Below are 288358 nucleotides of genomic sequence, written 5' to 3'. Positions count from 1 at the left end.
CTGGGGGCTGATATTAGTAGCCTGGGAAGCTCCGTGGGTATTACCCCCTTCCCAGGCTTCAAACATCTGCCCCAGCCGTCTGCTTAACCTCCGCTAGAGCCTAAAATTAAGGGGAACCCCACGCCAATTTTTTTAATAATAAATCCTTTATTTTAATACTAAATGACAAGTACAGTAACCAACACTATCACTGTACTTCATATATATGTGACTGACATGTTTCTATCTATCTAATCTATGTGTGATGCTCTATCTTTCTGTTCTAAATTGTCGGGTACCGCTGCTGAATTGCCGGCCGGCTTTTTTAAAGAGACAGTGCATGAAAACACTATTATTTTTTTTGATAAATCCTTTACGCTAAATGACAAGTACAGTAAGCAACACTGTCACTGTACTTCGTATATATGTGGCTGACATGTTTCTATCTATCTAATCTATGTATGATGCTCTATTCTGTCTGTTATAAATTGTCGGGTACCGCTGCTGAATTGCCGGCCGGCTTTTTTAAAGAGACGGTGCATGAAAACACTATTATTTTTTTTGATAAATCCTTTACGCTAAATGACAAGTACAGCAACCAACACTGTCACTGTACTTCATATATATGTGACTGACATGTTTATATTTATCTAATCTATGTGTGAAGCTCTATTCTTTCGGTTCTAAATTGTCGGGTACAGGTGTATGCCGCTGCTGAATTGCCGGCTTTTCATGTTTCACTGTTGGCACTGTTCCCATCGATTTGGGCAATCACTGTAATGCCACAACCACCATGGCTGTGGCATTACAGTGAGTGGCAGACAATCCCTGCATGATTGGTGCTCTAAATAGCGCCAGACATGCAGGACACGCTTTTGGTGCACGAACAGTTATCGAACATAACCTCGAACAGCCGAATTTTTTGCAAATCGTTCGGGTTCGTCGAACAACTCGAACACCGCCCAAAACAGCTCGAATTTGAGATTGGCGAACAGTTCTAGTCGAACACCGCTCATCTCTAGTCCCGAAGCATTTCCTTTGAAAAAATTAAGTGTCCAAACTACAGGTGGTGTAGCTTGCTTAACAGCCGGGATAATCCGCTGACTAGCAGACACTGCTACTAGGCACAAAGTATTTCCTGGGCTAGATGCAGTTAAAAATTTGTAAGTAGATACTCTCGTTGGATGCTGAGAAAGCATTCCATAGAGTCTCCTGGCACGCCATATATGATTCTCTTAAAAAGCTTGGGGTAGGGGTCTAGGGGAAACTTTTATAGCCAAAATCACAGCCCTGTATCACAATACGTCACCTAGGCTGAAGATAAATGGAACTGTAGCACCGAGGGCTCGGTTGCTACAGACGTATTGCACCTCACCCAGAGGTGTGATATCTCACTCTCAGATAAGGATGGAGTGTGGATCAGGACCCGACACCTGCATGCATTACACCACATTGCCGTGGGGCAGGGCGACCAATATGCCCCTGAGATGGGCACGACAGTCCCTGTCCCTGGCTGGAGTGGGGGGAGGGAACACTGAGGAAGGGGAACCCTGCAGTGCAGGAGCAGGGAGGAAGCAGTTCCTGGGTGCATTGAGAAGGGAGTATAAAAGGTGGGCACCATCTTAGTTCAGTGCAGAGAAGTCTGAGCAGAAGTGGCAGGGAGCAGGGGCTCTGCATGAGCTCTGCTCCGGAGGCGGGCCTAGTAACAGAGGCCCAGGCCTGCAAGAGGGAGAAGGAAGGAAGAGGAGCGGAGAAGGCTCCAGGAACGAGGAATGAAGGGATCCCAGGGGTGCGGACGGGCGAGTCGCCACCGCACGCCCGAATCCACCTGCGTGGAGGGGTCAGGCCAAAGGGGGAGACCGGTCCCCGAACTAGTGGAGGCAGGAAACGACCCTCAGCTAGAAACCGGAGGCTCTGACATTTTATGTGGCGCAGCCCCTTGCTACACCCGCTAGGAAGGCACCACATAGGGTCAGGGAAACTGGCGCCACGTTTACCAAGAGGAGGCCCGAGGCAGCCGGACAGAAGTGTTGGTAAGAAAGGCCAGACAAAGGACACACAAAGGGGGTCCTGTGAAGCGCTCCAAAGTTATCTGGGAGTTGTCTGAGCCCCTCACCTGGTGAGCACAGTACGACGTGGGCAGCCGTTACCTGCAGACGTGGTCTGGATAATAAGAACTGTGAGTAAAGGCCCTGAACTGCATCACTGACTCCGTGTCGTTACTGCTGCTGCCCTGCACCATCACCCCCATCCTCCACATACACTGCCCTGAGGCTATACTCCTCCAGTGGGGAGTTATGCTACGCTCTGCTGCACCCACAACACCAGCCTTAGCGGTCTGCCCTGTAGCGGCGGTTCACTCTGACCGCAATCCACGGGTGGCGTAGTCGGACATTTAAACATCAAAACCACATAAATAGTTCCGCCACTGGTTTGACTGCCCTGAGCCACGGAACCGGATCGCCGCCACGAAGACAACAACCACCAGCATCCACCAAAAAGGGTCCGGCTCCGGGTGTCCCAAGGCCCAGGGGGTGCGTCAGAACATTTTCATCACCTTTCACAATCACCAATGGGACAAGGCAGGGATGTCCTCTGTCCCCTCTCTTATACATCCTAGTGACGGAGCACCTGCTCTCATCAATTCGCCATAACCCCAATATTAGGTGGATTGAGGTGGGAGGCACCGAGTACAAGTGCTCTCTATTTGCTGATGATGTCCTAGTATATATCACTCAATCACATATATCCATCCCTGCTGTTATGGCTGAAATAGATCACTTTGTTACATGGTAAAATTTTAAAATCAATGCAGCGAAGTCTGAGGCCCTCGATGTCTCCCTCCCTAAATCCATATAGGATTCCATCCAGTCCAACTTTCCCTTTGCCTGGCCCTCACAGGGTATCAAATACTTAGGAATTCCTATTCATAGAGACCTCTCCCATCTATGTTATCTTAATTTTGGGCCCTTTATTGAACAATTCCATACAGACCACGGTTGGCAAGTTAGAACTGTAAGATTCACTACGTGAACCGCTGGTGTTTTGTGGAAAAGCACATGTACACCGCATTCCAAATTATTATGCAAAAAGTGTTTAGGAGTGATAAGGGAAGAATTTGTTTGTTTGTCAGTTAAACTCATTGATGGTGATGTGTGTCAGGGCTCTTTATATCACTGTAAGCAATTGCAGACACCTGTGCTAATTAGTTTGGCAGGTGTGTCCAATGAAAGGCAAGACTACTTAAGAAGGCTCTCTCACATTATTAAGCAGCCTACATTTTCTGCCAAAATGGGAAAGAAAAAGGATGTGTCGGCTGCTGAGAAGCAACAAATTGTGGAGTGTTTAGGTCAAGGCATGACTACAATCAACATTGTGCGATGATCAGGATGAAGTGTCTTGGCAATCAAGAAGTATGTAGCTGATTCACAGTACACACGTGTGCGTGCTGATAAGGGCAAATTGAGGACTCTTTCCTACAGGCAATTACGTCAGGTTGAAAGAGCAGCGGCAAAAAAGCCTTGTCATAGCAGCAGACAAGTTTTTGAAGCTGCTTGTGCCTCCAACGTCCCCCGAACAACAAGATGCAGGGTCCTTCAGAGGTTTGCAGCTGTGCATATGCCATCCTGTCGACCTCCTCTATCCACTTCACACAAGCAGAAACGGCTCCAGTGGGCCAAACATTACATGAAGACTGATTTCAAAACTGTTTTGTTCACGGATGAGTGCCGTGCAGCGCTCGATGGTCCAGATGGATGGAGTGGAGGATGGCTGGTTGATGGACACCCCACGCAAACACGGCTACAGCGCCAACAAGGAGGAGGTGGAGTAATGTTTTGGGCTGGAATCATGGGGAGAGAGATTGTCGGCCCCTTTAGGATCCCTGAAGGCGCTAAAGATGAACTCCATAATGTATGTGGATTTTCTCAAACAGCACTTCCTGCCATGGTTCAAGAAGAAGAACCGTGTATTTCACAGCAAGATCATTTTTCTGCATGATAATGCACCATCTCATGCTGCACATAAAACATCTGCATCTCTGGCTGATATGGGCATAAAAGGGGACAAACTTATGGTGTGACCCCCATGCTCCCCTGACCTCTACCCCATTCAGAACCTTTGGAGCATCATTAAAAGGAGTGTCTATGATGGCGGGAGGCAGTTCACATCTAAGCAACAGCTCTGGGAGGGTATTCTGTCCTCATGCAAAACAATTGAAGCAGAAACCATCCAAAACCTGACAAATTCAATGGACGAGAGAGTTCAGAAGCTCCTTTCGAACAAGGGGTCCTATGTGAAAATGTAACATCACCTAGAATAAAGTTTTGAGTTGAAAACTGTTTGATTTCAGTTTCTAACAACCTGCTAATGCTTATAATTTCAAAAATGACCATTTTTTTGGTCTTTATTAAAATGAAAAGGTTGATCGAAAAGTTTGGGGGATCTAAGAGTGTGGCAACCCAGTAGTCATGATTACTTCGAATTCTGACAATATGAGGGTCATGCTGCAGGTAGTGCAGCAAGAAGGCACTTATGTGTCTTGCGCATCTCGGAGCCCCAAAATTATTTTCCGGGCTAGATGCAGCTAAAAATTATTTTTAATTTTAAATCTGGTGGAGCATATTATAGATGGCCTAATAGGATCAGTGCTGCACACTGCTACAAAGCCCAAATTATTTTCCAGTCAAGATACAGATAAAATGATTAGTAATTTGAAAGCTTAAAACGTTTGGTAGGGTGATTTTAACCAATCATCAAGCTTTTACTCTCCCCAGGATGACACAGGGGTAGAAAAGTCGTTTCGGATCCATGATTTGTTCATCTTTATGAACGTGAGTCTGTCTACATTATCAGTGGAGAGGCGCGTGCGCTTATCTGTCAGCACACCACCAGCAGCGCTGAACACACGTTCAGACAGAACGCTGGCTGCGGGGCATGACAAGATCTCCAAGGCGTAAGTGGCTAGCTCCGGCCATTTATCCAGATTGGAAGCCCAAAAAGAGCAAGGGTCCAGTGACACAGTCGTGGCTTCAATGTTTACTTGGAGATACTCCTGTACCATCGTCTCTAGGCGTTGACTATGTGTCAGACTTCTTGTCTCCTGTGGCCTTGCAAAGGATGGGCTAAAAAAGTGGTGAAATGATTCCGCAAAATTGATGTTACCAGCAGATACTGTGGTTCTGTTACGGTTTGAGTGCTGAACACTTGACGGTCCCACGGTTGGCAAGTTGGAACTGTGAGATTCACTACGTGCACCATTGGTATTTTGTGGAAAAGCACATGTAAGATTCTGCAACAGTCTCTGCTGATACTCCTGCATGCATGCATCCCTTTCTATGGCAGGAATAATTTCTGCAAATTTACTTTTGTACCGGGGATCTAACAGTGTGGCAACCCAGTAGTCAGGATTATTTCTAATTCTCACAATTCGAGGGTCATGTTGCAGGTAGTGCAGCAAGAAGGCACTCATGTGTGTTGCGCATCCAGGAGCACCAAGTCCCTGTTGTGTTGGTGGCGAGGTAACAACCATGCTTCCTTCCTCTGTCCTCTCCCCCCAACCTCGCACAACAGAAATGTGATCAAGGTCTCCCTCATCTGATGAGTCTTCCATCAGTTCGTCCTCCACTTCTTCCTGGGCTCCTGCACCTTCCTCACTAGTTTGGCTGCTACCATGCGCCCTGGTAAAATCATCTCCCCCACCCTCACATGCCTGCCGCCTTGGTGCTGCCGACCGTCTGGACCTTGCAGATGTTAACCCTTCCGCATACAACTCCTCCTCCTCTACTTCCTCCACCTCCTCTTGTGCCACCACCTGACTCCGAATTCTGTTTAACATGTGCTCCAGCATGTAAATCACCGGAAAAGTCATGCTGATAATGGCATCGTCAGCACTAAACATCTTCGTCGCCATTTCAAAACTGTGCAGAAGGGTGCATAGGTCCCTGATCTGAGACCACTCCTCCAGCGTGATTTGCCCCACCTCTGAATCTCGTTGGCCCAGGCTATACGTCAGAACGTATTGCACCAGGGCTTGTCGGTGCTGCCACAGTCGCTGCAACATGTGCAGAGTTGAATTCCACCGGGTAGGCACATCGCATTTTAGCCGGTGAAGTGGCAGGCCCAACGACTTCTGTAGAGATGTAAGTCGCTGAGCTGCGGGATGCGAACGGCGGAAGTGAGCACACAGCGACCGTGCCCTCTGCAGAAGGCCATCTAGTCTGGGATAGTGGGCTAAAAATTGCTGGACAACCAGGTTCAACACGTGAGCCATACAAGGCACGTGTGTGACATTGCCCCGGCGAAGGGCCGCACCCAGGTTTGCAGCATTGTCGCACACGGCCTTCCCTGGTTTCAGGTCCAGTGGAGACAACCATTCATGAAATTGGTTCTCCAGAGCTGACCACAACTCCTCAGCTGTGTGACTCACATTTCCCAGACATTTCAATGTAAAAACCGCCTGATGACGTTGAGCCCTACTGCCAGCATAGTAAGGAGGTGTGCAGGATCCCTTCTGCGCAGTTAGAAAGCTTGTGGCATGACCAGACAGGCTTTGGGTGCAGGTGGAAGACCGAGAGGAGGTTGAGGAGGCAGAAGCAGTGGAGGAACTTTGACATAAAGAGGATTGACGCACAACTCGTGGGGACGGCAAGACTTGGACAGCAGCCCCTTGTCCTGCTGTCACCATAGTTACCCAGTGCCCAGTCAGCGACATGTAACGCCCCTGTCCATGCCTACTCGTCCAAGTGTCTGTGGTGAAATGCACCCTGTCACACACAGAGTTTCTCAAAGAAGCGGTGATGTTGTGTGCGACATGCTGGTGGAGCGCAGGCACACCTTTCTTTGAGAAGTAGTGCCGACTGGGCATCTGGTACTGGGGCACTGCGACGGACATAAGGTCTCGAAAATCCTCTGTGTCCACCAGGCGGAAAGGCAGCATTTCTGTAGCCAAGAGCTTGCAGATGGTGAAATTCAACCTCTTAGCTTTCTCATGGCTAGGAGGAAATGGTCTTTTACTTGTCCACATCTGAGGGACCGAGGGCTGGCTATTGTGCTTAGACGGGGTTGATAAGGGTGTCCCCGGCAAACTGCCGGTCTGTGAGGAAGATGCAGGCGGACATGTTAGGTTGCCTTGATCCAAAGGTGGTGCTATCGATGTCGGACAGCGCTCAACACCAGCTGGTGTTACCACCTCCAAAGAAAATGATGACCTGCCATTCACGCTGGCTGTTGCGGGTAAAGAGGTGGCAGGTCTGCGCCCCAAAACAGGTGTGACTGCTGTCCCCCCAGTCACAGAGGATGAAGAGGCCGCGGATGCACAAGATATGGCAGACGGTGGTTGGCCCGGCCTTTTAGGCCGCATTGTAGCACACTGAGCTTCCCACTGCAACTTATGCTTCATGTCCATGTGCCGGTTCATGCATGAAGTACTCAAACTATGTATTTTTTGGCCTCTACTTAGCTTTTGCTGACAAATGTTACAGATAACACGAGTTGGGTCATCTTTATCGATCTGAAAAAATGCCCAGGCTATGCAAGGCTTAGCACCCATGCGACCTGAAGAGCCACCACGACTTGTGGTGAGAGGCAGAGTTGTGTTTGAGGATGCAGTTGTTGACGTGCTTCCAGTACTACGTCTCTGTCCAGGAAGTCGCAACCTGACCTCGTCGTCACTAGCATCTTCCTCCACCTCCTCTGCTGACCTCATCTCTTGGCTGACTGTGGGTTGACAGTAAGTGGGATCTCCGACCTCATCATCATCACCCTGTGCGTTATCACACCCGTCGTCCTCAGAGCCAACCTGTTCCTGCCCTGACAAAAAACTAAAGTTGTCGCTCCAATCAGGTATTTGAGTCTTATCATCGTCTTCCTCATTGTCTCCACCAACAGGAGTTACAGTTTGGGAATGAGGGTCTACATTATGGTCAGAACCTTCTGCGTCTGGTCCTGGATCCGACTCATAAAGATTCTGGGCATCAGTGCAGATCATTTCCTCGTCTGGATTCACAGAAGCGCTGGAGTCGACCTCTGATTCCCAGGCTATAGTATGAGTAAACAGCTCTGCAGACTCAACCATCTGTTCTACCTCATACTCAGACGGGCAGCTGGAGATTTGGGAGCTGTGAGGAAGCAAGTGCGATTTGGGTGACACCTTTGAGGACTGGAGTATTTGTGATGTTGAAGTTGATGTGGAGGAGAGCCCACTTGATATCCGTTGAAGCACCTGCTGTTTTTGTGCCTCATCTGGAATTTGTAGCGATTGGCGTGGCCGTAAGAAAGGGATCTTATCACATTGTCCGCTAAAAGAAGTAGACATTTTAGTTTGGCTGGAAGATGGTCTTTCTTCTGCACCTACCCCACGGACACAACCTTTTTTCCCCTTCCCAACACGCCTATTCCCCTTTCCACCAGCAGCAGGCCTTTTTCCACTCATTTTGGTGGTTAACTAATTCACAACTCTGGAGTTGTTTGCACAAAAAAACAATGGATGGTAACCGAGCAGAGCTGAGTGGCCAAACTGTGGTATTAGGCCAAAACTATTGACTGGGTTAGATGCAGAAAAAAATTATTTTTAATTTGCAACCTGATGGAGGTCAGTATAGATGGACTAATAGACCAAGTCCCACACACTGCTAGAAGCCCAAATATTTTTTCAGAGCTAGATGCAGAAAATTTTTTTATTCAATTTGCAACCTGATGGAGGTCAGTATAGATGGACTAATAGACCAAGTCCCACACACTGCTAGAAGCCCAAATATTTTTTCAGAGCTATATGTAGAAAAAAAATATTTTTAATTTGCAACCTGATGGAGGTCAGTATAGATGGACTAATAGACCAAGTCCCACACACCGCTAGAAGCCCAAATATTTTTTCAGAGCTAGATGCAGAAAAAAATTATATTCAATTTGCAACCTGCTGGAGGTCAGTATAGAAGGACTAATAGAACAAGTCCCACACACTGCTAGAAGCCCAAATATTTTTTCAGAGCTAAATGAAGAAAAAAATTATTTTTAATTTGCAACCTGATGGAGGTCAGTATAGATGGACTAATAGACCAAGTCCCACACACTGCTAGAAGCCCAAATATTTTTTCAGAGCTAGATGCAGAAAAAAATTATTTTTAATTTGCAACCTGATGGAGGTCAGTATAGATGGACTAATAGACCAAGTCCCGCACACCGCTAGAAGCCCAAATATTTTTTCAGAGCTAGATGCAGAAAAAAATTATATTCAGTTTGCAACCTGATGGAGGTCAGTATAGATGGATTAATAGAACAAGACCCACACACAGCTAGAAGCCCAATATTTTTTCAGAGGTAGATGCAGAAAAAAATATATTCAGTTTGCAACCTGATGGAGGTCAGTATAGATGGACTAATACAACAAGTCCCACACACAGCTAGAAGCCGAATATTTTTTCAGAGGTAGATGCAGAAAAAAATATATTCAGTTTGCAACCTGATGGAGGTCAGTATAGATGGACTAATAGACCAAGTCCCACACACTGCTAGAAGCCCAAATATTTTTTCAGAGCTAGATGCAGAAAAAAATTATTTTTAATTTGCAACCTGATGGAGGTCAGTATAGATGGACTAATAGACCAAGTCCCACACACCGCTAGAAGCCCAAATATTTTTTCAGAGCTAGATGCAGAAAAAAATTATATTCAATTTGCAACCTGCTGGAGGTCAGTATAGAAGGACTAATAGAACAAGTCCCACACACCGCTAGAAGCCCAAATATTTTTTCAGAGCTAGATGCAGAAAAAAATTATATTCAGTTTGCAACCTGATGGAGGTCAGTATAGATGGATTAATAGAACAAGACCCACACACAGCTAGAAGCCCAATATTTTTTCAGAGGTAGATGCAGAAAAAAATATATTCAGTTTGCAACCTGATGGAGGTCAGTATAGATGGACTAATACAACAAGTCCCACACACAGCTAGAAGCCCAATATTTTTTCAGAGGTAGATGCAGAAAAAAATATATTCAGTTTGCAACCTGATGGAGGTCAGTATAGATGGACTAATACAACAAGTCCCACACACAGCTAGAAGCCGTATATTTTTTCAGAGGTAGATGCAGAAAAAAATATATTCAGTTTGCAACCTGATGGAGGTCAGTATAGATGGACTAATAGAATGATGCTATGCCCAAAAGATTTTACTTCACTAGGTGCAGTAAAAAAATTGGTATTCTATACACAGGTGGTATATCTTGCAACACAGATAGGCTACTCCACTGACTAACACACTCTGCAATAGGCCAAAAAGGATTAGCTTTGCTAGATTCAGCCAAATGCTGTGAAAAAAACTTGCACAGCACTGGCACAGACCTGCCTGGCAAAAACTGATAGGAACTCATGTAACCTAGTCCTGAAAAGGACTCCAATTACAATTAGTCTTTACTCCCACAACCTATCTATTTACGAGCACAGACCTCCCTCATAAAAGTCGTAGGAAATGCTGTAACCTAGTCCTTAAAAGGACTGCAATCACAACTATTCCCTACTCCCAAGCTATCTGTATATTTGTGCGAAAATTGGCTTGAAATTAACAAGGTATAGTGCACACAGCAACAGCGGTGCCGTCTAACACGCAGCTGCAGCAGTGAGAAAATGGTGGCGACGGGGAAAATGGCTTGGTCTTATAGGGCAAAGACATGTGACATACACTGCCAATGACACATGCCCTTGCTTGTGTGAAAAAAAGCACTTCGCTCCGTGTGTGCGCTGCTGATAGGCTGACAGATTGCACCTCCCCACTGCAAATGCGGGAAAGAGAAAAAAAAATGGAGATCTTCATTGTTCCTGCAGAGATCCATCCCCTGCCCCTCCCCCACCCCGCTGTACACTCAAACTGCATATTAACATTAATTTTCATCATTACTGAGAAAAAATCCAGTTATGATTTTGGTGCACGAACAGTTATCGAACATAACCTCGAACAGCCGAATTTTTCTCAAATTGTTCGTGTTCGCCGACCGCCTTGAACACCGCCCAAAACAGCTCGAATTTGAGATTGGCGAACAGTTCGAGTAGAACAACGCTCATCTCTAAACATAACATAAAGTCAGATATGCGTGCCAGACTGGTAATGGGCAAGACTTCCGTGTCCTCACCAAGATGATGACTGACCATGCTCTCCTCCTCCTCCTCCTCCTCCCCCCTGTCCTCAGGCCACCCATGCTGAACCGACTGTATGACAGTTGTACAGGTACTACCGTCTGCAGCGCATGATACCAGCTTCTGTTCTTCTTCCTCCTCCTCCTCCTTCTCTCCCTCATTGTCCCCCAATGCATGTTGGGATGAGATGAGGCTGGGCTGTGTGTAATCGCCCATTATGGCTTCTTGATCCATCTCATCATACTCTGGCTGCAATGCCTCCTCTTTAATTCTCTGCAGAAAGCATTGCAAAGGACAGACAAGTGGGATGCTGACGCTAATGATGGCATCATCGCCACTCACCATCTTGGTGGCCTCCTCAAAGATTGTCAGGATGGTACATATGTCAGACATCCAGGTCCACTCCTGAGGTCTTATGTGTGGAGTCTGACCTGAATATCGACGGCCTTGTTGCAGCTGGTACTCCACAACTGCTCTCTTCTGCTCAAAAATCCTTTGCAACATGTGGAGGGTAGAGTTCCAACGTGTGGGGACATCACACACCAGTCGGTGTGACAGAAGCTGCAAACGCTGCTGAAACACAGCAAGGGCGGCGGAAGCTGTAGCCGACTTGCAAAAATGAGCTGACAGGCGGCGTACTTTGACGAGCAGATCTGGCAACTCGGGGTACGATTTAAGAAACCGCTGAACCACGAGGTTAACCACATGAGCTAGGCATGGTACGTGTGTGATCTCGCCTCACCTCAGAGGTGCCACCAGGTTATGGTCATTGTCACGCACGGCCATGCCTGGATGAAGGTTCAGTGGTCTCAGCCACAGATCTGCCTGCTCTTTCACAGCTGTCCACAACTCACAAACAGTGTGAGGTTTATCACCTAAGCTTATGAGTTTCGGCACAGCCTGTTGCCGCTTGGCTGAGGCAGTACTGCAGTGCTTCCTGCTTGTAACAGATGTGGTGATATCTGAGACGGAGGCTGAACATGAGGAGGAGGAGGAGGATGATGCGCAGGAGCTGTACACTGTGGGGGCAACTCTGACTGACATAGGGCTCTCAATCCTCGGTGTGGGGAGGATGTGTTCCGTCCCAAGGTCCGACTGGGTCCCGGCTTCCACTATGTTTACCCAGTGTGCCGTCAGGGAGATGTATCGTCCCTGGCAACAAGCACTTGTCCACATGTCTGTTGTCAGGTGGGCTCTCCCAGTAACTGCGTTGACGATAGCACGGCAGATGTTTTGGGACACGTGCTTGTGTAGTGCGGGGATGGCACACCGGGCAAAATAGAGTCGGTTGGGGACCGAGTACGGAGGGACGGCCACCGCCATAAGGTTGCAGAAGGATTCCGTCTCCACCAGCCTAAAAGGCAGCATTTCCAACGCAAGCAGTCATGAAATGTGCAAATTTAGGACTGTGGCATGTGGGGCGTTGGCTGCTAATTTGCACTTTCGTTCAAAGCTCTGGGATATGGACAATTGAATGCTGCGGTGGAACTTGGACGTGGACGTTGATGCTGTTTCTTGAGAAACTGCCATAACAAGTGATTGCCTTGCATGCACAGCAGGGGGTTCTATTACACGCACAAGAGCGGAAGGAGCAGTGGTGAGTGTGACACCCGCTGACACTGATCTTGGACACTGGGGTTCGCCCCACAAAGTTGGGTGCTTTGCTGCCATGTGCCTGATCATGCTGGTGGTGGTCAGGCTGGTAGTTTTGTCACCCCTGCTGATGCTGGCATGGCAGGTGTTACAAATGGCCTTTTTGGGGTTATCAGCAGAGCCTTTAAAGAAATTCCAGACTCTGGAAGACCTACCGGTTGCACTGGCAATGTCCCTCGTGTTGATGTTACGGGGAACTGTTGCCTGCCTTCTGCCCGTGGCCACCACGATGCTTCTTCCTGCCTGTTGGGGTGCACTGACTCCCTCCTACTGTGTGCTTCTGGCCTCGCTCTGCGTGTCCTCCTGCCACGTTGGGTCAGTAACTAGATAATGCACCACCTCCTCCTCTTCCACTTGTGCACCACGATCCTCCTCCTCACTCCGTGGCAATTGTGTCTCGTCATCTTCCACCTCTTGTGACAAATTGCCTGCATCACCTTCCTGTGGTCGTGGCTGTTCAAATATTTGGGCATCGCTACATGGGATCTCCTCTTCCACCACTTCAAGCAGAGCAGGCGGGGGTCACAAATATGGAAATGAACCAGTGAACAGCTCTTCAGAGTGTCCAAGTGTGGGATCAGTTGCTGTCTGACGACACTTGGCATGGTGGGAGGAAGGAGCATCAGGGTGAGGAGGAGTATGCGGTCGAGACTCATGGCTACTAAAACTTGACCGTGTGGAAGACAGACTGGAGGTCGTGGTGCCCAGGTGACTGGAAGTATTATCTGCTATCCAATTAATAACCTGTTCACACTGATCAGTTCGCAATACTGCTGTTGTAGTGTGCTTCCCTAGTAATTCGGTCAAGAAGTGGGAGCGAGAAGATGTGGCTGTTGGTTGTGGCACATTTTCACCTTGGCCACAGCCCCGTCCTCTACACGCACTATCACCAGAACGTCCAGTTCCACGTCCCTTCCCACGCGCCTTGCCCATTGTAAATGAAGCAAAATAGCTTACACTCGCACTATCAATGAAAAAAGTGTAATAAAAAAGAGATTAGAACCGTGAAAGAGGAAAACCACAGTTCTATTTCTCTGGCCTAAAACAGAATCTTTTAAACAGATATATTTGTGTCTGAAAAGTCAGAGAGACACTATTACTTATTTTTTTTACAGCAAAAAGTGCCAAAAGCAGGATAATACAGAGATTTGACCCGTGGAACTGCAAAACCACAGTTCTATTTCTCTGGCCTACTCCAGACTCTTTTAAACAGATATATTGGTGTCTGAACAGTCACAGACACACTCAATTTTTTTTTTTTTCTTTGGGGGGGTAACCAAAAGGTTAATAAGACGCGTATTTGTACAGTCTGACTGATGGAAAAAAAATACAGGATTTAGATGTAAAAAAAAGGAATTTTCCTGGCCCCTGAGACGAGTAGATAAGTCTAGCAATTTGACCAACAGGAGCACACAGGACTGTAATGCAGCGTTTGCTGGTATAACCACTGCGTCTCCTATACAGCCCGCCTGCCTGATATCTGGGATGGATATTAGTCCTGAGAAGGACTGTTTGTTTGATTTGGCAGGCTTTAGAGACCCTACACTACCTATTTGGCACTATATACTGTATATCTCCCTAACTCAGCGGCACTCTCCCTACACCGTCTGATCCTGAGCGACTGTGTCCAAGATGGCGGCGCCCGGTTTTAAATACTCGAGTTGACGCTGCTGTGCGGCCAGCCGATTACTGTAATGCCCACAAACAACATGGCTGCGGCATTCCAGTGACTGGCTGGTAATCTCTGCATGTTCATTGGCTCTGTAAAGAGCGCCAAACATGCAGGGCGGAGACCCGAGCTCCCGCCCGAGTAACCCGGAAATGCTCGGTGCTCACTGAACATCCCGAGTAGTGAGATACTCGAGTGAGTACCGAGCAGTGTCAAGCATGCTCGCTCAACACTAGTTATAAGCAGTTTATGATGTATAATAAACTGCTGGTCTTCAAATTACCGTAAAACGTTGCATGTGTGCTTTAATTTACCCGGTGAAGAGAGTGCCCCTCCAAATGTTCTTTTTAACATATTTATTAATGACCTTGTAGGGGGCATACAGAGTAATATTTCAATATTTGCAGATGACACTAAACTCTGCAGGGTAATCAATACAGAGGAGGACAATTTTTTATTACAGGAGGATCTATGTAAACTAGAAGCTTGGGCTGATAAATGGCAAATGAGCTTTAATGGGGATAAATGTAAGGTAATGCACTTGGGCAGAGGAAATAAAATGTATAATTATATGCTTAATTGTAAAACACTGGGCAAAACTGTAACTGAAAAAGACCTGGGTGTATTGGTGGACGACAAGCTCACGTTTAGTGGCCAGCATCAGGCAGCTGCTGCAAAGGCAAATAAAATAATGGGATGCATTAAAAGAAGCATAGATGCTCATGAGAAGAACATCATTTTACCTCTATTCAAGTCATTAGTGTGACCACACTTAGAATACTGTGTACAGTTTGGGTCTCCGGTGTATAAGAAAGACATAGCTGAACTAGAAAGGGTGCAGAGAAGAGAGACCAAGGTTATTAGAGGACAGGGGGGTCTGCAATACCAAGACTGGTTATTACACTTGGGGTTATTTACTGTGGAAAAAAGAAGTCTTAGGGGTGATCTTATTACTATGTACAAGTATATGAGGGGACAGTACAAAGACCTTTCTACTGATCTTTTTACTCTGAGGCCAGAGACAGAGACAAGGGGGCATCTTCTATGTCTGGAGGAAAGGAGGTTTAATCATAATCACAGACGGGGATTCTTTACTGTAAGAGCAGTGAGACTATGGAACTCTCTGCCGCATGATGTTGTAATGAGTGATTCACTATTAAAATTTAAGAAGGGCATGGATGCCTTTCTTGAAAATTATAATATTACAGGTTATATATACTAGATTCCTGGATAGGGCGTTGATCCATGGAACTAGTCTGATTGTCGTATAGAGTCGGGATGGAATTTTTTTCCCCAATGTGGAGCTTAGTGTTTGCCACATGGTTTTTTTTTGCCTTCCTCTGGATCACCATGTTAGGCTATGGGTTGAACTAGATGGACTTAGTCTTCCTTCAACCTTAAAAACTATGTTACTATGTTATTATGTAAATGATCATTAGTGCTACCTCACACAGAGTAATTTTGGATGAATTTCCTGCAAAAATTATTAAAGCCCAGAAAACATTGTAGAGCCTTCAGGTTCTCGGGATGTTCCCAGTTATTGGACTGCACGGATCTTCTCCTTATCCATCCGAAAACCCGAAGATGACAGTAAGTACCCCAAAAACTGCTCCTCCTGAACATCGAAAACACATTTCTTTTTAGTTTGGCATAAAGTTTGTTATCACTTAATATCTGGAACTCCTGCTCAACACAAACTTCCCCACCATATGATTGAAAATATCATTTATGAAATGCTGGAATACCGCAGGTGCATTGGTCAAACCAAAAGCCATAACCAGACTGTAGAAATGTCCTTCCGGGGTACTGAACGCTGTTTTCCATTCGTCCCCTTCTCTGATTCTCTGATTGTAGGCTCCTCTTAAATCCAACTTCGTGAATACCTTAGCTCCCACAACCTGGCTGAACAAATCAGGAATCAGAGGAAGAGGGTATGGATCACGGATGGTAATTTGATTTAATTCCCGGAAATCTACACAGGGACGCAGACCGCCATCTTTTTTCTTCACAAAGAAGAACCCTGCTGCCACGGGTAAAGATGAGGGCCTGATATGTCCCTTCTCCAGACTTTCTGCAATGAAATCCTTCATGGCTTGTCGCTCAGGGCCAGAAAGATTATACATTCTGGACTTCAGTAGTTTAGCTATGGGAGTCAGGTTAATAGGACAGTCATAAGGACAATGAGGAGGCAAATCCTGACACCCCCTTTCAGAAAAAATATCCTCAAAACCAGGCAGAAAAGCAGGTAATATTTCCGTAGAGAAAGTAGCAAGGGAAATATCGAAACAGTTCTCATGGCAGTAATTTCCCCATTCAATAATCTCCCCGGCTTGCCAATCCACCAACGAGTTATGTTTAACAAGCCACAAAATACCCAAAACAATCGGTTTGGGAAGATTGTCCAGGACATAGCAAGGAATTATTTCACAATGAACTGACCCCATCCTCAGTTTTACATTATGTACAATCTGAGTAAATGCTTTCTGTGCAAGTGGCGCCGAGTCAATGGCAAAAATGGAAATAGGTTTATCTAAAGTACAGCAAGCAAGACCATGAGTCTTCATAAATTCAGCATCAACAAAACACAACGTTTTCTCAGTTTTGCTCTCTAGCACCACCTCTGCTGTCAGGAAAAAGCAGGAACTGCACAAATGCACCCCTTGTTTATCCTACTCCAAACTACCAAGAGTTAATCAAGTCTCCTTTTGTTTAGGAATTGCAGCACAGGTCCCAACAAAATGTCCCTTTTTCCCCACAAAAAAAAATACGCCTTTTTTCTTGCGAATCTCTGGGGAGATGTATGATACAGATGTGTCACCCCAGGCCTGGATGCCACAAATATTAAAGGCTGTGTCTGAGAGCAGGAGGGAGGTTCCCTGATCAGGGACAATTAGCATACAGCACCTCCTGTCCCAGGCCAGTAGGGGGAGTTGGCTGCCCCTATAAAAGCTGGAACTGGGGGCAGGGTTAGAGAGAACTGGACGACCTAGCTCAGGGCTGAGACTAGTCCCAGAGGAGTAGGGACAGTTCTGCTGTAGCCGAGGAGTCCGGGAGGCAGAGGAGAAGCTGTGAGCCAGGGACAGAGGTGACGAGAGCCGGTCCTGGGCGAGAGGACTACACTACCGGACATTGGGGTCCGAGGCTGTCAGGGTTGCAAGCCCAGCAGCAGATAACCAACCCGCGAGGGATTTTAGGTCCCTTGGCCTAAGAAGCCTGGAGGCTCCGCCACACAGAGGGACCAGTACAGCACGGAGAGGCAAAAGGTACCTAAGGCCCGAGTTGCAAGCCATACAGGTGAAGTACACGGCCAGCTCAGGGACGTGGGCTATCACACCACGAAAAGGGGGATAGTCAGCAAGGGCAGAGAGAGAACGGTAGGTCTTCATACTCACCATGACCAGTGGGGCTCTCCCGAATGTTCTCAGATACCCAGGCCTATTCCTACCCAGTACTCCTGTTGGGTCATTAGAAATACCTGCAATAAAGACCCTGGACTGTTTGAAGCGGTCTCTGAACTCTGATTATTGCGGCTTGCACTATCACCCCCAGCATTCACATACGCTGCCCTGAGGCTACACTCTTCCCGTGGGGAGTTATCCTATCCCTGTGCTGCACACCAACATCAGCCTCAGCGGTCTGCCTTGCAGCGGCGGTCATCCCTGACCGCAATCCACGGGTGGCGTAGTCGGACATTCATAACTCTACAAGTAGACTGCCACAACATTTGGTCTGACCACCCTGAGCCACGGGATAGGGTTGCCACTACTACCCCCATCATCGCACTGAAGCCCGGTTCCGGGTGCCCCACGGCCCAGGGGGCGAGTCACCTTGGTGTAGTCGGCAGGATTGTGACCAACTCGCCACAAACGGGTATTGCGTGCCTGAAAAAGACTGTACACGTACCTCAAAAGGAAGTTTCCCGCCATCCGGAGCTGTTTCCCACCATATCCAGCCATTTTCCCGCCAACGGGCTCCATCTTCGAGACGCCACGCGGGAAGAAGAGGGGCGTGGACGTCCAAACCACGCGAGACCTGAATCCCCGCCCTACGCACCGACGCTTCGCAAGGTCCTGGAAGGAGAGAGAGCGACGCTGATGTCACCAGAACGCGACACAAGGTCCTCGCCCAGAGCAGCACCAGCAGAGCCGTGGCCTACGGAAGAGGATCAACGGAAGATAGGCCACAGTTAACTAGGGGGGAGGAAGATGACGGACGTGGAGGGACCTTCTACCACCAGCGTGGCTGTAGCAGCGGTGATGCCGTTCTCCATGCCCTACATCCCCGGAGCAGCCTGGCTGCCCCAATACTCAGGGGAATCCCATACATTAACTGACTTTAAGGAATGACTGCACAGTTTATTTAAAGTTTATCCCCTGACAGAAGAACAGAAAGTGAGCATTCTGACGGGGCAGCTAACCGGTGCAGCCAGGGGGAAGTGAAATCATGGTCAGATGAGGAGAAAAGGACTGTAAAGGACATTTTGACCCGGCTGTAGAGTACCTTTGACACCCGTACCTCAGCAGAAATCAAAATGCGGTTCTATGGCTGTAAGCAGCGAGCCCAAGATAGTATCAGAGACTATGCCCTGAACCTGCAAGAAGCTCTGGGAGCAATCAAGCAAGCTGACCCTGGCAGCGTGCAGGACACTGATAAACTGTTGACTGACCAGGCCCTAAATGCACAGGCCCTAAATCCATCCCAGCCTGCAAACCTGCACCATCAGGTCCAAGAATTAACAAAGAGTGTTGCTGCATTGACCAGAACCGTACTGTCGTTGCAGATGGAACCGTCAAGATCAATCAAGCTGGCTTCCAGTCCGGAGGATGCCCCATGGCTTCGACAAAGGAGGATCCCATCGTTCAGAGGGAGGCCCGCTGACCGTTACACCAAGGATGGACAGCCGATTTGCCGCCGTTGCAGCCAGCCAGGACACATAGCCAGGTACTGTACTTTACATTGGTCTGACCTAGGGCAGAGGGCCAACCCCCAGGCATAAGGCCATCAGGCCCATCTAATTGACGCGATAAGTACGTGGGGGTACGCCCGGTCTTACCCGTAATGCTGGACGGTATCCCCATGAGTGCACTGCTGGACACCGGGTCTCAAGTGACTACTATCCCCTACGTACTTTTCAAGTGGTATTGGAGTTACGCTGACATAACCCGCTACCCAGACGATGACTTAAGCATCATCGCCAGCAATGGCCAACCCGTGCCGCAGGTGGGGTTCAGAGAGATGACCATCAAGATTGGTAAGGTTGAACTGCCGGCACAGGGAGTGATCATTGTGGACATTGACCGTCGTGAAAGTCACCCTGAAATAACCTTGGGTACTAATGTGATTGAAAACTGTCTTTCAGAAGTAATTGTGATTTTGCAGCAGGTGGCGATGAATGCGAGTTCCAGCCAACAGAGGGTCCTCCAGAAAAAGATAAGAGCCCTGATGAGACTGCAACAGGTAGAACTGTCTGGTGGTGAGATCAGTAGTGTGAGGATGAGCGACCCGTTCCCCATTGCCATGCCTCCCAAAGGTGAAATGATGATCTGGTGTTGGACTGCAATCGGGTTAAGAGGGAGAGACTACCAAGCCATGGTAGAACCCGTGTACTCAGACAGCAGGCCCACCATTCTGACAGCCTGGGGGGTGGTTGATGTCCGCCATGGAAGGGTGCCCATCCGGATCTTAAACATCGGGGAAAGGGAAGTACACTTGCCCTGGTACGCTACATTAGCCAAATTGTTTGCTGTCGAACACAATGCTCTCAGGGTCGTGGAACCCTTGCCTCCATCTCCACCAGTGGAGGATAATGGCTCCCAGAAACACAAGGAGGACTGGTGCCAGAAACTCCATGTGGGTGCTGACTCTACTCCCTCGCAAAAAAAAAAAGGAGTCTACCGGGTGGTTCAGGAGAACGAGAGAATCTTTAGTAAGCACCCGCTAGACTTCGTCAGAGTGAAAGGGGTAGAACACCACATCCCCACGAGGAGCCAACCACCAATAAAAGAGAGACACAGACCTGTACCCACTGCACATTATCAGAACGCAAAGGGCATGCTAAGAGAAATGAAAGAAGCTGGGGTCATTAAAGATAGCTGTAGCCCCCTGGGCAGCCCCCTTAGTTTTGGTAAAAAAGAAAGACGGTACAGTGAGAATGACCTTTCTATAGTCCACGCACAATCGTATCACCCATAAAGACTAGAGATGAGCGGTGTTCGACTCAAACTGTTCGCCAATCTCAAATTCGAGCTGATTTGGGCGGTGTTCGAGCCGTTCGGCGAACTCGAACGATTTGAAAAAAAATCGGCTGTTCGAGGTTATGTTCGATAACTGTTCGTGCACCAAAATCATAACTGAATTTTTTCTCAATAATGCTGAAAATTAATGTTAATACGCAGTTTGAGTGTACAGCGGGGCGGGGGGAGGGGCAGGGGATGAATCTCTGCAGAAATAATGAAGATCTCCATTTTTTTTTCTCTTTCTCGCATTTACAGTTGGGAGGTGCAATCATTCAGCCTATCAGCAGCGCACACATGGAGCGTACTGCTTTTTTTCACACAAGCAAGGGCATGTGTCATTGGCAGTGTATGTAGCAGTGTGTGGGACTTGTTCTATTAGTCCATCTATACTAACCTCCAGCAGGTTGCAAATTCAAAATAATTATTATCTGCTTCTAGCTCTGAAAAAATATTTGGGCTTCGGCTTGTATCAGTGTGTGGGACTTGTTCTATTAGTCCATCTATACTAGCCTCCAGCAGGTTGCAAATTCAAAATGATTTTTATCTGCATCTAGCTCTGAAAAAATATTTTGGCTTGTAGCAGTGTGTGGGACTTGTTCTATTAGTCGATCTATACTAACCTCCAGCAGATTGCAAATTCCAAATAACTTTTATCTGCATCTAGCTCTGAAAAAATATTTTGGCTTGTAGCAGTGTGTGGGACTTGTTCTATTAGTCCATCTATACTAACCTCCAGCAGGTTGCAAATTCAAAATAATTTTTATCTGCATCTAGCTCTGAAAAAATATTTGGGCTTCGGCTTGTAGCAGTGTGTGGGACATGTTCTATTAGTCCATCTATACTAACCTCTAGCAGGTTGCAAATTCAATATAATTTTTTTCTGCATCTAGCTCTGAAAAAATATTTCGGCTTGTAGCAGTGTGTGGGACTTGTTCTATTAGTCCATCTATACTAACCTCCATCAGGTTGCATATTCAATATAATTTTTTTCTGCATCTAGCTCTGAAAAAATATTTTGGCTTGTAGCAATGTGTGGGACTTGTTCTATTAGTCCATCTATACTAACCTCCACCAGGTTGCAATTGTTTTTTGAGCAAACAACTCCAGAGTTGTGAATTAGTTAACCACCAAAATGAGAGGAAAAAGGCCTGCTGCTGGTGGAAAGGGGAATAGGCGTGTTGGGAAGGGAAAAAAAGGTTGTGTCAGTGGGGTAGGTGTTAAAGCAACAGTAACATCTGCAGAAGAAAGACCATCTTCCAGCCAAACTAAGATGTCTACTTCTTTTAGCGGACAATGTGATAAGATCCCTTTCTTATGGCCACGCCAATCGCTACAAATTCCAGATGAGACACAAAAACAGCAGGTGCTTCAACGGATATCAAGTGCTCTTTTAAGTGGGCTCTCCTCCACCTCAACTTCAACATCACAACTACTCCAGTCCTCAGAGGTGTCACCCCAATCGCACTTGCTTCCTCCCAGCTCCAAAGTCTCCAGCTGCCCGTCTGAGTATGGGGTAGAACAGATGGTTGAGTCTGCAGAGCTGTTTATTCATACTATAGCCTGGGAATCAGAGGTCGGCTCCAGAGCTTCTGTGATTCCAGACGATTAAATGATCTGCACTGATGCCCAGAATCTTTATGAGTCGGATCCAGGACCAGACACAGAAGGTTCTGATCATAATGCAGACCCTCGATCCCAAACTGTAACTCCTGTTGGAGGAGACAATAAGGAAGATGATGATGAGACTCAAATACCTGATTGGAGCGACAACTTTAGTTTTTTGTCAGGGCAGGAAGAGGTTGGCTCTGAATACGACGGGTGTGATAACACACAGGGTGATGATGACGGGGTTGGAGATCCCACTTACTGTCAACCCACAGTCAGCCAAGAGATGAGGTCAGCAGAGGAGGTGGAGGAGGATGCTAGTGACGACGAGGTCAGGTTGCACCTTCCTGGACAGAGACGTAGTACTGGAAGCACGTCAACAACTGCATCCTCAAACACAACTCTGCCTCTGACCACAAGTCGTGGTGGCTCTTCGGGTCACATGGGTGATAAGCCTTGCATAGCCTGGGCATTTTTTCAGATCGATAAAGATGACCCAACTGGTGTTATCTGTAACATTTGTCAGCAAAAGCTAAGTAGAGGCCAAAAAATACATAGTTTGAGTACTTCATGCATGAACATGAAGCATAAGTTGCAGAGGGAAGCTCACTGTGCTACAATGCGGCCTAGCCGGCCGTGTCAACCACCGTCTGCCACATCTTGTGCATCCGTGGCCTCTTCATCCTCTGTGACTGGGGGGACAGCAGTCACACCTGTTTTGGGACGCAGACCTGCCACCTCTTTACCCGCAACAGCCAGCGTGATTGGTAGGTCATCATTTTCTTTGGAGGTGGAAACACCAGCTGGTGTTGAGTGCTGTCTGACATCGATAGCACCACCTTTGGATCAAGGCAACCTAACATGTCCACCTGCATCTTCCTCACAGACCAGCAGTTTGCCGGGGACACCCTTCTCAACCCCATCTAAGCACAACAGCCAGCCCTCGGTCCCTCAGATATGGACAAGTAAAAGACCATTTCCTCCTAGCCATGAGAAAGCAAAGAGGTTGAATTTCACCATCTGCAAGCTCTTGGCTACAGAAATGCTTCCTTTCCGCCTGGTGGACACAGAGGATTTTTGAGACCTTATGTCCGTCGCAGTGCCCCAGTACCAGATGCCCAGTCGGCACTACTTCTCAAAGAAAGGTGTGCCTGCACTCCACCAGCATGTCGCACACAACATCAACGCTTATTTGAGAAACTTTGTGTGTGACAGGGTGCATTTCACCACAGACACTTGGATGAGTAGGCATGGACATGGGCGTTACATGTCGCTGACTGGGCACTGGGTAACTATGGTGACAGCAGGACAAGGGGCTGCTGTCCAAGTCTTGCCGTCCCCACGAGTTGTGCGTCAATCCTCTTTATCTCAAAGTTCCTACACTGCTTCTGCCTCCTCAACCTCCTCTCGGTCCTCCACCTGCACCCAAAGCCTGTCTGGTCATGCCACAAGCTTTCTAACTGCGCAGAAGGGATCCTGCACACCTCCTTACTTTGCTGGCAGCAGGGCTCAATGTCATCAGGCGTTTTTTACTTTGAAATGTCTGCGAAATGTGAGTCACACAGCTGACGAGTTGTGGTCAGCCCTGGAGAACCAGTTTCATGAATGGTTGTCTCCACTGGACCTGAAACCAGGGAAGGCCATGTGCGACAATGCTGCAAACCTCGGTGCAGCCCTTCGTCGGGGCAATGTCACACACGTGCCTTGTATGGCTCACGTGTTCAACCTGGTTGTCCAGCAATTTTTAGCCCACTATCCCGGACTAGATGGCCTTCAGCAGAGGGCACGGTTGCTGTGTGCTCACTTCCGCCCTTCGCATCCTGCAGCTCAGTGACTTACATCTCTACAGAAGTCGTTGGGCCTGCCACTTCAACGGCTAAAATGCGATGTGTCTACCCGGTGGAATTCAACTCTGCACATGTTGCAGCGACTGTGGCAGCACCGACAAGCCCTGGTGCAATATACGTTGTGAAGTATAGCCTGGGCCAACGAGATCCAGAGGAGGGGAAAATCACGCTGGAGGAGTGGTCTCAGATCAGGGACCTATGCACCCTTCTGCACAGTTTTGAAATGGCGACGAAGATGTTTAGTGCTGACGATGCCATTATCAGCATGACTATTCTGGTGATTTACATGCTGGAGCACATGTTAAACAGAATTCGGAGTCATGTGGTGGCACAAGAGGAGGTGGAGGAAGTAGAGGAGGAGGAGTTGTATGCGGAAGGGCTAACATCTGCAAGGTCCAGACGGTCGGCAGCACCAAGGCGGCAGGCATGTGAGGGTGGGGGAGATGGTTTTACCAGGGCGCATGGTAGCAGCAAAACTAGTGAGGAAATTGCAGGAGCCCAGGAAGAAGTGGAGGACGAACTGATTTTAAGACTCATCAGATGAGGGAGACCTTGATCACATTTCTATTGTGCGAGGTTGGGGGGAGAGGGCAGAGGAAGGAAACATGATTGTTACCTCGCCACCAACACAGCAGGGACTTGGTGCGCCTGGATGCGCAAGACACAAGAGTGCCTTCTTGATGCACTACCTGCAACATGACCCTCGAATTGTGAGAATTAGAAATAATCCTGACTACTGGGTTGCCACACTGTTAGATCCCCGGTACAAAAGTAAATTTGCAGAAATTATTCCTGCCATAGAAAGAGATGCACGCATGCAGGAGTATCAGCAGAGACTGTTGCAGAATCTTACATGTGCTTTTCCCCAAAACACTAGTGGTGCACGTAGTGAATCTCACAGTTCCAACTTGCCAACCGTGGGACCGTCGAGTGTTCAGCACTGAATACATAACAGAAACACTGTATCTGCTGGTAACATCAATTTTGCAGAATCTTTTCACCACTTTTTTAGCCCATCCTTTGCAAGGCCACAGGAGACAAGAAGTCTGACACATAGTCAACGCCTAGAGACGATGGTACAGGAGTATCTCCAAGTAAACATTGAAGCCTTGACTGTGTCACTGGACCCTTGCTCTTTTTGGGCTTCCAATCTGGATAAATGGCCGGAGCTCACCACTTACGCCTTGGAGATCTTGTCATGCCCCTCAGCCAGCGTTCAGTCTGAACGTGTGTTCATCGCTGCTGGTGGTGTGCTGACAGAAAAGCGCACGCGGCTCTCCACTGATAATGTAGACAGACTCACGTTCATAAAGATGAACAAATCATGGATCCGAAACGACTTTTCTAGTCCTGTGTCATCCTGGGGAGAGTAAAAGCTTGATGATTTGTTAAAATCACCTCATTAACCGTTTTAAGCTTTCAAATTACTAATCATGTTTATCTGTATCTTGTCTGGAAAATATTTTGGGCCTTGTAGCAGTGTGCAGTACTGATTCTATTAGGCCATCTATACTAAACTCCACCAGATTTAAAATTACTAATCATATTTATCTGTATCTTGGCTGGAAAATAATTTGGGCCTTTTAGCAGTGTGCAGTACTGATTCTACTAGGCCATCTATACTAAAGTCCACCAGATTTAAAATTACTAATCATTTTTATCTGTATCTTGGCTGGAAAATAATTTGGGCTTTGTAGAAGTTTGCAGTACTGATTCTATTAGGCCATCTATACTAAGCTCCACCTGCTTTCAAATTAATAATAATTTTTAGCTGCATCTAGCCCGAAAAATAATTTTGGGGCTCCTAGATACGCAAGACACATGAGTGCCTTCTTGCTGCACTACCTGCAACATGACCCTCAGATTGTCAGAAATCGAAGTAATCCTGACTACTGGGTTGCCACACTCTTAGATCCCCCACACTCTTCGATCAACCTTTTCATTTTAATAAAGAGCAAAAAAATGGTCATTTTTAAAATTATAAGCATTAGCAGGTTATTAGAAGCTGAAATCAAACAGTTTTCAACTCAAAACTTTATTCTAGGTGATGTTACATTTGAACATAGGACCCCTTGTTCGAAAGGAGCTTCTGAACTCTCTCGTCCATTGAATTTGTCAGGTTTTGGATGGTTTCTGCTTCAATTGTTTTGCATGAGGACAGAATACCCTCCCAGAGCTGTTGCTTAGATGTGAACTGTCTCCCGCCATCATAGACACTCCTTTTGATGATGCTCCAGAGGTTCTGAATGGGGTTGAGGTCAGGGGAGCATGGGGGTCACACCATAAGTTTGTCCCCTTTTATGCCCATATCGGCCAGAGATGCAGATGTGTTATGTGCAGCATGAGACGGTGCATTATCATGCATGAAAATGATCTTGCTGCGGAACACACGGTTCTTCTTCTCGAACCATGGCAGGAAGTGCTGTTTGAGAAACTCCACATACATTATGGAGTTCATCTTTACCCCTTCAGGGATCCTAAAGGGGCCGACAATCTCTCTCCCCATGTTTCCAGCCCAAAACATTACTCCACCTCCTCCTTGTTGGCGCTGTAGCCGTGTTTGCATGGGGTGTCCATCAACCAGCCATCCTCCACTGCATCCATCTGGACCATCGAGCGTTGCACGGCACTCATCGGTGAACAAAACAGTTTTGAAGTCAGTCTTCATGTATGGTTTGGCCCACTGGAGCCGTTTCTGCTTGTGTGCAGTGGATAGAGGAGGTTGACAGGATGACTTACGCACAGCTGTAAACCTCTGAAGGACTCTGCATCTTGTTGTTCGGGGAACGTTGGAGGCACCAGCAGCTTCAAAAACTTGTCTGCTGCTATGACAAGGCTTTTTTGCAACTGCTCTTTTAACCTGACATAATTGCCTGTAGGAAAGAGTCCTCAATTTTCCCTTATCAGCATGCACACGTGTGTACTGTGAATCAGCTACATACTTCTTGATTGTGCGATAATCAGGCTGAAGTGTCTTGGCAATGTTGATTGTAGTCATGCCTTGACCTAAACACTCCACAATTTGTTGCTTCTCAGCAGCCGACACATCCTTTTTCTTTCCCATTTTGGCAGAAAATGTAGGCTGCTTAATAATGTGGGACAGCCTTCTTAAGTAGTCTTGCCTTTCATTGGACACACCTGCCAAACTAATTAGCACAGGTGTCTGCAATTGCTTACAGTGATATAAAGAGCCCTGACACACATCACCATCAATGAGTTTTACTGACAAACAAAAAAATGTGAGGGCCATTTGTGAGGGCCATGCAAAAGGAAAGTTGGACTGGATGGAATCCTGTATGGATTTGGGGATGAAGACATCGAGGGTCTCAGACTTCACTGCATTGATTTTAAAATTTGACCATGTAACAAAGTGATCTATTTCAGCCATAACAGCAGGGATGGATATATGTGATTGAGTGATATATACTAGGACATCATCAGCAAATGCAGAGCACTTGTACTCGGTGCCTCCCACCTCAATCCACCTAATATTGGGGTTATGGCGAATTGATGAGAGCAGGTGCTCCGTCACTAGGAAGTATAAGAGAGGGGACAGAGGACATCCCTGCCTTGTCCCATTGGTGATTATGAAAGGTGATAAAAATGTTCCATTAATCTTCAGCCTAGGTGACGTACAGGGCCGTGATTTTGGCTATAAAAGGGTCCCCTAGACCCATACCCCAAGCTTTTTAAGATAATAATAAATGGCATGCCAGGAGACTTTATGGAATGCTTTCTCAGCATCCAACGAGAGTGCCTAATTACAAATTTTTAACTGCATCTAGCCCAGGAAATACTTTGTGCCTAGTAGCAGTGTCTGCTAGTCAGCGGATTATCCCAGCTGTTAAGCAAGCTACACCACCTGTAGTTTGGACATTTAATTTTTTCAAAGGAAATGTTTCTGGCCCCCGGGACACTCAGTGAAGACCATCGGGGAGGCACCCCAAGGCATAGGGTCTGGGACTGGCGGTAGGACTCCTTGCGTTGGACCGCCGAGCTCGATCCTTATAAAAGCTTTTTAACTGCAGCAGCTTTATTGGATGCTACTGGAGCTGGAATTACGCGGCTGCTGGCATGAGACTTGCCCTCCAATTGATCATTGTAAAGGGATTTAAAGCGTACTCATTCAAATTAGAGAGACAATTTAAATGAAAAAGATTAGACCTGCCTCCACCACAAGGGGGCTCGCCCGACCCACCAGCGGACAGGCACCAGTATTGGGAGAGGAGGGCTGGCCGTCAGGGTCCACCTCGGCTCTGGCACAAAGCCGGCGACACGGAGGTCGCACGGGCAGGAACGGACTGGCCGTGTCGGCTTCGCACTTTTTTGGTTTTAGAAGGGCATGACATGCCTATATCTGTGTCTCCCCCTCCTTTTTCTCCTCCACCTCTTTTCTTTTCGCATGACTATATGTACTTGTCACTTTTCCTTGTGTTAGTTGTGTCTTCTGAGCAGTTTGTCAGCTTTTGGACACCTTTGAAGGTGTTTTCTATGTGTTTTTATTTGCCTGCCATTGGTTTTAACGGTGTTCGAAGGTGTTCGACGAACAGTTAGACGAACAGTTCGGCGAACATACGGGTGTTCGACGAACCGAACTCGAACACTACGGGGGTGGCTCAACACTAATAAAGACGAGTACCCGTTACCTAGGATAGAGGAGTCTTTAGCCACACTAAAATCAGCTAATTTCTTCTCTACTTTGGACCTTACTAGCGGGTACTGGCAGGTTCCTGTGGCAGAGGCTGACAAGGAGAAGACCGCCTTCAACACCCCGATGGGATTGAGCGAATTCAACTGTATGCCATTCGGGCTCTGCAACGCACCCGGAACCTTCCAGAGGCTTCTGCCGTCCACACAGGTATCCGGAACAAGTCTTGACAGATCAAGGTCCAGCGTTTGAGGCTGAAGTATTCCAGGAGTTCTGCAACCTCTACGGCTGTAGGAAGATTGGGACAACGCCTTACCACCCACAAACCAAAGGGCTGTGTGAGAAAATGAATAATATCATCATTGATCTCCTCAAGACATTGCCCCTGAAAGAACGCAGCCTGTGGCCGGAGAAGCTGCCAGACCTGATTGACTTGTACAACCATATCCCGGTGAATGCTACAAATTGCACCCCGACTTACCTGATGCGTGCAAGACCAGGTAAGCTGCCGATAGACCTGCTGGTCCCCTGGAACCTGGAGAGCAGGTCCTGAAGCGGAAGAGAAGGCTTCACAAGCTGGACGACCAGTGGGAGAGAGACCCGTACACAGTACTGCAGTCCGACCACAACAACCCGAAGGTATATGTGATTCTCCAGAGACCATCTAAAACGGTGCCCCGAGCAACTACAGAGTGCAGGAGAAGATCAAGATGACCTTGAACCCGCAGAGGACAAGGAAGAAATGATCAGCACAGTTCTTGGAGAGTTCCCCCGGTCCTGGACTCGAATAAACGATGCGATAGTGGTACCGTCCTACACTTCCTTCAGCCTACCCAGCAGGAGCCTACAGAAGAACAAGAAGAACAAGCAGCCCCGGAGGCAGAAGAACCCATGCCAGCAGCACAGGAGAGTCAACCCTCTGCTGACAGTGAGCCTGCCATGCCTGTGGTAAGCCAAAGAACCCGCAGACAGCTGCCTGCCCTGCCTATGAACCCAGCTAGTAGCTGTACCCTTAATACTAGTGGGGAAAGCCAGGTTAGACCACCACCAGACAGTGGGTTACGGAGGTCAACCCGGAGCATTAGGGGTCAAATACCAGCTCACTGGAAGATCTAAATGCACAGTGTATATATTTAATGTTTTTATGTTTGTACCCTGGTTATTAATACTGTTTTCCAGTTACCCTAGATACAATGGACTGACAGGTTATGGACGGTGAATAACCGGAACTACCATGTAGATAGTTGCACCTGGTGCCCTCTTTCGAAGATGACCACGGAAGAAAATCCTGTCCGGCGTGGCTCCCTTGTGGCCCAAAGTAGGTAGCTCAGCCTTGTCTCCACGCCCAAGGCCAGGAACTTGGGGTTTATGGAGACAGGTCCCCACACAGTTCGGAACTTAGCCTTATTGGGTGATATGGACACCCGGTCACGGAAGCGCCGTGACCCTAAGGACAAAATGCACTTGTAAATATGTTATTGTTTATACCCTGTATTTGTGTTTACTGTTAGTCCCGGAGTACTAAATTTTACTAGGGGGGAATGTGTCACCCCAGGCCTGGATGCCACAAATATTAAAGGCTGTGTCTGAGAGCAGGAGGGAGGTTCCCTGATCAGAGACAATTAGCATACAGCACCTCCTGCTACTCCTGCTAAAGACAGACGTAAGAAGATTTATTGATCCCTGATCCTTGCTTGATCTCTCCTCATCTACCCCAATCCCCCTCTCCCCACCCCACCCCTTTTTAGCCCCCTCCACACCCACTCTTTCTGCCACTTGATCGCTGATCAGTACCTAATCGCTCTAGTTTTGGCAGCTTTGGCAGGTTTTTTTTTCCATGTGTCCTGCAGCAGCCGGACACTGATCAGTGACGCAAATCACTGATCCGAACTCGTGCTTGTTGTTTTCCACTTTTTTTTTTCACAGGCTATTCCCTCCCCTCCTTTGTGCCACCTCCGTGCGTGCATCCAGCATCTGCCGAGCGTTGATCAATGATACAAATCACTGATCCGCACTCGTGCTTGCTGTTTTGTCCCTTTTTTTTTTTCACTGACTATTTTTCTCTCCACACACCCCTTTGCACCACTCACTGATCAGGCGTACACCACTGATTAGCACCCATGCTTGTTTTTGGCAAGGACTTTCTTTCTTTCTTTTTCCTATTTTTTTTTTTATTTATTTTTTATCTTTTTCTTTTCAAAATAAAAAAAAAAATTACACCAAGCACTCTCACACATTTGGTACTCACACAAACACCACATACATAAAAAAAATGTCATCCCGCTCGTCCCTAGCCCAGTATTCAGCGGAGGAGGCATATGCTTTCCTTGCCTCTGACACTGACAGTAAAGGAGAGCATCCCACCTTCCTTTTTTTTCAGACTCTGACTCCTCTTCCTCCTCTTCTTCTTCCTACTCAGGTGATAACAAACCTCCACGCGGACACCTCAGGAGAGAAACGGAACCAGCTCCCACCGTTACTGACCCTGTATCACCCCTCAAAGATTACGAGCTACTGATTCCTGATTTTGTGGCACAAGCAGGTATCAAATTTGACACCACCGGCCCCACAGAAATGGACTTTTTCAAAGTCTTTTTCCATGAGAATTTTGTAAACCTCATGGTCGGCCAAACAAATTTGTGTGCCCAGCAATTTTTGACACAAAACCGCTTTTCATCATTTTCTAACTTGACTCCTGTAGAAGCAGTAGAAATTATGAAATTTTGCAGCCTGGTCCTTCACATGGGGATACTGAAGTAGCCAGAATGTCTGCAATATTGGGGTGTTTTTTTCTGCAACAATCCAGTGATCTTTATGGCTATGCCCCAAGCACATTTTGAGGCCATCCATAAATTCTTGCATTATAATGATAATGATAATGCACGGTGTGCTCCCCGAGATGTCCCCAACTTTGACTGTCTTTTCAAAGTTTGGCCGGTCATTGTGCACTTCAACAAGTTTACTGAGGTGTATGTGCCCCAAAGGGACATCTGAATGGATGCGTCCCTAATCCATTTTAAGGGGAGGCTTAAATTGTCCTCAGGGCACGCCCGCGCTCCTGCCCTCTTAAAGGGCCAGTGCATGCACTTGCTATTACATACCCAGCCAATGGCTGTGGGACATTACATATATATTGCTTCCTCCCCACTGGGGAGGTGCCTGAACAACCTTCCCGTTCTGCAGTCTAAGTTATTAAGGTTAAGGTTGTGTGCCAGTCCTTGCTGCACTCTGGTGCAGATCCTGCCTCCGCACTTTGGTGCAGATCCTGCCTCCGCACTTTGGTGCAGATCCTGCCTGCCGCACTCTGGTGCAGATCCTGCCTGCCGCACTCTGGTGCAGATCCTGCCTACCGCACTCTGGTGCCTACCCTGCCTTCCGCACTCTGGTGCAGACCCTACCTGCCGCACTCTGATGCAGACCCTGCCTGCCGCACTCTGGTACAGACCCTGCCTGCCGCACTCTGGTACAGACCCTGCCTGCCGCACTCTGGTGCAGACCCTCCCAAACGCACTCTGGTGCAGATCCTGCCAAATGCACTCTGGTGCAGATTCTGCCAAATGCACTCTGGTGCAGATCCTGCCTGCCGCACTCTGGTGCAGATCCTGCCTGCCGCACTCTGGTGCAGATCCTGCCTGCCGCACTCTGGTGCAGATCCTGCCTGCCGCACTCTGGTGCAAGCCCAGCCTGCTGCACCATCCAGTCTGTCCTACTGGGTCTAGCTGCTGATAGTCCGTTGGTCTGTCCTGAAGTGGCACCTGGCGTTCATTGGGAGTCAAGTCTAATCTCACCATCAGAGGTTCTAGTGAAGAGTCACGTGCTTGCATAGTCACACCCCTCCAGGCTCTCCATGGTCTGTGGCACAGTGGTTCCACAAACCATGTCTGTGACACATCTCTATGTGGATAACTTTTATACCAGCATCCCACTGTTCACGTTCCTCTCTGCGTGAGCTACCACAGCCTGAGGTACTGTAAACAACAATCAGAGATCCCTCCCTAAGATGCTAATTGGGAAGCTGCTCAGAAGGGGTGACAGCAGAGCCCAATGTATCGACATCATGCTGGTGGTCAAGTACAAGGACAAGAGTGATGTCCTTTTCTTGACCCCCAACACTGTACAAGGTACTTCCACACATTTTGACAAACCAGACTGCGTACTGGGGTACAACAAATACATGGGGGGGAGTCAATTTCTCTGATCAAGTCCTCCAGCTGTACAGTGTCTTGAGAAAAGCTAAGGTGTTGTACAAGAAGCTGGCAGTGCACATTGTACAAATGGCAATGTACAATGCTTTTGTGATATCACCATGTGCAGGCCAGACTGCTGCCTCATACCATCAATTCCAGAAGGTAGTGATTAAGACCCTGATATTTTGCAGTCGTGAAGGAGCGGTCCCCAGTACTTCCGGAATTGAAGGTGCTCATATCGCACCAGGCCAACATTTCCCAGGGGAGGACCCAAGATGCACAAAAAAAGGAAAATCGCAAAAGAGGTGCCGAGTGTGTTACAGAAGGGAAATTCGCAAGGACATTGCTTATCAATGCGACATCTGCCCTGACAAACCTGGTCTGTGTATGAAAGAGTGCCTCAGACTGTACCACACATCCATGGACTACTAAATTAATTTCTGACTTAAATAACTCATGTATGCCAACTTGGCGAACACTGCACAACTCACGTATACTAACCTGATGCACTCTACACAACTCTCATATGACAACCTGACATACACTACACAACTTACGTATACTATACACAACTCATGTATGCCACTACATTGTAAAATTCACATACCAGGAAACAGTAGATCAGTTCCAAAATGGGGACACTTGTGAGGCACATCAGGGGCTCTGCAAATGCGACATGATGCCCGCAGACCATTCCATCAAAGTCTGCATTCCAAAACGTCATTCCTTCCCTTCTGAGCCCTGACATGCGCCCAAACAGTAGTTTTCTCCCATATATGAGCTATCCATGCACTCAGGAGAAATTGCACAGCAGATTTTGAGGTCCACTTTCTCCTGTCACCACTGTAAAAATAGAAATTTTGGTGCCAAAATAACATTTCTGTGGAAAAAATGTAATTTGCTTTTATTTTCACAAATCAACATTATAATTTTCTGTAAAGCACCTGGGGGTTCAAGGTGTTCACCACACATCCAGATGAATTCATTGGGGGATCTAGTTTCCAAAATGGGTTCACTTGTAGGGCATTTCCACTGTTTAGGAACATCAGGGGCTCTCCAAAGGTGACATGGTGTCCGCTCTCAATTCCAGCGAGTCTTGCGTTGAAAAAGTCAAACGGTGCTTCTTCTCTTCCGAGCCCTGCCGTGCACCCAAACAATAGTTTTCTCCAACATATGGGGTATCAGAGTACTCAGGAGAAATTGCACAACAACTTTTGGGGTCCAATTTCCCCTGTTACCTTTGTGGAAATAAAAAAAATGAGTATAAAGAAAAATTTTTGTGAAATAAAGTTAAATGTTCATTTTTTCCTTTCACATTACATTAATTCCTGTGAAGCACCTGAAGGGTTAATAAACTTCTTGAATGTGGTTTTGAGCACCTTGAGGGGTGCAGTTTTTAGAATGGTGTCACTTTTGCATATTTTCCTTCATATAGACCCCTCAAAGTCACTTCAAATGTGATGTGGTCTCTAAAAAAATGATTTTGTAAATTTTGTTGGAAAAATGAGAAATTGCTGGTCAACTTTTAACCCTTATAGCTTCCTAACAAAAAAAAATATTTCAAATATTGTGCTGATGTAAAGTAGACATGTGGGAAATGTTATTTACTAACTATTTTGTGTGACATATCTCTCTGATTTAAGGGCATGAAAATTCAAAGTTTGAAAATTTCAAAACTTTCGCCAAATTTACATTTTTTCACAAACAAACCCAAGTCATATAGAATAAATGTTGTCACTATCACGAAGTACAATATGTCACAAAAAAACAATCTCAGAATCAGTGGAATCCATTGAAGCGTTTCAGAGTAATTACCTCATAAAGTGACAGTGGTCAAAATTGTAAAAATTGGCCTGGTCATTAACGTGGAAACAGCCTTCGGGGGTAAAGGAGTTAAAGGGGTTTTCCCAAGAACAAAGTAAATTTTAAAGTTTATGTAAATCAATACATTTTGGAATATTAATAATTTCCACAATTGGTTGTGATTAAAAAAAAATGTGCTGAGATAATCTTATAAATGTAGAAAAGAAGAAAGGACAAAGGGGCGCAAAGAGGTGAAACCTGGATGTGGAGGTGTTAAAAGAAACTGGTGGGGCTCACCTTACTAGGTTGTGCACCCCTGCACAACCTCAGACAAGAAAGAGGGAGACGCTAACACAGCTCACACGCCGCAGGAGGGCTGTAGACCGGCAGTCATTTGTCCCAGTGTCAAATAAAATGAAGAAATCCCGGCACTCACGTGTATTCGATCAGTTCATTTATTCCACATGTAGAAAAACTACAACAAGATGTTTCAGCCCCTCACAGGCTTTTTTCAATTGTGGATAACAAAAAAACTTTCACAATATATAAAGGAATTCAAAGGAAATGACACCATACTGTTACAAAAACAAAAATCAAAATGTCCCATTTTAAATGGTCCAATCAACCTAATCAAAATATATAAGTGAACAATCCACAAATTACTATAGAAGGTATAATTTTATAGAATATTTTTATACATCACTAATTATAGTTTATATATAAAAAACTGTCTTTCCATTTTCTTATATTTTTTATATTATTATTTTTATTAGTTTTATAATTTTTATTATTAATTTTATAATGCTCACTCTATATACTTGGTAGCCCCAACATATTAACTCCAATCGTTAAAATACTACCAATATTTAAATCATATCATATATAATATAACAAAAGAATTTCTTAGCTGAGGAATTTTTATTTTTTATTATTATTATTATTATTATTATTATTCATCTTATGATGTTCTCTGGATTAAAAGAAGACTAATCTCTAATATATGTACTGAATAATGAAATCTTTCTATATAGAATCGAATCACAATTATGGCATCACAAATCATACCAATAATCATCCAACTACTGATCCTATTGAAAGGATGAATAAGAGAACATCATAAGATGAATAATAATAATAATAATAATAAAAAATAATAAAAAATAAAAATTCCTCAGCTAAGAAATTATTTTGTTATATTATATATGATATGATTTAAATATTGGTAGTATTTTAACGATTGGAGTTAATATGTTGGGGCGACCAATTATATAGAGTGAGCATTATAAAATTAATAATAAAAATTATAAAACTAATAAAAATAATAATATAAAAAATATAAGAAAATGGAAAGACAGTTTTTTATATATAAACTATAATTAGTGATGTATAAAAATATTCTATAAAATTATACCTTCTATAGTAATTTGTGGATTGTTTACTTATATATTTTGATTAGGTTGATTGGATCATTTAAAATGGGACATTTAGATTTTTGTTTTTGTAACAGTATGGAGATATTACTTTCTTTTCTTATGAAATTTTATTATTATTTTGTATATGTTGTATTTTGTGTTATATTTTGTTGTGGTTTTTTTATATTTCTTTGATTTTTTTGTAAAAACTTTTTATGATGTCATTCCCTTTGAATTCCTTTATATATTGTGAAAGTTTTTTTGTTATCCACAATTGAAAAAAGCCTGTGAGGGGCTGAAACGTCTTGTTGTAGTTTTTCTACATGTGGAATAAATGAACTGATCGAATACACGTGAGTGCCGGGATTTCTTCATTTTATTTGTAATCTCTCCACGTGCACCACCACTACTAACTAGGACTACGGAGTGCCGACTATTTCTTTGTACTTGTATTGCTTGGAGTACGTGCACACGTTGGATCTATATGGCCGCAGTGAGTAAAGCCTTTAATGATGATGAAGCTACAAGAATTATTTCCCAATCTACAATGTCTACAGACTTTTTAAAGATACCTGCAAGTGAGTTCAGAAAATGAGACTTTGAAAAGGAGTCAAAGAGATTAATCTCTTATGAACTCCATGCTGCTACTTTAACAGAATATTATCGTGAAAAAACAGATCCCACGTGGATGGAGAGCACATTTACGCCCCACACTTTTTTCTAATGATCCAGTCTTTTGTGATGAATTTGAACATATTATTAATAAATGTTCTTTGGATTTGATTCTTTTAACTATTGAGAGATTACAGAAAGCTATTATTGAATTGAAGAGCGAAATACAAAATGTTGAAATACAGCTCAGCTCCTGCATGAAACCGGATGAATTCAGTGCTTTGAAGGACTCTACTAATACTATATTGGAGAGTTTTTGTAAGATACTGCAAGATAAGAAGCGACGAAAGTTTACCAGAGACACTGAGGATTATTTATCCAACAGAGTTTATAGGTGGCGTGACCCGAGATCTGGCTTTGAAAGAGGATTTAAATCTTTTTCTCGGACTGCCTATTATTCTTCAGACTCTGGGAGTGATACTTCCAGCTCCTGGAATCAACAGCGTATTCCTTTTTTCCGAAGAGGGAGAGGACGCTACTCCACAAGAAAACGCGGAGAGGGGGCTGCCACCACAGGAGAAACTACACCTTCAATGATCACCAGGTCTCAGGTATTGAAGAATCATTGATTATTAACATTTCTTCTAAAACTATATCACAGAAGCAGATTCAGACCTTACAAAAAAACTTATCCTTCGACATATTGACTTATTTAAATGGTTTTCAATTGGACATTGACTTAAATCGTTTTTATAGAAATCTTAGTTTGAAATCACATTTTTATAATTTCCGTCTTCTTTGCCAGTGATGACTTCAGGTGGTGGAAATGATCCTTTAAAGTTATTTGATTTGGGTCTTAGGAACAGAAGTAATTTTGTACCCCCAAAGATATACCACCCGATAGAAACGTATATTGATTTTTTCAGAAGGGATGTGAGTAGTTTACTTAACCAAGTACAGCGAGGAGATTTTGAGATTTATGGTAATCTAACATTTGAAGAGAGGGAAGCTCTGAAACAATTGCAAGGGGACAAACAGATTGAAATTAAACCTGCCGACAAGGGGGGATCAATTGTCATAATGGATCGTGATAAATATATTTGTGAGATTCAAAGACAATTAATGGATATTGAAACATATATGCCTTTGAAAAAGAATCCATTATCTGAAATACAAATTAAGATTAAAAATGTGGTTGACAAACATAGATCCAGGGGTATTATTGATACTAAATTGGTTGAATATTTGATTAAGGTGGACCCCATTACCCCTGTGATCTATGTGTTGCCTAAGGTCCATAAGACTTTAATTGACCCCCCCGGGAGACCAATAGTTGCTTCATCAGAATCTGTGTTGAGCCCTTTGTCGATAGTTTTAGAACGAATTTTGACTCCTTTTACTAAAAGAAGTAAATCTTTTTTACTTGATACAGGCGACTTTTTGCAAAAGATTAAAAATATTGACGATATCTCTGAAAATGCCATTATTGCCACTATTGATGTAGTTAGTTAATACACTTCCATTGAACATCAGAAGGGGTTAAATGCAGTTAATTGGACATTAGAAGAATTTCAAGTCCCTGAAACACGGCGAGAGTTTATAATTGATCTACTTGAAATTGTTCTATATGAGAATTATTTTTTATTTCAAGATGTTTTTTATAAACAGAAAAGGGGATCGGCGATGGGTGCTAATGTGGCCCTCCCATATGCAAATCTATATATGACATTCGTTTACTGTCATGAATTATTTAAAACCCATGCCAAAATTTGGTTAACATTTATTGATGATATTTTTTGCATATGGGAGGGGCCACAAGAAACACTCATAGAGTTTCAGAACTATTTAAATGGTATATGGCTAGAACTAAAATTTGCTTTATCATGCGATGGTCTACACATGAATTTTCTGGATACAATGATTATTAAGACTGGCACTGGAGATGTAGATATTGATCTGTATAAAAAAACCACAGATAGAAATAGTTTTTTACATTTTAAAAGTGCCCACCCGTATTCTATGAAACAAGCGATTCCTAAATCACAACTTTTAAGAGTTAAAAGGATTGTTACAGATCCTGTAATTTATGAACAACGTATGAAAGAAATGAGGTATAATTTTCAACGTTGTGGTTACCCCAAACATGTTCTGGATCAGGCAGAGAGAGACATGAAATTGGACAGGGTTAAGAGAGATGACAATATGCCCCAGATATCTTTTGTTAGACAATATCACCCGATTAATGTTAAAGTAGATAAAATCATTAAAAAACATTGGCATATTTTTAAGGAAGCTTTTCCAAATGTGAATGAGTTTCAAATGCTTCCCAGAATTTGTAACAAAAAGGTTCCCAACATTAGGGATAAATTAGCACGTGCTGATGTAGGCAGTGATTCATTGATCCACAGACAGACATTCCTCAGTACAAAAAATAGAGGCACGCATCCCTGTTTGGGATGTGCACAATGTAATAATGTCATTAGAGGAGAATATTTTTTGCCATCCCCATACTGGGAGGAGATTTAATATAAAAGGTTTTTTTACTTGTAAATCTACTAATGTCGTTTATATAATTAAGTGCCCCTGTGGTTCTATTTATATAGGTGAGACTACACAGGCTGTCGGTGTACGCATTAACAAACATAAATCTACAATTAGATGCTTGGATGTCACACTCCCGTTGCCACAACATTTCAAAGAAAAAAAACATTCTGTGGCACAATTAAAATATCAAGTAATTGAGGAAGTCCATACACCTAGAAGAGGGGGAAGCCTCAAAAAACTTCTTTTGAAGAGAGAGGCATATTGGATTTTTACACTTAACAGTTTATTTCCTAATGGTTTGAATAGGGACTATAATGTAAGTCAAATGTTCTAAAATCTTTACTCTTTTTTCCTCTTCTTTAGACTATTCAAAATCAATGAACATTTTTTTCTGGATATTACAATAATGGAGGAGGTCAATGAAAAAACAACCTGCGGATATGGCTATATTCTGCAGTAGTGTTACATATTATTTGGGGTATGAAGTTATGTGTTTCTGAGACTTTTTTATTATTTTTATTTATTTTTTATTATTTGTTATTTTGAATTAATTTATCTCTATTATAGGATTTATTATTGGTGATATTTCATAAGATCAGTCTTTTCATATATTGAATTTTGAGAACATCATAGGGTTAATAAATAAATAGAAAATAATTATAAAAAACCTTTATAATTAGGGGTATATATTTGTAAAAAATTCTTTATGGAACTATCATAATTTGATAATGCATGATATTGCTTGATTATTGATATTGTGACGAGGGGATCTGTTGATATGACTATATCCTGTAGCAATGTAGTATATTATTTGAGATATGTGATTATATGTTTTTGAGACTTTCCATCACCTGGAACTTATTTATCCTTTCAATAGGATCAGTAGTTGGATGATTATTGGTATGATTTGTGATGCCATAATTGTGATTCGATTCTATATAGAAAGATTTCGTTATTCAGTACATATATTAGAGATTAGTCTTCTTTTAATTCAGAGAACATCATAAGATGAATAATAATAATAATAATAATAAAAAATAAAAATTCCTCAGCTAAGAAATTCTTTTGTTATATTATATATGATATGATTTAAATATTGGTAGTATTTTAACGATTGGAGTTAATATGTTGGGGCGACCAATTATATAGAGTGAGCATTATAAAATTAATAATAAAAATTATAAAACTAATAAAAATAATAATATAAAAAATATAAGAAAATGGAAAGACAGTTTTTTATATATAAATTATAATTAGTGATGTATAAAAATATTCTATAAAATTATGCCTTCTATAGTAATTTGTGGATTGTTCACTTATATATTTTGATTAGGTTGATTGGACCATTTAAAATGGGACATTTTGATTTTTGTTTTTGTAACAGTATGGAGATATTACTTTCTTTTTTTATGATATTTTATTATTATTTTGTATATGTTGTATTTTGTGTTATATTTTGTTGTGGTTTTTGTATATTTCTTTGATTTTTTTGTAAAAACTTTTTATGATGTCATTTCCTTTGAATTCCTTTATATATTGTGAAAGTTTTTTTGTTATCCACAATTGAAAAAAGCCTGTGAGGGGCTGAAACGTCTTGTTGTAGTTTTTCTACATGTGGAATAAATGAACTGATCGAATACACGTGAGTGCCGGGATTTCTTCATTTAATTTGTAATCTCTCCACGTGCACCACCAGTACTAACGAGGACTACGGAGTGCCGACTATTTCTTTGTATTTGTCCCAGTGTCAACACAAGTCCTAGAATGATCGCATGCCGCTGGCAGCTCACACACCACTGGAGGGTTGGACTCCAACACTCATGTGACCAAGCATCTACAAGGTCCTGGAGAGAAAAGGGGTAAAAGCAAGGTCCTAAAACAATCTCCAAGCAGCTCCACCGCAACCCTCAGAGAGAGAAGTAGGCAACAAAGAAAAAAGAAAAAAAAAATGTAATCCCACTTATTTGCCTTATCCCAGCTATTTGGTGCTCCTTCCAGACCTCTTTTTTTTTTCTTTTTTCTTTGTTAATCTTATAAATGTGCCCCTGTTATGTACTGTGTAATGGCTGTGTCTGACCATGCAGGAGCATAGTCTGATCATACCGCATCTCCTGGGCAGGGGGAAACAGTATACAGACATTACAGCACAGGATAACAGCTGATTCTTTTTGTGAGGTAAAGTATTTCCCTGGGATTATTTGTAATGCCGTAATGTCTGTATACTTTTTTGCTTCCTCCTTTGCCCAGGAGCTGTTGTATGATCAGACAGTGTTCCTGAATGGTCAGACAGCAGGGGCACATTTATAACATTATTTCAGCGCAGGGCTTATTTTTTGTGCACCAAGCTGACGTTTTTATTGATACCACTTTGGGATATGTGGCGCCCCTGAGGGTTCGGCCGCCACAGGAATGCTGCACTTCTTTAATGGAGTGTGGTTCTCCTCCTCTGAGGTAAGTCCGTTGCGATGGTAGTTACCTAGTTTTGCATCCAACACCACATTTCAACCAGAGGGAGCTAGTATGCACTAGTGCTGCTCCCCTGGTTTCAGGGAATACTGGGGAACACAAAGTGGTAGGAACCAGTTAGTGGGTGCGGCTGGAGGAACAGTCAGTTTGTGACACTTCTAATTTCATATTTAATAGAATGCCATCTTTTATCTTGGTCCTTCTGTCCCTGTCTGCCTAGTGCAGACTCCAGTCCTTCAGACCTGTGTGGTCTCTGGCAGTCTTTCTGTCAAGTGGTCATACTGTGCTGTCAAAATACTGTGTGTAAAGTGACTTCCCTCCGGGAGCACAGATCCTGTGTGGGCCTGCACCGGTATGGGACACAGCCCTCTTACCCCGATCTATGGGACGAGAGGGAGGTTGCAGACGAGGAATGTCTCAACCCGACCAAGGACCAGGATCAAGAAGGCCCGGGAGCTTTAGAGTGTGGCTCCCTAGCAAATGGGTCCCGGGGAGGATGCAGACGGAGCGGAGTATGCCACCTGTCCTCGCCTACCTGATCTATTCAGAGGGATTCCGGCTGCAAGAGGGGTACCGGCCCCTGACACCCGACCTCGTACTCTACGTCCAGGACGGGAAAGTCCAGTTAGGCCCTGAGGATCCTGCCAGGCCTCGGATGGAGAAAAATTGCCACCCGAGCCATATACCTGAGAGGAGCTCAGAGGGAGACCTGGCCTATCTACACACGCACAGATGGGAAAGGGGAAAGTCCGTAGTGCAGGAACACTCTGGTGTAGGGACGCTACCAAACGCTGGACTTCCTCGGAGGTAGTCGGACCCCCGTCCCTGGTGGCCGCAGGACTCCGCGAGGAGCAGGGAGAAGCCTTGAGCTGCTTATGAAAACTGTGAGTAAAGCCTTGGAAATTCATCCCTATGGCCTCCGGACTGTTCATTACGCGCCATACCGTGCAGCGCCACGTCTCTATTCCTGCACTACTATCACCCCCCCTTCAACCTGCCTTGCCTGCCCTGAGGCCACGCTCCGCCTGTGGGGAGCAGTGAGAACTTTTGCCGCCATGACACCGGGCCTCAGCAGACTGCTAGCGGCACTGGTGTCTCATCACCAGACACCACAGGTGGCATAGTCGACAATTACCACTCAACCCGGAAAGCCCTAACATCATTTTTAATGTGACAGCCTTGGGCACGGAATGGGTCCAGGCCACGGCTGCATCCCCCTTAACATCTGACCCGGCTCTGAGTATCCCCCATCTTCCCAGGGCAGGGCTTGCGAGCATCACAGATAGGCACAGTGTTTTTATTGCCCATTAGTGCATTTCATTGCAATATTGTGGCGACCAAAAAACTTAATTCTGGCGTTTTTTTTCGTTACACCATTTATCGATCAGATTAATTATTTTTATATATTAATATATCGGGTGATTCTGAACTCGGCAAAACCAAATACGTGTATTTTAGATATTTCTTTATTTTCTTTTGAATGGGGCGAAAGGAGGGGTAATTTGAACTTTTATATGTTTTTAATTTTTTTATAATTTTAGAACCTTTTTTTTGTTTTTTACATGACTTAATAGTCTCAATGGGAGACTTGAAGCTGCAATCATCAGATCACTTGTATTACACATAGCAGGGCTTCAGCTCCGCTATTTGTAAAAAAAAAAAAAAAAAAGCTCATCTGCTATGAGCACCGGCAACTGGGCGGCATTCACAGCAGTTCGGGACTAACAACCACAGGGGTCCAGGGGTCCAGGGGTCTCCTGCAGACCCCAGGTTGTCATGCTAACCCATCAGCAGCCCGCAATAATGTAACAGGAGAGCCAATGGGTGGAGGTAATAATGTGCTTCCAGCGCGATCTTGTTAACTGTAACTGTCAAGGATTGGCAGAGGCATTTTACATGTTAGCAGTGGCTGGTGGACCGCGACTCAACCTGTAGCTGTTTGGGGCACAAGTCAACTGATAAAATCAGCTGTCATGTGCCTGAAAAGGTGCGGGCTCATCACCGGCGTCTACACCAATAAGGGGGAGGCGACCTATGACGTATACATAAAAGTCATAGGTCGTAAATGGGTTAAGGAAATAACAATTTACATAATCATCTGTAAAATATTTTATAATGTTAGAAATGCATTTAGACACTGGAAAACTTGTAAATCCTGTAAACTGCCAATATTTACATTTTTATTTTATTTTTTACATGTGTCGTGTGTTCATTTTAAACATATAATTTAGGATTTGATTTGCTTAATGAAATAATTTGACTTTCAGCTGCAACACATAGAAATCATTGCTTTTCTAAAAATATACCAGTTTTAAGTGTTTATGGGGTAAGGTATTATAAGCTCTTCATTTAAAGAGGTTATCCAGGTGTGGCACAAAAATCTGCAGTCATTCTAGGTAACTGCAGATTTGTAAATCTTTGCAGTGCACACTTTGTTTTTTTTTTTCTCTGTGTGGTTTTGGGCGTGGCCAATATTTCCCTTTCTCCCTTGGTATGCGTTCAGTTGCAGAGCTCGCAGAGCGGTTGCACAGGCTGTCTCTAAAGGTGAATGACCTCCACAGTGAGGTGCGGCGGCGGCTACAGGTCACCAATGTGGGTATCTCTGCAGGTAGGCCTGTCCAGCCTGAACCAAAAGTTTCCCTCCCAGACAGGTTTTCAGGAGGTAGGGACACGTATTTTGTATTCAAGGAGGCATGCAAACTGTATTTTAAACTTCATTCTTACTTCTTTGGAAATGAGGAGCAACGGGTGAGAACTATGATCTCTCTATTGCAGGGAGATCCTCAGTCGTGGGCGTTTTCTTTACCCCAGGACTCGGTTTGTCTCCAGTCTGTGGAGGGATTTTTCGGGGCTCTGGCCGTCATCTATGATGACCCTGACCAAGTCGCCTTGGCTGAGTCTAGGCTACATTGCCTTCAGCAGGGGAGTCGGTCAGTGGAAACGTACAGTTCTAAATTCCGTAGATGGGCAACAGATTCCAAATGGAATGACTCAGCCCTTAGAAGTCAATTTTGTGAGGGGCTTACTGAAAGGTTGAAAGATGCCTTGGCAGTATATGAAACCCCTCAGTCCTTGGAGGTTGCCATGTCGTTGGCCATACGTCTTGATAGACGCCTTTGGGATGGACGGGTGAGACCACCTTTTCCAGGGCCTTCTTGTCGGGGCTGTGTACCTCTGCCGGGGGAGCGGTCTGCTTGTGAACCAGTACTGGGGAGGTGGAGAAACTCATGCAATTAGGGGGTGTCTCTGCATCATACATCTCCCCGGAGATTTGCAAGAAATAAGGTGTGTTTTTTTGTGAGAAAAAAGGACATTTTGTTGGGACCTGTCCTTCAATTCCTAAACAAAAGGAGACTCTATTAACTCCTGGTAGTCTGGAGTAGGATAAACAAGGGGTGCATTTGTGCAGTTCCTTATTTGTCCTGACAGCAGAGGTGGAGCTATAGAGCAAAACCAAGAAAATTTCTGTCTTTGTTGACAGTGGAGCCGGAGTCAGCAAGGTTGATGCTGAGTTTATGAAGACTTATGGTCTTGCTTACTGTACTTTAGATAAATCTATTTCCATTTTTGCCATCGACTCAGCGGCGCTTACACAAAAAGCATTTACTCAGATTGTACATAATGTAAAACTGAGGGAGGGGTGAGTTCATTGTGAAATAATCCCTTGCTATATCCTGGACAATCTTCCCACACGAATTGTTTTGGGTATTCTGTGGCTTGTTAAACATAACCCTCTGGTGGATCGGCAAATATTAGTATCCTGAGTATGACCCGTGTGACAAAATAGTGGGCATACAGGATAGACTGCACACAGTACAGTGGTTTTATTTATAGGATTTTAAGATTTATAATAAAGTATCGTTTTTTTAACCCCTTTACCCCCGAGGGTGGTTTGCACGTTAATGACCAGGCCAATTTTTACAATTCTGACCACTGTCACTTTATGAGGTAATTACTCTGGAAAGCTTCAACGAATCCCCCTGATTCTGAGAATGTTTTTTCGTGACATATTATACTTCATGATTTTGGTAAAATTTCTTTGATATCATTTGCGTTTATTTGTGAAAAAAATGGAAATTTGGCAAAAATTTTGAAAATTTTGCAATTTTCAAAATTTGAATTTTTATGCCCTTAAATCAGAGAGATATGTCACACAAAATACTTAACAAATAGCATTTCCCACATGTGTACGTTACATCAGCACAATATTGGAACCAAAATTTTTTTTGTTAGGGAGCTATAAGGGTTAAAAGTTGACCAGCGATTTCTCACTTTTCCAACTAAATTTACAAAACCATTTTTTTAGGGACCACATCACATTTGAAGTCACTTTGAGAAGTCTTTATGACAGAAAATACCCAAAAAGTGACACCATCCTAAAAACTGCACACCTCAAGGTGCTCAAAACCACATTCAAGAACTTTATTAACCCTTCAGGTGCTTCACAGGAATTTTTGGAATGCGGAAGAAAAAAATGTACATTTAACTTTTTTCACAAAAAATTTATTTTAGACCCAATTTTTTTTATTTTCACAGGTGTAACAAGAAAAAATTGACCCCAAAATTTGTTGTACAATTTCCCCTTGGCACGCATATACCCCATATGTGGGGAAAAACCACTGTTTGGGCACACGGGAGGGCTCGGAAGGGAAGGAGTGCCATTTGACTTTTTGATTGTAAAATTTGCTTGAATAATTAGCGGACGCCATGTTCTCCAAATGCAACATGGTGTCCGCTAACAAATTGAATGGAAAATCGGCTCAAATTGTTAGCGGACACCATGTTGCGTTTGGAGAGCCCCTTTATGCCTAAACATTGGAGCTCCCCCACAAGTGACCCCATTTGGAAACTAGACCCCCCAAGGCACCTATCTAGATGCATAGTGAGCACTTGGAACCCCCAGGTGCTTCACAAATTGATTCATAAAAAAGAAAAAGTGAAAAAAAAAACACTTTTTCATTTTTACGAATCAATTTGTGAAGCACCTGGGGGTTCCAAGTGCTCACTGTGCATCTATATGGGTGCCTTGGGGGGTCTAGTTTCCAAAATGGGGTCACTTGTGGGAGAGCTCCAATGTTTAGGCACGCAGGGGCTCTCTCTCCAGGGGCTCTACAAATGCAACATGGCGTCCGCTAACAATTTGAGCCGATTTTCCATTCAATTTGTTAGCGGACACCATGTCGCATTTGGAGAGTCCCTCATGTGCCTAAACAGTGGAACTCCCCCACAAGTGACCCCATTTTGGAAACTATACCTGTCAAGGATTTTATTAAGGGGTATAGTGAACATTTTGAACCCAGAGGTACGACACAGAATTTGATAACATTAGGTCATCATATTGAATAATTTGTCATTAGTCTTGAGCGCAAGTACTCGCTACTTGAGTTTGCATCGGGTACTCAGTATGCACCATGTACTGCATGTGCTCGAGTGACATGCTCAAGTCCCTGCCCCGCATGTTTCACGGTTATTAGACACCCCAAAGAAAACATGCTGGGATCGCTCGTGCATGGCAGGCAATCCCCGCAAAGTTTTTTTGGCCGCGAAGCATATGGGGCGGAGACTCGAGCATGTCACTCAAATACCCACGATACTCAATGCATACCAGAGCACCCGATGCAAACTCAAGTAGCGAGCACTTGCGCTCAACACTAGTCGCCATATCATCATCTTTTTTTCTTACTTTTGAAAAAAATCCCAACCCCATCACAACCCTAACCCCAAATCCAGCCCTAACCCTAGCCCTAACCCTAACCCTAGCACAACCCTAACCCGAGAGTTTATTTTTTACTCCGTTCCTCATGCGGTATAAGTGATTAGACGACCTTATTCTTCAGGTCGGTGAGACTACAGCGATATCAGATTCATATTGGGTTTTTATGATTGACAGCTGCACACCCTAAAAGACGCATTTTTTGTAAAATCTAGTTTTTGCATCGCCATATTTTGAGCGCTATAATTTTTCCAGATTTTGGCAGACAGTCATGTGACTGCTTGTTTTTTGCGGGATGAGTTGACGTTGTTATTGGTGCCATTTTCAGGCACGTGACATTTTTTGATCGCTTTCTATTCAGGCAGAATAAACAAAAACCAACAATTTAGGAATTGTTTTTTGCTTTTTTTAAGGCAGCTTTATTCTTCGGGTCAGTACGTTTACAGCGGTACCACATTTATATAGTTTTTCTATGTTCTGCACTTTTACATAATAAAAGCAATTTTATTGAAAAAAAAATTTTTTAGCATAGCTTTATTCTAAGAGCTATAACGTTTTTATTTTTTGGCTGATGGAGCTGTATTGTGGCTTGTTTTTTGCGGGACGAGATGACGTTTTCAGCGGTACCATTTTTCTTTATATTTGTCTTTTTGATCGCGTGTTATTCCATTTTTTGTTTGGCAGTATGGTGATAAAGCATTGTTTTTTGATTCGTTTTTTATTTATTTTTTTTACCGTGTTCACTGAAGGGGTTAACTAGTGGGATAGTTTTATAGGTCAGGTAGTTCCGGACGCGGCGATACCAAATATATGTACTTTTATTATGTTTTTTGTTGTTTTTTGATAATATTTATTGATGGGTACATTATATTTTTATTTTTGGTGGAATATTTATTTTTTTTTTTTTTTTAATATTTTTACAATTATTTTATTTTTTTTTTTTCACTTTCTTTTTTACTTTGTCCCACTATGGGACTTTCACATTTTTTTTCTCTGATCGCCTGCATGGCACAGGAATGCTGCACCATCCCTGTGCCATGCAGGCTGTCAGCGCTGGACAGGGAGAAGATAGTTTGGAGATGCACTGCGCATTTCCAAAAAATCTTCCTGCTGTTTGGTGACCCGGATGTTGTCATGACAACATCAGGTCATCATGGCAACATCCTGGAAGCCACGGGAGACAGCGCTGGAGGCCGGAAGAGGAGGTGAGTATCGGCGATCACCTCCCCTTGCCACCGCAATGCTGCGACTTCGATCGCAGCATTGCGGGGGTTAATGTGCTGGGAGCGGTGCGGGACTGATCCCTGCACATATCCCCGGGTGTCCGCTGTGACAATCAGCTGACACCAGGCGGCGATCGCGCCCGCACAGCCTGTGTGCGGGCGAAATCGCCAGGGCGTATAAATACGTATCTGGTCCATAAGTCCCAGGGCACAGATACGTACTAATATGCCCTATGTCATGAAGGGGTTAAAATATTGCTGATCCACCTCAGTCAGTGATTTTTGTCTATTTTGGTGGTTTAAATACATTTTGAGTTGCTGGTCCTCAGTCAGTGAATCCATGATTTAGAAAGGGTCTGATTTGTCCAAATGGTCGGATGCCTCCCTCCAGGCTTTTTCTTCCTTAAAGAATCATTTTGCCACTGCGCCTATACTCAGTCAACCTGATGTTTCCCAACCTATTATTGTGGAGGTTGATGCGTCGAATGTCGGAGTTGGGGCTGTGTTGTCTCAGGGTCCGTCCCCTGGAAAATGGCGTCCATGCGCCTTCTTTTCTAAAAAAATTGTGTTTGGCTGAGAGAAATTATGACGTGGGTAATAGGGAACTTCTGGCAATCAAATTGGCATTCGAAGAATGGCGACATTGGTTGGAGGGGGCTATCCATCCTACTACTGTTATTACTGACCATAAGAACCTGTCATAGCTGACTGGAGATAAACGTCTCAACTCTAGGCAAGCCAGATGGTCCCTGTTTTTTACCAGGCTCAATTTTGTTGTCACTTTTCGTCCTGGAGTCAAAAAGATTAAGGTTGATGCTTGTCCCGGAGCTTCCCTGGTGGTGGTCACCATGAAAGCCCTCCCCCGATTTTACAGAAAGGAGTAGTCATTTTGGCACTGTATCTTGAACTGAAGGGTGAGGTGTTGGTGGCCAAGGGGGACGCCCCTGCCCTTCAGGAAGGTTATTTGTACCATTACATCTGCGCCGCTGGGCATCCAGGTGGTAAGGCAACCATGGAGCTCCTCTCTAGTTGCTTTTGGTGGCTGGTAATGCAGTGGGATGTGATTGAACACGTAGCTGCTTGTAGTATTCTAAGGTTTTGCATACCTGTCCGTCTGGTACTCTTCTTCTGCTACCTATCCCTTGAAGGCCATGGACACACTTGTCAATGGATTTTGATACTGACCTGCCAGTTTCTGCAGGCAAAATGGAGGTTTTGGTGGTAGTAGATAGGTTCAGTAAAATCGCTCACTTCATCGCATGGTCTTCACTTCCAAATGCAAAGACACTTGCTCAGGTGTTCATAAATGAGATTGTGAAGCGTCACAGGGTTCCCTCTGATGTGGTGTCAGATCAGGGGACCCAGTTTGTTTCCATGTTCTGGAAGACATTCTGTTCTCGATTGGGGGTGCAGCTGTCCTTTTCCTCTGCCTTCAACCCTCAGTCAAATGGTCAGACCGAGCGTGTCAATCAGAATTTGGAGACCGACCTCAGGTGTTTCGTCTCTGAAAATCAGGAGGATTGGGTATCCTACTTACCGCTGGCAGAATTTGCCAGTAATAATCATCATCAAGAAACCACTGGCAGGTTCTTTGGTGCATACGGTTATTATCCACAGTTTGGTTCCTTTAATGGATGAGGAGCTTCAGTGGTTCCTGAGGAGGAACAGTTTTCTTTGTTGCTCTCCTCGGTATGGCATAGTGTTCTGAGTAATTTAAAGATCATGGGAGACAGGTATATACGTATGGCCGACAGAGAAAATGCTTGCCAGGTCCTGACCTGAATGTGAATGACCTTGTGTGGTTGTCTACCAGGAATATAAGATTAAAAGTTCCTTCTTGGAAGCTGGGACCTAGGCTTAATGGTCCCTATAAAATAACCGCCGTCATTAACCCAGCAGCGTTTCGTCTTGAACTTTCTCAGGCCCTTATGGTCCACAACATGATCCACAGGTTCTTACTCAAAAAGTATTTGGAACCTCTTGGGCCCTCAGCTCTACCACCACCCCCATTAATGGTTGATCGTAATCTGGAGTTACAGATTTCGAGGATTGTAGATTCTCGTCTCTAACATCGTTCTCTACAATACTTGGTGCACTGGAAAGTCTATGGTCCAGAGGAAAGGATGTGGGTTTCACCGTCAGAGGTGAACGCTCCCAGGTTGGTTTGCTCACTCCACACCTCTTATCCTGAGAAACCCGGTCCTGAGTGTCCGGAGCTACTCGTAGAGGAGGTGGTACTGTCAGATCATCAGTGGCTTCGTCAGGGCTATGGTGCCACAGTTGTGTCAGAGGTGACAGACAGTCGCCCTGCAGTTGTTTGCAGGAGAGCTCTAAGTTTGGCCTTATAGACATCTTAGAGGCTATCTCTAGGACCCAGCAGCTACTTCCCTCTGGCTAATTAACACCTTGCCTGGGTATATAAATACATGCTGTGTTTCACAGGGAGTTGCCGGAGATATTCATTACTCATAGTGAAGACTCCAGGAAGAGCAGTACTTCCTCCTCTCTGGTGCTTGAGGATGTTTGCACATTTGTCTGGAGTCGTCTAAAAGCTAAGCAATTTCCCCTGTTTTTTCTTCCTTTTTGTCTTTAGAGTTCAGTGGAGATCGACTAGTGCTCATCTCCTGTCTTCCCTAGCCAGAGTCTAATGCCAGAGAACGACAGGGCGAGGTACGTGTGCAGCGATTCATTAAGAGACAATATAGGGTTGTTAATTGAGGCAGGGTGACACTAGACCAGACTAGAAGGTCTCCACTCCCCTCTTTCCCTAGTGTCTAGGCTCCCTTTCCCTCTTCCCGCTGTGTTGCACTAAGTCTTTCCCACACCTTGCGTGACACTTCATCCCAACCCTAACCCACCTCTTCAACCTGTCAAATACAACAGGTGTCTTCCCCTCATGTTTCAAACATGCCTCAATCACACCCATCCTCAAAAAGCCCTCCTTTGACCTATCTTTTGTGTCCAGCTATCGCCCTATATCACTCATCCCCTATGCCTCAAAACTACTGTTTTGAACTGTCTTCCCACCTCTCCTCATGCTCCCTCTTTGACCTCTTACAATCTGGCTTCCGACCCCATCACTCCACTGAAACTTCCCTGACTAAAGTCTCCAACGACCTACTAACCGCCAAATCCAAGCGACACTACTGTCTTCCTCCTCCTGGACCTGTCATCTGCCTTCGACACAGTGGACCATGCCCTCTTACTACCGGCTATCTCATCTTTTGGCATCGCTGACTTGGCCCTATCTTGGATTTCTTAATACCTTACAGCAAAGGACATTCAGCGTCTCCCACTAACACACCACCTCCTCATCTCTCCCCCTATCTGTTGTTGTCCCCCAAGGTTCAGTTCTATGACCCCTGCTCTTCTCCATTTACACCTTTGGCCTGGGACAGCTCATAGAGTCTCACAGCTTTCAGTATCACCTCTATGCTGATGACACTCAGGTCTACCTCTCTGGACCAGATATCACCTCCTTAATAACAAGAAACTCACAAAGTCCGCTCTTTCATATTTTTTCTCTGCTAGATTTCTAAAACTTAACATGAATAAAACTGAATTCATCATCTTTCCCCCATCTCACTCATCCCCCCCCCCCCCCCCCACATTTGACCTATTCATCAAATTTAATGGCTGCCCACTCTCCCCAGTCCTGCAAGGTTGCTGCCTCGGGGCTTCGCGGGCTGGGTCCTCTTTCCTCCTGTACCAGTTGCTAATTTGTTTTGTTCAAGATTATTGTAATTGTTTTTGCTATGTATACTCCTTTTTTATGTATAATATTCTGATCTGCTCCTCCTGCATTGCAGCATCCTGACTGCAGACCAGTTACAAGGTGTCTTTTCAGGGCTTATAGAGTAACTGTCATTTTAATTATTACATTTATTGATAGTACACATGAAAATAAGAAACTTTGTAATATATCTTATAAGGGAAATCTGGTTCTATCTCTGCCAGTATTTTTAAATGGATTGTTGCACCATATAACATGTATTTAATGCTGCGGATATCTTAAAAATAAAAACTTTTTTAATTCAAATGTATTAACAATCATTCTCTTTTCAAAGCTATATCCCTTTGATGTTTGGCTATACTCCCCTTAGTGGTAATATTACTGGCCGCTATGTCTGTCCTGTCTCCTACAGGTTGAGCATGTGCAATTCCCTCTCACTATGAAGCAAGCTCCTGCTTCAACTGTCCAGTACACAAGGATCTCTCCGCCTCATCCGGCTGGATCTTTTCTGCTTAGATGTCAGCTATTCAGCACTGGAAGCTTGAACTTCTAAGGTGGCTACAGATAGACTGCTCCAGCTGATCACCAGGGCAGGAGTTTCTCTCTACACTAAAGCAAATAATTAGCCTAAGGCATTTTTATCATATGTGCCCACGATGCAGAAATGCTCAGGATTTTTTCCTGAGTGTTTCTGCATCTCCCTGGCAGAAAAAAAAACGCATGTGGATTGTACATGCGCTTTCCTGCCAGGGACATGCGGATGTAAAGCGTTCTCCACTTGCATTTCTGCATACGGGTTGACAAGCGCTTTCCAAGCGATTTTAGCATCACTTGGAAAGTGCTTGTCAACATCGTCACACTATATAAATCCATGCAACCGGCATGGATTTATATAGTGTGACCCGAGAGAATGGTAAAAAATAAATATATACTTACCCTATGATGGCCCCCAGTGTCTTGTTTCCCTCCGTCCAGGCTGCCGGCAGCGGTACACTGATGGACCTGCCGACGTCAGCGTTGCGTGACCGGTCACACGACTATGACGTCAGCGCAGGTCCTTCAGTCCATCACTAGCTGCCAGCAAGCACAGACTAGGAGAACGGGGGCCGCCAGAAGGTAAATATAATCTTTATTTTTTATTTTATTCTTTTTTTCACAGTTTCTATGGTACCCGGGTCCGGAGGAGAGTCTCCTCTCCTCAAGACCTGGGTACCATCCGCACCTTGAACGCGTGCATTCCGCATGTCCTTATCTAGTGAAGCGGAATGCATGCATTCTAATGCAAGTCAATGGCGGCGAAAACACAGCACTGCCGCAAAATAATTGGTAGTGCTGCGTTTTTTTCCGCAATGATAATCCACAGTAGAAATTTCCACAGCATGTGCACAGCACATGCGGATTATCATTGGGGAACATGGCAGGCCTTCTACCATGCATTTTTGCCTCTGCAGAAATGCTTAAAAAATGCATCATGGGCACACAGACTTACTGTAACAGAGTGTTTATTGTAAGTAAAGTGAAGTTTAGGGCGGTTTGTGATAAACAAGTTTACTCACTATTGTAGAATCTTGTCGCTGCGTTAGTAAAGCAATAACTGACCACATTTTCTTCTAAATCGCTGCATATATAAAATGGATTGGTTAAGGGAAGTTTGTTATAAACAGCTGAGTACAGGCAAGCAAGACAAACTCTACCTAACTATTTCATTCTACATATGTGTAAGGCTATGTGCCCACGATGCAGAAATGCTCCGGATTTTTCTTGAACATTTCTGCATCTCCCCTGGCAGAAAAAAACGCATGTGGATTGTACATGCGGATTGTGCATGCGGATTGTACATGCGTTTTCCTGCCAGGGACAAGAGGAAGTGAAGCGTTCTTCACATGCATTTCCGCATGCGGGTTGTCAAGTGCTTTCCAAGCAATTTTAGCATCACTTGGAAAGTGCTTGTCAACTTGGTCACACTATATAAATCCATGTAAACAGCATGGATTTATATACTGTGACCGTAAAAGAATGTCAAAAAATAAATCTATACTTACCTTCTGATGGCCCCCGGAGTCATGCTTCGCTCGGTCCTGGCTGCCGGCAGATCGTGGTACACTGAAGGACCTGCCGACGTCAGCGTCGCGTTACCCGTCACATGACTATGACGTCAGAGCAGGTCCTTCAGTCCATCGCGATCTGCCGGCATGAGAGGACGAGCGCACCGGGGGGACCAGAATGTAAATATAACTTTTTTTTTTTTTTTTTTTACAGGTACTATGGTACCCGGGTCCGGAGGAGAGTCTCCTCTCCTCCACACCTGGGTACCATCCGCACGTTGGAAAGCATGGAATGCGCATCTACATACACAGTGATGTCGAATCCATGCGTTCAAGCATAAGAAAAAGACAAGGGGAATTAGAACAAATCCAGGGCACCAAATACAATTGATAAATAGATATAAAGACACTAATGTACAAAAATATGCAAAATTTTATTAGTCTCAAAGCACACTACATAGGACATTATTAAAAACATACACAGGACAAAGAAGGAAAAAAAATTCACCCAAACAAAAGAAAAATAATCAATAGATATGTCAAAGATGTATTACACAACTGTGCAAGATAAATGTACTTCAATAACAATGGTACATAATTCCAAATATCGCTAAAATATATATGGCATGGTATAGGTAAATCAATTGGTAAGAGAGCATAGTAGAAAATATCTATGCTCCACTATCAAGCCCACAAATAAATTAAGTATAAAACAATATAGGAATAAGGAGAGTACCAGAAAATAAAGATGCACAGAGAAAAGGAAAAAGTATAAATAACCTACGCGTTACGCCAAATGCTTATGGCTTCATCAGGGGTGTGATGTTGGTGTCCCAGATGCTGGAGGTATATATACTGAAAGAAAGTCAAAAATCCCAAATGGACAAAGTAGAGAGGTTGAGGACAAAGTGTGAGATGGATTATGCAAGGTTAAGGTAGTCTCAAAGTTCACACATATCTTGCAGTGATGAGAGAATCCCAGGAAATAGTCCCATATCCATGTTTTAGTATTCCCCTTTGAGAACATGTGCAAACAGACTGTGTCTCATAATGAGGTCGGCACCTGGCTGGAGGGGGATGGCATGCGGTTCACAGTGGAACGCACCACCACACACACAGACCAGGAAGAGCCCAGGCACATAGGGCATTTCCCAGTACACATGTATCAATACGATGCACGGAAATAAATCACCTCAGCCATGCGTGAGAACAGGAGATGCAAAAGGATATATCTACAAACAAGAAAGTCAAAAAATGCAAAGTACTGTACAAAAAAGCTCAATCAGCAATGCTAGAGATATATAAGAACAAGGGGAAAAAAAAAAAAAAAAGGGATATATCTATAAACAGGTAGATCCAACAGTGCAGAGTGCTATGTATGAACACAAACAGCAGTGCTGGAAGCATGTGAGAGCAAGGGATGGAAAAGGTTATATCTATAAGCGGACAAGTCCAACAATGCAGGGACATCTTTTTGATGTCTGAGCCATTCTTTATGGCTGCCCTGGTTAAAACACTCTGTCAGCATATAAATGTGAACCATTTAATCATTTACTGTATGGTAATACTATTTTGGTATTTGACTAATATTTCATGTGCTTTGTACCTTTTATTGCTGGACTTTTTTTCTAGATAAATGTGATGCTCTACAGTACTTGGTATAGTTGGACCTGCCTCTCTATAGATATATCCTCCTCCACCCCCTGTTCCTTTATGTCTCCAGCACTGCTGTCTGTGTTATTATACAGTACTTGGTATAGTTGGACCTGCCTCCCTATAGATATATCCTCCTCCACCCTCTGTTCCTTTATGTCTCCAGCACTGCTGTCTGTGTTATTATACAGTACTTGGTATAGTTGGACCAGCCTCTCTATAGATATATCCTCCTCCACCCTCTGTTCCTTTATGTCTCCAGCACTGCTGTCCGTGTTATTATACAGTACTTGGTATAGTTGGACCTGCCTCCCTATAGATATATCCTCCTCCACCCTCTGTTCCTTTATGTCTCCAGCACTGCTGTCCGTGTTATTATACAGTACTTGGTATAGTTGGACCTGCCTCCCTATAGATATATCCTCCTCCACCCCCTGTTCCTTTATGTCTCCAGCACTGCTGTCTGTGTTATTATACAGTACTTGGTATAGTTGGACCTGCCTCTCTATAGATATATACTCCTAAACCCCCTGTTCCTTTATGTCTCCAGCACTGCTGTCTGTGTTATTATACAGTACTTGGTATAGTTGGACCTGCCTCCCTATAGATATATCCTCCTCCACCCTCTGTTCCTTTATGTCTCCAGCACTGCTGTCTGTGTTATTATACAGTACTTGGTATAGTTGGACCTGCCTCTCTATAGATATATCCTCCTCCACCCTCTGTTCCTTTATGTCTCCAGCACTGCTGTCTGTGTTATTATACAGTACTTGGTATAGTTGGACCTGCCTCTTTATAGATATATCCTCCTCCACCCCCTGTTCCTTTATGTCTCCAGCACTGCTGTCTGTGTTATTATACAGTACTTGGTATAGTTGGACCTGCCTCCCTATAGATATATCCTCCTCCACCCTCTGTTCCTTTATGTCTCCAGCACTGCTGTCCGTGTTATTATACAGTACTTGGTATAGTTGGACCTGCCTCCCTATAGATATATCCTCCTCCACCCTCTGTTCCTTTATGTCTCCAGCACTGCTGTCTGTGTTATTATACAGTACTTGGTATAGTTGGACCTGCCTCCCTATAGATATATCCTCCTCCACCCCCTGTTCCTTTATGTCTCCAGCACTGCTGTCTGTGTTATTATACAGTACTTGGTATAGTTGGACCTGCCTCTCTATAGATATATCCTCCTAAACCCCCTGTTCCTTTATGTCTCCAGCACTGCTGTCTGTGTTATTATACAGTACTTGGTATAGTTGGACCTGCCTCCCTATAGATATATCCTCCTCCACCCTCTGTTCCTTTATGTCTCCAGCACTGCTGTCTGTGTTATTATACAGTACTTGGTATAGTTGGACCTGCCTCTCTATAGATATATCCTCCTCCACCCTCTGTTCCTTTATGTCTCCAGCACTGCTGTCTGTGTTATTATACAGTACTTGGTATAGTTGGACCTGCCTCTTTATAGATATATCCTCCTCCACCCCCTGTTCCTTTATGTCTCCAGCACTGCTGTCTGTGTTATTATACAGTACTTGGTATAGTTGGACCTGCCTCCCTATAGATATATCCTCCTCCACCCTCTGTTCCTTTATGTCTCCAGCACTGCTGTCTGTGTTATTATACAGTACTTGGTATAGTTGGACCTGCCTCTTTATAGATATATCCTCCTCCACCCCCTGTTCCTTTATGTCTCCAGCACTGCTGTCTGTGTTATTATACAGTACTTGGTATAGTTGGACCAGCCTCTCTATAGATCTATCCTCCTCCACCCTCTGTTAATTTATGTCTCCAGCACTGCTGTCCGTGTTATTATACAGTACTTGGTATAGTTGGACCTGCCTCCCTATAGATATATCCTCCTCCACCCTCTGTTCCTTTATGTCTCCAGCACTGCTGTCTGTGTTATTATACAGTACTTGGTATAGTTGGACCAGCCTCTCTATAGATATATCCTCCTCCACCCTCTGTTCCTTTATGTCTCCAGCACTGCTGTCCGTGTTATTATACAGTACTTGGTATAGTTGGACCTGCCTCCCTATAGATATATCCTCCTCCACCCTCTGTTCCTTTATGTCTCCAGCACTGCTGTCTGTGTTATTATACAGTACTTGGTATAGTTGGACCAGCCTCTCTATAGATATATCCTCCTCCACCCTCTGTTCCTTTATGTCTCCAGCACTGCTGTCCGTGTTATTATACAGTACTTGGTATAGTTGGACCTGCCTCCCTATAGATATATCCTCCTCCACCCTCTGTTCCTTTATGTCTCCAGCACTGCTGTCCGTGTTATTATACAGTACTTGGTATAGTTGGACCTGCCTCCCTATAGATATATCCTCCTCCACCCCCTGTTCCTTTATGTCTCCAGCACTGCTGTCTGTGTTATTATACAGTACTTGGTATAGTTGGACCTGCCTCTCTATAGATATATCCTCCTAAACCCCCTGTTCCTTTATGTCTCCAGCACTGCTGTCTGTGTTATTATACAGTACTTGGTATAGTTGGACCTGCCTCCCTATAGATATATCCTCCTCCACCCTCTGTTCCTTTATGTCTCCAGCACTGCTGTCTGTGTTATTATACAGTACTTGGTATAGTTGGACCTGCCTCTCTATAGATCTATCCTCCTCCACCCTCTGTTCCTTTATGTCTCCAGCACTGCTGTCTGTGTTATTATACAGTACTTGGTATAGTTGGACCTGCCTCTTTATAGATATATCCTCCTCCACCCCCTGTTCCTTTATGTCTCCAGCACTGCTGTCTGTGTTATTATACAGTACTTGGTATAGTTGGACCTGCCTCCCTATAGATATATCCTCCTCCACCCTCTGTTCCTTTATGTCTCCAGCACTGCTGTCCGTGTTATTATTCAGTACTTGGTATAGTTGGACCTGCCTCCCTATAGATATATCCTCCTCCACCCTCTGTTCCTTTATGTCTCCAGCACTGCTGTCTGTGTTATTATACAGTACTTGGTATAGTTGGACCTGCCTCCCTATAGATATATCCTCCTCCACCCCCTGTTCCTTTATGTCTCCAGCACTGCTGTCTGTGTTATTATACAGTACTTGGTATAGTTGGACCTGCCTCTCTATAGATATATCCTCCTAAACCCCCTGTTCCTTTATGTCTCCAGCACTGCTGTCTGTGTTATTATACAGTACTTGGTATAGTTGGACCTGCCTCCCTATAGATATATCCTCCTCCACCCTCTGTTCCTTTATGTCTCCAGCACTGCTGTCTGTGTTATTATACAGTACTTGGTATAGTTGGACCTGCCTCTCTATAGATATATCCTCCTCCACCCTCTGTTCCTTTATGTCTCCAGCACTGCTGTCTGTGTTATTATACAGTACTTGGTATAGTTGGACCTGCCTCTTTATAGATATATCCTCCTCCACCCCCTGTTCCTTTATGTCTCCAGCACTGCTGTCTGTGTTATTATACAGTACTTGGTATAGTTGGACCTGCCTCCCTATAGATATATCCTCCTCCACCCTCTGTTCCTTTATGTCTCCAGCACTGCTGTCTGTGTTATTATACAGTACTTGGTATAGTTGGACCTGCCTCTTTATAGATATATCCTCCTCCACCCCCTGTTCCTTTATGTCTCCAGCACTGCTGTCTGTGTTATTATACAGTACTTGGTATAGTTGGACCAGCCTCTCTATAGATCTATCCTCCTCCACCCTCTGTTAATTTATGTCTCCAGCACTGCTGTCCGTGTTATTATACAGTACTTGGTATAGTTGGACCTGCCTCCCTATAGATATATCCTCCTCCACCCTCTGTTCCTTTATGTCTCCAGCACTGCTGTCTGTGTTATTATACAGTACTTGGTATAGTTGGACCTGCCTCTTTATAGATATATCCTCCTCCACCCCCTGTTCCTTTGTCTCCAGCACTGCTGTCTGTGTTATTATACAGTACTTGGTATAGTTGGACCTGCCTCTCTATAGATATATCCTCCTCCACCCTCTGTTCCTTTATGTCTCCAGCACTGCTGTCTGTGTTATTATACAGTACTTGGTATAGTTGGACCTGCCTCTTTATAGATATATCCTCCTCCACCCCCTGTTCCTTTATGTCTCCAGCACTGCTGTCTGTGTTATTATACAGTACTTGGTATAGTTGGACCAGCCTCTCTATAGATCTATCCTCCTCCACCCTCTGTTCCTTTATGTCTCCAGCACTGCTGTCCGTGTTATTATACAGTACTTGGTATAGTTGGACCTGCCTCCCTATAGATATATCCTCCTCCACCCTCTGTTCCTTTATGTCTCCAGCACTGCTGTCTGTGTTATTATACAGTACTTGGTATAGTTGGACCTGCCTCCCTATAGATATATCCTCCTCCACCCTCTGTTCCTTTATGTCTCCAGCACTGCTGTCTGTGTTATTATACAGTACTTGGTATAGTTGGACCTGCCTCTCTATAGATCTATCCTCCTCCACCCTCTGTTCCTTTATGTCTCCAGCACTGCTGTCCGTGTTATTATACAGTACTTGGTATAGTTGGACCTGCCTCCCTATAGATATATCCTCCTCCACCCTCTGTTCCTATATGTCTCCAGCACTGCTGTCTGTGTTATTATACAGTACTTGGTATAGTTGGACCTGCCTCTCTATAGATATATCCTCCTCCACCCCCTGTTCCTTTATGTCTCCAGCACTGCTGTCTGTGTTATTATACAGTACTTGGTATAGTTGGACCTGCCTCTCTATAGATATATCCTCCTCCACCCTCTGTCCCTTTATGTCTCCAGCACTGCTGTCTGTGTTATTATACAGTACTTGGTATAGTTGGACCAGCCTCTCTATAGATCTATCCTCCTCCACCCTCTGTTCCTTTATGTCTCCAGCACTGCTGTCCGTGTTATTATACAGTACTTGGTATAGTTGGACCTGCCTCTCTATAGATATATCCTCCTCCACCCCCTGTTCCTTTATGTCTCCAGCACTGCTGTCTGTGTTATTATACAGTACTTGGTATAGTTGGACCTGCCTCCCTATAGATATATCCTCCTCCACCCCCCGTTCCTTTATGTCTCCAGCACTGCTGTCTGTGTTATTATACAGTACTTGGTATAGTTGGACCACCCTCTCTATAGATATATCCTCCTCCACCCCCTGTTCCTTTATGTCTCCAGCACTGCTGTCCGTGTTATTATACAGTACTTGGTATAGTTGGACCTGCCTCTCTATAGATATATCCTCCTCCACCGTCTGTTCCTATGTGTCTCCAGCACTGCTGTCTGTGTTATTATACAGTACTTGGTATAGTTGGACCAGCCTCTCTATAGATATATCCTCCTCCACCCTCTGTTCCTTTATGTCTCCAGCACTGCTGTCTGTGTTATTATACAGTACTTGGTATAGTTGGACCTGCCTCTCTATAGATATATCCTCCTCCACCCTCTGTTCCTATGTGTCTCCAGCACTGCTGTCTGTGTTATTATACAGTACTTGGTATAGTTGGACCTGCCTCTCTATAGATATATCCTCCTCCACCCTCTGTTCCTTTATGTCTCCAGCACTGCTGTCTGTGTTATTATACAGTACTTGGTATAGTTGGACCTGCCTCCCTATAGATATATCCTCCTCCACCCCCTGTTCCTTTATGTCTCCAGCACTGCTGTCTGTGTTATTATACAGTACTTGGTATAGTTGGACCTGCCTCCCTATAGATATATCCTCCTCCACCCCCTGTTCCTTTATGTCTCCAGCACTGCTGTCTGTGTTATTATACAGTACTTGGTATAGTTGGACCTGCCTCTCTATAGATATATCCTCCTCCACCCTCTGTTCCTATGTGTCTCCAGCACTGCTGTCTGTGTTATTATACAGTACTTGGTATAGTTGGACCTGCCTCTCTATAGATATATCCTCCTCCACCCTCTGTTCCTTTATGTCTCCAGCACTGCTGTCTGTGTTATTATACAGTACTTGGTATAGTTGGACCAGCCTCTCTATAGATCTATCCTCCTCCACCCTCTGTTCCTTTATGTCTCCAGCACTGCTGTCCGTGTTATTATACAGTACTTGGTATAGTTGGACCTGCCTCCCTATAGATATATCCTCCTCCACCCTCTGTTCCTTTATGTCTCCAGCACTGCTGTCTGTGTTATTATACAGTACTTGGTATAGTTGGACCTGCCTCCCTATAGATATATCCTCCTCCACCCCCTGTTCCTTTATGTCTCCAGCACTGCTGTCTGTGTTATTATACAGTACTTGGTATAGTTGGACCTGCCTCCCTATAGATATATCCTCCTCCACCCCCTGTTCCTTTATGTCTCCAGCACTGCTGTCTGTGTTATTATACAGTACTTGGTATAGTTGGACCTGCCTCTCTATAGATATATCCTCCTCCACCCTCTGTTCCTATGTGTCTCCAGCACTGCTGTCTGTGTTATTATACAGTACTTGGTATAGTTGGACCTGCCTCCCTATAGATATATCCTCCTCCACCCTCTGTTCCTTTATGTCTCCAGCACTGCTGTCTGTGTTATTATACAGTACTTGGTATAGTTGGACCTGCCTCCCTATAGATATATCCTCCTCCACCCTCTGTTCCTTTATGTCTCCAGCACTGCTGTCTGTGTTATTATACAGTACTTGGTATAGTTGGACCTGCCTCTCTATAGATATATCCTCCTCCACCCTCTGTTCCTTTATGTCTCCAGCACTGCTGTCTGTGTTATTATACAGTACTTGGTATAGTTGGACCTGCCTCTTTATAGATATATCCTCCTCCACCCCCTGTTCCTTTATGTCTCCAGCACTGCTGTCTGTGTTATTATACAGTACTTGGTATAGTTGGACCTGCCTCCCTATAGATATATCCTCCTCCACCCTCTGTTCCTTTATGTCTCCAGCACTGCTGTCTGTGTTATTATACAGTACTTGGTATAGTTGGACCTGCCTCTTTATAGATATATCCTCCTCCACCCCCTGTTCCTTTATGTCTCCAGCACTGCTGTCTGTGTTATTATACAGTACTTGGTATAGTTGGACCAGCCTCTCTATAGATCTATCCTCCTCCACCCTCTGTTAATTTATGTCTCCAGCACTGCTGTCCGTGTTATTATACAGTACTTGGTATAATTGGACCTGCCTCCCTATAGATATATCCTCCTCCACCCTCTGTTCCTTTATGTCTCCAGCACTGCTGTCTGTGTTATTATACAGTACTTGGTATAGTTGGACCTGCCTCTTTATAGATATATCCTCCTCCACCCCCTGTTCCTTTATGTCTCCAGCACTGCTGTCTGTGTTATTATACAGTACTTGGTATAGTTGGACCTGCCTCTCTATAGATATATCCTCCTCCACCCTCTGTTCCTTTATGTCTCCAGCACTGCTGTCTGTGTTATTATACAGTACTTGGTATAGTTGGACCTGCCTCTTTATAGATATATCCTCCTCCACCCCCTGTTCCTTTATGTCTCCAGCACTGCTGTCTGTGTTATTATACAGTACTTGGTATAGTTGGACCAGCCTCTCTATAGATCTATCCTCCTCCACCCTCTGTTCCTTTATGTCTCCAGCACTGCTGTCCGTGTTATTATACAGTACTTGGTATAGTTGGACCTGCCTCCCTATAGATATATCCTCCTCCACCCTCTGTTCCTTTATGTCTCCAGCACTGCTGTCTGTGTTATTATACAGTACTTGGTATAGTTGGACCTGCCTCCCTATACATATATCCTCCTCCACCCTCTGTTCCTTTATGTCTCCAGCACTGCTGTCTGTGTTATTATACAGTACTTGGTATAGTTGGACCTGCCTCTCTATAGATCTATCCTCCTCCACCCTCTGTTCCTTTATGTCTCCAGCACTGCTGTCCGTGTTATTATACAGTACTTGGTATAGTTGGACCTGCCTCCCTATAGATATATCCTCCTCCACCCTCTGTTCCTTTATGTCTCCAGCACTGCTGTCTGTGTTATTATACAGTACTTGGTATAGTTGGACCTGCCTCTCTATAGATATATCCTCCTCCACCCCCTGTTCCTTTATGTCTCCAGCACTGCTGTCTGTGTTATTATACAGTACTTGGTATAGTTGGACCTGCCTCTCTATAGATATATCCTCCTCCACCCTCTGTTCCTTTATGTCTCCAGCACTGCTGTCTGTGTTATTATACAGTACTTGGTATAGTTGGACCAGCCTCTCTATAGATCTATCCTCCTCCACCCTCTGTTCCTTTATGTCTCCAGCACTGCTGTCCGTGTTATTATACAGTACTTGGTATAGTTGGACCTGCCTCCCTATAGATATATCCTCCTCCACCCTCTGTTCCTTTATGTCTCCAGCACTGCTGTCTGTGTTATTATACAGTACTTGGTATAGTTGGACCTGCCTCTCTATAGATATATCCTCCTCCACCCCCTGTTCCTTTATGTCTCCAGCACTGCTGTCTGTGTTATTATACAGTACTTGGTATAGTTGGACCTGCCTCTCTATAGATATATCCTCCTCCACCCTCTGTTCCTTTATGTCTCCAGCACTGCTGTCTGTGTTATTATACAGTACTTGGTATAGTTGGACCAGCCTCTCTATAGATCTATCCTCCTCCACCCTCTGTTCCTTTATGTCTCCAGCACTGCTGTCTGTGTTATTATACAGTACTTGGTATAGTTGGACCTGCCTCTTTATAGATATATCCTCCTCCACCCTCTGTTCCTTTATGTCTCCAGCACTGCTGTCCGTGTTATTATACAGTACTTGGAATAGTTGGATCTGCCTCCCTATAGATATATCCTCCTCCACCCTCTGTTCCTTTATGTCTCCAGCACTGCTGTCTGTGTTATTATACAGTACTTGGTATAGTTGGACCTGCCTCTCTATAGATCTATCCTCCTCCACCCTCTGTTCCTTTATGTCTCCAGCACTGCTGTCCGTGTTATTATACAGTACTTGGTATAGTTGGACCTGCCTCTCTATAGATCTATCCTCCTCCACCCTCTGTTCCTTTATGTCTCCAGCACTGCTGTCTGTGTTATTATACAGTACTTGGTATAGTTGGACCTGCCTCTTTATAGATATATCCTCCTCCACCCCCTGTTCCTTTATGTCTCCAGCACTGCTGTCTGTGTTATTATACAGTACTTGGTATAGTTGGACCAGCCTCTCTATAGATCTATCCTCCTCCACCCTCTGTTCCTTTATGTCTCCAGCACTGCTGTCCGTGTTATTATACAGTACTTGGTATAGTTGGACCTGCCTCCCTATAGATATATCCTCCTCCACCCTCTGTTCCTTTATGTCTCCAGCACTGCTGTCTGTGTTATTATACAGTACTTGGTATAGTTGGACCTGCCTCCCTATAGATATATCCTCCTCCACCCTCTGTTCCTTTATGTCTCCAGCACTGCTGTCTGTGTTATTATACAGTACTTGGTATAGTTGGACCTGCCTCTCTATAGATCTATCCTCCTCCACCCTCTGTTCCTTTATGTCTCCAGCACTGCTGTCCGTGTTATTATACAGTACTTGGTATAGTTGGACCTGCCTCCCTATAGATATATCCTCCTCCACCCTCTGTTCCTTTATGTCTCCAGCACTGCTGTCTGTGTTATTATACAGTACTTGGTATAGTTGGACCTGCCTCTCTATAGATATATCCTCCTCCACCCCCTGTTCCTTTATGTCTCCAGCACTGCTGTCTGTGTTATTATACAGTACTTGGTATAGTTGGACCTGCCTCTCTATAGATATATCCTCCTCCACCCTCTGTTCCTTTATGTCTCCAGCACTGCTGTCTGTGTTATTATACAGTACTTGGTATAGTTGGACCAGCCTCTCTATAGATCTATCCTCCTCCACCCTCTGTTCCTTTATGTCTCCAGCACTGCTGTCCGTGTTATTATACAGTACTTGGTATAGTTGGACCTGCCTCTCTATAGATATATCCTCCTCCACCCCCTGTTCCTTTATGTCTCCAGCACTGCTGTCTGTGTTATTATACAGTACTTGGTATAGTTGGACCTGCCTCTCTATAGATATATCCTCCTCCACCCTCTGTTCCTATGTGTCTCCAGCACTGCTGTCTGTGTTATTATACAGTACTTGGTATAGTTGGACCTGCCTCTCTATAGATATATCCTCCTCCACCCTCTGTTCCTTTATGTCTCCAGCACTGCTGTCTGTGTTATTATACAGTACTTGGTATAGTTGGACCTGCCTCCCTATAGATATATCCTCCTCCACCCCCTGTTCCTTTATGTCTCCAGCACTGCTGTCTGTGTTATTATACAGTACTTGGTATAGTTGGACCTGCCTCCCTATAGATATATCCTCCTCCACCCCCTGTTCCTTTATGTCTCCAGCACTGCTGTCTGTGTTATTATACAGTACTTGGTATAGTTGGACCTGCCTCTCTATAGATATATCCTCCTCCACCCTCTGTTCCTATGTGTCTCCAGCACTGCTGTCTGTGTTATTATACAGTACTTGGTATAGTTGGACCTGCCTCTCTATAGATATATCCTCCTCCACCCTCTGTTCCTTTATGTCTCCAGCACTGCTGTCTGTGTTATTATACAGTACTTGGTATAGTTGGACCAGCCTCTCTATAGATCTATCCTCCTCCACCCTCTGTTCCTTTATGTCTCCAGCACTGCTGTCCGTGTTATTATACAGTACTTGGTATAGTTGGACCTGCCTCCCTATAGATATATCCTCCTCCACCCTCTGTTCCTTTATGTCTCCAGCACTGCTGTCTGTGTTATTATACAGTACTTGGTATAGTTGGACCTGCCTCCCTATAGATATATCCTCCTCCACCCCCTGTTCCTTTATGTCTCCAGCACTGCTGTCTGTGTTATTATACAGTACTTGGTATAGTTGGACCTGCCTCTCTATAGATATATCCTCCTAAACCCCCTGTTCCTTTATGTCTCCAGCACTGCTGTCTGTGTTATTATACAGTACTTGGTATAGTTGGACCTGCCTCCCTATAGATATATCCTCCTCCACCCTCTGTTCCTTTATGTCTCCAGCACTGCTGTCTGTGTTATTATACAGTACTTGGTATAGTTGGACCTGCCTCTCTATAGATATATCCTCCTCCACCCTCTGTTCCTTTATGTCTCCAGCACTGCTGTCTGTGTTATTATACAGTACTTGGTATAGTTGGACCTGCCTCTTTATAGATATATCCTCCTCCACCCCCTGTTCCTTTATGTCTCCAGCACTGCTGTCTGTGTTATTATACAGTACTTGGTATAGTTGGACCTGCCTCCCTATAGATATATCCTCCTCCACCCTCTGTTCCTTTATGTCTCCAGCACTGCTGTCTGTGTTATTATACAGTACTTGGTATAGTTGGACCTGCCTCTTTATAGATATATCCTCCTCCACCCCCTGTTCCTTTATGTCTCCAGCACTGCTGTCTGTGTTATTATACAGTACTTGGTATAGTTGGACCTGCCTCTCTATAGATATATCCTCCTCCACCCTCTGTTCCTTTATGTCTCCAGCACTGCTGTCTGTGTTATTATACAGTACTTGGTATAGTTGGACCTGCCTCTTTATAGATATATCCTCCTCCACCCCCTGTTCCTTTATGTCTCCAGCACTGCTGTCTGTGTTATTATACAGTACTTGGTATAGTTGGACCAGCCTCTCTATAGATCTATCCTCCTCCACCCTCTGTTCCTTTATGTCTCCAGCACTGCTGTCTGTGTTATTATACAGTACTTGGTATAGTTGGACCTGCCTCCCTATAGATATATCCTCCTCCACCCTCTGTTCCTTTATGTCTCCAGCACTGCTGTCTGTGTTATTATACAGTACTTGGTATAGTTGGACCTGCCTCTCTATAGATCTATCCTCCTCCACCCTCTGTTCCTTTATGTCTCCAGCACTGCTGTCCGTGTTATTATACAGTACTTGGTATAGTTGGACCTGCCTCCCTATAGATATATCCTCCTCCACCCTCTGTTCCTTTATGTCTCCAGCACTGCTGTCTGTGTTATTATACAGTACTTGGTATAGTTGGACCTGCCTCTCTATAGATATATCCTCCTCCACCCCCTGTTCCTTTATGTCTCCAGCACTGCTGTCTGTGTTATTATACAGTACTTGGTATAGTTGGACCTGCCTCTCTATAGATATATCCTCCTCCACCCTCTGTTCCTTTATGTCTCCAGCACTGCTGTCTGTGTTATTATACAGTACTTGGTATAGTTGGACCAGCCTCTCTATAGATCTATCCTCCTCCACCCTCTGTTCCTTTATGTCTCCAGCACTGCTGTCCGTGTTATTATACAGTACTTGGTATAGTTGGACCTGCCTCTCTATAGATATATCCTCCTCCACCCCCTGTTCCTTTATGTCTCCAGCACTGCTGTCTGTGTTATTATACAGTACTTGGTATAGTTGGACCTGCCTCCCTATAGATATATCCTCCTCCACCCCCCGTTCCTTTATGTCTCCAGCACTGCTGTCTGTGTTATTATACAGTACTTGGTATAGTTGGACCACCCTCTCTATAGATATATCCTCCTCCACCCCCTGTTCCTTTATGTCTCCAGCACTGCTGTCCGTGTTATTATACAGTACTTGGTATAGTTGGACCTGCCTCTCTATAGATATATCCTCCTCCACCGTCTGTTCCTATGTGTCTCCAGCACTGCTGTCTGTGTTATTATACAGTACTTGGTATAGTTGGACCAGCCTCTCTATAGATATATCCTCCTCCACCCTCTGTTCCTTTATGTCTCCAGCACTGCTGTCTGTGTTATTATACAGTACTTGGTATAGTTGGACCTGCCTCTCTATAGATATATCCTCCTCCACCCTCTGTTCCTATGTGTCTCCAGCACTGCTGTCTGTGTTATTATACAGTACTTGGTATAGTTGGACCTGCCTCTCTATAGATATATCCTCCTCCACCCTCTGTTCCTTTATGTCTCCAGCACTGCTGTCTGTGTTATTATACAGTACTTGGTATAGTTGGACCTGCCTCCCTATAGATATATCCTCCTCCACCCCCTGTTCCTTTATGTCTCCAGCACTGCTGTCTGTGTTATTATACAGTACTTGGTATAGTTGGACCTGCCTCCCTATAGATATATCCTCCTCCACCCCCTGTTCCTTTATGTCTCCAGCACTGCTGTCTGTGTTATTATACAGTACTTGGTATAGTTGGACCTGCCTCTCTATAGATATATCCTCCTCCACCCTCTGTTCCTATGTGTCTCCAGCACTGCTGTCTGTGTTATTATACAGTACTTGGTATAGTTGGACCAGCCTCTCTATAGATCTATCCTCCTCCACCCTCTGTTCCTTTATGTCTCCAGCACTGCTGTCCGTGTTATTATACAGTACTTGGTATAGTTGGACCTGCCTCCCTATAGATATATCCTCCTCCACCCTCTGTTCCTTTATGTCTCCAGCACTGCTGTTTGTGTTATTATACAGTACTTGGTATAGTTGGACCTGCCTCCCTATAGATATATCCTCCTCCACCCCCTGTTCCTTTATGTCTCCAGCACTGCTGTCTGTGTTATTATACAGTACTTGGTATAGTTGGACCTGCCTCTCTATAGATATATCCTCCTAAACCCCCTGTTCCTTTATGTCTCCAGCACTGCTGTCTGTGTTATTATACAGTACTTGGTATAGTTGGACCTGCCTCCCTATAGATATATCCTCCTCCACCCTCTGTTCCTTTATGTCTCCAGCACTGCTGTCTGTGTTATTATACAGTACTTGGTATAGTTGGACCTGCCTCTCTATAGATATATCCTCCTCCACGCTCTGTTCCTTTATGTCTCCAGCACTGCTGTCTGTGTTATTATACAGTACTTGGTATAGTTGGACCTGCCTCTTTATAGATATATCCTCCTCCACCCCCTGTTCCTTTATGTCTCCAGCACTGCTGTCTGTGTTATTATACAGTACTTGGTATAGTTGGACCTGCCTCCCTATAGATATATCCTCCTCCACCCTCTGTTCCTTTATGTCTCCAGCACTGCTGTCTGTGTTATTATACAGTACTTGGTATAGTTGGACCTGCCTCTTTATAGATATATCCTCCTCCACCCCCTGTTCCTTTATGTCTCCAGCACTGCTGTCTGTGTTATTATACAGTACTTGGTATAGTTGGACCAGCCTCTCTATAGATCTATCCTCCTCCACCCTCTGTTAATTTATGTCTCCAGCACTGCTGTCCGTGTTATTATACAGTACTTGGTATAGTTGGACCTGCCTCCCTATAGATATATCCTCCTCCACCCTCTGTTCCTTTATGTCTCCAGCACTGCTGTCTGTGTTATTATACAGTACTTGGTATAGTTGGACCTGCCTCTTTATAGATATATCCTCCTCCACCCCCTGTTCCTTTATGTCTCCAGCACTGCTGTCTGTGTTATTATACAGTACTTGGTATAGTTGGACCTGCCTCTCTATAGATATATCCTCCTCCACCCTCTGTTCCTTTATGTCTCCAGCACTGCTGTCTGTGTTATTATACAGTACTTGGTATAGTTGGACCTGCCTCTTTATAGATATATCCTCCTCCACCCCCTGTTCCTTTATGTCTCCAGCACTGCTGTCTGTGTTATTATACAGTACTTGGTATAGTTGGACCAGCCTCTCTATAGATCTATCCTCCTCCACCCTCTGTTCCTTTATGTCTCCAGCACTGCTGTCTGTGTTATTATACAGTACTTGGTATAGTTGGACCTGCCTCCCTATAGATATATCCTCCTCCACCCTCTGTTCCTTTATGTCTCCAGCACTGCTGTCTGTGTTATTATACAGTACTTGGTATAGTTGGACCTGCCTCTCTATAGATCTATCCTCCTCCACCCTCTGTTCCTTTATGTCTCCAGCACTGCTGTCCGTGTTATTATACAGTACTTGGTATAGTTGGACCTGCCTCCCTATAGATATATCCTCCTCCACCCTCTGTTCCTTTATGTCTCCAGCACTGCTGTCTGTGTTATTATACAGTACTTGGTATAGTTGGACCTGCCTCTCTATAGATATATCCTCCTCCACCCCCTGTTCCTTTATGTCTCCAGCACTGCTGTCTGTGTTATTATACAGTACTTGGTATAGTTGGACCTGCCTCTCTATAGATATATCCTCCTCCACCCTCTGTTCCTTTATGTCTCCAGCACTGCTGTCTGTGTTATTATACAGTACTTGGTATAGTTGGACCAGCCTCTCTATAGATCTATCCTCCTCCACCCTCTGTTCCTTTATGTCTCCAGCACTGCTGTCCGTGTTATTATACAGTACTTGGTATAGTTGGACCTGCCTCCCTATAGATATATCCTCCTCCACCCTCTGTTCCTTTATGTCTCCAGCACTGCTGTCCGTGTTATTATACAGTACTTGGTATAGTTGGACCTGCCTCCCTATAGATATATCCTCCTCCACCCTCTGTTCCTTTATGTCTCCAGCACTGCTGTCTGTGTTATTATACAGTACTTGGTATAGTTGGACCTGCCTCCCTATAGATATATCCTCCTCCACCCCCTGTTCCTTTATGTCTCCAGCACTGCTGTCTGTGTTATTATACAGTACTTGGTATAATTGGACCTGCCTCTCTATAGATATATCCTCCTCCACCCCCTGTTCCTTTATGTCTCCAGCACTGCTGTCTGTGTTATTATACAGTACTTGGTATAGTTGGACCTGCCTCTCTATAGATATATCCTCCTCCACCCTCTGTTCTTATATGTCTCCAGCACTGCTGTCTGTGTTATTATACTGTACTTGGTATAGTTGGACCTGCCTCTCTATAGATATATCCTCCTCCACCCTCTGTTCCTTTATGTCTCCAGCACTGCGGTCTGTGTTATTATACAGTACTTGGTATAGTTGGACCTGCCTCTCTATAGATATATCCTCCTCCACCCCCTGTTCCTTTATGTCTCCAGCACTGCTGTCTGTGTTATTATACAGTACTTGGTATAGTTGGACCTGCCTCTCTATAGATATATCCTCCTCCACCCTCTGTTCCTTTATGTCTCCAGCACTGCTGTCCGTGTTATTATACAGTACTTAGTATAGTTGGACCTGCCTCTTTATAGATATATCCTCCTCCACCCCCTGTTCCTTTATGTCTCCAGCACTGCTGTCTGTGTTATTATACAGTACTTGGTATAGTTGGACCAGCCTCTCTATAGATCTATCCTCCTCCACCCTCTGTTCCTTTATGTCTCCAGCACTGCTGTCTGTGTTATTATACAGTACTTGGTATAGTTGGACCTGCCTCCCTATAGATATATCCTCCTCCACCCTCTGTTCCTTTATGTCTCCAGCACTGCTCTCTGTGTTATTATACAGTACTTGGTATAGTTGGACCTGCCTCTCTATAGATCTATCCTCCTCCACCCTCTGTTCCTTTATGTCTCCAGCACTGCTGTCCGTGTTATTATACAGTACTTGGTATAGTTGGACCTGCCTCCCTATAGATATATCCTCCTCCACCCTCTGTTCCTTTATGTCTCCAGCACTGCTGTCTGTGTTATTATACAGTACTTGGTATAGTTGGACCTGCCTCTCTATAGATATATCCTCCTCCACCCCCTGTTCCTTTATGTCTCCAGCACTGCTGTCTGTGTTATTATACAGTACTTGGTATAGTTGGACCTGCCTCTCTATAGATATATCCTCCTCCACCCTCTGTTCCTTTATGTCTCCAGCACTGCTGTCTGTGTTATTATACAGTACTTGGTATAGTTGGACCAGCCTCTCTATAGATCTATCCTCCTCCACCCTCTGTTCCTTTATGTCTCCAGCACTGCTGTCCGTGTTATTATACAGTACTTGGTATAGTTGGACCTGCCTCCCTATAGATATATCCTCCTCCACCCTCTGTTCCTTTATGTCTCCAGCACTGCTGTCCGTGTTATTATACAGTACTTGGTATAGTTGGACCTGCCTCCCTATAGATATATCCTCCTCCACCCTCTGTTCCTTTATGTCTCCAGCACTGCTGTCTGTGTTATTATACAGTACTTGGTATAGTTGGACCTGCCTCCCTATAGATATATCCTCCTCCACCCCCTGTTCCTTTATGTCTCCAGCACTGCTGTCTGTGTTATTATACAGTACTTGGTATAATTGGACCTGCCTCTCTATAGATATATCCTCCTCCACCCCCTGTTCCTTTATGTCTCCAGCACTGCTGTCTGTGTTATTATACAGTACTTGGTATAGTTGGACCTGCCTCTCTATAGATATATCCTCCTCCACCCTCTGTTCTTATATGTCTCCAGCACTGCTGTCTGTGTTATTATACTGTACTTGGTATAGTTGGACCTGCCTCTCTATAGATATATCCTCCTCCACCCTCTGTTCCTTTATGTCTCCAGCACTGCGGTCTGTGTTATTATACAGTACTTGGTATAGTTGGACCTGCCTCTCTATAGATATATCCTCCTCCACCCCCTGTTCCTTTATGTCTCCAGCACTGCTGTCTGTGTTATTATACAGTACTTGGTATAGTTGGACCTGCCTCTCTATAGATATATCCTCCTCCACCCTCTGTTCCTTTATGTCTCCAGCACTGCTGTCCGTGTTATTATACAGTACTTAGTATAGTTGGACCTGCCTCCCTATAGATATATCCTCCTCCACCCTCTGTTCCTTTATGTCTCCAGCACTGCTGTCTGTGTTATTATACAGTACTTGGTATAGTTGGACCTGCCTCTCTATAGATATATCCTCCTCCACCCCCTGTTCCTTTATGTCTCCAGCACTGCTGTCTGTGTTATTATACAGTACTTGGTATAGTTGGACCTGCCTCTCTATAGATATATCCTCCTCCACCCTCTGTTCCTTTATGTCTCCAGCACTGCTGTCTGTGTTATTATACAGTACTTGGTATAGTTGGACCAGCCTCTCTATAGATCTATCCTCCTCCACCCTCTGTTCCTTTATGTCTCCAGCACTGCTGTCTGTGTTATTATACAGTACTTGGTATAGTTGGACCTGCCTCTTTATAGATATATCCTCCTCCACCCTCTGTTCCTTTATGTCTCCAGCACTGCTGTCCGTGTTATTATACAGTACTTGGAATAGTTGGATCTGCCTCCCTATAGATATATCCTCCTCCACCCTCTGTTCCTTTATGTCTCCAGCTCTGCTGTCTGTGTTATTATACAGTACTTGGTATAGTTGGACCTGCCTCTCTATAGATATATCCTCCTCCACCCTCTGTTCCTTTATGTCTCCAGCACTGCTGTCCGTGTTATTATACAGTACTTGGTATAGTTGGACCTGCCTCCCTATAGATATATCCTCCTCCACCCTCTGTTCCTTTATGTCTCCAGCACTGCTGTCTGTGTTATTATACAGTACTTGGTATAGTTGGACCTGCCTCCCTATAGATATATCCTCCTCCACCCCCTGTTCCTTTATGTCTCCAGCACTGCTGTCTGTGTTATTATACAGTACTTGGTATAGTTGGACCTGCCTCTCTATAGATATATCCTCCTCCACCCTCTGTTCTTATATGTCTCCAGCACTGCTGTCTGTGTTATTATACAGTACTTGGTATAGTTGGACCTGCCTCTCTATAGATATATCCTCCTCCACCCCCTGTTCCTTTATGTCTCCAGCACTGCTGTCTGTGTTATTATACAGTACTTGGTATAGTTGGACCTGCCTCCCTATAGATATATCCTCCTCCACCCTCTGTTCCTTTATGTCTCCAGCACTGTTGTCTGTGTTATTATACAGTACTTGGTATAGTTGGACCTGCCTCTCTATAGATATATCCTCCTCCACCCTCTGTTCCTTTATGTCTCCAGCACTGCTGTCTGTGTTATTATACAGTACTTGGTATAGTTGGACCTGCCTCTTTATAGATATATCCTACTCCACCCCCTGTTCCTTTATGTCTCCAGCACTGCTGTCTGTGTTATTATACAGTACTTGGTATAGTTGGACCTGCCTCTCTATAGATATATCCTCCTCCACCCCCTGTTCCTTTATGTCTCCAGCACTGCTGTCTGTGTTATTATACAGTACTTGGTATAGTTGGACCTGCCTCTCTATAGATATATCCTCCTCCACCCTCTGTTCCTTTATGTGTCCAGCACTGCTGTCTGTGTTATTATACAGTACTTGGTATAGTTGGACCTGCCTCTTTATAGATATATCCTCCTCCACCCCCTGTTCCTTTATGTCTCCAGCACTGCTGTCTGTGTTATTATACAGTACTTGGTATAGTTGGACCAGCCTCTCTATAGATCTATCCTCCTCCACCCTCTGTTCCTTTATGTCTCCAGCACTGCTGTCCGTGTTATTATACCGTACTTGGTATAGTTGGACCTGCCTCTCTATAGATATATCCTCCTCCACCCCCTGTTCCTTTATGTCTCCAGCACTGCTGTCTATGTTATTATACAGTACTTGGTATAGTTGGACCAGCCTCTCTATAGATCTATCCTCCTCCACCCTCTGTTCCTTTATGTCTCCAGCACTGCTGTCTGTGTTATTATACTGTACTTGGTATAGTTGTACCTGCCTCCCTATAGATATATCCTCCTCCACTCTCTGTTCCTTTATGTCTCCAGCACTGCTGTCTGTGTTATTATACAGTACTTGGTATAGTTGGACCTGCCTCTCTATAGATATATCCTCCTCCACCCCCTGTTCCTTTATGTCTCCAGCACTGCTGTCTGTGTTATTATACAGTACTTGGTATAGTTGGACCTGCCTCTCTATAGATATATCCTCCTCCACCCTCTGTTCCTTTATATCTCCAGCACTGCTGTCCGTGTTATTATACAGTACTTGGTATAGTTGGACCTGCCTCCCTATAGATATATCCTACTCCACCCTCTGTTCCTTTATGTCTCCAGCACTGCTGTCTGTGTTATTATACAGTACTTGGTATAGTTGGACCTGCCTCTCTATAGATATATCCTCCTCCACCCCCTGTTCCTTTATGTCTCCAGCACTGCTGTCTGTGTTATTATACAGTACTTGGTATAGTTGGACCTGCCTCTCTATAGATATATCCTCCTCCACCCTCTGTTCCTTTATGTCTCCAGCACTGCTGTCTGTGTTATTATACAGTACTTGGTATAGTTGGACCTGCCTCTTTATAGATATATCCTCCTCCACCCTCTGTTCCTTTATGTCTCCAGCACTGCTGTGTGTGTTATTATACAGTACTTGGTATAGTTGGACCTGCCTCTCTATAGATATATCCTCCTCCACCCTCTGTTCCTTTATGTCTCCAGCACTGCTGTCCGTGTTATTATACAGTACTTGGTATAGTTGGACCTGCCTCCCTATAGATATATCCTCCTCCACCCTCTGTTCCTTTATGTCTCCAGCACTGCTGTCTGTGTTATTATACAGTACTTGGTATAGTTGGACCTGCCTCTCTATAGATATATCCTCCTCCACCCCCTGTTCCTTTATGTCTCCAGCACTGCTGTCTGTGTTATTATACAGTACTTGGTATAGTTGGACCTGCCTCTCTATAGATATATCCTCCTCCACCCTCTGTTCTTATATGTCTCCAGCACTGCTGTCTGTGTTATTATACTGTACTTGGTATAGTTGGACCTGCCGCTCTATAGATATATCCTCCTCCACCCTCTGTTCCTTTATGTCTCCAGCACTGCTGTCTGTGTTATTATACAGTACTTGGTATAGTTGGACCTGCCTCTCTATAGATATATCCTCCTCCACCCCCTGTTCCTTTATGTCTCCAGCACTGCTGTCTGTGTTATTATACAGTACTTGATATAGTTGGACCTGCCTCCCTATAGATATATCCTTCTCCACCCTCTGATCCTTTATGTCTCCAGCACTGCTGTCTGTGTTATTATACAGTACTTGGTATAGTTGGACCTGCCTCTCTATAGATATATCCTCCTCCACCCTCTGTTCCTTTATGTCTCCAGCACTGCTGTCTGTGTTATTATACAGTACTTGGTATAGTTGGACCTGCCTCTTTATAGATATATCCTCCTCCACCCCCTGTTCCTTTATGTCTCCAGCACTGCTGTCTGTGTTATTATACAGTACTTGGTATAGTTGGACCTGCCTCTCTATAGATATATCCTCCTCCACCCTCTGTTCCTTTATGTCTCCAGCACTGCTGTCTGTGTTATTATACAGTACTTGGTATAGTTGGACCTGCCTCTTTATAGATATATCCTCCTCCACCCCCTGTTCCTTTATGTCTCCAGCACTGCTGTCTGTGTTATTATACTGTACTTGGTATAGTTGGACCTGCCTCTCTATAGATATATCCTCCTCCACCCTCTGTTCCTTTATGTCTCCAGCACTGCTGTCTGTGTTATTATACAGTACTTGGTATAGTTGGACCAGCCTCTCTATAGATCTATCCTCCTCCACCCTCTGTTCCTTTATGTCTCCAGCACTGCTGTCCGTGTTATTATACAGTACTTGGTATAGTTGGACCTGCCTCCCTATAGATATATCCTCCTCCACCCTCTGTTCCTTTATGTCTCCAGCACTGCTGTCCGTGTTATTATACAGTACTTGGTATAGTTGGACCTGCCTCCCTATAGATATATCCTCCTCCACCCTCTGTTCCTTTATGTCTCCAGCACTGCTGTCTGTGTTATTATACAGTACTTGGTATAGTTGGACCTGCCTCCCTATAGATATATCCTCCTCCACCCCCTGTTCCTTTATGTCTCCAGCACTGCTGTCTGTGTTATTATACAGTACTTGGTATAATTGGACCTGCCTCTCTATAGATATATCCTCCTCCACCCCCTGTTCCTTTATGTCTCCAGCACTGCTGTCTGTGTTATTATACAGTACTTGGTATAGTTGGACCTGCCTCTCTATAGATATATCCTCCTCCACCCTCTGTTCTTATATGTCTCCAGCACTGCTGTCTGTGTTATTATACTGTACTTGGTATAGTTGGACCTGCCTCTCTATAGATATATCCTCCTCCACCCTCTGTTCCTTTATGTCTCCAGCACTGCGGTCTGTGTTATTATACAGTACTTGGTATAGTTGGACCTGCCTCTCTATAGATATATCCTCCTCCACCCCCTGTTCCTTTATGTCTCCAGCACTGCTGTCTGTGTTATTATACAGTACTTGGTATAGTTGGACCTGCCTCTCTATAGATATATCCTCCTCCACCCTCTGTTCCTTTATGTCTCCAGCACTGCTGTCCGTGTTATTATACAGTACTTAGTATAGTTGGACCTGCCTCTCTATAGATATATCCTCCTCCACCCTCTGTTCCTTTATGTCTCCAGCACTGCTGTCTGTGTTATTATACAGTACTTGGTATAGTTGGACCTGCCTCTTTATAGATATATCCTCCTCCACCCCCTGTTCCTTTATGTCTCCAGCACTGCTGTCTGTGTTATTATACTGTACTTGGTATAGTTGGACCTGCCTCTCTATAGATATATCCTCCTCCACCCTCTGTTCCTTTATGTCTCCAGCACTGCTGTCTGTGTTATTATACAGTACTTGGTATAGTTGGACCAGCCTCTCTATAGATCTATCCTCCTCCACCCTCTGTTCCTTTATGTCTCCAGCACTGCTGTCCGTGTTATTATACAGTACTTGGTATAGTTGGACCTGCCTCCCTATAGATATATCCTCCTCCACCCTCTGTTCCTTTATGTCTCCAGCACTGCTGTCCGTGTTATTATACAGTACTTGGTATAGTTGGACCTGCCTCCCTATAGATATATCCTCCTCCACCCTCTGTTCCTTTATGTCTCCAGCACTGCTGTCTGTGTTATTATACAGTACTTGGTATAGTTGGACCTGCCTCCCTATAGATATATCCTCCTCCACCCCCTGTTCCTTTATGTCTCCAGCACTGCTGTCTGTGTTATTATACAGTACTTGGTATAATTGGACCTGCCTCTCTATAGATATTTCCTCCTCCACCCCCTGTTCCTTTATGTCTCCAGCACTGCTGTCTGTGTTATTATACAGTACTTGGTATAGTTGGACCTGCCTCTCTATAGATATATCCTCCTCCACCCTCTGTTCTTATATGTCTCCAGCACTGCTGTCTGTGTTATTATACTGTACTTGGTATAGTTGGACCTGCCTCTCTATAGATATATCCTCCTCCACCCTCTGTTCCTTTATGTCTCCAGCACTGCGGTCTGTGTTATTATACAGTACTTGGTATAGTTGGACCTGCCTCTCTATAGATATATCCTCCTCCACCCCCTGTTCCTTTATGTCTCCAGCACTGCTGTCTGTGTTATTATACAGTACTTGGTATAGTTGGACCTGCCTCCCTATAGATATATCCTCCTCCACCCTCTGTTCCTTTATGTCTCCAGCACTGTTGTCTGTGTTATTATACAGTACTTGGTATAGTTGGACCTGCCTCTCTATAGATCTATCCTCCTCCACCCTCTGTTCCTTTATGTCTCCAGCACTGCTGTCTGTGTTATTATACAGTACTTGGTATAGTTGGACCTGCCTCTCTATAGATATATCCTCCTCCACCCTCTGTTCCTTTATGTCTCCAGCACTGCTGTCCGTGTTATTATACAGTACTTAGTATAGTTGGACCTGCCTCCCTATAGATATATCCTCCTCCACCCTCTGTTCCTTTATGTCTCCAGCACTGCTGTCTGTGTTATTATACAGTACTTGGTATAGTTGGACCTGCCTCTCTATAGATATATCCTCCTCCACCCCCTGTTCCTTTATGTCTCCAGCACTGCTGTCTGTGTTATTATACAGTACTTGGTATAGTTGGACCTGCCTCTCTATAGATATATCCTCCTCCACCCTCTGTTCCTTTATGTCTCCAGCACTGCTGTCTGTGTTATTATACAGTACTTGGTATAGTTGGACCAGCCTCTCTATAGATCTATCCTCCTCCACCCTCTGTTCCTTTATGTCTCCAGCACTGCTGTCTGTGTTATTATACAGTACTTGGTATAGTTGGACCTGCCTCTTTATAGATATATCCTCCTCCACCCTCTGTTCCTTTATGTCTCCAGCACTGCTGTCCGTGTTATTATACAGTACTTGGAATAGTTGGATCTGCCTCCCTATAGATATATCCTCCTCCACCCTCTGTTCCTTTATGTCTCCAGCTCTGCTGTCCGTGTTATTATACAGTACTTGGTATAGTTGGACCTGCCTCCCTATAGATATATCCTCCTCCACCCTCTGTTCCTTTATGTCTCCAGCACTGCTGTCTGTGTTATTATACAGTACTTGGTATAGTTGGACCTGCCTCCCTATAGATATATCCTCCTCCACCCCCTGTTCCTTTATGTCTCCAGCACTGCTGTCTGTGTTATTATACAGTACTTGGTATAGTTGGACCTGCCTCTCTATAGATATATCCTCCTCCACCCTCTGTTCTTATATGTCTCCAGCACTGCTGTCTGTGTTATTATACAGTACTTGGTATAGTTGGACCTGCCTCTCTATAGATATATCCTCCTCCACCCCCTGTTCCTTTATGTCTCCAGCACTGCTGTCTGTGTTATTATACAGTACTTGGTATAGTTGGACCTGCCTCCCTATAGATATATCCTCCTCCACCCTCTGTTCCTTTATGTCTCCAGCACTGTTGTCTGTGTTATTATACAGTACTTGGTATAGTTGGACCTGCCTCTCTATAGATATATCCTCCTCCACCCTCTGTTCCTTTATGTCTCCAGCACTGCTGTCTGTGTTATTATACAGTACTTGGTATAGTTGGACCTGCCTCTTTATAGATATATCCTCCTCCACCCCCTGTTCCTTTATGTCTCCAGCACTGCTGTCTGTGTTATTATACAGTACTTGGTATAGTTGGACCTGCCTCCCTATAGATATATCCTCCTCCACCCTCTGTTCCTTTATGTCTCCAGCACTGCTGTCTGTGTTATTATACAGTACTTGGTATAGTTGGACCTGCCTCTCTATAGATATATCCTCCTCCACCCTCTGTTCCTTTATGTGTCCAGCACTGCTGTCTGTGTTATTATACAGTACTTGGTATAGTTGGATCTGCCTCTTTATAGATATATCCTCCTCCACCCCCTGTTCCTTTATGTCTCCAGCACTGCTGTCTGTGTTATTATACAGTACTTGGTATAGTTGGACCAGCCTCTCTATAGATCTATCCTCCTCCACCCTCTGTTCCTTTATGTCTCCAGCACTGCTGTCTGTGTTATTATACAGTACTTGGTATAGTTGGACCTGCCTCCCTATAGATATATCCTCCTCCACCCCCTGTTCCTTTATGTCTCCAGCACTGCTCTCTATGTTATTATACAGTACTTGGTATAGTTGGACCTGCCTCTCTATAGATCTATCCTCCTCCACCCTCTGTTCCTTTATGTCTCCAGCACTGCTGTCTGTGTTATTATACTGTACTTGGTATAGTTGTACCTGCCTCCCTATAGATATATCCTCCTCCACTCTCTGTTCCTTTATGTCTCCAGCACTGCTGTCTGTGTTATTATACAGTACTTGGTATAGTTGGACCTGCCTCTCTATAGATATATCCTCCTCCACCCCCTGTTCCTTTATGTCTCCAGCACTGCTGTCTGTGTTATTATACAGTACTTGGTATAGTTGGACCTGCCTCTCTATAGATATATCCTCCTCCACCCCCTGTTCCTTTATGTCTCCAGCACTGCTGTCTGTGTTATTATACAGTACTTGGTATAGTTGGACCTGCCTCTCTATAGATATATCCTCCTCCACCCTCTGTTCCTTTATATCTCCAGCATTGCTGTCCGTGTTATTATACAGTACTTGGTATAGTTGGACCTGCCTCCCTATAGATATATCGTACTCCACCCTCTGTTCCTTTATGTCTCCAGCACTGCTGTCTGTGTTATTATACAGTACTTGGTATAGTTGGACCTGCCTCTCTATAGATCTATCCTCCTCCACCCTCTGTTCCTTTATGTCTCCAGCACTGCTGTCCGTGTTATTATACAGTACTTGGTATAGTTGGACCTGCCTCCCTATAGATATATCCTCCTCCACCCTCTGTACCTATGTGTCTCCAGCACTGCTGTCTGTGTTATTATACAGTACTTGGTATAGTTGGACCTGCCTCTCTATAGATATATCCTCCTCCACCCCCTGTTCCTTTATGTCTCCAGCACTGCTGTCCGTGTTATTATACAGTACTTGGTATAGTTGGACCTGCCTCCCTATAGATATATCCTCCTCCACCCTCTGTTCCTTTATGTCTCCAGCACTGCTGTCTGTGTTATTATACAGTACTTGGTATAGTTGGACCTGCCTCTCTATAGATATATGCTCCTCCACCCCCTGTTCCTTTATGTCTCCAGCACTGCTGTCTGTGTTATTATACAGTACTTGGTATAGTTGGACCTGCCTCTCTATAGATATATCCTCCTCCACCCTCTGTTCCTTTATGTCTCCAGCACTGCTGTCTGTGTTATTATACAGTACTTGGTATAGTTGGACCTGCCTCTTTATAGATATATCCTCCTCCACCCTCTGTTCCTTTATGTCTCCAGCACTGCTGTGTGTGTTATTATACAGTACTTGGTATAGTTGGACCTGCCTCCCTATAGATATATCCTCCTCCACCCTCTGTTCCTTTATGTCTCCAGCACTGCTGTCTGTGTTATTATACAGTACTTGGTATAGTTGGACCTGCCTCCCTATAGATATATCCTCCTCCACCCTCTGTTCCTTTATGTCTCCAGCACTGCTGTCCGTGTTATTATACAGTACTTGGTATAGTTGGACCTGCCTCCCTATAGATATATCCTCCTCCACCCTCTGTTCCTTTATGTCTCCAGCACTGCTGTCTGTGTTATTATACAGTACTTGGTATAGTTGGACCTGCCTCTCTATAGATATATCCTCCTCCACCCCCTGTTCCTTTATGTCTCCAGCACTGCTGTCTGTGTTATTATACAGTACTTGGTATAGTTGGACCTGCCTCTCTATAGATATATCCTCCTCCACCCTCTGTTCTTATATGTCTCCAGCACTGCTGTCTGTGTTATTATACTGTACTTGGTATAGTTGGACCTGCCGCTCTATAGATATATCCTCCTCCACCCTCTGTTCCTTTATGTCTCCAGCACTGCTGTCTGTGTTATTATACAGTACTTGGTATAGTTGGACCTGCCTCTCTATAGATATATCCTCCTCCACCCCCTGTTCCTTTATGTCTCCAGCACTGCTGTCTGTGTTATTATACAGTACTTGATATAGTTGGACCTGCCTCCCTATAGATATATCCTCCTCCACCCTCTGTTCCTTTATGTCTCCAGCACTGCTGTCTGTGTTATTATACAGTACTTGGTATAGTTGGACCTGCCTCTCTATAGATATATCCTCCTCCACCCTCTGTTCCTTTATGTCTCCAGCACTGCTGTCTGTGTTATTATACAGTACTTGGTATAGTTGGACCTGCCTCTTTATAGATATATCCTCCTCCACCCCCTGTTCCTTTATGTCTCCAGCACTGCTGTCTGTGTTATTATACAGTACTTGGTATAGTTGGACCTGCCTCTCTATAGATATATCCTCCTCCACCCTCTGTTCCTTTATGTCTCCAGCACTGCTGTCTGTGTTATTATACAGTACTTGGTATAGTTGGACCTGCCTCTTTATAGATATATCCTCCTCCACCCCCTGTTCCTTTATGTCTCCAGCACTGCTGTCTGTGTTATTATACAGTACTTGGTATAGTTGGACCTGCCTCTCTATAGATATATCCTCCTCCACCCTCTGTTCCTTTATGTCTGCAGCACTGCTGTCTGTGTTATTATACAGTATTCTGCATTGTTGGACTTGTCCGCTTATAGATATAAACTTTTCCATCCCTTGCTCTCACATGCTTCCAGCACTGCTGTCTGTGTTATTATACAGTACTTGGTATAGTTGGACCAGCCTCTCTATAGATCTATCCTCCTCCACCCTCTGTTCCTTTATGTCTCCAGCACTGCTGTCCGTGTTATTATACAGTACTTGGTATAGTTGGACCTGCCTCCCTATAGATATATCCTCCTCCACCCTCTGTTCCTTTATGTCTCCAGCACTGCTGTCCGTGTTATTATACAGAACTTGGTATAGTTGGACCTGCCTCCCTATAGATATATCCTCCTCCACCCTCTGTTCCTTTATGTCTCCAGCACTGCTGTCTGTGTTATTATACAGTACTTGGTATAGTTGGACCTGCCTCCCTATAGATATATCCTCCTCCACCCTCTGTTCCTTTATGTCTCCAGCACTGCTGTCTGTGTTATTATACAGTACTTGGTATAGTTGGACCTGCCTCTCTATAGATATATCCTCCTCCACCCCCTGTTCCTTTATGTCTCCAGCACTGCTGTCTGTGTTATTATACAGTACTTGGTATAGTTGGACCTGCCTCTCTATAGATATATCCTCCTCCACCCTCTGTTCTTATATGTCTCCAGCACTGCTGTCTGTGTTATTATACTGTACTTGGTATAGTTGGACCTGCCTCCCTATAGATATATCCTCCTCCACCCTCTGTTCCTTTATGTCTCCAGCACTGCTGTCCGTGTTATTATACAGTACTTGGTATAGTTGGACCTGCCTCCCTATAGATATATCCTCCTCCACCCTCTGTTCCTTTATGTCTCCAGCTCTGCTGTCTGTGTTATTATACAGTACTTGGTATAGTTGGACCTGCCTCCCTATAGATATATCCTCCTCCACCCTCTGTTCCTTTATGTCTCCAGCACTGCTGTCCGTGTTATTATACAGTACTTGGTATAGTTGGACCTGCCTCCCTATAGATATATCCTCCTCCACCCCCTGCTCCTTTATGTCTCCAGCACTGCTGTCTGTGTTATTATACAGTACTTGGTATAGTTGGACCTGCCTCTCTATAGATATATCCTCCTCCACCCCCTGTTCCTTTATGTCTCCAGCACTGCTGTCTGTGTTATTATACAGTACTTGGTATAGTTGGACCTGCCTCTCTATAGATATATCCTCCTCCAGCCCCTGTTCCTTTATGTCTCCAGCACTGCTGTCTGTGTTATTATACAGTACTTGGTATAGTTGGACCTGCCTCTCTATAGATATATCCTCCTCCACCCTCTGTTCTTATATGTCTCCAGCACTGCTGTCTGTGTTATTATACTGTACTTGGTATAGTTGGACCTGCCTCTCTATAGATACATCCTCCTCCACCCTCTGTTCCTTTATGTCTCCAGCACTGCTGTCTGTGTTACTATACAGTACTTGGTATAGTTGGACCTGCCTCCCTATAGATATATCCTCCTCCACCCCCTGTTCCTTTATGTCTCCAGCACTGCTGTCTGTGTTATTATACAGTACTTGGTATAGTTGGACCTGCCTCTCTATAGATATATCCTCCTCCACCCCCTGTTCCTTTATGTCTCCAGCACTGCTGTCTGTGTTATTATACAGTACTTGGTATAGTTGGACCTGCCTCTCTATAGATATATCCTCCTCCACCCCCTGTTCCTTTATGTCTCCAGCACTGCTGTCTGTGTTATTATACAGTACTTGGTATAGTTGGACCTGCCTCTCTATAGATATATCCTCCTCCACCCTCTGTTCTTATATGTCTCCAGCACTGCTGTCTGTGTTATTATACTGTACTTGGTATAGTTGGACCTGCCTCTCTATAGATACATCCTCCTCCACCCTCTGTTCCTTTATGTCTCCAGCACTGCTGTCTGTGTTACTATACAGTACTTGGTATAGTTGGACCTGCCTCCCTATAGATATATCCTCCTCCACCCCCTGTTCCTTTATGTCTCCAGCACTGCTGTCTGTGTTATTATACAGTACTTGGTATAGTTGGACCTGCCTCTCTATAGATATATCCTCCTCCACCCCCTGTTCCTTTATGTCTCCAGCACTGCTGTCTGTGTTATTATACAGTACTTGGTATAGTTGGACCTGCCTCCCTATAGATATATCCTCCTCCACCCTCTGTTCCTTTATGTCTCCAGCACTGCTGTCTGTGTTATTATACAGTACTTGGTATAGTTGGACCTGCCTCTCTATAGATATATCCTCCTCCACCCTCTGTTCCTTTATGTCTCCAGCACTGCTGTCTGTGTTATTATACAGTACTTGGTATAGTTGGACCTGCCTCTTTATAGATATATCCTCCTCCACCCCCTGTTCCTTTATGTCTCCAGCACTGCTGTCTGTGTTATTATACAGTACTTGGTATAGTTGGACCTGCCTCTCTATAGATCTATCCTCCTCCACCCTCTGTTCCTTTATGTCTCCAGCACTGCTGTCCGTGTTATTATACAGTACTTGGTATAGTTGGACCTGCCTCTCTATAGATATATCCTCCTCCACCCCCTGTTCCTTTATGTCTCCAGCACTGCTGTCCGTGTTATTATACAGTACTTGGTATAGTTGGACCTGCCTCCCTATAGATATATCCTCCTCCACCCTCTGTTCCTTTATGTCTCCAGCACTGCTGTCTGTGTTATTATACAGTACTTGGTATAGTTGGACCTGCCTCTCTATAGATATATCCTCCTCCACCCTCTGTTCCTTTATGTCTCCAGCACTGCTGTCTGTGTTATTATACAGTACTTGGTATAGTTGGACCTGCCTCTTTATAGATATATCCTCCTCCACCCCCTGTTCCTTTATGTCTCCAGCACTGCTGTCTGTGTTATTATACAGTACTTGGTATAGTTGGACCTGCCTCCCTATAGATATATCCTCCTCCACCCTCTGTTCCTTTATGTCTCCAGCACTGCTGTCCGTGTTATTATACAGTACTTGGTATAGTTGGACCAGCCTCTCTATAGATATATCCTCCTCCACCCCCTGTTCCTTTATGTCTCCAGCACTGCTGTCTGTGTTATTATACAGTACTTGGTATAGTTGGACCTGCCTCCCTATAGATATATCCTCCTCCACCCTCTGTTCCTCTATGTCTCCAGCACTGCTGTCTGTGTTATTATACAGTACTTGGTATAGTTGGACCTGCCTCTCTATAGATATATCCTCCTCCACCCCCTGTTCCTTTATGTCTCCAGCACTGCTGTCTGTGTTATTATACAGTACTTGGTATAGTTGGACCTGCCTCTCTATAGATATATCCTCCTCCACCCTCTGTTCCTTTATCTCTCCAGCACTGCTGTCCGTGTTATTATACAGTACTTGGTATAGTTGGACCTGCCTCTCTATAGATATATCCTCCTCCACCCTCTGTTCCTTTATGTCTCCAGCACTGCTGTCTGTGTTATTATACAGTACTTGGTATAGTTGGACCTGCCTCTCTATAGATATATCCTCCTCCACCCCCTGTTCCTTTATGTCTCCAGCACTGCTGTCTGTGTTATTATACAGTACTTGGTATAGTTGGACCTGCCTCTCTATAGATATATCCTCCTCCACCCTCTGTTCCTTTATGTCTCCAGCACTGCTGTCTGTGTTATTATACAGTACTTGGTATAGTTGGACCAGCCTCTCTATAGATCTATCCTCCTCCACCCTCTGTTCCTTTATGTCTCCAGCACTGCTGTCCGTGTTATTATACAGTACTTGGTATAGTTGGACCTGCCTCCCTATAGATATATCCTCCTCCACCCTCTGTTCCTTTATGTCTCCAGCACTGCTGTCCGTGTTATTATACAGTACTTGGTATAGTTGGACCTGCCTCCCTATAGATATATCCTCCTCCACCCTCTGTTCCTTTATGTCTCCAGCACTGCTGTCTGTGTTATTATACTGTACTTGGTATAGTTGGACCTGCCTCTCTATAGATATATCCTCCTCCACCCTCTGTTCCTTTATGTCTCCAGCACTGCGGTCTGTGTTATTATACAGTACTTGGTATAGTTGGACCTGCCTCCCTATAGATATATCCTCCTCCACCCTCTGTTCCTTTATGTCTCCAGCACTGCTGTCTGTGTTATTATACAGTACTTGGTATAGTTGGACCTGCCTCTCTATAGATATATCCTCCTCCACCCTCTGTTCCTTTATGTCTCCAGCACTGCTGTCTGTGTTATTATACAGTACTTGGTATAGTTGGACCTGCCTCTCTATAGATATATCCTCCTCCACCCTCTGTTCCTTTATGTCTCCAGCACTGCTGTCTGTGTTATTATACAGTACTTGGTATAGTTGGACCTGCCTCTCTATAGATATAAACTCCTCCACCCCCTGTTCCTTTATGTCTCCAGCACTGCTGTCTGTGTTATTATACAGTACTTGGTATAGTTGGACCTGCCTCTCTATAGATATATCCTCCTCCACCGTCTGTTCCTATGTGTCTCCAGCACTGCGGTCTGTGTTATTATACAGTACTTGGTATAGTTGGACCTGCCTCTCTATAGATATATCCTCCTCCACCCTCTGTTCCTTTATGTCTCCAGCACTGCTGTCCGTGTTATTATACAGTACTTGGTATAGTTGGACCTGCCTCCCTATAGATATATCCTCCTCCACCCTCTGTTCCTTTATGTCTCCAGCACTGCTGTCTGTGTTATTATACAGTACTTGGTATAGTTGGACCTGCCTCTCTATAGATATATCCTCCTCCACCCCCTGTTCCTTTATGTCTCCAGCACTGCTGTCTGTGTTATTATACAGTACTTGGTATAGTTGGACCTGCCTCTCTATAGATATATCCTCCTCCACCCTCTGTTCCTTTATGTCTCCAGCACTGCTGTCTGTGTTATTATACAGTACTTGGTATAGTTGGACCTGCCTCTTTATAGATATATCCTCCTCCACCCTCTGTTCCTTTATGTCTCCAGCACTGCTGTCCGTGTTATTATACAGTACTTGGTATAGTTGGACCTGCCTCCCTATAGATATATCCTCCTCCACCCTCTGTTCCTTTATGTCTCCAGCTCTGCTGTCCGTGTTATTATACAGTACTTGGTATAGTTGGACCTGCCTCCCTATAGATATATCCTCCTCCACCCTCTGTTCCTTTATGTCTCCAGCACTGCTGTCTGTGTTATTATACAGTACTTGGTATAGTTGGACCTGCCTCCCTATAGATATATTCTCCTCCACCCCCTGTTCCTTTATGTCTCCAGCACTGCTGTCTGTGTTATTATACAGTACTTGGTATAGTTGGACCTGCCTCTCTATAGATATATCCTCCTCCACCCTCTGTTCTTATATGTCTCCAGCACTGCTGTCTGTGTTATTATACAGTACTTGGTATAGTTGGACCTGCCTCTCTATAGATATATCCTCCTCCACCCCCTGTTCCTTTATGTCTCCAGCACTGCTGTCTGTGTTATTATACAGTACTTGGTATAGTTGGACCTGCCTCCCTATAGATATATCCTCCTCCACCCTCTGTTCCTTTATGTCTCCAGCACTGCTGTCTGTGTTATTATACAGTACTTGGTATAGTTGGACCTGCCTCTCTATAGATATATCCTCCTCCACCCTCTGTTCCTTTATGTCTCCAGCACTGCTGTCTGTGTTATTATACAGTACTTGGTATAGTTGGACCTGCCTCTTTATAGATATATCCTCCTCCACCCCCTGTTCCTTTATGTCTCCAGCACTGCTGTCTGTGTTATTATACAGTACTTGGTATAGTTGGACCAGCCTCTCTATAGATCTATCCTCCTCCACCCTCTGTTCCTTTATGTCTCCAGCACTGCTGTCCGTGTTATTATACAGTACTTGGTATAGTTGGACCTGCCTCTCTATAGATATATCCTCCTCCACCCCCTGTTCCTTTATGTCTCCAGCACTGCTGTCTGTGTTATTATACAGTACTTGGTATAGTTGGACCTGCCTCTCTATAGATATATCCTCCTCCACCCTCTGTTCCTTTATGTCTCCAGCACTGCTGTCTGTGTTATTATACAGTACTTGGTATAGTTGGACCAGCCTCTCTATAGATCTATCCTCCTCCACCCTCTGTTCCTTTATGTCTCCAGCACTGCTGTCCGTGTTATTATACAGTACTTGGTATAGTTGGACCTGCCTCCCTATAGATATATCCTCCTCCACCCTCTGTTCCTTTATGTCTCCAGCACTGCTGTCCGTGTTATTATACAGTACTTGGTATAGTTGGACCTGCCTCCCTATAGATATATCCTCCTCCACCCTCTGTTCCTTTATGTCTCCAGCACTGCTGTCTGTGTTATTATACAGTACTTGGTATAGTTGGACCTGCCTCCCTATAGATATATCCTCCTCCACCCCCTGTTCCTTTATGTCTCCAGCACGGCTGTCTGTGTTATTATACAGTACTTGGTATAGTTGGACCTGCCTCTCTATAGATATATCCTCCTCCACCCCCTGTTCCTTTATGTCTCCAGCACTGCTGTCTGTGTTATTATACAGTACTTGTTATAGTTGGACCTGCCTCTCTATAGATATATCCTCCTCCACCCTCTGTTCTTATATGTCTCCAGCACTGCTGTCTGTGTTATTATACTGTACTTGGTATAGTTGGACCTGCCTCTCTATAGATATATCCTCCTCCACCCTCTGTTCCTTTATGTCTCCAGCACTGCGGTCTGTGTTATTATACAGTACTTGGTATAGTTGGACCTGCCTCTCTATAGATATATCCTCCTCCACCCCCTGTTCCTTTATGTCTCCAGCACTGCTGTCTGTGTTATTATACAGTACTTGGTATAGTTGGACCTGCCTCTCTATAGATATATCCTCCTCCACCCTCTGTTCCTTTATGTCTCCAGCACTGCTGTCCGTGTTATTATACAGTACTTGGTATAGTTGGACCTGCCTCCCTATAGATATATCCTCCTCCACCCTCTGTTCCTTTATGTCTCCAGCACTGCTGTCTGTGTTATTATACAGTACTTGGTATAGTTGGACCTGCCTCTCTATAGATATATCCTCCTCCACCCCCTGTTCCTTTATGTCTCCAGCACTGCTGTCTGTGTTATTATACAGTACTTGGTATAGTTGGACCTGCCTCTCTATAGATATATCCTCCTCCACCCTCTGTTCCTTTATGTCTCCAGCACTGCTGTCTGTGTTATTATACAGTACTTGGTATAGTTGGACCTGCCTCTCTATAGATCTATCCTCCTCCACCCTCTGTTCCTTTATGTCTCCAGCACTGCTGTCTGTGTTATTATACAGTACTTGGTATAGTTGGACCTGCCTCTTTATAGATATATCCTCCTCCACCCTCTGTTCCTTTATGTCTCCAGCACTGCTGTCCGTGTTATTATACAGTACTTGGTATAGTTGGACCTGCCTCCCTATAGATATATCCTCCTCCACCCTCTGTTCCTTTATGTCTCCAGCTCTGCTGTCCGTGTTATTATACAGTACTTGGTATAGTTGGACCTGCCTCCCTATAGATATATCCTCCTCCACCCTCTGTTCCTTTATGTCTCCAGCACTGCTGTCTGTGTTATTATACAGTACTTGGTATAGTTGGACCTGCCTCCCTATAGATATATCCTCCTCCACCCCCTGTTCCTTTATGTCTCCAGCACTGCTGTCTGTGTTATTATACAGTACTTGGTATAGTTGGACCTGCCTCTCTATAGATATATCCTCCTCCACCCTCTGTTCTTATATGTCTCCAGCACTGCTGTCTGTGTTATTATACAGTACTTGGTATAGTTGGACCTGCCTCTCTATAGATATATCCTCCTCCACCCCCTGTTCCTTTATGTCTCCAGCACTGCTGTCTGTGTTATTATACAGTACTTGGTATAGTTGGACCTGCCTCCCTATAGATATATCCTCCTCCACCCTCTGTTCCTTTATGTCTCCAGCACTGCTGTCTGTGTTATTATACAATACTTGGTATAGTTGGACCTGCCTCTCTATAGATATATCCTCCTCCACCCTCTGTTCCTTTATGTCTCCAGCACTGCTGTCTGTGTTATTATACAGTACTTGGTATAGTTGGACCTGCCTCTTTATAGATATATCCTCCTCCACCCCCTGTTCCTTTATGTCTCCAGCACTGCTGTCTGTGTTATTATACAGTACTTGGTATAGTTGGACCTGCCTCCCTATAGATATATCCTCCTCCACCCTCTGTTCCTTTATGTCTCCAGCACTGCTGTCTGTGTTATTCTACAGTACTTGGTATAGTTGGACCTGCCTCTCTATAGATATATCCTCCTCCACCCTCTGTTCCTTTATGTGTCCAGCACTGCTGTCTGTGTTATTATACAGTACTTGGTATAGTTGGACCTGCCTCTTTATAGATATATCTGTGACACCCCAGGGGTCTGGTTGCCACAGTGATAGAGATATTACGTCTGAGAGCAGGTGGGAGGTTCTTTGGTCAGGGATCCTGTGCATGCCACACCTCCTACCCAGTCTTGGGAGGGGAAGGACTTCCCCTATATAAACCCGGGGCTGAGGCAGAGTTAGTGAGAAAGAAGACAGAACAAGAGTAGAGAAGAGAAGCAGCATAGCAAGAAACATCAGGAGCTCTGTGGGGAGCAGTGTTACAACGAGTCAGGGGCTGGCAGCTACAGAGCTCGCCCTGACTGAGAAGATTTCTTACCGGACCCGGAGTCCGAGGCTGTGGGGACTAACTCCTACCCAGCAGCAGAAACCGTCCGGCAGAGGATTTCAGGTCCTCTGGCCCAGAAGCCCGAAGGCACGGTCACACGCGTGGGACCAGCACCGCCATCGTGGAGCGGAAGCCATTAGAAGGCCCCGAGTCACCGGCCATACGGGTGAGCACCACACGGTACACTCAGGGACGTGGGCTACTTATTCCCGCCTCTAGCAAGGTAGCCAGAAGAGTACAGTCAGTTTGGGAGGCCTACAACTTCGCCTGGCCAGGGGAGATCCCATCTGCTCAAGGACTGACCAGGCCCCTATCACTAGCAAGTACTCCGGGAGGGTCTATCTTTGTCACCAGTAAAGACCCTGAACTACACCGCACCGTCTCTGAGTGGTTCCTGCTACCCCCATCATCCACGTCGGCTGCCCTGAGGCCATACCCCTCCCGTTGGGGGTTATACCATCCACGCTGCACCATCCTTCCACCGGCCTCAGCGGTCTGCCCTGCAGCGGCAGCTCCATAGCTGCATTCAACGGGTGGCGTAGTCACCAACCATCTACTGCTAGTACATCGCCGCTCAGTTTGACTCCCTGGGCGCGGACCGGGTCGCCGCCACGAGACTACAACCCTCAAGAGATCCGGCTCCGGGTAAGCTCCCGCGTGCGCAACGCAGCGCGACACAGGCCCAGGGGCGCGTCAACTTTGGCGTAGTCGGCAGGATTTCGTGCCCGCAACCACCGGGTACTGCGTGCCTGAAAAGCAAAGACTGTTCAAACTTACCAGTGGTGAAGATTCCCGCTATCCGTGGAGGTTTCCCGCCATCCGGCGCCATCTTCTACCTTCTTCCCGCCATCCGCGAAGTTTTCCCGCCATCCGGCGCCATCTTCGACCTTCTTCCCGCCATCCGTGGAGTTTTCCCGCCATTGGACGCCATCTTGAGGACGCCGCGCGGGAAGAAGAGGGGCGTGGACTCCGAAAGCGCGCGAGAACTGAAGCCCCGCCTCACGTCCGGACGTTGCGTAAGGTCCTGGAAGGAGCCCAGCAGACGCCGACGTCACCGGAGTGCGACGGAAGGTCCTCAACCCTGACGATCCACTGCGGAGCCGCGGCCTACGGAACAGGATCATCGCAAGGTAGGCCACGGTCCACTAGGGGGGAGGAAGATGTCGGATACGGAGGAGAGCTTCACTGCCTCAACCCCCGCCAGCGCCACCGCTGCTGCAGTTATGCCCTTCACCATGCCCTATATCCCGGGAGCAGCTTGGCTACCCCAGTACTCAGGGGAGTCACATACCCTGCATGACTTTAGAGAAAAGCTGGATAGCCTCTTCCAGGTGTACCCCCTCACAGAAGAGCAAAAAGTGAGCATCCTGGTGGCCCAACTAACCGGGGCAGCCAAAAGGGAAGTAAAATCCTGGCCACCTGGGAGGAAGACTGTCGCAGGGATACTAACCCGGCTGAAGGACACCTTTGATACCCGCACCTCAGCCGAGATTAAGCTTAGATTCTACGGGTGCAAGCAGCGAGCGCATGAGAGTATAAGGGACTATGCACTAAACCTACAAGAGGCCCTGAGGGCCATAAAGCAGACCGACCCTGATGGGGTGGGAAACGAGGACAGGCTGTTGACTGAACAATTTATAGAGGGTTTATATTGCAATGCCCACCGAACCCAGTTGCGGGCAATGGCCTTACAGGATCCCCATCTGGACTTTGCACAGTTCAAGGACAGAGCCATCCGGGTGCTCCGAGAACCGGCACCGGGTGGCGTTGTGACCCACAGGCGCCCAGCTATCACTTACCACCAGGAGGCGGCGCCCTTGTCGGCAGGGCCTGTGGGAGCTGATGCGCAGGCTTTGGACAATGACCCGGCTCCAGACCTACGCCATCAGGTCCAAGAGCTAGCTAAGAGCGTTGCTGCGCTAACCCGAACTGTGCAGTCTTTACAGGTATCCACCCCAGGGAAGATCCAGCTGGCATCCGGACCGGAGGACATCCCGTGGCGTCGACCAAGGAGGACCCCACCGGCCAGAGGAAGACCCAGTGACCGATACAGCGAGGACGGACGACCCATCTGCCGCCGCTGCAATCAACCCGGACATATGGAAAGGTACTGTTCTTTAAACGGGCACAACCTGGGGTAGAGGGCCAACCCCCAGGAAAAAGATCACCAGGCCCATCGAACTGCCGCGACAGATATGTGGGAGGACGTCCAGTCTTGCCTGTGGTACTGGATGGCATTCCCATGAGTGCCCTACTGGACACCGGGTCACAGGTCACCACTATCCCGTACGTGCTCTTTAAGCAGTACTGGAATGACTCGGATATTACCCGCTACCCTGACGACGACTTGAGTATCATCGCCAGCAATGGCCAGCCCGTGCCACAGATCGGATTTAAAGAGGTGACCATCAAAATCGGTAGAGTCGAACTGGCAGCACAGGGACTGATCATTGTAGACATTGACAAACATGAGAGCCACCCAAAAATAACTCTAGGAACTAATGTAATTGAGAATTGTCTTGCAGAGGTGATTTTCCTTCTACAGCAGGTTGCCAAGAACGCCAGCTCCGGCGAGCAGCGAGTGCTCCAGAAAGAGATCCGGGCACTGATGCGACGGCAACAGGTGGAACTCTCCGGCGGTGAGATTGGTAGCGTAAGAATGTGTGACCCTTTCCCTATTGCCATGCCCCCAAAAAGCGAAATGATGATTTGGTGCCGGGCAGCTATTGGTCTGAGAGGTAGAGATTACCAGGCAATGGTAGAACCAGTTTACTCAGACAGTAGGCCCACCATTTTGACAGCACGGGGGGTGGTCAATGTACGCCATGGGAGGGTGCCCGTTCGCATAATCAATATCGGGGAGAGGGAAGTGTACCTGCCCCGGTATGCCACGCTAGCAAAATTATATACCATCAACCAAAACTCTATACAGTCTGTGGAACCCTTGCCTCCATCTCACCCGGAGGAAGGTAACGGCTCTAAGAAAGTAATGGAGGATTGGTGTCAGCAACTACACTTGGGAACTGACTCCACTCCCTCCCACCAGAAACAGGGAGTCTACCGGGTGGTTCAAGAGTATGAGAGAGTGTTTAGTAAACACCCGTTAGACTTCGGGCGAGTCAAGGGGGTAGAACACCGCATCCCCACGGGAGATCATCCTCCCATAAAAGAGAGGTATCGACCCGTACCCCCTGAACATTACCAACACGCCAAGGGGATGCTTAGAGACATGAAGGAGGCTGGGGTAATCCGGGATAGCTGTAGCCCCTGGGCAGCCCCGCTAGTTTTAGTCAAAAAGAAAGACAACACCATGAGGATGTGTGTAGATTACCGGAAAATCAACCGTATCACACACAAGGATGCGTACCCCTTACCAAGGATAGAGGAGTCATTGGCTGCTTTAAGATCTGCTAACTTCTTCTCTACCTTGGATCTCACTAGCGGGTACTGGCAGGTTCCTGTAGCAGAGGCGGACCGGGAGAAGACCGCATTCACCACCCCGATGGGACTTAGTGAGTTCACCTGCATGCCGTTCGGACTCTGCAACGCCCCAGGAACCTTCCAACGATTAATGGAGTGCTGTCTGGGCCACAGAAACTTCGAGACGGTCCTGTTGTACCTGGACGATGTCATCGTATACTCCAAAACTTATGAGGACCACCTGAAACACCTGGCGGAGGTGTTCGAAGCTCTGGCGAGTTACGGCCTAAAGGTGAAACCCTCCAAGTGTCACCTCCTGAAACCAAAGGTGCAGTACCTGGGACACGTGGTGAGCGCTGACGGAGTGGCTCCCGATCCCGATAAGATCACCGCAATTAAGGGATGGCCAAGCCCCTCCAGCGTGAAAGAAGTGCGGCAGTTCCTCGGGTTGGTAGGCTACTACCGAAGGTTTATTCCCGGTTTCACCAAAAAGGCAGCGCCTATGCAGGACCTCCTGATAGGCCAGTCCCGGAAGGCCAAGAACCAGAAGCCGCCCTTCAAATGGGAAGAGCTAGAAGAAGAGTCCTTCCGCCAGCTGAAGATGGCCCTCACGGGGGATGAAATCTTGGCGTACCCGGATTATAGCCAGCCCTTCATCCTCTACACCGACGCCAGTAACATCGGGCTAGGAGCCGTACTGTCCCAGATCCAGCAGGGGAAAGAACGAGTAATCGCCTACGCCAGCCGAAAACTGCGACCCACCGAAAGGAACCCCGAGAATTATAGCTCATTTAAGCTAGAGTTCCTGGCCGTGGTATGGGCAGTCACTGAGCGCTTTAAGCATTACCTTGCTTCTTCCCGGTTCACCGTGTACACGGATAACAACCCGTTGACACACCTGGACACGGCAAGACTCGGTGCCCTGGAGCAGAGGTGGATGGCCCGTCTGTCCAACTACGAGTTCATAATCAAATACCGGGCAGGGCGCTCCAATACTAACGCGGACGCCCTGTCCAGGATGCCCAACCTGCCGGACGAAGGAGAAGATCCGGAGGGACTGGAAGAAATTGAACTCCCTGCGTTCCACCGTCATGGGACTATCCAGTATTCCCACCGGGTAAGGAGTAAGCAGGCTGCTACGTTGAACCCCTTACCTCACTACAACTGGGCGGAAACGCAAGACAGCGACCCTGCCGTCCGACTGGTGAAGGAGATGCTGACTCGGCCGGAGGCTCGCCTTGAACCAGACGCTCCGGAGGAAGCCAAACAACTATGGGCAGAGAAGAGTCGACTGTTCCTTTACAAAGGGAAGTTGTGCCGCAGAATGGTTAACTCCCGGACGCATGAATTACTCTGGCAAGTAGTTGTGCCACGAAGAGACGCAGCCATGGTGATGGAGGCATACCACGACGGAGCTGGACACTTCGGGTGGAAGAAGCTGGAGTTCCTGCTGCGCGAGCGATTCCACTGGGTAGGCATGAGGGGAACCATTGAGAAGTGGTGCAGAGACTGTGGCCCGTGCAACCTGAGAAGGAAGGACCGCGCCAGCCAGAAGACTCCCCTGCAGTCCATCGTCACCCGGCAACCGTTGGAACTGGTAACCTTGGATCATGTAAAACTGACCCCAAGCAGAAGTGGCTACGTCTACGCGTTAACCATCGTGGATCATTACTCCCTGTTTCTGGTTGTCGTCCCCGTCAAGGACTTAACGGCTCAAACAGCAGCTAGAGCCTTCCAGCAGCACTTTTGCCGTCCACACGGGTACCCGGACCAAGTGCTGACGGACCAGGGACCTGCCTTTGAAGCGGAGGTCTTCCAGGAATTCTGCAATCTGTATGGCTGCCGGAAGATAAGGACGACACCCTACCATCCGCAGACTAATGGACTTTGTGAAAAAATGAACCAGGTGGTAATGGATCTTCTAAAAACATTGCCCCTGGAAGAACGCAGTCTGTGGCCTGAAAAGTTGCCCGATCTGGTGGACCTATACAACCACATCCCGGTAGGTTCCACCAACTGTACCCCGGCTTACCTAATGAGGGCAAGACCTGGTAAGTTACCTGTTGACCTGGAAATGGGAGTCCTGACACCCGAGGACACTTCACCAGAAACAGACTGGGACACAGAGAGGCAGCAGCAGTACCGGAGAGTACAGGAGAGCGTGGAGCGAAGTCTCTGTCAGGCTAGGGAAAGACAAGAGAAAACTTACAACCAGTATGCTCCCGCTGTTCCCCTGGTACCCGGAGAGCAGGTCTTGAAGAGGAAGAGACGGCTCCACAAGTTGGACGACCAGTGGGAGAAGGACCCGTACACCGTACTGCCCTCAAGCCACGAAAACCCGAAGGTCTGTACCATCAGTAAAGACGGAGGGGAAACCACAGCCATTGTATCCCGGGACCACCTGAAGAAGTGTCCCGAACAACTGAGGAACCCTGAAGAGGAACAAGAAGACCATCGACCCGTAGAGGAAAGGGAAGATATGGTTAGTACCGTGCTCGGGGACTTCCCTCGGTCTTGGACTCAAGTCAATGGTGCAGTTGTGGTACCCGTACTCACCTTCCTCCAACCATCATCCCAAGAACCTACGGAGCAACCGGTAGAGCTGGAAGAACAGCCGGTCCAGGAGGCAGAAGACTCTACACAAGCAGACCCGGAAAATCAACCCTCTGCTTATAGTGAGCATGCCATACCCCTAGTGAGCCAGAGGGCCCATGGACAGCTGCCCAGTTTACCCTTGGCAGCTCCTACACCCTGTAGTTCAGGGCCAGACAGTCAGCTCCGTAGGTCCACTAGGGCCACTAGAGGCCAGCTACCCGCACGTTGGAGGATCTAAATGTTTAAGCTATCTTATAATGTTTACTTGTTTATAGTTGCTTGTGTATAATTTTGTGTTTCTAGTTCTTTTTAGGAGTCCTTGGTGGATTTACCGGGAATCCTTGTACATAGTTGGAGCGTAACCCAGGATGGACTAAAGACTGTTAAGGACTCGGGGCAGGACAGGCCCCTACCTGGTTACGTCTCCCTGTTTTGGTGAAATGGACACCTTGCTTTTCAAAACTGCACCTGGTTGCGGACACGCCGTAACCATCTTATGTGTTTTTCTTATTGTATTGTTATTGTTATACCTTGTTATGTTTTTCTATAAAAAAAAAAAAAAAAATATGTTTAGTCCCGGAGTACTAAATTTCACTAGGGGGGAATGTGACACCCCAGGGGTCTGGTTGCCACAGTGATAGAGATATTACGTCTGAGAGCAGGTGGGAGGTCCTTTGGTCAGGGATCCTGTGCATGCCACACCTCCTGCCCAGTCTTGGGAGGGGAAGGACTTCCCCTATATAAACCCGGGGCTGAGGCAGAGTTAGTGAGAAAGAAGACAGAACAAGAGTAGAGAAGAGAAGCAGCATAGCAAGAAACATCAGGAGCTCTGTGGGGAGCAGTGTTACAACGAGTCAGGGGCTGGCAGCTACAGAGCTCGCCCTGACTGAGAAGATTTCTTACCGGACCCGGAGTCCGAGGCTGTGGGGACTAACTCCTACCCAGCAGCAGAAACCGTCCGGCAGAGGATTTCAGGTCCTCTGGCCCAGAAGCCCGAAGGCACGGTCACACGCGTGGGACCAGCACCGCCATCGTGGAGCGGAAGCCATTAGAAGGCCCCGAGTCACCGGCCATACGGGTGAGCACCACACGGTACACTCAGGGACGTGGGCTACTTATTCCCGCCTCTAGCAAGGTAGCCAGAAGAGTACAGTCAGTTTGGGAGGACTACAACTCCGCCTGGCCAGGGGAGATCCCATCTGCTCAAGGACTGACCAGGCCCCTATCACTAGCAAGTACTCCGGGAGGGTCTATCTTTGTCACCAGTAAAGACCCTGAACTACACCGCACCGTCTCTGAGTGGTTCCTGCTACCCCCATCATCCACGTCGGCTGCCGTGAGGCCATACCCCTCCCGTTGGGGGTTATACCATCCACGCTGCACCATCCTTCCACCGGCCTCAGCGGTCTGCCCTGCAGCGGCAGCTCCATAGCTGCATTCAACGGGTGGCGTAGTCACCAACCATCTACTGCTAGTACATCGCCGCTCAGTTTGACTCCCTGGGCGCGGACCGGGTCGCCGCCACGAGACTACAACCCTCAAGAGTTCCGGCTCCGGGTAAGCTCCCGCGTGCGCAACGCAGCGCGACACAGGCCCAGGGGCGCGTCATATCCTCCTCCACCCCCTGTTCCTTTATGTCTCCAGCACTGCTGTCTGTGTTATTATACAGTACTTGGTATAGTTGGACCAGCCTCTCTATAGATCTATCCTCCTCCACCCTCTGTTCCTTTATGTCTCCAGCACTGCTGTCTGTGTTATTATACAGTACTTGGTATAGTTGGACCTGCCTCTCTATAGATATATCCTCCTCCACCCTCTGTTCCTTTATGTCCCCAGCACTGCTGTCTGTGTTATTATACAGTACTTGGTATAGTTGGACCTGCCTCCCTATAGATATATCCTCCTCCACCCTCTGTTCCTTTATGTCTCCAGCACTGCTGTCTGTGTTATTATACAGTACTTGGTATAGTTGGACCTGCCTCCCTATAGATATATCCTCCTCCACCCTCTGTTCCTTTATGTCTCCAGCACTGCTGTCTGTGTTATTATACAGTACTTGGTATAGTTGGACCTGCCTCTCTATAGATATATCCTCCTCCACCCTCTGTTCCTTTATGTCTCCAGCACTGCTGTCTGTGTTATTATACAGTACTTGGTATAGTTGGACCTGCCTCCCTATAGATATATCCTCCTCCACCCTCTGTTCCTTTATGTCTCCAGCACTGCTGTCTGTGTTATTATACAGTACTTGGTATAGTTGGACCTGCCTCCCTATAGATATATCCTTTTCCACCCCCTGTTCCTATGTGTCTCCAGCACTGCTGTCTGTGTTATTATACAGTACTTGGTATAGTTGGACCTGCCTCTCTATAGATATATCCTCCTCCACCCTCTGTTCCTTTATGTCTCCAGCACTGCTGTCTGTGTTATTATACAGTACTTGGTATAGTTGGACCTGCCTCTCTATAGATATATCCACCTCCACCCTCTGTTCCTTTATGTCTCCAGCACTGCTGTCTGTGTTATTATACAGTACTTGGTATAGTTGGACCTGCCTCTCTATAGATATATCCTCCTCCACCCTCTGTTCCTTTATGTCTGCAGCACTGCTGTCTGTGTTATTATACAGTACTTGGTATAGTTGGACCTGCCTCTCTATAGATATATCCTCCTCCACCCTCTGTTCCTTTATGTCTGCAGCACTGCTGTCTGTTTTATTATACAGTACTTGGTATAGTTGGACCTGCCTCTCTATAGATATATCCTCCTCCACCCTCTGTTCCTTTATGTCTGCAGCACTGCTGTCTGTGTTATTATACAGTACTTGGTATAGTTGGACCTGCCTCTCTATAGATATATCCTCCTCCACCCTCTGTTCCTTTATGTCTGCAGCACTGCTGTCCGTGTTATTATACAGTACTTGGTATAGTTGGACCTGCCTCTGACGCGCCCCCTGGGCCAGTGCTGTTGGGGATACCCGGAGCCGGATCAGATGGGGGTTGTAGTCTCCGAGTGGCTGTGACCCGGTCCGTGCCCAGGGTGTCAAGCTCAGTGTGTGGCAGTCCTTATGATGTTACTAGATGTTCTTTTGTGTCGACTACGCCACCCGTTGAATTGCGGTCAGTACGGCCGCCGCTGCAGCAGGGTCCGCTGAGGCTGGTGATGTATGTGCAGCTCAGGTAGTATAACCCCCAACGGGAGGGGTATAGCCTCAGGGGGTCAGTTGCAGAGGATGGGGGTTGTGGTGGTGCAGCGGGGATGGAAATGAGACTCAGAGTCGGGCTGTGCAGTTCAGGGTTTGTTTACTTACTGCAGTTGTTCTGGTCACTCCGGCCTTAAGTGACCACCCGAGCAGTGCTGCGTCCACCAGGTCCTGGACTCGGCCAACCCCCAGGTGATTCTGGAGCGTGGTCATGAGCTCCCTTACTGTCCTGTCCTCTTCTCTGGCCTTCCCCACCAGGGATCCACCTATGTCCGGCTCCCTCGGGCCTCTTGGTGGTAAACCCTTGTCTCTGGGTTCCCTGACCCTATTCCTGGTCTGCCTTCCGGGTGGATTTAGTGGGTGATCGTGGCAGATCAGTCCTGCCCACGACCTCCGGTTCCTGGCTAAGGTGTGCTGTAGCCTCTGCCAGCTTGGGATCCGGTACCCTGTTGCCAACTCTTCACCCTCTGGTCTAATTTGGGCTCTTGGAGTTCCTTCTTTCTCCCCCTCTGGGTCTTTCTTTCTCCTCTCTCTCTCTGGGCCTTGGAGCTGCTCTTCTTCTCTGCTCTCTTCCTCTGACTCTGCAAAAGACTGACTGACCTTGATCTAAGATGGTTCCCACCTTATATACTCCCTCTATGTGTGAGCTCAGGTGACCAGCACCCAATGAGCTCCTAACTTTACCCAGACTGCTCCCCCTATCTGCCCCTACACTACTGGGATGTTCCACCCCCCTCCCACTCCAGCCAGGAACAGACTCTGTTGTACCTGCACATTTCTCTAGTGGGAGTACCATCGGTCTGTTCCCCGGAAATGGGATGTGTGTAGTGCATGCAGCTAACTGAGCTCAGTTCCACACTCCATCCTTACCCGGGAGTGGAATACCACACCTCTGGCTTGAGGTGTAATACCCCTGTAGCAGCCGAATCCTCAGGGTGCTACACCTCCCTATAGATATATCCTCCTCCACCCTCTGTTCCTTTATGTCTCCAGCACTGCTGTCTGTGTTATTATACAGTACTTGGTATAGTTGGACCTGCCTCCCTATAGATATATCCTCCTCCACCCTCTGTTCCTTTATGTCTCCAGCACTGCTGTCTGTGTTATTATACAGTACTTGGTATAGTTGGACCTGCCTCTCTATAGATATATCCTCCTCCACCCTCTGTTCCTTTATGTCTCCAGCACTGCTGTCTGTGTTATTATACAGTACTTGGTATAGTTGGACCTGCCTCCCTATAGATATATCCTCCTCCACCCTCTGTTCCTTTATGTCTCCAGCACTGCTGTCTGTGTTATTATACAGTACTTGGTATAGTTGGACCTGCCTCTCTATAGATATATCCTCCTCCACCCTCTGTTCCTTTATGTCTCCAGCACTGCTGTCTGTGTTATTATACAGTACTTGGTATAGTTGGACCTGCCTCCCTATAGATATATCCTTTTCCACCCCCTGTTCCTATGTGTCTCCAGCACTGCTGTCTGTGTTATTATACAGTACTTGGTATAGTTGGACCTGCCTCTCTATAGATATATCCTCCTCCACCCTCTGTTCCTTTATGTCTCCAGCACTGCTGTCTGTGTTATTATACAGTACTTGGTATAGTTGGACCTGCCTCCCTATAGATATATCCTCCTCCACCCTCTGTTCCTTTATGTCTCCAGCACTGCTGTCTGTGTTATTATACAGTACTTGGTATAGTTGGACCTGCCTCTCTATAGATATATCCTCCTCCACCCTCTGTTCCTTTATGTCTCCAGCACTGCTGTCTGTGTTATTATACAGTACTTGGTATAGTTGGACCTGCCTCTCTATAGATATATCCTCCTCCACCCTCTGTTCCTTTATGTCTCCAGCACTGCTGTCTGTGTTATTATACAGTACTTGGTATAGTTGGACCTGCCTCTCTATAGATATATCCTCCTCCACCCTCTGTTCCTTTATGTCTCCAGCACTGCTGTCTGTGTTATTATACAGTACTTGGTATAGTTGGACCTGCCTCTCTATAGATATATCCTCCTCCACCCCCTGTTCCTTTATGTCTCCAGCACTGCTGTCTGTGTTATTATACAGTACTTGGTATAGTTGGACCTGCCTCTCTATAGATATATCCTCCTCCACCCTCTGTTCCTTTATGTCTGCAGCACTGCTGTCTGTGTTATTATACAGTACTTGGTATAGTTGGACCTGCCTCTCTATAGATATATCCTCCTCCACCCTCTGTTCCTTTATGTCTGCAGCACTGCTGTCTGTGTTATTATACAGTACTCTGCATTGTTGGACTTGTCCGCTTATAGATATAACCTTTTCCATCCCTTGCTCTCACATGCTTCCAGCACTGCTGTTTGTGTTCATACATAGCACTCTGCACTGTTGGATCTACCTGTTTATAGATATATCCCTTTTTTTTTTTTTTTTTTTTTTCCCCTTGTTCTTATATATCTCTAGCATTGCTGATTGAGCTTTTTTGTACAGTACTTTGCATTTTTTGACTTTCTTGTTTGTAGATATATCCTTTTGCATCTCCTGTTCTCACGCATGGCTGAGGTGATTTATTTCCGTGCATCGTATTGATACATGTGTACTGGGAAATGCCCTATGTGCCTGGGCTCTTCCTGGTCTTTGTGTGTGGTGGTGCGTTCCACTGTGAACCGCATGCCATCCCCCTCCAGCCAGGTGCCGACCTCATTATGAGACACAGTCTGTTTGCACATGTTCTCAAAGGGGAATACTAAAACATGGATATGGGACTATTTCCTGGGATTCTCTCATCACTGCAAGATATGTGTGAACTTTGAGACTACCTTAACCTTGCATAATCCATCTCACACTTTGTCCTCAACCTCTCTACTTTGTCCATTTGGGATTTTTGACTTTCTTTCAGTATATATACCTCCAGCATCTGGGACACCAACATCACACCCCTGATGAAGCCATAAGCATTTGGCGTAACGCGTAGGTTATTTATACTTTTTCCTTTTCTCTGTGCATCTTTATTTTCTGGTACTCTCCTTATTCCTATATTGTTTTATACTTAATTTATTTGTGGGCTTGATAGTGGAGCATAGATATTTTCTACTATGCTCTCTTACCAATTGATTTACCTATACCATGCCATATATATTTTAGCGATATTTGGAATTATGTACCATTGTTATTGAAGTACATTTATCTTGCACAGTTGTGTAATACATCTTTGACATATCTATTGATTATTTTTCTTTTGTTTGGGTGAATTTTTTTCCTTCTTTGTCCTGTGTATGTTTTTAATAATGTCCTATGTAGTGTGCTTTGAGACTAATAAAATTTTGCATATTTTTGTACATTAGTGTCTTTATATCTATTTATCAATTGTATTTGGTGCCCTGGATTTGTTCTAATTCCCCTTGTCTTTTTCTTATGCTTGTTTGCATTCATGGGGACATTGGCACAAATACATAATTAATATTTAGTGTGGTGCTAGGTCTGCCCCTTACTTCTTACGAATCCATGCAAGTCAATGGCGGTGAAAACGCAGTGCTTCCGCAAAATAATTGGTAGTGCTGCGTTTTTTTTCCGCAATGATAATCCGCAGCGGAAATTTCCACAGCATGTGCACAGCATATGCGGATTATCATTGGGGAACATGGCAGGCCTTCTACCATGCGTTTTTTAAGCGCTTCTGCAGCATTTTTGTCACTACGGAAATGCTTAAAAAACGCATCATGTGCACACAGCCTAACACAGGTGCAGGAATACAACATACAGAGACACAACCCGAGAACGGTCAGCGATTGATATAACCACTTTATATGTATAACAGCTATTATATAAGGGAGTTAGTAACAGGGGTAATATACACCAACTGGAATAATTATAAATATTTTCAGTGAATAACGCTAAAGTTCTTTGCAAAAGTGTGATGCACCCAGTCGTGGGAGTCACCACGGGAGTTCTCTTTATATGGCCCTATAACGTCTATCACATCATGTTTAGCCTCCCACTCACCAACTGGCCCCCACCCAGCCTGAGATCCTAATTCCAACTGGCCCCGGTACCGTGAGTATTGGAAGTGATGGCCCTGTTCACTTACGCAATTCCTCTGCGGTTCCTGGCGCGTCATTCTTCTCGCAGTCCTCTCTCAGCTCTTCTTTGCTTGACCGTCGATGGTAGTCTCTCACACTTGGGATAAGGGGATCCTGACCTTGGCTCTTGACAGGCGGCGTTGGATTCCAGGAACTTACTCAGTTTGGAGCGCAGGTCCTGTCTCTGACCAACATGCGCAGGGCTCAGGGCACTTCTGTAAAGAGTCCGGAGCTTCTCAGGCAGTGTCCAGCTCTGGTGCGACTCAGGCCTCTGGCTGGGGCCTGTCGCACTAGGCTCTGCGGTCCCTCTGGAGCACATCTGCTTCACTCTGCAGCCTGGCGCCAAATCTCGCTGTGTCTTGGTGCACTGGACTTTTATATCCAGGAAATCCTTCCTGGAGGTCACCTGATCAGATCCGGCATCTGAATTTGCTCTCCCTTCAACTCTTCTAGCATAACTTTTTCCGCTTGATTTCGCCTGAGCAGCAGATGGCAATCTTATCTCATCTCTGGCACATCCTGCAAGAATCCTCCTGATGGTTCATTGCTCTTTACTACATTCCTCACCCCTTTTTGCTCATCAGTCCAGTGGACTTCTTGGGGGATTGACGTCTCCTTCCAAAGTGCAAGTTCAGACAAGAGTTGGGCACACTCTTCTGTTTTCTATTGAATCTGAGACCAGATAAACTCTTCTTTTGCATACCGGTTAGCCCGCTCAGTCCTGCAGAGGCGATTCTGGAGTCCCTGTAGAATCAATCACTGGTGATTGCAGATCGCCTCCCGATTCATTCTCTGTCCCACTCGAGAGTGGCACTGGCAGTTCTGACAGACTCAATGGTACTTTATGCCATTCTTCATCCCCCAAGGTCCCTGTTTGTGGTGCTTCAACCACTTCAGTTGAAGATTCAGTCCTGTGACAGTCCTCCACTTTGGAAGAGCAGGGCCGCAGCATGTTGCGTTGCAACACTTTAGATGCCGCGGTGTCTTCCCCTTCGGGTCGGACCTTGTAGACCAGGTTATCCGGGTGGACCTTCTTCACCATATTATAGGGTATTGCTTTGCTCTCACTAGCACACGGTTCACTGGTTGGAGTGGTCCACCTGAGGTCTGGAGCCCACTTGGATGTTCCACTTCCCGGAACTTCTGTTCAACCAATCTTCTCACAGTCCGAAGTCTGCGTCAGTGCTCCCGAATCAAGGTAATTGGGCTGCCGCCCGGAAAGGGTCCTCTGAGTCCAGCCCCAGTTCAGTGATTTCTCATGCATTCCTCCCAAACGGCAAAATGTAAGCCAGTGATCGCATGGACTCGATTATTATACACCCACTCCAGCTCACACAAATTTGGGCCACTTCATCTTCTTGTCTTCTTCCAGAGTTCGCAACATTTGCAACAGGGTTCGGTTGAAGCGTTTGCAGGTTCCATTCCGCTGGTGGTGATATGGCATTGTTCGAGATTTATCGATTCCAGAGATACCCTCATCTGTCACTCGCCCCTGGAAGCAGGTCCCTTGATCAAAATGTATTCGCTTCGGGCCCCCATATATTCAAATGAAATCCTGACAGATTGCCTTAGCTGCAGCTACTGCTGTTTGGTCTCGAGTAGCGGCCACCACTGCGAACTTGGTGAAGTAATCAGTCATCACCAAGCAATACCCATAGCCATTGTATGAAATTCCGATCATCAGGATCTCCAAGGGCACAGAAGTTCGTATGGTATGAACAGGAGCCTTCTGTTCCGGGGCCTTACTTCTTTCAACTTCCTGATGCAGTTGGGGCCAATAAACCAGCTGTTGCAACCACCAGAAGGTCTTCTTCTCACCAAAGTAAGCACCCCTCTCATGAGCTTCCTTAGCCAGCTGTACTACTGGTACTTCTAGAATCAATACTTGGGAACTCCCAAGGTAATTGGATATTTCGGCATAGCAAGCCATCTTTCAGAAAGAGCCTTTACCACTGCCCCAAGATTTGCAGGGTAATTGGGAGAGAAGCAGCCCTGGTCGGGTTTTTCCCCTAGGGCGACCCATTCTCTCAGTTTTGCCAGTTCTGGGTTAGACTGCTGTAGATGTGTCCACTTGTCTCTTCCTCGTCCTAGAATTTGAGTGGGTCTGGGCTCTCCTCCGGACTCCTGGACATCTACTACAGCAGCGGCAAGCTGACTGAAATCCGGGATCTCGTCGCCTTCAAGCTCTCGTCTATATCTCTTTTTGGCCCCGCTTGGGTGACTCAGGATAAGGCGTCTGCATGAGTGTTCAGGGCCTTAGACTGATAGTCGATCTTGTACTGGTACTTAGACAACCTTGTGACCCATGGCTGTTCTAACGTGCCCAGCTTTGCATTCTCTAAGTGGGCCAAGGGGTTGTTGTCTGTCCGCACTTGTACTTCTGACCTCGAAAAGTACTCCACAAATTTCTCAGTCACGGCCCATACCAATGCCAGTAGTTGCAGTTTTAACAAAAACTTTGTTCTTCTCTGTATCCCGCAGTGACCGACTGGCATATGCGAACACCCACTCTTTCCTTCTTGTACTTGTGTCAATACTGCTCCCAGACAATGCACATAGGCCAGTGTGAAGACACAGAGTCTTCCGTGGGCGTAACACTACTCGGACAACACAGGGTCAGGGTAAAACAGCGTGGCAATACTTTATTGAACCACAAAGCGGACAATAAACACATAGAATAGTCCCAGCAAATACCCAAGATTGTACAACATTACACAGTCCCACCCTTCCACTCTCTCCTCCTGGGATAGAACAGCTGCGACTTTTGGACTTACGGAGTCAAATACCTCAACCAGTGGCCCCCCGCTTCTGGCGGGCCCCCACAGAGAGAAGGTAGCGGCAAGCTTAGGAAGCTAGCAGTCCATCGAGGTACGAAGACAGGAGACCCATGTTCCCCACCCTGACCTCTCTGAGAGTTTCCATGGGGTCAGTTGACTGGGGGGTCCCAATCAGGCTTCTCTGAATGTCTCCATGAGTTCCAGGCGACCAGTGGGTTCCTCCTGGCAAACCCAAATAACATATCCATGGAGCCAGGTGACTTCATTGTCCCATCCATGGGCTCTCTGATGGTCAATGGAGAAGATCCGTATCTTTCCAGTCAGGGCTATATACCCTTATGCTAGAATCATGCAAAATCCAAATCTGTGTCTCTTTAGGTAAAGCCATACTTCTAAGCTGATGGTGTGAAGAGAATCTAATTCTTGGCTCTCCCTGTAAAGTTTCTTTCCAATTTCTATCCCAAGTCTCTCTCATGGTTAATGGAGCAGATCCGAATCTTTCCTGTCAGGGCTACAGTTAGGTCCATGTATATTTGTACAGAGACAACATTTTTCTAATTTTGGTTCTAGACATTACCACAATGAATTTTAAACAAAACAATTCAGATGCAGTTAAAGTTCAGACTTTCAGCTTTCATTTGAGGGTATCCACATTAAAATTGGATGAAGGGTTTAGGAGTTTCAGCTCCTTAACATGTGCCACCCTGTTTTTAAAGGGACCAAAAGTAATTGGACAGATTAAATAATTGTAAATAAAATGTTCATTTCTAGTACTTGGTTGAAAACCCTTTGTTGGCAATGACTGCCTGAAGTCTTGAATTCATGGACATCACCAGACGCTGTGTTTCCTCTTTTTTGATGCTCTGCCAGGCCTTCACTGTGGTGGTTTTCAGTTGCTGTTTGTTTGTGGGCCTTTCTGTCTGAAGTTTAGTCTTTAACAAGTGAAATGCATGCTCAATTGGGTTGAGATCAGGTGACTGACTTGGTCATTCAAGAATATTCCACTTCTTTGCTTTAATAAACTCCTGGGTTGCTTTGGCTTTATGTTTTGCGTCATTGTCCATCTGTAGTATGAAACGACAACCAATCAGTTTGGCTGCATTTGGCTGGATCTGAGCACACAGTATGGTTCTGAATACATCAGAATTCATTCGTCTGCTTCTGTCCTGTGTTACATCATCAATAAACACTAGTGACCCAGTTCCACTGGCAGCCATGCATGCCCAAGCCATCACACTGCCTCCGCCATGTTTTACAGATGATGTGGTATGCTTTGGATCATGAGCTGTACCACGCCTTCACCATACTTTTCTCTTTCCATCATTCTGGTAGAGGTTGATCTTGGTTTCATCTGTCCAAAGAATGTTCTTCCAGAACTGTGCTGGCATTTTTAGATGTTTTTTTAGCAAAGTCCAGTCTAGCCTTTTTATTCTTGATGCTTATGAGTGGCTTGCACCGTGCAGTGAACCCTCTGTATTTACATTCATGCAGTCTTCTCTTTATGGCAGATTTGGATATTGATACGCCTACCTCCTGGAGAGTGTTGTTCACTTGGTTGGCTGTTGTGAAGGGGTTTCTCTTCACCATGGAGATTATTCTGCCATCATCCACCACTGTTGTCTTCTGTGGGTGCCCAGGTCTTTTGGCATTGATGAGTTCACCAGTGCTTTCTTTCTTTCTCAGGATGTACCAAACTGTAGATTTTGCCACTCCTAATATTGTAGCAATTTCTCCGATGGGTTTTTTCTGTTTTTGCAGCTTAGGGATGGCTTGTTTCACCTGCATGGAGAGCTCCTTTGACCGCATGTTTACTTCACAGCAAAACCTTCCAAATGCAAGCACCACACCTCAAATCAACTCCAGGTCTTTTATCTGCTTAATTGAGAATGACATAACGAATGGATTGCCCACTCCTGTCCAAGAAAAAGCCTTGGAATCAATTGTCCAATTACTTTTGGTCCCTTTAAAAACAGGGTGGCACATAATTAAGGAGCTGAAACTCCTAAACCCTTCATCCAATTTTAATGTGGATACCCTCAAATGAAAGCTGGAAGTCTGAACTTCAACTGCATCTGAATTGTTTTGCTTAAAATTCATTGTGGTAATGTCTTGAACCAAAATTAGAAAAATGTTGTCTCTGTCCAAATATATATGGACCTAACTGTATATACCCTTAGCATAGAATCATGTAGAATACAAATCTGTGTCTCTTTAGGTAAAGCCATACTTCCAAGCTGATGGTGTGAAGAGAGTCTTAGTGTCCTCTTGCTTCTCCTTGATTCTCTGTTTTAAGTCGCACTGCTACAGAAGCATATGTCCCTTAAAATATTAAGTCTTCCTTCAAGTACACATTCACAGGTAAGGGGTTAGGGAGGGCAGTCTCATGTCTCATTTTTTGAGCATTTAAAGAATTTGCTAAGTTTGTCCTCCTATCTTGTGAGTCAATAAGCCACAGGATCCACAAAGGTTAATTAACATAATTAGCAAATATTCATGGTTTCCAAATGAAGATAAGTCAATATTCGGTTTTATACGAAGAGTATGACCTTCTTGACCAGCCACAGAAATACACATACACTATTGTGTTGTTGTTGACTTATAAATAAATAAATGTATTTCTCTTGTAACGTGGGCGGTACATCACGGTCTGCCAGGCCTCCCCATCAAGGGTTAGGAGGGCCAGCTCAGCCTGGGCAAGAGGGGTCAGGGGATACATGCAAAGCATACTTCTCAGTCTTTCTATCCAGTCCCACAGCGACATGATGTTCCCTGTAAACTTAGGGAGGTTGCTGAGCATAGCCCCCAAGAGTATATGTCCCCTGCCGGCAAAGGACTGGATCGCCATCTCTGTGTCTGAATGTTGCATCCTGCCGACTACGCCAAATGGAACACAGGTTTCGAAATGCAACTCACAGAGACACAAGGCAAGAACAGTCAGGGATTGATATAACCACTTTACATGTATAACAACTATTATATAAGGGAGTTAGTGACAAGGGTAATATACAGCAACCTGGAATAACAATCAGAAATACTGTATTTTCAGTGAATAACAGTAAAGTTCTTTGCAAAAGTGTGATGCATGCAGTCATGGGAGTCACCACATGAGTTCTCTTTGTATGGCCCTAGCGGGGGTCACCGGTTCTTCCCAATTGGCCGCAAGTCTTTTCCGGATAAAGTCTATCAGATCCTGTTTAGCATTCCATGCACCAACCGGCCCCCACCCAATCTGAGATCCTAATCCCAATTGTCCCCGGTACCGTGAGTGAGCATTGGAAGTGACGGCCCTGTTCACTTGCGCGATTCCTCTGCAGTTGCTGGCTTGTCTCTTCTGTCGCAGTCCTCTCTCAGCTCTTCTCTGCTTAACTGTCGACGGTAGTCCCTCACGCTTGGGGTAAGGGGATCCAGACCTCGGCTCTTGACAGGCGGCGTTGGATTCCAGGCACTTACTCAGTGTGAAGCGCAGGTCCTGTCTCTGACCAACATGTGCAGGGCTCAGGGCGCTTCTGTGAGGAGTCCGGAGCTACTCAGGTGGCGTCCGGCTCTGGTGCGATGCAGGCCTCTGGCTGAGGCCTGTCACTCTGGGCTCTGCGGTCCCTCTGGAGCACGTCTGCTCCACTTTGCAGCCTGGCGCAAAATCTTGCTGTGTTTTGGTGCTCTGGACTTTTATATCCAGGAAATCCTTCCTGGAGGTCACCTGAACAGTATGGCATCTGAATTTGCTCCCCCTTCAACTCTTCTAGCACAAATTGATTCCACTTGATTTCACCTGGCCAGCAGATGGCAATCTTTCCTCATCTCTGGCACATCCTGCAAGAATCTTCCCGATGGTTCATTACTCTCTACTACATATGCAGCGATTCAGAAGACAAAGCAGCCATTGATAGCTTTACTAATGTAGCCCCCAGTCTCTCCTCTCATAGATTTTACACTCCCAAACATATTTATACACCACTCCACATAACCCAGTCTCTCCTCCCATTGGTCCTCTGCTGCCCACCCACCTCTTTTTCCTCTGTTACCTGGCTCTTCATCTCTCCTCCAACATGTTCTCCATTCCCCATAGCTCTCCATGTCTTGATCTCTCCTTCACCATTGTTCTTGAAGCCAGGAGAAGGGGCAGTGCCACATGATGCAGCTTCTTTCCCTTCTCACTCCGTACTGACAGAGCAGAGTGCATGAGGTGTGTTGTGCTATGCCATGCCAAGGCAGAGATAAGAGAACACAGAGCTTGCTTCATTATACTGTCCTGTCACTGCCTGTGCACAGTGCAGCAGTCAGAGGACAAACTCATAACAACTGCTGCACTCAAAAGGCAAATAAGCCAGAATATTTTACTGCTTCCACAACTGCACAATCCCTGTCAGTTCTCCCACTGCTTCTGCCTCCTCTTCTTTCACTTGCAGTTTTGTGAGAGAGGAGACAAACTTGCTGTGAGGGTTTTCCCCACTTTATTTTAAAAAATGTGTCCAATTAAAAAAACAAAACACTAGCATTATAGTAAAGGTTACATTTTTATATACTTTTTCTAAACCTAACTAGGGTTAGGATTAGGACTAGATTTAGGATTTGGACTAGGGGTTGGATTAGGGCTAGGGTTAGGATTAGGGTTACATTTAGGATTAGGGTTTGAGAAAGGGTTGAAGCCCCCCATACACACCAGACTACAGTCAACCAAGCCCACTAATATTGGCAGGATTATCCGACAGGCTACTGTGTATGGGGTCTCCTGACTCCCCTGACAAATGATGAAGCCCAGTCAAAGACCATTATTTCAGCTATATACTGGAAATTGCAGTATATAGTATAAACGGACAGGCGATTATAGGTTCAAGTCCCCCAAGGGAACTAGACAATGAGGTAAGAAAAAATGTCTTAAAAATATATACAAATTTTGGAGTAGATACGATGTTTTGGTCGCTTCTTATTGCATTTTTTGTAGTGTTGCAGCAACCGAAAAAATGCAATTCTGGCATTTTGATTTATTTTATTTTTACGGCATTTATTGATTAGGGTAATGTTATATATCGATACGACAAACTTGTATTGATACAGCGTGCCTCCCTCATACACTGACACAAAAAATATGACTTACTGGTATGTCATATGTTGGGAAGGGTTTAAAAATCATTTCACCTGAGTAACGTTTTTGCTCATTCGTTGGGTGCTTGCTAGCCAGTTAGACAGGCCAATAATCAGGAATGCGCAATCCTATAAACGTTCGTTGCTGATTCAGCCAGTCTAAATGTGTTTTTAAAAGACGCAAAATAATTGCCATGTCCTGTAAACCCATGCTACACCACTGTGGGTGATTTTTTTTTTTTAATCAGAATAAAAATGAGCTCTTTTGTAGCATCAATGGGGACAAAAGAGCATCAAAAATACTGAAACAATTGACATGATGCTGATTTTAAAATCTGCATCACAGGTCAATTTACAAGGTACAAAAACATTGTAAACGAGTTCAAAGATCTCATTTGCATTGCTGGCATTTTGTTCCACTGTTTAAGGGGGCAGGGATACTTTGCAAAAAAATACATCAAAACCCTTTTATGTGCAAGCAGCAGAAGATTTTGTTGCAGAAATTTCCACAACAAAATCAGAACGATCATATTCACCCCTTAGGCCGGAGCCACATTGGCGTATTGCGTCCAATGAGAAAGCCCCTGAGGTGCCAGAACAGCAGAACCTCCCATAAGTGACCCCATTTTTTAAAATACATCTCTCAATAGATTCATCTAAGGGTGCAGTGATCATATTGATGATCATATATACCATTGGGCAATGAAGAAAGATAATGACATTTTTACCACAAAAATGTTGTTTAGCCCCAGTTTTTACATTTTCACATGGAGAAACAGGTAAAAATGGAACCAAAATTTGTCACACAATTTCTGTTGAATATATGTAGCTGTAAATGTGGGGAACAGAGCACACAATAGGGTGATACTGTGGCGCCCCTGAGGGTTCAGTCGCCACAGAGGTACTGCACCTCACCCAGAGGTGTGGTGTCTCCTTCTCTCAGGTAAGGAGGGAGTGCTGCTCGGAACCCCAACACCTGCATCCAACACTACACTGCTCCAGGCCGGCTGGAAGGGCAACATGCATGTGCACAGTGCTGAGCCCTGTCCCTGGCTGGAGTGGGGGGAACCCAGAGGTATGGGGAACCAGTAGTGGGTGTGGGTGGAGGAAGCAGTTTAAGGGAGCACCATTACATGAGATATATAAAGGGAAGCTATCGTAGGGTGGCAGGTCAGTCAGTGAGTGAAGTCAGTCAGGGAGCAGAGTCTCTTTAGGGGCTCTGCTCCACAAGTGGGGCCTAGATATAGAGGCCCAGGAGGGGAGCAGAGGAGAAAGGCTCCGATCTATTGAAGGGATCCTAGGGGGTACGGCGAGTGCAGGACGGCACCCATACGCCCCGAATCTGTCAGAAGATAGATGTATCATAGGCCGCAAGAAGGGGACTGGCCCCTGGACTAGCTGTGCTACATCAAGTCTCAGCTGGGAAAACCAGAGGCTTCTGGCTTATATAGTTCAGTTCCCAAAGCCTCATTTTAATCTCCGTGAGAGTCAAGCAGGTCCGGGAACTCCAGTTAGACAGGAGGGACTTCAGAGCACCCGAGCGGGACTGTGAGTGGGGAAGCGCAGGGCAGGAGGGAGAAGACCCAGTGTGAAGTGGGTCAAGAGAGGTACACAAGAAAGCGAGGTTCTGCCAGGTGCTCCTAAACTACCTGAGGAAGAGCTGAACCCCCGTTCTGGTGAACGCAGCGCGACGTGGGAGGCTGTAAGCTGGACAGTGCAACCTGAGGAACTTAACAACAGTGAGTAAAGACTCCGATAAATGCACCGCACTGCCTCCGTCCATTATTTCATCTGTGTCATCTCCCCCCCACCCTGCACTACAACACCCAGCGCAACCAACACCCCTACACTGCCCTGGAGCTAGCTCTTCCTGTGGAGAGCCACACCATCCCTGCTGCAATAACATCAGCTTCAGAGGACTGCTCCGCAGCGGCGGCTCCCTTTAGCCGCATTCCACAGGTGGCGTCACAAACACTTCCTAAAACTACAAACCCCATATAAATAACATTCCCCTTTTTGTTGACCACCCTGGGCCATGGACCGGGCCAGCCACCGTGATATCCCCCCACCAGCATCCATAGGCCCAGCTGCCGAGTAACCCACGGCTCTGGGGGCGCATCAATATTCTATGGAGGGAGAGTAAGAGAGTGCTGGTTACACTCACCTGATGGAGCTGTGACTGGCACAACTATGAAGGCATGAACAAAAACAGCTGCTGCTGCCCCTTGGCTAGAAGATAAATCCTACAGGAGATATCAGATCCAGTTGGATGAACACATAAGTGGGCAGCGCTGCTGAAGTAAATCAATTCTTCAGAGATGATGATGATGATGATGATGAAGAAAAGGCTTTTCAACGCCATACCAGTGTCTTTTTTAAGTAAAAAAACAAATGAGTACAGCATAACAACGGATGTTTTTTTTAAAGGGCATTTTGTAACTGGCATACATTTTGGGCCTTTAAAAACCCATCCGTTGTCATGCTGTACACATTTGTTCTATTTTACTTGAAAAAGACGCCGGTACGGCGTTGAAACGAGTTCTTAATAAAAAGCCTTTTCATCATCATCATCATCTCTGAAGAATTGATTTACTTCAGCAGCGCAGCCCACTTACATGTTCATCCAAATTGATCAAATTTCTGTTGAACATGGCAATACCCAATATGTGGCTGTATAGAGATGCTTAGCCACACAGCGAGACTCGGGAGGGATGGCCACTCTTTGACTCCTGGAGCACATATTTTCCGTGAAGAGCAGAATACCCCTCAAGTGAGCCAATTTTGGAAATTATACCCCTTTGGGAATTTATCTACAGGTGTAGTGATGATCTGATTCCACGGGTGTTTTCCACACATAAGTTATAGTGAATGTTACTGATTGAAAATTGGAAATCTGCTATTGTAGTGACCAGTTTGTACTTCTGGAGACATGCACCTGTAAATTAGACAAGTTCTCATAGTTACAGAAATGTCAAACATGTGGACTGTAAGTGTGGTTCAGGCACATCGTAGGGTTTAGAAGGGTGGGGCCATTTGGATATGGGAGCACAGAATTTGATGAATTTCTTTTGGGGGGCAAGGGACCATTTTGCTTTTCCAATGTACTTTTTTTTATTTATATATATATATTTGTGATTTTTTTTTTTTTTTTCAAATATTTTTACTATTTATTTTTTTACTTTTATTTTACTTTTTTACTTAGTCCCTCTAGAGAACTTTAACTTTTATCACTCTGGTCGCTGGTATCATGCGTTGCCATGCACCAGCATTGCAAAGCTTTATACCTGTCTGTGCTGCACTGGCAGTACCCTCTTAAACCATGCTCTGAGCATGGTTTAACAGGCTTTCCATAGTCTGGTGACCCAGGTGTTGTCATGACATCACCATGGGACACCATGGCAATGATTAGGCCCTCGCTATGATGTCATGCGCATCAATCGGGTAGAGGCGGAAGTCTCTCCTAGCCTCCTAAATGTTGCGATCAATTTCGATCAAAGAATTTAGGGGGTTAAACAGCCAGGGGCGGTGTGGGAACCGATCCTCCCTGTGAGAGCCAGGTGTCAGCTGCCATGTTAGCTGAACACCCGGCGATGATTGTGCGGGCACAGCTGGGACATATTTATATGTTCAAGATTGGGAACCCTTTACCAGCCAGAATGTATAATGGATACGTCCAAGGTCATGAAGGGGTTCAATATTATGTATGATAACTTCATGATTGAAAAGCAATCTGGATCCAATTCAGACTCCTTTTTAATTGATTTACCAATTAAAGTTTTGAAGTTTTTTCAGGTGGTCCCACTTTGAAGAAAATTAGATCTGTCAGGTCAGTGTTTAAAAGCAAATATTCAGAAAAATGGCTTTGTTCCTGCAAAAACACCATGATCCAAAATCTTAATGGACAATGTTCCAGTGTATTTCCTAGCACAGTCAGCCTTCCTTTGCATTTCCCAGCATGTCTTGTTTCACAGCAACCAAGTTTTGGATGTCGAAGGTTGTGCCTTAGACCATCCATTCTGACAGTCATAATGTTGCTGAAAAGGGGACATCTTATCTCTAGTGATGAGTGAGCATGCTCTCTACTGCTCGGTGCTCGCCCGAGCATCTCACTGCTCGAGATGCTCAGCGCTCGGCGAGTATTTCCGGATTGTTCGGGCGGGAACTCGGGTCCCCATCCCCCTGCATGTTTGGCGCTCAGTTCATTAGAGAGCTAATGAACATGCAGGGATTGCCTGCCATGCACTGTAATGCCGGAGCCATGTTGGTTGTGGGCATTACAGTGATTGGCTGGCCGCACAGCGTCATCAGGTCTATGTCAGACCGGGCGCTGCCATGCTCTTCACAGTCACTCTGGATCAGACAGTGTATGGAGAGATGCTGCTGAGCTAGGGAGAGATTTGATTGTGTATTAGGTAGTGTAGGGAGAAAAAACGTACATTACATGACGCGCCCCCTGGGCCGTGGGGTACTCGACAGCCGGGCCTCTGTGGATGCCGGTGGGGGATATCACGGTGGCTGGCCCAGTCCGTGACCCAGGGCGGTCAGTAAAAAGGGGGGGGGATTATTTTACAAGGGATTTGGAATGTTCATGACGCCACCTGTGGAATGTGGCTAGAGGGTGCCGCCGCTGCGGAGCAGTCCTCTGGAGCTGGTATTACGGCAGCAAGGATGGTGTGGCTCTCCACAGGTAGAGCTAGCTCCATTGTAGTGCCGGGAGGGAGAGATGGCGCAGATGAAAGAAGGGACGGAGGCAGTGCAGTGCAGTCATCCGAGTTTTTACTCACAGTTCTTATGACAGTTCCACTGGTTCACTGTACAGGTGTCAGCCTCCCACATTGCGCTGCATTCACCAGGCAGGGGTTCAGCACTTCCTCAGGCAGATTAGGAGTACCTGACAGAACCCCACTTTCTTGTGTTCCTAGCTAGACCATCTTCACGCTGGGTCTTTCTCCCTTCTGCCCTGTGCTTCCCACTCTCAATCCTGCTTGGGTGCTTTGAAGTCCCTCCTGTCTTGTTGGAGTTCCTGGACCTGCTTGACCTCACGGGGATTAGAATGAGGCTTCAGCAACTGACTATATAAGCCAGAAGCCTGCGGTTTTCCCAGTCGGAACTTAGAGTAACACGGCTGGACCAGGGGTCGGTCCCCTTCTTGCGGCCTACGATTCCTCTGCTCCCCACCTGGGCCTCTAGGACTGGGCCCTACTTGTGGAGCAGAGCTCCCAAAGAGACTATGCTCCCTGTCTGTTCTCCACTGACTAGCCTTCTGTTCTGTCACCCTAAGATGGCTTCCCCTTTTATATCTCACTCGATAGTGCTCACCTAAACTGCTTCCTCCACCCACACCCACTACTGGTTCCCCCCTAACATTGGGTTCCCCCCACTCCAGCCAGGGACAGGGCTCAGCAGCTGCGCACATACATGTTGCCTCACCAGCCACCCTGGAGCAGTGTAGTGTTGAATGCAGGTGTTGGGGTTCCGGGCAGCACTCCCTCCTTAACAGAGAGAAGGAGACACCACAGCTCTGGGTGAGATGCAGTACCTATGTGGCATCTGAACCCTCAGGGGCACCACATTACACATATCCATCTTAACAAACAGTCCTTCTTAGGACTAATCCATCTTCAGAGATATCAGGCAGGCAGTGTGTATATAGCAGACTGCATAGCATATAGCACAAGAGGCTCCATTCCAATTCTGCCTTATGCTGCTGTTAGATATTTCTATAGAAAGGCCCAGGTCCCAGGGCCAGGAATACTTTTCTTTGGATCTTAATACTCATTATTTGCTTAAAAGCAATCCAGAGAACACCGTTTTTTTCTGCGCCATTTCTTTGTTGGCACTGCAGAATACAGCCAGGTCCTTTCCATATTAGAGTGCTAGAAATCCAGGTAAGACTCTGTTTTCTCCGTCAAACGGATCACATATACGTTGTCAGAAAATACTGCCATTTCTGGCCTCTATTAAAAATCTCCTATAGTGTGTCAGTGAAGCAATTCACATTTGTTTCCTGCTCAAACTACTTACCTACAGGCCAGGTATTTAAAACTCTGTTTTCTTCATCACACAGATCACATATAAGTTGGCTCCAAACTCAGTCATTTGTAGTGTTGAGCGAGCACTAAAATGCTCAGGTGCTCGAAGCTCAGGCCGAGCTCACCGTGATACTTGAGTGCTCGAACCGAGCAACGAGCCCAATGTTCGTCTATGGGAGACCCGAGCATTTTTGCGGCGGCACCCCCGGCAGTCTGTAGAAAGCCTAAAAAGTGCCCAAAATGATAGTGACATTGCTCAAATGACATGGGGACAGCATGGGGATCACCTCAGGAAGCATTTCTGACCCCCAGGCCACTGCTGTCAACAACGTGGTCAGAGGTATTAAGCCACTTTTACGGGCTCACAATAAAACGTTCAAAAACGAAACTGAAACTTCATTCCTGTGAAATATGTTAAGGAGCATCCTTTCCAGGGTAAAGAATTGTGTATAAGGTAAAATAAATACCCAAAAACAAAAATACTCCTCCACACCTTGGGCTATGTTCACAAGTAGCATTTTTTTATGTGCTTTTGCACTTTTGCAATGCTTTCAACCGTGACAAATGCATTCACCGGGAAATGTCAATTTAACAGTTTACAACTTTATCTGATCATGTGCTGTGTGACACATGCATACAGTGCTGAAAAGACATGGGAACAGCATTGGGAAGACAACTGGAAGCATCTCTGACACCCAGGTCACTGCATAAAAGTGTGCCCATCAGAAGTGATCCTTGTCGCAACAGAAGATGCAGACTTGCAACTATCCCCGTGCAAGTCCTTGTCCCAGGCAGTGTTCAATTGTACCTCCCCCATTCCTTGCAATGCAAGCGCAAATATGCAGCCAACCACCCACCCGCAGGCTGAAATACTATATTGCTAGCTTGCTCTTGAAATGGGGCCTTTTAGTTTGGAGGAGGCCGAAGCTGGCCACTACCTCATGGCTGCATCAGCGGCGAGGTCTCCATACTCAGTCCCCAGCCGCCACTATTTGTTCCGGGAACCTTCCCCATACTTTTCTTAGCCTGACCTGCTTTAGGGCAGCATTGGACGAGCCCACCAGACAACCAGAGACTCCTCCAGTGGGCCCTGGCTTCTCCATCAGGGGAGTTGAGAGTGCCAAGGTGAGGAGCATGATGATGATGATAGAAGTTAGCATCTGCTTTGTTTTCTTGGAATGCAAGCGTAAGTGTGCAGCCTGCCACCCACCCACCCCCAGGCTGCAATACTGACGCGCCCCTGGGCCTGTGTCGCGCAGCGTTGCGCACGCGGGAGCTTTCCCCGGAGCCAGATCTGTTGCGGGTTGTAGTCTCGTGGCGGTGATCCGGTTCGTGCCCAGGGAGTCAGACTAAGTGGCGATGTTATAGCAGTAGATGTTAGATGACTACGCCACCTGTTGAGTGCAGCCATGGAGCTGCTGCTGCAGGGCAGACCGCTGAGGCCGGTGGTAGGATTGTGCAGCGTGATAGTATAACCCCCAACGGGAGGGGTATGGCCTCAGGGCAGCCGACGTGGATGATGGGGGTAGCAGGAACCACTCGGAGACGGTACTGTGTAGTTCAGGGTCTTTACTGGTGACAAAGATAGACCCTCCCGGAGTACTGGCTAGCGATTGGGGCCTGGTCAGTCCTTGAGCAGATGGGATCTCCCCTGGCCAGGCGGAGTTGTAGGCCTCCCAGACTAACTGTACTCTTCTGGCTACCTTGCTAGAGGCGGGTAAAAGTAGCCCACGTCCCTGAGTGTGCCGTGTGGTGCTCACCCGTATGGCCGGTGACTCGGGGCCTTCTAGTAGCTTCCGCTCCACGATGGCGGTGCTGGTCCCATGCGTGTGACCGTGCCTTCAGGTTTCTTGGCCAGAGGACCTGGAATCCCCTGCCTGACGGATTCTGCTGCTGGGTAGGAGTTAGTCCCCACAGCCTCGGACTCCGGGTCCGGTAAGAAATCTTCTCAGTCAGGGCGAGCTCTGCAGCTGCCAGCCCCTGACTCCTTGTACACTGCTCCTACAGAGCTCCTATTGTTTCTTCCTATGCTGTTTCTCTGTCTCTACTTCTTCTCTACTCACTAACCCTGCCTCAGCCCCGGGTTTATATAGGGGAAGTCCTTCCCCTCCCAAGACTGGGCAGGAGGTGTGGCATGCACAGGATCCCTGACCAAAGGACCTCCCACCTGCTCTCAGACATAACATTACATTACTGTGGAAACCAGACCCCTGGGGTGCCACAATACCATACTGCTAGCTTGCTTGCACTTGAAATGAGGCCTTTTAGGCTTGTGGAGGTAGACGCCGGCCACCATGTCATGGCTGCGTCGTCGGCCTGGTATCCATACTCCGTCCCCAGCCGCCCGGCGGTCGGGAGTCCATACTCTGTCCTCAGCCCTCCCTATTTGTCCCGGTGCACCTTATACACAAGCGTGCATACCAAAACATTACCTGTGCCCTCCCCAGTGCATTTAGTGGGAAGGACAGCCTATTCCACTGTAGTGTGTGCATGCCAACCCCCTGTTCATGGCACATGCGAAGATGCCTCTCGCCCTGCACCTGTCGTTGCAGACTTGAAACTATCCCCGTGCAAGTCCTTGTCCCAGGGCAGTGTTCAATTGTACCTCCCCCATTCCTTGCAATGCAATCGCAAGTATGCAGCCTGCCACCCACCCACCCCCAGTCTGGAATATCATACTGCTTGGTTGCACTTGAAATTGGGCCATTTAGGCATGTGGAGGCGGAATCTGGCCACCACATCATGGCTGCGACGGACTCCGGGTATCCATACTCAGTCCCCAGCCTCCTGGCAGCCAGGTGTCCACACACGGTCCCCAGCCGCCTGGGGGCGGCCGGGTGTCCATATACGGTCCCCAGCCGCCCCTATTTGTCCTGATGCGCCGTATACACAAGCGCACATACCAAAACATTACCTGTGCCCTCCCCAGTGCATTTAGTGGGAAGGACAGCCTAACCACAAACACGTGGACAAGTGAATGTGGCCAGGGATGGTCCATCTCACTGACGCCTTCACACTGAGTAAATATTGTGGAAGCCGGGACAGAGTTGGACACTGGGATGCAACACGTCCTCCAGACATAGAGGATTGCGGGTCCTGGGTCAATCAGGCTTCAACACAAAGTTCAGAAGGTAGACAGCAGCAGTGGTCGGCCTCCTACACAACGACTAAATTATTCATGATCATGAGGCCATCCATCTCTTTTAGCTTTCTGTTCCTTGGAATGCAAGCGCATGTATGTAGTAGTGGCTAGGCCTGAGGTTGTCAGCGTTTTGGCACATATACTACCTCCTCCGAGGATTGCTGGATGTTTTCCTGCTACTATCCCAGTTCTATGACTCCTGTTAAAACAAAGCTTCGGGTGATGAATGATGGATGAGGTGGTGGCAAAGGAGAAAGAGCAGGAGGAATAGGGACCATTCAAATCAATATCAGGCAAGTCAACCACACATGTCTTGTAGGATATGTTTCTGTACCAAAAGGAGCAGTTTGGCTACACAGTTATAGGGCATACAGTGAGTGCAATGCCTACCAAAAATTTCGAGGCTCTCCAATGCCCCTTGGAAGTGACATGGAGGTCAGCGGGCCTTAACTAAACCATTTTTTCCATTTATAGCAACTGGGTCTCCTGTACACTGATGGCCTAAGCAGTTAATGGAAGGCTTTCCAAAAATTATGAGGAACTGCAATGCCCTTGAAACAAACGTGGATAACAGCATGCTAAAAGCCTTCTACCCATTATTGGGGAGTGGGTCTCCCTTACTGTTCGACTATGCATTGAAAAGCAAAAGCTGACTAAAATTAGGAGGAAATGAAATGCCCGTTGGAAGAGTCGTGGAGGTTAGAGGTAATTAAAAACAACATTTCAATGCCCATTGGAAGAGATGTGGAGTTCAGAGTGGTTTAACAAGACGGTTTTAATGCCCCTTAGAAGAGACGTGGAGGTCACAGTAGCTTAACAAGACACTTTTAATGCCCCTTGGAAGAGACGTGGAGGTCACAGTAGCTTAACAAGATTTTAATGCCCCATATAAGAGCCATGCAGTACCGCATATTAAAAACATTATTCCCATTATTGGGGAGTGAGTCTCCCATAATCTTTGCCTATGCCTTCCAAGCAAAATCTCCCAAAAATTAGGACGGAGGATCTTGCAATACTGGCAACACGGACCAAGTCACCCTGGTAGTATAGTGGTGGTGGAGGCTGAGGATAAAGAGAAGAGCAAAAAACAGCCGAAATGAGGAAGCATATACCCATGTGTGTGTGTGAAGCGGTGCATGGGAATACACCTCCCGAAACAACACAGTGGATTTGACTTTATGTTAATCTGCTGTCATTTGGTGGTGATGAGAAGTCTGGCCCAATCCAGCCCTTGTTCATTTTGATAAGGGTCAGCTTGTCAGCATTGTCAGTTGACAGGCGAGTGCGCTTATCAGTTATAATTCCCCCAGCGGCACTGAAAACACGCTCCGATAACAATCTAGCGGCAGGGCAGGCCAGGACCTCCAAGGCATACAGAGAGAGTTCATTCCAAGTGTCCAGCTTGGATACCCAATAATTAAAAGACACAGAGGAATAACGGAGGACGCTGGTACGGTCGGCAAGGTACTCCCCCACCATCTTTTGAAACTTTCCCACTCCTTGTGAGAGTACCCTGCGCCTCAGGGCCAGTAAGCTGGGCGGGTCTCAGAAAACTGTCCCAGAACGTTGACAGTGTTCCCCTGTCTCTGCTGGATTGGAGTTGCGTCTCTCTCGCCTGTACACCTTGGTTGGGCATCGAACTGTGGCCTCTGCCAATAGCGTGTTCAGATAGGAATTTTTTTAACAGTTCTGCAGCAAGGGCCTTCTGGTACTGCCCCATTTTTGTAGACCTCTCCACCTCAGGAATAAAAGAGTGATAGTTCTCCTTGTAGTGGGGGTCTAAAAGTGTTACCAACCACTAATGACCATCACCCAACATTTTGACAACGCGAGGGTCACAGTTAAGGCAGCGTAACATAAAGTCAGCCATGCGTGCCAGACTGGTAACGAGCAAGACTTCCGTGTCCTCACCAAGATGAAAACTGACCATGCTCTCCTCCTCCTCCCCCCTGTCCTCAGGTCACCCACGCTGAACCGACGGTATGACAGTTGTACAGGTACTACCGTCTATAGCGCATGATACCAGCTCTTGTTATTCCTTATCCTCCTCCTCTCCCTCATTGTCCCCCAATGCACATTGGGATGAGATGAGGCTGGGCTGTGTGTAATCACCCGCTACAGCTTCGTGATCCATCTCATCATACTCTGGCTGCAATGCCTCCTCTTTAATTCTCTGCAGAGAGCGTTGCAAAAGACAGACAAGTGGGATGCTAATGCTAATGATGGCGTCATCGCCACTCACCATCTTTGTGGACTCCTCAAAGTTTGTCAGGATGATACATATGTCAGACATCCAGGTCCACTCCTGAGGTCTTATGTGTGGAGTCTGACCTGAATATCGACGGCCTTGTTGCAGCTGGTACTCCACAACTGGTCTCTTCTGCTCACAAATCCTTTGCAACATGTGGAGGATAGAGCTCCAACGTGTGGGGACATCACACACCAGTCGTTGTGACGGAAGCTGCAAACGCTGCTGCAACACAGCAAGGGCGGCGCAAGCTGTAACCGACTTCCGAAAATGAGCTGACAGGCGGCGTACTTTGATGAGCAGATCTGGCAACTTGGGGTACGATTTAGGAAACCGCTGAACCACTAGGTTAAGCACATGAGCCAGGCATGGTACGTGTGTGATGTCGCCTCACCTCAGAGCTGCTACCAGGTTACGGCCATTGTCACACACGACCACGCCTGGATGTAAGTTCAGCGGTCTCAGGCACAAATCTGCCTGCTCTTTCAAAGCTGTCCTCAACTCTCAAGCAGTGTGAGTTTTCTCACCTAAGCTTATGAGTTTCAGCACAGCCTGTTGCCGCTTGGCTGTGGCAGTACTGCAGTGGTTCCAGCTTGTAACTGATGTGGTGATATCTGAGATGGAGTCTGAACATGAGGAGGAGGAGGAGGATGATGCGCAGGAGCTGTACACTGTGGGGGCAACTCTGACAGACATAGGGCCCGTAATCCTCGGTATGGGGAGGATGTGTTCCGTCCCAAGGTCTTACTGGGTCCCGGCTTCCACTATGTTTACCCAGTGTGCCGTCAGGGAGATGTACCGTCTCTGGCCTCAAGCACTTGTCCACGTGTCTGTTGTCAGGTGGACTCTCCCAGTAACTGCGTTGTTGATGGCACGGCAGATGTTTTGGGACACGTGCTTGTGTAGTGCGGGGATGGCACACCGGGCAAAATAGTGTCGGCTGGGGACCGAGTACCGAGGGACGGCCACCGCCATAAGGTTGCTGAAGGATTCCGTCTCCATCAGACTAAAAGGCAGCATTTCCAGCGCAAGCAGTTGTGAAATGTGTGAATTTAGGACTGTGGCCTGTGGAGCGTTGGCTGCGAATTTGCGCTTTCGTTCAAAGGTCTGGGATATGGACAATTGAACGCTGCGGTGGGACGTGGACGTTGATGCTGTTTCTTGAGAAGACTGAGAGGAGGGGGCATCTTTGCATGCAGTATGGACATAGGATTGCCTTACATGCACAACAGGGGTTCTCTTACACGCACAACAGCGGAAGAAGCAGTGGTAACACCCGCTGACACTGGTCGTGGACCCTGGGATTCACCCCTCAAAGTCGGGTGCTTTACTGACATGTGCCTGATCATGCTGGTGGTGGTCAGGCTTGTAGTTTTGTCACCCCTGCTGATGCTGGCATGGCAGGTGGTACAAATGCCTTTTTTGGGTTTATCTGCAGACTCTTTAAAAAAATTCCAGACTCTGGAAGACCTACCGGTTGTACTGGCATCCCTGACATCCCTCGTGTTGGTGTTACGTGGAACTGTTGCCCGCCGTCTGTGTACGGCCACCACACTGCTTCTTCCTGCTTGTTGGGGCACTCTTTCTCCCTCACCCTGTGTACTGCTGGCCTCGCTCTGCGTGTCCTCCTGCCACGTTGGGTCAGTTACTAGATTATCCACCACCTCCTCCTATTCCACTTCTGCACCACGGTCCTCTTCCTCATTTCGTGGCAATTGTGTCTCGTCATCGTCCACCTCTTGTGACAAATTGCCAGCGTCGACTTCCTGTGGCCGTGGCTGTTCAAATATTTGTGCATCGCTACATGGGATCTCCTCTTCCACCACTTCAATCGGAGCAGGCGATGGGCCCAAATATGTAACTGGACCAGTGAACAGCTCTTCAGAGTGTCCAACTGTGGGATGAGTTGCTTTTTGACGACACTCGGCATGGTGGGTGGAAGGATCATCAGGGTGAGGAGGAGTTTGCGGTCGATACTCACAGCTACTAAGACTTGACCGTGTGGAAGACAGACCAGAGGTGGTGGTGCCCAGGTGACTGGAAGTATTATCTGCTATACAATTAATAACCTGTTCACACTGATCAGTTCGCAATAGTGGTGTTGTTGTGAGCTTCCCTAGTAATTCGGTCAAGAACTGGGAGCGAGAAGATGTGGCTGTTGGTTGTGGCACATTTTCACCTTGGCCATGGCCTCGTCCTCTGCATGCACCATCACCCGAACGTCCAGTTCTACGTCCCTTGCCACACACCTTGCCCATTGTAAATGAAGTTAAAAAGCTTACACTCGCACTATAAATGGCAAAAGGGTATTAAAAAGGAGATTAGAACCGTGGAAGAGGAAAACCACAGTTCTATTTCTCTGGCCTACACCAGACTCTTTTAAACAGATATATTTTATTTAGATGAAAAAAAAAAGATTTTTCCTGGCCCCTGAGACCTGGGGCTAAGTATAGCAATTTGAGCAGCAGGAGCACAGAAGACTGTAATGCAGTGTTTGTTGGTATAACCACTCCGTCTCCTATACAGCCTGCCTGCCTACCTGACATCTGGGATGGATATTAGTCCTCAGAAGGACTGTTTGTTAGATTTTGCAGGCTTTAGAGACCCTACACTACCTATTTCGCAGTATAACTCTCTCCCTAGCTCAGCAGCACACTGCCTACGCTGTCTGATCCAAAGCGACTGTGTCCAAGATGGCGGCGCCCGGTTATGAATACTCGAGGTGACGCTGTGCGGCCAGCCAATCATCGCAATGCCCACAAAAACATGGCTGCAACATTACAGTGACTGGCTGGCAATCCCTGCATATTCATTGGCTCTGTAAAGAGCGCCAAACTTGCAGGGCAGAGACCCGAGCTCCAGCCCGAGTAACCCGAAAATGCTCGGTGCTCGCCGAACATCCCAAGTAGTGAGATGCTCGGGCAAGTACCGAGCAGTGTCGAGCATGCTCGCTCAACACTAGTTTTTTGTAGTGAGTGTGGTAGATACTGTCCTCCATTTAAAATGGGCAAGGCATGTGGCAAGGGACGGGGAACTGAACGTGATGGTAATGGTGCATGCAGAGGCCGAGGACAAGGCTGTGGGCAAGCCAAAATTGTGCCACAACAAACACCCAGATCTTCTCACCCGACCTTCCTGTCCCAATTTCTAGGGGACCGCAGCACACCACTATTGAACCCAGAGCAGTGTCAAAAGGTTGTTGGTTGGATAGCGGATAATGCTTCCAGTCACTTAGCCACCACCACCACCACCACCCTGTCTTCCACACGGTCAAGTCTCAGTAGCCGTGAGACTGGACTGCATATTCCTCACCCTGATCCTCTTTCCTCCCACCATGCCGAGTACCCAGAGACAACTGATTCCACACTTGGACACTGAAGAGCTGTTCACTTTTCCTTTTATAGATTGGGGCCTCTCGCCCGGTCCACTTGAAGCGGGGAAAGAGGAGATCGCGTGTAGCGATACCCAAATATTTGTGCAGCCACGGTCACACAAAGGCGACGGTGGGAAAGTGTCACAAGAGGTGGACGATGATGAGACACAATTGTCAGAAAGCCAGTAGGAGGACCAGGGTGCGGAAGTGGAAGACAAGATGGTGGTTGATATAGTAACTGACCCAAGCTGGCAGGAGGACATGCAGAGCGAGGACAGCAGCACACAGGGGGAGGGAGGCAGTGCACCCCAACTGGCAGGAAGAAGCAGTGTGGTGGCCGCAGACAGAAGACAGGCAACCGTTCCCTGTAACACCATCACGAAGCAAGTTGCCAGTACAACTCTTAGGTCTTCCCGAGTCTGGTTGTTTTTTAAAGACTCTGCTGATAACCCCAAAAAGGTCATTTGCACCACCTGCCAGGCCAGCATCAGCAGGGGTGGCAAAACGACCAGCCTGACCACCATCAGCATAATCAGGCAGATGGCAGCAAAGCACCTGACTTTGTGGGCCAAACCCCAGGGTCCAGGAATAGTGTCTGCGGGTGGCACCATTGCTTCTTCCGTTGTTGTGCATGTAAGCCAAACCCCTGTCCATGGTGTATACGAAGATGCCTCCTGCCTTGCACCTGTCGTTCCACACTCTCAAGTAACAGCACAGGAAGGACATCCATGTCCTTGTCCCAGCGCAGCATTCAGTTGTCCATACCCCAGTCCTTGGCTGAATATTTGCGTTTGCGTTCCAACGCCCCACAGGTCACACTACTAGATTCTCACATTTCACGACTGCTTGCTCTCAAAATGTTGCCTTTTAGGCTCATGGATACGAAAGCATTCCGCAACCTGATGGCAGCGGCCATCCTTCGGTACTCTCCACAGCCACCACTATTTCTCCCAGTGTGCCGTCCCCGCATTACACAAGCACGTGTCCCAAAACATAAGCCGTACTCTCAACAACGCAGTTACCGGTAAGGTCCACCTAACCACGGACACGTGGACAAGTGCTTGTGGGCAGGGACTTTATATATCGCTGATGGCACACTGGGTTAACATAGTGGAAGCCGGGACCCAGTCGGACCTTGGGACGGAACACGTCCTCCCGACGCCAATTATTGCGGACCCTAGGTCAATCAGGGTTGCTCCCACTGTCTACAGCTCCTGCACCTCATCCTCCTCAGCCTCCTCCTCCTCTTCAACCCCCATCTCCGAAATGACCACATCAGTCACAAGCTGGAAGCACTGCAGTACTGCCTCAGCCAAGCGGCAACAGGCTGTGCTGAAGCTAATATGCTTAGGTGAAAAACCGCACAATGCTTAAAAGTTGTGGACAGCTCTGAAAGAGCAGGCAGATCTGTGGCTCATACCGCTGAACCTACAGCCAGGAATGGTCGTGTGTGACAATGGCCGGAACCTGGTGGCGGCTCTGAGGCGAGGCAAGCTCACACATACCATGCCTGTCCCCACGCGTTGGGACTCTACACTGCAGATATTGGGAAGGATTTGTGAGCAGAAGAGGGCAGTTGTTGAGTACCAGCATCATCAAGGTCGTCAGTATTCAGTTCAGACTCCACACATAAGACCTCAGGAGTGGACATGGATGTCTGACATATGTACCATCCTCCAAAACTTTGAGGACTCCACCAAGATGGTGAGCGACTATGACACCATAATTAGCTTCACCATCCCGCTTCTCTATCTACAGAAATGTTCTCTGCTCACAATCAAAGAGGATGCATTGCAGGCGGAGCACGATGAGATGGAGCAAGGAACCATAAAGGTTGATTACACACAGCCAAGCCTCATCTCTTCCCAACGTGGATTGGGTTAAAATGAGGAACAGGAGGAGGAATGACTGGAGCTTGTTTTATGCACTATAGACGGTACTACCTGCACAGCTGTCATACCGTCTGTTCAGCGTGGATGGCCAGAGGACAGAGAGGAGGAGGAGGAGGAGGAGGAGAGAATGGTCAGTCATCCTCTTGGTGAGGACATGGAAGTCTTGCCTGTTAGTTACTGGTTGGTGACACTTCTAGACCCACGCTACAAGGAAAACTTTATATCTCTTATTCCTGAGGCGGACAGGTGTACAAAAATGGGGCTGTACCAGAAGGCCCTTGGCGCCGGACTATTAAGAAAATTCCCATCTGAAAACACTGACGGCAGAGGGCAAACTTCGTTGGACAACCAAGGAGTACAGGCAAGAGAGACACAACTTCAATCCAGCAGAGGCAGGGGAACACTGTCAAAGTTCTGGGAGAGTTTTCTCAGACCCTCCCATTGCACAGGCCCTGAGGCGCGGGGTACTCTCACAAGGAGTGCAAAGTTTTGGAAGATACTGAGGGAGTACCTTGCCAACATCCTCTTTGATACCACTGTGCCTTATAATTATTGGGTATCCAAGCTGGATACGTGGAATGAACTGGCTCTCTATGCCTTGGAGGTCCTGGCCTGCCCTGCTGCCAGCGTTTTATCAGAGCGGGTTCTTAGTGCCGCTGATATAACTGATAAGCGCAACCACCTGTCAACTGAAAACGCTGACAGACTGACTCTTATAAAAATGAACAAGGGCTGGATTGGGCCAGACTTCTCAACACCACCGAATGATAGCAGCGTAACATAAACTCAAATCCAGTGTCTTTTCTTGAGAGGTGTATTCCCATGCACCTTTTCACACCCACACATGGGTATACGCTTCCTGATTTTTACTATTTGCTCTTGTCCTCCTCCTTCTCCTCATCCTCCACCACCATATCACCAGGGTGACCGTGGTACGTGATGCAACACCCACATAATTTTTTTAAAGGGTGTTTATGATGCCTTTAAAAAAAAATTTTATACAGTATGTCCATGTATACCCCCCAGGGGTAAATGTTTGTCAGCCCATACACTTAGTGCCTGGGCATTACAAGTATAGGAGGCCCGCTCCTTTCTAATGGGAACATTTTTTTATGAGGCCCTCCTCCACGTCTCTTCCAAGGGTCATTGAAGTGCCTCAAATTTTTGGCAGCCCTTGCATTCACTGGATAGGCCAACACTATGGGAGACTCTCTCCTTTCTAATGGGAATTTGTCGTTACTGTGGTCCTGCTCTGTGTGTCTTTAAATTCTTAGTGTTTTTTTTTCTAAAATTGGTCAGCCTTTGGACTCACTGCATACCCTATAACTGTATAGCAGACTCTCTCCTTTCTAATGGGAACATGTTGTACTTGTTACTGTTGCCCTGCTCTGTGTGTCTTTAAATTCTTAGTGGGGTTCCAGGCTGGTAGGAGGCAAGCAAATTCCCACAGAAAAGTACCAGCATTAATGTTCAGGCCACATTTCAAGTGCAAGCAGCTTTAGAGGACTTCCAGGGAGAAATGACACGTAGGGTAGATAGGGTTTCCCTCTATGCCAGTCCTTTCGCCGAGCTAAATACAACTCTTAGCAAAAAAAGTTGTGGACTGGCTTCGTATGCATGTTATTTCTCAAGGTGGTTTGCACGTTAATGACCAGGCTAATTTTTACAATTCTGACCACTGTCACTTTATGTGGTAATTACTCTGGAATGCTTCAACAGATCCCCCTGATTCTGAGATTGTTTTTTCGTGACATATTGTACTTCATGATTGTCATAAAATTTCTTCGATATCACTTGCGTTTATTTGTGAAAAAAACTGAAAATTTTGGGATTTTCAAAATTTGAATTTTTATGCCCTTAAATCAGAAAGATATGTCACACAAAATAGTTAATAAATAACATTTCCCACATGTCTACTTTCCATCAGCACAATTTTGTAACCCAAATTTTTTTTATTGGGGAGCTATAAGGGTTAAAAGTTGACCGGCGATTTCTCATTTTTCCAACAAAATTTACAAAACCATTTTTTAGGGACCACATCATATTTAAAGTCACTTTGAGGGGTCTTTATGACAGAAAATACCAAAAAGTGACACAATTCTTAAAACAGCACCCCTCAAGGTGCTCAAAACCACATTCAAGAACTTTATTAACCCTTCAGGTGCTTTACAGGAATTTTTGGAATGTGGAAGAAAAAAATTAATATTTAACTTTTTTCACAAAAATGTTACTTTAGACCCAATTTTTATCTTTTAGCAGGGGTAACAGGAAAAAATAGACCACAAAATTTGTTGTGCAATTACCCCTGGGCACACAGATACCCCATATGTGGGGAAAAAACACTGTTTGGGCGCATGGCAGGGTTCGGAAAGGAAGGAGCGCCATTTGACTTTTTAAATGTAAAAATTTGCTCGAATAATTAGCGGACGCCATGTTGCATTTGGGGAGCCCCTGATGTGCCTAAACAGTGGAAACCCCCCACAAGTGACAGCATTTGAGAAACTAGACCCCTCAGGGAACTTATCTAGATGTGTGGTGAGCACCTTGAACCCTCTAGTCCTTTACAGAAGTTTATAACATGGAGCCATGAAAATTAAAAATCAAACTTTTTCCACAAAAATGATGTTTAGCCACAATTTTTTTTATTTTCACAAGGGTAAGAGGAGAAAATGGACCCCAAAAACTTTTGTGCAATTTCTCCTGAGTACGCCAATACCCCATATGTGGGGAAAATACAGTGTTTGGGCGCACGGCAGAGTTCAGAAGGGAAGGAGCACTGTGTGACTTTTTGAACGCAAACTCGGCTGGAATCGAGAGCGGACACCATGTCGCGTTTGGAGAGCCCCTGATGTGCCTAAATAGTGGAAACTCCCCACAAGTGACCCCATTTTTGAAACTACACCCCTCAAGGATTTTATCAAGGGGTATAGTGAACATTTTGAACCCAGGGTTGCGACACAGAATTTGATAACATTAGGTCATCATATTGAATAAGTTGTCATTAGCCTAGAGCGCAAGTGCTCACTATTTGAGTTTGCATCGGGTACTCAGGTATGCACCATGTATCACAGGTGCTCAAGTGAAATGCTTGAGTTCCCGTCCGCATGTTTCACGGTTATTAGACACCCCAAAAAAAACATGCGGGGATCGCTCGTGCATGGCAGGCAATCCCCGCAAGTTTTTTTTGGCTGCGAAGCATATGGGGCGGAGACTCGAGCAAAAGCGAAACAAAATGCATACCCGAGCACCTGATGCAAACTCAAGTAGCAAGCACTTGCGTTCAACACTAGTTGCCATATCGTTATCCTGTTTTTTGGGTTTTTTTTTTTTACTTTTCAAAAAAAAAAACAACCCTAACCCTACCCTAGCCCAACCCTAACCCCAACCCTAACATTAGCACAACCCTAACCCCAACCCCTGCATTTATTTTTTACGCCGTTCCTAGTGCGGTATAAGTGATTAGATGACCTTATTCTTCGGGTCGGAGCGACTACAGAGATACCAGAATCATATCGGGTTTTTGATTGACAGCTGTTACACACTAAAAGACACATATTTTGTAAAATCTAGTTTTTGCATCGCCATATTTTGAGATCTATAATTTTTCCATATTTTGGCTGACAGGGTCATGTGACAGCTTGTTTTTTGCAGGATGAGTTGATGTTTTTATTGGTGCCATTTTCAGGCATGTGACACTTTTTGATCGCTTTCTATTCCGGTTTTTGGGAGGAAGAATAAACAAAAACCAACAATTCAGGAATTGTTTTTTTTTTTATTCTACTCCGCGTGTGGTAAAATTGATAAGGTAGCTTTATTCTTCAGGTCAGTACGTTTACAGCGGTACCACATTTATATTGTTTTTCTATGTTTTGGCGCTTTTACACAATAAAAGCTATTTTATAGAAAAAAATATTTTTTTGCATCACTTTATTCTGAGAGCTATAACTTTTTGATTTTTCGGATGATGGAGCTGTATGTTGGGTTGTTTTTGCAGGACAAGATGACGTTTTCAGCGGTATCATTTTTATTTATGTTTGTCGTTTTGATCACGTGTTATTCCATTTTTTGCTTGGCGGTATGATGATAAAGCATTGTTTTTTGATTCGTTTTTTTTTTTTTTTTACCGTGTTCACTGAAGGGGTTAACTAGTGGGACAATTTTATAGGTCAGGTCGTTCCGGATGCGGAAATACCAAATATGTGTACTTTTATTGTTTGTTTTGTTGTTTTTTTCATAATAATATTTATTGATGGGTATATTATATTTTTATTTTTGGTGGATTATTTTATTTTTTTTTTTTAAATATTTTTACAATTTTTTTTTTTACTTTTTTTTCACTTTGAGAGTTTTTTTACTTTTTTACTTTGTCCCACTGTGGGAATTTCACTTTTTTTATTCTAATCGCCTGCATAGCGCAGGAATGGAGCACCATCCCTGTGCCATGCAGGCAGTCAGTGCTGCACAGTGAGAAGATAGTTTGGTCATGTACTGCGCATGACCAAAAAATCTTCCTGCTGTCTGGTGACCCGGATGTTGTCATGACGACATCGGGTCGTCATGACAACACCCGGGAAGCCGCGGCAGACAGCGCTGGAGGCCGGAAGAGGAGGTGAGTATTGCGATCACCTCCCCTTAGCCACTGCAATGCTGCGATCGACTGCGATCACAGCGTTGCGGGGGTTAATGTGCTGGGAGCGGTATGGGACTGCTCCTTGCACATAGTACCGCGTGTCAGCTGTGACAATCATCTGACACCTGACGGCGATCGCGCCCGCACAGCCTGTGTGCGCGCACGATCACCATGACGTACTAATATGGGTCAGGCTCTTAAGTCCCAGGGCACAGACGTGTATTAGTACGTCATGGGCTTTAAAGGGTTTAAAGATCAGGCCATTGTCCAACTTTGTATTCAAGAAATTAAATGCTCAAAGAAAGATGTGTGTGTGTCAAAGCACCACCGACAAGTGCGAGTTGATGTTGGACGGGCTGCCATTGCTTCTGCAACAAGCTCAATTACAGAACTTCCTGGGAGAAATGACACGCAGGGTAAATACGGTTTCCCTCTATGCCAGTCCTTTCACTGAGCTAAAAAAAACTCTTAGCAAAAACAGTTGTGGACTGGCTCCGTACTGTCCCTGACCACATTCACCTGTCCACGTGTTTGTGGTTAGGCGGTCCTTTCCAGTAAGTGCCCTGGGGAAGGTACGGGTAATGTTGTGGGACCCATGCTTGTGGAAGGCGGAGGCGATACCGGGAAATATAGTGGTGGCTGGGGACCGAGTATGGACAAGCGCCCACCGCTGGCATGAGCTTATGAAAAGCTTCTGCCTCCACGAGCCTAAAAGGCCACATCTCAAGTGCAACCAGCTGTCAAAAATTTGGCAGTATAGTATTGCAGCCTGTGGGTGGGTGGGTGGATGCCTGCATACTTGCGCTTGCATTCCAAGGAATGGGGTAGGGACAACTGAATGCTGCAGTGGGACAAGGATGTGGACGGTGATTGTTGCAAGTCTGCAACAACAGGTGCATGGCGGGAGGCATCTTCGCATGCGCCACGGATCACTTATGATGGGCACATTTTTAGGCAGTGACCTGGGAGTCACAGATGCTTCCAGAGGTCTTCCCCATGCTGTTCTCATGTCTTTTCAGCACTGTATGCATGTGTCTGATGATGTGTCACACACCACGTGGCCAGAAATGTTAAAATGACATTTCCTGGTGAATGCATTTGTCTTGGTTAACAGCAATGCAAAAGTGCAAAAACGCATAAAAAACGCTACGTGTGAACATAGCCCAAGGTGTGGAGTAATTTTGGTTATTTATTTTGCCTTATATACAAGTCATTACCCTGGAAAGGATGTTGCTTAACATATTTCCCCGGAAAATCCATTTTGGTTTTCTTTTTGTATGTTTTATCGTGAGTCCGTAAAAGTGGCATAATACTCTGACAACGTTGTTAACAGCAGTGATCTAGAAGTCAGAGATGCTTGCAGGGGGTGTTCCCATCGATTTGGGCAATTTTTAGGCCCTCTGCAGACCACCCGGGGGATCCGACTGAAAAGTTTCCCATAGACTTACATTGGACTCGTTGCTCGGGTCGAGCACCCGAGTATTCCAATTTGCTCGACCCTGCAACAAATACCCAAGCATTTTAGTGCTCGCTCATCACTACTTATCTCCCCTGTCAAACACTGGTAGCCTTTTCTAAGGATAAGACCCCTTTGACATCTGTGTTTTTATCTAAATAATTTATTAAAAGAGTTAGGAAAATAATATAAAGACAGGCCGCTTTCTTGGGTGGATTAGTTTAAGATTAAATTGTAGCCCACCAGAAAAAAAGGTGCTTACCTTTTTTAGTGGCATAATGGTAATTGCATAACAACTTATAGGCTTTTTTGTCAATATCAATGGGAATCTGCACCACTGTAAGACAGGCTATTGAAGTTTCTGATGAAGTTTGTGGATAAACCACTGGAAATATACCAGGATGCTTAGCTTCACCTATAATAATGTTCAAACTGGTTGCAGTTACTGTATTCAGGATATAGTTAACACATGTTTAGAAAGACATCCTACCCTTTTATCAGATTCCATTAGGAATGTGACGCGCCCCCTGGGCCATGGGGATACCCAGAGCCGGGCCTTGTAGATGCTGGGGGTTGTAGTCACCGTGGCGGCGACCAGGTCCGTGACCCAGGGCGGTCAAACCAAGGGGGTAGTCTATGTGTACAAATGTCAATGTCTGACTTCGCTACCTGTGGAATGCGGTTATTGGTAACCGCCGCTGCGGAGCAGTCCCTGAAGCTGGTGGTATGTGCAGCAAGGTGATGTGACTCCCCACAGGAGGAGTGTAGCTTCAGGGCAGCATGACTGGATGATGGTGGTGATTGTGCAGGGCGTTCTAGTGCTGTGAGTGCTGGTGCTGCAAGGAACATAGAGACAAGATAGTGCAGTCCCAGGGTCTTTACTCACTGTTGTTGTAGTTCAGATTACAGGTACCAAGCAATCTTCCCCCGTCGTGCTGTGCGTACTCAGTGAGTGGTTCAGTCCACCCTCAGGTATTTCCAGAGCACTTATCAGGACCCCGTTCTGTGTACCTCCCTCTGGCCTCTTCCTGTACCTCACACCCAGCGCCACTTCTATCCAGTACCCACGGGCCTTGGTGGGCAACGTAAGGACCCAGGGGATGGAACAATGTGGCCACCTTCTTAGTGTACTGGTGTGGACTTGTGGCTACAGCACTTGAAACCCTGCAGCCTCCGGTTCCTAGTTAAGCATTTGCGGTTTCTCTACTAGTTGAGGGACCCGGAGGGACCCGGTTCCCTGTTCTGGCCTGACCCCTCTACCTCCTGGTAGCAACGGGCGTACGGGTGGCCTTCTGCACGGCCGTACCCCTAGGGTCCCTTCACTCCTCATTGCTGGAGCCGTCCTGCTCCCTCTCCTCTCTCTCAGGCTCAGGCCTCACTGCTAGGCCTGCCTCCAGAGCAGAGCTCATGCAGAGCCTCTGCTCCCTGACTTTTCCTCAGTCTGTCTGACTGGAACTCTCCAACTCTAAGATGGTTCCTTGTTTTTATTGCTCCTACACATGTGCTCCCAGGATCTACGTCCTCCACCCATCCACTACATTGTTCCCCCTCTCTAAGTGGTTCCTCCCCACTCCAGCCAGGGATCAGGGACTGTGCTCTACCGTAGGAGCAATCTCGCCCTGTGCCCCGGAAATGTGGTGTAGTGAATGTAGTGTTAGGGTCCTGAGCCATACTCCTCCCTTACCTGAGAGTGAGGTACCACATCTCTGGATGAGATGCTATAACTCTGTGGCGACCGAACCCTCAGGGGCGCCACAGATGCATGTCTACTTGGATCTGGACAAGGGGTAGGACACCTCGGCACAAGTAATCCGTATAGTGCATAAAGAACTCCAGCAATGACGACCTCTTTAGATCCTATTTAATTGGGGGAAACTAGATCCATAATTTTTGAAAAGTTTCTCAATAATAGGAAATGTTATAAAACCTTAGCAGTAATGTGAGACAAATACAAGTATCCCCACTGTGGCCATACTGGTGCAGCCCATCACATGAATAATAGTCGTGACATAATTTCTACAGGACCTTGTTGGATCCAATGTAGTGTTATCATTGGAGTGAAGAGGATAAAATTGGGACTGTAAGTATTTTCTTCCATTATTTTATAATAGTTCCTGTTGTTGAGTGACTTCTTAAAAACCTCGGACAACCCCCTTTAACGATGTTGTTCAAAAATATAAGAAAAGTAAAATTGCCTAACATATACATTATAGTGATATAACTGATACATCTTAGCGATGCAATCAAGGAAATAAAGCACAATGTAAACTCATTGGACTTCATTTATCAAATGCATCTAGTTGTCAGGCTCTTTTTGTGCATACCAGTGCTCACCTTTCAGTTCTTAATCTGCTATTGAAAAATTAAAGGCAACATTAATGTTGCATCTATTCAAAATGCGACGGAGCCTAGTGATGATTAAGGGCCAATCCTCTCACCCTGCGGTGACAAAGTGTGTCCTTTTTCCGTAAACCAGCGCTTGTAACTGAGTGCCATCTATATTTTTCTGATATCACTGTTTTACACCCAAATAGGTTCATAGACGACAACAGTGGAACTTAACTTATTTTGTGATGCTGAAAATGAATGTGATTCTTAAGCGTAAAGTTGCTGACTGGCTCTAATTTTCAAAATCCAGATCAGATTGTAATTTCTTATGACATCTTTCATGCAGGTCAATCTATTGAGCCTTCAGTATTCTATCATCTTACTGTGACAAATCAAAAAATGCCAACTCGCCTTTGATGATGTAATCGCATTTACAGTTGCATCACCTACTTTTATAAATTCTCTATGCATAAGGTATACAGTTTTAGGATTTAGGATTGATATATTTTAATATATTTTTTTAGTTATGCCTCGTTATTGCATTAACAAAGTGGATTGTTTTGCTACACGTCACGGTTCCACCCCTCAGTGTGTTTGGGATGCAGTTACTGCAGCTCAGCCATCCAATCTGGTACAAGGGCGTGCTGAAGCTGTCAGTGTGTTGATTGACAGCTCGGCTGTCCAATTTGGGATTGGAAGGCGCTGGTTATTTCCATGTGTTCATTATTCCAGGTGACTGCCAGGATTCTTAACTGGGCTGTTTCTCCCAGACCTCTGCCAGACATACATTCAGTTTGTGTGAGGTCTTTTTCTCTGTGCCTAGAGTTCTGTGTATTGATCTTCTGTTGCCTGACCTTGGATCTTGTTCTCACCATCCATCTGTTTAACCCCTTCTGCTCTGATCCACTATCTTCCTGGTATTCTGACCAACACAACAATATTTGACTACGCCTTTGTCTTTTCCCTCTGTTTATGACGTACTCTCCTGGCTTTTGACTTCAGACTCCTTGACGATCCTGTTTCATGGCTTAGCCGGGAAAAGTGACTCAGCATCACACTACATATGCTGAGAAATTACTTTTGCGTCACAAAGGCGAAACTTGACTACCATGATAAGGAAAGTCTATAACCTGTATTATGGCTGTAGAATAGGAGACCAGGACAAGAATTGGGCTCCATACATATGCTGCAATAGATGTGCATCACATCTTACCCAGTGGTTGCATCGGAATAGGCAATCAATGCCTTCTGAATTCTCAATAGTCTGGAGAGAGCCAACCAATCACACTGTCAATTGCTAATTCTGCATGGTGCCCCCCATTAGGAAAGGAGTTTCAAGGAAGAAGTGTACTTTACAGTATTCAAACATTCCATCAGCAATACATGCAGTATCACAAACAGAAGAACTGCTGGTCTAAAAGCATCAGAAACATTTTCAATCAAGTCAGGTGAGGAAGAAGAGGGCGCTTCGTGTCATGAAGCATCTTCCTCTGACGACCCACACATTTTGTCAGCACCCTCAACTGAACCACACCTTTCAACACAAAGTGATCTTGTTACAGATTTGGATTTGCCCAAACGTAAGGCTGAGCTCTTGTCCAATACTTCTTCTTGGAGGGCGATCTTGTGACATGCAACAACATCAACAGTTTAATGGAAGCTCTGAATATATGTCATAATCCAGAGAAATGGAAGCTCTTCATTGATTTGTCCAATAGAAGCCTAAAAGCCGTCTTGCTTCATAATGGCTACATTCAATTCCAGTTGGTTATGCAGTCCACATGAAAGAAATCTATGACAACATGGAGCTGTTGAGGTGCCTGAAATATGACCAACATTTGTGGCCCCTGTGTGGGGATTTAGAGGTGCTGCTGCTTTCTGTGAGAGTGGGATACTTGTGTAAGAGAATATCACTACAATAAAAGAGACTGGCCTCTCCGATATTCACTTCAGCAAGGGAGTAAAAATGTTCTGCATCAGCACTTGTGCCAAAATAAGATTTTGTTACCAACAAAGCATATCAAGTTAGGCCTAATGAAAACCTTTGTAAAGGCAATAGATAAAAATGCAAAAGCTTTAAAGTATCTGATAAATTTACAAAGTTGAATGAAGCAAAGGCAAAGGAAGGAGTCTTTATTGGGCTTCTTCAAGATGAGGAGTTTCTCCATTTGTTGCAGGGCAAGGGAAGAGCTGCATGGACAGCATTAGTGGTTACTAACTACTTTTTTGGGAAACTCAAGAGCGGATAACTATGAAGAGTTGGTGGAAGATCTCCTCAAAACATGTAAGCATCTTCGCTGTAACATGTCCTTAAGGATTAATTTCTCACGTTAACATCTAGACTTCTTTACACCAAACTGCGGAGCAGTGAGCGAAAAGCATGGTGAAAGATTTCACCAAAGTATTGCGGCTGTGGAAAAAAAAAATATCAAGGAAAAAAGAATCCATCAATTCTTGCAGATCACAGTTTGACCATTTTAAGTGATGCTTTGATGCAGCAGTACAAGAGAAGAGCAACAAAGAGCTGTAACTAAATGCAGACCAAATTTTGTAGTGCAATTTCTTTAACTGTTTATAATTCGCATTAGTGTTTAGTTATGATTTAGTTATTGAATTGTTGCTAAGTTTCCTCTAAATAAATATCAGAAAATTGGCTTAACAAAATATTCTTCATCTTTATATTTGCCAAAATAATAATGTTTCAAAGTACTAAGTGCTGAAACTTTTCTGCATTAATTATATGTAGCAGTAAAAGGAAAACTTTGATATCATAGAAATTCAGATTTGAATTCTGGAGGTCAAAATCATTAAGAAATGGCTCATTTCATAACTGAATCTGACAACTTTTGATCAGTCTATAATATAATGGCCCTTCCTGGTATTAAATTAATTTCTACACATTGCCTTATGCTTCAGCCAATAATATAAAACTACAGTCTGTGTATCTAACGTGATGGACTAAGTGCAATATATCATTATTGATGTTTTGTCCATCTAGTCCATTATGTGATTATATTTGAAAGCCTCTACATGTATTTTCTCCCCCACTATTCACTAGATTTAGTAGGTTATACCTGCTGTCAGCTAGGCATCTGTCTACTGTTTCCATTTAAAGGATCAGCAATTCTGATAACAAGCTACGCCATGAGGGTAAATCGTAAAATAACCAAAACCCAGAATATGATACAGAAAGCAAACACATGGCTGGAACTGTTCTCATTTTATTCATAAGTAAAAAAAAGCAATATTAAGTATTATCAAGTAATTTATAGTAGATTTTAAAGAAATTCTTCTTTGAAAACATTTGTTTGTGTCCTGATGCAAACATTTATTTTGAATACAATGAAAATGGTCAAAGAAAAAATATTTTTTGCAGTTTAAATGCTTAGAATTAGTCCACAGCTCCACTATCAGTATTTGGTCAGTATTCGGTCAGTATTTTTTCTTAGAAGTGGGACATAAAACCAGGAGTGGTTGATGAATGCAGAATTGGTGACTTGTTTCTATTATACCTTTTCTCTGACTGTTCCTCACCTGGTTTTGTCTCCCACTCCTGAGAAAAAATACTGACCGAATATGGACCAAATAAGGATAGTGGAGCTGTGGCCTTATTCTATAATCTGATGTCTTCAAGGAGCCTTGTCACATGACTTAGGATAATAGCCAAATCAAAATCTTAGTTTGCAGACACTGTGCTTCGGGGTACTGCCCCTCATATGTACTCACAAAGTGTGAGATATGGTTTGGCTGAGTGAGAGGCGTCTGACCGGTATCCAAGAGCTAATGTTTCTCCTTGCGGAGAGCGACATGTTCAGCATGTCAAGTTGAGGAGGTGGCATTAGAGTTCTAGTTCTCTTCCTCTCTGAAGAGACAATTTGCATATTTCCAAGAGGAGCATTGTGGCTTAAAAGTCTCCTCACCTTGACTACTGAACATGTTAATCTCTGCAAGGAGAAAAGTTACCCCTTGGATAACTATAATCTGATAAAACTGCATATAGTTTGCATAATATTATGTCTAATTGAAATCTGCTTAATTTTTGATATTTAAAATTCTGTAGTAGGAGAGAAGCATTATTCTTTATTGTACTGTGGTAGATCGGCCCACTCGACTGCACACTGAGGTAGACATTGGAACACTGTCTCTTTAAATTCTTGCCCACTTGATGGACAAGCACTCTTTTTCCACGATTGCATAATTTTTCTCACAGATAGAGAGGTTTCTGCTCAAGTACAGGATGGGATGTCCCTCTCCGTTTACTTTTTGGGACAACACGGCTCCTAATCCAACCTCTGAGGCGTCATCTGGACTACGAACTCGTTGCTGAAGCCCGGTGCGACAAAGACCAGCTGCTTACACAAGGTGAGCCTCAACTCTTAGAATGCCATCTCTGCTTCACAAGACCATTTGGCCATCAATGTCTAAATGCGTTTAAGAAGGTCAGATAGGGGTGTGGCCATCATAGTGAAATTTGGGATAAATCGTCAATAGTCTCCCACAATACCCAGAAACGCCCGAACCTGTTTCTTTGAGACTGGTTGCAGCCATTTTTTACTTGCGGCTTTTTTTCTCTTCTTCCAATAATGTAACCCAAGTATTTTGCCTCTTCTTTTCATATGGTGTATGTAGCACCCTGAGGATTCGGCTGCTACAGGGGTATTGCACCTCAACCCAGAGGTGTGATATTCCACTCCCAGGTAAGGATGGAGTGTGGAACTGAGCTCAGTTAGCTGCATGCACTACACACATCCCATTTCCGGAGGGCAGACCAACGGTACTCCCACTTAGAAATGTGCAGGTACGATCGAGTCTGTCCTTGGCTGGAGTGGGAGGGGGGTGGAATATCCCAGTAGTGTAGGGGCAGATAGGGGGAGCAGTCTGGGTAGTGCTAGGAGCTCATTGGGTGCTGGTCACCTGAGCTCACACATAGAGGGAGTATATAAGATGGGAACCATCTAAGATCAGGGTCAGTCAGTCAGTCAGTCAGTCAGTCAGCCAGTCTTTGCAGAGGAGTCTTTTTGCTGAGTCAGAGGAGCAGAGCAGAGAAGCAGAGCAGCCCCAGGCCCAGAGAGAGAGAGAGGAGGAAGAAAGACCCAGAGGGGGAGACAGAAGGAACTCTGAGAGCCCAAATACAACCAGAGGGTGAAGAGTTGGCAACAGGGTACCGGATCCCAAACTGGTGGAGGCTACAGCACACCTCAGCCAGAGACCGGAGGTCGTGGGCAGCATCTGCCACGACCACCCACCATATCCACCCGGAAGGCAGACCACGAGTAGGGTCAGGGAACCCAGAGACAAGGGTTTGCCACCAAAAGGCCCGAGGGAGCCGGACATAGGTGGATCCCTGGTGGGGACGGCCAGAGACGAGGACAGGACAGAAAGGGAGCTCAGAACCACGCTCCAGAACTACTTGGGGGTTGGCCGAGTCCAGGACCTGGTGGACGCAGCACGGCTCGGGTGGTCACTCAAGGCCGGAGTGACCGGAACATCTGCAGTAAGTAAAAACCCTGAACTGCACAACCCGACTCTGTCTCTCATTACCTTCCTCTCTGCACCTCCACAACCACCATCCTCTGCTCCTGACCCCCTGAGGCTATACCCCTCCCGTTGGGGGTTATACCACCTAAGCTGCCACACACCATCAGCCTCAGTGGACCCTGCTGCAGCGGCGGCCGTAGTGACCGCAATACAACGGGTGGCGTAGTCGACATAAAGAACTTTAGTAACATCTGTAGGACTGCCACACACTGAGCTTGACGCCCTGGGCACGGACCGGGTCACAGCCACTCGGAGACTACAACCCCCATCTGATCCGGCTCGGGGTATTCCCCTAAAGAATATGGCCCAGGGGGCGCGTCATGTACTTCTTTGGGTTTATAGTAAACCCTGCCTTCCTCAGCGCATCCAGTACTGCCTAGACCTTCTGAAGATGACTTACCCAATCCAGGCTGAAGATCAAAATGTCACCCAGATAAGCTGCGACATACTTTTTGTGAGAGACTAGGATCCAGTCCATGGCCCTCTGGAAGGCAGTTAGGGCTCTCTGCAGACTGAACAGCATCCTGGTGTATTGAATGCACCCGTCAGGTGTTGAGAAGGCTGTCTTCTCCTTTGGCACTTGGAGATAGGAGAATTTGCCACTACCCTTTTGTTAGGTCCAGGGTGGTGATGTGTCTGGCTGGACCTAGCCTCTCAATGAGTTCATCCACGTGAGGCATTGGATATGTGTCAAATTGGAAGCCTCATTTAGCTTCCTGTAATCATTGCAAAAGCTCCACTCTCCATCAGGCTTCGGCACTAGGATAATGGGGCTGGACCAACCACTCTTTGATTCCTCGATGACGCCCAGGCTCAACATTCTCCACACCTCCTTTGAGATTACATCACTGCATGCTCCGGTATGGCTTGAGGTTCACCCGTACATGCAGTTCCGTCAGGATTTTATGCTGCACAACCTGCGTACATCCTGTCAACTCGAAAAACAGGTCCCGGTTCTGCTGAAGCAGTTCTCAGCACTGTTGCTTCTGGGCTGGTGACAGTGTCTCAGTCACTGTGACATCCTCGATCCTGGCTTCAGGATTGGCCCCCAGACATGTAGCTTCCACCGATTCCCTGTTTTGCCACGATTTATGTAGGTTGATGTGGTATACCTGGTATAATTTTCTTCTCCCTGGCTGGTGGACATTGTAATTGACGACATTAAACTTTTTGACCACCTCGTATAACGCTTGCCACTTGGCAAGGAACTTACTCTCCACTGTGGGGATCAACATCCAAACCTGGTCTCCAGGGCTAAACTGTCTCAGTCTCGCCAACCGGTTGTAGACCATTGCTTGGGCCTCTTGGGATTGAAGGAGGCTCTCCCTCACAATCAAAATCACCTTCACCATCCTGTCCTGCATTTGGGCCACATGTTTGATGACACTCCTGTGGGGTGTTACCTCGGTTTCCCAGGTTTCCTTCGCAATGTCCAGACATCCGCGAGGGTGCCGTCTGTATAACAGCTCTTAGGGGGGAATCCCGTAGAGGCCTGGGAGATCTCCCTAATGGAGAATAACAGGTAGGGGAGTAGGCAATCCCAGTCTCAGCCATCCTTTACCACAACCTTCTTTAGCATGAATTTTAATGTCTTGTTGAACCTCTCCACGAGGCCGTCCTTCTGCGGATGGCACACGGACGTCCTGAGTTGTGTAATATGGCGAGCCTTACACAACTCCCTCATCACTTTGGACATGAAAGGAGTTCCTTGGTCTGTCAGGTACTCCATTGGCAGGCCCGTCCAGTAGAAAATATGCACTAGCTTTCTGGCTATAGTCCTGGCAGATGAGTTTCTCAGGGGTACCACCTCCAGGTACCGTGTTGCCTAGTCCATCACCACTAGAATGTACTGGTATCATGTAATTAATGTGAAATAAAGCTCCAAGTAATGGAGACATAAATGTTTTCTAGATGTCTTACAGATGTCTGGTAAAACATTACATTCAAAAAATGAATTTGTCTTCAGGGAAGACTGGATACTGAGGGATAGTACAATGATGAGTGGTACAGATACAGTGGTGGTATAATCAGATGAGCGAACATTCAGGAAGTAGGACTCCATAGCTGTTCTTAATGTTTATGGCTATGTTTTCAAGACTCAGATAGAATTGGACTCAATTTGCTCAATGTAGCTATGCTGAAACAATAACCAGAGCTGCCAAATTACCAATATTATTTCAAATAATGCTTTAACCACAAATTGCCTGAAATTATCATTTTGGATCCATGCAAAAGAATCAAGATTCCTATTATGGGACCAAATTCAGCACTCTGGTCCACACATATGCTGTACATATTTCAAAAGAATCTCAAAAAGAAGTGTGCGTGTGTGTATGTGTGTGTGTATATGTACTTTATGTAAATACAGTTGTGCTCAAAAGTTTACATACCCCGGCAGAATTTTTCCATTCTTGGCCTTTTTTCAGAGAATTTGAGTGATAACTAATGATGAGCGAACGGGCTCGCCACTACTCTGTACTCGCCCGAGCATCATGGTGCTCGGCGAGTATTTCCGGGTTGCTCGGGCGGGAACTTGGGGGCCCCTCCCTGCATGTTTGGCGCTCTTTAGAGAGCCAATAAACATGCAGGGATTGCCTGCCATGCACTGTAATGCCGTAGCCATGTTGGTTGTGGGCATTACAGTGATTGGCTGGCCGCACAGCATCATCAGGTCTTTATAAGACCTGATGCTGCCATGCTCATCACAGTCACTCCGGATCAGACAGTGTAGGGAGAGCTGCTGCTGTGTCAGGGAGAGATTTAATCGTGTATTAGGTAGTGTAGGGAGAAAAACCATACATAACACATATCCATCTTAACAAACAGTCCTTTTGAGGACTAACTAATCCATCTGCAGAGATGTCAGGTAGGCAGTGTATATAGGCAGGCAGGGTATATAACAGACTGCAGTGCACATAGGACAAGAGGCTCCATTCCAATTCTGACTTCTGCTGCTGTTATATTTCTAGAAATAGGCCCAGGTCTCATGGGTCAGGAATAATTTTTTTTGCATCTTAATCCTCATAATTTGCTTAAAAAGCAATCCAGAGAACACGGTTTTTCTGCGCCATTTGCTTGTTGGCACTGCAAAATACAGCCAGGTCCTTTCCATATTACAGAGCTAAAAATCCAGCTATTTAAAACTGTTTTCTCCGTCACACGGATTACATATGTTTTCAGAAAATACTGCCATTTCTGGCCTCCATTAAAACATTTTTTCAGTGTGTCAGTGAAGCAATTGACACAAGATTTCTGTTCAAAACAGTTACCTACAGGCCAGGTAATTAAAACTGTGTTTTATCTGTCACACGGCTCACATATACATTGTCAGAAAATACTGCCATTTCTGGCATCCATTAAAAATTTCTTTCAGTGTGTCAGGAAAGTTTTTTGACACTGGTTTGCTGTTCAAAACAGTTACCAACAGGCCAGGTATTTAAAACTGTGTTTTCTCCATCAAACGGTTCACATATAAGTTCGCTACAAACTCAGTCATTTGTAGTGAGCATGGAAGATACTGTCCTCCATTTAAAATGGACAAGGCACGTGTCAAGGGATGAGGAACTGGACGTGATGGTAATGGTGCATGCAGAGGCCGAGGACAAGGCCGTGGGCAAGCCGAAATTGTGCCACAACAAACACCCACATCTTCTCGCCTGACCTTCCTGTCCCAATTTCTAGAGGACCGCAGCACACCACTATTGAACCCAGAGCAGTGTCAAAAGGTTGTTGGTTGGACAGCAGATAATGCTTCCAGTCACTTAGCCACCACCACCACCACCCTGAAGAGCTGTTCACTTTTCCTATTATAGATTCGGGCCTCTCGCCCGTCCACTTGAAGCGGGGCAAGAGGAGATCGCGTGTAGCGATGCCCAAATATCCCACCCCACGAAGGTGACGGTGGGAAAGTGTCACAAGAGGTGGACGATGATGAGACACAATTGCCAGAAAGTCAGGAGGAGGACCAGAGTGCGGAAGTGGAAGACTCAGTGGTAGACCATATAGTAACTGACCCAACCTGGCAGGTGGACATGCAGAGCGAGGACAGCAGAGCACCCCAACAGGCAGGAAGAAGCAGTGTGGTGGCAGCAAACAGCAGGTAGGCAACCGTTCCCCATAGCACCAACACGAAGGAAGTTGCCAGTACTACTGTTATGTCTTCCCAAGTCTGGTTGCTTTTTAAAGACTCTGCCGATAACCCCAAAAAGGCCATTTGCACCACCTGCCAGGCCATCATCAGCAGGGGTGGCATCCGACCAGCCTGACCACCACCAGCAAGATCAGGCACATGGCAGCAAAGCACCCGACTTTGTGGGGCGAACCCTAGTATCCACATACAGTGTCTGCGGGTGGCACCATTGCTTCTTCCGCTGTTGTGGATGCAAGCCAATCCCCTGTCCATGGTGCATGCGAAGATGCCTCCTGCCCTGCACCTGTTGTTGCACACTCAAGTAGCAGAATCAGGAATTACGTCCATGTCCTTGTCACAGCGCATCATTCAGTTGTCTATACCCCGGTCCTTGGAACGCAAGTTCAAATATGCAGCCAACACCTCACAGGCCACACTACTAAATTCTCACATTTCACGACTGCTTGCGCTCGAAATGTTGCCTTTTAGGCTCGTGGAGACTGAAGCATTCCGCAAACATGATTGTGGCGGCCATCCCTCGGTACTCGGTCCCCAGCCGCCACTATTTCTCCCGGTGTGCCGTCCCAGCATTACACAAGCACGTGTCTCAAAACATTAGCCGTGCTCTCAACAACGCAGTTATCGGTAAAGTCCACCTAACCACGGACATGTGGACAAGTGCTTGTGGGCAGGGACGGTACATCTCGCTGACGGCACACTGGGTTAACATAGTGGAAGCCGGGACCCAGTCAGACCTTGGGTAGGAACACGTCGTCCCGACGCCAAGGATTGCGGGCCCTAGGTCAATCAGGGTTGCCCCCATGGTCTACATCTCCTGCACCTCATCCTCTTCAGCCTCCTCCTCCTCTTCAGCCTACATCTCCGAAATGACCACATCAGTCACAAGCATGAAGCACTGCAGCACTGCCTCGGCAACAGGCTGTGCTGAAGCTAATATGCTTAGGTGAAAAACCGCACATTGCTGAAGAGTTGTGGACAGCTCTGAAAGAGCAGGCAGATCTGTGGCTCACACCGCTGAGCCTACAGCCAAGCATGGTCGTGTGTGACAATGGCCGGAACCTGGTGGCAGCTCTGAGGCGAGGCGAGCTCACACACGTACCATGCCTGGCCCATGTGCTTAACCTCGTGGTTCAGCTGTTTCTCAAATCCTACCCCGAGCTGCTGGATCTGCTTGTTAAAGTACGCCGCCTGTGTGCCCATTTTAGAAAGTCAGCTACAGCTTCCGCCGCTGTTGCAATGTTTCAGCAGTGTTTGCGGCTTCCGGCTCTCAGACTGGTGTGTGTTATGTCCCCACACGTTGGAACTCTACACTGCAGATGTTGGGAAGGATTTGTGAGCAGAAGAGGGCAGTTGTTGAGTACCAGCATCAACAAGGCCATCGGTATTCAGTTAAGACTCCACACAAAAGACCTCAGGAGTGGACATGGACGTCAGACACATCCTCCAAAACTTTGAGGACTCCACCAAGATGGTGAGCGGCGATGATGCCATAATTAGCATCACCATCCTTCTCTGTCTTCTGAAACGCTCTCTGCTCACAATCAAAGAGGATGTATTGCAGGTGGAGCACGATGAGATGGAGCAAGGAACCATACAGGGTGATTACACACAGCCAAGCCTCATCTCATCCCAACGTGGATTGGGTGACAATGAGGAAGAGGAGGAGAAAGGACAGGAGCAAGTTTCATGCACTATAGATGGTACTACTTGCACAGCTGTCATACCGTCTGTTCAGCGTGGATGGTCAGAGGACAGAGAGGAGGAAAGAATGGTCAGTCATCCTCTTGGTGAGGACACGGAATTCTTGCCTGTTAGTAGTCTGGCACGCATGACTGAGTTTAAGTTACGCTGCCTTTCCCATGACCCTTGCATTCTCAAAATTTTGGGTGACAGCCATTACTGGTTGGTGACACTTCTAGACCCATGCTACAAGAAGAACTTTATATCTCTTATTCCTGAGATGGACAGGTCTACAAAAATGGGGCAGCACCAGAAGGGCCTTGTTGCAGAGCTATTAAAAAAATTCCCATCTGAAAACACTGGCGGCAGAGGGCACACTTTGTTGGACAACCAAGGAGTACAGGCGAGAGAGACACAACTTCAATCAAGCAGAGGCAGGGGAACACTGTCAAAGTTCTGGGAGAGTTTTCTCAGATCCTCCCATCGGACAGGGGTACTCTCACAAGGAGTGCAAAGTTTGGGAAGATGCTGAGGGAGTACCTTGCCCACCGTACCAACGTCCTCCGTGATTCCGCTGTGCCTTATAATTATTGGGTATCCAAGCTGGATACGTGGAATGAACTGGCTCTCTATGCCTTGGAGGTCCTGGCCTGCCCTGCCCCCAGCGTTTTATCAGAGCGAATTTTTAGTGCCGCTGGTGGAATTATAACTGATGAGCGCATCCGCCTGTCAACTGAAAATGCTGAAAGGCTGACTCTTATAAAAATGAACAAGGGCAGGATTGGGCCAGACTTCTCAACACCACCGAATGATAGCAGCATAACCTAAAATCCAATCCAGTGTCTTTTCTTGAGAGGTGTATTCCCATGCACCATTTCACACCCACACATGGGTATACGCTTCCTGATTTTGGCTATTTGCTCTTGTCCTCCTCCTTCTCCTCATCCTCCACCACGATATCACCAGGGTGACCGTGGTCCGTGATGCAACACCCACCTAATTTTTTTAAAGGATGTTTATGATGCCCGTAAGGGGTAAATGTTTGTCAGACCATACACTTAGTTCATGGGCATTACAAGTATAGGAGGCCCCCCTCATTTCTAATGGGAACATTTTTTTATGAGGCCCTCCTCCACGTCTCTTCCAAGTGGCATTGAAGTGCCTCCAAATTTTTGGCAGCCCTTGCATTCACTGCATAGGCCAACACTATGGTAGACTCTCTCCTTTCTAATGGGAATTTGTCGTTACTGTGGTCCTGCTCTGTGTGTCTTTAAATTCTAAGTAGGGTTGTCACACACGACTGCTGAACATAAAGCCAGGCATGGTCGTGTGTGACAATGGGCGGAACCTTGTGAAGCAGAAATGACAGCCGGGGTAGATACAGTTTCCCTCTATGCCAGTCCTTTCACCGAGCTAAAGAATATGGCTGGGGTGAAATACAACTCCCACTGAGAAGCTGTTTCCAATTGAAAAACATTGTGCCCACCGGAGGATTTGATTCTGAAGGCTAACCTTTCTCCAATGCTCAAGAGCCCCATAGCAGCTGCAAAGTTAGCACTATCATGAACTTTCCTGAGGTAGAAGCCAAGGCACACCAGAGGATTCTCTGGTGGGACCATCCAAACCTGCCGAGAAGCAGCCCTGGCTAAGAAAAGTGTGGGGGAAGGTTCCCGGACACTCTATGGCTGCTTTTATAATGTGGATCGGCCATGCTTATGCATGTTATTTCTCAAACCGCATTACAGATCAGGCCATTGCCCAACTCTGTATTCAAGAAATTAAATGCGCAAAGAAAGATATGTGTGTGTGTGTCAAAGCACAACAGACATTGACGAGTTGATGTTGGACGGGCTGCAATTGCTTCTGCAACAAGCTGCATTACAGGACTTTCTGTGAGAAATGACATGCAGGGTAGATAGGGTTTCCCTCTATGCCAGTCCTTTCACCGAGCTAAATACAACTGTCCGCAAAGAAAAGTTGTGGACTGGCTCCGTACCGTCCCTGGCCACATTCACCTCTCCACGTATTTGTGGTTAGGCGGTCCTTCCCAGTAAGTGCACTGGGGAGGGCACGAGTAATGTTGTGGGACCCATGCTTGCGGAAGGCGGAGGCGATCCCGGGATATATAGTCGTGGCTGGGGACGTGAAAGGGAGGTTGTGAAAAGCTTCTGCCTTCAAGAGCTTAAAAGTCCATATTTCAAGTGCAAAAAGCTGACCAGAAATCTGGCAGTTTAGTGTTGCGGCCTGTGGGTGGGTGGGTGGCTCCCTGCATATCTGCGCTTGCATTCCAAAGAATGAGGTAGGGACAACTGAACGCTGTAGTGGGACAAGGACGTGGACGATGATTGTTGCAAGTCTGCAACGACAGGTGCATGGCGGGAGGCATCTTCGCATGCGCCAAGGATCACTTATGATGGGCACATTTTTAGGCAGTGACCTGGAAGTCAGAGATGCTTCCAGAGGTCTTCCCCATGCTGTTCCCATGTCTTTTCAGCACTGTATGCATGTGTCTGATGATGTGTCACACACCACATGGCCGGATAAGGTTGTAAAATGTTAAAATGCCATTTCCTGGTGAATGCATTTGTCTTGGATGAAAGCAATGCAAAAGTCAAAAAAACGCATCAAAAACGCTACATGTGAACATAGCCCAAGGTGTGGAGGAGTACTTTTGGTTATTTATTTTGCCTTATATACAAGTCATTACCCTGAAAAGGATGCTCCTTAACATATTTCCCAGGAAAATCCATTTTGTTTTTGTTTTTGTATGCTTTATTGTGAGTCCGTAAAAGTGGCGTAATACTCTGACAACGTTGTTAACAGCAGTGACCTGGGAGTCAGAAATGCTTCCAGGGGTCTTCCCCATGCTGTTCCCATGTCATTTGAGCACTGTTCCCATCAATTTGGGCTATTTTTCGGCCCTCTGCAGACCGCCGGGCGGAGCCGCCTGAAAAATGTTCAGTTTCCCATAGACTTACATTGCTCTCGTTGCTCGGGTCGAGCACCAGAGTATTCCAATTTGCTCGACCCGAGCAACGAGTACCCAAGCATTTTAGTGCTCGCTCATCACTAGTGATAACCAAAAACTTTTTCTGCACTCATGGTTATTGGTTGGATGAAGTCATTAATTGTCAAACTACTGTGTTTTCTCTTTTTAAATCTCAATGACAACTAAACACATCCAAATGACCCTGATCAAAAGTTCACATGCCCTGTTGATTTTGTTCTGAAAGCATGCACAGAATTTGACACAAATGGGTTTGAATGGCTACTAACGGTAACATCCTCACCTGTGGCCTGTTTTCTTGTAATCAGTGTGTGTGCATAAAAGCTGAGTGAGTTTCTGGGATCCAGACAGATTCTTGCATCTTTCATCCAGCCACTGTAGTTTCTGGATTGTGAGTCATGGGGAAAGCAAAAGAATTGTCAACTGATCTACGGGAAAAGGTAGTTGAACTGTATAACACAGGGATGGGATACAAAAAAATATCCAAGGAATTGATAATGCCAGTCAGCAGCGTTCAAACTGTGGTTAACAAAGGGAAAAACCAAACCACAGTCAGGTAGACCAACAAAAATTTTGGTCACAACTGCCAGGAAAATTTTTTGGGATGCAAAGAAAAACCCACAAATAACATCAGTTGAAATTCATCACTCTCTGATTACTAGCAGTGTGGCTGTTTCAAGATGCACATTAAGGAGGCACTTGAAGAAAAATGAACTGCATGGTCGAGTCGCCAGAATAAAGCCATTACTGCACAAATGCCACAAAGTATCCCGCCTACAGTACGCCAAACAGCACAGAGACCAGCCTCAAAACTTCTGGAACAAGGTAATTTGGAGTGATGAGACCAAAATTGAACTTTTTGGCCACAACCATAAATGTTACATTTGGAGAGAGGTCAACAAGGCCTATGATGAAAGAAACACCATTCCTACAGTACAGCATGGAGGTGGATCGCTGATGTTTTGGGCATGTGTGAGCCACAAAGGCACAGGAAACTTGGTAAAAGTTGAAGGAAACATGAATGCAGAATGTTATTAGCAAATACTGTAGGCAAATTTGCACTCATCAGCCAGGATGCTGCGCATGGGACGTACTTGAACGTTCCAACATGACAACGATCCAAAACACAAGGCCAAGTTGACCTGTCATTGGCTACAGCAGAACCAAGTGAAGGTTCTGGAGTTGCCATCTCAGTCTCCTGACTTCAATATCATTGAGTCACTCTGGGAAGATCTCAAGTAGGCAGTTCTGACAGCCCAGGAATTTACAGAAACTGGAGGCTTTTTGCCAAGAAGAATGGGCAGCTTTGCCTTCTGAGAAAATAAAGAACTTCATCCACAACTACCACAAAAGTCTTCAAGCTGGCATTGATGTCAGAGGGGGCAATACACAGTATTAAAAACTGCGGTATGTGAACTTTTGATCAGGGTCATTTGGATGTTTTTTGTTGTCATTAAGATTTAAAAAGAGAACATACAGTAGTTTGACAATAAATGGCTTCATCCAACCAATAACCATGAGTGGAGAAAAAGTTTTTGGTTATCACTCATATTCTCTGAATCAAAGCCAAGAAAGGAAAAATTCTGCCAGGGTATGTAAACTTTTGAGCACAACTGCATTATATATATGTGTGTATATATATGCATATATATGATGTATATTCAGTGCAGTGGTGTGAAATGTTTGCCCCCTTCCTGATTTCTTAATATTTTGCATGTTTGTCACACTTAAATGTTTCAGATCACAAAACAAATTTAAATATTAGACAAAGATAACACAAATAAACACAAAAAGAAGTTTTTAAATTAAGGTCTTTATTATTAAGGGAAAAAGCAATCCAAACCTAAAGGGCCCTGTGTGAAAGTCAGTCCACAGAGTATTCTCCCAAAAGTCTTGGTGATCATCAATATGCTTTCTGGCAAAACTGAGAAGCCTTTATTTGCTTTTTGCTCAGCAGTGGTTTTCATCTTGAAACTCTGCTGGCTATTTTTGCCCAGTCTCTTTCTTATGGTGGAGTCATGAACACTGACCTTAACTGAGGCAAGTGAGGCCCGCAGTTCTTTGGATGTTTTTGTGGGGTTGTGACGATACAGAGTAAAATCATAATTATGCCAGACATACTTTCTGATGGCAAGAGCAGCATACCTTTATTTTTATGTTGATTAACACAGACTATTATTTGTATAACCCTGAATGTTATCTGCTCTTTTATTCTGAAACAATTATGTGTATTTACAAGAGCCCCTGTGATACAAACTATGCATGTAGATTTAGCTAGAACAATGAATGTTTGCTAGATATGTTAAATACCAATGTAGGGTGTTTTGCCAGTGAATCTTGGGGTATGAGTTGTGGATACTCAAGCCCTGTGGAATAAAATCATCCTTAATTCTTAACCTGTGGATGTGTATATAAGAATGGACATGTGTTTCTGTAGCAGAGAGATCTGGGATAGAGAATCAAGGAACATCAGAAAGACTTTAGAAGGAGAATGAGAGGCATCCTTAAGGATAGCAGATGGATTGCATGGTATCCAAAGAGACACAGATTTGTATTCTATATGATTCTAGTCTAAGGGTACCGGCCCTGACTGGAAAGATTCGGATCTGCTCTATTGACCATCAGAGAGACCATTGATACATTTTGGAGAGTCCAGAAGAGGACGAAGAAGTCACCTGGCCCCATGGATATGTTGTTTTGGGGTTGCTAGGAGGGACCCACCGGTTGCTTAGAACCCATGGAGACATTTGGAGCTGCCAGGAGGGACCCACCAGACGCCTGGCCCTATGGAAACTCTCAGAGAGGCCAGGGTGGGACCCTTTGGTCTCCTGGCCTTGTACCTCGATGGACTGCTAGCTTCTTAAGCTTGCCGCTACCTTTTCCCTGTGTGGGCCCACTAGAAGCAGGGAGCCATTGGTTGAGGTAGTCGGCCCTGGAAGTCTCCAAAATCGCAGCTGTTCTATCCCAGGCAGGCGGAGGAAGGGTGAGACTGTGTAATGTTGTACCTTCTTGAGTATGTGCTAGGACTGATCTGTGTGTTAATTGTCCACTTTGTTAGTATTGCAAGTAGTGCCACGCTATTTTACCCTCACCCTGTGTTGTCTGAGTAGCGTTACGCCCATGGAAGACGCCAGGTCTTCACAGGGGTCGTTTGTGAACTTGTGGATGAGTCGTTGCTGCACTCTTGGGGTAATTTTGGTTGGCTGGCTACTCCTGGGAAGGTTCACCACTGTTCCATATTTTCTTCATTTAGAGATAATGGCTCTCAGTGTGGTTCGCTGGAGTCCCAAAGCTTTATAAATGACTTAATAACCTCTTCCAGACTGATAGATCTCATTTACTTTGTTTCTCTTTTGTTCCTGAATTTCTTTGGATTAAAGCATTCTGTCAAGCTTTTGAGGATTTTTGTTCTACTTCACTTTGTCAGGCAGGTCCTATTTAAGTGATTTCTTGATTGAGAACAGGTGTAGCAGTAATCAGGCCTGTGTGTGGCTTGGGAAATGGTACTCAGCTTCCCAAAGATGTGATAAAGCACAATAAATCTATATTTTAAGAGGTGGGGGAGGAGCAATCACTATTTCAGGGTAACGCAGGTTTGGATTCCCTTTTCCCTTAATAATAAAGATCTTCATTTAAAAACTACATTTTGTGTTTACTTGTGTTATCTTTTTCTAATATTTAGATTTATTTTGTGATCTGAAACATTTAAGTGTGACAAACATGTAAAAAAATAAGAAATTAGTGATGGGGAAACAATTTTTCACACCAGTGTGTATATGTGTATATATTCGGCCATGATTGTGTGTGTGTGTGTGTGTGTGTATATATACACTGCTCAAAAAAATAAAGGGAACACTCAAATAACACATCTTAGATCTGAATGAATGAAATATTCTCATTGAATACTTTGTTCTGTACAAAATTGAATGTGCTGACAACAAAAACACACAAAAATCATCAATGAAAATCAAATTTATTAACCAATGGAGGCATGGATGTGGATTCACCCCCAAAATTAAAGTGGAAAAACACACTACAGGCTGATGCCACTTTGATGTAATGTCCTTAAAACTAGTCAAAATGAGGCTCATTATTGTGTGTAGCCTCCACGGGCATGTATGACCTCCCTACAACACCTGGGCATGCTCCTGATGAGGTTGTGGATGGTCTCCTGTGGGATCTCCTCCCACACCTGGACGAAAACATCCGCCAACTCCTGGACAGTCTGTGGTGCAACGTGACGTTGGTGGATGGAGCGAGACATGGTGTCCCAGATGTGGTCAATTGGATTCAGGTCTGGGGAATGGGCGGGCCAGTCCATAGCTTCAATGCCTTCATCTTGCAGGAACGGCTGACACACTCCAGCCACATGAGGTCTGGCATTGTCCTGCATTAGGAGGAACCCAGAGCCAACCGCACCAGCATATGGTCTCACATGGGGTCTGAGGATATCATCTCGGTACCTAATGGCAGTCGGGCTACCTCTGGCGAGCACATGGAGGGCTGTGTGGACCTCCAAAGAAATGCCACCCCACACCATTATTGACACACTGCCAAACCGGTCATGCTGAAGGATGTTGCAGGCAGTAGATCGCTCCCCACGGCATCTCCAGACTCTGTCATGTCTGTCACATGTGCTCAGTGTGAACCTGCTTTTATCTGTGAAGAGCACAGGGCACCAGTGGCGACTTTGCCAATCCTGGTGTTCTGTGGCAAATGCCAAGCGTCCTGCATGGTGTTGGGCTGTGAGCACAACCCTCATCTGTGGACATTGGGGTCCTCATACCACCATCATGGAGTCGGTTTCTAACCATTTGTGCAGACACATGCACATTTGTGGCCTGCTGGAGGTCATTTTACAGGGCTCTGGCAGTGTTCCTCCAGTTTCTCCTTGCACAAAGGCAGAAGTAGCGGTCCTGCTGCTGGGTTGTTGCCCTCCTACGGCCCCCTCCACGTCTCCTGGTGTACTGGCCTGTCTCCTGGTAGCACCTCCAACCTCTGGACACTACACTGACAGACACAGCAAACCTTCTTGACACAGCTCGCATTGATGTGCCATACTGGATGAGCTGCACTACCTGAGCAACTTCTGTGGGTTGTAGAGTCCGTCTCATGCTACCACGAGTGTGAAAGCACAACCAACATTCAAAAGTGACCAAAACATCAGCTGGAAAGCAATGGTACTGAGATGTGGTCTGTGGTCCCCACCTGCTGAACCACTCCTTTATTGAGTGTGTCTTGATAATTGCCAATAATTTCCATCTATTGTCTATTCCATTTGCACAACAGCATGTGAAATTGATTGTCAATCAGTGTTGCTTCCTAAGTGGACAGTTTGATTTCACAGAAGTTTGAGTTACTTGGAATTATATTCTGTTGGAGTTATATTCTGTTGTTTAAGTGTTCCTTGCAAAATTACCTCCAGCAGGCCACAAATGTGCATGTGTCTGCACAAACAGTTAGAAACCGACTCCATGAGGGTGGTATGAGGGCCCAACGTCCACAGATGGGGGTTGTGTTCACAGCCCAACACCGTGCAGGACGCTTGGCATTTACCGCAGAACAGCAGGATTGGCAAAGTCGCCACTGGTGCCATGTGCTCTTCACAGATGAAAGCAGGTTCACACTGAGCACATGTGACAGACATGACAGAGTCTGGAGACGCCGTGGAGAGCGATCTGCTCCCTGCAACATCCTTCAGCATGACCGGTTTGGCAGTGGATCAGTAATGGTGTGGGGTGGCATTTCCTTGGAGGGCCGCACAGCCAGAGGTAGCTTGACTGCCATTAGGTACCGAGATGAGATCCTCAGACGCCTTGTGAGACCATATGCTGGTGCGGTTGGCTCTAGGTTCCCCCTAATGCAGGACAATGCCAGACCTCATGTGGCTGGAGTGTGTCAGCAGTTCCTGCAAGATGAAGGCATTGAAGCTATGAACTGGCCATCCCGTTCCCCAGTTCGGAATCCAATTGAGCACATCTGGGACATCATGTCTCGCTCCATCCAGACTATCCAGGAGTTGGTGGATGCTTTAGTCCAGGTCTGGGAGGAGGTCCCATAGTAGACCATCCGAAACCTCATCAGGAGCATGCCCAGGTGTTGTAGGGAGGTCATACAGGCGCGTGGAGGCCACACACAATACTGAGCCTCATTTTGACTTGTTTTAAGGACATTACATCAAAGTGGGATCAGCCTGTAGTGTGTTTTTCCACTTTAATTTTGGGGTGACTCCAAATTCCGGCCTCCATTGGTTAATAAATTTGATTTCCATTGATGGTTTTTGTGTGATTTTGTTGTCAGCACATTCAACTTTGTACAGAACAAAGTATTCAATGAGAATATTTCATTCATTCAGATCTAGGATGTGTTATTTGAGTGTTCCCTGTCTAAAGTGGTGTCCAAATTATTTTTGCTTTTTGTTTTCACATTTTTGATCTGTTTTTAAATTTGGAGTAGTGAAGAATATATTGTCACGAAGACAAGAGGAACTATAATATTGTTTTATTACACTCTTTTGTTCCAAGATTCCACAGAGTTCAGTAATATAACATTTGCCTCTGCACTGACTTCAAGCAAGATTGCAATGTACAATTTATGATTTCCTAAACTTTAATTGCAATTTTATTATTGAATAGGATCATCATTTTCCTTTACCCATTGTCTAGAATTTAAATGATAGAGATAAATGTATTAACACTGCCTCACCCATGGAGACATATCCAGATATAAAATATAAATAATGTCAAGCCATTATTCTTTTTGGGTGAATATATGGTTGGTTTGTTATATCAGGTAGCAGTTACTTTCAAGGTTAAAATACATTGTTCACATTTTATACTATTTATTCTATAGACTTGTAAACAATATGATGTTTGTTTTTTATATTTGTAATATTTCCTTTTCCTCTAAGTTTCCTTTTTAGAACAATGTTATGCCAGTGTGAACAGGGAAATATATATCTAGATATATTGAGGATGAAATAATGTAATAAAAAGTATATTTGGTATTGTTTCATTCTGTGTCAGTAATCTAATAAAGCTTGAACAGGAATGTTATTTTCAGTATTTTCTATCTATTAAACACAGTAAAGGAAATACTGTACTTCATATTTGTAACTGAAATAATTAATATACAATATATAGATACTAGTGATGAGCGAGCGTGCTCGTTTAACCCTTTAAAGTGGTTTCAGCGTGCTTGGCATCTAGGTTTTATCCGCCGCGGCTGCATGTGTCATGGCGGTTAGACAGCTGTGACACATGCAGGGATTGCTTGTTTGTCAGGCAATCCCTGCATGTATCACAGCTGTCTAACAGCCATGACACATGCAGCCGCGGTGGATAAAACCTAGATGCTGAAACGTCTCAGCGAGTACCCGAGTGTGCTCGTTTAAACGGTTTAAATGAGCACACTAGCTCATCGCTAATAGATGCGTATTTCAGCATTCTTTTTCAGCTCCCACCCTTTCGCAGTAGTTTGAACAGCAGCCAAATACCCTGTTACAGTCAGAAATGGCATCCTCTGGCATAAATCTAATTAAGCATGGACAATTAAATTAAGGTATTGACATGCTTAATTGATACCTAGATGACAAGGCCATTTTCATAACTGTTTTCCTTGAGCAGGCTGCTTAAGAAAAAAAGGATGTCTGTGTAAAAATATAATGTATTCAGCTCAACCTTGTCATCCCCGAGGAGTACTTCTTCTCACTTACCTTGATTTAGAGCCAACTTGTGTTCTAAGTGGAGATCCATTAAATGTGTCTGTTGTATGCCTGAGTCAAACTTGCGTTAGCTTCTCTTATGATCAATAGCAGAATATTTATTTTAATAAACCATTACACTAATTAAATGAAGAAACCTTCTTAGAAAACCTGAGACACTTGGCTACCAGTTAATAATACATCTGTTTTGATGTGGTATTGAAAATCAAGTCAATGCTGGAACACACCAAAGCAGAACATGTATCAGTAGTATAATATGTGTAAGAGGACCACGACCAATAAGGCGGATGAGCTGCGGGCGCTTATATCGGAGGAGAGGTATGACATCGTAGGTATAACAGAGACTTGGCTAGACGATAGCTACGACTGGGCGGTAAATTTATTAGATTATAGTTTATTTAGAAGGGCCCGGAAACAGGGGAAGGCGGAGGAGTCTGCTTATATGTAAAGTCATGTCTAAAACCCAGACTAAGGGAAGATATAGGAGAGGGAGAAGAGGGGGTCGAGTCCATGTGGGTAGAGATAGAGGGGGCAAAAAATAATAATAAAATATTACTGGGGGTCTGCTATAAGCCACCAAATATAACAGGAGAATGAGAATCTGCTATTAGGACAAATAGACAAAGTAGCAAAACATAATGAAGTGATTGTAATGGGGGATTTCAACTACCCGGATATTGACTGGGAAACAGAAACCTGTAGATCTCAGAAAGGAAAAAGGTTCTTGACAAATATTAAGGATAATTATCTCTCCCAACTAGTGCAGGAACCAACGAGAGGGAAGGCCGTGTTGGACTTAATATTGACTAATAGGCCTGATAGAATAACTGAGGTACAGATAGGGGGGCACCTAGGTAATAGCGATCATAATATTATCGACTTCAAAATGCCCTTCAGTAGGGTTATCAATAAGGGAACAACAAAAACATTAAACTTTAGGAGGGCGAAGTTTGATCAGCTGATAGAAAACCTTCAAATTATTGACTGGGACAAAGTACTTAATCAAAGGAATACGAATAGTAAATGGGAAACCTTCAAAAGAATTCTGAATACTCAGTGCGAGAAGTGTATACCGTATGGGAATAAAAGGGCCAGAAATAAGAGGAAACCAATATGGTTGAACAAGAACGTAAAAGGGGCGTTAAATAGCCAAAAAGAGGCATTCAAGACATTGAAACAGGAAAACAGTAAGGAGGCACTAATGTGTTACAAGGTAAAAACGAGAACCTGCAAAAAACAAATAAAAATAGCAAAAGAGGAAACAGAGAGACGTATTGCTAGGGAAAGTAGATCAAATCCCAAACTGTTCTTTACATATATAAATAGTAAAAGGATTAAATCGGATAATATTGAACCAATAAAAAGTGAGGAAGGCAAAATCATAGAGAAAGATGAGGATAAAGCTAATCTATTAAATAAATTTTTTTCGTCAACTTTCACAAAGGAAAAATAACTAACAGGCGAAATGAGAAGTGACCAGCTTAATCCTCCACTAAGTATGACTAATCTAACCCAAGTTGAGGTACAGAAACGCCTCAGTAACATTAAAATAAACAAATCACCAGGACCTGATGGCATACACCCACGGGTACTAAGGGAACTAAGTAATGTGATAGACAGACCATTATATCTTATATTTAAGGACTCTGTTGAGACTGGGTCTGTACCACTTGATTGGCGACAGGTGAATGTAGTGCCAATATTCAAAAAGGGAGCGAAAAGTGACGCCGGAAACTATCGGCCGGTGAGTCTGACGTCCGTTGTGGGCAAAATTTTTGAAAGCTTCATTAAAGAGGCAATTACGGAGCATCTTGATGCTAATAATCTTTTAATCCCCAACCAACATGGATTCATGAGGAATCGCTCCTGCCAAACAAACCTGATTGACTTCTACGAGGAGGTTAGCTCTCGAGTAGATCAGGGGGAGCCAGTGGATGTCGTGTATCTCGACTTCTCAAAAGCGTTCGATAGCGTGCCACATAATAGGTTGGTATACAAAATGAGAATGATGGGGCTGGGGGAAAATGTCTGTAAGTGGGTAGCTAACTGGCTAAAGCATAGAAGGCAGAGGGTAGTTATAAGTGGAATATACTCAGATTGGGTAAGCGTCACTAGTGGGGTACCACAGGGGTCTGTACTAGGCCCAATGTTATTTAATATCTTTATTAACGACATAGTCAACGGGATAAATAGTAAAATATCAATATTTGCAGATGACACAAAGTTATGTAAAACAATTAATACAAAAGAGGACAGTGCAGACCTACAGAGGGATTTGGATAAGCTGGGTAGGTGGAGCATAAAATGGCAAATGAGGTTTAATGAGGAGAAATGTAAGGTCATACATATGGGAAGGAAAAATGGAAGTCACCAGTACTCACTGAATGGGAAATCATTGGGGAATTCAGAGATGGAGAAGGACTTGGGCATCTTGATTGATAGCAAACTAAATTGGAGTGCCCAAAGTCAGGCCGCTGCTGTAAGGGCAAACAGGGTAATGGGATGTATCAGAAGAGGTATAGCTGCAAAGGATGATAACATTGTTCTTCCACTGTACAAAGCACTGGTCAGACCACACTTGGAATACTGTGCTCAGTTATGGGCCCCAATATATAGAAAGGATATAAACGAGCTTGAAAAGGTACAAAGGAGGGCAACAAAATTAATAAAGGGAATGGAGGGACTGCAATACCCAGAGAGGTTGGCAAAACTAGGACTATTCAGCCTGGAAAAGAGAAGGTTGAGGGGGGACATAATAAATGTGTACAAATATGTTAGGGGACAGTATAGAGATCTTGCCCGGGATTTGATCAAAAGGAGGGATATTACGGTAACAAGAGGGCATTCCCAAAGACTGGAAGAGAAAAGGTTTCAGCATCAGCATAGGAAGGGGTTCTTTACGGTAAGAGCAGTGAGAATATGGAATTCACTGAGTGAGGAGACGGTAATGTCAGATTCACTACACCAGTTCAAGCGGGGACTGGATGCATTTCTAGATACCAGGCAGATTTCAGCATATGCTTAAAAATAAAATAAAATAGTAGGTTGATACAGGGATTTATTCTGACTGCTGGTTTCAGAGTCGGGAGGGAATTTTTCCTCAGGTGAAGATTGGCTAAATCATTTGGGGGTTTTGCCCTCCTCTGGATCAACTTTAGCAATTACAGAACTAACAGGTCGAACTTGATGGACGCAAGTCTTTATTCGGCTTTACAAACTATGTTACTATGTACAGTTCCAGCCTTTCTGGAACTGTATCTGGAATTGAACATTTATTGCTTGCAGCTACCTATATGATCAGCAAAAGTCACCTGAGCTCCATAAAGATATTTTTATAATCTTATGCATGATGATCATCATGTTACTATGGAAAAATACATAATGTCACTTTTTGCTGCTGTTCTCTATGGTGGTTTAATAATAAAAAAAGTTAAAACAGCAGATTTGCTGTGTATTTTTTCTCCTCACCCCACCCCACATAAACGTACTAGAAAGCTATAAAAATGTTGTATGAACTCTAAAATAGTATCAATAAAATTTACAGTTCAACTCGCAATAACCAAGCCCTCATCCAGCTACATTAGTGGAAAATGTAAAAAGTTGCAGATCTCTGAAAATGGCGATGCAAACAAAAATTTTTAGTCAAAGTTCTGAACTTCTTAACCACTGAAGTGTTAAAAAAAATTCCAAGTTTGGTATTCCTCAAATTGTACTGACCTGAAAACCCCATGTTGTTAGGTCATTTTTACTGCACAGTGAATGCCATGAACACAAATCACCCAAAAGGTGGTGAAGTAGAGTAGCAATTTTTCTTCTCCATGTCACTGCACTTGGATTTTTTTTCAGTACATTAAATGGTAAAATAAGTATGGCATTAAAAACTACAATATGTGCTGAAGAATAAGATCTCATATAGTTATTTTGACAGAAAAAGTAGCTGCATTTTTATGTACAGCAAATTTTAAATAATCTACTTTAGTCATTGAATTGATTAGCATTATTAATCTTCTCAGTAGACATTGTTAATTATTTTCAGTATCTTATATCAACTTGTTAGTAGGTGGTTGTTAATAAGCAAAATCAGAGGAATTTGTATCTATTAAGTATTTGTGGTTACTTGAAGCTATTCCTCTTTTAATAGAAAACCTGAAATAAATCCAATATTTACTATGCATGGATGGAAAATGTGGATCACATTGTTGAAATAATACTTGTAGCCTATAGCTGCACATTTTACTTAATGTTATTAAAAATGAAAAAAAGGATCAGTTTCATGTTGTAATGAAATTTTACTGGAGGTTTAGTGCTCTAAGAAAATTTGGAAGTAAGTTTATAAAAGTGCGCATTCTCTCTACATTGTGATTTTCGAGGCGTTGTGCATGAACCTACTGGCTGCTATCGATCTGGAGCAGAAGTTTGAGCGCTGTATATAGGGAGCATTGTACATATACATATGATCTGATATATTCTACTGCAGCTTTTACTGTCAGATGTGGTTTATTTACTCTTTAGGGATCTTTTTAGCTGAAATATTTTTATTTTGAGTCCCATGCTGACAAATGTCCTCACGTTTTTAAATCAATGGCTACTTTGTTCTAAGTTTCTATTGTTGCTGAGACAATCTGCTGTACCAAGAAGGTAAACGCTGTAGCCATGCCCTGTCCACAATTGTCCTGTGCTGCATATAATGATCGTCCCCTTTGGACAGTGTTTGTTTACCACACAGTCAAGTATTGTAACAACATGTCACCACTAAAGCAATGTAAATCTAGTCTGAAGAGAATGAAGTGCTAGAGCATCTGCAATGGGGTCCTGGTGGACTGAAGGGTTTGCTCACACATAGTAAATAAGAAGGTTATTGCTGTATCAGCAAAGTGGATGAGATTTTAGAAAATCTCATAGGCTGTGTGCCCACGATGCACTTTTTAAGCATTTCCGCAGCTGCAAAAATGCAGCAGAAACGCTTAAAAAACGCATGGTAGAAGGTCTGCCATGTTCCCCAATGATAATCCGCATGTGCACATGCTGCAGAAATTTCCGCTGCGTATTATCATTCTGGAAAAAAACGCAGCACTACCAATTATTTTGTGGAAGCGCTGCGTTTTCGCCGCCATTGACTTTCACTGGAACGCTTGGATTCCGCATCAGTGGATCTGTACATGCGGAATCCAAACACTTCAATGTGTGGATGGTACCCGGGTCTGGAGGAGAGGAGACTCTCCTCCGGACCCAGGTACCATAGAACCTGTAAAATAAAAAGAATAAAATAAAAAAAAATTATTATATTTACCTTCTGATGGCCCCCGGTGCGCTTGTCTTCACTTGCCGGCAGATCGCGGTGGTCTGAAGGACCTGCGCTGACGTCATTTAGTCATGTGACGGCAGGTCCTTCAATGTAGTGTACCACGAGCTGCCGGCAAACCAGGACGGAGCGAAGCAAGACTCTGGGGGCCATCAGAAGGCCGGTTGCATGGATTTATATAGTGTGATCAAGTTGTCAAGCAGTTTCCAAGTGATACTAAAATCGCTTGGAAAGAGCTTGTCAACCCTCATGCGGAAATGCATGTGAAGAACGCTTCACTTCCACTTGTCCCTGGCAGGAAAACGCATGTACAATCCGCATGCACAATCCGCATGTACAATCCACATGCGTTTTTTCTGCCAGGGAGATGCAGAATCGCTCAGGAAAATTCCGGAGCATTTCTGCATCGTGGGCACATTGCTATACACACAGTATGGAAATAAATCTGCAACTTAATTTGATATGGGGGGCGGACTTTCAAACAGTTAATGTTGTGGATTTTCACATTAGCTTTCACTCCTTGCAATGCAAATGTGCATCATTTCTGCAATAACATTTGCAACAAAAATCAAACAATTCGGTGAATTTTATATGTTGCTGTAATTTTAGTTGTGGAAAATTAGTCTATTGGGGACATAACCTGAAAGTTGAGTCAGGGAATATTTGTTATTTGAAATCTTGAAGTGGTTGTCCCACTTTGGGGAATCTTTTTTTTAAGTTAAATGTTTGTATTTTTAACTTAAATTCATTACTTTATATTATCCCCCAATGTATTCCCCCAGGGCCCATAATTGTTTCTCTAAATACTTTGTGGTGCCTTTTCTGCCTGTGAGCGGTGCTATTACTGGCCGCTCGCAGGCATCACGTGACCCCCGGCTGCAGCCGGCTCTGACATCCTCTGACGTCACGACAAGTCTAGGCTGCAGCCGAGGGTCCCTCTTCCGTGTTCCACTGGTGGCTGCTGGGTTGAGGGCGGGATTACCCTGTGCATCACACCTGGCATCCACCGCGCGCTCTCCCTCTCCTCATTCACTGGGAAATCGCGCAGTGGATTCTGGGTGTGACACATGGGGTAACCCCACCCACAGACCACCATCCACCGCGGGGAGCGCATGCCTGATGTCACACCTCACTTGATGTGACATCAGTGATGGATCACGTGTTGCCTCTGAGTGGCCAGCGATAGCGTCGCTCAGAGGCAGAAAAGGTACCACAAGGTATTTACAAAAACACTTCTGGGCCCCGGGGAAATACATTGGGGGGTTCATTTAAAGCAGTGGACAACTTCTTTACGAATTTTGCACCATGTGTCTTATTTAGCCTTTGTTTTGAACTGGATGCAGAATGATCTAACTGAGAATCCATCAGTCAGCCTGTTATAACGTTCATATGAGGAATTTTTAATTATTTTATGTTTTTTCTGAGCTCCTTTCAGCTGACTTATGACCACATGCTATATTAAAGTAGGATATGCAAGGAAACAGCCTGGAGATGTAAATGGTGCAGAATTTTTAATGAAACCCAACTGCCAAAAATGTTTTTTAGCCCCAAATACATACATTTTAGTGAGGATAGAAAATGTCCTCCAAGGACAGCCGCTTTAAGCAGCTCCCAGAACAAAAAGGCTAAAACACCTTTACTTGTTAACACAAATGCTACATGGACAAACATTCTGTGACATGCAGAAGTAGTGCTGTTGCTTCAAAATCATCCAGAAACTATAAGAGTTAAAACAGTCACAGGAGACAGGAAGTATTGCGCTTCAGAAGCATCCAGCAACTAGAGGGGTTAACACAGTCACATGAGACAGGGAGTGGTAAGCAGAGCCCCAGGGAAATTGTGGGGAACTTGTTTACTATTCTGGCTGCAGCCAATGGGAGTAGTGTGTGTGATCTGAATCTCACAGAAGTGCAGGAAAGAGAACAGGATACAAGTCCAGGGTGAAGCTCAACACAGGTCAGATACCCTGCACTGTTAGTTCAGTAAGTCTATCATCGGGCAGGAAGATAAGGACTGGAAGGAATTGTGTTACAGGGATCATCTCCCTCAAATCTTCTCCCCTCCATCTCCATGCAGGATAAAGAATGCTGTGTACTAGTGAGTCCTTGTAAAGCAAAAGCCTGTGATTATGTATGCATAGAGGTGTGATGCTATGAGATCTAATCTATGCTAAATTATGCTACTGAAGACTCTGTAATACTGTGCTTTGTGAAGAAACTACTGTTTTGTTACTGGAGCCGGTTGCTCAAGAAACTCAGAGTTTGCTGCAATGAAGATTGCTGCTGTAATATCCCTGAATTGCACTGCCCGTGCTTCAGATTAAATTCAACTGTTAAACTGTTGAAAAAGACTCTTGTCAGATGTGTCTGGTCAGCAATTGAATCTATCGTGTGCCTGAGAGAGGCTGCACCCTATGGTCGCCCTGAGTAATGGTTTCCCCAGGATTCCAAAGAATTCATGAAACCCTTCTCGCCCAATCTGAACCTAGCGGCGTGCATGTAACAATTCCATTCTACAACTACAGCATTTGTATTTAGTTACACTGCACAAAATGAACACTTGTTAAATGTCTACATGGGTATAATGAATTGTAATTAAAATTTGCTGCACAATGGTACCCTATTGTCCAAATGTACTTAGATTATCAATGATTTATTGGGAATGAGCAAAGTGTTTCAGCACACAGTGGGAGGTTAGAGAAAAAAAAGCCATTTTAATCATGACAAAAATACACAGACATAAAATCAAGCACCCATCCGTGAACTTTTGTCTGTGTTGCATCTGTAATGCTATTAAAGCTGTCATTTGTCAGCCTACTAGAGGTATTTATGAAATCAATATACAATTCTAGAGATTTATGGGCAAAGATTTGTAAGCCAGGGAACAATGTCTCTGTAGAAATCAGAATTAGTAACATTTTCAAGCAAAGTTTCATATAAAATAGATGTGTTTGGTCTTCTAATTTCAGTGACATAATATTTAAAGAGGACCTTTCACTGGTTTTAGCATGCTTAAGTAGGCAGATCATGGAACAGTGCCTGCAGAACGGAATGAAATTTAGTTTTTTTTATTATTTTTATTGCTGATCTCTGTTGCAGCGCTATTAGTGCACAGATTGAAAAGTTTAAGTAAGACTTTATGATATATCTGAGGGAGTGTTGGCAGGAATTTGTCTCTGGGACCTTGTACTTTTTCCTATGCATGATGTTGACCAATCATAAGCAGGAGGCATCATGCAAGGGAAAGAAGAACACATCATAATAGCCATAATTACATAGAGATTGTTTTACTGTGCAAGCAGTGAAATTATTGAGCTCACTGCCACAACCTGGCAGAAGGGCGGGGCTAAATGCTTTTCTTGAAGAAATATAATATTACAGATTATGTGTGTAGCACCCTGAGGATTCGGCTGCTACAGGGGTATTGCACCTCAACCCAGAGGTGTGATATTCCACTCCCGGGTAAGGATGGAGTGTGGAACTGAGCTCGGTAGGCTGCATGCACTACATACATCCCATTTCCGAGGAACAGGCCGACGGTACTCCCACTTAGAAATGTGCAGGTACGACCGAGTCTGTTCCTGGCTGGAGTGGGAGGGGGGTGGTACATCCCATGTAGTGTAGGGGCAGATAGGGGGAGCAGCCTGGGTAAAGTTAGGAGCTCATTGGGTGCTGGTCACCTGAGCTCACACATAGAGGGTGTATATAAGGTGGGCACCAACTAAGATCAGGGTCAGATGCAGAGGATCAGATGCAGAGAGGATCAGCTGCAGAGAACAAGTCAGGAGAGGAGAGAAGAAAGACCAAGACCCAGAGTGAGAGAGGAGAAAAGAGAGAGACCCAGAGCACAGAAGAGAAGGACTCTGAGATCCCAACTAAAAGCACCGGGTGAAGAGTCGGCATCAGGGTACCGGAACCCAAGCTGGTGGGGGTAAAAACATTCCCCAGCCAGAGACCGGAGACCGTGGGCAGCGTCTGCCACGGTCACCCATCACATCCACCCCGAAGGCACACCACATGAAGGGTCAGGGAACCCAGGGCCAAGGGTGTCCCAACAGAAGGCCCGAGGGAGCTGGACCTAGGTGGATTACTGGTGGGGACGGCCAGAGAACGGGACAGAAAGAGAGCTCAGGGCCATGCTCCGGACTTGTTTGGGGGTTGGCTGGATCCAGGACCTGGTGGACGCAGCACGGCTCGGGTGGTCACTAGCAGCTGGAGTGACCAGTACAACATCTGCAGTAAGTAAACACCCTTAACTGCACAACCCGACTCTGTCTTCACTGCCGTCTGCACTACACCACCACAACCCCCATCCTCTGCGCCTGTCCCCTCTGAGGCTATACCCCTCCCGTTGGGGGTTATCCCACCAAGCTGCGCACCCACCATCAGCCTCAACAAAATCACACAAAAATCATCAATGGAAATCAAATTTATTAACCAATGGAGGCCTGGATTTGGAGTCACCCCCAAAATTAAAGTGAAAAAACATACTACAGGCTGATCCAACTTTGATGTAATGTCCTTAAAACAAGTCAAAATGAGGCTTAGTATTGTGTGTAGACACCACGTGCCTGTATGCCCTCCCTACAAAAACTGAGCATGCTCCTGATGAGGTTGCAGATGGTCTCCTGTGGGATCTCCCCCCAGACCTGGACTAAAGCATCCGCCAACTCCTGGACAGTCTGTGGTGGATGGAGCGAGACATCATGTCCCAGATGTGCTCAATTGGATTCAGGTCTGGGGACCGGGCGGGCCAGTCCATAGCTTCAATGCCTTCATCTTGCAGGAACTGCTGACACACTCCAGCCACATGAGGTGTGGAATTGTTCTGCATTAGGGGGAACCCAGGGCCAACCGCACCAGCATATGGTCTCACAAGGGGTCTGAGGATCTCATCTCGGTACATAATGGCAGTCAGGCTACCTCTGGCGAGCACATGGAGGGTTGTGCGGCCCTCCAAAGAAATGGCACCCCAAACCATTACTGACCTACTGCCAAACCAGACATGCTGAAGGATGTTGCAGGCAGCAGATTGCTCTCCACGGCGTCTCCAGACTCTGTCACGTCTGTCACATGTGCTCAGTGTGAACCTGCTTTCATCTGAGAAGAGCACATGGCGCCAGTTGGAGCACAACCCCCATCTGTGGACGTCGGGCCATTATACCACCCTCATGGAGTCGGTTTCTAACCATTTGTGCAGACACGTGCACATTTGTGGCCTGCTGGAGGTCATTTTGCAGGGCTCTGGCAGTGCTACTCCTTTTCCTCCTTGCACAAAGGCGGAGGTAGCGGTCCTGCTGCTGGGTTGTTGCCTGCCTATGGCCCGTTCCACGTCTCCTGGTGTACTGGCTTGTCTCCTGGTTGCACCTCCAGCCTCTGGACACTATGCTGACAGACACAGCAAACCTTCTTGCTACAGCTCGCATTGCTGTGCCATCTTGGATGAGCTGCACTACCTGAGCAACTTCTGTGGGTTGTAGAGTCTGTCTTATGCTACCACGAGTGTGAAAGCACAAACAACATTCAAAAGTGACCAAAACATCAGCCAGAAAGCATTGGTACTGAGATGTGGTCTGTGGTCCCCACCTGCTGAACCACTCCTTTATTGAGTATGTCTTGATAATTGCCAATAATTTCCATCTATTTAACCAAAAAAGGGAAGGGGGACAAAGGCCACTGATCTACAATATATAGTCACAATAATTGAACCCGAGAAGAAATAATAAAATATTATAACAATATAAAGTTTAGCTAAGGGTTCAAATGAGTCTCAAAGGGATAAAGAAAAACCAGAGAGCTCTTTGTCAGAAGAAAAACCGCGGGATCGGTTTAAATATCAAGTTAATTTTATTAGAGCATTATATTAATACACATAAAAAATCCACATATGGTGAGAGAAGACAAATTGCTAAAATATTAGCAGCAATAGTGAATGATAGAAACCCATAGAAACACAGAGGATTCCCAGCCTTCAATCAAAAAATGGCAGAGGTTCGCCCCCCACACAAACAGGCATGCATAGCAGCCGCCGAGACAGCAAGATACAGGGTATAAATAGGGATTGAAGTATGCTTGGCAGTGAGCACTAAGCGAGTATATCACGGCATAGTAAAAGATATATTAATAAATGCTGTACCTGGGGACATATCCGCGTAGTGGGGAGAGGGCTGGAGATCCTCGCGAGCGCCTCGACGCGCGTTTCTCCTTCCGGCTTCGTCAGGAGGCATACTGGATGAGCTGCACTACCTGAGCAACTTCTGTGGGTTGTAGAGTCCGTCTCATGCTACCACGAGTGTGAAAGCACAACCAACATTCAAAAGTGACCAAAACATCAGCTGGAAAGCAATGGTACTGAGATGTGGTCTGTGGTCCCCACCTGCTGAACCACTCCTTTAATGAGTGTGTCTTGATAATTGCCAATAATTTCCATCTATTGTCTATTCCATTTGCACAACAGCATGTGAAATTGATTGTCAATCAGTGTTGCTTCCTAAGTGGACAGTTTGATTTCACAGAAGTTTGAGTTACTTGGAGTTATATTCTGTTGTTTAAGGCTCCCAGCACTTTATCCCACTAAATGCTGCGATTGCTGCATTTAGCATACAGGCAGAGAGAAGACTTCATCGCGGGGTCCCAATCATTGCCATGGTGACCTGGGTCACCAGAGCTAGAAAAGTTGCCAGATTATGCCCTTTGCATGATCTAGCAACTTTGTGTGTCAGTGCAGAATTGACAGTTTGTGTAGTATAGGAATGCTCCTGCATCCCTATACTATACAAGCATTCAGCCTGCAATTAGTGAAAGTCCAATAGTGGGACAAAGTGTAAAAGTAAAAAAAAAAAAAGTGAGAAAAAAAAATACAAATTAATAATAAAAACATGAAAATATACTGTACCCTTATATACCGTATTTTTCGGACCATAAGAAGCACTTTTTTCCTCAAATTTTGGAGGAAAATTGGGGGTGCGTCTTATGGTCCAAATGTTGGTGGGGTGTATATTTATGTGTGGTGTGGGGGGAGTGGTATCGGTGGAGGAGCGGGGCACAGGAGGCAGCAGCCGCCCGCTGCAGCCTACACTGTTCCCGCTGTTAAAGAAAATTAATATTCACTGCTCCCCACGCCCATGGGGCATGGCGAGCACTGAATATTCATGCTCCTTAATAGCTGTATACAGTGTAGCCATGCTGCGGCTGCTGCTGCTGCCGGCTATCTCCGGTGCCCGGTTTTAAAGGCATGAATATTCAACCTCTCCCCATGCCCAGGGTGAATATTCATGCCCTTTAATGAGCGGGCACAGGAGATAGCCGGCAGCAGCAGCAGCCGCAGCGCGGCTCCGCTGTGTGCCGGTTATGAAGGAGAGTGAAGTCACTGCTCCCCGTGCACACAGACCCGGCATGGGGAGCAGTGACTTCCGGCAGCTGATCTCTCCTTGTGAGCCGCGCATGGCAGTGACGTCATGCGCAGCTCACATGGAGAGATCAGTGCAGGCAGACCAGTGCTGGAGGAGAGAGAAGAAAGGGGAGTATGAGTGTTTATTTTTTTTTAATGTGCAGCCTGATGGGGATTAGGGGTGCCATGCATACTAGGACAAGAATTAGGGGTGCCAAGCATACCAGGACAGGGATTAGGGGTGACAAGCATACCAGGACAGGGATGAGGGGTGCCATGCATACCAGGATAGGGATGATAGATGCCATGCATACCAGGATAGGGATTAGGGGTGCCTGCATACCATGACAGGGATGAGGGGTGCCATGCATACCAGGACAGGGATGAGGGGTGCCATTCATACCAGGATAGGGATGAGGGGTACCATGCATACCAGGGCAGGCATGAGGGGTGCCATGCATACCAGGGCAGGGATGAGGGGTGCCATGCATACCAGCGCAGGGCTGAGGGGTGCCATGCATACTAGAACAGGGATGATGGGTGCCTTGCATATCAGGATAGGTATGAGGGGTGCTATGCATACCAGGATGGAGGGATGCCAAGCATACCAGGATGGGGATGGAGACCCCATATAAAAGGAAGGGGGGGTGGCATATATAACAGGATGGGGAATATTGTCATAATTGGGGGACATTACCCTGTACCAGTGTCAGCAGAAGACCCCCTCCCTCTTAAAAGTGCATCATTACCACATTTTTTGCTTACATTTTTATTTTTTTATTTTCCTCCTCTTAAACCTAGGTGCGTCTTATGGTCCGGTGCGTCTTATAGTCCAAAAATACGGTAAATATTTTATGAAAAAAAATAAAACTAAACAAAAAAGTGCACATATTTGGTATCGCCTCGTCCAGAATGACCTGACCTATAAAACTGTCCCACTAGTTAACCCCTTCAGTGAATACCGTAAAAAAATAAATAAAAAAATGGCAAAAAAACAACAAACGCGATCAAAAAGAGGAATGTGAATAAAAATGGTATCTCTAAAAACATCATCTTGTACCGAAAAACAGCAGCTGCCATACAGCTGGATCAGTGGAAAAATAAAAAAAGTTATAGCTCTCAGAATAAAGCGATGCAAAAATATTTATTTATTCTATAAAATAATTATTATTGTGCAAAAACATCAAAACATAAAAAATGCTATAAATGTGATACTGCTGTAATCATACTAACCCAAAGAATAAAGGTGCCTTATCAATTATATCACACCCGGAATGACATAAAAAAAAAACAATTCCCGAATTGCTGGTTTTTGTTCATTCTGCCTTCCAAAACTCAGAATAGAAAGCGATCAAAAAATGTACCAATAAAACGTCAACTTGTCCTGCAAGAAACAAGCCCTCACATGACTGTTCACCGAAATCTGGAAAAAGCGCTCAAATAATGGCAAAGCAGTTTTTGCATCTTTTAGTGTGTGACAGCTGCCAAACATAAAACAACGCTATAAATCTGGTATTGCTGTAATCACTGAGGAAGTGAAGATGGATCCAGCTCAACACACCAGGCAATTGATTAAAATTCAACAATCTTTATTGGCAAATCCTTTTAAAGGATTTAAAGGCTTAGCCAGTGTTCAAGAGTTTTTTACTCGAAATGCGTATGGCATTTTTTATACACACCACCCCATAATATATGCTTTGCTTTCTGAGATGTCCATTTTTTGCCTTTTCTACAAATTTTTAAAAGAATTTGCCAATAAAGATTGTTGAATTTTAATCAATTGCCTGGTGTGTTGAGTTGGATCCATCTTAACTTCCTCATTGACCCAGGCGCTGTGCAGCAGCGAGGACTCCATGCTCCATGCCAGACTGGGATTGCATCTCAGGGGTGAGCTGAAATTTTCTCTTTATTCATATTGCTGTAATCACACCAACCCAAAAAATAAAGTCGCCTAGTCACTTAAACTGCACAATGAACGGCGTAAAAAATAAGTAAAACTAATTTTTCACCTGCTGTTGATTTGTTCATTCAGCCTCCTAAAGATCTCAGTAAGGCACATTTATCCTGCGCTCTGCACTGAGCGCTTACACAAGGGGTGTCCGTGTAAATCTCTTAAATACGTGATTCAGACAACCCTCGGTGGAAGATTCTCTATAATGAGGCAGATGGAGGCACTGTGGACGTCGTCTGGCCTATTATCTATCGGCGTCCGTATTTTTATTAGACGTGCATAAAAGTGCCATCGGCCACAGTTTTGTGCACTTATGAAAAGGACCACACTGAACTGAGGCCTGACGGAGTCCAGAGTAACTCTACTACATTATAGTGAATGGATCCCTCTGGGGTTCATCTGAATCATGTCTCTCGGAGATTTGGATGGAAACCCTGATATAAGTGTTAAGAGTAAAGTGCAGGAAAAATGTGATCCAACATGTTATGTTAAATGTTCCCAACAAAAGCTTCAACTCAATCCACAAAAAAAGGAAGTCCCCACTTAGGTCAATCATGTGTTATCAGAAATATAGGGGCTTCTACATTACTGGTAGCAGAAAGGCTCTGGAAAAGCGCTATGGCTCATCGCCCTACAAAAGAAATTGAGAAAATTCTGCACTCACAAATCCAAATGCCCACTCCCTTCTGAGCTCCATTTTGTGCATAAACCGCAGATAGTGTTCACACGTTTTTCATTTCTGTAACGATGAGAACCTGCCTAATTTACAGGTGCATGTCTCCAGAAGCATGAGCTGGGCACAACGTACTGTTCACTACTAGTGTTGAGCGAGCATGCTCGACACTGCTCGGTACTCGCCCGAGTATCTCACTACTCGGGATGTTCGGCGAGCACTGAGCATTTCTGGGTTACTCGGGCGGGAGCTCGGGTCTCCGCCCTGCACGTTTGGCGCTCTTTACAGAGCCAATGAACATGCTGGGATTGCCAGCCAGTCACTGTAATTCCGCAGCCATGTTTTTTGTGGGCATTACAGTGATTGGCTGGCTGCACAGCGTCACCTCGAGTATTTAAAACCGGGCGCAACCATCTTGGACACAGTCGCTCCGGATCAGACAGTGTAGGGAGAGTGCTGCTGAGTTAGGGAGAGATATAAAGTGTGAAAGAGGTAGTGTAGGGTCTCTAAAGCCTGCCAAATCAAACAAACAGTCCTTCTCAGGACTAATATCCATCCCAGATATCAGGCAGGTTGTATAGGAGAAGCAGTGGTTATACCAGCAAACGCTGCATTACAGTCCTGTGTGCTCCTGTTGGTCAAATTGCTAGACTTATCCCCCGGTCTCAGGGGCTAGGAAAAATCCTTTTTTTTTCATCTACATCCTGTATTTTTTTTTTCCTCAGTCAGACTGTTCAAAGGTCTTATTAACCTTTTGGTATCCCCCTCCCCAAAAAAAAAAAGAGTGTCTCCCTGTCTGTTCAGACACCAATATATCTATTTAAAAGAGTCTAGTGTAGGGAAAAGAAAGAGAACTGTGGTTTTCCAGTTCCACGGTTCAAATCTCTGTATTATCCTGCTTTTGCCATTTTTTCCGTAAAAAAAACAGTAATAGTGTCTCCCTGTCTGTTCAGACACCAATATACAGTTATATGAAAAAGTTTGGGCACCCCTATTAATCTTAAGCTTAATGTTTTATAAAAATTGGTGTTTTTGCAACAGCTATTTCAGTTTGATATATGTAATAACTGTTGGACACAGTAATGTTTCTGCCTTGAAATGAGGTTTATTGTACAACAGAAAATGTGCAATCTGCATTCAAACAAAATTTGACAGGTGCATAAGTATGGGCACCTCACCAGAAAAGTGACATTAATATTTAGTAGATCCTCCTTTTGCAAAAATAACAGCCTCTAGTCGCTTCCTGTAGCTTTTAATGATTTCCTGTATCCTGGATGAAGGTATTTTTGACCATTCCTCTTTACAAAACAATTCCAGTTCAGTTAAGTTTGATGGTCGCCGAGCATGGACAGCCCTCTTCAAATGATCCCACAGATGTTCAATGATATTCAGGTCTGGGGACTAGGATGGCCATTCCAGAACATTGTAATTGTTCCTCTGCATGAATGCCTGAGTAGATTTGGAGCGGTGTTTTGGATCATTGTCTTGCTGAAAGACCCATCCCCTGTGTAACTTCAACTTTATCACTGATTCTTGAACATTATTGTCAAGAATCTGCTGATACTGAGGGGAATCCATGCGTCCCTCAACTTTAACAAGATTCCCGGTGCCGGCATTGGCCACACAGCCCCAAAGCATGATGGAACCTCCACCAAATTTTACTGTGGGTAGCAAGTGTTTTTCTTGGAATGCTGTGTTTTTTTGCCGCCATGCATAACGCCTTTTTGTATGACCAAACAACTCAATCTTGATTTCAGCAGTCCACAGGACCTTCTTCCAAAAAGAAATTGGCTTCTCCAAATGTGCTTTTGCATACCTCAGCCGACTCTGTTTGTGGCGTGCTTGCAGAAACGGCTTCTTTCGCATCACTCTCCCATACAGCTTCTCCTTGTGCAAAGTGCGTTGTATAGTTGACCGATGCACAGTGACACCATCTGCAGCAAGTTGATGCTGCAGCTCTCTGGAGGTGGTCTGAGGATTGTCCTTGACTGATCTCACCATTTTTCTTCTCTGCCTTTCCGATGTTTTTCTTGGCCTGCCACTTCTGGCCTTAACAAGAACTGTCCCGGTGTTCTTCCATTTCCTTACTATGTTCCTCACAGTGGAAACTGACAGGTTAAATCTCTGAGACAGCTTTTTGTATCCTTCCCCTGACCAACTATGTTGAATAATCTTTGTTTTCAGATCATTTGACTGTTGTTTTGAGGAGCCCATGATGCCACTCTTCAGAGGAGATTCAAGCAGGAGAACAACTTGCAAGTGGCCACTTTAAGTAGCTTTTCTCATGATTGCATACACCTGGCTATGAAGTTCAAAGCTCAATGAGGTTAGAAAACCAAAAAAAGTGCTTTAGTAAGTCAGTAAAAAGTAGGTAGGAGTATTTAAAACAAGAAAATGATAAGGGTGCCCATACTTATGCACCTGTCAAATTTTGTTTGAATGCAGATTGCACATTTTCTGTTAGTACAATAAACCTCATTTCAAGGCAGAAACATTACTGTGTCCAACAGTTATTACATATATCAAACTGAAATAGCTGTTGCAAAAACACCAATTTTTATAAAACATTAAGCTTAAGATTAATAGGGGTGCCCAAACTTTTTCATATACCTGTATGTATCTTTTTAAAAGATTCTGGTGTAGGCCAGAGAAATATAACTGTGGTTTTCCTCTTACACGGTTCTAATCTCCTTTCTATTACCCTTTTTCCATTTATAGTGTGAGTGTAAGCTATTTTACTTCATTTACAATGGGCAAGGCGCGTGGCAAGGGACGTGGAACCGGACTTTCTTGTGATGGTGCGTGCAGAGGACGGGGCCGTGGCCAAGGTGAAAATGTGCCACAACCAACAGCCACATCGTCTCACTCCCACTTCTTGACCGAATTACTAGGGAAGCACACTACAACACCAGTATTGCGAACTGATCAGTGTGAACAGGTTATTAATTGGACAGCAGATAATACTTCCAGTTACCTGGGCACCACCACCTCTGGTCTGTCTTCCACACGGTCAAGTTTTAGTAGCTGTGAGTTTCGACCGCATACTCTTCCTCACCCTGATGCTCCTTCCTCCCACCATGCCGAGTGTCGTCAGACAGAAACTGATCCCACACTTGGACACTCTGAAGAGCTGTTCACTTGTCCATTTCAATATTTGTGCCTCTCGCTTGCTCCGCTTGAAGTGGTGGAAGAGGAGATCCCATGTAGCGATGCCCAAATATTTGAACAGCCACGGCCACAGGAAGTCGACGCTGGCAATTTGTCACAAGAGGTGGATGATGACGAGACACAATTGCCACAAAGTGAGGAGGAGGATCGTGGTGCGCAAGTGGAAGAGGAGGAGGTGATGGATGATCTAGTAACTGACCCAACATGGCAGGAGGACACGCATAGCGAGGGCAGCAGCACACTGGGGGAGGGAGGCAGATTACTCCAACAGGCAGAAAGAAGCAGTGTGGTGGCCGCACACAGAAGGCGGGAAACAGTACCCTGTAACACCAACACGAGGGACGTTGCCAGTACAACCGGTAGGTCTTCCAGAGTCTGGAATTTTTTTAAAGACTCTGCAGATAACCCCAAAAAGGCCATTTGTACCACCTGCCATGCCAGCATCAGCAGGGGTGACAAAACTACCAGCCTGACCACCACCAGCATGATCAGGCACATGTCAGCAAAGCACCCGAATTTGTTGTGCGAACCCCAGGGTCCTCGACCAGTGTCAGCGGGTGTCACTACTGCTTCTTCCACTGTTGTGCATGTAATAGAACCCACTGTTGTGTGTGCAAGGCAATCCCCTTTCCATACTGCATGCAAAGATGCCCCCTACTCTGTCTTCACTTGTTATGGCAGTTTCTCAAGAAACAGCATCAACGTCCACGTCCACGTCCCACCGCAGTGTTCAATTGTCCATATCCCAGACCTTTGAACGAAAGCGCAAATTCACAGCCAACGCCTCACAGATTGTGGGACCTGTGTCAGTCAGAGTTGCCCCCACAGTGTACAGCTACTGCGCATCATCCTCCTCCTCATGTTCAGCCTCCATCTCAGATATCACCACATCAGTTACAAGCTGGAAGCACTGCAGTACTGCCTCAGCCAAGCGGCAACAGGCTGTGCTGAAACTCATATAAGCTTAGGTGATAAACCTCACACTGCTTGTGAGTTGTGGACAGCTGTGAAAGAGCGGGCAGATCTGTGGCTGAGACTGCTGAACATACATTCAGGCATGGTCGTGTGTGACAATGGCTGTAACCTGGTGGCGGCTCTGAGGCGAGGCGAGATCACACATGTACCATGCCTGGCTCATGTGCTTAACCTCGTGGTTCAGCAGTTTCTTATAATGTTTTTAGTATGCTGAACTGCATGGCTCTTATAAGGGGCATTAAAATCGTCTTGTTAAGCTGCTGCGACCTCAACCATTCTTCCAAGGGGCATTAAAATTGTCTTGTTAAGCTACTGCGACTTCCACATCTCTTCCAAGGGGCATTAAAACCTTCTTGTTAAGCTACTGTGACCTCCACCTCTCTTCCAAGGGACATTAAAACCGTCTTGTTAAATTACTGCGACATCCATGTCTCTTCCAAGGGGCGTTAGAACAGTGGTGTTAAGCTACTGCGACCTCCACCATTCTTCCAAGGGGCATTAAAACCATTTTGTTAAGCTACTGCAACCTCCACCACTCTTCTAAGGGGCATTAAAACCGTCTTGTTAAGCTACTGAGAACTCCACATCTCTTCCAAGGGGCATTAAAACCATCTTGTTAAGCTGCTGGGACCTTCACCACTTTTCCAAGGGGCATTAAAACCATCTTATTAAGCTACTGCCACCTCCACGTCTCTTCCAAGGGGCATTAAAACCGTCTTTTTAAGCTACTGCGACCTCCACGTCTCTTCCAAGAGGCATTAAAACCATCTTGTTAAGCTACTGCGTCCTCCATCATTCTTCCAAGGGGAATTAAAAGCGTCTTGTTAAGCTACTGCGACCACCACCATTCTTCCAAGGGGCATTAAAACCATCTTGTTAAGCTACTGCAACCTCCACCATTCTTCCAAGGGGCATTAAAACCGTCTTGTTAAGCTACTGCGACCTCCACGTCTCTTCCAAGGGGCATTAAAACTGTCTTAAGCTACTGCGAACTCAACCACTTTTCCAAGGAGCATTGATATTGTCTTTTTATTCCACTGCCACCTCCACGTCTCTTCTAAGGGGCATTAAAAGTGTCTTGTTAAACCACTCTGAACTCCACAGCTCTTCCAAGGGGCATTAAAATGTTGTTTTTAATTAACTGTAACTTCCTCGACTCTTCCAACGGGCATTGCATTTCCTCCTAATTTTAGTCAGCTTTTGCTTTTCAATGCATAGGTGAACAGTAAGGGAGACCCACTCCCCAATAATGGGTAGAAGGTTTTTAGTATGCTGTATTCCACGTCTGTTTCAAGGGGCATTGCAGTTCCTCGTAATTTTTGGAAAACCTTCCATTCACTGCTTAGGCTAACAGTGCACAGGAGGCCTGTTGCTATAAATGGAAAAAACAGTTTAGTTAAGGCCCGCTGACCTCCATGTCACTTCCAAGGGGCATTGGAGTGCCTCAAAATTTTTGGTAGGCATTGCACTCACTGTATGCCCTTTAACTGTAGCTGTACCTTTTGACTGGCCTGATATTGATGTGAATGGTCCCTGTTCCTCCTGCTCTTTCTCCTTTGCCACCACCTCATCCATCATTCATCACCTGAAGCTTTGTTTTAACGGTAGTAATATAACTGGGATGATAGCAAGAAAACATCCAGCAATCCTCGGAGGAGGTAGGATATGCGCCAAAACTCTGACCACCTCAGGCCTATCCGCTACTACATACATGCACTTGCATTCCAAGAAAACAAAGCAGATGCTAACTTCTATCATCATCATCATGCTCCTCACCTTGGCACTCTCAACTCCCTTGATGGAGAAGCCAGGGCCCACCGGAGGAGTCTGGTTCTCTGGTGGGCTCGTCCAATGCTGCCCTAAAGCAGGCCAGGCTAAGAAAAGTGTGGGGGAAGTTCACAGGATAAATAGTGGCGGCTGGGGACTGTATATGGACACCCTGCCGCCCCCAGGGGGCTGGGGACCGTGTGTGGACTCCCGGCCGCGGGGCGGCTGGGGACCGAGTTTGGACACCCGGCCGCACCCAGGGGGCTGGGGACCGAGCGTGGACACCCAGCCGCCGGGTGGCTGGGGACTGAGTATGGATACCAGGCCGCCGACGCAGCCATGACATGGTGGCCGGCGTCTGCCTTCACATGCCTACAAGGCCCAATTTAAAGTGCAAGCAAGCTAGCAGTATGGTATTGCAGCCTGGGGGTGGGTGGGTGGCAGGTTGCACACTTACCCTTGCATTCCAACAAAACAAAGCAGATGCTAACTTCTATCATCATCATCATGCTCCTCACCTTGGCACTTTCAACTCCCCTGATGGAGAAGCCAGGGCCCACTGGAGGAGTCTCTGGTTGTCTGGTGGGCTCGTCCAATGCTGCCCTAAAGCAGGCCAGGCTAAGAAGAGTGTGGGGAAGGTTCCCGGGACAAATAGTGGCGGCTGGGGACTGAGTATGGAGACCTCGCCGCCCCATTTCAAGTGCAAGCTAGCAGTATAGTATTGCAGCCTGCGGGTGGGTGGTTGGCTGCATATTTGCGCTTGCATTGCAAGGAATGGGGGAGGTACTATTGAACACTGCCCTGGGACAAGGACTTGCATGGGGATAGTTGCAAGTCTGCATCTTCTAATGCGGCAAGGATCACTTCTGATGGGCACACTTTTATGCAGTGACCTGGGTGTCAGAGATGCTTCCAGGGGTCCTTTCCATTCTGTTGCCATGTCTTTTCAGCACTGCATGCATGTGTCACATAGCACATGGCCCGATAAGGTTGTAAAATGTTTAAATGACATTTCCCGGTGAATGCATTTGTCACGGTTGAAAGTAATACAAAGTGCAAAAAACGCATAAAACATGCTACTTCTGAACAAAGCCCAAGGTGTGGAGGAGTATTTTTGTTTTTGGTTATTTATTTTACCTTATATACAAGTCTTTACCTTGGAAAGGATGTTCCTTAACATATTTCACAGGAAAACCGTTTCACTTTTGTTTTTGAACCTTTTATTGTGAGCCCGTAAAAGTGGTTTAATACCTCTGACCAGGTTGTTGACAGCAGTGACCTGGGGGTCAGAAATGCTTCCTGGGGCGATCCCCATGCTGTTCCCATGTCATTTGAACACTGTCACTATCATTTTTGGCACTTTTTAGGCTTTCTACAGACTGCCCGGGGTGCCGCCGCAAAAATGCTCGGGTCTCCCATAGAATAACATTGCTCGGGTCGAGCACCCGAGTATCACGGTGAGCTCGGCCTGAGCTTCGAGCACCCGAGCATTTTAGTGCTCGCTCAACAATAGTCACTACAGCTTACTGGTCACTACAAGAGCAGTTTGCAATTTTCACTCAGCAACATCCGTTGCTGCTTGTTTTTGGAAAAGAACCATGGGGACAAAATCGTCACTACACCTGTAGATAAATTCCTAAAGGGGTATATTTTACAAAATGAAGTCACTTGAGGGGGAATTCTGCTATTCTTGCACTTAGAGGCTCTGTATATGGAGTATGCATACTATTCTAGAAAAATCTGCGCACCAAGATGTCCCTCCCGAGTCTCACTGTGTGGCAAACAGTACTGTAGAGCCACATATTGGGTATTGCCACGTTTAGCAGAAATTGTGCAACAAATTTTGGTGCCATTTTTATCCATTTCCCAGTGTGAAAATGTAAAATCTGGGTTTAAACAAAATTTTGATGGTAAAAATGTAATTATTTTTTTCTTCACTGCCCAATGGTATAAAATTCTGTGACCCACCTGTGGTGTCAATACGATCACTTCACCCCTAGATTAATTCATTGAGAGGTGTAGTATGTAAAATGGCGTCTCTTATGGGTGTCTGCTGTTCTGGCAGCTCAGGGGCTCTGCCAGTGTGACATGGCACCCTCAAACCAGTCCAGCAAAATCTGAACTCCATATGGTGCTAATTACCTTCTTAGCTTTGCACTGTGCAACAAAAGTAGTTTTCAACCACACATGTGGTATCGGCATACACAAGAAAAATTGCATAACAAATTTTGGGGTCCATTTTCTCCTGCTATCTTTGTGAAAATGAAAAATTTGGGGCTAAAATATTTTTGTGGGAAAATATATTTTTTTCATTTGTACAAATTCACATTGTAAAATTCTCTGAAGCACCTGTGGGTTCAAGGTGCTCAGCACACATCTAAATATATTCCTTGAGGGGTCTAGTTTACAAAATGGGGTCACTTGTGGGGTTTTTACACTATTTATGCACATCAGAGGCACTCCAAACACGATATGACACCAGCAGACCATTCCATCAAAGTCTGCGTTCCAAAATGTCGCTCCTTCCTTTATGAGGTCTGCCGTGCACCCAAACGATAGTTTTCCACCACACATAGTGTATCTGCATGCTTAGAAGAAATTACACAACAAATTTTGGGGGCCATTTTCTCCTGCTACCTACCTCTTTGAAAATAAAAAAAATAGGGTTTTATTTTGTGTGAAAAATTGGGATTTCTTCATTTTCACAGCTCCAGGTTATAAATTTCTGTGAAGCACTTGGGGGTTCAAGGTGCTCATCATACATCTAAATATATTCCTTGAGTGATCTAGTTTCCAAAATGGTGTCACTTGTGTGGGGTTTCCATTGTTTAGACATAACAGGGGCTCTCCAAACTTGATGTCCCGCAGTGTCCCTGTCTACAAATGAAAATAAAATAATAAAATCCTTATAATCACCTGTCCTAAGTGTCCCCCGCTGTATTCCTCTGACTAAATGACGTCACCGCAGGTCCTGCCAGTACACCGCGGGACGCCAAGGAGAGAGGATCGCCGCCGGGAGGACACCGGAGAGGAGAGTATACAGGTTTTTTTTTTTTTTTTTTACTTTATAATTCTTTTTTTAGTATAGATGCAGCATTTAAAACATCTAAGTTGGTCACACAATATAAATCTATGCCAGTTCCATGGATTTATATTGTGTGACCAACTTGTCAAGCACTTTTCCAAGTGATGCTCAAAATCGCTTGGAAAAGTGCTTGAAAAAACTCACGCTTTTTCGCATGTAAAAACGCTGAAAAAATGCTTCTCTCTGGCAGAAAAAACACATGTAAATCTGCATGCGTTTTTTTCTGCCAGAGAAAGGCAAAAACGCTTTGCATCAAATCTGCTATGTGGGCACATAGCCTAATATGGCCATCTGATTATTTTGAAATATATTGGTTTTTAAATGACTAATAGGCTTTAAGGGGTTAACTGTGTTTGCTTTTCCATTGTTGTATAAATAAAACTTCTTGATAAAAGCTGTGCATCTTTATTACTTAAGTGATTTTCTTTGCTGTGTTCAAGACCTTAAACCAGAAAACACCTCATGAAAGTATAATTTTTTTCTGAAGTGTCTTTTGAGTCCTTTTTTCTGCTGTTTTCTAAGCATTTTTCCTATGATTTTGGCTGCCAGCAGTTTTTTTTAAGGTTTTCCCATGGTTTTTGTGATGGACTTGGGGGTCACATGCTGCTATGTCTGAGCAATGATAAGCTCCATTATGCTAAGACAATCATTACAATTAACAATAACATGGAGCTTGATAAAAGAGGCATCATAGCAAAAACCTGCTGATAGATTCTCTGGATTTCCTTTACCAAACCTGCTCCTGTTCTTGCTGGACATAATTAGCTCAGGCTCTCGGCTCATCAGAGCGACTCAAATCAATGAACAAAGATTTTGAAAACAATCAGAAATGTAAAGAAAATGTATTGGGGGGGTATTTATTTTATAGGTGGGGAAGATAGTGCATATAGTGACCTGGGCACAAATAAAGAAATTGGGAGTGGGCTTAGAACAGTCAATATAGTAAGAAGGAATAGAGGTACAGAGAGATACATAAAATGCATGTACACTAATGCCAGACGCCTCACCAACAAAATGGAGGAATTAGAATTAATTTTGTTGGAAAATAATTATGACATGATGGGGATATCTGAGACATGGCTGGACGAGAGCCATGACTGGGCAGTTAATTTACAGGGCTATAGTCTGTTCAGAAATCACTGTACAAACAAGCGAGGGGGGGAGTGTGCTTATATGTAAAATCATCCTTAAAACCCATCTTGCGGGAGGATATATGTGAAAAAATAATAAATTACTGATAGGGGTTTGTTATAAAGCAAATAGATGAAGCAGCGACTCAAGGAGAAGTCATTATTATGGGGGACTTCAACTACCCTGAACTACATTGGGGAACAGTAACCTGTATTTCAAGCAAAGGTAATAGGTTTTTGACAACTATGAGAGACAATTACATTTCACAACTGGCTCAGGACCTAACAAGAAGGGGGGCACTGCTAGACTTAATATTAACCAACAGGCCAGAGCGCATATCAAATATACGAGTTGGGGGTCACTTGGGTAATAGTGATCACAAAATAATAAGATTTCATATATCCTTTAATAAGATGTGTAGTAGAGGGGTTACAAGGACACTAAACTTCATGAAGGCAAATTTCCAACGGTTGAGAGATGATCTTAGTGCAATAAACTGGGACGATATCCTGAGACATAAAACTAACAGAGCAAATGGGAGACATTTATTAACATCCTGAATAGGACCTTTGCACAATATATACCCTATGGGAATAAACATGCTAGAAATAGGAGGAAACCACTATGGCTAAATAGAGCTGTAAGGGGCGCAATAAGTGACAAAAAGAAAGCATTTAGAGGTCTAAAGCAAGTAGGTAGTGATGAGGCATTAAATAAATACAGAAAATTAAATAAATTCTGTAAAAACCAAATCAAGGCAGCAAAGATTGAGACAGAGAGACTCATTCCCAGAGAAAGTAAAAATAATCCCAAAATATTCCTTAACTACATAAATAGTAAAAAACTAAGAAATGATAGTGTTGGCCCCCTTAAAAATAGTCTGGTTGAAATGGTGGATGAGGATGAGGAAAAAGCCAATATGCTAAATGATTTTTTTTCAACCGTATTTACACAAGAAAATCTCATGACAGAAAACATGATTAGTGATGACAAAAATTCTACATTAAATGTCACTTGCTTAACCAAGCAGGAAGTACGGCGTCGTCTAAAAATCACTAGAGTTGACAAATAACTGGGCCTGGATACGATACACCCGCGAGTACTGCAGGAATTAAATAACATCATAGATAGACCTTTATTTTTAATCTTTTAAGATTCCATAATAACAGGGTCTGTACCACAGGACTGGCGTATAGCAAATGTGGTGCCAATATTCAAAAAGGGGACAAAAACCGAACTTGGAAATTATAGGCCAGTAAGCTTAACCTCTGCTGTGGGTAAAATCCTGGAGGGTTTCCTAAGAGATGCTATACTATAGTATCTGAAGAATAATAACCTCATGACCTTTCCTGGGGCGGTCCTCATGTGAGCTAATTTCTTTGTAGCACTTGATGGTTTTTGCAACTGCACTTGGGGACACTTTCAAAGTTTGCCCAATTTTTCGGACTGACTGACCTTCATTTCTTAAAGTAATGATGGCCACTCAGTTTTTCTTTACTTAGCTGCTTTTTTCTTGCCATAATACAAATTCTAACAGTCTATTCAGTAGGACTATCAGCTGTGTATCCACCTGACTTCTGCACAACACAACTGATGGTCCCAACCCCATTTATAAGGCAAGAAATCCCACTTATTAAACCTGACAGGGCACACCTGTGAAGTGAAAACCATTTCCGGTGACTACCTCTTGAAGCTCATCAAGAGAATGCCAAGAGTGTGCAAAGAAGTCATCAAAGCAAAAGGTGGCTACTTTGAAGAACCTAGAATATAAGACATATTTTCAGTTGTTTCACACTTTTTTGTTAAGTATATAATTCCACATGTGTTAATTCATAGTTTTGATGCCTTCAGTGTGAATGTACAATTTTCAAAGTCATGAAAATACAGAAAAATCTTTAAATGAGAAGGCGTGTCCAAACTTTTGGTCTGTACTGTACATAAAATGAGCACAATGGGGAGAGAGGAAAATATATGTATGTGGGTTAAGAATTGGCTCAGTGATAGGAAACAAAGGGTGGTTATTAATGGAAAACACTCAGACTGGGTCTCAGTTAACAGTGGGGTACCACAGGGGTCAGTATTAGGCCCCCTTCTTTTTAACATATTTATTAATGACCTTGTAGGGGGCATGCAAAGTAGCATTTCAATATTTGCAGATGACACTAAGCTCTGCAGGGTAATCAATACAGAGGAGGACAATTTTATCTTACAGGAGAATCTATGTAAACTAGAAGACAACTTGGGCTGATAAATGGCAAATGAGCTTTAATGGGGATAAATGTAAGGTAATGCACTTGGGCAGAGGAAATAAAATGTATAATTATATGCTTAATTGTAAAACACTGGGCAAAACTGTAACTTAAAAAGACCTGGGTGTATTGGTGGATGACAAGCTCAGGTTTGGTGGCCAGTGTCAGGCAACTGCTGCAAAGGCAAATAAAATAATGGGATGCATTAAAAGAGGCATAGGTGCTCATAAGGAGAACCTAATTTTACCTCTATACAAGTCACTGGTGCGACCACACTTAGAATATTGTGTACAGTTCTGGTCTCTGGTGTATAAGAAAGACATAGCTGAACTAGAGCGGGTGCAGAGAAGAGCGACCACGGTTATTAGAGGACTTGGGGGTCTGCAATACCAAGACAGGTTATTACACTTGGGGTTATTTACTTTGCAAAAACGAAGGCTTATGGGTAATCTTATTTCTATGTACAAGTATATGAGGGGACAGTACAAAGACTTTTTTACTGATCTTTTTACTCTGAGGCCTGAAACGGGCACAAGGGGGCATCTTTTACGTCTGGAGGAAAGAAGGTTTAATCATAATCAAAGACGCGGATTCTTTACTGTAAGAGCAGTGAGACTATGGAACTCTCTGCCGCATGATGTTGCAATGAGTGATTCACTACTAAAATTTAAGATGGGCAGGGATGCCTTTGTTGAAAAGTACAATATTACAGGTTATATATACTAGATTACTTGATAGGGCGTTGATCCAGGGAACTAGTCTGAATGTCGTACGGAGTCAGGAAGTAATTTTTTTCCCCAATGTGGAGCTTAGTGTTTGCCACGTGTTTTTTTTTGCCTTCCTCTGGATCAACATGTTAGGCTATGGGTTGAACTAGATGGACTTAGTCTTCCTTCAACCTTAAAAACTATGTTATTATGTATTAGAAAATCTTCGTTATCTAAAAAGAGAACAGCTCTAAGATTTTTTTGAGTATAAAAATGGGAGAATGCGGCTTAAAAATGAGTGTCTGCTTGCAGATGAAATAATAACATTTCACTATCATATTTTGTATTTTCCAGAGATTTAAGTGAAAACCAAATACTAAATCTCTCTAGAAAAGCCTTTCGTGGAATAACTGATGTAAAGAATCTGTAAGTATTACTGATAATAATATTATTATTTATTGTTATAGCGCCATTTATTCCATGGTGCTTTACATGTGAATGAGATATATGGTACATAGCACAAACAATTACAATAAATTTTGAACAATACAAGTCGGCGACTGGTACAGGAGGAGCGAGGACCCTGCCCGTGATACGCATTTATTATACCTAATTACTAAGTTTAAGTACAATTTCTGGACAGGAACATATGTAAATGTGTGGGGTGCCTAATTAATTGTAATTACTTGAGTCAATAAAACATAACTAGTACCGCATAAAAATCGGATATCAGGATCCACTAAAAGAGCTGATGTTTTCACTGTGACACCAAAAGCTAATAGCAGCCATATTTTAATATAACCTTATTGTTTATGACATTGTGTTTTTTAATTGATAATATTGTGCAAAGTTTTAGGAGAAACTCAAAAATTTTCACACGTTTGCCAGTTTTAATCAAATCAGGGAGTCAATCGATTGGAGACAAGAGCACACAACCAGTTCTGTCTGTGTATAAGGCTTGTCTGCTCTCAGATTCACAGTCACAAGTCTATATTACAACCATCGAGATATGAAAAGGGGGATGGCTTTACATTACCTAACGTAGAAACTGAGTAAGTTTGGAATAGCAAGGTCATAAATCATGGAAATTGTTGAATTTCTTGAAAATTGGTTCTACCCTGCAAAGGAAACTTAACACAAAGACACCTCTATATCAGAGACAACCCTGTTTTATTGCTTTTATGAATAAGGCTGGTTTCATACGTATGTAAAAACTGGAACCAGAAATATCCGTGTCCATGTGTGTCACATGTGTGGCAACTGTGTGCCGCATCAGGATCACACGGACCGCACCTGGGAATCAACACTACAGGTAGCGCTGTGCTCAAGCATCGGGTGCTGAACACTACTCTCATCATGGTTCCATGTCGGCACTGCAATGAGCACCAGCAGGGACCATGATGAGGGTAATGGTAGTCTGATCCGGCAGTAATCTGTAAAAATAAGAATAAAATAATAAAATCCATGTACTCACTTCTCCTATGTGTCCCCCGCTGTAATCCATGTGACCGCTGCTGCAGTGGAGCCGGAGAAAATGAGCCGCTCCAGCAAGCGGGCCCCGGAGCTGCAGCTCAATGAGTGACAGGACACTGCTCCTGAGCTGCAGCTCCGGAGCGGCTCATTCTCCCCGGCTCCTCTGCAGCAGTTGTTGCATGAATTACAGCGGGGACACCTAGGAGAGGTGAGTACATGGATTTTATTATTTTATTCTTATTTTTACAGGTGTGTAGACTGCAGGATCAGACTACCAGTGCCCTCATCATGATCCCTGCTAGTGCTGATCACAGCACCAGCAGGGAACCATGATGAGGGCAGAGTTCAGCACCTGGTGCTTGGGAACAGCGCTACCTGTATCGCTGATTCCCAGGCGTTGGTCTGTGTCACACTATTGCGGATGTCATTCTTGTGTGTTCAGCGTGAGGCACTTTTTCTGACCGTGTATATGCAAGAAAACGGACTTGTCTCCATGTGTCGCTCACGGACACATGGTCCATGGAAAAGACACTGAGATGTGCACAGACCCATTCATTTGAATGGGTCTGTGTATGTCAGTGTCTACGGTACGTGTGGAAACTGTCACCACTCGTACCGGAGATACTGATGTGTGAAAGAGCAGTAACACTTATAAAGCTAATACTAAAATACAAAATTATCAAAGATATATGAATTGTCTAAATAATCAAAGCAAAGTATAAATATTTACCATAACAATACTAAATCACTCATACTTTTAATTTAATTTAAAGTAGACTCATATCATATTATGAAGGATTGGATTTTTTTTTAAGTGTTTTTGAAAAAAAAATTAAAAGTGTACCTTAAGTTGTGCAGAAAAACTATGAAAGCCTGGCTTCTAGTTGGGGAGCCAGTGCTGTACAATCGCATTACATTCCCTGTGGCTGGCTCATATTCTATATACAGAAGCCTAAAAGACAGTGCAGGATGCGCTACCTCCTAGTGCACAGACATGGATATACCTGCAGTATAGACCACGACTGGTGCATGCTGGTATATAGAAGCAGAATTTGCTATGAAATGCATTTAGCATGCACACTCCTTTATTATGATCATTTTATATACAGTTGGGTTTACCCTAATACAGTAAAAATTATCATAACATGATCACTACTATCATATACAGTACTAGAGTGATAACAGATGGAAAATGGTCTATTCCTGTACATTTGTAGATTTCAGCCATGCACATTCTTTTTAGTCCAATGGCCACATTGTTATACTGAACCAATCCAGAGGCTGCATTAATAATTAAAGAGTTATTAATAGTATTGACTGAGCACTAAAATGCTCGGGTGCTCGAAGCTTGGGCCGAGCTCATTATAATACTTGGGTGCTCGACCCGAGCAACGAGCCCATTGTTAGTCTATGGGAGACCCGAGCATTTTTGCGGCTGCACTCCCAGCAGTCTGTAGAAAGCCTAAAAAGTGCCTAAAATGATAATGACAGTGCTCAAATGACATGGGGACAGCATGGGGATTGCCCCAGGAAGCATTTCTGACCCCCAGGTCACTGCTGTCAACAACGTGGTCAGAGGTATTAAGCCACTTTTACAGGCTCACAATAAAATGTTCAAAAACGAAACAAACTGTTTTCCTGTGAAATATGTTAAGGAACTTCCTTTCCAGGGTAAAGACTTGTGTATAAGGTAAAATAAATAACCAAAAATAAAAATACTCCTCCACACCTTGGGCTGTGTTCACAAGTAGCATTTTTTATGCGTTTTTGCACTTTTGTATTGCTTTCAACCGTGACAAATGCATTCACCGGGAAATGTCATTTTAACATTTTACAACCTTATCTGGCCATGTGCTGTGTGACTCATGCATACAGTGCTGAAAAGACATGGGAACAGCATGAGGAAGACCCCTGGAAGCATCTCTGACACCCAGGTCACTGCATAAAAGTGTGCCCATCAGAAGTGTTCCTTGCCGCATTAGAAGATGCAGACTTGCAACTATCCCCGTGCAAGTCCTTGTCCCAGGGCAGTGTTCAATTGTACCTCCCCCATTCCTTGCAATGCAAGCGCAAATATGCAGCCAACCACCCACCCACCCGCAGGCTGCAATACTATACTGCTAGCTTGCACTTGAAATGGGGCGGCGAGGTCTCCATACTCAGTCCCCAGCCGCCACTATTTGTCCCGGGAACCTTTCCCACACTCTTCTTAGCCTGGCCTGCTTTAGGGCAGCATTGGACGAGCCCTCCAGACAACCAGAGACTCCTCCAGTGGGCCCTGGCTTCTCCATCAGGGGAGTTGAGAGTGCCAAGGTGAGGAGCATGATGATGATGATAGAAGTTAGCATCTGCTTTGTTTTGTTGGAATGCAAGCGTAAGTGTGCAGCTTGCCACCCACCCACCCCCAGGCTGCAATACCATACTGCTAGCTTGCTTTCACTTGAAATGATGCCTTTTAGGCTTGTTGAGGCAGATGCTGGTCACCATGTCATGGCTGCGTCGGCGGCCTGGCATCCATACTCAGTCCACGGAGGCCGGGTGTCCACACTCGGTTCCCAGCCGCCCCCATTTGTCCCGGTGTGCCTTATACACAAGCGCGCATACCAAAACATTACCTGTGCCCTCCCCAGTGCATTTAGTGGGAAGGACAACCTATTCCGCTGAAGTTTGTGCACGCCAACCCCTTGTTCATGGCACATATGAAGATGCCTCCCGCCCTGCACCTGTCATTGCAGACTTGCAACTATCCCCGTTCAAGTCCTTGTCCCAGGGCAGTGTTCAATTGTACCTCCCCCATTCCTTGCAATGCAAGCGCAAGTATGCAGCCTGCCACCCACCCACCCCCAGGCTGCAATACCATGCTTCTTGTTTGCTTGCACTTGAAATTGGACCTTTTAAGCATGTTGAGTCGGAATCTGGCCACCACGTCATGGCTGCATCGGCGGCCTGGTATTCATACTTAGTCCCCAGCCGCCCGGCGGCCGGATGTCCATGCTTGGTCCCCAGCCGCCAGCGGATAGCCGGGTGTCCATACTCCGTCCCAAGCCGCCCCGCGGCCGGGTGCCCACCCATGGTCCCCAGTCGCCTAGGGGCGGCCGGGTGTCCATGAACGGTCCCCAGCCGCCCCTATTTGTCCCGGTGCGCCTTATACACAAGCGCGCATACCAAAACATTACCTTTGCCCTCTCCAGTGCATTTAGTGGGAAGGACAGCCTAACTGCAAACACGTGGACAAGTAAATGTGGCCAGGGATGGTCCATCTCACTGACGCCTTCACACTGGGTTAATATTGTGGAAGCCGGGACACAGTTGGATACTGGGATGCAACACGTCCTCCAGACATAGAGGATTGCGGGTCCTGGGTCAATCAGGCTTCAACACAAAGTTAAGAAGGTAGACAGCAGCAGTGGTCGGCCTCCTACACAACGAGTAAAATATTCATGATCATGAGGCCATCCATCTCCTTAGCTTTCCGTTCCTTGGAATGCAAGCTCATGTATGTAGTAGCGGCTAGGCCTGAGGTGGTCAGCGTTTTGGCGCATATCCTACCTCCTCCAAGGATGGTTGTTTGTTTTCCTGCTACTATCCCAGTTCTATGACTCCCGTTAAAACAAAGCTTCAGGTGATGAATGATGGATGAGGTGGTGGCAAAGGACAAAGAGCAGGAGGAACAGGGACCATTCACATCAATATCAGGCCAGTCAACCACACATGTCTTGTAGGATATCTTTCTGTACCAAAAGGAGCGGTTCGGCTACACAGTTATAGGGCATACAGTGAATGCAATGCCTACCAAAAATTTTGAGGCACTCCAATGCCTCTTGGAAGTGACATGGAGGTCAGAGGGCATTAACTAAACTGTTTTTTCCATTTATAGCAACTGGGTCTCCTGTGCACTGTTGGCCTAAGCAGTGAATGGAAGGCTTTCCAGAAATTATGAGGAACTGTAATGCCCCTTGAAACAGATGTGGATTACAGCGTACTAAAAACCTTCTTCCCATTATTGGGGAAGTGGGTTTCCCTTAGTGTTCGCCTATGCATTGAAAAGCAAAAGACGACTAAAATTAGGAGGAGATGCAATGCCCGTTGGAAGAGTCATGGAGGTTAGAGGTAATAAAAAACAATATTTTAATGCCCCTTGGAAGAGCTGTGGAGTTCAGAGTGGTTTAACAAGACTGTTTTAATTCCCATTGGAAGAGTGGTGGAGATCCCAGTGGAATAAAATGACAATATCAATGCCCCTTGGAAGAGTGATGGAGGTTACAGTGGAATGAAAAGACAATATCAATGCCCCTTGGAAGAGTGATGGAGGTTACAGTGGAACAAAAAGACAATATCAATGCCCCTTGGAAGAGTGATGGACATGTGCCTGATCGTGCTGGAGGTGGTCAGGCTGGTAGTTTTGTCACCCCTGCTGATGCTGGCCTGGCAGGTGGTACAAATGCCTCCCTCCCCCTGTATGCTGCTGGCCTCGCTCTGCGTGTCCTCCTGCCACGTTGGGTCAGTTTCTAGATCATCCACCACCTCCTCCTCTTCCACTTCCACACCACAGTCCTCCTCCTCACTTCTTGGCAATTGTGTCTCGTCATCGTCCACCCCTTGTGACAAATTGCCAGCGTCACCTTCCTGTGGCCGTGGCTGTTCAAATATTTGGCAATCGCTACATGGTATCTCCTCTTCCACCACTTCAAGTATTGTGTGCTTCCCTAGTAATTCGGTCAAGAAGTGGGAGCGAGAAGATGTGGTTGTTGGTTGTGGCACATTTTCACCTTGGCCACGGCCCTGTCCTCTGCACCACCATCACCAGAATGTCCAGTTCCACATCCCTTGCCACGCGCCTTGCCCATTGTAAATGAAGTAAAATAGCTTACACTCGCACTATCAATGGCAAAAGGGCAATATAAAGGAGATTAGAACCGTGGACAAGGAAAACCACAGTTCTAGTTCTCTGGCCTACACCAGAATCTTTTAAACAGATATATTTGTGTTTGAACAGTCAGTGAGACACTCAAACTTTTTTTTTTTTTAATGTTAAAAAGGCAAAAAGGTGGATCGCACCCAGATTTGAACCGTGGAAGAGGAAAACCACAGTTCTAATTTCCTGGCGTATACCAGACTTTTTTAAATAGATATATTTGTGTCTAAACAGTCAGCGAGACACTCAAACTGTTTTTTTTATGGAAAAAAGGCAAAAAAGTGGATAATACAGAGATTTGAACCGTGGAACTGCAAAACCACAGTTCTAGTTATCTGGCCGAAACCAGACTCTTTTAAACAGGTATATTTGTGTCTGAACACACTCAATTTTTTTTTTTGGGGGGGGGGAATACCAAAAGGTTAATAAGATGGGTATTTGTACAGTCTGACTGAGGGAAAAAAATAAAAAAAGAGGATTTAGATGAAAAAAAGGGATTTTTCCTGGCCCCTGAGACCTGGGGCTAAGTCTAGCAATTTGAGCAGCAGCAGCACACAGGACTGTAATGCAGTGTTTGTTGGTATAACCACTGCATCTCCTATACAGCCTGCCTGCCTGGTATCTGGGATGGATATTAGTCCTCAGAAGGCCTGTTTGCTTGATTTTGCAGGCTTTAGAGACCCTACACTACCTATTTTGCAGTATAAATCTCTCCCTAGCTCAGCAGCACTCTCCCTACACTGTCTGATCCGGAGCGTCTGTGTCCAAGATGGCGCGGCCCGGTTTAAAATACTCGAGGTGATGCTGTGCAGCCAGCCAATCACTGTAATGCCCACAAACAACATGGCTTCGGCATTACAGTGACTGGCTGGCAATTCCTGCATGTTCATTGGCTCTGTAAAGAGCACCAAACATGCAGGGCGGAGACCCAAGCTCCCGCCCGAGTAACCAGAAAATGCTCGGTGCTCGCCGAACATCCCGAATAGTGAGATGCTCGGGCGAGTACCGAGCAGTGTCGAGCATGCTCGCTCAACACTACTCTGTACCCAAGGCAGGCCAAGCAAAAGGGATGAGAGAGACCGGACAGTACATAAAAGAAGATCCACTCCGAATGTAGCATTCCCACCTGAAGAGTTACAGGCTCAGTGACAAGCAAGATGGTCTCAGAGAGAAGCTTTCCATCCACAGAGGAAACCGCTAAAGGATCAGCCAGACGTATGGTAGGAATCTGATATCGCTCCCAACAGATAGGCAGTCTCGAAGAAGCGGATCTCATCACAGGTAACCGAAACAGATAGACTCAGGGGCGGAGAGGAAGAACTTTTCCTAGGATGACCTCTCCGAGCTAACAAAGAAAATGACGGCACTTCCACTACAAAAACTAGGTGTGAACAGGTGCTTACTAAGAGCAGCTACCTCCATATATAATGAACAAATAAAGTAGCACACTGTAACACTGAGTATATAGATATGAAATATGAAATATGAATAGCTTAACTGCTGTAGAAAATAGAAATAAATGAAAAAATTTTTTGAAAAATTTTTTTGCGCATGTAAATATGAAGTATGGAAAATGAATAGCATTACTGCTGTAAATAAATGAGAAATCTTAGCGCATAAATTGGTCAATTCATGTGTACCTGACAGCCGCGGTAAGGCGTTTCTCGATGTCAGGACCTATAATGTGAATACCTCTCTAAGAGACCTCCGTCTGCTTATATTTCATATCTATATACTCAGTGTTACAGTGTGCTACTTTATTTGTTCATTATATATGGAGGTAGCTGCTCTTAGTAAGCACCTGTTCACACCTAGTTTTTGTAGTGGAAGTGCCGTCATTTTCTTTGTTACTGGATTTAGCGTTGACTGAGCACTCCACCCCCACCCCCATGCCGCAGGTGGTTTTAAATGCATCAGGATCTGTCTTTCCCATACATAAGCAGACGGAGGTCTCTTAGAGAGGTATTCACATTATAGGTCCTGACATCGAGAAACGCCTTACCGCGGCTGTCAGGTACACATGAATTGGCCAATTTATGCGCTAAGATTTCTCATTTATTTACAGCAGTAATGCTATTCATTTTCCATACTTCATATTTACATGCGCAAAAAAATTTTTCAAAAAAATTTTTTCATTTATTTCTATTTTCTACAGCAGTTAAGCTATTCATATTTCATATTTCATATCTATATACTCAGTGTTACAGTGTGCTACTTTATTTGTTCATTATATATGGAGGTAGCTGCTCTTAGTAAGCACCTGTTCACACCTAGTTTTTGTAGTGGAAGTGCCGTCATTTTCTTTGTTACTGGATTTAGCGTTGACTGAGCACTCCACCCCCACCCCCATGCCGCAGGTGGTTTTAAATGCATCAGGATCTGTCTTTCCCATACATAAGCAGACGGAGGTCTCTTAGAGAGGTATTCACATTATAGGTCCTGACATCGAGAAACGCCTTACCGCGGCTGTCAGGTACACATGAATTGGCCAATTTATGCGCTAAGATTTCTCATTTATTTACAGCAGTAATGCTATTCATTTTCCATACTTCATATTTACATGCGCAAAAAAATTTTTCAAAAAAATTTTTTCATTTATTTCTATTTTCTACAGCAGTTAAGCTATTCATATTTCATATTTCATATCTATATACTCAGTGTTACAGTGTGCTACTTTATTTGTTCATTATATATGGAGGTAGCTGCTCTTAGTAAGCACCTGTTCACACCTAGTTTTTGTAGTGGAAGTGCCGTCATTTTCTTTGTTACTGGATTTAGCGTTGACTGAGCACTCCACCCCCACCCCCATGCCGCAGGTGGTTTTAAATGCATCAGGATCTGTCTTTCCCATACATAAGCAGACGGAGGTCTCTTAGAGAGGTATTCACATTATAGGTCCTGACATCGAGAAACGCCTTACCGCGGCTGTCAGGTACACATGAATTGGCCAATTTATGCGCTAAGATTTCTCATTTATTTACAGCAGTAATGCTATTCATTTTCCATACTTCATATTTACATGCGCAAAAAAATTTTTCAAAAAAATTTTTTCATTTATTTCTATTTTCTACAGCAGTTAAGCTATTCATATTTCATATTTCATATCTATATACTCAGTGTTACAGTGTGCTACTTTATTTGTTCATTATATATGGAGGTAGCTGCTCTTAGTAAGCACCTGTTCACACCTAGTTTTTGTAGTGGAAGTGCCGTCATTTTCTTTGTTACTGGATTTAGCGTTGACTGAGCACTCCACCCCCACCCCCATGCCGCAGGTGGTTTTAAATGCATCAGGATCTGTCTTTCCCATACATAAGCAGACGGAGGTCTCTTAGAGAGGTATTCACATTATAGGTCCTGACATCGAGAAACGCCTTACCGCGGCTGTCAGGTACACATGAATTGGCCAATTTATGCGCTAAGATTTCTCATTTATTTACAGCAGTAATGCTATTCATTTTCCATACTTCATATTTACATGCGCAAAAAAATTTTTCAAAAAAATTTTTTCATTTATTTCTATTTTCTACAGCAGTTAAGCTATTCATATTTCATATTTCATATCTATATACTCAGTGTTACAGTGGACCTCTCCGAGCTGTCCTAGACAATGGAGTTACCCGGTCTCACTGGACAGGAGCTGATAAGATGCTCTGTACTGGCACAGTAGAAGCAACTTCCCCTCGGCGCGGCGGATCTCCTGGCTAGACTTGACCATCTTAACTTGGTCTATTTGCATAGACTCTGGAGAAAACACCGGGTGGGATGCTGGTTGCGAGACTGGCCTTTGGAATGTTGGTGCGAGGTGCAGGGGTCTTCTCTCACGGGTCGCCTCTTTAGAACGCTCCTGAAAACGGATGTCAATCCGTGTAGCTAATGACACCAGGTCGTCCAGAGAGGGAGGTATGTCACGATCAGCTAGCTCATTCTTGATCTGTTCGGAAAGGCCCTCCCAAAAGGAGGACACCAGAGCCTCATTGTTCCAGGCAAGTTCAGATGCGAGGGTGCGGAAATGTACGGCATACTGTCCCACAGAGAGATACCCTTGGCTGAGTCGGAGAAGAGAGGTGGCAGTCGAAGATTTTCGTTCAGGCTCATCGAACACCTTTCGGAAAGCTGCAAAGAAGGCCTGGAGATCAGACACCAGAGGATCCCCTCTCTCCCACAGAGGGTTAAGCCATGCCAACGCCTCTCCAGTGAGGTGAGACATGATGAATGCCACCTTGGCCCGGTCAGAGGTGAACTGATGTGCCAGTAGCTCAAATTGCAGCGCGCACTAATGAAACCCAGACATAGGGCAGGGTCACCACCAAAACATGGAGGAGCAGAAAGCTGGGGTCCAAAGCCGGATGCCACAGCTCCACTGGGTTGAGGTGCCGCCGGAGTGGGTGCCGCTCAGTTAGAGGTGGACACAATCGGGGTGGACAGTGCATCCAGGTGGGAGTTGACTGTCCGCAGATAGGACAGGATAGTATCCTGTTGGGATCTCAGGCGAGAGACCTCTTGGTACAGGTCTGAGAGCGAAGGAGCCTGGTAGCCACCGGATTCCATGGCCTGTGCAAACTGTTACGGATCCGGGTGGTGGAACCTCTGTGCTGTGAAACAAGGAGGGACCAGAGGGGCGTAGCAATGTGCCTACCCGGACCGACCCTGGCTGCACAGTGGCTTAGTCGACTCCGTGAACCAAGGAGGGACCGGGAAAGTGAACCAGGTGCCACTCTGGGACCGGTATTCCGCTCTGTGCCGGAATAGTCACTGCTCACCACGCCAGGACTGTGGGCATGGGGAGCAGTAACCATTCATTCTCCCTAATAGCATCCACGCCGTAGCCGCAGCGTGGCTCCTGCTGCACTCAGCGGTTAGCATGCTCACTGTTAAATTCCACGTGCACGCATTCCCTGCGTGGGGAGCAGTGACTATTCCGGCACAGACCGGGACACAGCGCTGGAGGAGAGAGGAGGTGAGTATGAAAGTTTTTTTTTTTTTTTTCTGTGCAGCGTGATGCGGATCAGGGTGTACCAAGCATACCTGGATGAGGAGGACCATACATACAGGGATGAAGGGTGCCATACATACCGGGAAAAGGGGGCAATACATACAGGGATGAAGGGTGCCATACATACCAAGAGCCGCACTGCGGGCACAGTGTGCTGGCTATTAAGGAAAATTAATATTCACTGCTCATGGGCATGGGGAGCAATGAATATTCATTTTCTTTAGTTGTGGGCACAGTGTAGGCTGCAGCAGGCGGCTGCTGCCTCCTGTGCACCGCTACTCTGCCACTGTCGCTTCCCCCACATCCCCCACCGCCCACAGCCACAGTATTTATGTACATAGGAATACATTTTGGAGGAAAAAAAGTGTGTCTTTTCGTCCAAAAAATACGGTATTTATATGTATGTGTATATATATGTATATATATGTATATATATATATATATATATATATATATATATATATATATATATATATATATATATATATATATATATATATATATATATATATATATATATATATAATATGTGTATTGAAGAATATTTCCTTTGAAAACTAACTGGAAATGACAGAGAATTACTCTATGTAAAAGCTAATATTAAAGTCGCATTGCATATGGATTGCATTCATGTCATTCGGATGCTAGGTGATAAAAATCGCATTGACATTACAGCAGGGGATCACAGCTGATACTTTCTGTGAGGTAAAACATTTGTTTAAAACATATTTTACCTCACAGAAAGAATCATCTGTGATCCCATGCCGTCCATTCTGTATCCTCTCTTTTGCATTCTTCCCTGCCAGGAAGCTGTTGTATGATAAGTCCATAGCCTCTCATAGGTACGTGTGCTATCTGTGAAAATAACGGATAGCACTCGTATGTGAAAAACTGACGCACGAATGTCCCTTTTATCCTAAATGAGGAAGGTAATAAGAGCAGGGCCTTGCTAAGCTGGGTAGTGGGGGTGTTGGGCATATGTTATATGTGCTACAGAATTTATTTATAGACATCACACTGGATATTTCCCTGGATGAAGGAAAGCCTAGCTAGCACTATCATTGGAGACTTAATTATACTTCTTATAATGTAAAATAGATAAAGTTCTACAAAAAATAACATTTTATTATTACAGATTTCCAGTTGTCTGGAGCTTTTGATTTTCATCCATATGATATACAGTGGGTGCAGAAAGTATTCAGACCCCTTTACATTTTTCACTCTTTGTTTCATTGCAGCCATTTGGTAAATTCTAAAAAGTTCATTTTTTTTCTCATTAAAGTACATTCTGCACCCCATCTTGACTGAAAAAAAACAGAAATGTACCGGTAAAAGTTTTTGCAAATTTATTAAAAAAGAAAAACTGAAATATCACATGGTCATACGTATTCAGACCCTTTGCTCAGACACTCATATTTAAGTCACATGCTGTCTATTTCCTTGTGATCCTCCATGAGATGGTTCTACTCCTTCATTGGAGTCCAGCTGTGTTTAATTAAACTGATAGGACTTGATAAGGGAAGGCACACACCTGTCTATATAAGATTTCACAGCTCACAGTGCATGTCAGACCAAATGAGAATCATGAGCTCAAAGGAACTGCCCAAGGAGCTCAGAGACAGAATTGTGGCAAGGCACAGATCTGGCCAAGGTTTCAAAAGAATTTCTGCATTACTCAAGGTTCCTAAGAGCACAGTGGCCTCCATAATCCTTAAATGGAAGAAGTTTGCGACCACCAGAAGTCTTCCTAAACCTGGCGGTCCAGCCAAACTGGACAATCGTGGGAGAAGAGCATTGGTGAGAGAGTTAAAGAAGATCCCCAAGATCGCTGTGTTTTTTCTCATTAAAGTACACTCTGCACCCCATCTTGACTGAAAAAAACATAAAAGTAAAAATTTTTACAAATTTATTAAAAAAGAAAAACTGAAATATTACATGGTCATAAGTATTCAGACGCTTTGCTCATTATTGAGTAGAAGCACCCTTTTGAGCTAGTACAGCCATGTGTCTCCTTGGGAATGATGCAACAAGTTTTTCACACCTGGATTTGGGGATTCTCTGCCATTCTTCCTTGCAGATCCTCTCCAGTTCCATAAGGTTGGATGGTGAACGTTGGTGGACAGCTATTTTCAGGTCTTTTCAGAGATGCTCAATTGGGTTTAGGTCAGGAATGGTCAGACAGTTGTTCTGAAGCCACTCCTTTGTTATTTTAGCTGTGTGCTTAGGGTCATTGTCTTGTTGGAAGGTGAACCTACGGCCAAGTCTGAGGTCCAGAGCACTCTGGAAGAGGTTTTCATCCAGAATATCTCTGTACTTGGCCGCATTCATGTTTCCTTCATTTGAAACCAGTCTTCCTCTCCCTGTAGCTGAAAAACACCCCCATAGCATGATGTTGCAACCACCATTTTTCACTATTGGGATTGTATTGGGCAGGTGATGAGCAGTGCATGGTTTTCTCCACACATACCACTTAGAATTATCTCAAAAAAGTTCTATCTCCGTCTCATCAGACAATACTTTAACAAGCAGATCCGGCAGCTCCGGGTAGGATTTGAGAAACCGCTGAACCACGAGGTTAAGCACATGGGCCTGGCATGGTACGTGTGTCAGCTCGCCTCACCTCAGAGCCGCAACCAGATTCCAGCCATTGTCACACACGACCATGCCTGGCTGTAGGTTCAGCGGTGTGAGCCACAAATCTGCCTGCTCTTTCAGAGCTGTCGACAACTCTTCAGCATTGTGCAGTTTTTCACATAATCATATTAGCTTCAGCACAGCCTGTTGTCCCTTGGCCGAGGCAGTTCTGCAGAGATTCCAGCTTGTAACTGATGTGGTCATTTCAGAGATGGAGGCTGAAGAGGAGGAGGAGGCTGAGGAGGATGAGGTGCAGGAGCTGTAGACCGTGAGGGCAACCCTGATTGACCTAGGGCCTGCAATCCTTGGTGTTGGGAGGACATGTTCCGCCCCAAGGTCCGACTGGGTCCCGGCTTCCACTATGTTAACCCAGTGTGCCGTCAGCGACATGTACCGTCCCTGTCCACAAGCACTTATCCACGTGTCCGTGGTTAGGTGGACTTTACCAGTAACTGTGTTGTTGAGAGTACGGCTAATGTTTTGGGACACATGCTTGTGTAATGCGGGGACGGCACACCGGGAGAAATAGTGGCGGCTGGGGACTGAGTACCAAGGGATGGACGCCGCCGTCAGGTTGCGGAATGATTCCATCTCCACGAGCCTAAAAGACAACATTTCGATCACAAGCAGTCGTGAAATGTGCGAATTTAGTAGTGTGGCCTGTGGGGCGTTGGCTGCATACTTGCGCTTGCGTTCCAAGGACTGGGGTATGGACAACTTAACGCTGCACTGGGACAAGGACATGGACGTGCTTCTTGATGCTGCTACTTGAGAGTGTGCAACGACAGATGCAGGGCAGGAGTTGTCTTCGCATGCACCATAGATAGGGGATTGGCTTGCATGCACAACAGCGGAAGAAGCAATGGTGCCACCCGCAGACACTGTATCTAGATACTAGGGTTCGGCCCACAAAGTCGTGTGCTTTACTGCCATGTGCCTGATCATGCTGGTTTTGGTCAGGCTGGTCTTTTTGCCACCCCTGCTGATGCTGGCCTGGCAGGGGGTGCAAATGGCCTTTTTGGGGTTTTGGCAAAGTCTTTAAAAAACAACCAGACTCAGGAAGACCTAACAGTTGTACTGGCAACTTCCTTTGTGTTGGTGTTATGGGGAACGGTTGCCTGCCTTCTGTCTGCGGCCGCCACACTTCTTCTTCCTGCCTGTTGGGGTGCTCTGCCTCCCCCCCCTGTGTGCTGCTGTCCTCGCTCTGCATGTCCTCCTGCCAGGTTGGGTCAGTTAATATATCATCCACCATCTTGTCTACCACTTCCGCACCCGGGTCCCCCTCCTGACTTTCTGGCAATTGTGTCTCATCATCGTCCACCTCTTGTGACACTTTCCCACCGTCGCCTCCGTGTGACCATAGCTGCTCAAATATTTGGGCATCGCTACACGCAATCTGCTCTTGCCCCGCTTCTAGTGGACTGGGTGAGATGCCCGAATCTATAAATGGAAAAGTGAACAGGTCTTCAGAGTGTCCAAGTGTGGGATCAGTTGTCTCTGGGTACCCCGCATGTTGGGAGAAAGGAGGATCAGGGTGAGGAATATGCGGTCCAGACTCACGGCTTTTGAGACTTGTGACTGAAAGCATTATCCGCTATCCAACCAACAACCTTTTGACACTGCTGTGGGTTCAATAGTGGTGTGCTGCGGTCCCCTTGAAATTGGGACAGGATGGTCAGGCGACAATATGTGGGTGTTTGTTGTGGCATAATTTCGGCTTGCACACGGCCTTGTCCTCGGCCTCTGCATGCACCATTACCATCACGTCCAATTCCTCGTCCCTTGCCTCGTGTCTTGCCCATTTTAAATGGAGGACAGTATCTTCCACGCTCACTACAAATGACTGTTTTTGGAGCGAACTTATATCTGATCCGTGGAAATTTTTAATGGAAGCCAGAAATGGCAGTATTTTCTGACAACATATATGTGATTCTTTTGACGGAGATAATATAATAATAATAATAATTTTTATTTTCATAGCGCCAACATATTCCGCAGCACTTTACAAATTTTAGGGGGGACTTATACAGACAATACAGAATAAGCATATCTCATATCGAAAGGAGTGAGGGCCCTGCTCGCAAGCTTACAGTCTGAGGAAATGGCAGAAACACAAAAGGTAGAATGTACATATATTGTATAATGCAGCCTGGTTGGTATGAACCTGAAATTGAAGAAGATTTTAATATGGGGGAAAACTGGGACGGACAACTGGGATGGACAGTGTGTGGAGGCGATAAGCCAGTCTAAAGACGTGGGTTTTTAGGGTCCGCTTGAAACTGCGGCTATTGGGAATTAATCAAACTGTCCTGGGTAGTGCATTCCAAAGAATTGGCGCAGCACGCGAGAAATCTTGGAGACGGGAGTGGGAAGTTCGGATTATGGAGGATTTTAGTTTTAAGTCACTGGCAGGACGGCGGGCACGTGTAGGGTGGTAGACTGAGACAAGGGAGGAGATGTAGGGGCGTACTGAAGGATGGAGCGCTTTGTGGGTAAGCGTGATAAGTTTAAATTGAACTCTATATTGGATGGGTAATCAATGCAATGACTGGCACAGGTAAGAGGCATCGGTATAGCGGTTGGCGAGGAATATGATCCTGGCTGCTGCGTTAAGGACAGATTGGAGAGGGGAGAGTTTAGTAAGAGGGAGACCGATTAGTAAAGAGTTGCAGTAGTCCAGACGAGAATGAATAAGAGCTACAGTAAGAATTTTTGCCGAGTCAAAGGTGAGAAAAGTCCTGATTCTTGAGATGTTTTTGAGGTGTAGATGACATGAACGAGCGAGTGATTTGATGTGAGGAGTGAAGGAAAGATCTGAGTCATTAATGACCCCAAGACAGCGGGCTTGTTGCTGGGGAGTAATGGTTGAGCCACAAACGGAAATGACAATATCGGGCACAGGTAGGTTAGTGGAGGGAGGAAATACGAGTAGTTCAGTTTTTGACAGATTCAGTTTTAGACAGAGGGAGGACTTAATGTTAGACATAGCAGAAAGACTATCACTGGTCTTTTGTAGTAATGCAGGGGTGATGTCCGGAGCAGAGGTGTATAATTGGGTGTCCTCAGCATAGAGATGGTACTGAAAACCGAATTTGCTGATTGTTTGTCCAATGGGAGCGGTGTATAAGGAGAAAAGAAGGGGGCCTAGGACTGATCCTTGAGGAACCCAGACAGTAAGGGGAAGGAGAGAGGAGGAGGAGCCAGCGAAAGACACAGAGAAGGAGCGGTCAGAGAGATAGGAGGAGAACCAGAAGAGAACAGTGTCCTTGAGGCCAATAGTGCGGAGCATAGTGAGGAGGAGCTGGTGATCCACAGTGTCGAATACTGCAGAGAGATCCAGGAGAGTCAGCAGGGAATAATGACCATTGAGGGCAGTTTCAGTAGAATGTAAAGAGCAGAAACCAGATTGTAAAGGGTCAAGAAGAGAGTTGTCTGAGAGATAGCGGATTAGAGGGTAATAGACCAGGCGTTCCAGGAGTTTAAAGATAAAGGGAAGATTGGAAACAGGTCTGTAGTTGGCCGTGCAGTTCTGGTCAAGGGATGGTTTTTTAAGTAATGGATGTATACTGGCATGTTTAAAAGAAGAGGGAAAGATACCAGATGAGAGGGAGAGGTTGAAAATTTTAGTTAGGTGAGTGGTGACAGCTGGAGCAAGGGACTGAATGAGATGTGAGGGAAAAGGGTCACTGGTGCAGGTGGTAGGGCGAGAAGATACAAGGAGCCTGATCACTTAATCTTCCGTGACTGGTTCGAAGTCAGAAAGCGAGCAAGATACAATGTGGTGGGGGAGAGCATGCATAACGTTTGGGGATTGGGAGAAAATTTCCTGTCTGATATGGTCAATTTTTTCTTTGAAATAATTGGCCAGATCGTCAGCGCTGAGGTCTTTGATCGGGGCCTGTGCTGTTTGATTGAGCAGAGAATGAAACGTGTCTAAGTGTCATTTAGGATTATTGGAAAGTGAGATTATGAGGTTGTTAAAGTAGGTTGTTTGGAGAGGTGAAGCACAGAGTTATATGTTTTCAGCATAAATTTATAATGGAGGAAATCTTCGTGCAGATTAGATTTTCTCCACAGCCTTTCAGGACACCTGGAGCACCGCTGGAGAAGACGTGTTTGAGGTGTGTGCCAGGGTTGTCGCCGTCTATGCTGAATTGTTCTTTGTGTAGGAGGTGCGGCTTCATCCTGGGCGCAGAGCATTATTTCGTTATAATGCTTCAATGCAGAGTCGGGACATGAGAGGGAGGAGATTGGGGCCAATGATGATTGCAACTTTTTCATAAATTTCTGGGTGTTAATGGCACGTATATTTCTATAAGTGTGGAAAGTGGGGGGGTCTTGAGTAGAGTCACAGTTCTTGACAGAGAATGAAAGAAGATTATGGTCAGACAGTGGAAGGGGAGAGTTAGTAAAGTCATGTACTGAGCAAAGCCAGGAGAAGATCAGGTCCAATGTGTTCCCGTCCTCATGTGTAGGAGAATTAGCAAGCTGTGAAAGGCCGAAGGAGGAGGTTAGTGATAAAAGGTGAGCGGCAGATGGCGAAAGAGGATCGTCAATTGGGATGTTAAAATCTCCCATGATTATTGTGGGGATGTCGCATGATAGAAAATTTGGAAGCCAGGCAGCAAAGTGATCCAGGAACTGACGGGAGGGACCTGGAGGGCGATAGACAACCGCCACTCGCAGGAAGAAGGGCCTGTAGAGTCTGACTGTGTGGGCCTCAAAAGAAGGGACTATAAGGGAGGGTACTGGGGGGATAAACTGAAAAGTACATTTTGTTGAAAGAAGCTGACCAACACCTCCACCTGATCTGTTGTCAGGTCTCGGAGTGTGAGAGAAGTGTAGGCCACCATAGGAGAGAGCTGCAGTGGTGGTGGTGTCCGACTGCTGGATCCAGGTTTCAGTGAGAGCAAGAAGGTTGAGGGAATTAGAGAGGAAAAAGTCATGGATGTAAGAACGTTTATTACATGCTGAGCGCGCATTCCACAGTTGAATGAGACAGAAGATATGCAGGGAATATTAATGAGATTATCAGGGTTACTGAATGTAACAGGGAAAGACTTAATGTTATTACTGGAGGGTCCTGGATTAGGGGAAATATCATCTGCGACTAAGAGAAGGAAGATACAGAGAGTGAGCAGATGGTTGAGTGATTTGTGAGAGCGTTTCCTGTGATGTATGGTGGGAATGAATGGATCTGTGTGGTATAACATTGTGAAGAGAGCATGACAGCTGTACATAGGAGAAGAAAGGAGTGAGGGGTTAATATGGATGAAGTGTGCAGAATTTATGGGAGAACGGTGAATGTGGATGATTGTAGCAGTCAGAATATAAATGGCACAGATACAAATGGTGAATACTGTTTGCAAAACAGATGACCTGGAAGCAAGTTTGTTTGATTGTCTTGCATGTCTTACCTGTCTCCTGCCCTGCCCAACTGCCATATCTACCTGCCGAGACACTTTGAAAAATTATGGCACTTTGATAAAGTATGCATAAATGCTATATGCATAAATGCCCCCGCATAAATGCTCCCCCTTGACTATGTCTCAATATATAGGGAAGTATCTGCTTAGATCTAGACAGATTTAACTCATTAGCAATCAATCAACTAGCTTAAAACACAACAGGAGACCATAAAACTGCAGAAAAAAAAACAGACTGGCAACTCTACATGGATCATAAACTGGTAAAGTAAGTTTGGTGACCTTAAAGTATCATGGAATAAACAACGTAGAGGAGTGAGATATATACCAGTGATTAGCTGCAGAGCATTGCAAGGAACATGGAGGTACAATGCAGTTTTCAGAATAGATAACACTTAGTAGAGGAGTGAGAAATATATACCAGTGATTAGCTGCAGGGCATTGCAAGGAACATGGAGGTACAATGCAGTTTTAAGAATAGATAACACTTAGTAGAGGAGTGAGAAATATATACCAGTGATTAGCTGCAGAGCATTGCAAGGAACATGCAGGCACAATGCAGTTTTCAGAATAGATAACACTTAGTAGAGGAGTGAGAAATATATACCTGTAAGAAGAGAAGAAAGATGAATATTAGAAATGCCATATCTAACTGCCGAGACACTTTGATAAATTATGGCACTTTGATAAAGTATGCATAAATGCTAAATGCATAAATGCCCCTGCATAAGATAACACAGTTTTAAATACCTGGCCTGTAGGTAAGTAGTTTGAACAGCAAACTGCTGTGAATTGCTTCAATGACACACTAAAGGAAAGTTTTAATGGAAGCCAGAAATGGCAGTATTTTCTGACAATATATATGTGATCTGTTTGATGGAGGAAACACAGTTTTAAATAGCTGGATTTCTAGCGCTCTAATATGGAAAGGACCTGGCTGTATTCTGCAATGCCAACAAGCAAATGGCGCAGAAAAAAATGGTGTTCTCTGGATTGCTTTTTAATGAGGATAAGGATCCAAAGAAAAGCATTCTTTGTATAGAAATATCTAACAGCAGCATAAGGCAGAATTGGAATGGAGCCTCTTGTGCTATATGCACTGCAGTCTGCTATATACGCTGCCTGCCTATGCACCCTGCATGCCTGATATCAATGAAGGAGTAGAACAATCTTAAGGAGGATCACAAGGTAATGGAGAGCATGTGACTTAAATATGAGTGTCTGAGCAAAGGGTCTGAATACTTATGACCATGTGATATTTCAGTTTTTCTTTTTTAATAAATTTGCAAAAATGTCTACATTTCTGTTTTTTTTCAGTCAAGATGGGGTGCAGAGTGTAGTTTAATGAGAAAAAAAAATAAACTGTTTAGAATTTACCAAATGGCTACAATGAAACAAAGAGTGAAAAATTTAAAGGGGTCTAAATACTTTCCATACCCACTGTAGCTCCTATGTAAATTTGCTTGTTGAACGTCTTACTAGGTCATGAATTTGAAGCTGTCACAGGCTTTTATCCTTCCAATAGTGTGGTGATTTTAATTAAACTGCTAAATAGCTTCATGACCAAAGTGAACTCAAGAATATGTATCATTTTTATGACATTCATTCTTCCCCCAGTATATTGATTTTCTCATTTGGTTCATTACATTAAATGAAATGTAAACGTTTTACACAGAATAATTCTGTCTGTGAAATCAGAGGTCACAACAAACTATTCCTGATTCCCTGGCAAGATTTCAACATTATAATTTTACCCTGATTAGGGGAGGAGGAAATTGAGTCTTTAAACAAACTTTTACTTGGTGGAAGTCTGCCCTTGATCTTTATTATTTCAATTTCCTCTCAAGGGTTGAGCATATTCCATTGCTTTCTATGACAGTAAAAGTTAGAAATTCCTTGGAACTAATGAAAAGTCCTGCTTTTCCTCTAACAGGGTTGTGGGATGAAAATGTTACATATTTTGCTTACACAATAAGTACAAAAATAAATGCAAATGTTTCATGATGTTACTAATAATGTTTATTAGATAAATAATGGCCCTAAAGCACTCTCGGGGGCTCAGTACAGGAAAGGGGTTCCACTATATTTCCAATAAAATGAAGAGGAAGAACTCTGCAAGCCAAGGGGGAAAATGAAAATCTTTTATTAGAAAGCAATCCAAATTAGAAACTCAGTGCCATTTTGGTCTGACACCTCAGACCCTCCATAGACTCACTATAATACAGAAACATAATATATCAAGGTAAGGAGACATAGAACGCATATGTGGTGTGAAGCAACAAAGCATGGAAAAAGAGCAACATCATCAAGAACAAATCGCTATTGGTTTTCAGTTGTATAAATGGAGTAAAAACACTTTAGACATTCATGGGAGGAGAGTACTGTACATTGGAAGTATACATCATATGAAGCTCCAAAGCATGGAGTATGTATATAACACATGGTGCAGAATATTGCACAATATTGGACTATCTACCATATACTCTATAGTAATAAAGTAGCTATACTATCACAACAGTATCACAATAGCACTGGTATAACTGGATATATACAAAATAATTCCGAACCAAACCAATGCTTTTCGGATTGCAGTGTAGAAAGGAGTAGCAGCAGTAGAAATAGGTAGAAGTACTGCTTCGATGCACCTACTGTGGCACGTATATGGAGGAGTAATGGGATTACTTGCTACACGTGTTCCGGTAAGTGACACACGCCTGATTTACAATGGATGCTAGACAATGGTATGCAAAGTCTGCACATGGGCTGGAAATAACGAAAGCCAAAAAAGATCAGTGAAAGTAAAATTTACTTTCTAAAAAAAATGTATAATCATTATCATTAGTAGGAGCACTGAGTACTTATATACTGTACCTGTATTACCATTTTTAGTATTATGACTATTAAATAATAGTCATATAATACTAAAAATTTTAATACAGTTTTTAAAAATATACTAAAAAAATTGAATCACCCAATTTTCTCCTTTTCATAATAATGAAACAAGAAAAAATAAAAAATACGCATTTTTGCTATCGCTGCATCCACAAAAGTCCATTTTAATAAAATATAAAATTTATTAGCTCAAACAGTAAACACTGCATGGAGAAAAAATAAATTAAACTCCCGAATTAAGTTTTTTTTAATCGCCACACCTCCCTAAATGGAAATACCTAAATGACCACTTGGGCTACGTTGCAACGATGAGTTATTGGTGATTTTTTTTTATTTTTTATATTGCTTATTTTTCGAAAAATGCAAGTAATAGGAGCAGAAATGCTTCAGAATATCTTCAATATGAAACACTGTCCAAATCTTATTGTGAGAAAATGAGAAAATAGCCTGACTTGTCAGTTTGGGGTTGGTTTAATAGGATTACCTATTCTGTCAGTGTGAGTTGATCACCATGAGCTCAGTAGACCTCTGTATTTGTGAGGTGCAGGCTCTCTCTTATGCCACTGATTCTCCATTTTTTGCCCTGGGAAAAGCTGTCAATCAGCGCATAGGAATAAACTGTGAAAACTTAACCATATTCTTAACATATCTCTGAAAATGAGTAGCATAAATCTCAGATTCAATTTGCTATACATGTTAAAGTAGAAGTGTGTATTTAAACAGGCCAGTTTTGTTACAATCCACTAGTTTCTTAGTTATTATAGGAATGTATAGCTATTAAAGAAAATTAGCACTAACAATAAGGTATCATTCACACATCCTTGTTTAAAAATAGTACTAGTGTCATCTGTGTTTTGGATCAGTGTGTCATCAATATATGGTCCCTGTGTTTAATTTTGCCATCAGTGCTTGGTCTGTGTGTCTGTTTTTACCATCAGTGTATCATCAGTGTTTTTCACAGATGGACAAAGAAATAAATTACAAAGCTTCCATGTGCTGTACGTGTTTTTCACAGACCCATATACTTGTATTGGCCCCTTTCATTTGTGCTTTCAGAAAAGAAGGACATGTCTCTGTGAGTTTTGGACACACACATGATCCGTGAAAAAATGTGAATAGCAACATAGTTTATAATGGTAATGGCATAATGATTTTAGAAGTTCTGGACTGGTCAGTAATGGGACCTCCCCTGTGAATAGCCAGTGTAGAGTAGCCAGCACAAAAAAGCAAGACACAAACTTTTAAATAGAAAAGTTCAGAACCTTGTAAAAAAAAATAGTGTTTTGCCATAATTTTCTGAGACCTATGACTTTTTTTAAAATTTTTCCATCGATGGAGCAGTATGAGGGCTTTTTTGTGTATGCCAAGCTGTAGCTTTTAACTCCTTCCCTGTTTAGCCAATTTATGTTTTTCCTCCATTTTTCTAAGAGGCCTAACTATCAGTTATGATGCAGAAATATTAGGGCTTGTTTCATTGCGGGGCAATTTGCAATTTTGAATGACGCAATTTATTCGATATGACTTGAGTTTATTTGTGAAAAAATCATAAATTTGGCAAAAATGTTGAAAATTTCACAATATTCAAAATTTTTATTTTTATGCCCTTAAATCAGACAGATGTGTCACCCAAAATAGTCAATAAATAACATTTCCCACATTTCTACTTTACATCAGCACAATTTTGGAACCAAAATTTTGTTTTATTTGGAAGTTATAAGGGTTTCTCATTTTTACAACAAAGTTTACAAAACGATTTTTTTAGGGACCACACCACATTTGAAGTCACTTTGAGGGGTCTATATAACAGAAAATACCCAAAAGTGACACCATTCTAAAAACTGCACTCCTCCAGGTGCTCAAAACCACATTCAAGAAGTTTATTAACCCTACACGTGCTTCACAGCGATTAATCGAATGGGAAAGGAAAAAATTAACATTTAACTTTTTTTCACTAAAATTTTACTTTAGACCCCAATTTTTTTATTTTCACAAAAGAAACAGGAGAAATTGGACCTCAACAGTTGTTGTGCAATTTCCCCTGAGTACACTGACACCCATATGTGGGGGAAAGCCATTATTTTGGCGCACGGCAGGGCTTGGAAGGGAAGGAGCACCCTTTGACGTTTTCAATGTAAAACTCGCTGAAATTGAGAGCGGACGCCATGTCACATTTGGAGAGCCCCTGATGTGCCCAAAGAATGGAAACCCCCCACAAGTGACCAGATTTTAGAAACTAGACCCCTTAAGAAACTTATTTAGATGTGTGGTGAGCACTTTGAACCCCTAAGTGTTTCGCAAAAGTTTATAACGTAGAGCCATGAAAAAAAACATTTTTTTTTCCACAAAATGATCTTTTAGCCCCAATTTTTTTGCGTAAAGTAAAAAACAGCGAGCACAAGTGCGGTTCAGTGATGTACTCACTGATCAGCGCTTGGCCACTGCTGGACACACGGAAAAAACACCTGTCAAAAATTGAGGGATCAAGTACTGATCAGCGCTTGGTGGCAGAACAGAAGAGTGGGGAGGGAGGAAGAGGGGAGAGGGGGATTGGGGTGGATGAGGAGGGATCAACAAATCTACTTACAGTTGTCTTGTCTTCTGTCTGATGTCTTCTGTCGCAGCAGGAGCAGTGTTTGTGGTGTCACAGGTATCTAAGGGCACACAAGGCCCAGCACAGTGCACAACCTGACAGCATGACTGCCCTGTACAAAAAAAAATTCAGTGGAAAATAAAAAGTGTGAAACAGTAAGCACGAGTGTTGTTCGGTGATTTGTGTCACCGATCAACGCTTGGCGACTGCAGGATGCACGCACGGAGGTGGTGAAAAGTGGGGGGGTGGATAGGGACAAAAAAAACGTCCTGGAAAACAGCGAGCACGGACGTTGATGTAATCACTGATTAGCGCTCGGCTGCTCCAGGGTGCACGGAAAAAAAATGCCAAAAATCAAGTGATCAAGTACTGATCAGCGCTCGGTGGCAGAAAGGGGAGATGAGGATGGGGGCAAAAAGAGGTGTGGGGGATTAGGATGGATGAGGAGAGATCAGCAGGGATTGTGGTGTCACAAAGGCTTCTGTGGCACCACAAGCCCCAGCACAGCAGCGATCAACAGCGTGACCGCCCTGTACAAATCCTCAGCAACTGTGAGGAGATACAGGGCAGTCACAGGGGGGTCATAGGACGATTAGCTTCTGGTCACAGTGCAGTCACGCGCTCTGATTGGTGCAATCAATGTCAACATCGATTTTACCAATCAGAACGGGCTGGGGCCATGGCTGGCATTGCCAGGAACCAGCCTAGGATTGGTGCTCTTAAAGCACCGATCTTAGGCTGCACATCAATGTTTCAGGCAATCTGATTCCCTGAAACACTGTGAAATGCTGTGATTGGCTGTTCAGAATTGAACAGCCAATCACAGCGATCGTGGTTGCTGGGGGGGGCGGTGACACCCCCCAGGATGACAACACCATCTACCCTAAGGTAAGATGGTGCATGAAATTTAATGCGATCACTGCGACTTTGGTCGCGGTGCCACATTAAAGCTAGGGCATAATAATACGCACCTGGTCAATAAGGCCCAGGGCACATGTACGTAGTATTATGCCCAAAATCAGAAAGGTGTTAATGTACTTTGAAATTGGGAAAAAAAATTCAAAGTGCAGCAAAATTGAAAAAAAAAATAAAATACAATAGCTTTTCGTGTTTATTAACAGTATTCATTGTATGGTAAAAATGTAAAAAGTGTAGAAAAAAAAATAAATGTTTTTGTCACTATGTTCCCAAGACCCCATAATGATTTCACTTTTCTGTCTGCAGCAGGACAAAAAAAATGTAGCCGCTCATTTGCATATAAAATGAGCGGAAGCAAGAGGTGGCTACTCTACTGTGTCGGGGCCGCAGGAAGCTCTGGACAGTGTGCACATACCCAAAGGGTTTGTTTTTCTGTGGTGATTTGCCCTTTTTATTGATAGCATTTTGAGGTAGATACAAAATTTTGGTAGCTTCTCCTATCACTTTTTGATAAGTTGCGGTGAACGAAAAAACACAATTCTTGTGTTGTTTTTTTTTTTTTGTCAAAAATCAAGTAAAAGCAGTGCGCGAACAGCAAGGATCACTAATAAATAGGTAAGTATTTATTAACTATCCCAAGACAAAAAAAATTAAAAAATAATTAAAGTCACAATTGACTAGTATCAGTGGTCCCTGGAATACACTCCCTTCTGCTCTGCATTACACTACAGTGCCTAAGTTCTATGATGAACCCACCAGCATGTTACATACGCCAAAGTTTGTAATAGCCACATAATAAATACATCTAAAGTAATAATTCAATGAAGTTGTACCAAACAATAATATATGGTCCTAAGGTAAAGTGCAGGATTTACAATATGCAAAAATTGAAAAACAACCAGCCCAAATGTAGCATAATGTTGAAATAAAAGGTGTAAAATGTAGAAATAAAGATAAAAAGTATAAATTAACTATGGAAAAATAGTTTCCTTTAATATGGAAAAACCAAAATAATATGAATAATGTAAAAAATACAAGCACAGTGCCATAAGGCACCATTGTAGTAATGGGCAATAAATATATGAGAGTTGGTTTACATATAATAGACTATATGCTCTTAAAACAACTCTGCAAGTATATAATCTCAGTCACAACGAGAAAATCATGGAGAAGGCAAATGCAGAGCAGGGTAGACAAGCTCTTGACATGTATTGCCACTAACAAAGTGACTTCCACAAGGGCAAGGTTAATTTGTTTTCTATTTACCTATTTTAATGGTCGGGTTAATTGACTTTATATTTTTGATAGATTGGAATTATAAGTACATGACAATAGAAATATATGTATATACATTTTTTTTCTCAAAGGGATTTTCCCATCTCCAAGATCCTATCCCAATATGTAGTAGGTGTAATAATAATAATATAAGCAAATACCTCCCTCCAATCAGAAATGTAATATCGTTTTTCTCATTCTCTTTCCTCATTTGCAGGACCTTAGGTATCCATTGTTATGACCACTTATGTAGTTAGAGTTAGTTAGCTGACTGCTAGTGGTCGTAACCATGAATACCTAAGGTTCTGCGATGCCTGCACATGAGGAAAGAGACATAGCGAATCAGAAAAACTGTACTACAGTTCTAATTGGAGGTATTTGCTAATATTATTATTATGCCTACTACATATTGGGATAGGATCTTAGAAATGGGAATACCCCTTTAATTTTTTATGGAGAGGGGGGAGTGGGTTAATTTGAATGTTTTTACTTTTTTTATATATATATATTTTTTAAATTTTGTACTTTAACTTTATTTTTGTTAAAGTTTATAATCTTAGGGTACTTGAACCGGCGATCATCCGATTGTTTATTCTAAATACTGCAGTACCACATTGACATCTGTAAGGCAGCGCTATTCATCATGCTGGGGGACACTCGCTTCACCGGGTCAATTAAAGCACACATGCAATGTCTTTCTGGTATTTCACAGTCCAGCAGTTTATTACACCTCATAAACTGCACATAACATAGTCCATCTCAGTGGCTCACTGTAGCATCGGCATCTCTGCCCCCTGCCAGGCAGAGATGCCGTCCCTCTCACCTCCTCGCTCCCCGCGCTCCTCGCTCGGCATCCTCCTGCGCTGCTCTTCCTGCTGCTGCCGGCGCGCGCAGCTTTCCAGGCACCGTACTTAGGGCGCGCACGCACTCCTTCTCTCTTAAAGGGGCCGCGCGCGTCGTCCTAAGGAGTCCCTGGCCAATTGCCGGAGGACCTCCCATATATTAGGCACCTCCTCCAAAATGGAGGTGCCCGAGCAAAAGTTGTTGCACAGTGTTTCTGACCTCTGCTTCAGCCCTCAGGTTCCGCTGCTAGCCTGACTACCAGTCTTGACCGCCAGCCTGTTACCTGCCTGTTACCTGCCTCTTACTGCTGTGCCAGCCAGCCCGCTCACCTGGGAGCACCTGCCTGTTACCTGCCATGCCAGCCAGCCCACTCACCTGGGAGCACCTGCCTGTTACCTGCCATGCCAGCCAGCCCACTCACCTGGGAGCACTTGCCTGTTGCCTGCCTGTTTCCTGCCGTGCCTGCCAGCCCGCTCACCTGGGAGCACTTGCCTGTTGCCTGCCTGTTACCTACCGTGCCTGCCAGTCCCCTCACCTGGGAGCACTTGCCTGTTTCCTGCCTCCTGACGAAGCCACGCAGGTGAAACGCGAGTTGAGGTGCGCTCTCATTGCCCCTGCTGCAGATTTTCCTTATTCTGTGACCATAATGTCTCAAGGTAATACTGGACATTCTTATATTTTTGTATACTGGAGTTACTTATGTATGCTCTGAATATCATGCCTATCTCTTGGCAGTATTATTTATAGAGATTGGCATATCCATTGCACATATATTTTATAATGAATTCAATGGATATTCTATGGCATGATCATATATATATGGAAGCATATCTCAGTTAGGACACTTCTGCAGCTAGGCTCAGGTTTCCTCTTCTTTTCTTTTTGGGTATTTTGTGATCTTACTCCCCCCATTCTTCCTCTCACTTTTAGCCATTTACGTATTGTCCTGTATAACTGCACATTATATTATGTACAATAAAATTTGATTGATTTTTGCATTAATAGCTGTTATCTTGGCTGTTTTCTGGTGGAGAGCGGTGCCCTCCACATATACTTGGGTGAATTGGTTATACCTCTCTAACCCTTCCCTTTTTGGGTGTCGGGATATTGTTTCCTGCCTATTACCTGCCGTGCCTGCCAGCTCGCTCATCTGGGAGCACTTGCCTGGACCTGCCTGTTACCTGTTTGTCACTTGCCGTGACCACCTAGAGACTCCTGCCGTCACTTGCTGTGACCACCTGCCAGCCCACCTAGAGACTTCTGCTCGCCAGCCTGCCTACTGTGCCTACCTGCTATTCTGGTCAGTCACTGCCATCTGTACCGTGGGAGTCGCCTGCTCCCTTAAAAGGTCGTCCCCAGAGTAGCACCTGGTCCCTCGGCTCGGTCCCTCCCTGGTCACGGAGTCGTTAGCCGCCGTACAACCAGGGTCGGTCTGGGTTGATACTTAGTTACGCCCCTCTGGGTCCCTCCTTGCACCGTAGCACAGAGGTTCCACCAACCGGATCCGTAACACTCACCGACATATTACACATATAATGTCCAAGAGTCTTTACAGTGACAGATAAGTCCACTTGGCTCCAGATACAGCCTTCAGCAAGGTAACAAAATAAATGTCCACATCAAGCAGCATTTTTACCTTTGCCTGGGTTTCAGCTGCTTCAGTCAGTTTGGTTCTGCCACCGCTGTGGCTTTAATGCTTCACCATGCGTCTCTCCGTCCAAGGCTGCTGGCATCCCACACACACCCAGGGATCCAGCCTTTGCCCACCAGGATTACACGAGGCTTCAAAAGGCCTGGCTCTCTCTTCAGGCCACACTAGGCCACACTAGCCTCACACTAGCCGAATGGTGTCCCACACACAGGGATCAGGCCTCACGCCTCTCACACCTGTTTCAAAACTACCAGGGTTTATATATCTTTCAGTGCACATAGGACCTGAGCTGATGTCACAGTCATGTGATCAGTCACCTGAGGGGAGGTACATGGTCAGCCAGAACACACCCACTGGACATTTTAGCAATGCAGCAAGGCGCTGCATTACATATTCCCCCCTCTGTTCAAATTTGTGGGGTTGAACACATAATATACACAATCACATTACAACCCATGGTTCACACAGAGACCATGTACTTGACAATTGTGCTGCTCAGCCCCTGGAACATTAGTCATCGACATTAGCCCATTCCTTAGGGACCTACCATTTGTCATTGTCATTGACTTCGTCAAGTCACATTTCCGGGTCGTAACCTTGTCAGACCTCCCCCGCTCCCAGCGGTCAGTCGTAACCTTGTCAAACCTCCCCCACTCCCAGCGGTCAGTCGTAAACTTGTCAGACCTCCCCCGCTCCCAGCGGTCAATACAGCAGTGTGACTCACATGCCCTAGTATCTAAGGTCTGGTTCGACTCCGTACTGTCCCGTACTTTATTGGGTCGTTTGTATGGGCCACTCAAACCTGAGTTACTGGAGGTCTCACTACCTCTAAACCCACGCCCACTACTCTCAGGACATCTTGAAAGGTCCCTAATTTCAGCTGTAGCTGTTCTGTTTTTAGGGGGCCCTTTCTCTGTCTGGTCTCACAATTTCTAGACGGCTGCCATCTTCTGCTGCTCAGATGATGTTGTCTATCCACTCGCAGTCTAGCGAGATTCAACTGTTCTACCTCTCGCAGGTAGGTCACTCGGTACTCCACCAGCATGCGCAAAAATTCCAGGCTTTCTTCCGTTCCTACAGCGGAGAATGACACCATGCCGTCTTCAACTGGTATCCAGTCCTGACAATCATGTGGACAGCTTACTTTCACCAAACCAGACTTCTTTACCATCATCTGCATGGCTCGGCCATCTCTCCCAAAAATCTTTCTTACCAGAGCCTAAGGCACCCGGATGACCTGTTCCCGCAGACTGTGAGCTTTTCTCATAAGCTCCAGTTGTCTAACGGCTTGTTCCGTCTTCAACTGGAGAAACCGCTTCGTGCGAATACCTCACCAGTGCATGTCACTTAGGATCGCCACGCTCTTAACTGTGACTTTGGTCGTGGACAAGACCAGCAGCTGTTTAGCTTCTGAGGTCGAGTACACCTTACAGGCTCCCACGGCCTTTCTAAACGCCTCATGCACTGACTCACTGGTGCATTCTTCTCTCAAATCCTCGGGTACATCTATGAGGTACTTGTACCAAGAGGTTTCTGTCTCACCATTGGTCTCCAAATGATCATCTAGCTCAGGTTGTAGGGGCAACTGACTTTCAGCTTCTCCACCCTGCATGCTTCCCCTGAGCTGACTCACAGCTACAAATTCACAAATTTTCGTCTTGACCACTTCCATTTCATAGTTATCTTCTGTTAACACTCTCTTAGCTCTCATCAAGTCCACCTTCTCAAGGTATAAGGGAGTGAGTGCAACTTGTTGGCCCTTCTCCTTCTCCAAGGAGGCCTCGTTCACTGAGTGATACTTTGCCAGGCGACTTTTGAGCCCGAAAACTTCTTCCTCTAGCTCAGCTACTTGCCTCTCAGCAGCCCATCTCTGAAGCTCTTCCTGCTTCAACTGCTCCTTTAACAGTAGCATTTTCTCAGATCTCTCTGTCTCCAATGCGCCCACTCGGCTCTCAGCAGCCAGTCTCTCAAGCTTCTCTTGCTTCAAATGGGCTTGTAGCGTCTCCTTGACCTCCTTAATCTTGGTTCTTACTTCCACCGAATCACCTGAGCTCGTATTATTCGAGGAGGCATCTGTTTCATACCTCCCATCTCCAGTGGCCAACTCCTGGCCCTGGTCTGTGGCTTCTCCGATAGACTCCTTCATCTTTTTCCGCTCAGCTTCCGTCTTGCTGATTCTTTCCTTGAGGCACAACTCTGCCCTCTGGAGACTATCACAGAAAATCTGCAGCTCCTTCACCTGAGCTTCCAGACCTAGGGTCTTTCTGCGGAGATCATCATTTTCATCACAGGTGTCCCGCAGAGTGGTCTCAACCACTTGGCTAATGTGGTCTGCATCCGCCTTATCATCCTCTAGTTTTTCCTTAACCTTGAGGAGATCCTCATAGTCTCTCTTAATTCGTTGCAGTTCCCTATCGAACTTTTCATGCCTCTTTTCTGCCTCTTCCAGGGCAGATAGCTCCGGGTCTCGCTGGTACAGAGAGTCCACCAGCTGCTCCTTCTCCTGCTTTAGAGACTTTACTTGGTCCTGGAATTGCTGCAGCTCCCTCATGAGTTCACCATGCTCCTTCTTGGAATCACACAGCTCCCAGTTGAACTGTTCGTGCAGTCGTTCTAGGTCATGATCACGTCCAGAAACTTCATCCTGCAGCGCCCCTTTTAAGACAGATAGCTCCCTATCCCTCTGGTGTAGACCCTCATCCAGACTTTTCTTCTCCTGTATCAGCTCTAACTGTACCAGGGAGAAATGATCTTACATCTCGCACAGCTCATCTTCAGACATCGCTTTGTCAAACTGCAACCGACCAACCTCCTCTTGGGTTCTGAAGAGGTCCTCTTTAATTTTCTGGAACATCTCCTTCCATTGGTTAACTTCCTCATTGCTTTCCTCCAGGTCTCGCTGTAAGTTCCTCACAACCTGGTATATTTTCTGCCGTTCAGACTCCAGGTTTTCCCATAGTTGCTGTACGTCACTCTGACACTGCGGCCTGATAGGCTCCAGCTCTTGGTCATGACTGGCCACCTCCTCTTTCAGGGCTGTCAGATCCTGATCCTTCTGTCTCAGCACTGTACCGGAGGTTGCTACTGGCAACGTCACCTCCTCTTCTGCCTCTAAAGGAGGATCCACCCTTGAAACAAAGGCACACAGTACTACATTTTCTTTATGTTCCTTTTTCAGCAAAGACTACAGGAGCAACCTTTTTGTGGCCCTTACGCCGTCAACGACGAGAGGGGGACTTTCTCTCCTCGTCTAGCTCCTCCTGACTGAACTCTCTTTCTACTTTCATAGCATCACCGTCAGCTATGGGGTCTGTGTCACTCCCCATGGTGTTGTGGACTAACAGGTCACCTCCCACCTTGACGCCAACCCCTTCCACTGGAGTCACCCCATTATCAATGGTCAACTTGTCATCTTTAGGGGGTAACAACCCACAACCAGTAACAAATTTTGGTTTTCTATACTCCACGCTCTTGTGAAAATCTGCCCCTTTTTTAGACTCCGCCCCCTTTTGGACACCCACACCTGTAGGGGAATTTCTACAAAAAAATCAGCGATAGTCTTAGGACTCAGTTCACAAGATCTCTTACCACCTCCCAGGGAACTCTGGGACAATACTGGCGCCCCCGGAGAGTTCACAGAATGGTCCACTGCCGCCATTCTATACGGTGCCAACAGCTCCTGCTGTTCCTGCACCATGTCCTGTAGAAGTTTCTCAAACACCTGCTGCGATTCTAACCAGCACTTTAATCGCTCAACAGCTTCAGTCTCATTTGCTGCCCCATTCACAGCCATCGCAGTACACTGTTCACACTAGACACTTCACACCGCACTCCCTGGAAAAAAGTTTGTGGCCCCGACGAGCCACAGCAAAACCAGGTTTGTGTGCGACGAAAATTTTCGTAACCCCGCCGAGTTACAGCAAGATGCTTTAATCTTCATGGCCCCGCCGAGCCACAGCAAGCCAGGTTTGGGTGCGATGACAATTTTCGTAACCCCGCCGAGTTACAGCAAGATGCTTGTATCCACACTCGTCATCCTGTGTCATTGCCCCTAGCAACCGGGCTGCAGTTGCCCCTAGCAACGGGGCTGCAGTTGCCCGCATTCTCGAACCACATGTAAGGTAGCGCTATTCATCATTCTGGGGGACACTCGCTTCACCGGGTCAATTAAAGCACACATGCAACGTCTTTTCGGTATTTCAGAGTCCAGCAGTTTATTACACCTCATAAACTGCACATAACATAGTCCATCTCAGTGGCTCACCGACATATTACACATATAATGTCCAAGAGTCTTTCCAGTGACAGATATGTACACTTGGCTCCCATTACAGCCTTCAGCAAGGTAACAATATAAATGTCCACATCAAGTTTTTACCTTTGCCTGGGTTTCAGCTGCTTCAGTCAGTTTGGTTCTGCCACTGCTGGGGCTTTAAGGCTTCACCAGGCCTCTTGCCATCCAAGGCTGCTGGCATCTTACACACACCCAGGGATCCAGCCTTCACCCTCCAGGACTACACGAGGCTTCACCAGGCTTCACCAGGCCTGGCTCTCTCTTCAGGCCACACTAGGCCACACTAGCCTCACACTAGCTGAATGGTGTCCCACACACAGGGATCAGGCCTCACGCCTCTCACACCTGTTTCAAAACAACCAGGGTTTATATATCTTTCAGTGCACATAGGACCTGAGCTGATGTCACAGTCATGTGATCAGTAACCTGAGGGGAGGTACATGGTCAGCCAGAGCACACCCCCTGGACATTTTAGCAATGCAGCAAGGCGCTGCATTACACATCCCATGATTAGCATGTGACTGAGGCCAATGCGTGCTAGAGATTGACAACGGTATTTAAGTGGTTAACAGCAGCGAGCGGAGTACAGCTCTTTTCACTGCTGTTAAGGCTCGTTAACACAACCATATTTTCGATCCAAGTGTTATCCGTGAAAAAATAAGCATCATTAGGACGAATCTTTTTCAATGAGTCAGTGCAGATGAACGATTTTTTTTCACTGAATAAATCTACATGTGAAAAATAATTGCAGCATGCACTAGTTTCTTCCGTATATCGGATGAGACTCACCCATTCAAATCTATGGGTGCGTGAAAAAAAATTGGATGCCATTCAGAGACACAGTATAGTATCTGATTTTTACATTGCATTTCTGTAACATCAGAAACTTTAAATGGTCTGGTAAATTATTATTAACTGGCGCGGTAAAAAAAGAATTGCACACACTATACACGGATTTCAAAAGAACATGGGCGGATACTGACATTTTGGGGCCCCTGTGCAAGAAATGTGTCTGGGCCCCCCTCCTTTAATGGTAAGAAAGCTACAAATTATACACTGCTCAAAAAAATAAAGGGAACACTGAAATAACACATCCTAGATCTGAATAAATGAAATCTTCTCATTGAATACTTTGTTCTGTACAAAGTTGAATGTGCTGACAACAAAATCACACAAAAATCATCAATGGAAATCAAATTTATTAACCAATGGAGACCTGGATTTGGAGTCACCCCCAAAATTAAAGTGGAAAAACACACTACAGGCTGATCCAACTTTTATGTAATGTCCTTAAAACAAGTCAAAATGAGGCTCAGTATTGTGTGTGGCCTCCACGTGCCTGTATGACCTACACCACCTGGGCATGTCCTGAGGAGGTTGCAGGTGGTCTCCTGTGGGATCTCCTCCCAGACCTGGACTAAAGCATCCGACAACTCCTGGACAGTCTGTGGTGCAATGTGACATTGGTGGATGGAGCGAGACATGATGTCCAAGATGTGCTCAATCGGATTCAGGTCTGGGGAACGGGCGGGCCAGTCTATAGCTTCAATGCCTTCATCTTGCAGGAACTGCTGACATACTCCAGCCACATGAGGTCTGGCATTGTCCTGCATTAGGAGGAACTCAGGGCCAACCGCACCAGCATATGGGTCTCACAAGGGGTCTGAGGATCTCATTTCGGTACCTAATGGCAGTCAGACAACCTCTGGCGAGCACATGGAGGGCTGTGCGGCCCTCCAAAGAAATGTCACCCCACACCATTACTGACTATTACTGACCCACTGCCAAACCGGTCATGTTGAAGGATGTTGCAGGGAGCAGATCGCTCTCCACGGCGTCTACAGACTCTGTCACGTCTGTCACATCTGCTCAGTGTGAACCTGCTTTCATCTGTGAAGAGCACAGGGCGCCAGTGGCGACTTTGCCAATGCTGGTGTTTAGTGGCAAATGTCAAGCGTCCTGCACAGTATTGGGCTGTGAGCACAACCCCCATCTGTGGACGTCGGGCCCTCATACCACCCTCATGCAGTCAGTTTCTAACCATTTGTGCAGACACATGCACATTTGTGGCCTGCTGGAGGTCATTTTGCAGGGCTCTGGTAGTGCTCCTCCTGTTTTTCTTTGCACAAAGGAGGAGGTAACAGTCCTGCTGCTGGGTTGTTGCCCTCCTATGGCCCCCTCCCCATCTCCTGGTATCAGCTCCATGCTCTGGACACTGTGCTGACAGACACAGCTACCCTTCTTGCCACATCTCACACTAATGTGCCATCCTGGATGAACTGCACTGCCTGAGCAATTTCTGTGGGTTGTACTGTAGACACTGCCTCATGATACTGTACCTCTAGGGGTTAGAGCATTGGCAAAATGAAAAACTGACCGAATCAACAGCCAAAAAGAATGAGAACAGAGAAATGGTCTTTGGTCACCACCTGCAGAACCTCTCCTTTATAGGGGTTATCTTGCTAATTGCCTATCATTTCTACCAGTTGTCTGATCCATTTGCACAACAGCAGGAGAAACTGATTCACAGTGTTGCTTCATAGCTGGACTGATAGATTTCACAGAAGTGTTATTGACTTGGAGTTACATTGTGTTGTTTAAGTGTTCCCTTTATTTTTTGAGCAGTGTATATACAGTACAGACCAAAAGTTTACCTCTTGAAGCTCATCAAGAGAATGCCAAGAGTATGCAAAGCAGTCATCAAAGCCAAAGGTGGCTACTTTGAAGACCTAGAATATAAGACATATTTTCAGTTGTTTCACACTTTTTTGTTAAGTATATAATTCCACATGTGTTAATTCATAGTTTTGATGCCTTCAGTGTGAATGTACAATTTTCATAGTCATGAAAATACAGAAAAATCTTTAAATGAGAAGAAAACTTTTGGTCTGAACTGTATGTATATTGTAAGGCGGCGGTGTTCACACCATGTAGAAACTGAGGCAGCGATCCAAGCAAGTTCAACATAAACAGCTTTTATTCAGTAACTTACGGGTAAACAGAAAGTCCTCCGGTTAACATAAGTCTATAAATAACGGTTGCCGTAAGCAATGGCCTCGTCGGGCCGCTTAGAGCCTGACGGGTACAGAGCCTTCCCAGACGTGGGTTCAGCCACTCACAGGCCCGCCGAGCTTTCCTGCTGTACTCCTAGCAGGTCCCAACACTGAACAACTCTAATCCTTAATGCTGGGTTTTTAAAGGACCTGTAGCAAAAGCCACTAGAAAACTCGGGTTGGAGGGTGGAGGCCGACCCACTGCTTTCCTGTAGCCTCCTCCAAGAAATGAAGGCCCTGACAGGTTTTATTAATCTGCCTTAGCCAGATAGCCTGACCAGGTCAATGCTCACCTTCATTCCTGCATTGCAGCCGCAGGTGTGTCTGTGACTGCAATGCACTTCAATGGGTTTAATAGGTTTCTGTACACATACTGGGGTATATATACCATCCCTTATATACGATCCCCATCACTGCCTCACATATCCCCACCTCTGTTTAAACTTGTGGGGTTGAACATTTGTCCCCATACATGGTGCCCGGGACAGGGCATGCATCCACGTTTGCCTGAGACTTCCCAGGGCGATGTTCTATAGAGAAACTGAAATGGAATCCTCTCCTTGGCTTTCCTCACCAAGCGGAACTGACGCCCGAGTAAATAATAACGTAGCGATTCCAAGGCCCACTTAATAGCCAAACACTCTTTCTCTACCACACTATAGTTTTTCTCTGCCGGGATAAGTTTTCTTCACCATACACTTTTTGTGATAATTCCGCCCCTAGGCCTACCTCGGAGGCATCTGTCTCTACAATGAAGGTTTCCTTGAAGTTGGGGCTGATGAGGACTGGCTGTCCACACAGGGCCAACTTCATGGACTGAAAGGCTTCTTCTGCCTGAGGGTTCCACCGAACCATTACCGATTACACTTATAGAGAAACTGAAATGGAATCCTCTCCTTGGCTTTCCTCACCAAGCGGAACTGACGCCCGAGTAAATAATAACGTAGCGATTCCAAGGCCCACTTAATAGCCAAACACTCTTTCTCTACCACACTATAGTTTTTCTCTGCCGGGATAAGTTTTCTTCACCATACACTTTTTGTGATAATTCCGCCCCTAGGCCTACCTCGGAGGCATCTGTCTCTACAATGAAGGTTTCCTTGAAGTTGGGGCTGATGAGGACTGGCTGTCCACACAGGGCCAACTTCATGGACTGAAAGGCTTCTTCTGCCTGAGGGTTCCACCGAACCATTACCGATTTTTTTTTTTCCTTGCAAGAGATCGGTCAGGGCCACCGTTCTCCCAACAAAATTAGGTATAAACTGGCGGTAATACCCAAGGATGCCAAGGAACACCCTCACCTGCTTTGTACTTGACGGTTTAGGCCAGTTTTTTATGGCCTCAACTTTATTGATTTGGGGCTTGATAACTCTTTGGCCAATCACATACCCCAAATATTGGGCTTCCTCTAGCACTATTGCACATTTTTTGGGGTTTGCCGTTAACCCCGTGGCTCTGAGAGAATCCAACACCGCTTGTTCCTGGGATTGGTGCGTATCCCAGTCAGTGCTAAAGATGATAATATCATCTAGATACGCAGATGCATACTCCTGATGAGCCTTGAGCACTATTTTCATCAACCTCTGGAATGTAGCAGGGGCCTCATGTAACCGAAAAGGTAAGACCACATAGTGATATAGACCCTCCGGAGTTATGAAGGTGGTCTTTTCCTTCGCCGATTCTGTGAGGGGTACCTGCCAGTAACCCTTGGTGAGATCGAGCATGGTAAAGTACTGGGCCTGCCCCAGTCTCTCAATCTGCTCATCCACCCTGGGAATTGGATATAGGTCAAATTTCGACACTTCATTTAATTTCAGGAAATCGTTACAGAAGCGTAATGATCCGTCTGGTTTTCAGTACAATGGGGCTAGCCCACTCACTCCGTGATTCCTCGATGACACCTAACTGGAGCATTTGTTTTACCTCAGCTGTAATGGCTTGGCTCCGGGCTTCGGGTACCCGGTACGGTCTCATTCATACCCTTACCCCAGGTTCGGTGACAATGTCATGTTGGAGAACCATAGTCCTACCTGTAGCTCTTAGAACACGTCGGTATTCTGCTGCACCAGAGAGCGAGCCTCCCGTTGCTGGTGTTTAGTGAGAGCATCACTTATCCTGACCTCTCCCCCGGACGCATCCCTGGCTGAAGGTACAGAATTCTCTGGCGTCATGCCCGAAGTGATGTCTGTAACGTAACACTCTCGATCTTTCCAAGGTTTTAGCAGGTTTATATGATAAAGCTGCTCCGGTTTCCTCTTTCCGGGCTGATAAACCCGGTAATTTACATCCCCCACCTTTTCTCGAACCTCATATGGCCCTTGCCACTTGGTCTTGAGCTTACTCTCGGCTGTGGGTACCAGTACTAACACCCAATCACTCTTGTTAAAAGACCTGACTGTGGCTCTTTTATTATACTGTATGTACATTTCTGTGCTGCCTGGGCATCTAACCGATGTTCATTCACGATGGGCATGACCGCCGCGATCTGGTCCTGCATACTGGCAAAGTGTTCAATTATACTCCTATGTGGAGTCGGCTCTTGTTCCCATGTCTCTTTGGCTACATCCAACAGACCCCTAGGGTGTCTGCCATACTATAACTCAAAGGGAGAGAACCCTGTGGAAGCCTGGGGTACCTCACAGATGGCAAATATCAAATAGGGTACCTACATGTCCCAATCCCTTCCATCCTTAGAAACCACCTTTTTTAACATGGACTTGAGGGTTTTATTGAACTGTTCTACTAGCCCGTCGGTTTGAGGGTGGTACACCGTGGTGCACAATTGTTTTATTTTTAGCAGTTTGCACAGTTCCCTCATTACCTTGGACATAAAAGGGGTCCCTTCATCTGTCAGGATCTCCTTTGGTAGCCCAAGGTGACAGAACATGGCAAACAGCTCGCATGCAATCAGATTCGCTGAAGTGTGGCTTAGCGATACAGCCTCTGGGTATTGGGTAGCATAGTTGACAATCACAAGTATATGTTGGTGGCCACGAGTAGATTTTACAATGGGCCCTACCAAGTCCATTACAATTCACTCAAAAAGTACCTCTATCACTGGCAGAGGTACCAATGGGCTACAGAAACTGGCGGTGCGCGTGGTCAGTTGACATTCGGGGCAGGATTCGCAGCACTTTTGGACCTCCGCGTAAATTCCAGGCCAAAGGAACTGCTGCAAGATACGTTCTTGCGTCTTTTTAACCCCTAATTGTCCACCCAGCAGGTGTGTGTGTGCCATCTCCAGAACTGCTCGATGGTACGACTGAGGTACCACTAACTGTTCCACTACCTCATCCCTGATTTTGTCTACCCTATAGAGCAACTCACCATTGACTACCATGCGTGGAAATACAGTATCTGCTTCGGGCTGTTGAGCTACGCCATTTACCTCTAACACCCTTTCCCGCACCCGAGTCAGGGTGGGATCCTGTAGCTGAGCTGTCCCAAATGTGCCCCGGGACACTTCCAGCTCAGGGATCGATGGAGTCTCCTCGACCTCTCCTTCCAGCACCTCTAGGGGAGACCTATCGGGGTCACACTCTGTTCCTAGGTTGGACACCCCTACGGCAGGTACCCCTGACTCGGGTTCATCGGGTACAGCGCCTGTAATAAATTTTACTGGGGGAGAGTGGATATTGTTTTTCCACAGAGTCCAGAACAGAGGCAAGTCTCTTCCCAAAACAATCCCATAGGGAAGAGTTTTTACCACCCCCACCACATGTTTTATGTCACAACATGGCGTGGACAAAACTACCTCCACGGTTGGGTACTCTCGGAGGTCTCCATGGATACACACAACCCCGATTGTCTGTCCACTGGGGTTGTCTCCTGCAAACAGTGACCCATGTACCAAAGTCACTAGGCTCCCCGAGTCTAGGAGGTCCTCCGTGGGGTACCCATTAACCAGTACCTGGTACAGTTGGGGTTCACGGTCTGGGGGGTTGCAGTGCAGATGGTCTGGGAATACATTTATACCCACAGTCCATGGTCTCCATAGTCAGGGGGCAGTTTAGCAACCACATGTCCCGGCCCCTGACACCGCCAGCATCTAATGTTGGGGGTACTGTTAGTTCTTATGACCGTTTGGGAGGGAACCGGTCTCCTCCTACTCTCACTCCTGGGTACCCCTTCAGCACAGGTATGGTGCTGAGTATTCTCAGCAGAGGGACTTGACCCCCTTCCCGGTTCCTGGGTTGGCAGGAATCAGCATGACAGCCGCGAAGGGGCAGAGTCCCGGATAAAGTTCTGAGGGGCCGAGTAGCGCTCGATCAGGGTGACCACCTGGTCGAGGGTGCCAGGGTCCCCTTGTCCCACCCAATGTTGGATAGTGGCCGGCAGAGTCCTCACCAGCCAGTCGACCACCACCCTCTCCACCATCTGGGCTGGAGTCAAAGACTCAGGCTGAAGCCATCTCTTGACAAGCTGCAAAAGATCATAAGCCTGAGACAGGGCGGGTCGGGTCTCCACAAAGTCCCATGAAAACACACGCTGAGCCCTCACATACGTATTGACCCCCAGCCGGGCAAGGATCTCACCATTGAGCCTCTGGTAGTCCTGGGCATCCTCCCGACTGAGGTCAAAGTAGGCCTTCTGGGCATCGCCAACCAAAAATGGAGCTACCACTTCTGCCCACTGGCCAGCTGGTAGGTTTTCCCGCTCTGCTGTGCATTTGTAGACAGTCAGGAAGGCTTCCACATCGTCCCCCGGTTCCATCTTCCTCAACGCTAAGCGAACCTTGTCTCGGGCCTTCGACTTTCCGGAATCGATGTTGTGGCCGTTTCCCACAGGGCAGCAATTTATTGCAGCAACAGTTCATTTGTTTTTTGCTGCTGCTAGTACAGAGCTGCTGCTGATTATGCTGCTGTTGCCGCTGGAGACTCAGGTACTGCTCCTGCTGTTGCCGTTGAAAACTCTGGTGCTGCTCTTGCTGTTGCCGCTGAGACTGCAGCTGCTGCTGCTGGGTGTAACATACCTTGCGGCGTCCTTGCATAGTGGTCCATCTCCCACTGTGCAAGAGCGCGCACTTGATCTCCAATCCAGAATGTCTCTCTGGCTTCCCTCCATGCTGTCTGTTTGCTTCTGTGTGCTGCTGCTTAAGGGCGGTGCCCGATCACTTCCTGCTTCTTGTACCTGCTGTGGGCACGCCCCTTGTGCATCCTCAGCCTATTGCTGTCTGTCACCTGGTATATAACCCAGCTGCTCCAATCAATCCCTGCCTGAGCATTGTGTTTCATTCAGTGTGTGCTTTCACTCTGAAGGTGCCAGGTCCCGTTCTGTGTTCTCTTGTCTGCCTATCCTGGAGGCTGTATTTCCAGGCCTGTCTGAACACGCTCCTAGCCTGTTCCTCCCGCCTTCTAGGGGCCGATTACCTAGACCCGCTCCTGTATCTTGTCTGTCCTGTCTGAACACGCTTCTAGCCTGTTCCTCCCACCTTCTAGGGGCCAATTACCTAGACCCGCTCCTGTATCTTGTCTGTCCTGTCTGAACACGCTCCTTGCCTGTTCGTCCCGCCTCTCTGGGGGCCGTATTCCCAGACCCGCTCCTGTATCCCGCTGCAGTGTCGGTCTCCTCCGTGCACTCAGTTCCAGTCTGAACTCTCTCCTATCTTTTACCTGTTTTTTCTCTATGTCCGTTCCTTTCCTTTTTCTGCAGAGTCTGAACTCGTACCTAACTCCTGCTTGTTGTCTCTGTACTCCCGTTTGTGAGTTTGTGGTCCACTCGCTACTTCACTGCAAGTACCCTGTGGGTATCTGGCTCTGCCTTGCCCTTCCTGTCTGTTCCGTGTGAACAGAGCCCTGTCCCCCCTGCTCTGCCTTGCTCACCGCTCCGGCGGTTCTAGCCTGCTCTGACTCCTTTGCTCACCGCTCCGGCGGTTCTAGCCTGCTCTGACTCCTTTGCTCACCGCTCCGGCGGTTCTAGCCTGCTCTGACTCCTTTGCTCACCGCTCCGGCGGTTCTAGCCTGCTCTGACTCCTTTGCTCACCGCTCCGGTGGTTCTAGCCTGCTCTGACTCCTTTGCTCACCGCTCTGGCGGTTCTAGCCCGCTCTGACTCCTTTGCTCACCGCTCCAGGCGGCCTCGTCCTGCTCTTACTCCTTGCTCACTGCTCCAGCAGTCTCGCTCAGCTCTGACCCTTTGCTCACCGCTCCAGGCGGCCTTGTCCTGCCCTGCTCTCGCTCACCTCTCTGGGCGGCCTCACTCTGCTGTGTTTGTCCGCCACATCTGTGGTTCTGTTCCTGAGTCCCAGTGTGTACTGGGTCCTATTCCCCCTGTGTTCCTACCTGCTAGTGCCTCCCTGTCTGCACTCTAGCCGTGCTTGCCTGTACCCCCCTGCCTGCATACCCGCCTGTCTGCATACCAGTCGTGGCTGCCTATTCCCACCAGTCTGTGTGCCAGCCTACCAGTCTGTTTCTGTATTCCCCTGTGTGGGTCAACAGCCGTGTCCGGGGTCTGTCCTGGAGTAGCACCTCGTCCCTCTGCTCGGTTCCTCCTTGGTGCACTGGCGTCGTATGCCGTCGTGCGACCCTGGTCGGATCGGGTGAATACCTAGTTACGCCCCTCCAGGCATTCACTCTCCGGCACGGTCCAGTGGAATCACACGCACACGCCGCTCAGCCCGGGCGTGTGCATTACAGCATGCTCAGGCCATGGTTCCCGTTGAGCCCCACGACCTTCGCTCTCTGAGACGTTTTCCAGTGAATACATGCATTAAAAATAAATAAATCAATTTTTTTTTCCTTAGCTGAGTTCCAGGCGAATTACGCACCTGTCCAGATGGATATATCAGCTCTCGTTTCTGCGGATCCGCCACGTTACTATGGGGATCCAAGACAGAGTCGTGCATTTGTGGAGCAATGCATGCTACACTTCAAGTTCTACCCTCTATGTTTTCCCACAGATTGGGCTAAGGTGGGATTCATGATGTCTTACTTAGCGGGTGATGCCTTGAATTGGATCACCCCCCTATGGGACGCACAGGATCCTATCGTCCTGGACATAATGGCCTTCCTGGTGGCCTTTCTAATGGTCTTCGATGATCCTAACCCGGAGGCTCCTGCTGAAGCTTCACTTCACAATATCCCGGAGCAGCCGCGATGGGTAATGTGTGTTGGTAGCGCAATAGTCCTCCAGCCCAATGAGACTACTGCCCTCCCAGAATCCTCACAGGGTGACTACGCTCTCCGGAATACTTCTCCCAACCTCAAGAGGCAGTCCAGACGTGCTAGACGTAGAGGCAATCCGTCACGCCAGGGTCTGTCCTCCCTGAGACCTCCCGACCCCAACCTTGAAGTCCCTACTGAAGCTTCATCTCCCTGTATCCCGGAGAAGCCCCAACGGGTAATGTGCGTGGGTAGTGCACCAATTCTCCTGCCCGAAGAGACTGCTGCCCACCCAGAATCCACACCGGAGGACCCCCTGTTGCCTCCTGAATCCCCCGGGATACCACTTGATGACAATTGGAGAGAGACTTCCCTATACTCTGCACCTGATACCTCCCCCGCTTCGTCCAGTGAGTCCGACCTAGTGTTCTCCGAAGCAGAGGTTACCCCCGAGTCTCTACACCCCTCCGATCAGGCGGAGGATCTCCAGTTGTCTCCAGAACCCTTCGGGGTGCCACCTAGTGGTGAATGGACAGAGACCTTCCTATATCCTGGATCTAATACCTCGCTCGCTTCGCCTAGTGAGTCTAACCTAGTGTACTCCGAAGCAGAGGTTATTCATGAGTTTCTACACCCCTCCGACCAGGCAGAGAACCTCCAGTTGTCTCCAGAACCCTTTGGGGTGCCACCTGGTGGTGAATGGACAGAGACTTTCCTATATCCTGGATCTGATACCTCGCTCGCTTCGCCTACTGAGTCTAACCTAGTGTACTCTGAAGCAGAGGTTATTCATGAGTCTCTACACCCCTCCGACCAGGCGGAGGACCTCCAGTTGTCTCCAGAACCCTTCGGGGTGCCACCTGGTGGTGAATGGACAGAGACTTTCCTATACTCGGTACCCGATACCTCGCCTGCTTCATCCAGTGAGTCCGACCTAGTGTACTCCGAAGCAGATGTTTTCTCCGAGCCTCTGCACTCTTCTGACCCGGCAGAGGACCTCCAGTTGTTTCCTGAATCCTCTGGGGTACCACCAGATAACAAAGAGACAGTGACTTTTCCTCATCCTGTAACTGATAACCCGTCTATTTCTTCCTGTGAGTTTGACAAGATGTACCTCGAAGCAGAGGTTACCCCCAAGTCTCTGCTCCCCTCCAACCCGGTGGAGGACTTCCAGTTGTCTCCTGTACCCTCTGGGGTGCCACCTGAAAATATGTGGAGAGAGACTTCCTTGTGTGCTGTTCCTGGTACTCCACCTGTTTCGTTTGTTGCTGAGGATGGCTGGATGGGAGGTAGCATCCTAGCTAACCAGATGAGACCAGTTTTTCATGTGGACAGTGGAAGTGATCTCCTTGAAGTGAAGGATTGGCCCTCGAATTCCCTGCGGAACATTCTGGCAGGCCTGAAGAAGAGGGGGCGTAAAAGGGGGGTACTGTAACATACCTGGCGGCGTCCTTGCATAGTGGTCCATCTCCCACTGTGCAAGAGCGCGCACTTGATCTCCAATCCAGAATGTCTCTCTGGCTTCCCTCCATGCTGTCTGTTTGCTTCTGTGTGCTGCTGCTTAAGGGCGGCGCCCGATCACTTCCTGCTTCTTGTACCTGCTGTGGGCACGCCCCTTGTGCATCCTCAGCCTATTGCTGTCTGTCACCTGGTATATAACCCAGCTGCTCCAATCAATCCCTGCCTGAGCATTGTGTTTCATTCAGTGTGTGCTTTCACTCTGAAGGTGCCAGGTCCCGTTCTGTGTTCTCTTGTCTGCCTATCCTGGAGGCTGTATTTCCAGGCCTGTCTGAACACGCTCCTAGCCTGTTCCTCCCGCCTTCTAGGGGCCGATTACCTTAACCCGCTCCTGTATCTTGTCTTTCCTGTCTGAACACGCTCCTAGCCTGTTCCTCCCGCCTTCTAGGGGCCGATTACCTAGACCCGCTCCTGTATCTTGTCTGTCCTGTCTGAACACGCTCCTTGCCTGTTCGTCCCGCCTCTCTGGGGGCCGTATTCCCAGACCCGCTCCTGTATCCCGCTGCAGTGTCGGTCTCCTCCGTACACTCAGTTCCAGTTTGAACTCTCTCCTATCTTTTACCTGTTTTTTCTCTATGTCCGTTCCTTTCCTTTTTCTGCAGAGTCTGAACTCGTACCTAACTCCTGCTTGTTGTCTCTGTACTCCCGTTTGTGAGTTTGTGGTCCACTCGCTACTTCACTGCAAGTACCCTGTGGGTATCTGGCTCTGCCTTTCCCTTCCTGTCTGTTCCGTGTGAACAGAGCCCTGTCCCCCCTGCTCTGCCTTGCTCACCGCTCCGGCGGTTCTAGCCTGCTCTGACTCCTTTGCTCACCGCTCCGGCGGTTCTAGCCTGCTCTGACTCCTTTGCTCACTGCTCCGGTGGTTCTAGCCTGCTCTGACTCCTTTGCTCACCGCTCCGGCGGTTCTAGCCTGCTCTGACTCCTTTGCTCACCGCTCCGGCGGTTCTAGCCTGCTCTGACTCCTTTGCTCACCGCTCCGGCGGTTCTAGCCTGCTCTGACTCCTTTGCTCACCGCTCCGGCGGTTCTAGCCTGCTCTGACTCCTTTGCTCACCGCTCCGGCGGTTCTAGCCTGCTCTGACTCCTTTGCTCACCGCTCCAGGCGGCCTCGTCCTGCTCTTACTCCTTGCTCACTGCTCCGGCAGTCTCGCTCAGCTCTGACCCTTTGCTCACCGCTCCAGACGGCCTTGTCCTGCCCTGCTCTCGCTCACCTCTCTGGGCGGCCTCACTCTGCTGTGTTTGTCAGCCACATCTGTGGTTCTGTTCCTGAGTCCCAGTGTGTACTGGGTCCTATTCCCCCTGTGTTCCTACCTGCTAGTACCTCCCTGTCTGCACTCTAGCCATGCTTGCCTGTACCCCCCTGCCTGCATACCCGCCTGCCTGCATACCAGTCGTGCCTGCCTATTCCCACCAGTCTGTGTGCCAGCCTACCAGTCTGTTCCTGTATTCCCCTGTGTGGGTCAACAGCCGTGTCCGGGGTCTGTCCTGGAGTAGCACCTGGTCCCTCTGCTCGGTTCCTCCTTGGTGCACTGGCGTCGTATGCCGTCGTGCGACCCTGGTCGGATCGGGTGAATACCTAGTTTTGCCCCTCCAGGCATTCACTCTCCGGCACGGTCCAGTGGAATCACACGCACACGCCGCTCAGCCCGGGCGTGTGCATTACACTGGGTGAGTACCAGCTGGTTTAACAGCACCTCCATTTTGTCCATGAGGTGGGGCTGAAAGGTGGCAGGCCGGATTGTGGTCTTGCACCTCCCAGTGGAGTATGCCTGAGTCACAAAGCCCGCATTCTCCACCAAGCTATAAGGCGGCGGTGTTCACACCGTGCAGTAAGTGAGGCAGTGACCCAAGCAAGTCCAACATAAACAGCTTTTATTCAGCAACTTACGGGTAAACAGAAAATCCTTCGGTTCGCAACTAGGTTAACATAAGTCCATAAATAACGGTTGCCGTGGGCAACGGACGCGCTGGGCCGCTTAGAATCTGACCCATGCCTAGCCTTCCCAGGCGTGGGTTCAGCTACACACAGGCCCGCCGAGCTTTCCTGCTGTACTCCTAGCAGGTCCCAACACTGAACAACACTAATCCTTAATGCAGGGTTTTTAAAGGACATGTGGTAAAAGCCACTGGAAAATCCGAGTTGGAGGGTGGAGGCAGCCCCACTGCCTTCCTGTAGCCTCCTCCAAGAAATGAAGGCCCAGAGGTGTTTTACTAATCTGCCTTAAACAGATAGCCTGACCAGCTCACCTTCATTCCAGAATAGCAGTCGCAGGTGAGTCTTACTGCAATGCACTTCAATGGGTTTAATTGGTCTCTGTACACATTCTGGGGGATATATACCGTCCCTCGTATACGATCCCCGTCACTGCCTCACTATATATATATATATATATATACTGCTCAAAAAAATAAAGGGAACACTCAAATAACACATCCTAGATCTGAATGTATGAAATATTCTCATTGAATACTTTGTTCTGCACAAAGTTGAATGTGCTGACAACAAAATCACACAAAAATCATCAATGGAAATCAAATTTATTAACCAATGGAGGCCTGGATTTGGAGTCACTCCCAAAATTAAAGTGAAAAAACACACTACAGGCTGATCCAACTTTGATGTAATGTCCTTAAAACAAGTCAGATGAGGTTCAGTATTGTGTGTGGCCTCCACGTGCCTGTATGACCTCCCTACAATGCCTGGGCATGCTCCTGATGAGGTTGCGGATGGTATCCTGTGGGATCTCCTCGCAGACCTGGACTAACGCATCCGACAACTCCTGGGTAGTGTTGAGCCACCCCCGTAGTGTTCGAGTTCGGTTCGGTTCGTCGAACACCCGTGTGTTCGCCGAACTGTTCGTCGAACTGTTCGTCGAACACCTTCGAACACCGTTAAAACCAATGGCAGGCAAACAAAAACACATAGAAACACATAGAAAACACCTTCAAAGGTGTCCAAAAGCTGACAAACTGCTCAGAAGACACAACTAACACATGGAAAAGTGAGAAGTACATATAGTCATGCGAAAAGAAAAGAGGTGGAGGAGTAAAAGGAGGGGGAGACACAGATATAGGCATGTCATGCCCTTCTAAAATCCAAAAAGTGAGAAGCCGACACGTTCAGTCCGCTCCTGCCCGTGCCACCTCCGCGTCGCCGGGTTTGTGCCAGAGCCGCGGTGAACCCTGACGGCCAGCCCCCCTCTCCCAATACTGGTGCCTGTCCGCTGGTGGGTCAAGCGAGCCCCCCTGTGGTGGAGGCAGCTCTAAGCTTTTTAATTTAAATTGTCTCTCTAATTTGAATGAATACACTTTAAATCCATTTACAAGGATCTATTGGAGGGCAAGTCTCATGCCAGCAGCCGCGTAATTCCAGCTCCAGTAGCGTCCACTAAAGCTGCTGCAGTTAAAAAGCTTTTATAAGGATTGAGCTCGGCTGTCCACCGCAAGGCATCCTACTGCCAGTCCCAGCCCCTATGCCTTGGGGTGCCTCCTGATGCTCTTCACTGAGTATCCCGTGGTCCCGAAGCATTTCCTTTGAAAAAATTAAGTGTCCAAACTATAGGTGGTGTAGCTTGCTTAACAGCCGGGATAATCCGCTGACTAGCAGACACTGCTACTAGGCACAAAGTATTTCCTGGGCTAGATGCAGTTAAAAATTTGTAATTAGATACTCTCGTTGGATGCTGAGAAAGCATTCCATAGAGTCTCCTGGCACGCCATATATGATTCTCTTAAAAAGCTTGGGGTAGGGGTCTAGGGGACCCTTTTATAGCCAAAATCACGGCCCTGTATCGCAATACGTCACCTAGGCTGAAGATAAATGGAACTGTAGCACCCTGAGGGCTCGGTTGCTACAGAGGTATTGCACCTCACCCAGAGGTGTGATATCTCACTCTCAGGTAAGGATGTAGTGTGGATCAGGACCCGACACCTGCATGCATTACACCACATTGCCGTGGGGCAGGGCGACCAATATGCCCCTGAGATGGGCACGACAGTCCCTGTCCCTGGCTGGAGTGGGGGGAGGGAACACTGAGGAAAGGGAACCCTGTAGTGCAGCAGCAGGGAGGAAGCAGTTCCTGGGTGCATTGAGAAGGGAGTATAAAAGGTGGGCACCATCTTAGTTCAGTGCAGAGAAGTCTGAGCAGAAGTGGCAGGGAGCAGGGGCTCTGCATGAGCTCTGCTCCGGAGGCGGGCCTAGTAACAGAGGCAAAGGCCTGGAAGAGGGAGAAGGAAGGAAGAGGAGAGGAGAAGGCTCCAGGAACGAGGAATGAAGGGATCCCAGGGGTGCGGACGGGCGAGTCGCCACCGCACGCCCGAATCCACCTGCGCGGAGGGGTCAGGACAAAGGGGGAGACCGGTCCCCGAAACTAGTGGAGGCAGGAAATGACCCTCAGCTAGAAACAGGAGGCTGTGACATTTTATGTGGCACAGCCCCTCGCTACACCCGCTAGGAAGGCACCACATAGGGTCAGGGAAACTGGCGCCAAGTTTACCAAGAGGAGGCCCGAGGCAGCCGGACAGAAGGGTTGGTAAGAAAGGCCAGACAAAGGACACACAAAGGGGGTCCTGTGAAGTGCTCCAAAGTTATCTGGGAGTTGTCTGAGCCCCTCACCTGGTGAGCACAGTACGACGTGGGCAGCCGTTACCTGCAGACGTGGTCTGGATAATAAGAACTGTGAGTAAAGGCCCTGGACTGCATCACTGACTCCGTGTCGTTACTGCTGCTGCCCTGATCCATCACCCCCATCCTCCGCATACACTGCCCTGAGGCTATACTCCTCCCGTGGGGAGTTATGCTACGATCTGCTGCACCCACAACACCAGCCTCAGCGGTCTGCCCTGCAGCGGCGGTTCACTCTGACCGCAATCCATGGGTGGCGTAGTCGGACATTTAAACATCAAAACCACATAAATAGTTCCGCCACTGGTTTGACCGCCCTGAGCCACGGAACCGGGTCGCCGCCACGGAGACAACAACCACCAGCATCCACCAAAAAGGGTCCGGCTCTGGGTGTCCCAAGGCCCAGGGGGCGCGTCAGAACATTTTCATCACCTTTCACAATCACCAATGGGACAAGGCAGGGATGTTCTCTGTCCCCTTTCTTATACATCCTAGTGACGGAGCACCTGCTCTCATCAATTCGCCATAACCCCAATATTAGGTGGATTGAGGTGGGAGGCACCGAGTACAAGTGCTCTCTATTTGCTGATGATGTCCTAGTATATATCACTCAATCACATATATCCATCCATGCTGTTATGGCTGAAATAGATCACTTTGTTACATGGTCAAATTTTAAAATCAATGCAGCGAAGTCTGAGGCCCTCGATGTCTCCCTCCCCAAATACATATAGGATTCCATCCAGTCCAACTTTCCCTTTGCCTGGCCCTCACAGGGTATCAAATACTTAGGAATTCCTATTCATAGAGACCTCTCCCATCTATGTTATCTTAATTTTGGGCCCTTTATTGAACAACTCCATACAGACCACGGTTGGCAAGTTAGAACTGTAAGATTCACTACGTGAACCACTGGTGTTTTGTGGAAAAGCACATGTACACTGTGTTCCAAATTATTATGCAAAAAGTGTTTAGGAGTGATAAGGGAAGAATTTGTTTGTTTGTCAGTTATAGTCATTGATGGTGATGTGTGTCAGGGCTCTTTATATCACTGTAAGCAATTGCAGACACCTGTGCTAATTAGTTTGGAAGGTGTGTCCAATGAAAGGCAAGACTACTTAAGAAGGCTGTCTCACATTATTAAGCAGCCTACATTTTCTGCCAAAATGGAAAAGAAAAAGGATGTGTCGGCTGCTGAGAAGCAACAAATTGTGGAGTGTTTAGGTCAAGGCATGACTACAATCAACATTGTGCGATGATCAGGATGAAGTGTCTTGGCAATCAAGAAGTATGTAGCTGATTCACAGTACACACGTGTGCGTGCTGATAAGGGCAAATTGAGGACTCTTTCCTACAGGCAATTACGTCAGGTTGAAAGAGCAGCGGCAAAAAAGCCTTGTCATAAGAGCAGACAAGTTTTTGAAGCTGCTGGTGCCTCCAACGTCCCCCGAACAACAAGATGCAGGGTCCTTCAGAGGTTTGCAGCTGTGCATACGCCATCCTGTCGACCTCCTCTATCCACTTCACACAAGCAGAAACGGCTCCAGTGGGCCAAACATTACATGAAGACTGATTTCAAAACTGTTTTGTTCACGGATGAGTGCCGTGCAGCGTTCGATGGTCCAGATGGATGGAGTGGAGGATGGCTGGTTGATGGACACCCCACGCAAACACGGCTACAGCGCCAACAAGGAGGAGGTGGAGTAATGTTTTGGGCTGGAATCATGGGGAGAGAGATTGTCGGCCCCTTTAGGATCCCTGAAGGCGCTAAAGATGAACTCCATAATGTATGTGGATTTTCTCAAACAGCACTTCCTGCCATGGTTCAAGAAGAAGAACCGTGTATTTCACAGCAAGATCATTTTTTTGCATGATAATGCACCATCTCATGCTGCACATAAAACATCTGCATCTCTGGCTGATATGGGCATAAAAGGGGACAAACTTATAGTGTGACCCCCATGCTCCCCTGATCTCTACCCCATTCAGAACCTTTGGAGCATCATTAAAAGGAGTGTCTATGATGGCGGGAGGCAGTTCACATCTAAGCAACAGCTCTGGGAGGGTATTCTGTCCTCATGCAAAACAATTGAAGCAGAAACCATCCAAAACCTGACAAATTCAATGGACGAGAGAGTTCAGAAGCTCCTTTCGAACAAGCGGTCCTATGTGAAAATGTAACATCACCTAGAATAAAGTTTTGAGTTGAAAACTGTTTGATTTCAGTTTCTAACAACCTGCTAATGCTTATAATTTCAAAAATGACCATTTTTTTGGTCTTTATTAAAATGAAAAGGTTGATCGAAAAGTTTGGGGGATCTAAGAGTGTGGCAACCCAGTAGTCATGATTACTTCGAATTCTGACAATATGAGGGTCATGCTGCAGGTAGTGCAGCAAGAAGGCACTTATGTGTCTTGCGCATCTCGGAGCCCCAAAATTATTTTCCGGGCTAGATGCAGCTAAAAATTATTATTAATTTTAAATCTGGTGAAGCTTTAGTATAGATGGCCTAATAGGATCAGTGCTGCACACTGCTACAAAGCCCAAATTATTTTCCAGTCAAGATACAGATAAACATGATTAGTAATTTTAAATCTGGTGGAGCTTATTATAGATGGCCTAATAGAATCAGTGCTGCACACTGCTACAAAGCCCAAATTATTTTCCAGCCAAGATACAGATAAACATGATTAGTAATTTGAAAGCTTAAAACGGTTGGTAGGGTGATTTTAACCAATCATCAAGCTTTTACTCTCCCCAGGATGACACAGGGGTAGAAAAGTCGTTTCGGATCCATGATTTGTTCATCTTTATGAACGTGAGTCTGTCTACATTATCAGTGGAGAGCCGCGTTCGCTTATCTGTCAGCACACCACCAGCAGCGCTGAACACACGTTCAGACAGAACGCTGGCTGCGGGGCATGACAAGATCTCCAAGGCGTAAGTGGCTAGCTCCGGCCATTTATCCAGATTGGAAGCCCAAAAAGAGCAAGGGTCCAATGACACAGTCATGGCTTCAATGTTTACTTGGAGATACTCCTGTACCATCGTCTCTAGGCGTTGACTATGTGTCAGACTTCTTGTCTCCTGTGGCCTTGCAAAGGATGGGCTAAAAAAGTGGTGAAATGATTCCGCAAAATTGATGTTACCAGCAGATACTGTGGTTCTGTTACGCTTTGAGTGCTGAACACTTGACGGTCCCACGGTTGGCAAGTTGGAACTGTGAGATTCACTACGTGCACCACTGGTATTTTGTGGAAAAGCACATGTAAGATTCTGCAACAGTCTCTGCTGATACTTCTGCATGCTTGCATCCCTTTCTATGGCAGGAATAATTTCTGCAAATTTACTTTTGTACCGGGGATCTAACAGTGTGGCAACCCAGTAGTCAGGATTATTTCTATTTCTCACAATTCGAGGGTCATGTTGCAGGTAGTGCAGCAAGAAGTCACTCATGTGTGTTGCGCATCCAGGAGCACCAAGTCCCTGTTGTGTTGGTGGCGAGGTAACAATCATGCTTCCTTCCTCTGTCCTCTCCCCCCAACCTCGCACAACAGAAATGTGATCAAGGTCTCCCTCATCTGATGAGTCTTCCATCAGTTCGTCCTCCACTTCTTCCTGGGCTCCTGCACCTTCCTCACTAGTTTGGCTGCTACCATGTGCCCTGGTAAAACCATCTCCCCCACCCTCACATGCCTGCCGCCTTGGTGCTGCCGACCGTCTGGACCTTACAGATGTTAGCCCTTCCGCATACAACTCCTCCTCCTCTACTTCCTCCACCTCCTCTTGTGCCACCGCCTGACTCCGAATTCTGTTTAACATGTGCTCCAGCATGTAAATCACCGGAATAGTCATGCTGATAATGGCATCGTCAGCACTAAACATCTTCGTTGCCATTTCAAAACTGTGCAGAAGGGTGCATAGGTCCCTGATCTGAGACCACTCCTCCAGCGTGATTTGCCCCACCTCTGGATCTCGTTGGCCCAGGCTATACGTCAGAACGTATTGCACCAGGGCTTGTCGGTGCTGCCACAGTCGCTGCAACATGTGCAGAGTTGAATTCCACCGGGTAGGCACATCGCATTTTAGCCGGTGAAGTGGCAGGCCCAACGACTTCTGTAGAGATGTAAGTCGCTGAGCTGCGGGATGCGAACGGCGGAAGTGAGCACACAGCGACCGTGCCCTCTGCAGAAGGCCATCTAGTCTGGGATAGTGGGCTAAAAATTGCTGGACAACCAGGTTCAACACGTGAGCCATACAAGGCACGTGTGTGACATTGCCCCGGCGAAGGGCCGCACCCAGGTTTGCAGCATTGTCGCACACGGCCTTCCCTGGTTTCAGGTCCAGTGGAGACAACCATTCATGAAATTGGTTCTCCAGAGCTGACCACAAATCCTCAGCTGTGTGACTCATATTTCCCAGACATTTCAATGTAAAAACCGCCTGATGACGTTGAGCCCTACTGCCAGCATAGTAAGGAGGTGTGCAGGATCCCTTCTGCGCAGTTAGAAAGCTTGTGGCATGACCAGACAGGCTTTGGGTGCAGGTGGAAGACCGAGAGGAGGTTGAGGAGGCAGAAGCAGTGGAGGAACTTTGACATAAAGAGGATTGACGCACAACTCGTGGGGACGGCAAGACTTGGACAGCAGCCCCTTGTCCTGCTTTCACCATAGTTACCCAGTGCCCAGTCAGCGACATGTAACGCCCCTGTCCATGCCTACTCGTCCAAGTGTCTGTGGTGAAATGCACCCTGTCACACACAGAGTTTCTCAAAGAAGCAGTGATGTTGTGTGCGACATGCTGGTGGAGCCCAGGCACACCTTTATTTGAGAAGTAGTGCCAACTGGGCATCTGGTACTGGGGCACTGCGACGGACATAAGGTCTCGAAAATCCTCTGTGTCCACCAGGCGGAAAGGCAGCATTTCTGTAGCCAAGAGCTTGCAGATGGTGAAATTCAACCTCTTAGCTTTCTCATGGCTAGGAGGAAATGGACTTTTACTTGTCCACATCTGAGGGACCGAGGGCTGGCTATTGTGCTTAGACGGGGTTGATAAGGGTGTCCCCGGCAAACTGCCGGTCTGTGAGGAAGATGCAGGTGGACATGTTAGGTTGCCTTGATCCAAATGTGGTGCTATCGATGTCGGACAGCGCTCAACACCAGCTGGTGTTACCACCTCCAAAGAAAATGATGACCTGCCAATCACGCTGGCTGTTGCGGGTAAAGAGGTGGCAGGTCTGCGCCCCAAAACAGGTGTGACTGCTGTCCCCCCAGTCACAGAGGATGAAGAGGCCGCGGATGCACAAGATATGGCAGACGGTGGTTGACCCGGCCGGCTAGGCCGCATTGTAGCACACTGAGCTTCCCACTGCAACTTATGCTTCATGTCCATGTGCCGGTTCATGCATGAAGTACTCAAACTATGTATTTTTTGGCCTCTACTTAGCTTTTGCTGACAAATGTTACAGATAACACGAGTTGGGTCATCTTTATCGATCTGAAAAAATGCCCAGGCTATGCAAGGCTTAGCACCCATGCGACCTGAAGAGCCACCACGACTTGTGGTGAGAGGCAGAGTTGTGTTTGAGGATGCAGTTGTTGACGTGCTTCTAGTACTACGTCTCTGTCCAGGAAGGCGCAACCTGACCTCTTCGTCACTAGCATCTTCCTCCACCTCCTCTGCTGACCTCATCTCTTGGCTGACTGTGGGATGACAGTAAGTGGGATCTCCAACCTCATCATCATCACCCTGTGCGTTATCACACCCGTCGTCCTCAGAGCCAACCTGTTCCTGCCCTGACAAAAAACTAAAGTTGTCGCTCCAATCAGGTATTTGAGTCTTATCATCGTCTTCCTCATTGTCTCCACCAACAGGAGTTACAGTTTGGGAATGAGGGTCTACATTATGGTCAGAACCTTCTGCGTCTGGTCCTGGATCCGACTCATAAAGATTCTGGGCATCAGTGCAGATCATTTCCTCGTCTGGATTCACAGAAGCGCTGGAGTCGACCTCTGATTCCCAGGCTATAGTATGAGTAAACAGCTCTGCAGACTCAACCATCTGTTCTACCTCATACTCAGACGAGCAGCTGGAGATTTGGGAGCTGTGAGGAAGCAAGTGCGATTGGGGTGACACCTTTGAGGACTGGAGTATTTGTGATGTTGAAGTTGATGTGGAGGAGAGCCCACTTAAAGGAGCACTTGATATCCGTTGAGGCACCTGCTGTTTTTGTGCCTCATCTGGAATTTGTAGCGATTGGTGTGGCCATAAGAAAGGGATCTTATCACATTGTCCGCTAAAAGAAGTAGACATTTTAGTTTGGCTGGAAGATGGTCTTTCTTCTGCAGATGTTACTGTTGCTTTAACACCTACCCCACGGACACAACCTTTTTTCCCCTTCCCAACACGCCTATTCCCCTTTCCACCAGCAGCAGGCCTTTTTCCACTCATTTTGGTGGTTAACTAATTCACAACTCTGGAGTTGTTTGCACAAAAAAACAAAGGATGGGAACCGAGCAGAGCTGAGTGGCCAAACTGTGGTATTAGGCCAAAACTATTGGCTGGGTTAGATGCAGAAAAAAATTATATTCAATTTGCAACCTGATGGAGGTCAGTATAGATGGACTAATAGAGAAAGTCCCACACACTGCTAGAAGGCCAAATATTTTTTCAGAGCTAGATGCAGATAAAAATTATATTCAATTTGCAACCTGATGGAGGTCAGTATAGATGGACTAATAGAACAAGTCCAACACACAGCTAGAAGCCCAAATATTTTTTCAGAGGTACTGTAGATGCAGATAAAAATTATTTTTAATTTGCAACCTGATGGAGGTCAGTATAGATGGACTAATAGAGAAAGTCCCACACACTGCTAGAAGGCCAAATATTTTTTCAGAGCTAGATGCAGATAAAAATTATATTCAATTTGCAACCTGATGGAGGTCAGTATAGATGGACTAATAGAGAAAGTCCCACACACTGCTAGAAGGCCACATATTTTTTCAGAGGAAGATGCAGAAAAAAATATATTCAGTTTGCAACCTGATGGAGGTCTGTATAGATGGACTAATACAACAAGTCCCACACACAGCTAGAAGCCCAATATTTTTTCAGAGGTAGATGCAGAAAAAAATATATTCAGTTTGCAACCTGATGGAGGTCTGTATAGATGGATTAATAGAACAAGTCCCACACACAGCTAGAAGCCCAATATTTTTTCAGAGGTAGATGCAGAAAAAAATATATTCAGTTTGCAACCTGATGGAGGTCAGTATAGATGGACTAATACAACAAGTCCCACACACAGCTAGAAGCCCAATATTTTTTCAGAGGTAGATGCAGAAAAAAATATATTCAGTTTGCAACCTGATGGAGGTCTGTATAGATGGATTAATAGAACAAGTCCCACACACAGCTAGAAGCCCAATATTTTTTCAGAGGTAGATGCAGAAAAAAATATATTCAGTTTGCAACCTGATGGAGGTCAGTATAGATGGACTAATACAACAAGTCCCACACACAGCTAGAAGCCAAATATTTTTTCAGAGCTAGATGCAGAAAAAAATTATATTCAATTTGCAACCTGATGGAGGTCAGTATAGATGGACTAATAGAATGATGCTATGCCCAAAAGATTTTACTTCACTAGGTGCAGTAAAAAAATTGGTATTCTATACACAGGTGGTATATCTTGCAACACAGATAGGCTACTCCACTGACTAACACACTCTGCAATAGGCCAAAAAGGATTAGCTTTGCTAGATTCAGCCAAATGCTGTGAAAAAAACTTGCACAGCACTGGCACAGACCTGCCTGGCAAAAACTGATAGGAACTGATGTAACCTAGTCCTGAAAAGGACTCCAATTACAATTAGTCTTTACTCCCACAATCTATCTATTTAAGAGCACAGACCTGCCTGATAAAAGTCGTAGGAAATGCTGTAACCTAGTCCTTAAAAGGACTGCAATCACAACTATTCCCTACTCCCAAGCTATCTGTAGATTTGTGCGAAAATTGGCTTGAAATTAACAAGGTATAGCGCACACAGCAACAGCGGTGCCGTCTAACACGCAGCTGCAGCAGTGAGAAAATGGTGGCGACGGGGAAAATGGCTTGGTCTTATAGGGCAAGGACATGTGACATACACTGCCAATGACACATGCCCTTGCTTGTGTGAAAAAAAGCACTTTGCTCCGTGTGTGCGCTGCTGATAGGCTGACAGATTGCACCTCCCCACTGTAAATGCGGGAAAGAGGAAAAAAAAATGGAGATCTTCATTGTTCCTGCAGAGATCCATCCCCTGCCCCTCCCCCCACCCCGCTGTACACTCAAACTGCGTATTAACATTAATTTTCATCATTACTGAGAAAAAATCCAGTTATGATTTTGGTGCACGAACAGTTATCGAACATAACCTCGAACAGCCGAATTTTTCTCAAATTGTTCGTGTTCGCCGAAAGGCTCGAACACCGCCCAAAACAGCTCGAATTTGAGATTGGCGAACAGTTCGAGTAGAACAACGCTCATCTCTACTCCTGGGCAGTCTGTGGTGCAACGTGACGTTGGTGGATGGAGTGAAACATGATGTCCCAGATGTGCTCAATTGGATTCAGGTCTGGGGAACGGGCGGGCCAGTCTATAGCTTCAATGCCTTCATCTTGCAGGTACTGCTGACACACTCCAGCCACATGAGGTCTGGCATTGTCCTGCATTAGGAGGAATCCAGGGCCAACCGCACCAGCATATGGTCTCTAAAGGGGTCTAACGATCTCATTTCAGTACCTAATGGCAGTCAGGCTACCTCTGGCGAGCACATGGAGGGCTGTGCGGCCCTCCAAAGAAATGCCACCCCACACCATTACATACCCACTGCCAAATCGGTCATGCTGAAGGATGTTGCAGGCATCAGATCGCTCTCCACGGCATCTCCAGACTCTGTCACGTCTGTCACATGTGCTCAGTGTGAACCTGCTTTCATCTGTGAAGAGCACAGGGTGCCAGTGGCGACTTTGCCAATCCTGGTGTTCTGTGGCAAATGCCAAGTGTCCTGCACGGTGTAAGGCTTTGAGCACAACCCCCATCTGTGGACGTCGGGCCCTCACACCGTCCTCCTGGAATCGGTTTCTAACCGGTTGTGCAGACACATGCACATTTGTGGCCTGCTGGAGGTCATTTTGCAGGGCTCTGCAGTGCTCCTCCTGTTCCTCCTTGCACAAAGGCAGAGGTAACGGTAATGCTTCTTGGTTTTTTCCCTCCTATGGCCCCCTCCATGCCTGCTGGTGTATTCGCCTGCCTTCTGGTAGCGCCTCCAGCCTCTGGACACTACGCAGACAGACACAGCCAACCTTCTTGCCACAGCTCGCATTGATGTGCCATCCTTGATGAGCTGCACTACCTGAGCAACTTCTGTGGATTGTAGAGTCCGTCTCATGCTACCTCGAGTGTGAAAGCACAACCAACATTCAAAATTGACCAAGACATCAGCCAGAAAGCATTGGTACTGAGATGTGGTCTGTGGTCCCCATCTGCAGAACCACTCCTTTAATGAGTGTGTCTTGATAATTGCCAATAATTTACATATATTGTCTATTCCATTTGCACAACAGCATGTGAAATTGATTGTCAATCAGTGCTGCTTCCTAATTGGACAGTTTGATTTCACAGAAGATTGATGTACTTGGAGTTATATTCTGTTGTTTAAGTGTTGCCTTTATTTTTTTGAGCAGTGTATATGTTATTGTAAAAGTCAGAAGGCCGGTAAAACCTAGGATTTACCGGTCAATCAGGACATTTACCGAGGCCGTCGGTAAAAGCTCAAAATGAATAGTAAAATTGGACTTTTACCTGTGAAGTCTTGGTAAATGTTAACATTTACCGTCGAGCGTGGTAAAAGTCAGAAATATCAGGTGTGAAGATGAAACATCTGACTTTAACCAAGCGCAGTCAGTAAATGTGCACATTTACCACAGCTTCTTGGTAAATGTAGCTGAGAAGGGTGTAAACGCAGTTGGTAAATGTGCACATTAAAATGTAGCTGAGAAGGGTGTAATTAAAAGTGTAAGCCACCGCGGGAAAGGTGTCTGATTAGGCAGATACGGCGAGGAAATGGAGGACACAGTGGGAAAGGTGTCTGATTAGGCAGATACGGCGAGGAAATGGAGGACATAGTGTTCAAAGTTTTTTTAAATGTAATAAGAGTAAATGGGGAAAATATGGTAATAACAATGAACAAAATCTGCTACCCTGTAAGGTATCTGCTACCCTGTAACGTATGTACGTTCTATATATACAGATGTCAATCCTGACTATCCTTAACGTATGTACGTTCTATATATACAGATGTCAATCCTGACTATCCTATGATTATTGTTCCGATCATACAAAAAGTGCCCACTTCCCGCTAACATGCAACCACTAACCCCACACTAAAATATGCAAAAGAGAACGTCCTATGAATCTTAGGGTATCAGTGTTCCGCAGCACCCTCTCACAAAAAATTACAAGAAGTACACACGCTGCCAGTGTAGTAGTGTATAAATTGTCCTGTACTTAGCTTCCTGTAGAGCGCAGAGTCCAAAGTCTTTCCAAGGGCCCCTTGCAAGGTGGACGCTAACACCATTCACACAATTTACCGTTGCCGCGCCAATGTGTTAGAACCAGAAGATATGCAGATAAGCTCTGAGCCGGAGTTGCTGGGTGCCATGAACAGTCTGTTCCACCCGAGCACCGTAGTCTCTGATCAGGGGAATCGGAAGACAGTGCATTCCGAGAAAAGGCAGGAAGGAAAAAGCGCAACAGCCCTGTCTGGGCTCAGTCTAGTCAGCAGAGCACCAGTCCTCTCACTCTCCCTAAAATAGCTCCTGCCTCAAGTCCTAGTTTCCTGGGGTTCTCTTCTTAGATTGCTGCCCAATCACTGCCTGAAGAAAATCACTAACTCATCAATGGCAGTGTTAGACAAGTAGATGGTGCTGTTGTACAGTCTTTCACACAATGCTGAGTAACCCTATTACAAAAGAACATGGGATTCTTGCCAAGCAGTGTGGGTAAATGGGCATACTTCCTGTTTGTGTCCTCATGCTGGACGACTGCCTGAGTGTTTTGCAAGCTGCACATACTGCTCAAAGCTGCATAGCCGACTGCCTGTCAAAGCTGCACAGGCACTAGCTGATTGTCAGATCATGAGTGAGGAAATGAAAGATCGTTTTTCGGAGCTCTTGAATGAAGTGGTGGAGAAAAAGCGAGATAATAATTCTTATCTCACGGACGATAAATGCGAGAATATATTGAAAGACGTGAAGGAGGCTAAGGTGGCGGTACCTAAACAGAGTATTCACTACAGGCATTTGAAGAAGTATGACATCAAGACTGTCGGAAGTGATGAAAAGTTAATTGCACCAATCTCGTGTGAAAAAGACAACGTGTTGCATTACGTTCGGTGTGCAGAACTCTTTAGTGTCATTCATAATGCGCACATCAGTACCGGCCACGGAGGGCGTACCAGGATCCTAAAGGAGGTGAACCGTAAGTTCAAAAATGTCACAACGGAGTCAATAGTTATTTATCTGCGACTCTGCCAGAAAAAACAGAAGATTACCAAAAAAAGCCTTGTAGTGAAACCCATCCTACACAGTGAAATGAAGTCTCTTGCTCAAGTCGAGCTCATTGACATACAATCTAATTGTGATAATGATTTCAAGTTCATATTCGTCTATCAAGACCACGTCACTAAATTTGTTGTTCTACGTGCTTTATGCACTAAAAGAGCAGAGGAGGTTGCGTACCACCTCCTTGCCATTTTTTCCACTTTTGGTGCCCCGTGTATTCTGCATTCTGATAATGGGAGGGAATTTCATACAAGGTCATACAGAGTTTGTGCGCGATGTGGCCTGATATGAAAATAGTGCATGGTAAACCAAGACACAGCCAGTCCCAAGGCTCCGTGGAAAGAGCAAATCAAGACATTGAAAACATGTTGTCAACATGGATGGAAACAAATAAGACACCCAAATGTGGTCTGAGGGCCTTCGCTTTGTACAAGCAATGAAAAATAAAGCATACCATGAGGGAATAAAATGCTCGCCCTATGAAGCTATGTTCAGACTACCAATGCAGATGGGTCTAGCTACCTCCAAAATTCCTAGTGATGGGATCAGAAATCTCTCTTCAGAAGAAGATCTTGAAAAAATGTTTGTTGGTTTGCAAGAGGAACCTAGTGATCCGACATCACCAACAAAAGCCGAAGGGTCAGATGAATCTAACTTTCATCACACGTCAGCACCGACAGCAGCAGAAGCTTCAGATGAATCCAACTGTCATCAGCTGTTCACAACGGAATGAGAAGCTTTGGACTTATCCAACTGTCTGCACACCTTAACAGCATATGAAACTCCACCAATTTTGCCATCCAAGAATAATGAAGACCTAAAAGAAAAAAGTGTCGAGTCAAAGCCTTCTAAGAAAGATGGAGAACTTCATGATGATCAGCAACCTGACGTTTTGATTTCGCATACAATCAATAGAAGAATTGGTGCGGTCAGAAGAGTTCGAAAAGCTGCAAGAGAAGGACTTGAAACACAGGCCAAGAAAATGTTGAAATGTCCCAGTCAAAAAATACCCGAACCTAACATTGGACAGAACATCAGAATCAGAATTCCAGACGTCGACCGTTCAAAAATGGACCCTAAGTCGATCATTGCGATTATTATAAAAAAAGAAGATGACTTCTACCAATGGGGACTACCGCTGGGATCCTAAATGCTGTAGGAACTCCCCGCCCACTAGGGTCATGCCGCCCTCTGGCCGGACCCCCCTTCTCCTCCACTTATAGATCACTACTTACCGGAGGCTACCAGAGGCTTCCCAGGTCTCGTCGGCCGGGCGCAACCTCCTTCTTCCGGGTCACATGACTGCATACGTCACCACGAAAGTGACAGGTGCATAAGTCATGTGACACGAGTTGTCACATGACTTACGCATGCGTCACTTGCGTGGTGACGTATGCAGTCATGTGACCCGGAAGGAGAACGCGGACGATGAGACCTGGGAAACCTCCGGTAAGTAGTAATTTAGCTTTATACCTGTCTGCCCTGCACACTCACACCATCCATGCCTTCCGAAGATGCATGAAACATGCATTATCGGAAGGCACGGATATATCCGACAGATATCGGGATTATCCGTATCCGTACAGCCCGTTATCCGCTCGGATAACGGGTCTGGACGGATCTATCCGCTTATCCCTAGTCACAATTACAGAATTACATAGTTTTGAAGTTGTGTTATTCTTGTATTTGCGTTAATTTGACATTTTTGAGAAGTATTTTCCTACATAAATTTTTCCTATTTGAATTCAGAATTACATAGTTTTGAAGTTGCGTTATTCTTGTATTTGCTGTAATTTGTCATTTTTGAGAAGCATTTTCCTACATAAATGTTTTCTATTTGCATTTTCCTATTTGCATTCAGAATTACATAGTTTTGAAGTTGTGTTATTCTTGTATTTGCGGTAATTTTTCATTTTTGAGAAGTATTTTCCTACATAAATGTTTTCTATTTGCATTTTCCTATTTGTATTTGTTCATTTGCATTTGCATTTTGAAGAATAAAAATATTTCTAACGATTAAGGCCTTCATCAGAGTCGGAAAATGCGTTTAGTTAACTTTTACCACCATCATCTGCTGGTAAGAGTCAGAATTCTGTGACTCAAAGTTACTTTTACCAACACATGCTGGTAGTTACTTTTACCAACACATGCTGGTAAATGTAAAGATTTACCAATTCGCCCAGGTAAAAGTCCAAAATCGTTCGTTTATATGGAATAAATCTGACTTTTACCAACGCTGTTGAAAAATGTTAAGATTTACCAAGGCTTCACTGGTAAAAGTCCAATTTTACTTTTCATTTTGAGCTTTTACCGACAGCCTCGGTAAATGTCCAGATTGACCGGTAAATCCTAGGTTTTACTGGCCTTCTGACTTTTACAGTAACATATATATAAATGCATCTAATATATAAAGCTGAATGTGTGTGTGTATGTATGTATGGATGTGTGTATGTCCGGGATTGGCATCTGCACCGTCGCAGCTACAGCCATAAAATTTTGCACAGTCACAAGTCTGGACCCCGAGAGCATCATAGGCCATGTTGTGAGGCGAAATTTTAATCCCGCGCGTTCCAATTCACTAAGCAATTTTGCCCCTATCTACATAATGGGGAAATAGTGAAAGGAAAAGTGTTGGAGGCAAATTGACAGCTGCCACATGTGAACAAGGGAGAATTAAAGAATGAGAGCAATGGCGCCAAAGAGTATATACCGTACAGTTGCTAAGGTGGGGCCCTGACATGGGATACTCATGTTCACTACACACGGGGATATGAACACACACACAAAATGTGCCACACACTACCACGTGCTTGAAAACATATACCACCCTCAGCATACACAAAACTCATCTCACAAAGATTTATCAGGCTGTCAATAGCAACCAATCACAGCTCAGCTTCTATTTTGCTACAGTTAATTAATCTGAGCTGTGATTGGTTAATACAGGCAACAAAGGACATTCTCAGTATAAGAAAGCTTGTGTAAGGTAATAAGATGTCAGTTAGGGTGTGTTGGTGGAAAGACTGATGTCAGTCACATTACTTCTATGTGAGAGGATATAGAAACTGCCAGTTACAGACTATTTTAACCACAATAATGCCTTATAAGAAAAGGAATTTCATGGCACGAATGTCAGCTGATGTGAAAAGAAAAGCTGCATTACGGGCCAATGAAAAATGTGAAGACCGAGAAACAAGACTGACACACATGAGAATAGCAGCTGCTTCCTCAAGAGCCAATGAACTTTCTGAGCAGAGGGAAGCGAGGCTTGCAGACAAGAGAACTAGAGCTGCTTCCTCAAGGGCCAATGAACTTTCTGAGGAGAGGGAAGCGAGGCTTGCAGACATGAAAACAAGAGCTGCTTCCTCAAGAGCCAATGAACTTTCTGAGGAGAGCGAAGCGAGGCTTGCAGACATGACAACAAGAGCCGCTTCCTCAAGGGCCAATGAACTTTCTGAGGAGAGGGAAGCGAGGATTGCAGATAAGAGAAGAAGAGCTGCTTCCTCAAGGGCCAATGATTCATCTCAGCAGAGAGAAGGCTGACTTGACACTAAGAGAATTGCTATTTATTCCACCAGGGCACAGGAAATGGTTGGAGATTTGAAACATGCTGCCTTTTGTTACCTGTCAGACATAAACTATCAGGATAATCCTAAAGTTCAGATAGGAAAAATGGATGTGGTCTGCATGTACTGCAGTGCCCTGAAATGGAAAGATGAACCGCCAGGTTTATGCTGTGCAAATGGCAAGATAAAACTTCCACCTCTCCTGTCACCACTAGATCCCCTAAAGTCTCTGATGACAGGTACCAGTACAATATCAAAGTATTTCTTGGACAACATTAGGAAGTACAACTCCTGCTTCCAAATGACATCATTTGGTGCAACAAAAGAAATGTTTACAACAGGATTTATGCCGACATTTAAAGTTCAAGGACAGGTTTACCACTCAATTGGCTCACTGCTTCCATTACAAGGAGAAGAACCTCAATTTCTTCAACTCTTCTTTATGGGATATGCAGAAGCAGAGTCTCAGTGGAGATGTTATTTAATTCCTAACACTCGCCTTGATATTGTCACTATTTTGCAGCAGTTCTTTCACTCCAGTAATCTATATGTTCAACTTTTCAAGACTGCACTTGAATGCATGCCAAATGATGATTACAAGGTTGTCATTCGAGCTGACAAAACACCACAAGGTGAACATCAGCGACGTTTCAATGCTCCCACATTTGATGAGGTAGCCATCTTGATTGTAGGTAATGTGACATTGTGCTTCAGAAATGGGACAATAGTTTGCAACAAGTAGCAGAAACTCACAGGTCCTATGATGCTCTGAAATATCCAATCAACTTTTGGCAGGGACAGGATGGCTATCACTTTGGAATACCTCAGACAGATCCTACAACAGGCAACCCTTCAGGAAAAAAAGTGTCTTCCATGGACTTCTATGCATATAGGATCATGACAAGATTTGCAGAGGAAAATCACATCTTGAAATGCAAACACCTCTTCCCCCAATTTATTGTTGACATGTATGCAAAGACTGAGAGTGAACGTCTTTTATATATACGACTAAATCAAAAGAAGCTCAGTGCAGAGGAATATATTCACCTTAGAGATGCTGTTGCAAATGATGCTGATCCAAAAGAGTTGGGGAAAATGGTTATTCTTCCATCAACTGTCACTGGAAGCCCACGACACATGCATGAATACACACAGGATGCAATGACTTATGTGAGATAGTATGGCCATCCAGATCTTTTCATCACCTTTACTTGCAATCCTGCCTGGGAGGAAATTGGAGGGCACCTGTTGCCAGGCCAAAAAACAGTGAATCGCCATGACCTTATTGCTTGGGTTTTCAAACAGAAACTTTCAAAAATTACTAATCTCATCACAAAATCACATATTATGGTGAGTAACAGTGCTGGTTGTATTCAGTTGAATGGCAAAAAAGAGGCCTTCCTCACGCCCATATCTTGATTTGGCTTAAGCAAAAAATACAGCCTACAGAAATTGACAATATCATCAGTGCCAGATTGACCAATTGCTGTTTGACACCATCAAAAGACATGATCCATGGTCCGTGTGGGAGTCTGAACAAAAATTCTCCCTGTGTGATTGATGGCAGGTGTTAAAAGCATTACCCACGATTAGTGTTGAGCGAGCATGCTCGACACTGCTCGGTACTCGCCCGAGCATCTCACTACTCGGATGCACGGCGAGCACCGAGCATTTCCGGGTTACTCGGGCGGTAGCTCGGGTCTCCGCCCTGCATGTTTGGCGCTCTTTACAGAACCAATGAACATGAAGGGATTGCCAGCCAGTCATTGTAATGCCGAAGCCATGTTGTTTGTGGGCATTAGTGATTGGCTGGCCGCACAGCGTCACCTCGAGTATTTAAAACCGGGCGTCGTCAACTTAGACACAGTCGCTCCCGATCAGACAGTGTAGTGTCAGTGCTGCAGAGCTAGGGAGAGATTTATACTGAGAAATAGTTAGTGTAGGGTCCCTAAAGCCTGCCAAATCAAACAAACAGTCCTTCTCAGGACTAATATCCATCCCAGATATCAGACAGGCAGGCTGGCAGGATGTATAGGAGACGCAGTGGTTATACCAACAAACACTGCATTACAGTCCTGTGTGCTCCTGCTGGTCAAATTGCTAGACTTATCCCCAGGTCTCAGGGGCCAGGAAAAATGCTGTTTTGTTTTTCCTCAGTCAGACTGTCCAAATACTCGTCTAATTAACCTTTTGGTATCCCTCCACCCCCACAAAAAAAAAAAAAAATTGAGTGTCTCACTGACTGTTCAGAGACCAATATATCTGTTTAAAAGAGTCTGGTGTAGGCCAGAGAAATAGAACTGTGGTTTTCCTCTTCCATGGTTCAAATCTGGGTGTTATCAACCTGCTTGCCTTTTTTTCATAAAAAAAAAACAGTTTGAGTGTGTTGCTGACTGTTCAAACACAAATATATCTATTTTAACAAGTCTGGTATACACCAGGAAATTATTACTGTGGTTTTGCAGTTCCACGGTTCTAATCTCCTTTATATTACCCTTTTGCCATTGATAGTGAAAGTGTAAGCTATTTTACTTAATTTACAATGGGCAAGGTGCATGGCAAGGGACGTGGAACTGGACGCTCTGGTGATGGTGCGTGCAGAGGACTGGGCCGTGGCCAAGGTGAAAATGTGCCACAACCAACAGCCACATCTTCTTACTCCCAGTTCTTGACCGAATTACTAGGGAAGCACACAACAACAAGACCACTATTGCGAACTGAACAGTGTGAACAGGTTATTAATTGGATAGCGATAATACTTCCAGTCACCTGGGCACCACCACCTCCGATCTGTCTTCCACATGGTCAAGTGTTAGTAGCCGTGAGTTTCGACCGCATACTCCTCCTCACCCTGATGTTCCTTCCTCCCACCATGCCGTGTGTCGTCAGACAGCAACTGATCCCACACTTTGACACTCTGAAGAGCTGTTCACTGGTCCATTTCCATATTTGGCCCCTCGTCGGCTCCGCTTGAAGTGGTGGAAGGGGAGATCCCATGTAACGATGGCCAAATATTTGAACAGCCACGGCCACAGGAAGGTGACGCTGGAAATTTGCAACAAGAGGTGTACGATGACGAGACACAATTGCCACAAAGTGAGGAGGAGGACCGTGGTGCAGAAGTGGAAGAGGAGGAGGTGGTGGATAATCTAGTAACTGACCCAACATGGCAGGAGGACACGCAGAGCGAGGCCAGCAGCACACAGGGGGAGGGAGGCAGAGTACCCCAACAGGCAGGTAGAAGCAGTGTGGTGGTCGCAGACAGAAGGAGGGCAACTGTTCCCCATAACACCAACACGAGGGATGCAGCCAGTACAACCGGTAGGTCTTCCAGAGTCTGAAAATTTTTTAAAGACTCTGCTGATAACCCCAAAAAGGCCATTTGTACCACCTGCCAGGCCAGCATCAGCAGGGGTGACAAAACTACCAGCCTGACCACCACCAGCGTGATCAGGCACATGTCAGCAAAGCAAGCGACTTTGTGGGGCGAACCCCAGGGTCCATGACCAGTGTCCGCGGGTGTCACCACTGCTTCTTCTGCTGTAATGCATGTAAGAGAACCCCCTGTTGTGTGTGCAAGGCAATCCCCTGTCCATACTGCATGCCATGATGCCCCCTCCTCTCATTCTTCACTTGTTATGTCAGTTTCTCAAGAAACAGCATCAACGTCCACGTCCACGTCCCACTGCAGCGATCAATTGTCCATATCCGAGATCTTTGAACAAAAGCGCAAATTCGCAGCCAACGCCCCACAGGCCACAGTCCTAAAATCGCACATTTCACGACTGCTTGCGTTGAAAATGTTGCCTTTTAGGCTGGTGAAGACTCAATCCTTCTGCAACCTAATGGTGGTGGCAGTCCCTCGGTAATTGGTCCCCAGCCGACACTATTTTGCCCGGTGTGCCACACTACACAAGCACGTGTCCCAAAATATTAACCGTGCCCTCAACAACGCAGCTACTGGGAGTGTCCACCTGACAACAGAAACGTGGACAAGCGCTTGTGGCCAGGCATGGTACATCTCCCTGACGGCACACTGGGTAAACATAGTGGAAGCCGGGACCCAGTTGGACCTTGGGAAGTACACATCCTCCCCACACCAAGGATTGCGGGCCCTATGTCAGTCAGAGTTGCCCCCACAGTGTACAGCTCCTGTGCATCATCCTCCTCCTCCTCCTCATGTTCAGCCTCCATCTCAGATATCACCACATCAGTTGCAAGCTGGAAGCACTGCAGTACTGCCTCCGCCAAGCGGCAACAGGCTGTGCTGAAACTCATAAGCTTAGGTGATAAACCTCACACTGCTTGTGAGTTGTGGACAGCTGTGAAAGAGCAGGCAGATCAGTGTCTGAGACCGCTGAACCTACATCCAGGCTTGGTCGTGTGTGACAATGGCCGTAACCTGGTGGCGGCTCTGAGGCGAGGAGAGATCACACACGTACCATGCCTGGCTCATGTGCTTAACCTCGTGGTTCAGCAGTTTCTTAAATCGTACCCCGAGTTGCCAGATCTGCTCATCAAAGTACGTCACCTGTCAGCTCATTTTTGCCAGTCGGCTACAGCTTCCGCCGCCCTTGTTGTGTTGCAGCAGCTTCTGCAGCTTCCGGCACGCCGACTGGTGTGTGATGTCACCACACGTTGGAACTCTACCCTCCACATGTTGCAAAGGATTTGTGAGCAGAAGAGAGCAGTTGTGGTGTACCAGCTGCAACAAGGCCGTCGATATTCTGGTCAGACTCCACACATAAGACCTCAGGAGTGGACCTTGATGTCTGACATATGTACCATCCTGACAAACTTTGAGGAGTCCACCAAGATGGTGAGTGGCGATGACGCCGTCATTAGCGTTAGTATCCCACTTGTCTGTCTTTTGCAATGCTCTCTGCAGAGAATTAAAGAGGAGGCATTGCAGCCAGAGTATGATGAGATGGATCAAGAAGCCATAGCGGCAAATTACACACAGCCCAGCCTCATATCATCCCAATGTGCATTGGGGGACAATGAGGGAGAGGAGGAGGAGGAGGAGGAAGAACAGGAGCTGGTATCATGCGCTGTAGACGGTAGTACCTGTACAACTGTCATATGGTCGGTTCAGCCTGGGTGGCCTGAGGACAGGAGGGAGGAGGAGGAGGAGAGAATGGTCAGTCGTCATCTTGTTGAGGACATGGAAGTCTTGCCCGATAACAGTCTGGCATGCATGGCTGACTTTGTTTCGCTGCCTTAACCGTGGCCCTCGCGTTGTCAAAATGTTGGGTGACAGGTATTACTGGTTGGAGACACTTTTAGACCCCCCACTACAAGGAGAACTTTCTCTCTCTTAATCCTGAGGTGGAGAGGTCTACAAAAATGGGGCAGTACCAGAAGGCCCTTGCTGCAGAACTGTTAAAAAAAATTCCCATCTGAACACGCTAGTGGCAGAGGTCACAGTACGTTGACCAACCAAGGCGTACAGGCGAGAGAGACGCAACTCCAATTCAGCAGAGGCAGAGGAACACTGTCAACATTCTGGGACAGTTTTCTGAGACCCACCCAGCTTACAGACCCTGAGGCATGGGATACTCTCACAAGGAGTGGAAAGTTTCAAAAGATGATGAGGGAGTACCTTGCCGACCGTACCTGCATCCTACGTGATTCCTCTGTGCCTTTTAATTATTGGGTATCCAAGCTGGACGCTTGGAATGTACTCGCTCTGTGCGCCTTGGAGGTCCTGGCCTGCCCTGCCGCTAGCATGTTATCGGAGCGTGTTATTAGTGCCGCTGGGGGAATTAAAACTGATAAGCGCACTCGCCTGTCGACTGACAATGCTGACAAGCTGACCCTTATCAAAATGAACAAGGACTGAATTGGGCCAGACTTCTCATCACCACCAAATGACAGCAGAGTAACATAAAGTCAAATCCACTGTGTTGTTTTATGTGTATTCCCATGCACCGCAAAACACCCACACATGGGTATTATCTTCCTCATTTCGGGTGTTTTTTGCTCTTCTCCTTATCTTCAGCCTCCACCACCACTTTCCCACAGGGTGACCGTGGTCCGTGTTGCCAGCATTGCAAGTTCCTCCGTTCTAATTTTTGCCAGCTTTTGCTTGGAAGGCATAGGCAAAGACTATGGGAGACCCTCTCCCAAATAATGGAAATAATGTTTTTAATATGCTGCACTGCATGGCTCTTTTAAGGGGCATTAAAATCGTCTTTTTAAGCTACTGCGACCTCCATCACTCTTCCAATGGGCATTGAAATAGCTTTTTTATTCCAGTGAGACCTCCACCACTATTCCTAGGGGCATTAAAAACATCTTGTTAAGCTACTGTGACCTCCACGTCTCTTCTAAGGGGCATTAAAACTGTCTTGTTAAGCTACAGCGACCTCCACCACTCTTCCAAGGGGCATTGATATTGTCTTTTTATTCCACTGGGACCTCCACCACTCTTCCAAGGTGCATTGATATTGTCCTTTTATTCCACTGCGACCTCCACATCTCTTACAAGGGGCATTAAAACCATCTTGTTAAGCTACTGTGACCTCCACGTCTCTTCCACGGGACATTAAAACTGTCTTGTTAAGCTACTGCGACCTCCACCACTCTTCCACGGGGCATTGATATTGTCTTTTTATTCCACTGTAACCTCCACCACAGTTCCAAGGGGCATTAAAACCATCTTGTTTAGCTACTGTGACCTCCACGTCTCTTCCAAGGGACATTGATATTGTGTTTTTATTCCACTGTGACCTCCACCACTCTTCCATCGGGCATTAAAACCGTTTTGTTAAGCTACTATGACCTCCACGTCTCTTCCAAGGGACAATAACACCGTCTTGTTAAGCTACTGTCACCTCCATGTCTCTTCCAAGAGGCATTAAAACCGTCTTGATAAGCTACTGTGACCTCCACCACTCTTCCAAGGGGCATTGATATTGTCTTTTTATTCCACTGCGACCTTCACCACTCTTCCAAGGGGCATTGATATTGTTTTTTTATTCCACTGCGACCTCCACAACTCTTGATTAGACACCCAGACAAAATATCAAAGAGGGTTCAAGTAGACAAAGACAACCATAAGGTAAAAGTCCCCTAAAAATATCTTTTAATGAAGACTGTAAACAATCCATAGACACATAACAAAGATACTCATAATAGTAGGACATCAAATTAAGGTAATACACCAAAAAAGGTGGTAATACAGATTAATTCTGTCCCTAATCAGTCCCTAATTTCTTTCTCTTCCTAGTGGCGGAGGTTGGCTTCCTAATTTGTACTGCGTGGCGCCCCCACTCAACGACGGTGTCCCTAATGTCCCTACAAAAGCCCTTACTTAGATTAAAAACTGCAATGGTGAAAAAGGGTAAGAAAGGAAGTGAACGTATAGATAAAGAAGCCTATAAGCCTTAGTTATAGATTGTCAAATATAGTAGGATATATATCAGTGCTCATGAATTTAAGAGCACAATCTATTCTCTGCCACAGCCAGGCAAATCAATTCATAGCCAGGACAGTTAATCAGTTTATAAACACAAACTTAAAATACTTGTACTTGGCAATGGCTGTATAGCTAGATGTGGTATCACATGTATAGGAGCTCACATCCATATCATCATGTCAAGACTAAATTTTCTGGCAAAGACATGGCAGTCAAACATAGATATTCATTAGTAGATATTCATTAGTAAGTAGAAAAAAATAATGACACTCATTATCGAGTATCTTTGTTATGTGTCTATGGATTGTTTACAGTCTTCATTAAAAGATATTTTTTAGGGGGCTTTTACCTTATGGTTGTCTTTACCTCCACCACTCTTCCAAGGGGCATTAAAACCATCTTGTTAAGCTACTGTGACCTCCACGTCTTCTCCAAGGTGCATTAAAACCATCTTGTTAAGCTACTGCGACCTCCACCAATCTTCCAAGGGGCATTGATATTGTCTTTTTAATCCACTGCGACCTCCACCACTCTTCCAAGGGACATTAAAACTGTCTTGTTAAGCTACTCTGACCTCCACGTCTCTTCCAAGGGGCATTAACCCCTTTAAAGCACATGACACACTAATACGCGTCTGTGCCCTGGGACTTAAGATCCTGACCCGTATTAGTACGTCATGGCAATCACGCGCGCACACAGGCTGCGCAAGCGAGATGGCCGCCGGGTGTCAGCTGATTGTCACAGCTGACACACGGTACTATGAGCAGGGAGCGGTCCCTCACCGCTCCCGGAACATTAACCCCCGCAATGCTGTGATCGAATTCGATCGCAGCATTGCGGTGGCTAAGGGGAGGTGACCGCAATACTCACCTTCTCTTCCTGCCTCCAGCGCTGTCTGCCGCGGCTTCCCAGGTGTTGCCATGATGACCTGTTGTCATCATGACAACATCCGGGTCACCAGACAGCAGGAAGATTTTTTGGTCATGCGCAGTGCATGACCAAACAATCTACATACTGTGCAGCGCTGACTGCCTGCATGGCACAGTGATGGTGCTCCATCCCTCTGCTATGCAGGCGATCAGAATAAAAAAAGTGAAAGTCCCATAGTGGGACAAAGTAAAAAAGTAAAAAAACTGTAAGAAAGTGAAAAAAAAAAAAAATTGTAAAAATATAAAAAAATAAAATGAAAAAATAATCCACCAAAAATAAAAATATAATGTACCCATCAATAAATATTATTATGAAAAAACAAACAAACAAATAATAAAAGTACACATATTTGGTATTGAAGCGTCCGGAACGACCTGACCTATAAAATTGTCCCACTAGATAACCCCTTCAGTGAACACGGTAAAAAAATAAAATAAAAAACTAAGAAAAAAACAATGCTTTATCATCATATTGCCAAGCAAAAAATGTAATAACACGTGATCAAAAAGACAAACATAAATAAACGTGATACCGCTGAAAACAACATTTTTTCCCGCAAAAAACAAGCCACAATACAGCTCCATCATTTGAAAAATCAAAAAGTTATAGCTCTCAGAATAAAGCGATGCAAAAAAATATTTTTTTCTATGAAAAAGCTTTTATTGTGTAAAAGCGCCAAAACATAGAAAAACGATAAAAATGTGGTACCACTGTAAATGTACTGACCGGAAGAATAAATCTACCTTATCAATTTTACCACACGCGGAGTAGAATAAAAAAATGAAAAAAAAAACAATTCCTGAATTGTTGGTTTTTGTTTATTCTGCCTCCCAAAAGCTGGACTAGAAAGCGATCAAAAAATGGCACATGACTGAAAATGGCACCATTAAAATTGTCAACTCATCCCGCAAAAAACAAACCATCATATGACTCTGTCGGCCAAAATATGGAAAAATTATAGCTCTCAAAATATGGCGATGCAAAAACTAGATTTTACAAAATATGTGTCTTTTAGTGTGTGACAGCTGTCAATCATAAAAACCCGATATGATTCTGGTATCTCTGTAGTCGCACCGACCTGAAGAATAAGGTTGTCTAATCACTTAAACTGCACTAGGAACGGCGTAAAAAATAAACGCTAGGGCTGGGTTTGGGGTTAGGGTGGTGCTAATGTTATGGTTAGGGTTGGGGTTAGGGTTGGGTTTTTTTTTAAAAAAAAAAAAAGATGACGATATGGCAACTAGTGTTGAACGCAGGTGCTCGCTACTTGAGTTTGCATCGGGTGCTCGGGTATGAATTGAGAATCGCTGGTGCTAGAGTCTCCGCCCCATATGCTTTGCGGCCAAAAAAAACTTGCGGGGATTGCCTGCCATCCCCGCATGTTTTTTTGGGGGTTTCTAATAACCGTGAAACATGCGGGCAGGGACTCGAGCATCTCACTTGAGCACCCATGATACATGGTGCATACCTGAGTACCCGATGCAAACTCAAGTAGTGAGCACTTGCGCTCAAGACTAATGATAAGTTATTCAATATGATGACCTAATGTCATCAAATTCTGTGTCGTACATCTGGGTTCAAAATGTTCACTGTACCCCTTGATAAAATCCTTGAGGGGTGTAGTTTCCAAAATGGGGTCACTTGTGGGGGGTTTCCACTATTTAGGCACATCAGGGGCTCTCCAAATGCGACACGGCGTCTGCTCTCGATTCCAGATGATTTTGCATTCAAAAAGTCACACAGTGCTCCTTCCCTTCTGAGCTCTGCCGTGCACCCAAACACTGTATTTTCCCCAAATATGTGGTATTGGCGTACTCAGGAGAAATTGCACAAAAGTTTTTGGGGTCTATTTTCTCCTCTTACCCTTGTGAAAATAAAAAAATTGAGGCTAAAACATCAATTTTGTGGAAAAAGTTTGATTTTTTTATTTTCACGGCTCCATGTTATAAACTTCTGTAAAAGATTTGGGGGTTCAAGGTGCTCACCACACATCTAGATAAGTTCCCTGAGGGGTCTAGTTTCCAAAATGGTGTCACTTGTGGGGGGTTTCAACTGTTTAGGCACATCAGGGGCTCCCCAAATGCAACATGGCATCCGCTAATTATTCAAGCAAATTTTACATTCAAAGTCAAATGGAGCTCCTTCTCTTCTGAACCCTGCCGTGCGCCCAAACAGTGGTTTTCCCCCACATATGGGGTATCTGCGTGACCAGGGGAAATTGCACAAGAAATTTTGGGGTCCATTTTTTCCTGTTACCCCTGCAAAAATAAAAAAAATTAGGTATAAAGTAACATTTTTGTGAAAAAAGTTAAATGTTAATTAATTTCTTCCACATTCCAAAAATTCCTGTGAAGCACCTAAAGGGTTAATAAAGTTCTTGAATGTGGTTTTGAGCACCTTGTGGGGTGCAGTTATTAGAATGATGTCACTTTTGGGTACTTTTTGTCATAAAGACCCCTCAAAGTGACTTTAAATATGATGTGGTCCCTAAAAAAATGGTTTTGTAAATTTTGTTGGAAAAATGAGAAATCGCTGGTGAAATTTTAACACTTATAGCTCCCCAGTAAAAAAAAAATGTTGGTTCCAAAATTGTGCTGATGTAAAGGAGACATGTGGGAAATGTTATTTATTAACTATTTTGTGTGACATATCTCTCTGATTTAAGGGCATAAAAATTCAAATTGCAAAATTTCAAAATGTTGGCCAAATTTCCATTTTTTTTTTTACAAATAAACGCAAGTGATATCGAAGAAATTTTACCACAGTCATGAAGTACAATATGTCACGAAAAAACAATCTCAAAATCAGGGGATCCGTTCAAGCGTTCCAGAGTAAGGACCTCATAAAGTGACAGTGGTCAGAATTGTAAAAATTTGCCTGGTCATTAAAGTGCAAACCACCTTGGGTTGTAAAGCGGTAAAAACCATCTTGTTAAGCGACTGTGACCTTAACGTCTTTTCCAAGGGGCATTAAAACCATCTTGTTAGGCTACTGTGACCTCTACGTCTCTTCCAAGGGGCATTAAAACAGTCTTGTTAAGCTACTGTGACCTCCACGTCTCTTCCAAGGGGCATTAAAAACGTCTTGTTAAGCTACTGTGACCTCCACGTCTCTTCCAGGGAGCATTAAAACCGTCTTGTTCAGCTACTGCGACCACCCAAAACTCTTCCAAGGGGCATTGATATTGTGTTTTTATTCCACTGCGACCTCCACGTCTCTTCCAAGGGGCATTAAAACCGTAATGTTAAGCTACTGTGACCTCCATGTCTCTTCCAAGGGGCATTAAAACCGTCTTGTTAAGATACTGCGACCTCCACCACTCTTCCACGGGGCATTGATATTGTCTTTTTATACCACTGTAGCCTCCACCACTCTTCCAAGGGCCATTAAAACCGTCTTGTTAATCTACTGTGACCTCCACGTCTCTTTCAAGGGACATTAAAACCGTCTTGTTAAGCTACTGCGACCTCCACTACTCTTCCACTGGGCATTGATATTGTCTTTTTATTCCACTGTAACCTCCACCACTATTCTAAGAGGCATTAAAACAGTCTTGTTAAGCTACTGTGACCTCCACGTCTCTACCAAGGGGCATTGATATTGTCTTTTTATTCCACTGCGACCTCCACCACTCTTCCAAGGGGCATAAAAACCATCTTGTTAAGCTAATGTGACCTCCACGTCTCTTCCAAGGGGCATTAAAACCATCATGTTAAGCCACTGCGACCTCCACCACTTTTCCATGGGGCATTGACGTTGTCTTTTTATTCCACTGTAAACTCCACCACTCTTCCAAGGGGCATAAAAACCATCTTGTTAAGCTAATGTGACCTCCACATCTCTTCCAATGGGCATTAAAATCGTCTTGTTAAGCTACTGTGACCTCCACATCTTTTCCAAGGGGCATTAAAATCGTCTTGCTAAGCTACTGTGACCTCCACGTCTCTTCCAAGGGGCATTAAAACCGTCTTGTTAATAGAGATGAGCGGTGTTCGACTCGAACTGTTCGCCAATCTCAAATTCGAGCTGATTTGGGCGGTGTTCGAGCTGTTCGACGAACACGAACAATTTGAAAAAATTTCCGCTATTCGAGGTTATGTTCGATAACTGTTCGTGCACCAAAATCATAACTGGATTTTTTCTCAGTAATGCTGAAAATTTATGTTAATACGCAGTTTGAGTGTACAGCAGGGTGGGGGGAGGGGCAGGGGGTGTATCTCTGCAGAAATAATGAAGAACTCCATTTTTTTTTCTCTTTCCTGCATTTACAGTGGGGAGGTGCAGTCTGTCAGCCTATCAGCAGTACACACACGGAGCGAAGTGCTTTTTTTCACACAAGCAAGGGCTTGTCATTGGCAGTGTATGTCACATGTCCTTGCCCTATAAGACCCAGCCATTTTCCCCATCGCCACCATTTTCTCACTGCTGCAGCTGCGTGTTAGACGGCACCGCTGTTGCTGTGTGCGCTATACTTTGTTAATTTCAAGCCAATTTTCGCACAAATCTACATATAGCTTGGGAGTAGGGAATAGTTGTGATTGCAGTCATTCTAAGGACTAGGTTACATCATTTCCTACGACTTTTATCAGGCAGGTCTGTGCTCTTAAATAGATAGGTTGGGAGTAAAGACTAATTGTAATTGCAGTCCTTTTGAGGGCTAGGTTACATCAGTTCCTATCAGTTTTTGCCAGGCAGGTCTGTTTTAGTGCTGTGCAAGTTTTTTTCACAGCATTTGGCTAAATCTAGCAAAGAAAAATCCTTTTTGGCCTCTTGCAGTGTGTGTTAGTCAGTGGAAAAGCCTATCTCTGTTGCAAGCTACACCACCTGTGTATAGAATACAAATTTTTTTACTGCACCTAGTGAAGTAAAACCTTCTGGGCATACCATCATTCTATTAGTCCATCTATACTAACCTCCACCAGGTTGCAAATTCAAAATAATTTTTATCTGCATCTAGCTCTGAAAAAATAATTTGGCTTGTAGCAGTGTGTGGGACGTGTTCTATTAGTCCATCTGTACTAACCTCCACCAGGTTGAAAATTCAATATAATTTTTTTCTGCATCTAGCTCTGAAAAAATATTTTGGCTTGTAGCAGTGTGTGGGACTTGTTCTATTAGTCCGTCTATACTAACCTCCACCAGGTTGCAAATTCAAAATAATTTTTATCTGCATCTAGCTCTGAAAAAATATTTCGGCTAGTAGCTGTGTGTGGGACTTGTTCTATTAGTCCATCTATACTGACCGCAACCAGGCTGCAAATTCAAAATAATTTTTTTCTACAACTAGCTCTGAAAAAATATTTCGGCTTGTAGTAGTGTGTGGGACTTGTTCTATTAGTCCATCTATACTAACTTCCACCAGGTTGCAAATTCAATATCATTTTTTTCTGCATCTAGCTCGGAAAAAATATTTCGGCTTGTAGCAGTGTGTGGGACTTGTTCTATTAGTCCATCTATACTAACCTCCACCAGGTTGCAAATTCAATATAATTTTTATCTGCATCTAGCTCTGAAAAAATATTTTGGCTTTGGCTTGTAGCAGTGTGTGGGACTTGTTCTATTAGTCCATCTGTACTAACCTCCACCAGTTTGCAAATTCAAAATAATTTTTATCTGCATCTAGCTCTGAAAAAATAATTTGGCTTGTAGCAGTGTGTGGGACGTGTTCTATTAGTCCATCTGTACTAACCTCCACCAGGTTGAAAATTCAATATAATTTTTTTCTGCATCTAGCTCTGAAAAAATATTTTGGCTTGTAGCAGTGTGTGGGACTTGTTCTATTAGTCCGTCTATACTAACCTCCACCAGGTTGCAAATTCAAAATAATTTTTATCTGCATCTAGCTCTGAAAAAATATTTCGGCTAGTAGCTGTGTGTGGGACTTGTTCTATTAGTCCATCTATACTAACCTCCACCAGGTTGCAAATTCAATATCATTTTTATCTGCATCTAGCTCTGAAAAAATATTTTGGCTTTGGCATGTAGCAGTGTGTGGGACTTGTTCTATTAGTCCATCTATACTGACCGCAACCAGGTTGCAAATTCAAAATAATTTTTTTCTACAACTAGCTCTGAAAAAATATTTCGGCTTGTAGTAGTGTGTGGGACTTGTTCTATTAGTCCATCTATACTAACCTCCACCAGGTTGCAAATTCAATATCATTTTTTTCTGCATCTAGCTCGGAAAAAATATTTCGGCTTGTAGCAGTGTGTGGGACTTGTTCTATTAGTCCATCTATACTAACCTCCACCAGGTTGCAAATTCAATATAATTTTTATCTGCATCTAGCTCTGAAAAAATATTTTGGCTTTGGCATGTAGCAGTGTGTGGGACTTGTTCTATTAGTCCATCTGTACTAACCTCCACCAGTTTGCAAATTCAAAATAATTTTTATCTGCATCTAGCTCTGAAAAAATAATTTGGCTTGTAGCAGTGTGTGGGACGTGTTCTATTAGTCCATCTATACTAACCTCCACCAAGTAGCAAATTCAATATAATTTTTATCTGCATCTAACCCAGCCAATACTTTTGGGCTAATACCACAGTTTGGCCACTCAACTCTGCTCGGTTCCCATCCTTTCTTTTTTGTGCAAACTCCAGAGTTGTCAGTTATTTAACCACCAAAATGAGTGGAAAAAGGCCTGCTGCTGGTGGAAATGGGAATAGGCGTGTTGTGAAGGGAAAAAAAGGTTGTGTCCGTGGGGTAGGTGTTAAAGCAACAGTAACATCTGCAGAAGAAAGACCATCTTCCAGCCAAACTAAGATGTCTACTTCTTTTAGCGGACAATGTGATAACATCCCTTTCTTACGGACACGCCAATCGCAACAAATTCCAGATGAGGCACAAAAACAGCAGGTGCTTCAATGGATATCAAGTTCTCCTTTAAGTGGGCTCTCCTCCACCTTAACTTCAACATCACAAATACTCCAGTCCTCAGAGGTGTCACCCCAATCGCACTTGCTTCCTCACAGCTCCCAAGACTCCATCCAGACGAGGAAATGATCTGCACTGATGCCCAGAAACTTTGAGTCGAATCCAGGACCAGACGCAGAAGGTTCTGACCATAATGTAGACCCTCGTTCCCAAACTGTAACTCCTGTTGGTGGAGACAATGATGAAAACGATGATGAGACTCAAATACCTGATTGGAGCGATAACTTTAGTTTTTTGTCAGGGCTGAAAGAGGTTGGCTCTGAGGATGATGTGTGTGATAACACACAGGGTGATGATGACGAGGTTGGAGATCCCACTTACTGTCAACCCACAGTCAGCCTGTCGATGAGGTCAGCAGAGGAGGTGGAGGAGGATGCTAGTGACGACAAGGTCAGGTTGCGCCTTCTTGGACAGAGACGTAGTACTGGAAGCACTTCAACAACTGCATCCTCAAACACAACTCTGCCTCTGACCACAAGTCGTGGTGGCTCTTCAGGGCGCATGGGTGCTAAGCTTTGCATAGCCTGGGCATTTTTTCAGATCGATAAAGATGACCCAACTCATGTTATCTGTAACATTTGTCAGCAAAAGCTAAGTAGATGCCAAATAATACATAGTTTGAGTACTTCGTGCATGAACCGTCACATGGATATGAAGCATAAGTTGCAGTGGAAAGCTCACTGTGCTACAATGCGGCCTAGTCGGCTCTGCCAACCACTGTCTGCCACCGTCTGCCACATCTTGTGCATCCGCGGCCTCTTCATCCTCTTTGACTGGGGGGACAGCAGTCACATCTGTTTTGGGACGCAGACCTGCCACCTCTTTACCCGCAACAGGCAGCGTGATTGGCAGGTCATCATTTTCTTTGGAGGTGGAAACACCAGCTGGTGTTGAGCGCTGTCCGACATCGATAGCACCACCTTTGGATCAAGGCAACGTAACATGTCCACCTGCATCTTCCTCACAGACCGGCAGTTTGCCGGGGACACCCTTCTCAACCCTGTCTAAGCAAAACAGCCAGCCCTCGGTCCCTCAGATGTGGACAAGTAAAAAAACATTTCATCCTAGCCATGAGAAAGCTAAGAGGTTGAATTTCACCATCTGCAAGCTCTTGGCTGCAGAAATGCTGCCTTTCCGCCTGGTGGACACAGAGGATTTTCGAGACCTTATGTCCATTGAAGTGCCCCAGTACCAGATGCCCAGTCGGCACTACTTCTCAAAGAAAGGTGTGCCTGCACTCCACCAGCATGTCGCACACAACATCACCGCTTCTTTGAGAAACTCTGTGTGTGACAGGGTGCATTTCACCACAGACAGTTGGACAAGTAGGCATGGACAGCGGCGTTTCATGTCGCTGACTGGGCACTGGGTAACTATGGTGACAGCAGGACACGGAGCTGCTGTCCAAGTCTTGCCGTCCCCACGAGTTTTGCGTCAATCCTCTTTATCTCGAAGTTCCTCCACTGCTTCTGCCTCCTCAACCTCCGCTCGGTCCTGCACCTGCACCCAAAGCCTGTCTGGTCATGCCACAAGCTTTCTAACTGCGCATAAGGGATCCTGCACACCTCCTTACTATACTGGCAGCAGGGCTCAACGTCATCAGGCAGTTTTTACTTTGAAATGTCTGGGAAATGTGAGTCACACAGCTGAGGAGTTGTGGTCAGCTCTGGAGAACCAGTTTCATGAAAGGTTGTCTCCACTGGACCTGAAACCAGGGAAGGCCGTGTGCGACAATGCTTTAAACCTGGGTGCGGCCCTTCGCCGGGTCAATGTCACACACGTGCCTTGTATGGCTCACGTGTTGAACCTGGTTGTCTGGCAATTTTTAGCCCACAATCCCGGACTAGATGACCTTCTGCAGAGGGCACGGTCGCTGTGTGCTCACTTCCGCCGTTCGCATCCCACAGCTCAGCGACTTACATCTCTACAGAAGTCGATGGGCCTGCCACTTCACCGGCTAAAATGCGATGTGCCTACCCGGTGGAATTCAACTCTGCACATGTTGCAGCGACTGTGGCAGCATCGACAAGCCCTGTTGCAATATGATCTGATGTATAGCCTGGGCCAACGAGATCCAGAGGTGGGGCAAATCACGCTAGAGGAGTGGTCTCAGATCAGGGACCTATGCACCCTTCTGCACAGGTTTGAAATGGCGACGAAGATGTTTAGTGCTGACGATGCCATTATCAGCATGACTATTCCGGTGATTTACATGCTGGAGCACATGTTAAACAGAATTCGGAGTCAGGTGTTGGCACAAGAGGAGGTGGAGAAAGAAGAGGAGGAGGAGTTGTATGCGGAAGGGCTAACATCTGCAAGGTCCAGATGGTCGGCAGCACCAAGGCGGCAGGCATGTGAGGGTGGGGGAGATGGTTTTACCAGGGCGCATGGTAGCAGCCAAACTAGTGAGGAAGGTGCAGGAGCCCAGGAAGAAGTGGAGGACGAACTGATGGAAGACTCATCAGATGAGGGAGACCTTGATCACATTTCTGTTGTGCGAAGTTGGGGGGAGAGGGCAGAGGAAGGAGGCATAATTGTTACCTCACCATCAACACAACAGGGACTTGGTGCTCCTGGATGCGCAAGACACATGAGTGCCTTCTTGCTGCACTACCTGCAACATGACCCTCGAATTGTGAGAATTAGAAATAATCCTGACTACTGGGTTGCCACACTGTTAGATCCCCGGTACAAAAGTAAATTTGCAGAAATTATTCCTGCCATAGAAAGAGATGCACACATGCAGGAGTATCAGCAGAGACTGTTGCAGAATCTTACATGTGCTTTTCCCCAAAACACTAGTGGTGCACGTAGTGAATCTCACAGTTCAAACTTGCCAACCGTGGGACAGTCAAGTGTTCCGCACTGAAAACGTAACAGAAACACAGTATCTGCTGGTAACATCAATTTTGCGGCATCCTTTCACCACTTTTTTAGCCCATCCTTTGCAAGGCCACAGGAGACAAGAAGTCTGACACATAGTCAACACCTACAGACGATGGTACAGGGGTATCTCCAAGTAAACATTGAAGCCATGACTGTGTCACTGGACCCTTGCTCATTTTGGGCTTCCAATCTGGATAAATGGCCGGAGTTCACCACTTACGCCTTACGTGTGTTCAGCACTGCTGGTGGTGTGCTGACAGGTAAGCGCACGCGGCTCTCCACTGATAATGTAGACAGACTCACGTTCATAAAGATGAACAAATCATGGATCCGAAATGACTTTTCTACCCCTGTGTCATCCTGGGGAGAGTAAAAGCTTGATGATTCGTTAAAATCACCTCACCAACCGTTTTAAGCTTTCAAATTACTAATCATGTTTATCTCTATCTTGGCTGGATAATAATTTGGGCCTTGTAGCAGTGTGCAGTACTGATTCTATTAGGCCATCTATACTAAACTCCACCAGATTTAAAATTACTAATCATGTTTATCTGTATCTTGGCTGGAAAATAATTTGGGCCTTGTAACAGTTTGCAGTACTGATTTTATTAGGCCATCTATACTAAGCTCCACCAGCTTTCAAGTTAATCATAATTTTTAGCTGCATCTAGCCCGGAAAATAATTTTGGGGCTCCTAGGTGCGCAAGACACATGAGTGCCTTCTTGCTGCACTACCTGCAACATGACCCTCAGATTGTCAGAATTCGAAATAATCCTCACTACTGGGTTGCCACACTCTTCGATCAACCTTTTCATTTTAATAAAGACCAAAAAAATGGTCATTTTTGAAATTATAAGCATTAGCAGGTTATTAGAAACTGAAATCAAACAGTTTTCAACTCAAAACTTTATTCTAGTTGATGTTACATTTGCACATAGGACCCCTTGTTCGAAAGGAGCTTCTGAACTCTCTTGTCCATTGAATTTGGCAGGTTTTGGATGGTTTCTGCTTCAATTGTTTTGCATGAGGACAGAATACCCTCCCAGAGCTGTTGCTTAGATGTGAGCTGCCTCCCGCCATCATAGACACTCCTTTTGATGATGCTCCAGAGGTTCTCAATGGGGTTGAGGTCAGGGGAGCATGGGGGTCACATCATAAGTTTGTCCCCTTTTATGCCCATATCAGCCAGAGATGCAGATGTGTTATGTGCAGCATGAGACGGTGCATTATCATGCATGAAAATGATCTTGCTACGGAATACACGGTCCTTTTTCTTGAACCATGGCAGGTAGTGCTGTTTGAGAAACTCCACATACATTATGGAGTTCATCTTTACCCCTTCAGGGATCCTAAAGGGGCCAACAATCTCTCTCCCCATGATTCCAGCCCAACACATTACTCCACCTCCTCCTTGTTGGTGCCATAGCCATGTTTGCATGGGGTGTCCATCAACCAGCCATCCTCCACTCCATCCATCTGGACCATCGAGCATTGCACGGCACTCATCAGTGAACAAAACAGTTTTGAAGTCAGTCTTCATGTATTGTTTGGCCCACTGGAGCCGTTTCTGCTTGTGTAAAGTGGATAGCGGAGGTCGACAAGATGGCTTACGCACAGCTGCAAACCTCTGAAGGACCCTGCATCTTGTTGTTCGGGGACGTTGGAGGCACCAGCAGCTTCAAAAACTTGTCTGATGCTATGACAAGGCTTTTTTGCCGCTGCTCTGTTAACCTGACATAATTGCCTGTAGGAAAGAGTCCTCAATTTTCCCTTATCAGCACGCACATGTGTGTACTGTGAATCAGCTACACACTTCTTGATTGTGCGATGATCAGAATGAAGTGTCTTAGCAATGTTGATTGTAGTCATGCCTTGACCTAAACACTCCACAATTTGTTGCTTCTCAGCAGCCGACACATCCTTTTTCTTTCCCATTTTGACAGAAAATGTAGGCTGCTTAATAATGTGGGACAGCCTTCTTAAGTAGTCTTGTCTTTCATTGGACACACCTGCCAAACTAATTAGCACAGGTGTCTGCAATTGCTTACAGTGATATAAAGAGCTCTGACACACATCACCATCAATGAGTTTAACTGACAAACAAAAAAATTCTTACCTTATCACTCCTAAACACTTTTTGCATAATAATTTGGAACACAGTGTACATGTGCTTTTCCACAAAACACCAGGGGTTCATGTAGTGAATCTTACAGTTCTAACTTGCCAACCGTGGTCTGTATGGAGTTGTTCAATAAAGGGCCCAAAATTAAGATAAGATAGACGGGAGAGGTCTCTATGAATACGAATTCCTAAGTATTTGATACCTTGTGAGGGCCAGGCAAAGGGAAAGTTGGACTGGATGGAATCCTGTATGGATTTGGGGAGGGAGACATTGAGGGCCTCAGACTTCGCTGCAATGATTTTAAAATTTGACCATGTAACAAAGTGATCTATTTCAGCAATAACAGCAGGGATGGATATATGTGATTGAGTGATATATACATCATCAGCAAATGCAGAGCACTTGTACTCGGTGCCTCCCACCTCAATCCACCTAATATTGGGGTTATGGCGAATTGATGCGAACAGGTGCTCCATTACTAGGATGTATAAGAGAAGGGACAGAGGACATCCCTGCCTTGTCCCATTGGTGATTATGAAAGGTGATGAAAATGTCCCATTTATCTTCAACCTAGGTGCCGTATTGCGATACAGGGCCGTGATTTTGGCTATAAAAGGGTCCCCTAGACCCCTACCCCAAGCTTTTTAAGAAAATAGTATATGGCGTGCCAGGAGACTCTACGGAATGCTTTCTCAGCATCCAACAAGAGTATCTAATTACAAATTTTTAACTGCATCTAGCCCAGGAAATACTTTGCGCCTAGTAGCAGTGTCTGCTAGTCAGTGGATTATCCCAGCTGTTAAGCAAGCTACACCACCTGTAGTTTGGAAACTTAATTTTTTCAAAGGAAATGGTTCAGGTTTCGGGACACTCAGTGAAGAGCATCGGGGAGGCACCCCAAGGCACAGGGGCTGGGACTGGCGGTAGGACGCCTTGCGGTGCACCGACAAGCTCGATCCTTATAAAAGCTATTTAACTGCAGCAGCTTTAGTGGACGCTACTGGAGCTGGAATTACCGCGGCTGCTGGCATGAGACTTGCCCTTCAATAGATCCTTGTAAAAGGATTTAAAGTGTACTCATTCATATTAGAGAGACAATTTAAATTAAAAAGATTAGACCTGTGTCTACCGCAGGGGGGCTCGCTCGACCCACCAGCATACAGGCACCAGTATTGGGAAAGGTTGGCTGGCCGTCAGGGTCCACAGCGGCTCTGGCACCAACCCAGCGACACGGAGGTCGCACAGGCAGGAACGGACTGGCCGTGTCGGCTTCACACTTTTTTGGTTTTAGAAGGGCATGACATGCCTATATCTGTGTGTCAACCTCCTTTTACTCCTCCACCTCTTTTCTTTTCGCATGACTATATGTACTTGTCAATTTTCGATGTGTTAGTTGTGTCTTCTGAGCAGTTTGTCAGCTTTTGGACACCTTTGAAGGTGTTTTCTATGTGTTTCTATGTGTTTTTGTTTGCCTGCCATTGGTTTTAACGTTGTTCGAATGTGTTCGACGAACAGTTCAACGAACAGTTCGGTGAACATACGGGTGTTCGACGAACCGAACTGAACTCGAACACTACAGGGGTGGCTCAACTCTACTTGTTAAGCTACTGCGACCTCCATCACTTTTTCAAGGGGCATTAAAACCATCTTGTTAAGCTACTGTGATCTCCACGTCTCTTCGAAGGGGTATTAAAAACGTTTTGTTAAGCTACTGCGACTTCCACCACTCTTCCAAGGGGCATTAATATTGTCTTTTTATTCCACTGTGATCTCCACCACTCTTACGAGGGGCATTAAAACCGTCTTATTAAGCTACTGTGACCTCCACGTCTCCTCCAAGGGGCATTAAAACCATCTTGTTAAACTACTGTGACTTCCACTTCTTTCCAAGGGGCATTAAAACCGTCTTGCTAAGCTACTGTTACCTCCACGTCTCTTCCAAGGGGCATTAAAACCATCTTGTTAAGCTACTGTGACCTCCACCACTCTTCCAAGGGGCATTGATATTGTCTTTTGTCTTTTTATTCCACTGCGACCTCCACCACTCTTCCAAGAGGCATTAAAACTGTCTTGTTAAGCGACTGTGACCTCCACGTCTTTTCTAAGGGGCATTAAAACCATCTTCTTAAGCTACTGAGATCTCCACCACTCTTCCAAGGGGCATTGATATTGTCTCTTTATTCCGCTGTAACCTCCACTACTCTTCCAATAGGCATGAAAACCATCTGGTTAAGCTACTGTGACCTCCACATCTCTTCCAAGGGGCATTAAAACCGTCATTTTAAGCTACTGAAACCTCCACCACTCTTCCAAGGGGCATTGAAATTGTCATTTTATTCCACAGCGACCTCCACAACTTTTCCAAGGGGCATTAAAACCATCTTGTTAAGCTACTGTGACCTTCACGTCACTTCCAAGGGGTACTAAAACCTTCTTGTTAATCTACTCTGACCTCCACGTCTCTTCCAAGGGACATTAAAACAGTCTTCTTAAGCTACTGTGACCTCCACGTCTCTTCCACGGGGCATTAAAACAGTCTTGTTCAGAAACTGCGATCTACACCACTCTTCCAATGGGCTTTAATATTGTCTTTTTATTCCAATGCAACCTCCACCACTGTTCCAAGGGGCATTGATATTGTCTTTTTATTCCACTGCGACCTCCATCACTCTTCCAAGAGGCAGTAAAACCATCTTGTTAAGCTACTGTGACCTCCATGTCTCTTCCAAGGGGCATTAAAACCGTCTGGTTAAGCTACTGCGACTTCCACCACTCTTCCAAGGGGCATTGATATTGTCTTTTTATACAACTGCGACCGCCACCATTTTTCCAAGGTGCATTAAAACCATCTTGGTAAGCTACAGTGACCTCCACGTCTCATAGAAGAGGCATTGAAACTGTCTTGTCAAGCTACTGCAACCTCCACCAGTCCAAGGGGCATTGATATTGTCTTTTGTCTTTTTATTCCACTGCGACCTCCACCACTTTTCCACGGGGCATTAAAACCGTCTTGTTAAGCTACTGTGAGCTCCACGTCTCTTCCAAGAGGCATTGATTCCGTCTTGTCAATCTACTGTGACCTCCATCACTCTTCTAAGGGGCATTGATATTGTCTTTTTTGTTTCACTGCGACCTCCACCACTCTTCCAAGGGGCATTAAAACCATCTTGTTAAGCTACTGTGACCTCCACGTCTCTTCCAAGGGGCATTAAAACCATCTTGTTAAGCTACTGCAACCTCCACCACTCTTCTAAGGGGCATTGATATTGTCTTTTTATTCCACTGCGACCTCCACCACTCTTCCAAGGGGTATTAAAACCGTCTTGTTAAGCTACTGTGACCTCCACAGCTCTTCCATGGGGAATAAAAACCCTCTTGTTAAGCTACTGCGACTTTCACCACTCTTCCAAGGGGCATTGATATTGTCTTTTTATTCCACTGTGACCTCCAGCACTCTTCCAAGGGGCATTAAAACCATCTTGTTAAGCTACTTCCACCTCCACCACTCTTCTAAGGAGCATTGATATTGTCTTTTTATTTCACTGTGACCTCCACCACTCTGCCAAGGGGCATTAAAACCATCTTGTTAAGCTACTGTGACATCCACGTCTTTTCTAAGGGGCATTAAAACCGTCTTGTTAAGCTACTGCTACCTCCACCACTCTTTTAAGGGGCATTGATATTGTCTTTTTATTCCACTGCGACCTCCACCACTCTTGCAAGGGGCATTGATATTCTCTTCCTATTCCACTCCGACCTCCCCCACTCTTCCAAGGGGTCATTAAAACGGTCTTGTTTAGCTACTAAGACTTCCACCACTCTTCCAAGTTGCATTAATATTGTCTTTTCATTCCACTGCGACCTCCACCACTCTTCCAAGGGGCATAAAAACCGTCTTGTCAAGTTACTGTGACCTCCACGTCTCTTCCAAGGGGTATTAAAAATGTCTTGTTAAGCTACTGCGACTTCCACCACTCTTCCAAGGGGCATTAATATTGTCTTTTTATTCCACTGTGATCTCCACCACTCTTACGAGGGGCATTAAAACCGTCTTATTAAGCTACTGTGACCTCCACGTCTCCTCCAATGGGCATTAAAACCATCTTGTTAAACTACTGTGACTTCCACTTCTTTTCCAAGGGGCGTTAAAACCGTCTTGCTAAGCTACTGTGACCTCCACGTCTCTTCCAAGGGGCATTAAAACCATCTTGTTAAGCTACTGTGACCTCCACCACTCTTCCAAGGGGAATTGATATTGTCTTTTGTCTTTTTATTCCACTGCGACCTCCACCACTCTTCCAAGAGGCATTAAAACCGTCTTGTTAAGCGACTGTGACCTCCACGTCTCTTCTAAGGGGCATTAAAACCGTCTTGTTAAGCTACTGAGATCTCCACCACTCTTCCAAGGGGCATTGATATTGTCTCTTTATTCCGCTGTAACCTCCACTACTCTTCCAATGGGCATTAAAACCATCTGGTTAAGCTACTGTGACCTCCACATCTCTTCCAAGGGGCATTAAAACCATCATTTTAAGCTACTGAAACCTCCACCACTCTTCCAAGGGGCATTGAAATTGTCATTTTATTCCACAGCGACCTCCACCACTTTTCCAAGGGGCATTAAAACCGTCTTGTTAAGCTACTGCGACCTCCACCACTCTTCCAAGGGGTATTGATATTGTCTTTTTATTCCACTACGACCTCCACCACTCTTCCAAGGGGCAATAAAACCATCTTGTTAAGCTATTGTGACTTCCACGTCTCTTCCAAGGGGAATTAAAACCGTCTTGTTAAGCTACTACGACTTCCACCACTCTTCCAATGGGCATTGATATTGTCTTTTCATTCCACTGCGACCTCCACCACTCTTCCAAGGGGCATTAAAACCATCTTGTCAAGCTACTGTGACCTCCACGTATCTTCCAAGGGGCATAAAAACCGTCTTGTCAAGTTACTGTGACCTCCACGTCTTTTCCAAGGGGCATTAAACCCATCTTGTTACGCTACTGTGACCTCCACGTCTCTTCCAAGGGGCATTAAAACCATCTTGGTAAGCTACTGTAACCTCCCCATCTCTTCCAAGGGGCATTAAAACCGTCTTGTTTAGCTACTGCGACTTCCACCACTCTTCCAAGGGGGCATTGATATTGTCTTTTTATTCCACTGCGACCTCCACCACTATTCCAAGGTACATTAAAACCAACTTGTTAAGCTACAGTGACCTCCACGTCTCTTAGAAGAGGCATTGAAACCGTCTTGTCAAGCTACTGCGACCTCCACCACTCTTCCAAGGGTCATTGATATTGACATTTGTCTTTTTATTCCACTGCGACCTCCACCTCTCTTCCAAGGGGCATTAAAACCGTCTTCTTAAGCTACTGTAACCTCCACGTATCTTCCAAGGGTCATTAAAACAGTCTTGTTAAGCTACTGTGACCTCCACGTCTTTTCCAAGGGGCATTAAAACTGTCTTATTAAGCTACTGTGACGTCCACATCTCTTCCAAGGGGCATTAAAACAGTCTTGTTAATCTAATGTGACCTCCACGACTGTTCCACGGGGCATTGATATTGTCTTTTTATTCCAATGCGTCCTCAAACACTCTTCAAAGGGGCATTAAAATCGTCATTTTAAGCTACTGCAACCTCCACCACTCTTCCAAGGGGCATTGATATTTTCATTTTATTCCACTGCGACCTACACCACTCTTCCAAGGGGCATTGATATTGTCTTTTTTTAACACAGCGACCTCCACCACTTTTACAAGGGGCATTAAAACCGTCTTGTTAAGCGACTGTGACCTCTACGTCTCTTCCAAGGGGCATTAAAACCATCATTTAAGCTACTGCAACCTCCACCACTCATCCAAGGGGCATTGATATTGTCATTTTATTCCACTGTGACCTCCACCACTCTTCCAAGGGGCATTGGTATTGTCTTTTTATAACACAGCGACCTCCACCACTTTTCCAAGGGGCACTAAAACCGTCTTGTTTAGCTACTGTGACCTCCAGGTCTCTTCCAAGGGGAATTAAAACCGTCTTGTTAAGCTACTGCGACTTCCACCACTCTTCCAAGGGGCACTGATATTGTCTTTTTATTCCACTGCCACCTCCACCACTTTTCCAAGGGGCATTAAAACCGTCTTGTTAAGCTACTGTGACCTCCACGTCTCTTAGAAGAGGCATTGAAACAGTCTTGTCAAGCTTCTGCGACATCCACCACTCTTCCAAAGGGCATTGATATTGCCTATTGTCTTTTATTCTGCTGCGACCTCCACCACTTCTCTAAGGGGCATTAATACCATCTTATTTAGCTACTGTAACCTCCACGTCTCTTCCAAGGGGCATTAAAACCGTCTTGTTAAGCTACTGTGACCTCCACGTCTTTTCCAAGGGGCATTAAAACTGTCTTGTTAAGCTACTGTGACCTCCACATCTTTTCCAAGGGGCATTAAAACAATCTTGTTAAGCTACTGTGACCTCCTCGTCTCTTCCAAGGGGCATTAAAACTGTCTTGTTAAGTTACTGCGACTTCCACCACTCTTCCAAGGGGCAATGATATTGTCTTTTTATTCCCCTGCGACCTCCACCACTATTCCAAGTTGCATTAAAACCATCTTGCTAAGCTACTGTGACCTCCACGTCTCTTAGAAGAGGCATTGAAACCATCTTGTCAAGCTACTGTGACCTCCACCACTTTTCCAAGGGGCATTGATATTGTCTTTTGTCTTTTTATTGCACTGCGACCTCCACCACTATTCCACGGGTCATTAAAACCGCCTTGTTAAGCTACTGTGACCTCCACGTCTCTTCCAAGGGCATTAAAACCATATTGTCAAGCTACTTTGACCTCCACGTCTCTTTCAAGGGGCATTAAAACCGTCTTGTTTAGATACTGGGACCTCCACGTCTTTTCCAAGGGGCATTAAAACCGTTTTTTTAAGCTACTGTGACCTCCACGTATCTTCGAACAGGCATTAAAACCGTCTTGTTAAGCTACTGTGACCTCCACGTCTCTTCCAAGGGGCATTGATATTGACTTTTTATTCCACTGCGACCTCCACCACTCTTCCAAGGAGCATTAAAACCATCTTGTTAAGCTACTGTGACCTCCACATCTCTTCCAAGGGGCATTAAAACCGTCTTGTTAAGCTACTCTGAACTCCACGTCTCTTCCAAGGGGCATTGATATTGTCTTTTTATTCCACTGTGACCTCCACCACACTTCCAATGGGCATTAAAACCATCTTGTTAAGCTACTGCGACCTCCACCACTCTTCTAAGGGTCATAGATATTGTCTTTTTATTCCACTGCGACCTCCACCAGTCTTCCAAGGGGCATTAAAACCATCTTCTTAAGCTACTGTGACCTCCACGTCTCTTCCAAGGGGCATCAAAACCGTATTGTTAAGCTACTGCGACCGCCACCACTCTTCTAAGGTGCAATGATATTGTCTTTTTATTCCACTGCGACCTCCACCACTCTTCCAAGGGACATTGATATTGTCTTTCTATTCCACTGCAACCTCCACCACTCTTCCAAGGGGCATTAAAACGGTGTTGTTAAGCTACTGTGACCTCCACGTCTCTTCCAAGGGGCATTAAAACCATCTTGTCATGTTACTGCGACCTCCACCACTCTTCCAAGGGGCATTGATATTGTCTTTTTATTCCACTGCGACCTCCACCACTCTTCCAAGGGGCATTAAACCAACTTTTTAAGCTACTGTGACCTCCACGTCTCTTCCAAGAGTCATTGATTCCCTCTTGTCATGCTACTGTGACCTCCACCTCTGTTCCAAAGGGCATTAAAACCATCTTGTTAAGCTACTGCGACCTCCACCACTCTTCTAAGGGGCATTGATATTGTATTTTTATTCCAGTGCGACCTCCACCACTCTTACAAGAGGCATTAAAACCGTCTTTTTAAGCTACTGTGACCTCCAAGTCTATTCCAAGGGGCATTAAAACCATGTTCTTAAGCTACTGTGACCTCCACCTCTCTTCCAAAGGGCATTAAAACCATCTGGTTAAGCTCCTGCGACTTCCACCACTCTAACAAAGGGCATTTATATTGAATTTTTATTCCACTGTGACCTCCACCACTATTCCAAGGTGTATTAAAACAATCTTGTTAAGCTATAGTGACCTCCAAGTCTCTTAGAAGAGGCATTGAAACCGTCTTGTCAAGCTACTGCGACCTCCACCACTCTTCCATCGGCATTGATATTGTCTTTTGTCTTTTTATTCCACTGCGACCTCCACCACTCTTCCAAGGGTCATTAAAACAGTCTTGTTAAGCTACTGTGACCTCCACGTCTCTTCCAAAGGGCATTAAAACCATCTTGTTAAGCTACTGTGACCACCACGTCTATTCCAAGGTGCATTATAACCATCTTGTTAAGCTACTGTGAACTCCAAGTCTCTTCTAAGGGGCATTGACATTGTCTTTTTATTTCACTGCGACGTCCACCACTCTTACAAGGGGCATTAACACCATCTTGTTAAGCTACTGTGACCTCCACGTCTCTTCCAAGGGGCAATAAAACAGTCTTGTTAAGCTTCTGCAACCTCCACCACTCTTCTAAGGGGCATTGATAATGTCTTTTTTTTCTACTGTGGCTTTAACGTCTCTTCCAAGGGGCATTAAAACCATCTTGTTAAGCTACAGCGACTTCCACCACTCTTTCAAGGGGCATTGATATTGTCTTTTTATTCCACTGCCAACTCCACCACTTTTCCAAGGGTCATTAAAACCGTCTTGTTAAGCTACTGTGACCTCCTCGTCTCTTAGAAGAGGCATTGAAACGGTCTTGTCAAGCTTCTGCGACATCCACCACTCTTCCAAGGGGCATTGATATTGTCTTTTGTCTTTTTATTCCACTGCGACCTCCATCACTTCTCCAAGGGGCATTAAAACCGTCTTGTTTAGCTACTGTAACCTCCACGTCTCTTCCAAGGGGCATTAAAACCGTCTTGTCAAGCTACTGTGACCTCCACGTCTTTTCCAAGGGGCATTAAAACTGTCTTGTTAAGCTACTGTGACCTCCATGTCTTTTCCAAGGGGCATTAAAACAATCTTGCTAAGCTACTGTGACCTCCACGTCTCTTCCATGGGGCATTAAAACCATCTTGTTAAGCTACTGAGACTTCCACCATTCTTCCAATGGGCAATGATATTGTCTTTTTATTCCCCTGCGACCTCCACCACTATTCCAAGGTGCATTAAAACCATCTTGCTAAGCTACTGTGACCTCCACGTCTCTTAGAAGAGGCATTGAAACCATCTTGTCAAGCTACTGCGACCACCACCACTTTTCCAAGGGGCATTGATAATGTCTTTTGTCTTTTTATTGCACTGCGACCTCCACCACTGTTCCAAGGGTCATTAAAACCATCTTGTTAAGCTACTGTGACCTCCACGTCTTTTCCAAGGGGCATTAAAACTGTCTTGTTAAGCTACTGTGACCTCCACGTCTTTTCCAAGGGGCATTAAAACTGTCTTGTTAAGCTACTGTGACCTCCACATCTTTTCCAAGGGGCATTAAAACAATCTTGTTAAGCTACTGTGACCTCCTCGTCTCTTCCAAGGGGCATTAAAACTGTCTTGTTAAGTTACTGCGACTTCCACCACTCTTCCAAGGGGCAATGATATTGTCTTTTTATTCCCCTGCGACCTCCACCACTATTCCAAGTTGCATTAAAACCATCTTGCTAAGCTACTGTGACCTCCACGTCTCATAGAAGAGGCATTGAAACCATCTTGTCAAGCTACTGTGACCTCCACCACTTTTCCAAGGGGCATTGATATTGTCTTTTGTCTTTTTATTGCACTGCGACCTCCACCACTATTCCACGGGTCATTAAAACCGCCTTGTTAAGCTACTGTGACCTCCACGTCTCTTCCAAGGGCATTAAAACCATATTGTCAAGCTACTTTGACCTCCACGTCTCTTTCAAGGGGCATTAAAACCGTCTTGTTTAGATACTGGGACCTCCACGTCTTTTCCAAGGGGCATTAAAACCGTTTTTTTAAGCTACTGTGACCTCCACGTATCTTCGAACAGGCATTAAAACCGTCTTGTTAAGCTACTGTGACCTCCACGTCTCTTCCAAGGGGCATTGATATTGACTTTTTATTCCACTGCGACCTCCACCACTCTTCCAAGGAGCATTAAAACCATCTTGTTAAGCTACTGTGACCTCCACATCTCTTCCAAGGGGCATTAAAACCGTCTTGTTAAGCTACTGTGAACTCCACGTCTCTTCCAAGGGGCATTGATATTGTCTTTTTATTCCACTGTGACCTCCACCACACTTCCAATAGGCATTAAAACCATCTTGTTAAGCTACTGCGACCTCCACCACTCTTCTAAGGGTCATAGATATTGTCTTTTTATTCCACTGCGACCTCCACCAGTCTTCCAAGGGGCATTAAAACCATCTTCTTAAGCTACTGTGACCTCCACGTCTCTTCCAAGGGGCATCAAAACCGTATTGTTAAGCTACTGCGACCGCCACCACTCTTCTAAGGTGCAATGATATTGTCTTTTTATTCCACTGCGACCTCCACCACTCTTCCAAGGGACATTGATATTGTCTTTCTATTCCACTGCGACCTCCACCACTCTTCCAAGGGGCATTAAAACGGTGTTGTTAAGCTACTGTGACCTCCACGTCTCTTCCAAGGGGCATTAAAACCATCTTGTCATGTTACTGCGACCTCCACCACTCTTCCAAGGGGCATTGATATTGTCTTTTTATTCCACTGCGACCTCCACCACTCTTCCAAGGGGCATTAAACCAACTTTTTAAGCTACTGTGACCTCCACGTCTCTTCCAAGAGTCATTGATTCCCTCTTGTCATGCTACTGTGACCTCCACCTCTGTTCCAAAGGGCATTAAAACCATCTTGTTAAGCTACTGCGACCTCCACCACTCTTCTAAGGGGCATTGATATTGTATTTTTATTCCAGTGCGACCTCCACCACTCTTACAAGAGGCATTAAAACCGTCTTTTTAAGCTACTGTGACCTCCAAGTCTATTCCAAGGGGCATTAAAACCATGTTCTTAAGCTACTGTGACCTCCACCTCTCTTCCAAAGGGCATTAAAACCATCTGGTTAAGCTCCTGCGACTTCCACCACTCTAACAAAGGGCATTTATATTGAATTTTTATTCCACTGTGACCTCCACCACTATTCCAAGCTGTATTAAAACAATCTTGTTAAGCTATAGTGACCTCCAAGTCTCTTAGAAGAGGCATTGAAACCGTCTTGTCAAGCTACTGCGACCTCCACCACTCTTCCATCGGCATTGATATTGTCTTTTGTCTTTTTATTCCACTGCGACCTCCACCACTCTTCCAAGGGTCATTAAAACAGTCTTGTTAAGCTACTGTGACCTCCACGTCTCTTCCAAAGGGCATTAAAACCATCTTGTTAAGCTACTGTGACCACCACGTCTATTCCAAGGTGCATTATAACCATCTTGTTAAGCTACTGTGAACTCCAAGTCTCTTCTAAGGGGCATTGACATTGTCTTTTTATTTCACTGCGACGTCCACCACTCTTACAAGGGGCATTAACACCATCTTGTTAAGCTACTGTGACCTCCACGTCTCTTCCAAGGGGCAATAAAACAGTCTTGTTAAGCTTCTGCAACCTCCACCACTCTTCTAAGGGGCATTGATAATGTCTTTTTTTTCTACTGTGGCTTTAACGTCTCTTCCAAGGGGCATTAAAACCATCTTGTTAAGCTACAGCGACTTCCACCACTCTTTCAAGGGGCATTGATATTGTCTTTTTATTCCACTGCCAACTCCACCACTTTTCCAAGGGTCATTAAAACCGTCTTGTTAAGCTACTGTGACCTCCTCGTCTCTTAGAAGAGGCATTGAAACGGTCTTGTCAAGCTTCTGCGACATCCACCACTCTTCCAAGGGGCATTGATATTGTCTTTTGTCTTTTTATTCCACTGCGACCTCCATCACTTCTCCAAGGGGCATTAAAACCGTCTTGTTTAGCTACTGTAACCTCCACGTCTCTTCCAAGGGGCATTAAAACCGTCTTGTCAAGCTACTGTGACCTCCACGTCTTTTCCAAGGGGCATTAAAACTGTCTTGTTAAGCTACTGTGACCTCCATGTCTTTTCCAAGGGGCATTAAAACAATCTTGCTAAGCTACTGTGACCTCCACGTCTCTTCCATGGGGCATTAAAACCATCTTGTTAAGCTACTGAGACTTCCACCATTCTTCCAAGGGGCAATGATATTGTCTTTTTATTCCCCTGCGACCTCCACCACTATTCCAAGGTGCATTAAAACCATCTTGCTAAGCTACTGTGACCTCCACGTCTCTTAGAAGAGGCATTGAAACCATCTTGTCAAGCTACTGCGACCACCACCACTTTTCCAAGGGGCATTGATAATGTCTTTTGTCTTTTTATTGCACTGCGACCTCCACCACTGTTCCAAGGCTCATTAAAACCATCTTGTTAAGCTACTGTGACCTCCAAGTCTCTTCCAAGGGGCATTAAAACCATCTTGTCAAGCTACTTTGACCTCCACGTCTCTTCCAAGGGGCATTAAAACCGTCTTGTTTAGCTACTGTGACCTCCACGTCTTTTCCAAGGGGCATTAAAACCGTTTTTTTAAGCTACTGTGACCTCCACGTCTCTTCCAAGAGGCATTAAAACCGTCTTGTTAAGCTACTGTGACCGCCACGTCTCTTCGAAGGGGCATTGATATTGACTTTTTATTCCACTGCGACCTCCAACACTCTTCCAAGGGGAATTAAAACCATCTTGTTAAGCTACTGTGACCTCCACGTCTCTTCCAAGGGGCATTAAAACCGTCTTGTTAAGCTACTGTGAACTCCACATCTCTTCCAAGGGGCATTGATATTGTCTTTTTATTCCACTGTGACCTCCACCACTCTTCCAAGGGGCAGTAAAACCATCTTGTTAAGCTACTGCGACCACCACCACTCTTCTAAGGAGCATTGACATTGTCTTTTTATTCCACTGTGACCTCCACCACTCTTCCAAGGGGCATTAAAACCATCTTGTTAAGCTACTGTGACCTCCACGTCTCTTCCAAGGGGCATTAAAATTGTCTTGTTAAGCTACTGCGACTTCCACCACTCTTCCAAGGGGCAATGATATTGTCTTTTTATTCCCCTGCGACCTCCACCACTATTCCAAGGTGCATTAAAACCATCTTGATAAGCTACTGTGACCTCCACGTCTCTTAGAAGAGGCATTGAAACCATCTTGTCAAGCTACTGCGACCTCCACCACTTTTCCAAGGGGCATTGATATTGTCTTTTGTCTTTTTATTGCACTGCGACCTCCACCACTA

General features: G+C 45.4%; 1 long non-coding RNA gene across 1 annotated transcript; it reads left to right on the top strand.

The window, feature by feature from the left end:
• The first annotated feature begins 104423 nt into the window (after positions 1 to 104423).
• On the top strand, positions 104424 to 218129 carry LOC141191435 (uncharacterized). Its single transcript, XR_012265422.1, has 3 exons — positions 104424 to 104766; positions 189685 to 189756; positions 217523 to 218129. It is a non-coding gene; the product is annotated as an uncharacterized lncRNA (long non-coding RNA).
• Positions 218130 to 288358: the final 70229 nt, after the last annotated feature.

This window comes from Phyllobates terribilis, unplaced genomic scaffold (genome assembly GCF_046119375.1).
Source record: "Phyllobates terribilis strain yellow unplaced genomic scaffold, ASM4611937v1 Scaffold_42__1_contigs__length_11168841, whole genome shotgun sequence".
Taxonomy (NCBI): Eukaryota; Metazoa; Chordata; class Amphibia; order Anura; family Dendrobatidae; genus Phyllobates; species Phyllobates terribilis.
Note: the sequence above shows the minus strand (reverse complement) of the source record. Positions and strands in the feature narration are given on the sequence as shown.